Genomic DNA, 286,243 nt, shown 5'->3' with positions numbered 1-286,243 from the left:
TGTTGTGTTTCTGCATAGATTAATTACCATGATCTATTCCATAAAAAGATTTCCCAGGCAGAAACAGTATAAAAACAGACTTTTAAAAAAAAAAAAAAAAAAATGTATCCCTGGTATTATGGTTTTTGCACAATAAACTATTATTATTATTTATTTCTTAGCAGACACCCTTATCCAGGGCGATTTACAATTGTTACAAGATGTCACATTTTATATTATTTCACATTATACAGATTCACATTATTTTATATACATTATACAGATATCACATTATTTTACATACAATTACCCATTTATACAGCTGGGTTTTTACTGGAGCAATCTAGGTAAAGTACCTTGCTCAAGGGTACAACAGCAGTATCCCCCACTGGGGATTGAACCCACGACCCTCCGGTCAGGAGTCCAGAGCCCTAACCACTACTCCACACTGCTTTTGTAAGTGGCAAAAGACACATTTTCATAAAGTGTTATAATTACTGTCGTTTACTTACGCCTTTTTATTTTTTATCTACTCGCAAGTGAAAACTTAAATAAACTCTATAAAATGTTTTAGAAAAGGGGGCATTGTACCAAAAAAACACCTCACCGTTTTGGTTTTCGTTTATTAGTCTCATAACTGAAAATACTAGGATCACAACAAAAGAAAACGTTGATCACTGTACTTAACATGTGCCTTGCAAGTTGGGCCAGTGTTTGAAAAGCGTGAAGCACACCTCCATCTGTATCCCGATTCTGACTCGCTTACCAAATCTGAAGCAGCTCTTTATTGATCCTGTTTTTTTAACGTTAATCCCTACTGTCCCACACATCACTTACCATTATAGAAACTTTCATGCACATTCTGGCAATATGGTAAATCGGTGCAAGGCAAAACGCTTTATGATAATTATTTCTAATATTTATCAACTATGTAATTTATGGAGAACACTGATGTGGCTTTTTGCCTTCAAATTCATGTGCAGCAATGTTCATTTCAAATATTTCAGATAGTTTCTCTGCCACACTAAAGAAAATAATTAGTACTTAACAATAATCAAAATTACTCCATACCGCTGTTTTCACGTTGCTCTGCTAAGGTCTTTTCTTGTTGATCAGCGAATGAGCACTGACACGAAGTGAAATGGGCGGAGATTTGTGACTCATGCCACAATGAAATCTGATCAGAATGAAAGCTCGGCCAATCAACATGCAGTGATTATACTGATGTTAATGGTGGCCAATAGCAGTTAACATAAAGAAGCAGTATGAGGAATCAGAATGCAAGCAGCATGAACTGCACTGAATGAAAGCGCGTTTGAGAAATGCTGTGAGTGGATGGAATGCATCCACGTTGGATGAAAAGTAGATTAAATAAATCCCGGTATGGTGGGCCGGTGAGTACTGGCAGAATTTCACCTCTCCGGTCACAATGCAATACAGAGTGCAATGCTGCCTGAAGGCAAGTCATGTGGCTTGTTTTTAGACATACAAAATACTGTAGTGGGTAAAAAAAAAAAAAAAAAAACTTTCCTGTGACTTTTCTTTAGACAAACTTGTCTTACTACTTTATCTTGCTTGCCACTTTCCCAGCTTTGTTGTAGAAACACAACACGATTTTGGTTTCAGTTTTTAAAACTCTGACCATGTCAGTGCTCCCCAAGTTATGCTTGGTTGGTATATTGTACTAGCCCCAGTTTGACAGCAGTGACTCTAGAGAAGCCTGAAGATTTTCTATGGTGAAAATGAAAACAAACCGAATGATCGGTGTGGTGTGTAGTAATTTATACTCTGGAACTGTTGGAATGGAAAGGGGTCTGTGTTCAAAGTTGCTGGCATTGCAGTTCTGTGTTACCAGTGTTGAGGAGCAACACATTACTCTAACCTGATTACTTTTTTTAGTAACTTGTAACTACAATTGTTCAGTTTTCAGACAGCTAAATGTGGTAATGGGTTACATTTTATGTGAAAAAATTACTTTATTTCCTTAAAAAAAAGGACTGCGGCTAATGTATAACATGGAAATCAGAAAGTACATTACAAGCTTTTTACGTTATCTTGCTAGAAAATGCTGTCAAAGGAGGGAACAAGTGGGTTTGGTAGCTGGATTTTCAAAACATATGTCATGCTGCAGCCTGACAAAACCAAAAAAAAAAAGGTTAAACTAATATTACTGTAACTCGTTACAATTTGTAACTAACAGATTACTTTTTAAATGTAACTTACCCAACACTGTGTTACAGAGAGGTTTTAGACATTTTAAAAATATACTATGCCCTCTTGACCATAGGCAACTAATAGAAAGAGAAACATGCAGCAATTAGGACCTGAACAGATTCATGGGAATGTTTTAGAATTCCTGGAAAAAATAAAACACAACCAATTACATAATAAATGAACACACTTGACGAAGGTGTTTTGTTTTTTTGTTATCATTTTAAATAGCGGAATATTGATAGAAAACACGATAGCTTGCGAGATCAAAGGTGTAGGTACAATTCAATAATTGATAATTTAATGTTTATCTGGGTTGATTAGTTCTCTTATTAATAATATTTAATTGACGTGTTACCAAGATCGAGGATTTATTATGAACACACATACACACGCTAGACACAAGGAATGTTTAATCAATAGTAGTATTTTATTAAGAAATCAGAAAAGTCAGAAAGTAAATCTTAGTCTCTAAGCACAAACACAATTCAAAACTCTCACTGCACTCATGCTGGCTAGCAGGCAATTAAAATGTGACACCGCCTGTCTCCTCACACACAAGCAGCAGCTAGAGTAAGCTGTGACGTGGCTAGTAGCTTGCTCACACACACATGCCCACATACAAGCACAGCCTGAGACTGAAACGATGCAGACAATCTTATATCACATTAAACTTACCAATGGTATATAGATTAAGGATATGGCAAGTTTACTTTTAAATAAATTCTTCATACAACAATATGAGGTAGATTACTTACAGTTACTTCATCAAGTTTCACTAAAAGTTATTATTATAATAATACATTTTATTTGGCGGACGCCTTTCAGGACACTCAAGGACATCTTACATTAAAAGTAGACCTACATAAAATCAAGTGCAATACATAAAGTCATCAATCAACAGTGCAATTTAAAATCTAAAATCAAAGGACCAGACAAAACAGGACAGATAAAAAAAAAGGAAGGAGGGGTTGGGTAGAGGATACGAACCCGGTTTAGGGTAAGGTTTTAGGTTTAGGGGGGGTAGGGTTGGGAATAGGATACTGACCCGGTTTAGGGTAAAGGTTTGGGTTGGGACGGCACATAGGGATACATAGTAATAAAGGGAAGGCAAAGAAAGAGGGGTAGGACAGAGTCAAACATAGACCAGACTAAAGGTCATAGGCTTACTGGAAGAGGTGTGTTTTCAGGAGGTTTTTGAATGAGATGACTGTGCATGTTGTATGTGTGGGGGGAGTGCATTCCAGAGCCTGGGTGCCGAGCAGCTAAAGGCCCGGGCACCCATGGTGGAGAGGCGGAATGGAGGAGTGACAAGGAGACCAGCAGAGGAGGAGCAGAGGGAACGGGAGGGGGCATAGACTGGGAAATGGTGTGCAAACTAAATAATTAACAGTTCAATTCTATGTGAATGTGTTACAATTAATTAGTTTAGTTTCATGAAAGGAAAATGCAACTGGAATTCTACTCAATGGTTCCTTGAAGCTTAGACTTTTGGTCTGCTGGCTTGGAAACTCAATCTGTTGAAGTGTCCACTACAAAAAGCTCTCCTCTCAGCAACAAAGTCTTCAATCCTACATTGGATCAAACTCGGCAACAAAGCTTTCAATTCTCGATAGAATCAACAAACAGCTGCAACAAAGTCTTCAGTCCTCAGTATAGGATCCACAACAGTGCCTGTCTGCTCTTCTTCGCTGAATCTTTTAGCTGTGCAGGTAGCAGGTCACAGTTTCTTTTGGATACTGTGCTTTTAGGTGTACACAGACCCAGACTGGTTTGTCTGATAACAGTAGCTGTAAGTTTTACGGCACTCCTCCAGCCGGGCCTCAGTCTCATTGTTTGTGGTCGTTGACTCGCTTGCAGCTTGCTTCCTCTTCCCGTCTTAGGTCTGCTTTTAGGCAGAGTCCCGGAGTTGCAGCTTTGCTCAGCAGAGTGACAGCACCTTGTTTGGCATTCGATGTGGAACGTTTAGTTTTGCTTGGATATTTACAGTCTTTTTCACTCTGCTAAATAGCCACTTTCATGAGATCATTTGTGTATCTTGCTTTTTTAAACTCCCATTCCTTTGATGTTTTAATGTCCTTTTCCACTGGGACATCACTAGTTTGTCTTCCTTGCGTCAAAACGATTGTTGTTGCACATTATCTGTACATAATTCAACTGTCTGTTCAGCCTAATCCACTCCAGGCACCAGTCCTCTAATCAGTAGGTCACATAGTTCAGTATGTTTGCAAGCCAGTGGCCCCCTTCAAGACACAGCAGTTTGCCCTGTTTCTCAAGACGCAGTTTCATTCATGAATCCAGTTACATTTCTAATACACGTTCATGTATTATCATATTCAGGGAATATGTCCCACAAAGGTGAGAAGTGGAAACTGAGGTACTGTAAAGAAGGTTCCTCTTACAGGTCAGTTCAGCCTAAGAAATATATATATATATATATTACTGTGTATATAAGCCTATATTGAGCTCATGATGCAGATGTCATTAGTACACTGAAAAAAGTGAAGAAAAAGTCCTACTGATACCACACTGGAAATTAAGTTTTTCTTCTATTTGTCATTGACCTGTTTCATGGATCAAACAATGAACATGCTACTTGAATAAATCATTTTTACAAAATTTTGTACATGCTTTGCTGCCTTTTGACAGGCAAAAAATCCAAATTGTGCATGTTCTTAAAACTGTGATGTGAAATATTATTCTTATTTGTTTATTTAGCAGACACCTTTATCCAAGGCGACTTACAGAGACTAGGGTGTGTGAACTATGCATCAGCTGCAGAGTCACTTACAACTACGTCTCACCTGAAAGACGGAGCACAAGAAGGTTAAGTGACTTGCTCAGGGTTACACAATGAGTCAGTGGCTGAGATGGGATTTAAACCGGGGACCTCCTGGTTACAAGCCCTTTTCTTTAACCACTGGACCACACAGCCTCCTTTGTATTCTATTCTTCAATATTCTTCAAATATTGAAGAATAGAATACAAAGTAAACACATCCTGAGGCCATATCACAGTTATACTGTATCATACAGTAGTTCATCCAGACAGGTGGTAACAACTTGGAGCACCTTGAGCCACGCAAGGGGGATGTGATGTGGAGGTTGTGATTGCTTCAATCTAACAGCCAAATGAAGGCGATGCATCATCACTGCTGGAAACTATCTGAGAAACAGCAGCTGAGTTATCACACTGGAAAATGTGTAAAAACTGAGAGACTACCAGAACTTTATTGAAGTCTGTCTACTAAATCAAAACTATTTTCTGTGGAGGACAATGTAAAACGACGTTGCAGTGATGTTTAACAAAATGGGGTGAATGAATTCCATACGAAAATATACTGCACTTTAACTGGAATGTATTTAGAATGGAACAGGATCCCATCAAATACTCCCTGTAAATAAATATGCCAATGTTTTTAATAAAGCGCTTTTGAAATGAATCCAGTGCTGCCACCTGCTGATGCTAAAATAACAAATAAATGTACTAAGTGAAAAGGATCCAAATCCATGGGTCCTGAATCCATGTGAAGCATTGGCTGCAGAACCTCTTTAGTTGTTTCAAGTATGAAATGTTATCCATTACCAAATGGGGTATTTAGCTCCTATAGACCCTGAACCGGAATATTTTATACCAAAGCTGCTCTTGGTAGCCTCCGTGACGCAGCCACACTGGTCAAAATAAAATGCACAAGGGCCAAAACAAAAGGTTTGACAAAAACTCACCAAAATGTAAACAAAACAGACAGCACAGCACGGAACACAGAACACAGCCCTCCACCTCTATCACCAACATCAATCCTAATCCTTTCTTTTTTTTAAATTTAGTATTCACCAATTGTTTTTATCATTTTCTCCCCAATTTGGAATAGCCAATTATTTTTAGGCTCAGCTCACCGCTACCAGTCCTGTGCTGACTCTTGAGCAGCGAAGACGAACACACACTGTCCTCTGAAGCATGTGCTGTCAGCCTACACACTGCAGGCGCACCATGCAGGCACCTCAAAGCTACAGCGTCGGAGGACAACGCAGCACTGGGCAGCTTACAGGCAAGCCCGCAGGCGCCCGGCCAGACAACAGGGGTCGCTGGTGCGCGGTGAGCAGAGGACACCCTTGCACACAACACAGACGGCTCTGCGCAGGACCGAGGTACTCTGTGAAAACCACAGTATCGTGATGTCATTCTGCTATTTGTAGCTTCAACATTACAAAGGCTGTTAGTTCCCTCTAACAAACAGGCATCTCTCAGTCTCATGTGGGTACTGACTGAGTATGAACCGATTCCGATCGGGTTTCTGACCAGCTCAGTTGGTATATAGGCAGATTTGCATACGTGTTTACCCTAGCTGTTTTTTGCTTACCCCTTGCCCGGGTTTCACCCCTGTGAGCTATGCAAGACCAATCTGCCTGGAGGACAAGCATGACAGGTGCGCTCCCTGCCTGTATTCCAAGGAAGTACTGGCAGACTGCAGTTTCTGTGATTTGTGCTCCCCAAGTGCACGTTTGAGAAGTGGCTAGCTTGCCAGTCTAAGGACCATTACCCATCCCTTACTCCTGCTGCGTCCTCGCCCCATGGCTCTGTGCCAAGTGAGAGCAGCCCAGCAAGGAAACTGCCTTCACCGCGGTATCCTCATCCTCTTCAAACTCTGCCTCTCCTTCCCCCTCCTATGTGAAAGAGGAAGAAGACTCGCCATTCCAAGCAATCTGCAGACAAGGAGCAGCTACAAGACCAGATGGATAAAATCTGGTCAGCTGTGTCTAATCAGCAAGCTATACTTGCAGAGCTGCTGCAAGAACGGGGGTCCAGGGGGCTGCGAGCAGCCTGAATTGGCCACGAGTGGACGCCTTATCCATCGCTGCCTCCGAAGAGGTGGACGAGCAAGACCTGACGTTCCCATCTGAGGACGTGGAATCGGACAGCATGTCTCCAGCGGTAAAGAGCTCATGCCACTGATCAAGAGGGCCACTGCAGTCTTGCAAGTGCCCTGGCCTACCGAAAGTGAAGCAAGGCGCTCCATTTTCGATAAGGCTCCAGCTGCCTCTCAACAGCCCATAACTCCTCCAGTTCACCTAGATTTCTTATACGAGGTATAAGCCTCCTGGGCTCCTGCACGATGGATAACCTGTACAAGGTGTATGGCACAGAAAAGCTGTGCCTAGCCCTTTTTCCGCTGGCTGAGGCTTCAATTGCTGCCTCGGTCCAAACTCCTAATCTGGCCCTGCTGTTCAAGGATGTCTCCTGCCCTAACAGTGCCGGGTCACTGAGTTAATGCTCAATAAAGCCTGTGCAGCCAGGGCGTTCACCACATGGCTAGGAAACTATACCAGCCTCTTGATGGCTTACCAGCTGACCTTGCTTCAGTCCCTCTCCGCAGAGCACAGGCCCTCGCCACAACAGTTGGACGACTTGCGCCTAGTGACGAACACCCAGTATAATGGACGGGCTTTAGGGAATAACCTGGCAGCGCTAGTAGCTGCCCGCAGACAAAGCACTGCTGTTGGATGCCCCAGTCACTCCAGGGCATACGTTTGGCCCCACAGTAGATGAGATGCTACAACGCTGTCTCTGTGCGTGAGAATCCACCAAGGAGTTGGTCCGTCTTCTACCTAAGCGAGCACCTCACACACGCAAACCATCAGCACACTGGCACCCTAGGGCCCGCAGCCCCAGAGACCGGCACAGCTGGCTGTGTCTGTTGCAACAGTTGAAGCTCAAGACCGGCCCACAGCTGCTTACTGCGGAGGCCACTGTAGGTTCCGCCGCCCTGCACCCAAACAAATAGCGCAGGATAAACCGCAGGCAAAACAGCAACCCTTTCAGCCAGCAGTGGAAGCTGATGACGTGCCGCAACCTGCTCAGTCAGGCGTGGGGGACCCTGTGGCACCCTGACCCATCAAGCCTGCAGCTCTGGGTCTGGCCCCTGAGCAGCTGCATTTGAGCTGATTCGGTTTGTCTAATAGGGTTATTGACACCCTACCGAATGCCACAGCAGCGTCCACACATTCCCAATACGGGTCCAAGTGGGGCGTCTTCCAGACGTGGTGTCTGCCTCATGGGTTCAACCCCATGACTTGCTCCATGGCAGTTATACTGCAATTTTTACAAGACCTTTTCGATGAGGGGAAATCTCCCTCCACTTTAAAGGTCTATTTGGCAGCTATTTCATGCTTGTCACATCAAAATTGACTCAGTCTCCCCAGGAGCCCACTTCTTGGCGGGACAATTTTGTAAAAGGGCACGGCGGCTTCAGCCACCTGTAAAGGACATTGTTCCTCACTGTTGGTTGAACATGGTGCTTAATGCGCTATTGAAACCTCTATCTGAGCCCCTACATTTAGTTGAACTGAAATTTTGATAGTTAAAAGCGGCTTTCTTGCTTGCCATCACCTCTGCGAAGTGAGAGAGATGCAATAATTCTCTGTTGTGAAAGCCTGCTTATTTTTTGTAGAGGACAGGACCAAGGGCACACTTTGTACCAATCCTGCCTTCCTACCGAAAACCATTTTGGCCTTCCATGTCAACCAGTCAGTGGAACTGGAGGCATTCTATCCACCTCCCTTCCAGTATGCCCAGTCAGAGCATTAGCGTACTATTTTAACAGAATGAGGCAGTCCAAACTATTTTTTGTCCCATGGTCAAGTCCTGTCTAAACAGCGGCTGTCCAAATAGATCAAAGACACGGTTGACTGCCTATGAGCTGGCCAACTTGCCCCCTCCACCAGAGGCCTACAACCTCTTGGGCTCTATTCCAAGGTGCATCTGTCTCTGACACTCTGCAATGCGGCGGTATGGGCTACCCCCATACCTTCACGAGGTTCTATAGACAGTGTTGTAAACCCTCAAAACCCTGGTTTTGGGACCAGAGTGCTAAGGGCGGCTTCTCAGTCAACCCTTGCAGCACATACATGAAGGTGGGTTTCTCCCTCCAGTTTATTTCACCCTAGTTGCTTACTAACTTGGGTTCCTAATGGTAAGACACAGGGCAGTCTATCAGTCTAGCCCTTGTAGCTTTCCACCGGTACTGCAAGTCATGTACTTCTGACAGGTTGGGTATGTTATCCCCATTCAGTAATGGATAACATGTCGTACTTGAAAGGGAACGTTAGGTTATAATCATATATATATATATATATATATATATATATATATATATATATATATATATATATATATATATATATATATTTTTTTTAATTCTATTTCAGGGAACCAGGGTTTATTGCTTTATGACCAAATTTCTTTTTAGTACAGTAGACAAACCCCAGAGCTAAAGGTATGAGATAATCCCCCAATAAAAGTGCAATGTGCATCCATGAACCACCTCCTGTTTCATTCACCTAATCTGCCACTTCTGTGATATTATTATGCTTACAGCCATGTTAATAAGTAGTCCATGAAGTAAACGTTATTGTACTCTCGTTCACGTCATTGGTGGTGGATTGCTAAGCCCTTGGAGATTTGCATTACTTGACATATTGGACACCACTGGTCTAATGCAATGGGGACATGTCTGTTCCTTACCGAAGATTGTAAGCAGGCATAACATATGTTTTATTAATGACAATGAAAAATGTACCGTAAATTCTGTGCTCCCTTTGTGAGTCCATTCACAAAGCGCAATCAATTATAAGACATTATGGTCATGGCCTCCCGTTTGCCCCATAATGCCATTTCATTAGCACTTGCAGTCTCTTTATAAAGGGGAATACAAATAGCAAGGTCTCTTAGTAACGGCACTACACTACAGTCTTGCAAAGGGAGTGTCTGTGTATGTGTGTGTGTATATATATATATATATATATATATATACTGTATATATATATATATATATATATATATATATATATATATAAAATGCTACCTATATAAAAAATGTCATCTAGGTAGAGTTACCACTGTGTAATAATGTGTAATGTTTAAATATACAATGTTTAATGTGTAATGTTTAAATATACAAGAGAGAACTCTGACAATGGCGTTTTTAAACACAATTCCCCTATACAGGGTAGATCAGGAATTACTTACAGTATGTTCTAAAATGATAGAAATCAGTAAATAATGAATTGTACAAATAATTTGTTCTACTCAATTTCAATTGTTAAAATGAATTTGCTATAATGCAGTTTCTTTTCTTAACCGCTTTAATAAAATAAACTTAGATGGCAAATAGAAATGCAGCTTTACTGTTAATATCAATCCTCAACAGGCAGCTGACACACATTGAGTTTGCATGGTTTAAAAGGCATGACATTATTGGGCCTGCTTCCCCCTGGGGTTTAATGGATTCAGTTACTCAGAAGAAATCACCTCCCTGACCTTTCTAATCTTATTTTCCAAGGCTTTGAGAGAATGAGGTAGAGATTCAGGAGACACAGTATTTTTTATGGTTGGTTTACTGGGCTCAAAAACTGATCAACCTCTGCGATAAATCGTTTTATATATTTGATTGTATAAACAATAAACCCTTTTCTCGAGTTGGCATTGCAGCCATTGTATAACTGACATTATTGAGACAGAAGACCCTATTTTGAAGCCTGTGCAAAAGTTGCCCCCATCTTTTCTGAAAGGAATAAATAATTGCTGGTAAGAAGTTCAAATACTTGCTCTCGCCTACAACTGTTTTTTTTTTTGTTGCTTGTTTTAGTAGACTGCTTCTGCTCAGAGCTCCCAGCTTCAGAGTACAGTGTAGAGATTCCACAGCACTAGCTGAAAAACAGTTACAATAATAATGGTATTTGAAGCTATTTACTTTAAGTAACATAAACAACTCGTGTTTCTTTTTTGTTTGCTTGTTTTGTTTTTGAATACCAGCCATAAATCTGGAAACAATTTATAGTTGAAGAACGTGGTGTTTCCAGTTGTTGGCTGTATTGGGACGGATTTCAGTTTCAACATGACCACACACACACACACACACTCACAATTTGATCGAACTCAGTTCAACTGCTTAACAATGCTGTTTTCAATTACTCTGGCCACAGTGAATTTTCATTCTTATTATGTGACCAATGCACACAATGTGGTCACAGCAATATAATCAACATTCCGAAGCTCACAAACACACATTTCCTTTGCTTCATGTGAATTGGTTATGGAAGAAACCCATTTTCAATGGGGAAAAAGAAGAAAAATACTGCCTGTTAATTGTTTTATTTATTGAAATGAAATAAACTTAAAGAAATTAATAATTAATACCACCAGGTAACTAGGCACTGCCATTTTATATTTTAATTAATACAAAATAAATACAAATGTACATAAACACATGATTTTTTTTAATGTACTGAATGTCAGTCCAAGGATTATACAAAATAGGGGTAGAAAAGTGTCACACTTGGCAAACTTCACATTGTAATTGTTTTCTTATGGAAGCCATTGTGCTTCTGCATATATTATTGTGACTGAATTTTGATCTTTAGGTAGTATGTGGCTGTTTTACAGATTCAAAATGACGTGGCTATTTTACAGATTCAAAATGACGTCCCAAAAACCTTCCGTCCATGAATCTTGGTATATACTCTAGTAGTGGTGCGCAAAGTGGGGAGAGTCAGTAAGGGGGGCGCCACTATGACTAACGTGGCAGTTCTGTAAAACGTTTTTTTTTATTTGTTTTTAAAGGATAGAACATTTAAATACATACATAATTGACAGATAATTCGTCCAAGTTATTACCTTTCAAATGAGCCATTGACAATCACTCTAGGACTTGTAGAACCGGAGAGTAACCCGTGAGTAGCAGCTGCAGTCAACGGAGCTGAATTGGCGGTTTCCATGCATGGGGCGACTTAGTGTAAAAAAAAAAGCTGTTTTTTCCCGAATTTATTGTAAATCGCATATTTTTTCCTAGGATTTAACCAAAAAAATAGTCCAGATATAGCTAAAGACATTAGTGTTAGCAAACACATTCTTAAAAGACGGAGTGTAAGGGCAGCTCTGCAGCAATGCCAAATCAAACGCGTCAATGGGCGCAGGCTTGCATGTTAGCTTCAGATATACCGGTGTAGTGTTATATTCAGGTACAACGCGCATACCTAAACAATGCCTTAACAACTTCCACTAAGAAAACAGGAAAGCGTCCGGTCTTTTACATCTTTTTTTTTTTTTTATTTATCATATTTTTCAGTCTTTTACTTCTTGTTAAGGTAATTTATCATATTTTTCCACCATTAAGAAAATAGTACGCAAATATTTATCATATGCAGTTCATTGGGTGTTGTACAATTTTCTACTTCTGCAACTTTGCGGGGAATTTTGCCTTGTTCGTCATGGATTGTTTTTTTTTTCTTTTTAGAGAAATTCTGTTTCCAGTTTAAGTTTGCAAAAAATAATGTATAATTAATGGTAAATGTACCTCTGTTTGACAACAGGAAAACACCCATCAGATCGCAATTGATTGCCCCTCTACCAAAATCTGACCACGTACCACTTTCCATGCAACTTACCGCATTCTGACGTTACACGTATCAAGATTTATCTGTTAAGTAAATGTTGAATCACCAAGTTTAAAAAAAAACAAGTATTTTTTCATGGATTTATTTGTTAGAAATGTTAACTAAATGTTGACTGGCCAAGTTTAAAAATATATATTTAAATTCACTGATTTATTTATTAGAAATCCAGATTTAACATGTCAGCGACATGTTCATTCACTAAGTGTAAAAAAATAAATAAAAGATTTATAGACATTTTAAATGTTGAATTTGTGATATGCTTATGTATTTAGCTAAATCTGATGTTTTTGTGATTATATCTAGGAAAAAATATACGATTTACATTAAATCTGGAAAAAAAAAAACCTGTTAAAATACAAAGTTAAGTGCTAACATTTTAATATCTGTGTCATCGGGTGGGTGCAACAAAATGTATGCTAAGAAATGGGGGCGTCATATAAAAAGTGTGCGCACCACTGCTCTAGTGCACAAAGTCAATTTGAGAATGGCACAAAACCAATGAGTGAGGAACAGGGGATCTGAAAGCAGACCGCACACACTCAACAAGCACAGCGAGGCAGAGAAACGAAAAAAGCAGCTCAATAGAAGCATTGTATAAATCTGCCAAGTGCCCAACCACTTCGCTTTGCCACTCACGAAGGTGAAGGCCAAGGCTAACTCCGAAAATAAATCTGATTGATTTTTTATGTGGCATGAACAATTTCTCTGGTGAGAAAAAATTATACAGTATAATTTCCTTCTAAATGACCAAAAACAACATGCATGGTTACAATTACTGTACTTGTGAAGCAGAAAGATAATTGCCCTGTTCAATCACACGGTCAGGCTTTGGTGTGTTCTAAATGAATGGCTGCTTTTGTCCAGTCCAAAGGGATCCAAACTGTGTGAAAGATTACCAATAGCAACCAACTGGTTATTGATAAAAAGAGGCAAGCTCATCTTACTGGGCCAAAGGAAAGAGTTGCTGGCCGCCTGTGTGTGTATAGATTCTGTTACTCCTGCACACAGTCCAGGTTTGAGTATTTGATGATGCTAGTGTTATAGGCATTTTGTTAATGGTGGTGCTGTATTATTATTTATTTCTTAGCAGATGCCCTTATTCAGGGCAAGTTACAATTGTTACAAGATATCACATTATTTTTACATACAATTACTGGAGCAATTTAGGTAAAGTACCTTTCTCAAGGGTACAGCAGCAGTGTCCCCCACCTAGGATTGAACCCACGACCCTCCAATCAAGAGTCCAGAGCCCTAACCAATACTCCACAGTGCTTTGGCATCACAAACACATTAAATAGAATAAGTGAGTGCAGTTGCCATGGCCTCAAAAGCCTGTAAGTGCCTCCAATTTGTTTTCAAACATACTTTCTATTGACAAAGGTATGTTAAGCATACTGAAACGTTGGGAAGTTGGCTCGGGCAGAGGCCCTGCACATTAGAATATGTGTTTTTGTAGCTGATATATAAAAGATGGTGCTCAGCATTACCAACAATGGCAATTTATAAGTAACAAATTGTACAGTGCACATCTATCCAATGGCATTGCAATAGAATGTGAATATAAAAATGTTATCACTGTGGTACTGTACTACCAGTGGGTCATCATAACATGCCACCACTCAAGAATACAGAATTATCTGCAAAAAAAAAAAATGAAGGTTTCTCTTTCTCGGGGTGTACTCTCATCCAGTGAGCCTGCCTGGAGGAAACAGTTTTGTGAAGCTACCTGCTTTGATATTTTTATATCTGAGGTGCCAGGCAACTGGATGAAAACTCATCTATCTTTTTCAAGAGTTGGTTTAACTGGGCTGTGAAAATTTAGTGCAGGAAAAAAAAAAAAAACAAGCCTAAAATGGGTCATATTATTGCTGTGTATGTGATGCAAGTTATGTGTCTAAAGCAGCAAATGTGGGAAATAACATCAATCTGGCAGCCTTCCATTTTCGCCAATTAGATGAGTTGCCTGTGTGAAATGGTGACTGTGAAGGTAGCACTTTCATTAGACTGAGGCCTTTGCACTTAGCAACGCACTGTGAGTCTTATTAAGTTAGGTGAACATGTTGTTAAAAGCAGAGATACAGAACATGTTGCCAATTACACATAAGTCGCTGTCTGTGCCCTTCCTATTTAACTTGTTGACATTCAGCAGTTTACTTTTTTTGTTAGACCTTCAAGCAACCATCTGGTGTTTATGTTAAACTGTCAAGGACTATGATGGGACCTTGTGTTCTTCATATTTTCAAGGACAAGATCAAGGACAGACCCCAGAATAGTACTGCAAAAAGTCTGTTGGCTTAAATGGCAGAAGCACATTTTTCCCAGTTTACCCAGTTGAATGCATCATTACCTTTATACAACAGCTGGTCTATTAAACAAGAGACTGCAGTACACTTAGCAGAGTGAATGAAATGCTGAACCAGCAAATGACAGATCCTACATAACCTTGGAAACATGCTTGTTTCAATTGGATGCTTCAGTTGTTTGTACCTATTGAAACTGTGTAACATATTTGGAAAAACAATAGGGAGCAGTACAGGTGCGGGTAAAACAGTATGGGATTCCAGAGGATTCAATGAAAACAGCACAGACAATACTAAACTGTTTGTGATAGAAAACCACAGGATTGTGTTGTACACATAGCTGAAGAATACAATATGCATGTTTACTTAAACAGCTGTTTGTCCTTTTTATATGTGTGGCCAGGTTTACCCTGCCGGTACATTGCTACCCTTGTTAAACATCCGAGGCAGTGCTGACTTCTTGCTTTTCACAGCACTTACGTAAACATTTGACATTCTGTCAAATGTTTGTGACTTAAAATATATATTTATATTTTTTTTAAACACCCTGAGGGTTTCTTAGGTCAAAGACATTTGTCAGGGCTAACTTTTTTTTAGGGGAGTAGTGGTTAGGGCTCTGGACTCTTGACGGAGGGTTGTGGGTTCAATCCCAGGTGGGGGACACTGCTGCTGTACCCTTGGGCAAGGTACTTTAACTAGATTGCTCCAGTAAAAACTCAACTGTATAAATTGGTAATTGTATGTACAAATAATGTGTAAAAAATAATGTAATTGTATGTAAAAATAATGTGATATCTTAACAATTGTATGTCGCCCTGGATAAGGGCGCCTGCTAAGAAATAAATTATTTTATTTGGACTCAAACTGTAATAAGCAACCCTCAACTGTATCCTAGGATACAGCAGATGTTTAGACGTCAGAGGATCAAATAACAGCAAACATGGTTCTCTGCCACTTCGCAAACACATTATCACCTGATTATGTTGGTCAATCAAAGTCTGATTATTGTGGCAATTGCTGGGTGTAGTAACTACGAGCTTGATCAAAAACTAAATTGAAATACTTACATGAAAATATAATAATTTTAGTGGATGATGAATGGAGAGAAAACGCAAATCAGTTTATGAATATTCAAAAGAAAACAAATATTTCGAAGTATACAAAAAGCAAAAATAGCAGAAGTGGGTCAGATGAGGCAGAGGATGCATAGCACTGCAAATACTGCTGCATTGAGGTACATGTTTGCGCTGACAATAAAAGAACAAAGAAAAATATGCGACACATTAAACTAAAACAGTAAAGTGAACTGAGAGGCAAGCAATCCTGTGCTTTGCTGGACAGCCACTGTTTATTGCAGAGAGGTATGGTATTGATGACTTAGTGCGACAGTACTGTCTGTCCATCAGCTAAAACACTGCCTAACGCCGACAATCTTAATCGTAAATATTTGACAGAAAACGATGTCGCTTTAGTTGGAACGCATTGATGGAAATGTCCAGTGTGATTTTTGACGTGTCTCCCGATGACTTGCACCGCCCAGTTCTGTCAATTTTCTTCTTTGTATGATTTCAAGATGAATAAACCTGGCTTGTGTTGTGCTGATGTCATGTTCATATCGTCTGTAGCTATTTCCGTCAGCACAGCGATTGCCCAAACGTTCGCAAAGTACCAGCTGACTGGAAAATGTGGCCTCGAATTGCAGATTCTGCAACATCATACATACCAGGGACAATATTAATCTGAAACCAGAACTGCTACACATAATATTCCACATGTAAAGTGTATATATTGAGTCCTCCCCCCCGCCGATTTTTACCGATGTTTCAATTTAAAACTATATATATATATATATATATATATATATATATATATATATATTTCCAATTTCATCCCTATTTTAATATATGTAAAATAAACTCTGAAAAATCCGCGGATTTCTTTTTTTAAAGATAAAAACCGAAAACGCAGAACACTATAAGCCTTCAAGACACCACTGTTACTCATAGAACTTTGAGAACAATCAATAATGGTTGAAGTAAGACCAATAAGTTGCCTATAAAACCATAAAAGGGGTTCAATAAAAAGCTACTGTAAACGAGCCCTTGACAGGGGTTCTATAATTAATCCTTTAAAATGTTCTATATAAAATCTTTAGGGGTTCCAAATATGAAGCTCTCCAAAGAACTTAAAAGATTCTATACTCATTCCATTCATTGATGGGTTCTTAATTCAAGCTGCAAAATATATGATTTTAAGTTAACCAATGCAGTTTTCCTTTTCTTTTATTGATTTGAAATGTAATTTTAATCATTTAGGTCCGATTAATCATAGTCCAAAAGGAAGGGGGAAATAGTCTGGATAAGCATTCCAGTTGTTGCATCTTGGGACCTTGGTCACGGTTTAGTATAATGGTTACTTTTTGTTTATTAACTAGTTTACTAAAACATTACCCGATGTTGCGCATTTTGTGTTAATAGTTAATTAATACTGTATGGTGACCAATTTATAGACAACTAAATGTATAATAATAAAAAGCCTGGTTTAATTTGCCCCTTAAAATACATCATGCTCAGTTCAGTTAATTTTAACAATATTTTGGTAATTCAGCCTTCTGTGCACTCAACTCCTACTCTTGGCACACATATCAACTGTTTTCATACCGAATCTCCAGCTGGTATTAAAATTACACCAATTCATATCAATTAAACGAATGTATGGATGCCCACAACAACAACAACAGCTCTAAACTGGATAAACCTGCACTGGTCACGACTAGATGACCATTTGCTGACCAAATGCTTTCCTGTGTTCAGTTCATCCTTGTCTGCAGCTTTGACCCCCGCCCCCTCCCCCCGTTTCTCTTACCGTTGTTATTTCCTGTCAGGAAGTGTTATCAAAAAAAAATGTGATGCCAGCAATGCTTGTGTATCTCTTTTTTTTGGTGAAGAACGTTAATATAAGGCGATACAAAACAAACAAATAATTGCAGCAAACACGTTACTACTGAAGTGTATGTTGTATTAGACACTTTACAACAATACAGTAAATGATATTGTAATGACCCGTTCCCTGGAAGATGAAGCAGAAGATGGAGACGTTGCCGGGTACAATTTGTATACAGTTTAGTGGTAGAAAAGAACGCGGTCCCTGTTTGGGCCAAGACCACGCCACCAAAAAAAAACAAATAAATGATCTCTTTCTACCGCTACTCCACACGTTCCCTTTCTGCGTGTCTCTGTCTCTCACTCAGGATGCCGCTCTCAGCCACTCTCACAGGCCCGCTTTCTCTCTGTAATTAACCCAGCTCCAATCATTTAACCGATCACCATTCGAACCTGCGACTCGCTCCCTCACATTCCCGCGCAGGCCGTACTTATATACGCCTTCCACTGCTCCCGCCCACTCCACTCAGACTGACCAACCAGGTCCTGCTCCTTTACCCGTTCTATGTGGCGTGGTTGCACCCTTAATACATGTAACACGTACACAGGACAAGACAAACAAACGGGACCACATAAAAGTCCAGTAGACACACAATGGTGTCCGGGTCGCTACAATATGTTGGATTTATATTTAGGACACTTTACAACACTATTGCAGTATTCCACACATAATAACAAACTGAAATCTGCTCTCAGCAACATATTTTAAACCTAATACTCATGCACTTATCTTTAACATGTAAGATAAGCTTTGTACCTTGCATTTGGTCTTTTGTATTTTTCCACATTTGACCCTGCTATCTCTCCCCTCCATTAATATCAGAAAGGACTAACTGTTGTTTATAGCACACATTTTTATCTGGTACTGTTTTATTTATGTATTTATTTGCTAATCAAGAATAGAAAGCCGCGTTAGATCCACAATAAAGACTTACAGCAATTACAAATAACCATATCCTTTTGTTCAGTGGAGGTTATACGCTGCAACGACCTGCATTTTATTTTTTACTTGCACGGTGGTTCGTGGAGAAATTACGCTTGCAGTTTCTTTCCTTGGATTTATTTTTTTTTTCTTAGAGTACAGCTACCACCTGGTGACCACATGCTGTTATTGCAGTTCCTAATTTTTAAAAATGAAGTCAAATCTAACTAGTCTGATTTGAAATGAAAGTAGTAACAGACACACAGACTGAGAAGTTGTTGCGCAGTTGGGGTAACCTGATACAAAGCACAGTCTTTTTCAACGGTTAGGAACTGAATAGTACTGACAGATCAAGGCAGACCAATTTGATATTTAATTAATGAGATTCATAAGGGATTACGATCAACCTATACAAATGTTAATATACTTGGAATGAGAAAGATAGTTTTTTTTCTTCATTATGTGAGTTTATTACGTCGGCAGGTTTTTGTTGGTAGCAATTCAAGCGCGTGTCTTCATCGTGTGACAGCAGGCGGCGCGCGCGTGCCTATTAAAAAAAAAAAAACGAAGGAGGATTTACTGTCCATCAAGACAAATTGTAAACGACCGAAGTACTGGAAACAAGATGTAACGTGGATGTAAAGTAAGATAAGATTGGATACGTGGAATAGAACATACAGACACATAAATAAATAAAGGCATACATAAGAAACGGAGAGTGTTATGAATATCCTTGGACTGTAACGTCGTGCTACCGCCACGATTTATTTAACCAGGCTGGCTACACTACCTGTAGTTTCGGCCTTTCCCTTATTATTATTTGTTTATTTAGCAGACGTTATCCAAGGCGACTTACAGAGACTAGGGTGTGTGAACTATGCATCAGCTGCAGAGTCACTTACAACTACGTCTCACCCGAAAGCAGGAGCACAAGGAGGTTAAGTGACTTGCTGAGGGTCACACAATGAGTCAGTGGCTGAGGTGGGATTTGAACCGGGGACCTCCAGGTTACAAGCCCATTTCTTTAACCACTGGACCACACAGCCTCCTTATACAAATTTACAACTGTATTTTTGCAATGTAATTTTGCATTTTTTACCATGCTTTTCCAGTGGTTATACTATGCATTTACCACGGTTTGCCATGTTTTATAATATGCTTTACCCATACCACTTTGGCATTAACTATGCTTAACCATACCTTTTACTGCAGTGTATGCTTTATCACACTTTGTTATGCTTTTACAATGAGAAACATTTATAAGAGCTGAGTCAACAAAAATACTTTATCAGCTTTATTTACAGACAGCATTACAAAGCGTAGTTGAAGGCAAACAGTGAAAATACATTCAAAATGAAGAAGATGAAAGCAGTAAGCCTTGACAAACTTATTGAAGACTTCTCCTTGTTAGAGCAGGTAAGGTTAAGGAAAATAACCTAAGTTAAGTTTAAAGTTTAATTTTAAGCATATAAATTAATCAATAGATGTTTAATTTGCGAAAACCTAATTGCCCGACCTTGTTACATTCTACGACACATAGATTAGGTAATCCCAGTCACTTCAACCTTTCATTATTAAACTTTATTTGTTATGCAGAAAATAACAGAACTTCAAGGAAAGAACAATATATTGGATATAAAACTAGATGAAGCCAGCAGACTGCTGAAGTTGGGCCAAACTAAAGAGACTTGTATGAAGGAAGGTAGGTGACAAAATAGTAATCAACAACAGCAGGAAAAAAAACAACATATGACATTCTCTCTAGTAGCTAACTATATGCCCACGCTGAGAATTTCTATCTGTAAACAAACTTATATTAAAGTATAGATGCCTATTGTTTGAAGTAACACATGGAGACTGACTAGATCATATTTATGAGTGGTTTGTTCTTGTTGGGCTTGAATTCCTAATTGGGAACAAGGAGGCCTACACCAGTAAAGGATTGTTAAATTGCATGTTTATTATTATTATTTTTTTCTATACTAAAATAGTTGTCATTAACAACAATAAAAACACAATATACACGTAGTACCTGTAAGTAAGTACTGTCATTCAAAGTATCCTAAACATTCTCAAGTCTTAAAGACTGGAGAATACACTTTTAAAATATAGTCATTTTGTATTTATAGAATCTACCAAAGACCAGGCATACCAAACAAAAGCTCAGCCACTTACTAAGAGAATACTTTCTCTTGTAAAACAGTAATAAAATAAATCAAGACATAGGTTTGCTGTTTTCATTTCAGAATGTGCTACTCTTCAGGCAACAATAAAAGGACTTCAGGAAACAATACAAACCCAGTGTGACTTACGAGGTGAGGTTGGGAATATTACTTTTTTTTTTTCTTTTTCAAACATCTGAAATAAACTAGTTTATGTAGATAAAACATTTACATTGGTCATGTTTTTATGCAGTGTGACAACAGCCTCCCAGCGATTTTAGGCAATGTCTAATCTATCTGCACTTTGTCATGCATTGTAGCATGGAATGGCAGTAAAATCTATTAATTGTTCAGTAATTACTGGACCCCAGTTTTATCGTGCTGATAACGTTTTAGTAAAATTTCTAGTTCTTTTACATTTTTCATTTACTTTTTAATTCAGGATATGTAAATATTTAAAATACAAAGCAATAGACAAAGGGTATTATTCTGGTACCCCCTCTGTAGGTCACATTGCAGCCAGACCATTGGAGTGAGTTTGAACTACAACACTTGACCTGATGAGGTGCCAGGAAGCAGCAAGTCTTTGTCTTTAGTGTTGTCTTTGAGATAGCTGCACATTCCAAATTCAAATATAAAATACAAGCAAAGAACCAAAAGATATTCAACACAATTAGTGGGGGACATTGTTACTGCTAAATGTTAATACATGTTACAATCTATGTTGGCATTTAAAGTCCTTTTTTTTTGTAGATGAAAATGAAGAGTTAAAGAAGAACACTCGTACTTACGAAGAAAAAAATAAAATTAAGGAGCAGGTGCAGTTTTCTTTTTTATTTAAACTTCCATACATCGATCTATAAATATGTGGGTTTTTTAATTAGCTGTTCTATTGGAAATCATCAAACCCACTGTGGGGAAGAACTTACTGGTGCACACCCCTAGTGCACCCCTGGCATAGTGGTCACTTTTATACTGGCTGCATTACAGAAATTCACCTTGCCCAGGGTTAATCAGATACTGCTTCAAGGTTAACTATGTGGGTAACTTGTTAAACATGCAACACATTCATCAGCTCAGGAATATTAATTCATGATGATTAAGAATACATGTAATGTGATAATAAATACATTATAAATACATACTAATAAACATTATACAGATTCAGAGCATATAAAGTATTCCTTTAAAGTATGGTTACCATAAACAAATGTGTTTTTTATTTGAGTCTACAGCACTATCAGAAATACAAAAAGGTTTTATTGCTATTTTATCAGTTGTATGTTACATTTTTGTTCAGAATTCTTGTTTGTAGTGTTTTTGAAATCTAAAGGTCTAGACAGAAGCAATGCTTCTAAATGTGTACAGTTTGTGGTATTTGGATATTATCACACATTTATCTCTTTCAACTAAAATGTTCTCTAATTTAGTAGTACATTGGTTAGGTTTTTGTTAAAAGTTAAGTATACAGTGTCTATCAAATCATAAAGTGGATGTGCTTGGATCACATTGATGAATAATAATGGCAGCATGAAAAAAGGAGAACGCGTATTTTTGATATGATCTGCAAGTATAAAGATTAAAATGAAATATTAAAATGAAAATGTATTGAATTCTATGGAAATATATGGGTGAATACTGTAGAAAGAATATGTGAGAGATAAAGAATGAGTTAAATGATGTGTGAGGTGTACAGTGAGGGTGAGATTTCAGTACAGTTAGCTTGGAGGTGCCGTTATTTATACCAGGAAATTATGACCTGGACTTAAACCTTAAGAAATATTTTGCAAATGTTTTCAATACGCTGTTTGTGTATGCATATTTCTAATGATATAATAAACATCTGATAAAAACAATTCAATTTCAATGTATGGTCTGAACACAGGCGCATACAAGTCATGTTGAGAGAATAATGATGGAGATGAAGGCCATGCAGCAGGACCACAAAACTGAGCTTGCTGAGGTTCAATCTGACATGAGAAGAAAATGTAGGTTGGTTTCCTGAATGTTATTTAATATCAATAATTAGTAAAAGTACTTACCGATGGACACGTATGATGCTTGTAAAACATTAGCAGATGCTACAAGAGTTTACCTGTCGTTTTGGCATCTTAGACAACCAAAAGTTCCAAGTCTTATTCAGGGTCCTTTTGTTAGGTTGGATGTGTTTTACTATTTCACAATTAACAAGAAATACAGTATATATTCTGACAGAGGAAGCAAGACACATTGCAGTCCCAGCAAAATTGGTAAAGCTCTTCTGCACATCATTTTTTAACAGCTGAGATGAAAGAAACAGAGTTGAAAGATGCCATTGTGAGAAAAGAAGCTGAAATTCAGGCAATGAAAAAGCAGCTGAAGGATCAAGAAAGGGAGAAACAGAGTGAAATAATTAAACTGCAAATGGAGGTGAAATCAACTACACTACACATATTAGAAAATGCTATTTTTTATTTGATTCTATTTAACATAACTAATTGTGTCTGAGATGATAAGGACCCTCTGTATATGTGTGCTCTGTGCCACTGGTTCTGTATTGGTCAAACTTCTCTGTAGTACAAAACTAGTATGTGTTGCTAATTAGAGACCATTTTTTACACCTCTGTTTGCTTTAAAGTAATATTGAAATTGCTTTGTTAAATACTAATTAATACAGTTATTTCCTTTTACTTTGCTATTCAGTTTAATGCAAAGCTGGCAAGAATTCAGAGCACCTCAGTGAAAGCCCAGCATCAAGATCCCTCCATCCTAGCACAGAACATTTTCAAAAGGGTAAGTTTTAAATTTATTTATTTATTTTTTTGAACTTTCGAGGGTAAATTATTTTACCCCATTTCATTCCACAATTAAGAATGTGCAATTCTGTTCCTTCATCACAGCAACTCCCCACAGAAGCTCAGGAGCTCGACATCAGATGTGCAAGCTGTAGGTAATTGATGACATTTGAAAAGGCAGCAGTTACAGTTTCTTTTTTATTTTACAGAAACTGCAGTTTCTGCAAGAGGAGAAGAATAGAGAGACTGAAGCCTTGCGCAGAACGATCAAAGAGCTGGAGCAACAGCTCAACAGCCCTCATGATTCTCGCCTGAAACGCAGACGGTTTTAATCCAAGACATTTAGAAAACAAAATCGGCTAGAGACCATCCTCCACAACTTCCAAACCCCTTGCTTATATCTTTAAAGCATATAAACTATTACCTAGTAAAAAGTATTATAGAAAAATGACATAGACCACTTTCAATTAAAAAAAGATTTATTGAAACATTCAAAACAAGCTTTTTCAGCGACAGTCTACTGATACACTTTTCAACATTCTTGTTTGTTAGCATTAACTGTACAGATTATCAGATATTCTAGGAGTATTTGTTTGCCTAGAAACCTTCATTAAGTATGGAGAATGCATTCAAACAACACCTACACATTCTTTTCTTTAACTGTTGCTTCAGCTCAACATACATTTTTTACAATAATAAAACAGCAATATTAGATTTATTTGTCTTTCTTTTAACATATTGGGTCCTATACACAAAACTTAACTTGTGAGTTATTTAAAGAAGCTTTTTATATTCAATAAACTGTTTTAGGCTGTAAGTTAAATATAGTCGAAAACATTTATTAATGTATCAAAAACAGATTATTTAAAAAGGCATTCTGTAAACAGCTCATGAGTTAAACTATATGAATAGGTCCCATTGTTCCACAGACTTTTTGTAGCACAGGTGAGAAAGTTTAATACAGTTCATCACATTACTGGGCTGTATCTGTGCTTTAGTAACATTTTAGAATCAGAAATAAAACTATTTTTTTTCCTCCAGAATTTAGGATTTGAAGATGTAAAACAATAATAAAAACAATCTAAGCCTGTTCATTCACCATTCAAATGTTTGCACCTATATTTATACATATTGTGCCAATATATTGGCTGATTTTTGGGACTGTTCTCATACTCTTTCATGTTAAACTTAATTAGTATGTCTCTTGTATATTTCCCCCGCTCTCATTTGCCTGGCTTCAAACATGCGCTCCTAGTGCTTAGTTTATGCACATGTCATCATTTAAGAAAATAGAACATTTAGGGAGAAAAGTAACAAGATACATATTCTAACCAGATAGCCCATACTAGTTGGTAAGAAGTGAAAATAGGTCCTACCCCTAACAGTGACAAGAAGATTGGTGTTCTACAGGCACTGCTGCTCTATGGGATGGGATTCAATAGACAATGCAATACAAATTCTATGGAATTAAGTAGAACACCTGGACAAGGATGTTGTTTGTCTCAGGGCAATATCACATTGTTCCCTGTGTGGGAACATTTACTGCTCTTGGTTCTGTCACTGTCAGGTGTTTAACCCTTGTGGTCACTTTCAGGGGCTTTTGCTTTCTACTGGCTGCTCCTGCTGACCTGCTGCTGTTGACAGCTGTCAAGAGGAAGAGGGCAAGCGTCACTGTCAGGTTTCCCTGACCTGATACTCGCCCTGATACCCTTGTCACTGTCAGGAAGCCGGAAGCTTTTCCTTGCAGTGTCAGAGGTTTGCCTTTTCAGAGGCCTCGCTGTTGAACAGCTGACGTCAGTGTCAGCATCAGCTGAAAGAAGCAAGGTCAGATGCCCCTTGCTGCAACTCTCACTTGTACTGATTTTTTCATGTGACTAGCTCTTTCTTTCAAGGTCTCTGCAGAAAAAAAGGGATGTCCACAACCTGCTGCTGGGACAAGTCCCTATGATTCTGGGAGAATCTTTGTGTTTGGTGACTCTGCCCACGGCGGTGGCCATGCTGTCTGCCGTGGGAGTGATCGTGGCCATGCTGTCTGCCGTGGGAGTGATCGTGGCCATGCTGTCTGCCGTGGGAATGATCGTGGCCCCCATCTCTGCTGTGCTCGTGGTCATGGCTGTGGTGTCTGCCAAGATTTTCAGTGGCCTCTTCTGGCTTCTCTGTTGCCATCACAGTGTTGTTACACACTGGTATGTCATCAGGGCTCTATAAAGAAAAAAATGTTTATTATTTAGTTATTTATTTATTTTTAAGTGCTTTAAATAAAGTTTAGGAAAAATAACTAACAAATATAATGTTGATTGTGCATAAAAGTGAAACAAGCTATATGGAATAATTTATTTTGAAATAGCATTACATTTAAAAAAAGAAAGCTTGCAGCACTTAATCTGGTTAGTGCTGCTGTTTGGCTGACAGCAACAATGCATGTAACCAGGATGTGCAGGTTACTTTTTATGTTTACTAATGACTGATGAACAGGTAACTTTATGTTTACTACTGCCATTGATTGTAATGACATTTTTATTTCAGGGGAACATTTGTCATTTTTTGGAGGTTGTGGTTTTTACTAAAATGTTTTGCTTGAGAACTGGTCTATAGCGAGATAAAATCACCTCAAATGAACAGTTTCCACAGATGCTATTACAGTATGCTTGTATGATTGATTTCTCCACATGCGGAAAGGTAAGTATCGAATAAGGCAAACCAAGGTGGGAAGTCAGACGGCCACATCTGAAACAAAGTAACAAGAGATCAATTTAAAATGATTTACCTATAATTGATATTGACATCCTTCCCTACACTCCAGAATTGCTAACTGTGAGCCCAGGACAAATGAATGTAAAACCTTTGTGAATCCACCCAGACCATTTAGGTTTTCTATATCGCTTTACCTCCAACAACAACAAAATACTTTTTTTTCTCCAACAAAATAAGAGTTTCCAAGAATTTGCATCCAGATGACATAACGCATAATGCTGAAGAAGAAAAAGATGGAACATACAAACCTGTCATAGATGAGGAAGTCATCTTTATCACCAGACAGGAGTTTCCAGACGTCTTCCTGGAGGTTGTCATGATTATACACAGGGATATTCACAGAAACCTTATTCCTGAGAAGGGGATACATATGACGAGACTTGTGATCCTGGGAATTCACAATCATGTAGGATATGTTGTTCAGGCCCCGCTGCTCTAACTTCAGACGCAGGTCATCTATTCTGGGAAGCAAGAAGAGCAGAAAAAAAGATAAATCAGCACCAGTAAGGTATTGCCCCATTTCACTTTTTTTTTTTTTTTTTACATACAGGAATTTTTTTATATTTTGGTGTAACAACATGGTATATAAATCCCCTTTCTTCCTTTTCTTTTTAGCAGTTAACTAGAAGTTTTGGATATTTGCAAGGCTATATCGAAATAGTTTCTAAAAGTAGGTAGATGATATACAGAACTTTACAATCAAATCTTACCCACCCTCCCGAAAAAATGTTGAGCCCGACACCTTATTGCTTCCTTAGGTATACAAAGGAGGGAAAGCTGTTTATAAACTTAACCTTGAATACAAGCACTGGGAGGTGCTTATATTGGCTCTAGTCATAGCCCTGCAATTACTGGTCCATGGTCTGTATTTGGAATTTTAAACCCTAATGCCAAGCAGGTGTAGCAGAACCAAGGCTGTAGTTTATAAATCTCACTGAAGTTCAGCAAGTATGTAAATCCAGCAACACATATAGTTGTTTTAAAATTAGTTTTAGTTTTGTCTCACTCTTATGTACACATGTAAATAAAATGTATTGAGAAGACAAGCAAGTGCATGTCAGGAATCAAAGCCAGCAAGGTACCGGGGGAACGACAGTTCTTTCTCTTTCTCAAAGTGGCTTATTCCTGACAATGAGAGCATGGAGTGCAGCTTTATTATTATCTTTATTTTTTTGTTTTTGTTTCTCCCAGAATAAACCTTCAGTTCAAAAACTCCCATGTCTGTGCAGTGGCTGATTTCCTAAAACAAAAAATTACACGACGCAGAGCTTCAGTCAAGAAAAGTGCTACAGTAGACCAGAGTAGAGCTTGTGTAGTATGACCCGCTACACAGGCTAGTGACTTTTAGTTTTCTGGTGGGATATACATAATGTAGTTACCTGGATGCCTGCACCAAACAGAAAGGTCAGCTAGCCTGGAGGAGCGCCACCACTGTCACTTGTCCCAGTGACTGCAGCATAGGGCTCTCCTTTCTGATGGTCCAGTCTGGGGGCTTCTTACAGTGGCTGCCTTCGCCTTCACTCTCTGGCCTGCCGCTGGGCAGAAGGGAGAGGGCCAGGACCAGGCTCAGTCCTGTCCACATCGCTGCAATGGATTTCAGCTACAAACCACAGGACAGGTGAAGAGAGATCTTTTTAAAAGCTGATAGGAAATGTACCCTGCTAAGAGTTAATGGTCCATATTGCAAAAAGCATTTACTCAAGTCTTAAATTAACTACATTAAGTGAAAAAATGCATGTTAATATTACCAATTGAGAAACAAATAACATAATGGTGCTTGGGAGACCTTATATTACCTAGTTGTTTGGTTGTAGCTTTGTCATATTAACAGGTGTTTTTCTCCATCCAAAAAAAATAGGAGTTAATTAAAGCCTGGAGTAAATGCTTTGAAAATATAGACCAGTGTGCAGTGCAAGGTTGAACAGATTTTCATCACTTACACTGCATGATGAACCATGCAGGCTGATTCTTCATATGGATGAAACGAGGTACAAACTCTGCAATGTTTTGCAAACTAAAAAATGTATAAATTATTGTTTTGAACAATTAGTTCTCCATTTGTTGGCTACCTCATGAAACATAAATGCAGCTTTAAATTGATCATATAAAAGACAAAATAGCATTAGCTGACCTAAATACAAACCCAACCATTTCAACTAAATATGATTATGTAACATTTCTAACGTAACAGAATTTGTTATTAAACTACAACCCCCCCCCCCCCCCCCCCCCCCCCCTCACCAAAGATGAAAAAACATAAGTAGCAAAGCACCATAGCAGGAAGAGCTGGGGATACATACTCCTGGTAATTCAGGCTTATTATCAAAGAATTACTGGGAATGAAAACTTAAGACTTATTCAATACAAGATCACCAATAGAGTGTATTTTACAAGATCTAAGCTCTAAATTTGTTCCTGGTACAGGACCCAAAACGCCAGAAATGCAATATTCAAAATGTGACTCTCATACATGCTTTTTGAGCTTGTACAAAAATTATTTAAATATTAAATGATCTTCTGTTATTATAATCATAAATTATATTTTGGACACATTTATTAAAGTGATTAAAACAGAAACACACCCTTTGGAAACATGTTGTTTTTATAGGATTTACAAAGCTTGTACACATTTACTTCTTGATTAAGAAACTACATATATTACAATAACACTCAAACTAGAAAAGACACAACAAAAAACGGTTTAAAATATATGGCTTACATTCTCTGTAGTTCTTCAGTTCTTTGCCTCTGTCCTCAGTCCTCTTAATAAACACCCTCCTGCTGCTCTCTGCTATTTATACCCCAGTTGTTTTTCCAACTTGGATTTGGGGCAAAGTTCACTCAGTTTTATCTTCGTGTACTTTGGCAAGCTTACAAGAGTGCAAAACTTATTTTGTTTTTGGCAAAGAAACCGACCATCATAAAAAATAAAAGATACAAAAAAATAAATGTTTTTGTTTTTTAATAAAATATCAATTTTCACCCTCTTAACTTCAGAATGGTACATTCCAAGTAGGGACCAGCTGCAGAATCATGCTTTTTCATGATTTGTTTTTTGTCTATTTCTCTGGGGCGAAAAAGAGTTGGTAGTCATAATGAATTTGTTTTGGGAAAAAAAAAAGAAAAAAACAGTAGTGACCCTTTTAAAATGAGATTATTATAAAATCTATACAGTACCAAGCTAAAATAAAAAGGCTTTCTTGTTTTATAATATTATGGACCTAGTAGGTGTTTTGAATGGTAAAGAAATATGATCTGTATATCCTGTCAAAATCCCTTAAGAATTGAAGGAATTAAGATGTGTTGCCATAAGATGTGCCTCATGGAGATAACATTCCTTGACTAGATGAAAAAGCACTATTATATTAAATTTGCAGATGTTGTCAAGTTTTCTGGAAAGTAGAAATACTTTTTAGAGAGTGCACAGTCAGGATTAACGTGAGCTGTAGGAAATTCACCAGTTCATTCATTCAGAAAAGCAATCACAGTTCCCTGTTAAAAAATAAAGCCTGGAACAGAGTAGAATAGTTTCATGAACACCACACAGTGTGGCTCCTAGAAGATGGGTGCATTGATAACTTGTCAATCAGCTCTGTTAGCAATTACATACAATTCTTATCTCATGTGCAAAGTGTATGTCATGGTAGCACCACATTTTGACATACCATGCCAGAGTAATTCACAAAAAGTCTGAAAAACACACAAATGAACTGCAGTACATTTGATATTGACTGTAATGATTTTTAGACCCTACTGTTCATTTTGATGTTGTGCTTTTCATTTGTACTGTAACCGTCAAGTGTTTGTTTGTGCTGTTAAACTGGACCACCAATACTGGTATATACAAGCACTCACCTACACATTTCTGCCATATTACAAGAATAGTGTAAATATATGGAGCTGATCAAAGCAGCTGCTGAAGCTTTACTTTTCCTTCCATTACTTGTGTCCTTGTGGCAAACAACATGTACATGTCTTTCTTGACTGATTGACAGAGATGATGTAACAATGATGTTGGCAGGTAAAGCATGATTAGTCAGCCGATATGAAGAGTGTTCAATGTCGTTAGCCCTGGAGACTAAAATCCTTGTGTAACCCCAGTACGCAATGGTACAGAGCCAGCAAGCTGCCCCACAATGCCTTAAAATGTGTTTCAGCTTCCTTAGCTTTGTTTTATACAACAGTCTTATACAACAGTCTCCTATAAGTCCAGTCACTAGATAGAAATTACTTTTTAGGTTGAACTCAGCCGTTAGCTGGAAAGAAACCACAACCCACAGATTCAAGTCTGACTGTTGCATTGCCAATACAATTGGCTTGATTGTTTTGGCATACACTGCCAATTTCATTTAATAATATTTTGGAAAAGAAATAGATAAATACATTCATCTGTGTTATGGGATTTTCAAGTTTTGGAAGGAATATGTCAAATAAATTATTATGTCTTGATTATTGAGATTTTAAGAAACACTAATATTAAATAAGTGATAATATTGCTAATAAGCTGTAGCAGTATGATTTAGCATGGTTTAGTTGATCTTCTAGACTCTTAAAGCAAACACTGCATGAAATATTGCTATTTGTATATTTCTCTCTTGTGATAAATGTACAAGATTAATAATTAATTTGCATGGGTTAGTGTGTTTACAGAAACACTTGGCAGGATCACATGCTTTTATGTCAAACACATGAAGGTCATTCAGTTAATTTTCTATTGCTTTGGGAATATTTAACTTGGGAGGATAATTAACTTTATGAAACCTGCTTAATGTAACTATGTTACAAAATACTTCTTGTTTTTGTCTTGTCCTAATCTACAAATGGTATCCGTCTCACAAAAAAAAAATACTTGCTTCTATTGTCTGTTTTTTTAATGTGCTTATATTGTATAGAAGATAAGAGATATTTACATATCCTTAAGTTCAATCACTCACCCTTTGATGGCCTTGAAACATATTGTGTCTACTGATTTCTTCCAGTAAACTGTGGAATGTGCTGGCGCTGACTGCAGTTTAATGTTTATCTTTTCCCAAAGTAAATAATTTTTGTGTGCAGTTTTGGATACAGAAGCACAATTATTGGCCGTCTATCAAGGTCTGTGAGGTCTTGCTCATCATGACAAACTCAGCTGAAGATGGGAGATGCAGCATTTCTGTACTGTCAGCACCTGTTCATCCACCTCTCATAACTCAGTCTCTCCTTTAGCCGTCAGTTAGTACTGTAACACATTGATTTTAATATTAAGCACTACATATAACCGTCATAGTGAATGGCTAAACAAAAACATGCAGCAAACTTTCTTTGAAAGTCTGTGGGTGCAGCAGAAGTAGTAAACAAGCAGCACATAGTGCAGAACAGTTACAATATTCTTATTCCAGTACATTTTTTGAATAAACTTTTGCTGTTAGGCAAGTGTTAAATGTTTGCAATTTTAACATAATATTTAATATCTATAAGAAATATGCAGGGCAAATGTGGCTGTAAGCCAATGGAGTGAACATGCAGTAGTTATTTACAGTCATTTCTGTATACAATTTAAAGCTGTACACATATATACATGTTGTAGTGTTTTACAACATAGTTATGGTAGGCTTCTTATGATGTTTTTTCCCCTGATTTGATTGCAAACATTCCTAGTACGTTAATGTTTAAATGTTGAGGAAATTAAACAGAAACAACTACCTCTAATGCAATTCTAAAAAGCCTTCTATTTAGAGTAAATAGTGGGGTTCCAAAAAAATATAGAGTCCCCACATGTTGCTACAACTGTTTAAATAATGTACCTGTAATTTCTGTTTTCATTATTAACATCTTGACAACTTTACTCTTATGACTAATTCTGTTTCACTCCCCCCACCCCACATGTCTGGTCTAGTGCACTTTGAGATCTGTCCTCTAAGGCAGTGGTTGGTTCCCAACCCTGGTCCTGGGGACACCGTGTCTGCTGGTTTTCATTCCAACTGAACTTTCGGTTACTTAACTAAACCGTTAATTTAACTGATAATTTCCTTAATTAGACAATTACTTTTATTCATGTTCCAATTTTGGAATGTCCAATTATTATTCAACCTGGCTCACCGCTGCAACCCCCAAACTGACTCAGTAGAGACGAAGACGAGCACTTGCATCCTCCGAAATGAGTGCTGTGCAGTCATATCCAGAACTTACAGTGTCAGAGGACCACGCAGTTCTGACTTGCGTACAGGAATCGTTGGTGTGCCAAGGACTCCCCATTTGACCTAACCCTTACCCTGCCCCGGGCACCGCTTGGCCAGTCACGTACCGCCCCCTGGGAACTCCCATCCATGGTCCGCACTGGTATAGCTTGGATTCGAACCAGCAATCTCCAAGCTATAGGGCGCATCCTGCACTCTGGGAGGAGTGCCTTTACTAGATGTGCCATCGGAAGCCCCTAATTAGACCTTTTTAATTGTTTTCAGTTCTTAAACAGTTATAGAGTTTAAGTTACTTATAAAATGTTAGAGCCAACATAAACTCTGCAACTGTTAAGAGCTGAACACAATTAAAAAGGTCTAATTAAGCAAATCAGTTCAATTAAGGGTCTAGTGAAGTAAACGAGAGCTCAGTTGGAATGAAAATCAGTAGACACAGCGACTCCCCGAGACCAGGGTTTGGAATGACGGCTTTAAATCACTGCAGGATGTCCATATCACATTATGGATCGTTATTGCTGTGTTACCCGTTTGACAATGGGGGCAATAATCCTTACACTATCAGTGCACTACAGCAGACATTTTGAAAAAAGCTTTGAAACAGACTTTAGAAGTTATAAAAGTGTAAAAAGTTGTCAAGATGTTAAGGACAAGAAATTACAAGTACGCTATATATGTAAAATAGAATACCACTGTTTCCTGTTATAATTAAAAATAATAAAATACACCAGCACTTACTGAATGTGTTAATTTCATTTATCAGTATTATTACATCACAGAATCACAGCATTATTGTCAATGTAGCAGTTACTAGAGGGAGCATTGAGGGTACGAGAAGATAACAGCCTGCCAAATGGAGAAGGTGAGGCTGACAGTGGTTGCTGTTCACATGAGTCATCTGGCCTTGCTGCCATTCTTCAATTCTGGAGGACAACCTGCAGATAAAAAAAAAAAAAATTAGACTAATTTGTGATCTTTTTAAATTTTATTCAGCACTTAAATAAATTGATAGACTTGACTGCTTCATATAGAAGCAGGTAAGTCAGAGTTGAAAAGGTCAAACCAGCAAAGGTTAGCAACAATTCAGACACTGATTGAGCAAAATAGTAAAACTATACAAACCTCAAATGTTAAAACATCGGAAACACTCATTCATGAACAGGTTAGGGAGGATTTAAAAAAAAAAAAAAAAAAAACACACATGAAAATAACATTTTTAGAAACACTTCTGTCCTTAGGAAGGGATGCAGGTACAGCACATGAGGTAAAAGATGCTCCGAGAAGCTGCTTCTTGCATAACACAGTGAAGTTTACAAATAAGATTTCAGGAGGAGGGAAACCCTCAGCACACCTTCATTTCATTTCCTAATTGGCCAGCCTGATATAAAATGCCATGTTGCTTCATTCCTTGTTGCTTCCTATTACCACTTCCATTCTTGAGGGTTCTGATTACCTCGTACACATGGGAAGTGAAATTGTTCCTCAGGCTCTCAAAACAATGTCTGCAAAATTAACATATGCACAGATATTTACAATAAAACTTAATTGAATTAAGTTGTGGTGTGTTTTATTGATAACTTGTTTGACACTTTTTACTAGCAGGTGTAAAGGAGCAAAGTCTTGCCCTGTGAAAATGGTACACATTTAGCTCAATATCACTGTTATACTGAAGTTAGGCTAGCTAAACTGCAGTTTACTGACTTTGCATTCATAACAAACAAGCTGACAAAATGAATAAATGTATTTGGATAGTCTGTTCTGGTTTTCTGTTTTATCTCATACTGATTATTTTAATGCTGATGAAAATCACCTTACCCTACCACCTTTACGTACAACATCTTGGCCATGAAGCTCAAAGAAAATGTTCATGCTTAAAACATAATCTCCTATAGTGTGCCGTAAGAATTAACAGATGACAACCACCATGACCCAGATGAGATTGAAAATATCCAAGATTCTCAGTTTTTGTGTAACGCTATTAACTGGGTGTGATGCAGTGTGACCTATAGGGTTCGCACAATGTATGCTGACCACGCCACTCCCATATACGAGTATAAGTTCCCCACTTGGTTATTTAGGAAAGACAGGTCTGTGTCGTGTCTCTTTCCCCCCCCCCCCCACTTCTTGACAAAATATAGCACGAGCTCTTAAGAACATAAGAAAGTTTACAAACGAGAGGAGGCCATTCAGCCCATCTTGCTCGTTTGGTTGTTTGTAGCTTATTGATCCCAGAATCTCATCAAGCAGCTTCTTGAAGGATCCCAGGGTGTCAGCTTCAACAACATTACTGGGGAGTTGGTTCCAGACCCTCACAATTCTCTGTGTAAAAAAGTGCCTCCTATTTTCTGTTCTGAATGCCCCTTTATCTAATCTCCATTTATGACCCCTGGTCCTTTTTTCTTTTTTCAAGTCAAAGTAGTTCCCCGGGTTGACATTGTCTATACCTTTTAGGATTTTGAATGTTTGAATCAGATCGCCGCGTAGTCTTCTTTGTTCAAGACTGAATAGATTCAATTCTTTTAGCCTGTCTGCATACGACATGCCTTTTAAACCCGGGATAATTCTGGTCGCTCTTCTTTGCACTCTTTCTAGAGCAGCAATATCCTTTTTGTAACGAGGTGACCAGAACTGAACACAATATTCTAGATGAGGTCTTACTAATGCATTGTAGAGTTAACATTACTTCCCTTGATTTAAATTCAACACTTCTCACAATATATCCAAGCATCTTGTTGGCCTTTTTTATAGCTTCCCCACATTGTCTAGATGAAGACATATCTGAGTCAACATAAACTCCTAGGTCTTTTTCATAGTTCCCTTCTTCAATTTCACTGTCTCCCATATGATATTTATAATGCACATTTTTATTGCCCGCATGCAATACTTTACACTTTTCTCTATTAAATTGCATTTGCCATGTGTCTGCCCAATTTTGAATGCTGTCTAGATCATTTTGAATGACCTTTGCTGCTTCAACAGTGTCTGCCACTCCTCCTATTTTTGTGTCGTCTGCAAATTTAACGAGTTTGCTTACTATATCAGAGTCTAAATCATTAATGTAGATTAGGAATAGCAGAGGACCTAATACTGATCCCTGTGCTACACCACTGGTTACCTCACTCCATTTCGAGGTTTCTCCTCTAATCAGTACTTTCTGTTTTCTACCTGTTAACCACTCCCTAATCCATGTGCATGCACCTGTTAACCACTCCCTAATCCATGTGCATGCACTCTTCAGTATCTTGCTTCTCTCAGGAGTAGAAGGATTAAAGTAAGGGCATACAGGTGGTCTTATTCTTTTACCAAGATCCCACTAATCAAAAAGGACACATTAAAATGCCTATTGGCTCAAAATAGGTGCACCTACTTATTAAAAAAAAAAACTACAACAATTGCAACAGGCAGCAAGTTCATTTCTAACCGCAACCTAGAAGCAAGAGGATTTACAAAATACAAAAACAGACAGCACAAGGACCACCAGATCGCCACGGTAATTAAAATGCATATATACAGTGCCTATGTAACTAAGCCCAATGACAATTACGTAAAGGAGCAGGCACAAGGATTTTACAAATCAAAAACTATTCAAGAGCTTTACAAAACTCAAAGCTTCACGACTACAAAAACTCGCGCTCTACAGTTTTGAATATCTGTGATGCCGCCGCTTGCTGGAGTTCCCTGTGCTGCGAGATATTATTCATACATTGGCCTACATTAAAAGAAAAGCGCAAACATTTATTGCAGCAAAAATTGACCTTGAAGGCCATTAGCGAAATGAAGTTGCCACAAAGTCCATAAAGACTCTTACTAAACCCCCAGTTCAAACTCACAGGCCAACGATGTCCTGTAGACAAACAGAACTGTTCCAAGGTAGAAAACAAACAAAAGTCCTCTCCATTGAATCAAAATCATTATAATCCACACAGTTATCTTCACTCACTGAAACTTTCATGGAACAAGGAATGCTATTCTCAACCAGCAATTCCTTCACGCGGATAAATAATTCAGCCACTTTCATTTTGTTGCATTAAAAAGCAACCGTGCACCAAGGCATGTCTATCTTGTAAACTCCCCCTAATTGACCGTAAAAGGTTTAATTTATAGACACATGTTTGGTCATGTGACCTAGTGAGGGACACCTGGGTGAACAATCGGTTTGTGTGTGTGTGTGTGTGTGTGTGTGAGGAGCTCCACCCAGTGGCAACTGAGGAATTAATGTCCACCTTTATATGCCATTTTCTATCTCTGGACCACAATACTTTGTTATAAAGTTTTTTTTTGGGTTTTTTTAAAGCATTTACAATGATTTTAAAATTTTAAATGTATAAAACATATCTTCTTGGAAATGGGCAAAAACTACAACCAGCTATTCAGAAATGTTATTTGAAAACACCATTATTAACGCGAATGAAGTTCTTGTAACGACTCTCACGATACATTATAGAAATGCTGGATCGCTCTGATCCGCCAGAATGCATTGTGTGTGTGCGTGCGTGTGTGTGTGTGTTTCTTAAATAAAAGTGTTTGCTACATTCTACCCAAGTTTATGTGATCTACATTGTACTTATAAATCTTTACTAAAGAGACCTTGTTGACTGTTTAGTTTGTTTACACATACATTATGGATGAGAAACCGAGGTCGTGGTCGTGCTCTTTCTTTGTGGACAGTGAACAGCCCATTACAAAAGTGTCAGGGCATAAAGAGAAGGTAATCAGCACACCTGAGCTGTTCTAGTGATAGGACGCCGGTATTTAACCTGTTACTTCTGAGGAATTACTCTTTTCAATTATTTACATTTTCATTAAAGTCATATTTTAATAAGTAAACAATTGCAGTTTTGGAATTGAGGAACCTGGCGATTTGAAATATAACACTATTGATTTTCATAAATAAAAAAGAAATATTCAAAACAATTATTAAAATAATGACATATGTCTTTGGCATTGGCATGGGCAGTATGTTTCTCTCGTTTTGGGTTTGTGTAAACATGTTCTATAGATTTTCTTCCCTGGCTGGGAGGATGATGCTGATCAGTTTTGTACCCAATCCCAGTTAAAGAAAGTTCCGCGTTACGGTTGCCCAGCAACGTCGCCAATCAGCGCCCGCGCCCTCTCGTAGCGCGGGGTCTGCTGGGAATCCGAGGCCGATCGGCAGCGACCGCCCTTTTTCTCTTGATCGGGAGAGGATCGGCAGAGAGAGAGCTTGGAAAGTCACACCGCCGGCAGAAACTGCTACAAGCAGCGGAACCCAGCAAGAGGTGGGTTTGCCGATTGGTTAGCTAAAATAACCTAGACTCTACCGTTTTTATTTCAGATCTGCCTGTTAAAAAAGCGAATTTTAATGCGCGATTTGATGACGTAATGGCGGCGGTCAAACAACAAGCAGCGAGTAGCGGCGGCCTAAAATGATATTGTAGTTTTTTTACATTATGTATTTTGCTGAATAGATTTAAAGTAAAGAGTTGTCGTTAAATGTGCACCAGTGTTGTTAAAGAAAACGTGCACTGTCGGTATTTCTTATTTTGCTAAATAGTCACGTTTTTGAAGTTTACTTTTGAATAGGCCTTCCGTTCCGAGTACTTACTAGAGATGTGCCATTGAAGACCACCCACCTGCGCCCTGACTGGTCCATTTCTTCTGAGTGAAAGCTTTGTCTTCTTTATTATTGGCGAGTTGTCGTTCCCAGGCTCAGCCCCGCTGGTTGTTTTCATTGGCGTGGTTTCTCTTGATTGATGGTGGTTCTAGACATTCGCTTGCAACGATTGGATGAATGTGAAATAGTTAGGCATGCTATTCGTGTATTGGTTTCTTTAGAATTGGCATTTTAACAATTATAAGAAATATTCAGTAATTGGAGTCATCGATTCACAAATTTTTATTGAGCAATTTGCAATCGGTTTTAGAATAATTGACTTAATGTTCAAAGGCGATACAAACTGACAGTAATTGAAAATAACGTCAACATGTAGACATGTTATTGGTGGTAAATATTGCAAGACAATTTTAAATTGGAATATGTCGCGCATTAGTACTGTCTCACACGAACCGGACCACCTAGGGCAGCAGTGTGGAGTAGTGGTTAGGGCTCTGGCCTCTTGACCAGAAGGTTGTGGGTTCAATCCCCAGTGGGGGACACTGCTGTTGTACCCTTGAGCAAGGTACTTTACCTAGAGTGCTCCAGTAAAAACCCAACTGTATAAATGGGTAATTGTATGTAAAAATAATGTGATATCTGTATAATGTGAAATAATGTATAATGTGATAACTTGTAACAATTGTAAGTCGCCCTGGATAAGGGCGTCTGCTAAGAAATAAATAATAATAATAATAATAATACCGTCGTAAAATAATCAGTCATATTCAGGACGTTAATGAACCATTCCTTTCCTATCTGTATAATTTTTTTATTTATTTATTTATTTTTTTTATTTAGCAAACGCCTTTATCCAAGGCGACTTACAGAGACTAGGGTGTGTGAACTATGCATCAGCTGCAGAGTCACTTACAACTACGTCTCACCCGAAAGACGGACATAATGTACATACATTGACGCAATAACGTGACAATCGTTAAGCAAGCTGCCAGTTGCTTCTTCCTGCGAAACAAGTGAAGAATTCGATTCGAAATATTAAGATGAAAGTACTATAATACCTTCACTTTAAATTACACATTTTACAGAACCTAAACACTTAGGCCCTGCCAGGCTGTACCAGCGGCTTTTGTAGACTCTTTTATAGGACTGACAGTGCAGCAGTACATCGGATTCGATATTTGTACTGTTTACATGCAAAATACACTGACTAAGTAAGTTTGGACTTCATTTTTGACAAGACGATGAGCTTCCCATACATTGCCCTTTATGACTTAGGTCTTGTCTGCCCAGAGGAAACCACAGAGCTGAGGACGAGGGAGTAGATCAGAGTACATACCTATACCATATTGGCTTCTCTATCAACATTGTGTGATTTTTAATTATTTTTGTATAGTGTAGAGTACCAAACTCATTTTACTTAAATGTTGTTGTTTTTCTTTTTTGTTTTGCTCAGTCCCGCAGTAAAATGTTTAAGCAGCTGTATCACTTCTCCACTGTCACACACTGCATACAGTGTACAGTTTCTGTTTCCTCTGAACACCTCCCAATCACAGCAAAAGAGACAAGGTGGTTCTGTTTGAATTTACACATTTCTGTTTGAAACTATGCATCAGATTTTACAGTCCAGGGCATACCCTTGCTGCTTTTTAATTGTACGATAACAATAATATTTGATTATCTTTTTTCATTCAAGCTTGCTCAGATAAATGTGTTAAACTTAGAAACTAGTATTTATTGGGATTGGATTCAGTATGTGTCAGCCAAACTGTAATATTAACCAATCGATATTGGATCCAGAAGAGGAACTACGATGATCAGTGTAATCTTCGGCAAAAGACACCAGGCTGTGTCAGCATGATGGAGAGTGCTAAGTGGCTTAGTTCATCCCGATAATCGTGGTTACCAGATTTGAATGATTATTAAAGAATCAGGTATCGGTGTGTATTTGTGTTGCATGGCTCTGTATAACGTCAGAGATGATAGTGTATGTTTTTTTTTTTTTTCAGGAGTATCCAGTCATGTCTGCAGAAGTGATAGTGGGCTGTGGAAATGAGTTTCCAGCCCATTACAAGGTGATGCTGGACAGACTGAATGAACAGCGGCAACTGGATCAGTTCACAGACATCACACTGATTGTGGATGGTACGTAATCAAGATACATGGTAACAATATTATCTTCATTTCTCCATTCACTCTTTTGCAGCTCTCAAGATAAGGTTTTGGTCATTGAGCAATTTACTCTCCTATTTTGACACTACATGAGTAAAATGTAATTTGGGTGAGTAAAATGCAACATTACCTTGAAGTCATGAGTGCTTTTAATAAATACTGTACATGCAAACTCAAGCTGTGCAGCAAGCAACATTGCTATGCATATTCTTTATGCATTATATTTAAATGGCATGTGTAATTCCTGTGTGTTCATTGCGTAACACCCAGTACACAGTTTTATCTGGAGCGTTGCTCTTTTGTTTGTTTACCTTCAGGATATTGCATGCCTGTTAAAATTAAATATGTGTTGTACCACCTGTAGTCATTTATGCATTAACTTAATTATTATTATCATTATTTTCTTTAAGCGTTTAAAAAAAAAAAATATATATATATATATATATATACCATATATCCTTATTGATTCCAGGAGTCATATTTCATTATAAATGTTGGCAGATGGAGCAAATGCATTATACATGTTATTTGCAGTACCAAACAAATCTGACTAGATGTCACTCTTGCAAAAGCCATATTTAATTATTCATTCACAATTTCTATAAATATCTAATTATTTCTGCAAATTGGGGAGAAAATTAGTGGCAACATTTAAAAATATATATATTTCTATTTCAAGTTTGTATTTGTTTACTTGCAATGTACCTGTGATGCTGCATTTATACTGTTAAACCTTGTCTATGGTTAGATACTATGTGATGCTACATTCATCCCCCTATCGACGTTCCCATCAACAGGTCACCAATTCAGGGCTCATAAGGCGGTTCTTGCTGCTTGCAGTCAGTTTTTCTATAAATTCTTCCAGGATTTCAAATTAGAGCCTTTGGTGGAGATTGAAGGTAGGTGTTTATTAAAATGATGTGGTTTATGAGCCTGTTCACAAGATGACATTGTTAGTTACCATATTCTGAACAGAATTACCAGCCTCATCTTAAAATATTTCACACACTAAACGGTTAGATAGACAAGGATGATTGAATCAGGTACATTGTCATATTCAATATAATTCAGGAAAAGTCTTTTGCTTTTAGTTTTTGCTTGTTAGACTGGGACATAATGAAGGTGTCCATATGTATGTCACAAAGTTTGTTTCTCGCATTGTTTAGCATTCGTATATGATTCTGTGTGTGACAGGGTAGCGTCACAACCTAAGCTGTTATCGGCAGGAATTAGAGATTCGGAGACAGAATTGCAAAACACAGGAACAAACAAACTGGGACGAGGGCCAAAATAAAGATTCAAACAAAACAAGCAAACATAGGCCGGGCAATCACCTTCACTACCATTCATCAAAATGCACTTCACAACACAGGTCAAAACCACTCACCAAACTCCCTCCCCAAACAGAGTACTTCTGCTCCCCTTTATACAGATGGCCACGCCCCAATTAGCACTCAGTTACGGAATTGGGGAATGGCCACCCCTGTGATTGTTGGCATGGACAAAATTACCCCATCCCTGCCAACCTTACGTTTCCCCGACGCACTATTTACACGTGCAGGGCTTTTGCCCTGCCACACTGTGGATGTAAGCCATATAGCTGTAAGCTATATGTACGTCTGTCTGTACATATGTACGTACATATGTCACACACAGTCTCTTCTATGATTTGATCATTTCAGTATTTTAAAAAATATATATATTTTATATTTAAAAAAACAAACAGAAAAATCACTGCTTGTATTTTGGTGTACTCTTGCAGGGGTCAGTAATTTGGCCTTCCGTCATTTGATCGAATTCACCTATACAGCCAAGCTTGCAGTAAGTGGAAATGAAGAAGTCAGTGATGTGTGGAAAGCAGCAGAGTACTTACAGATGCAAGAGGCAATCAAAGCTCTCAACAGCAGGTACTGTTAACAGTGTGTAAAAAGTTAGGAATTCATAGAAATATTCTATCTCTATCTATACTGAGGATAGTAAAAACTTTTTTTTTAAATACAGGTATTGATTAGTACCTTTTTTTCCCCTCTTAAGGACCAAGAGCAGTTCACCTGAGGCCTCGAAGCAAAGTCCCACGGAGAAGAACAAAGCCAAAAAAAGGAAGATAGCGGAGACCTCGAACGTGATCACAGAGACGCTGCCCTCGGTGGAGACAGAGCCAGTGGAGATAGAGGTGGAGATTGCTGGTGGGACAATAGAGGTCGTGGAGGATGAGGGCATTGAGGTGGTAGAGGAGGTGGCAGTACAGCCAGACAAAGATGCCAGCTCCCAGGACACCTCGGACGATTCTGCCCTGGTTCTGCTGGCTGACATCACCAGCAAGTACCAGCAGGGGGAGTCAACCCTGCATGAGATGAAGAAGGACGGTGAAGCGAGCTGCACCACGGATCTGGAGGCGGCTGCCACTGCCAAAACTCTGGAGGGCATCGAGGTGGTGGAGGTCCAGATCTCCCACCTTAACAACCTGTTCCGATGCGAGAAGTGTGACCGCTCCTTCAAGCTCTTCTACCATTTCAAGCAGCACATGAAGGTGCACTCGGACAAGGCCTTTGTTTGCCCTAACTGCAACAAGACGTACACGCGGGAGAGTGCCTTGAAGCACCACTTGGCTTGCCACCACTTTGAGGTGGAGGAATCGCGCCGCCAGCGGCCTCAGAAGAAAGTGCACGTGTGCGGATACTGCGAGAAGCAGTTTGACCACTTTGGCCATTTCAAAGAACACCTCCGGAAGCACACAGGTGGGCACTTGAGGCTGTTTTGGAGGATGGCTTAACCCTCCAATGGCATCTTTATTTTTACATCAGTAAGGCTAATGCAGCCTCTTGGGTGACTGCCAAAGGTTAAATAGAAAAAAAGGAAAATGTTGCAGTGAATAGTTTTATTAAGTGAAACCAATACTAGGATACACTTACACTTAAAACATCAGCGTGTTCTCAGTGACCATTACTGTAAACCCTGATAAGTCAAGTTTACTCCAAAAAAATTGAGTGAACTCATTGCCTTAATATAATTAAGTTTAGCTACTCATTTCGTTTTTGTTACAACAACTTCCTCTGGGGCTGACTAAGCTCATAACATGTATATTCATGTAACTTAATCAATTTGAGTTAGATTTAACAGTCAAGTTAATATCAACATTTTTATTTTATTTAAACAATAAAACATTAGCTGAGGGAGACAGAGGGAGAAGGGAGGGAGGTCACATCTGCAGACTGACCACAGAATGGGGGTGGCCACACACAACACAAGGAGAACACATGTAAGATAACAGACGGGGGCACAAGAGACAAGCATACACAAAACAACAACACAATAAACAACAAACAATTCAAAAAATAAATTGTACAAGTCCCGCAAGGGCCTATGGGAATCTAGTCCCCGGATTCTACTTAAACCATTTAACAGCTTTCATTTCTAATTGAGCCTCAATGATGATATCAAGTGGATATCATCAACTGGATTTGCATGATCAACTACAGTGCAACTGTGGCTTAAACTGAAATAGTGACTTTTGACAGCCGAAAAATTAGGCCTCAGTTACATTCCAGCAGTTGCAGCCTAGAAAGCTCGTTCTAGTGATTTTTTAAAAAGGATTTCTAAGGAGTGTAGGTTCAGATTCCTTGCCGTTACACTGGCACCTACACCTGTTTGAGCCAGTGTGTAAGCTGTAAATAGCACTGCTTCATATAGGTGCAGTTGGTCTATGATCTGTATGTATCTTTGTGATGACTTGGTTATGTCCCATTGCTACTAATGAGTATTCCACTATTTATTTGTTTTATTTTTTTCTAGGTGAGAAGCCTTTTGAGTGTCCGGACTGCCATGAGCGCTTTGCAAGGAACAGCACTCTGAAATGCCACATTGCAGCTTGCCAAAATGGTGTTGGTGCGAAAAAGGGAAGAAAGAAGCTTTATGAATGCCAGGTATTTATTTAATAATGCAATATATATGTATGCATATACACACACATAGGCAGTCAAATTTATGGTGTCATTAGCCTTGAAACTGAATGATTTCCTCTTTTTTTATCCCACTCAGTCCCCTTACTTAATAAATATCTTGGTATCCATACATAGCTAATCACCTCCTATGTAAACATATGCAAAGGATTTTATATGATCAAACCATTTCACAAAACCAGTGGTACCCCAAAATGTTGTTTATTTTTTAGGAATGCAGAACGACTTTTATCGCCCAGTTTTTCCCCACTCCGGCCCCTCCCTCTCTAAATATTGCTGAATACATAGATCATCATCTTGTCTTCAAATATATGTTAAAGGGTTTATGAACAATCCATCCCAAATGTAGTGGTGCCACCAGTTGGGACACTTGTTCTTCATTTTACCTCAAAATATATGTTCCTCCAAAAAGGTGATACAATATTGAATTTTGTACCAGTCTTGCCAGTCATCATACTCATTAAAAACATGGACCCTTTTGCACTGACTTTGTCTGTCTGTCTCACTGAACACAATAGCTCCCTTGAATTTTCACAAATCTTCACCATGATGTGTTACTGCATTCTAACAGGTACTGTTATATAATCCGGCATACTGAGACCACAAAAACAAGCATCTGGCAAACGACTTATCCTGAGTGCCTGCAATTCCTCTTCCTCCATGACCTTTCTATAATTCCCTCCCGCTTTGCCTATTGCAGGTGTGCAGCATGGTGTTCAACAGCTGGGACCAGTTTAAGGACCATCTGGTGGTCCATACAGGAGATAAACCCAATCATTGCACTATATGTGACATTTGGTTCACCCAAGCTGGAGACATGCGTAAACATCTCCGGGAATTCCACGCCATTCATGAAAGAGTGGTGACTGAGGTGGTGGTCCCGGAGCAGGAAGATGTGGAGGATGTGCATGTGGAGCATGTGATGGTGGAGCAGGTGCAGATTGAATCACCGGAGGTGCTGGAGACCATCCAAGTGCAGGTAGAGTCAGTGGAAGGAGAGCAGGGAAAGGAGGAACATGTTCACATGGACCAAGTCCAGGTGGAGGAAGAGAAAACAGCTGAGATCCAGGTGCATCAGCCACAGGATGAGCAACAATCCTCCGAAACACTGATAAAAGAACACATAGAAATCCAGGTGGAGCACGTCCAAAGCAGTGCATTACAGCACTACCTGGAAACAACTGTACAGGATAGTGAGGTCCCAGTGGAACAGGTTGAAATCCAGGTGGAGGAAGCAGAGGTTGGCGAAGTGCAAGTAGAAGATGTGTAAACTGAGGACTTAAGAACTGCATAATTGCCTGACTATTTATCCTGTGTGGTGCTCGCCAGGCTTTGCTGGTCCAACCAATACAAACGGCCAACATTTGAACTCCACTGGCTTTCAATATAATAGTTTAAACAGGAAAACAAAAAACTTGAAAGAAATGCTGGTAAATGTACAGGAATTCTAGGATCAGTAATAAATCTGACACAACAGTGTTTACTTTTTACTTCATTTACGATGAATTTGTTGCTATCATATATATGACATTGGATGAAAAATAAGCTTTGAAGCATAGGTTTTTGTTTTTTAATTGCTTAACACTTACTTCCTTACATGGGGAAATTGAGTTTATTAAATGTATGTTTGTGGCTAAAATGCAGTGTACTGGTCGTGCTTGCCTGTTACAAGGTGGAAAGGGCATTTGCTACTTCATTACATGAACCCCACTATTTAGCAAGGATATAAATATAACTCTTCAATCTGTGCTTAAATATTCTTGGAACAGGGTGGTTAAAGTCACATGACCCATTCACAGGGTACTGTTGTTTTACTATATAAAACACATTCTTAAGTTTCCTCCTGGATTTTCATATGTCCCTTTTTAATATAAAAAATCTATTTATGTATGTTGTTGTGTTTTTTTTTTCCAGTGGATAGTACCACCAGGTTTTCAGTTTATTTGTCTTCTAATGTGTCATTGAAAAGCTTGGCCAGCAAATCCCCATTCAACAGTTTGTCAAAGGATTCCATTAAGCCCTGTAAAAGGAAAAGAGAAAAAATCAATACTATGGTGTGGATCAGATCTCTTACCTTATGCTTTCCTTTGGCTCAAAATACAGACTGGGCCTTTTGATTATGTCATTAGATGATGTTCCATATAAAGTGATAAGTTGAGCAGGATGTAAAAAATATTTTAAAGTATATAATTCAGTTTAGGGATGCCATCGTGGTATTTTTGCATACTGCAGTATAGTAGAACTATTTAAAACAAAACAAAAAAAATAAATAAAAAGTAGAAAATGTCATTATATTAAGAAAAAAAAAAGTTGTAAATGTGATATAGCTGTGAGGAGGGGGACATAATACTGGTATATACAATGTTATTAAAGGCATGAAACACAGGGTTTATACATTCTGCACACTTGTACATCAATTTGGAATACGGGATAGAACATTGCACATCCTCAGAATTGTCTGAGGGCTTTAGTTTGTTGAGATATTTCCTGTGGTAAGCCTCAGCTACCACAGGAAGCTCCAACCATGCCTTGCATACATCATGATCAGCGTCAACCACTAATCTACTGATCGTTTAAACAACTTTTAATTCCCAAACACAACACAAGTAGTATTATTCCTGACTTCTGAATAACATTGTATTACTATTAGACTGTTTCATATCTTCAGTTCTGTAATGACCCAACTGAATGCCCTGGCCCTGTATTGATACATTGTTGCAAAGATTTGTACCCCCAAGCTCTTTCTGTATTACCTGAAGTAACAATTTGAATGAATTTACCATGAGTACTTGTCAAAAAAGAAATAATAAGACACTGGTCAAAGATGGAACTCTTAAAGATTCGGTATGTATTTTGTCTGTGTGTAGCGACAACCGAATGGTAATTATTTATTCAAAATACTTACCAAAATGCAATGATCACTGTATCACTTAAATTACCAAAATTATGTTTCCCAGCGTTTGTGATATTATTAGGTAAGCAACTATGTACTATTTTTGGATTACTAGAATTCCTTTCCATTGTATCTTTTATGAAAAAGAAAAACCCAGGGCTGAACTTAAATTTGTGCATACAGATAATTCTTCATTCTGAGAAATACAAATTTGCCAAAAGCGGATGATAACCTCAGTGTCAACCTTTATCAGAGGTTAATAGCTGATGAGTCTGTACTACTTGGACTAAAACACACTGTGTGTGAAAATAACTATGCTAAAATATGCTTTCTGGTTTGTATTGAAAGAGCTCTTGCAACACAATTGAGCTTTAGGAGCTACAAAGCAGTGTTTCTGTTTTGTTAGAAACACGTTATTTACTGATACTGACTTCCACGGCTTAGTTTATTGTTTCATTTTATATTAAAAAATGTTGGTGGATATCTGTGTATTTGTTAATAACTAAATGCTTGTCTGTATGGGTAATGGCTTCAGGTATGCAACCTACCTTCATCATACAGACTTGTACATGTACTATCAAAAATGAATGTCTAGAAAATGTACCATACATTTCCAGTAAATCTATTGCAAATAAACAAGTACTGTACCTGTGCATGCCCACCAAACAAATGTTCAGTTCTGCAGTGACAGGAATTTATAAGTGGCTGTCAGCAATGAGTTTTCTTTATTATTCTTTAAAGTACATTGTTCTGTAATACAGCTCCTTTTCAACATTGGTAACATGTTATAATACATATATAACAGAAGTAGTGCTGAATCATGGGTGTACAGTTTGGTTTGTAAATATGTGAATCAATGTGTACATGAGAACTTTTACTAGTACATTAGTTTGCTTCCTGAATTCTGATTGTTTATTAAGTAATAAAGAGCAAAATGCATCACAAAATGGTCTTTTCCTTCACCTTGTTTACACTACATTACTACATTTTCTCAGATGTATGCAGAGAAAAGGACTGAATCATATGTAGGTAATCCAAAATCATTGCTAATCAGGGTCTAAAAAAGCAGCCCTTAATTTGAAAGGTGTTACCTTTTCAGACTGTTGAATGATTAATGACAGTGTATTATACACACTAGCTATCTACAATGTTTTCTTAGATCCTTCAGATCAGCTGGCTGGTGCTTTTTCATTAGGTCAGGTCAGACTCACTTGCCGATTTTAGTCATTAATTTGCCATAGGTACTTTGGAGCTATTGCTTTGACTGTTCTGGTCACACACAAATGACTTGTTCACAGTATACAAGAAAACATGTATGTCAAGCTTTTGCCTCAAGCTGCATTAAAATAGCAATGTAGCTTTTTTAACCATATTATTTCAAACCTAGTGGTGGGGAATATTTAAACTGTGATATGTTTAGTATAGCAAGCAGTATTACAGTGAATGTCCGGAGGTTGATAAGGACAAATGACTTGGCAACTACAGCCTGTAACTTATGCCAAGACAACACAGAACTGGGCTTGTTGTCGGTAATGTATTTCATTGTTGTAAAAATAATTATAAAAAATAGTAGTGTCATTAAAAGACTTTGCTGTGAAAGAAGTACGTTAAAACATTCTTAATGAAAGGAAACACCATGAACCGTATATATATATAATGTCTATAATGTGATATCTGTATAATGTGAAATAATGTATAATGTGATATCTTGTAACAATTGTAAGTCGCCCTGGATAAGGGCGTCTGCTAAGAAATAAATAATAATAATAACCGTGATGAAATGCTTTACAACAGTCACGTATGTTACCACAAACACCGCAATAGCATAAAAGGTTTGACGATCCCCGGCCTAGAATCTAGACAAAGAATGTTCCTGTATGAACAAACAGTAGTTTGTCCTGGAAAGAATATAATTGGATTACATTTGTCACATTTGCAGACTCCTTGTTTTGCTTGTTTCAACTGCGTATTCAGTTTTACAACACAAGACCAGGCTTGCACTTTGATTTGAAAGAATGAATTGGCCAATACCGATCCAATTTCAGAACAGCGATCCGATTTCAGAAAGGCATAACGTTATTAAACGTACGAAACTTGACACCCCTTTATAAAATCGTCACGCTTATTAAAAAAAAAAGACAAATAGTTGTCAAAAGTGTTATATTCGGCAAAAACAAAACATAATGTAATATCCAACATAGTGCAACATACAATCGACCTTTTTACATTATGACAGTGAGTGTTGCCAATGTTTAACGGTGTATTTAACGTGTATAAGCGCCGACAAATATGCCCTGTAGTCACTACTGTATGTGCGGTTTAAGTTAACTACAGTACCTTGGAAAGCTCCGACAACATCGCGGAGCACAGTAAGATCACACTCTGGTAATAAGGTCATTGTCTCGTAATGCTGCGTGCTAAGACCCGTTCAATTACATGCACAGCTAATATACTAATACTAATACTAGGCAAAAGAGCAAAAGTCATAATATTTATAAACAAAGAATATTATGTAGTATAATATTGATTTGTAGTTTCCTCCTTGTTATTATTTCTGATGCCCACCGTCGTGCAGGAAGCTCACCCACTTTTACTTAGGCTGCTATAGAAACCGTTTTTTTTTTTCTTTAATCTGTCTACATCCCAAACTGTCAGTCTAATTCTCCGATCTCGTTGGCTAAATGTAAGCAGAAGTCCTGCCCCGTTCACGGTGTGATTAGTCAGCTTCGTTGCCATTGACGAGCGAGGATGACAGCAGGTTTGGTTACGTTGAACAGCAGGAGAATTTGCTACAACTATGGATATGGGTACATGTAATCAAACGGACAAAGTGATGAAGCGGGGAAGGCAACCGAATGCGCCCTCGCGGAGAAGTGTTTGCTGGATTGAGTTTCTAGAGCAATTGATTTAAATCGACGTTACCAAGTTTAATTTCACATGCATTCAAATACAAAAAGGTAAGGGATGAGGTTTTGTTTTTTTTTTTAAATTTGTGTTTTAAACGTTAGTTCCTTACTTAAGGTTATTTGGATTTAAAAAAGGTAATCATATTGACAAAATATATTGACTTAGGGTTAAGTATGCTAGTAATATTCCCAAAATAGAGCTGTGTGCAAAAGTCTTAGACATGTTACATCTTTCTACACTGATGCATTGAGCAACAACAGTGTACTTAAAGCATCCACTAGTGTTTTCTACTATACAGCCTTAATTTGCATAAAAAAGGAAAAACATTGAGTGAAATAGCTCGCATCACTCGATTTTCAAGATGTGGTATCCGAAGCATAATCAACAAGTACAGAGAAACATCATCTGTAATTGACAAACCCAGGACTGGAAGATCCAAAAATCTGTTTAACAAGGATGAGCAATATTTGAAGATAATATCCTTAAGGAATAGAAAAAAGACAAGTGTTGAATTGACAACAGAACTGGCAGAAAGCACAGGTGTCGTCGTCCATCTATCAACAGTCCAAAGCACCTTTGACCGTTGTTCCATAGTCCCATTTCTGTGCTCTTGTGCATATTTTAGCCTTTTAGTCTTGTTCACCTTTCTTAAAAGAGGTATTCTTTCTGCAACACATCCTTTAAGTCCTGATTTCAAGAGTGACCATCGTACTGTTGATTTAATGGACAACGACACCTGCGCCTTCTGCCAGTTCTGTTGTCAATTCAATGCTTGTCTTTTTTCTATTCCTTAAGGATATTATCTTTTGAGTCAAAGCAGATTTAGGGCTGGCTTTTCGTATCACATAATCCCACACGCACGAAATGTAAATAGAAAACTGAATGTGTGACAGGCAAGACGGCAGTGGATCAGTATTGAATGGTAATTATTTCTACATCATACAACTTCAATTATAAAAATATTAAATTAAAAGAAAATCTAGCAGGTTAACGTTCAAGTTGTTTCTTTCACTTAAGCTGCAGTGCATTCATAATTATGCTTAATTTGTCACAATTACATTTTCTTACTGTTATTTAGTAATTAAGCGATAAATATAAAAACTGCAGGATTGTGGATCTCAATAATGATCAATAAAATGGTGCTGGAGACTTGGCATATTCATTTATTCGTTCATTTTGCACGCAATGATATACCTAGCTACAGAAGTGTGCGTCTTTACATTAAGATGCCAATCATTTATTTTAGCTGCTTGCTTTTACACACATAAATACTGTCTCATCCACAAATATTATATATCGTTGATGCACCATGTGAGGGTGAGACCCTCGCTAATATTTCAATGGCTGGTATTGTGATTATTATTGTTAATGTGTTATTATGTATTGTGCATGCTGTTGAGCAAAGTGTATTTGGTATGTGACGGTGTATTGCTGTATTTAGATTACAGTGCTTCCCTTAATGAAGTTGTCGTTTACATGTGGGACAAGGGTTTTGTTTTATAGCCATATGTACGGTAATCTTCCAAGAGAAGGGGTAATGCTAATGTTCAATCTTTACTGGTAATGGTCAGGGACTAGAGAATAATAATAACAATGATAATAATAACGAGTAAACGATAGAATAGTTTAACAGTCGTGTTTGTAAACAAAGCCGGTATTCATGCAGGTTAAACAAATGTATAAATGAGAAGAAACATGTGTAATGTATTTAACATTATTTAATACCATGTCTTTCCTTAGGAGGTAGCAGTAGTACTATTAGGTGGTCAGTCGTGAGTTTGTCTTGTGAATGTCAGTCATTGTGCACAACCTGATAGTAATTTGCAATCTGAGTGACGTATCCATTACGAAAATAAATATTTATACCTGTCAACACTAGCAGGTTGCTGTTTCCCGCGTTCTAAATACCTCCGTGTTCTTGAGAGAATAATGTGATTGTGGGTGGAGGTAAGCTCAGACCGTCACCCCGTTACACACCATAACAGTAACCCAAAATAGTCAATATGTTTTTTTTAATATATACCATAAAATTGCTACCGTGCTGCATTGAAAAAAAATATTAATAAGAAACACCTGCTGCAAAAGGATTGCTGTGTATCGTGGTAGCGCTTCCATTCTGAGTGCAGGCTATCGTTCCATAAAAAAAAAAAAAAAAAAAAAAAAAACTTGTTCGCCACATTTTAGGCCTGCTTTTCAGTCACATAGTGAATTCGCAAAGGCGCCTTAAAAACGCAATGAACGGGGTTGCAGACCTAAAAATGGGGCGGCCCTGGGCCAGCCCAGTAGTATGAACGGGTCATAGATACCACTGTTGTACCACTCCACCAAAGGCTTAGTTTTAGTTGCCCTTGTGCTGCCATTGCCCCTCAGAACAGAACTATTACATACCGCTATACTGTAGTTCTGCTGCAGTACCGTTGAAGATAATGGATACAAGGTTATGAGGTCATGAGCCTCTATTGACTGCATTGGAATTGGAGTGTTCTTGTCATCCTTCTGATTGGGTGCAGCTTGTGAGTACATCAGCTGTGTACAACCATAGTCAGGCCTCTCTCACAATACAGAATAGGAAACATTTCAATGTTGCACAGGCTTCAGCACACAATGATCTTCAGTGCACACACCAATAGGCTTCCCCACTTCACTTCCCCACAGTCAGCCTCGGAGTACTTAGTAAGCAACTAAGCAGTATAGAACACACATTAAAGGATATAAAACATGAAAGGAATTCAATATTAGGAACATGTAGATGATATAAAGTACCTTTAACAGATTGTCTCTGAATAGATCAGGTACAGATCAAACTTAAGAATCTGCAGCCAGCTGTGGTTGACAGATAGACCAGAGCCCACTAATGGGTTTTCATCCTGTATTCCATTGAGAATTTCTCCAATGATTTTGCAAGCTGCAAGATAATCTATATGCCTGCTTTTAAAAATCTGTCTAAACCGGCTGATTTGTGTGTCCCCATGAACTCCTTGTAACGTCTTTGTGCTTGACCTGTTGTCTGGCTCCTCGCTGCTGCGGTTATGTAATTAGTCGTTCCCTGACTAACATTAGATAGTGAGATGAGGATCCCTTTTCCTGGAAATCTGTGCTAAGATCACTTTCATGGTTGGAACAATCTATGGGTACTGTGCTGCTCACGTCATCAGTGAACTTGTATATTCCTAAAAATAGGTGAAACCGCTATCCTGTGTAATGCCGGGAGCTAGCTGTATGCATGTATGTATGTTTACGTGTAAGCATGCTAACCTATTTTGTATATGATTTAGAAGGTATTACAAGTGAAACATTTGCGCTTCTTAGCTTTTTAAAATTGTACAGTGTATTATAAACTTATTTTGGTCTTTTATACATGTGAACCTATTGATTTTTTTTTATTTGTTTGCATACGATTCCCGCTGGTATATGTTAAGCACAGTATAATCTTACAAGGAAACAAGTGTGCCGGTTGAAATGGAAGGCGTGGTGCGCTGGGGTGTCTGTTTCCAGGTCATTTAGACCTGGGAGAAATCCTAATGATTTATATCTTCTTATGGAGGATTAAAACGAAAGTGGCCTGACCTGCTGCATTAAACTGAGATTTTTCAGACTTTGTACGTTTAATAAATGAAGGTTGAAATATTTTAAGTAAATAATACTGTATGTATTTTCATTTTTTTTTAAGACTGTATGACTATGTAGTAGTTACAGTTTTTACTTTTTGTATTCATTTCAAATGCTACATCACTTTTGACATTCAGTATTAAAGTACAGTATTGTACAATATATCCAGACCATTATTGAAAAGTTTAAAACTCAAAGTGAGAGACCCTCAGAATTCATTTCCGGTTTAGGGTTTTGATAACAATTAAACCTTTACAGTTTGATTTCCATTGACTGTGTATACATTACTTTTGATGAAATAAACTGTGTTCGCTTCTGCTGTTTGATAAATGTGCACATTTGTCAAGAGCTATAATATGCACCCTAAATTCTCAACGCAAAACAATTGGCATTAACTACTGTTACTAAATTAATAAGCTGTCAACAAAGCCCATTCAGAAATAGTGAATCATGACTTTTTAACAGATCACAAATAAGAAAATGTTCCTGTCTATAAAATGTGAAAAATCTATGTTATAATTTAGTGCTCTTTCAGAATGGGACACACATTAAAAAAATGAAAATTGTATGCCTCTACATTGCTTTAAATATCTATACATGTTACGTGCTTCAGTTTAGTTTTCAATGTGTTTACTGTGTACATGTGTCTCTTAACATGTACATGCTGTGACACCTTAACATGCTAATGTAACATTAAACAGTACCAAGGCTTGGACAGACAAGGTTACAGACTCTGAATAAGCCTGTCAAATCATAACCCATTGTCCTCCATTGTCCTCATTTGAGTACAAGGCTACTTTGTAATTTTCTGCGGCATTTTTAACTGTTATTTTATTTAACTGTTAATTTTACCGCAAGCCAAAATTGTAGTACAGAATTTCAGGTTAGATTTCAAAATGTCAGATTTTTATTTTTATTTTTGTCAGTTTCTCATTAAGTATATGGAATACTACAAAGCAGTATGTTATTCAATATGATAACGTAAAATTATTCGGCAGGTTTAATTCGACTTTATGAAGCAAAATAAGTTAATTCTGTTGGGTGACATAGCTGTACGTTTCTAATGAAATCAGTTGCATGACTTTTGAATTCTCTGATATTATTTGTAAGAGGGACAATTAATGCAGTGAAATGATCAGGAACTTGTTTCCATCATTATTATTTTCCGCCCGAGAGATTTCAATGTGATGACGTGTGATATTAACAGGAGTTTATTTGTAAACAAAGAAAGAATTACAACTTTCCTGGGACTGTACTCTATAGGAAAGTCTGCTTACCAAGTAAAGTTAATAAGAGGTTCAGGTTAATGGAGACTCTTCCACTTCTGGGAACTTCAATTTGACAGTCTGCTTCTCATTGTGTTACCCTTCAAAAGCAGGTAATGCAGTAATTCTCCCCAGGAGAATGGGAGGCTCTGAAGTTCAGACTTCCCATCACTGACTGTTTTGTTGTAACCATGGGCACTTTGCCTCTATAAATCCCCAAGGGCCATAAAAGTTTATTGCACTATTTATTTGGGAATAGGGGTTGCACTCTAATGTCTGCTGTTGCTTGGCATCTGCGATGGTTTTGGTTGCTGGGGGAGATTTGGTGCCAGTTCTAAAACAATGACCTTCTTCAGAATTAAACGGTCAGTATCGGACTAAAAGAGAGCCTTTGTTTAGTGTCTCTGAAATATATCCTGTTTAATTAATGGATAAGTAAATTATGCTGAGAGACCCTTTTTTTTAGTGATTTACAAAAAACTGGTCACCATAGAATTTTGTGATAAATCACAGAAATCTCCTTTTTTCAATACTTTCTTATGCTTTGTTGTTGGGAAAATTAACAGTATTGAGTCTGGAGCTGTGGGCCAAATGTAGTAAAGTGTAGCTCTCTGGGCTTCTAGTGGCTTTGCATAAGCTTGTGAGGACAATTTGGCAAGTTTCCCTGATCTCTACAGTGCTAGATTTGGGGGATAGAGATGTGTTACTGTTGTGTGGTAATTTGACAATGCTACGATTTCCTGACAGAAAACATCACTTGGTCACATAGCAGGACTAATCGTATGTATATACACCATCGCCCCCTGCTGACACTAACTATATATTAAGTATATGTTTTGAAAAATGGTTTAGTGCAGCTTAACTTTATTGTTGTACATACTGTAACAAAGAAGGGTTTTCTTTGTCACTTGCAGGACCTTTTCACACTGTAGTGTAAAAGCCTTAGCCTTAACACAGACCAAGACCAAACATTTTGACCTGCTTTATATACTTGCCTGTCTAATTACCGACAGACATTTCTAATTAAATTAGAGCCAGGTATAATTCATCCTGGCTCACTCCCGTGGCTTTCTGGGGGATGTAGTCCTGAACTTCAAGGACTACACCTTTCCTCCCCCTTTCTCTGCCACAATACACAAAACGAAGGGGGCAAACTGGCCTGGGCACTCAATGACCTTTATGCCAGCTGTTTTAGCTCAAAATGTGATCACACTACGGTTCACTTTGACCCCTGGTAACAGGAGAATCGTAACTTGAGATATCTGAGTTCTTGCATGGCACGGGCATTGACAATAAAGTAGGCATTCATGTATGGAGCTCCCAAGCCCACAAAGATTCAAGGAATACAACAGCAACAAATTGTACAAATACAAAAACTGAGAATTTATGAATGATTTGCTATACCAGTACAGCTCAACGATCAGTGTGTTGTTATCAAGGTATTGCTATGATAATGAGAACAATAACTTATTTTATGATAGAATAATAGCAACTATCTCTCTGTCAGGGGAAGTTGGTACTGTTGCCCACAGTATAAATCCACACAACACAGAAAAAAGCCTGGTCATGCAAGAGTTTACTAGCAACAGGATTGAGACAACCGAAGAAAATAGGAGACGTCAAAAATACATTAATAAGGTTCTTTGATGTCTTTCAAAGCAGATGAATTTCTCTGAAGTGTCAAGAAACACGGTAGGCCTAATTAACTGAGGTTTGGATGGTTTTATCAGGTTGTGTAAAAAGCCATCGAGGTACTCGGATTGCATTGATATTCTTAGCTTAAAAGAAGATGAGTACCAATTATAAAAACTGCATGAGAGGAGAGCTCAAGGAGAATAGCATCATGCATCAGGCTGCTGTTTGTACACGATTCACGTCCGCTGGTGTGAAAGTGTTCTGCAAATGATTCACAACAGAATGTACAGTCTAGTCTGCTGTTACTGAACACTTCTATTACTCTTACTATTTGTTTATTCTCTTCATCTCTGAATTGTTCTCCACCAGTGTAGTTTATAGGGGAGGGTATAGAGGAGTGTCTGTCAGATCAGAGCTTTTAACCAGAAACCTGGTCTTGGTGAGTAGGCGGTTGCTGTTCGGAGACCCTCTGCATTGCTTTATTGGTAAGCAAAGCAACAACTGCAAAAACAAAACAGCCCTAACGCATTCAGTGCTTAGTAACCATACACTGACCTATAATGATTTTATTTTTTTTACATCTGGGCATACCTAAAACCAGTGTACTGGTCTTCCATGTTGAGTTCAGTTATCTTTCCTAGACTATAGTTGTGGTCTGCAGTTATTTTTTCTAAACCTGTGTGCATTTGTATTAACCCTTAAATGTACAAGGGACATATGTGTCTCACAAATAAAATGTTGCTAACTTTCTTATTTTTGCAACAAGCTGCATGAAACAGGGTTCAAAATGTTCTGACAGGTTGGATCTGGTCATCCAAATGGTTAGTTTCCTCGTAATACTGTACTTGAGTCACTCTGAAATGTATTTTAAGAAGAAACTGTTTGAACAACCGTTCAATTCCTTGTGTATCTTGAGGGGTTAAAAAAGTTTTGTAGACATTAGTCAGGAGAAGAACGAAAAATAAAAAAATGAACCAGCTGTTCATTCCCACGTGTTTGTATGTAGCTCTCAATTATTCTTCAGTGAGCTGCCTGCTTGTCTCTGAGTCACAGTCTCTGTTATGTTCCAATAGGAATCCTTTCTTTAATCCCAGTCTGTGTGGCTCAATTAGCCAGCACAGGGGAGCATTGTGCAGCGAAACTCTGGTGAGTCTGTGCAGGGAGAGGGTCCCAAGATAGCCTCAACCAAGCTGCTGGCACGCAGCTTCATTGCATATTCATTCTTGATGCAGCTCACGCCAAGCAACTGAAGAGTCTGATGCTGTCCCTAATTAAACCACCACACAAGTCTTTCCTTCTTTAATGAACGGTCTTCTTTGACAGATTCAGAGACGCCTTTCCTCCTTAGCTTTCTTGCTGCCCTGCTCTTTGAAAGACAAGGATTTCTGTGTGCTCTGTGAGAAACTGATATTTTCCTTTTGTTTTTAGAGCCATACGGGCAGCCTCCCAGAACAGACGGTAATCTAAACAGCATTTTAGCTGTTTCATGCCTTGGGGCCCCTGTGCAGCATGTGTAATTTGAGGTAAGTAATCTGGCTTCTTTCTTTTTTCTGTTTGTTTTTGTTCAACAGTGATTCACATTTACAGCATGTCCAGTTATAAATAAATTCATAATAGGTGCACGCTGTTGTAAACATATCTATGTAACAAATAATGATTCAAAACGAGAAATTAGCACTCTTACCACTCACCTTACTGTTTAATGTAGCTACTAAGAGATCAGTAATATATTATTTTGAGGTATTCCTTAATACTTTTATACTAAGCCTTTACCTTTTTCTGCATGTTCCGATGTACTATTTTTTTTTTCATTTGCAGGGAGAGAGGTGACATCAGGTAGTTTTATGTGAGTAAACTGTATTACCAAGCAACTGACTTGTAAATACAGGAAATATCGCTCAGTTGTGTAGATTACTGGAATCATCATTGACTTTTAAAGGGAGTTTGTAGCAAAGTTTGTTTACTGTAGTTAGCAGTTTCTTCTTTCCAAATGGTCTCTTACGTTGGTATTAACTGGTGACTCAATGCACAGGATTAAGATTAGCTTATTTTAATGAAAAAGCTAGTTTCATTGCCTGATCCACGATGGTTTTGTTTTCTATTAATCAAGAAAGTTTTTTTTACCACTAATATCAAATAAGATACATAGCTTTATACATAGCTTTATAAACATTTGTCAAAAAAAAAAAAAAAATCAAAACAGGGACTTTTTTGTATTACCTGTAAATATTTTCCAAAAAATATATTATGCACACATAGACTGTAACAAACAGGAAACTATATTCCCCTGCCTTATGAGATCATAACAAATGCAGACTAGTTAATCTTTAATGAGATGGGCTGAAACTGCAGAGGCTGCCTCCATTGAGATTTTATATCTCAGTTATTTAATTTTTAATGACAGGATCCTCCACCCCACCCCCCCCAAAAATGCAAATTATTTGTAGAATTTGAACATCAATAATAAAAAAAACCCAGCATAAATACACAGCACTTTTTGCATCTACAGTAGGAACCAGATCATGTATGAATGTTTCCTTAGTACAGGACTGCTCATGGAGTGCAGCTTAAGGAGTCAGTATAATGTCTATATAAATTATAACATTACCTGTTAGATGTATTGAACCTTGCTATGCTGTTTCTTATCTTCCTTCTAGTACTTTTTCAGAATTATGAACTGCTTTGGGCAACTCCGATCTGTCCCAAATCTGAGTTAGTGTCTTCATTCTGTCCCGGTGGCATTGATTATGTCCCGGAGTTAGTGTCTTCATTCTGTCCCGGTGGCATTGATTATGTCCCGGAGTTAGTGTCTTCATTCTGTCCCGGTGGCATTGATTATGTCCCGGAGTTAGTGTCTTCATTCTAGCTCGGTTGCATTGATTATGTCCCGGAGTTAGTGTCTTCATCCTATCCGGTCAGATAGCAGCACGGTGCACCCTGATAAAAGGCAGTGGACACACCTCTTCATTATTCTCACTCCAGAGTTCATCTGAGCTAACCTTTACAGATAGCAGCTTCTCAGGTTGCTAGGCTGCAGTCTGTGCTGGCTTAACATGTAGCAGTGTATGCTCTAGATGTGTTTCCTATTGACATCAATTGCAACACAAGCTCTTGCTGGCAATAGATATCGTTTGGGATGAACCTGCTGAATGAACTCAATGGCCTATCAGTTTTAAGACTGATTTTATGTGTTTTAAGATGCCATGAAAACATAATTTCAAAGTTTTCGTAAAATGCCAACTGCAAAGGTAATTTTCTAAATGATATACCATAACCACAGGTGCGTTGTTGAGACTGGTCTGGTTTTGAGCGGTGAAACTTTTTTAGGCAAGGTAAAATTGTTTGTAATTGAAAAAAAAAACTTCACATACAAACGTATGAGGGTTGAACTATGATATAGGGTCTTTAAGCTGGCTTTCTTTCATTGAAGGGGTTTTTGATAATTCAAGTATTCCATTAATCTTACCAGATGTGCGCTTCCATTCTCTGTGTAGATTTGTCACTGGCTGCTAATTTATTTGAAGCTGTTGGAAAAGAATATGCATCATATGCTCATTGCAGATATTTCAATGATGTACTTCCGTCACATGAAGGAGTTAAGTCTCCGTTGAAAACACTCCAGTCATAGGAAAAGCAATGATTAGTGTGGCTCAGCTGTGAGCCACACTTTGGTTTGTATGTACAAATGTACCTGTAGAAATAAATAAATACAAAGCGTGGGTCCCGAGAGGCTTACCTGGTAAAAGCACTGCCACGTGGTGTGCAGGGTGAGTCATACAGTCAGGGGAGCACAGAGTCGCTGGTCTTTGCTGGGGATTCTAGAGGGAGCATTGCTGGCTCTGACACTTCCAAAAGATAGGAAGACAACAGCAGCATGCTAGGTTTCTCCTCATTGCGCTACAGTGGACCCTACTGGCCAGGATGCTGGTGAGGTCATCAACATCTGCTTTCGAGTTCTTGAGCGTACAAAAAACAATTGGCTTGGCCGTGGGATCGGAGGGCACCCACTGACCTTCAGTTCTCCTCAGCTGTTGTGGGGAACTGCTGCGGTGAGTGTACGTAATTGGACATAAATTGTGGAGAAAATCAGGGATAAAATAATTGGGCAGTTGGGCAAAAAGAAATGAAATAAAATAAAATAAAAGCTTTATTTTCAGTGTTACTGTTTCTAAGTGTTGAAGAGATAAATGGACCATCTGTCGACGTGAAATCACTTGACAGAAAACGGTTCGTAGCAAGAACAATAAATAATAAGACGTGACCTAGCGTTTCAAATAAACATAGCAATCCATATTTACAAGTTGTTTTCCTTTTTGAAAGTATTTTAGTTATATGTGTTCATTTTAACATGTAATGTACATACTCACTACTGCACAGTGAAAGTAGGACACAGGTGTGCAGCCTAATTCTACAATTTGTTATATAACCTCCCAGAGGAGTTCTTCTTTGTAGTTACTGTAAGTGCAGCTGCCTGTTGTGCCTAATGGGATGCAGTGTCAGAGAGTCTAATATATATGTTGGAAGCATGCATGGATTACAAAGCTGCTGACCTTGTGATCTCAGTACCACTATTTTGTACAGTGCAGTACAATGTTGTATATAATGGACTGAATGTAATGAAACAGCATTTCACAGAGCAGCTAGGTTATCAGACAGGTGGATGATGGTGGGACGGGTTGTTTGTATATTAAGGGCTTCTGAGGGAAGGTTACCGAGGGAAAGGAAGAGATATTGTTGTAGATGATGCAAGAAGTGTTTCAGTCAATTCTCTTATGGCAGGTGTGTTTACTGATCCACACTGTTTAGATTCTGACATTGAGAATCAGGACCGATGCAAAGATGATTATTATTATTATTATTATTATTATTATTATTATTATTATTATTATTATTATTATGTATTAAAATAGATGCATAAAGCTCAAATACTTACAGCCCCACTTTTAACACCTCACATTTACAGACCAGACCAAATGACCAACAGTTTCAGGTATTGGTTTTACATTTTATTAAAATTGTGGGTACATTTGAACTCTCTTGTGGTCATGTTATTTCTGGATGGTAGACATTTTAAATAATACAAACCCATTTATAAGCTTTAATGATTAAAGTAAATGTGAGAATAACTGAATATTAACTAAGAATTATGTGTATTGGCACTGGGAGCTGTTTCTGTATTAAGGCAAGTAGCTGTTGGCTGTTACAAAACTGGAAAAGTGTTGGCCCATGTTTCAAAGGCGAGGGAGATCAATGGTAGATTATGCAGACTGAAAAAGAAATGCTGCTTCTATTCAGGTTTTTGTGATTGAGACTCTAATTAGGACATCCGCTTGTTTTGAAGATGTAAACTGTTCTGTTTTGAAAGTCATTCTTTCAGCTCAAAGATCAATAGAAACATGTGTGTTTGCAATAAGGCGGCGAGGATGTGCAATGCGTTGTTTGAAGAAGGTAAACAGGGTATTCATGAGTTCCTACCTTTGATTTCAACCAGACCGCCCTAGAAGATACACAGCCTGTCGGATGTGAGTGATCGGTTGGAAGAACTAAATATCAGTAGCACACTAATGGAAGGCTGCTTTGAAAGAAGCGAGGGTCCCTAAACACCTGCAAGAGCCAGTCTAGTGTCCAGTTCAACATTTACTTTTGTTTAAGTTCATCATAAAATAAAAAGAGCAAATGCAGAATGTATTAGTATTCAGTCAACAAATGTTGTTTCCTTGATGTTTTCATTCCTTGTGGTGATTTTGGATTTTAAGCGCCAATGTTAATAACTTGCAATTATCTCCCGCAGTGAAGGAAATCCCCATTCATGTGGATACAGTGCAAGCAATACATACATACCTCACATTTTACACTGTTCACTTTGCATTAAACTCTTCATAGCCACTTCTCACTCTATACTATTCTGTACATGCTCTTGATATAGGTCGTGGCATCAACTTTGTCGTCCTACTGATAGCTCTCATTTTGAATGTACAGTTGTGCCGGATGTATGTTACCTGTTTATCCAAAGAACATGTAGAAGTGCGTAATTTAGACAAGTGCAAGTGACGTCTGAATGAAGCAGTGCAGGGCTCCCTGCAGTCCTGCAGAAGGTCTTCTTTTCACTGCTTCGTGTCCCCTGCTGGGAGCTGCATTGCTGGCGCTGGCACTCAGATTACACGCAGCAGAATCAGTCCCTTGCTTACCGATGTTGCCAGTCAACCAACTGGCTAGAGGTGACTCTCTGTCCACCAAGGAGCTTCCTTAATCCTGTTGACATGAATTACATATCACTTGCCAGATTATTACTGCAAACTCCCCAAGATTCAGTTGCAGCTGTTGGCAGCCACGGCAGCGTTGTTGGTCCAAGAAAATGTTCTGTTATTTTGTCAAACAGTCATGTTTTGCCTTTTGTCTGTTAAGCTGCCAACTGCTTCTTTGGAAGGTGAATATTTGTTTCTGGCTATTGTTGACCGATAACATCTCTCTTAATCGCTGAATGCGGTTTTAATTTGGTTCAGAGCATTCTGCACTCATCAGTGTTTCTGCTTGTATTGTTTAGTACAAGTACCCTTCAGAAGGTGAGAATGATTCAGCGCTGTGCTACAGCTATCAAACAGCAACAAAAGGACATTGAAAGATTAAACAGATTGTTGATTGCTTAAATGGATTTGCAACTTGTGGTCAGTTAAATAAAAGTGTGACTCTCTGTTAGATGATTGCATCTGAGATCTATGTTTTCTGTGTTTGTGAATGTGTGGTTATTGGATTGGTATTTCAGATTTCTGAGAAAAAAAACAGCTGTTACTTACTGGGATGAAGAGGTGAATAATAACAGCTGTAACCTTTGTTCCAAACTACTCAAACATGAAGCCAATAGGGTTTTACATTCATGTTCTATACTTTTATAATTATTTTTTTTATTTTAGAGACATGTAACTCCTCAAGTTTTTGACAGTTGCCTGTCCCAAACATGCTGTATTAATTGTCCCAACACTGTTGTTCAAGGACCAATGTTGAAAAAAAGGTTGGTGTCTGTACAGTGGCCATAGATAACAACTATGTCCAGACTTCATTTTGTTTAGCATACTCTAAAGCCAGACACTTGGAGTCAGCCAAAGGGCTCTGAGAAATTAGAATGCAAGCTCTTATTATGTTACATCACCTGAGACCCTCCCCCCCCCCCCCCCCCCACATCCAGAAAGAACTGTACTGGAGTTCCGATAAAGATCAAGGAGCATGGGCCATAGCTTGCAACTGTGGGTTATAAATGAAATGTTCTGTGCTTGTCTTTACTTAAGTACTTAAGACTTTGTACCTGCCAATTCACGTGACACCAGGTCTGAATTTACAGGTTGTGTTTAAAAGTTAGATGCCACTCAGTTGACCTGTAAAACTGCAGATATGTACACCACAAGAACAAGAGCTGCTTCTGTAATGGAGATCACGTTGAGACTAGCTCTGATGCAAAGACAAGGATGTGGGGCGCAACTAGAGCTTCTGTAATGGAGATCACGTGGCGACTAAAGTGCCGATCTGTCTTCAGAAGCCTGTGAAAATCTGATTAAAACCCTTTACAGTTCTGTACTTCTGAGAACTCTCTTGTGCGTATGTAAATGCATGTTTAAAAGCCCTGCCAGCTGTTTTACATTTCTGTCTTAATTAGACAGTATCCTCTGTCAGCATGCGCCTTTCAGCAAATTAACTCCTTTCTTTGCTTTCTTACCATGCAGGATTTCATGTTCATGGGTTCACTGAATTTGTGGTTTATTCAGGGTCACTTAAAGAGAAGCTTTGCACTTTGAGATATTTATTTATTTATTTTTTAAATGTATTTATTTATTTATTTATTGATTGATTGATTGCCAAAAAACACAAGGAATTGAATGGACAGTTTGGATGACCAGATCCAACCCGTCAGTCAGTACATTTTAAACCCTGTTTCACGCACTTCATTGCAAGAATAAGAAAGTTAGCATCATTGTATCTGTGGGACACATATGTTCCTTGTACCTTAAAGAGTTAAGCAGCCTGCATGACATAAGCAAACCATTACCCTTCACCACTGGCCCAAACCATTGAGCAAATGGGTTTATTGAGCACAGCGGTTAAGTCAAAATCAGACAAAATAATACATAATAATGTTTTAAATCCATGTTACTACCCTTTACTTGCTTCAATGTCATTTTCAGTGCTTTTGAACTTTTAATATTTTTTTTTTAATGTTCTGCAATTGGAAAAGTCTGAAGCCCCTTCTTCCACGTTGTTCTGTCCCTATTGGACACCACTTTTTACTTTGGTGGAAAAAAGTGCCATTCCAGTTGACACATGAAACTGTTGCACAGGTGACCAGAGCTAAAGATTTTCTCTGAAAAGTACCAGCAGTGAGAGCAATGGTGCATTCTTAATACATACAAGTAGAGCAATACAGACTGAGAAACTTTATGGTGTTGCAGTTGGAGCATTATTTTTTAGTTAAGAAAGCTTAAGGAACTGAAGGCAATACATGGAAGGGAATGTTTTTCAAACCGAACCTTATTGTACAACAAGTGCTGAAAGATAGATTCAGCTTTAAGGTGCTCATGCAGAGTCTGGTTGTCCATATCATGTCAGAAGTTTGTGACGTACTCTGAGGCAAGGTCTTTTCCACATGGCATTCTGCAGTGTGCCTGCAAGCTTTCAGGACAGTAATATTTTTTGACAATCGCAGGTCATTACCGTTGCCATGGTAATGGTACTTACTGGAGTGGAAAGCTTCTGCTTTGCTATTGCAAAGCAACAGTTCTTGCATAGAGGCAAGCCCAGGCAGACGTTCATGCTGTCAGGAGGAAACATGTCAAGTAGCAGCAATTGGCCTCTTCACAATGGTGACACATTTATTTATTTAGCTTTCATCTTTCTGACATCATATTTCTGTATAATTACAGCTAATGTCTTTGAATATGTCCTTAGTCACATTATTCTGTACTCGTATTGTAATGGGGAGAATCAGAAGCAATCAGATGCAACATAATGCCAAAGTCCACCCACATACAAATGGAAATATATATGTTTTCTGTTCTAAAGCCATCTTTTGTCGATTCTCTCTTTCATTAGCAGATTTCAGTATTGTCATGCCAGACAAATCTAGACCTTGGCCATTGAATTGAAATGTTGATGCTGTTTATTTATTACAAACAATCCTGTTATAGCTATTAAGACCTCACAAGACCTTCCTCAGATGAAATTGAAAATTAAAATGAATAGATATTTTACAATACCTGTACAACACAGATCCAAAGAAAATCTTCCTAGTACTTTATTTTAGTAACTGAATGAATTACTGAGCTGTGACATATTAACAGTAGTGATGAATTAAAGTAAAGCTGTACTGTAAACAGCAAGACATTGATGACAGTAATACATGGATTACATGCTAATCTCTTCAGAAACAGATTAGACCTGGACCTGATCAGAATATCCTGATGTGAATATTAATACTGCACAGTGGAAATAAAAGATTAAGAACCACATGTAGATTTCCTGTTTTCATCAAAACTTCCCAGGAAACTTCAAGCCCTCCCATCCCCCAGAAGGAGTAATAATTTGAACACCTAATCTTGATAAAAACTGTAGTGAGTTTGGATAATGAACGAAAAGATGATTCAGACTTGGCTAAGGCAAGTGAAAGATGGCAATATTTTGTGCTGGAACATTAGATGTGTGCTAGTTTCAAGTTTCACTTGGACTGCAGAAAACAATACCTGTCCTGTGCTGCTTTGACTGATACGCATTTGGATCAATTGTGCAGACAGACTGCTGTTCAGGGTTGAAATACTGTCCCTTTCTTTAGTTCATCAACATTTAAAGGATTCATTTTGAATGTAAACCCGGGGATGTTTCCTATCTGAGTCTCAAGAACCTCTCAACGGGCACCTCATTGACTGTGCTGGTGAGTTGGTCTTACTGGTTTAGGAGCTTGTAATGCTGGTTTATGAAACTGTCAATGGAAACCTTCTAGGAGGATGCTTCCCATACAGACAAGGTCAACTACTAAGGTAATGTCCTCTAATCAGGTTTATTTTGTGATATGAAACAACTGGTAATCTGTGAGTTTATTGCTATATCAAACGTTGAAGTTTTGTAGTTACATATTGATTTAACTTTTCAATATTGTGTCTGTCTTCGGTTTCATTGTCACGTTCTATCTGAATATTTTGCGATATTGTACCATGTGGCAGTGCCCCCTGGTGGAGCTTCTTGATAAGTGGATGAAAGTGAAGTGGCTGTCACTGTAAGCGCGGGCTGTGATTTTAAATACAAGCTGTTGATCCAGTTAGAAACCAGCAAATTCCCAATGTCCCAACTCACCAGAGGTTGTTGGAATCGGCAGGGTAGCAAGCATGCATGCATCTACACATACAAGTTAGGGCAAGCATACATACAACAAACACAAATATATCCCAAAAATCATTAAAAGCTCTGCATTTTCCAGTGTCCAAAAAAAGTCATTAATCTTAGTGATTACTGGGCATGTTGCTAAATTATTCACTTAGATTGTTTCTTTGAAAGCAAAACTGCTCCTCTGCCGCTTCCTCCGAAATCAGCTTTGGCAGTTAACATGAGCTGCATCTCAGCAAAACAAAGGACTGAATATTCAGATTCCATTTCTACCAATCAGACAGTCTGGTCTAAAACAAGAGGTCTGACTGTAAGCTATATTGTGAAAATGATCCCATTCGGGATACTTTCTGCTGTATTGATGGTGAGCAACCTAACACAATGATTATTTTGTTTTGTCTTGCGTTAGGCTGAAGAGGAATCCCAGCCCCAGAAATTAGGACTAATTTAAAGACAGCTTAACGTGTATAAAGTTGCTGGCCCTTCTAATTCCCTTGAGTGTGACAGTAGGAGCCAAGGAGACTGCCGGCAGCACCCCCACTGCAATAACAATGACGCAGAGACTCGGGAGTTACCTGGTGACGGGTCGAAGAGGAACAGACAAAAAATGAAGAAAATGCCAAAGGCAAAGCAGTCTTCCTGTCTGGAAAGTGGGCCCACGCAGTGCTTGAGGACAGCTCACTCTGAGCCTTACCATTGCCTTGATCTGAACAGGAGATTACTTTTTTAATTTGATCAATAATAAAGTGAAGCATGTAAATCAGAATGCATTGACAATAAGAGTTACAGAAGATCTTGTCACTTGGGGTGTCAAATCAGAAAAAAAAAAAAAACCTTAAAACTTGTATCAAGTTGTCTACCGATACAGATATTAGAGGTCCTTGGAGATTTTCACAAGCAGGTTTTATCAGATTTTTATTATGTTTTATTTTTTATTTTTTTTACTGCTTGTGGTCAGGAAGCCCATTTACAAATGAAAAATATATGAAGCAAATGAATCTTTTAAAAGAGATTTGAAAAAGCTAACAGGACTTTTTGAGCATTATCTTTCTAAATGGAACAGGCATACAAAGGTAGGTAAAAAAATGAGGGTCTCATCTGCAGAACTGGACCTGTATATGTGTGTGTGTGTGTGTGTGTGTGTATGTGTGTGTGTGTGTGTATATATATACACATTGCTTTATGTTCCTGTAATGTCAGGCTTTGAGCGTTTAATAACTTGTTTGAGGAAGAAACTCATGGTACGTGTGCTCCAAATGACCCTTATTGTCTTTACCACTCCTTCCTACTGTTACGTGCAGTAGGACACCCACAATGAGCTGCCTTTCTTTTGCAGTAGACAGGGATCCTTAATAGGTTAATTCTGTGCCTTGTAAACTGTTACACTGTAAAGAACATGTGCATTTTTCAGTGCCTTTGTATTGAAAAGGTGATTGAAGCTGCTCTCTGCGTGAAGAGGAAATGCCTCTCATACCTCTGTCACCCCCATCCTCTCAGTCACCCACCTGTTACTTCAGTGTTTTAGTCTCCTCCAGCACTGCGATGTGCAAACAAGAAAGAAAATTTAATTTCACTTGTTCTCGTTCGACATTTTTGAAGCGCATACTAAAAAAGGTAACATGATCATTTGTACATGTGCAAGGAGGAGCTGAGCTAAGTGCTGGGTATCTAGGGCCCTATTTAGCAACGAGTGCAGCCGCAAAGGCAACATTTGTCAAATAAATAAAACCGTTTCAGTTGCAGCTAGGAACAGATACAGTGCCAGTTTTATGCTGTTAAAATGATCATATTCCTATCAGAAAATGTGCCTTGCCCTTGCACCTGTTGTTAAATAGAGATCACAGTGTCCCAGCATCACAACTGTTTTTCTAGAAAACTCTTTGAAATTCAAGTCACAGAAAAAATATTACAATGAAATAGGAGAGCAGTAGTGTACAATTAAACCTTTTACTCCATAAAACAAAGAGAATTGGGTGGGGATCTGTATAATGGCAGCTAAATGTTGCAAGTGAACCTTATTTTGATGGTTGGTTGGATTTTTGTGTTGTTGCAGGTATTCCGGCTCTTTCCGTGGGAGCAGCTATGCAGAGCTAAGTGAGTGTGGAGGATGACGGCGGTGTACATGAATGGGGGGACTCTGGGGAGTCAGCGTTACGCCCGGTGGAGCCGACAGGACAGTGCCGAGGACTACCCCTGCACCGAGCGCTACACTGAGGAGGAGGGCGGCAGGCTGCGGCGGCTGACTGCCTTCGAGAAGCTGACCCTGGACATGTCCCACGATGAGAAGGTGGTGAAAGAGCTCACCCTGGGCAAGAGAATCGGCTTCTACCGGGTCCGTGGAGAGATCGGGAGTGGAAACTTCTCCAACGTCAAGCTGGGCATCCACTCCCTCACTAAAGGTACGGGCTTAGAGACATGCTGGATTTTACTTGGCACTTTATTGGAACTGTTAGGAAATGAAGGAAAGGCACATCATTAGGGGATGAAGGCCAGTCTGGAGGCAAATAAGCTGAACCATGTCACATGCTCAACTATTCTGTAGAGCAGTGGTTTGTGGTGAAATGGAAATGGAAATAGGATGGAAATAAGTGCTTTACCATTCACAAAATACTTTGCAAGTGCACATGCACTGCTTGGCCACTTTATTAGGACCTGTACCTAACATTGTGTTGGGCCACAGCTGGCCCTGATCACAGCCTTGACACAATATGGCACAGACTCCCCACGGTGCTGGAAGGTGTCTTGAGGGATTGTGATGTCATGTCTCTGTCATGTTCCTCAATCCATTCCCACGCAATTGAAAGTAGCCACTAGGTAGCATTGCTGGGTGGACTTGATCCGCGGTGCCAAGTAAACTGTAGCATTCGTCCTGCATTCCTGAGTAATAAAGGGACCCGGGACATACCAGGAGAGCATTCCTCACATCAGGTGATGCCAGATCCAATCGGGTAGACCGGTCCTAATAGAGCTTCCAGGCAATGCACTGTGTGATCTCCAAATGTGCAATCTGTTTTTCTCAGAAACAGCTTGCTTGGTTGCAGGCTTTAAGTTTGCTTTAAACTCTGTGAATTATTATCAAGATCAGCAATATTGGTAGGAGGCTGCAGATTGTATTTCTATCAGGCAGCAAACAGAGCAACAAGGTTATTGTTACTGCTCTCCCTTTACAGTACCGCTAATCCCTGATGTTTTAGTGGTGCAGTCATAATACTACTGTACTTTATGTACAAAGCCCAGACTTAAAGAGATTAAAGGATTTGTTTAAATGTTAAGTACAAAAAATCTTTTAGGTAGCCTCATCATGCTTGCTTGTCTGTGTACAAGAAATGTTTGTGAAGTATTTGTCAGTAAATAAAAAAAAAACCTGTTACACATTCAATAAGTATACAGTAGTATACATTTTTTATTTGACAGATGCAAACTTCTTGAGATCACTCCATAAGAGCAATACGTTTTGATGTTCTCTGGCTATTCAGAAATAAGTTCCTAGTGACTTTGAATGAGTTATAGCATATGAATGTAGCTCACGACGACTCATGCATAATCCTGAGAGTCACTTTCCTGAATTTCATTCAACTTCGCGTGGACATTTTGTACCATTATGATGTCATTCCAAATCCAGTAAACGTAGCTTGTTGTTGCCTCCTTCATCGAAGTCCACGTTCCAGATTGAATGAATTTCTGCATGGATATTTGTCACAGGAGGTTTCAAATCTACTCTTTCTCTGTTACTGACATTTGCTTTGAGAGGTTTCATTCACAAGAGTGTTTGAACTAGAGTGTTCTAGTTCAAACACACTCCAGTTATCTTGCTCCAATCAAGTTGTATTTAAAATGTTTGCATGTCAAGGCAGGTTTTTACAGCACCATATCCCAATATTAATTAATATACAGTCAAACCCGCTTACTATCACTTCAGAGGGCATACATTGTGACGATAAGCAGAGTTCATCAGTAACCTAACAAACCAAACAACCACGTACACATTGAAACTTCATACTTTCCTGCGCGCATTCTTTTTGTAGTAGAAGCCACCAGGCACTCAAATGCTTTCCTGTTTTTAAGACTCTTTGAGATCGTTGACAGGTGCGAAGAAAATTTGTAAGCGACAGTTAGTTTGTTTTATTGTCTCTCCTTTCTTGGATAGAGCAATTATTTCAGCCTTCATGGCTGTGTTTAAATCTTTTAATTTCTGAGACTTTTTCATTTTAATATGCAATGGTTACTAAAACACTGAACACACACTTCTAATCTCCATGAGTCAAGTTGGGTGATCATGTGACACAAGGCTGTCCAGTACAGTGTATACAGAATGTGTCTACAGTACAGGACAGTACATGCAACATTTTGAAGTGATATTAAGTGGGGTGGAAATTAATTGCATGACTGTTACATTTCCTTGTTTTCACTGACTTCCCATTATACTGTTGTTGGGACATTTCGATTTGAAAACTAAAAAACAGAAGGGAAACCACATCAAAACAAGGGCAACAACTCAGGTAAGACAGCCATTAAAATGTATTTATCTAAGTCTCAGAAACAAAATGTTAGAACTTGAAGTTAGTGCACTAACAAGTAACTACAATGTGATAGGTGTTACAGAAACTTGGTTGTCGGAGAGTGATGGAGACGAATATAATATTAGTGGGTATACACTGTATAGGAAAGACAGGCAGGACAGAAGAGGCGGAGGGGTAGCGCTATACATAAGAAATAGTCTTGAAGCCCAGGTGTTAAATCTGGATGAAGAAAACAACGCTGAATCAATATGGGTCAGAATAATGGACAAAAATTCAAAGGGCATAATAATAGGAACATGCAATAGACTGCCAAACTCAGACGCCGAGCAAAATAATCTGTTATACAATGACATTAGAAATGTGTGTAGCAAAGGAGAAGCCATAGTAATGGGGGATTTCAACTTCCCCCATATAAAATGGGAAAACCCGGTGGGGAGCACGACGGACGAAATTGAAATGGTGGAAATGACAAATGACTGCTTCCTAATGCAATTTGTCAAGGCACCGACTAGAGGGGAGGCATGCCTTGATTTAGTCTTTTCAAATAACAAAGACAGAATAACTAAAACAGAGGTCAGAGAACCATTGGCAAACTCAGACCACAACATGGTCTCATTTGAAGTGCTTTTTAAAACCCAAAATGTAATGACTAAAGCTAAGGTTTACAATTTTAGAAAAGTAAACTATGAAGGTATGAAAAAAAGACTAACAGAAGCAGATTGGAGTAAAATAGAGAAAACAGCCACAGAAAAAGGATGGCTGTTTTTTTTTTAAATGTAGTACTAGAGGCGCAAAACAATTACACCCCAAAAGTAGACAAATGTAAATTTAAAACAAAATGGCCAAAATGGTTTAATAGATCAATTAAAAAGAATATTCAGCAAGAAAAGGCACTTTACAGAGCGTTTAAAAGGGACCAAAAACAAAGTACACAGAAAGAGTACTTGGAACTGTAAACGCAAGTCAAAAAGGAAGTTAGAAAGGCCAAGAGAGAGAGAGAGAGAATGAACATTGCTAAGGGGGCTAAAACCAATTTCAAAATGTTTTTCCAATATTATAACAGCAAGAGAACATTCAAAGAGGAGGTTAAATGTCTAAGAGATACAAATGGCAAAATCATAGATGAAGAAGAAAATATAATAGCAAATATATTAAATGATTACTTTTCACAAGTTTTTACAAAGGAGGACACAGACAACATACCCCACATGTCGACCTGTTCATATCCAGTTTTAAATAACTTTAGCATAACAGAGGCAGAAGTGTTAAAGGGACTAGGAGCTCTTAAAATAAACAAATCCCCTGGGCTGGATGAGATCCTCCCAATAGTACTCAAAGAAATTAAATAAGTTATTTACAAACCGCTAACCAAGATCATGCAACAGTCTTTTGACACAGGGGTTGTACCGACAGACTGTAGAACTGCAAACGTAATACCAATCCACAAAAAGAGAGACAAAACCGGACAAGGTAACTACAGACCAATAATCCTGACTTCTATTATATGTAAACTTATGGAAACTATAATAAGATCCAAAATGGAAAATTACCTATATGGTAACAGTATCCTGGGAGACAGTCAGTTTGGTTTTAGGAAAGGGAGATTGTGTCTAACTAACCTGCTTGATTTTTTTGAGGATGCAACATCAACAATGGATAATTGCAAAGTATGTGATATAGTTTATTTAGATTTCCAGAAAGCTTTTGACAAAGTCCTGCATAAAAGATTAATCCTCAAACTGAACGCAGTAGGGATTCAAGGAAATGCATGCACATGGATTAGGGAGTGGTTAACATGTAGAAAACATAAAGTACTGATTAGAGGAGTGTGGCAAAGTGCCCCGCCCCTGTGTGCATTTGTGTGTTCTGTGTATGTATGTATGCGTGCGTATGTTAATGTTGGTGTATAGATTGGTACACGGGATATAAACGGGTCTGTGTTTCACGTGTGTTTAAAGTGTATAATTATATTTAGGCACGAGGATGGCACATCACTTCACGTGCTGGTTAAATGTAATGTGTGGCACGGGGTTGCACAGAATTAATTCACGTGCTGGGATTCAAGTGAATAATTAATTAGTAATTGAATCCCAGCACAATAGTATATATAGACGCACATTTCATTCAGTCAGGGTTGGGTGTTCGAGAGTGGAGAACGGGTGAGAGAGAAGGAGAACGTAAAGTAGTAAAGTAAAAATAATATCTAGAAGTGTTTGTACTCACCGTGTTTGTTTGTCTCTCCGTGCACCGTTTGTTAAGTGTAGTACGTTTTGTTTGTCTCTTTATTTTGGCGTATAGTGCCGTGTCCTGTTTTGTGTACCGTTTAAAACCTTTTTATTTGTTAATAAACGCTGAGTGCAGCCATTGCACTCAGCTCATCATCACCACCGTCTCTGTCTGTGTATTCCTGTCTGGTCTGACGCCACCCACTCTGGCCGTCTTTGTGACAAGGAGAAACCTCAAAATGGAGCAAGGCAACCCGTGGAGTACCACAGGGATCAGTATTAGGTCCTCTGCTATTCCTAATCTACATTAATGATTTAGATTCTGGTATAGCAAGCAAACTAAATTTGCAGACGACACAAAAATAGGAGGAGTGGCAAACACTGTTGCAGCAGCAAAGGTCATTCAAAATAATCTAGACAGCATTCAGAATTGGGCAGACACATGGCAAATGACATTTAATAGAGAAAAGTGTAAGGTACTGCATGCAGGCAATAAAAATGTGCATTATAAATATCATATGGGAGATACTGAAATTGAAGAAGGGAACTATGAAAAAGACCTAGGAGTTTATGTTGACTCAGAAATGTCTTCATCTAGACAATGTGGGGAAGCTATAAAAAAAGGCCAACAAGATGCTTGGATATATTGTGAGAAGTGTTGAATTTAAATCAAGGGAAGTAATGTTAAAACTTTACAGTGCATTAGTAAGACCACATCTAGAATATTGTGTTCAGTTCTGGTCACCTTGTTACAAAACGGATATTGCTGCTCTAGAAAGAGTGCAAAGAAGAGCGACCAGGATTATCCTGGGTTTAAAAGGCATGTCATATGCAGACAGGCTAAAAGAATTGAATCTATTCAGTCTTGAACAAAGAAGACTACGCGGTGATCTGATTCAAGCATTCAAAATTCTAAAAGGTATTGACAATGTCGACCCAGGGGACTTTTTCAACCTGAAAAAAGAAACAAGGACCAGTGGTCACAAATGGAGATTAGATAAAGGGGTATTCAGAACAGAACATAGGAGGCACTTTTTTACACAGAGAATTGTGAGGGTCTGGAACCAACTCCCCAGTAATGTTGTTGAAGCTGACACCCTGGGATCCTTCAAGAAGCTGCTTGATGAGATTCTGGAATCAATAAGCTACTAACAACCAAACAAGCAAGATGGGCCGAATGGCCTCCTCTCGTTTGTAAACTTTCTTATGTTCTTAATAATAAGCACAGTGTGATATTAATCGGTGTGATATTAAGCAGGTGTGTTAATTATTGATGTTCACCGAACTAACTTATTGAAAATGTGTGTGTGTGTGTGTGTGTGTGTGTGTGTGTCTGAGTGAGTCTCCCCACAGTGTACAGTACTGTACCTTCAATCCAAACAACAATCCTGTTAAACTATCCACATACATGACAGTACAAATCCCATTATACCATGCAAAGTACAAGGCTTCCAGTCTCTTTTTAGCTTGGTTAGTTTGTGACTTTCTAGTACAGAGAACACTGAAAATGTTGGTATAAGAAGTATGAACAGGGACCAGAACACAGACGCAGCTTTTATATTCCATTCCAGTTGTTTTTAAAATGTTGTCAGCTTTTTGCCAGATCGATTTAAATCTGTTACCAGGATACATGATAGTAATGCTTTTGGTGTTAAACATTAAATGACATACAAATGGTGAAAAATGTACGGAATTTCTTGAATTAACGTTCCGTCCTGTGTTTGTCTCCCAGAAAAGGTAGCGATTAAAATCCTGGACAAGACGAAGCTGGACCAGAAGACGCAGCGTCTGCTGTCGAGAGAGATCTCCAGCATGGAGATGCTGCACCACCCCAATGTGATCCGGCTGTACGAGGTTGTGGAGACCCTGTCCAAGCTGCACCTTGTCATGGAGTACGCAGGAGGAGGGGAGCTCTTTACCAAGATCAGCACAGAGGGGAGGCTCTCTGACACAGACAGCAGAATCGTCTTCTCTCAAATCCTCTCTGCAGTCAAACACATGGTGTGTTTACAAAAGCTTTGTTGTTTTTTTTTAAAACCCTTTCATGTGTGGTGACCTCATATGGAGACAAACTCTCTCTAATCTTTATAGAGGGACATATGGAAGACACAAATGCATGACAGCAATTTGTTTCATTCGGAGACTGTGTCTGGATTTTCATCGTTGCCTGTGGCATTCCCCAAGGCTCTATACTGGGACCCATTCTTTTCTCTTTGTACTGCTGGGTGAGATAATCTGTAAACATGGTGTTAACTTTCACTGCTATGCTGATGACACACAGCTCTACATCTCTGTAAAACCTGATGACACCCTGGCTGTGTCAGCCTTAGCTGAGTGCTTTACTGATGTGAAGAGGTGGATGTTCCAACATGTTTTACAGTTAAACTTTGATAAGACAGAGGTTCTCAGCAGCAACTAAAAATCCACAAAATAGATCTGAACAATTTGACCGCAAACATAAAAACGGAAGTGAAAAATCTAGGGGTCTTATTTCACTGTGATTTATCTTTTGAGTCGCATATTTGCAATGTCACCAAAGTGTCCTTTTACCACTTGTGAAACATTGCTAAAATTAGGTCAATTCTCTGTTTGTCTGATGCTGAGAAACTAATTCATGCATTTGTCTCTTCCCGACTTGACTGTTGCAATGATCTATTCACTGGGCTTTCGGGTCACGCCATAAATCACTTGCAGGTTATACAGAATGCAGCTGCTAGACTTCACTGCAGCGTATACAGAATGCAGCTGCTAGACTTCACTGCAGCATATACAGAATGCAGCTGCTAGACTTCACTGCAGCGTATACAGAATGCAGCTGCTAGACTTCACTGCAGCGTATACAGAATGCAGCTGCTAGACTTCACTGCAGCGTATACAGAATGCAGCTGCTAGACTTCACTGCAGCGTATACAGAATGCAGCTGCTAGACTTCACTGCAGCGTATACAGAATGCAGCTGCTAGACTTCACTGCAGCTTATACAGAATGCATCTTACTTTTTCAGATTAGCTTAGTTAAACTGAATTTTAAACTGTGTTTCTCTTCTCTATGCAAATGTGATCTATTTAGATTTTCTTGTCTTTTATATTCGCTTTTTTAAACTGAATTCTATAATGTGTTGCATTTTGATTTTCTTCTGTTTTGTCCCGTATAGAGCTTTGATATACTTTTTGTATGAAAGGTGCTATGTAAATAAAGTATTGATTGGTTGATATTGAGTATTGATGATAGCCTCGTATGACGATGCCATTTTTCCCCCCATATATTCAAAAACTACTTTTTTTCAGCTATTTTAAAAAATACGCCATACATGGAAAGGTTAATAATAGAGATTGTCCTTCAACATTCTGTCTGCTGCTCATCTTTCTTCCACCAGGTGTTATCTGTTGGGGTTATGTCAACTATTTTAAGTATGACAGAACTTGTTTCTTTAAAAATAAATAAATGTTGTTTCATAGTTTTAATTTTAATGAAAAATGATTGCATGTTTATATGTTCCTGAAGAACAACCTGAACTTCTCACACAGAGACTGTACAGCGTATGGCCACAAGTTTTGCATCACCTAGAATTTTAGGATTGAGACATAATTAAAAATAAAATAAAACTATGAACATAATTTAAATATTTTATTTAACATAATGTAATCAAATAAACTACAAAATTATATTGCAAAGGTCAAGGCAGCCATAATAGTAGTACAGGATTTCAAAATGTCACATTTTTCAATTTTTGTCAGTTTTTCGTTAAGTATATGGAAAACTACAAAGCAGTATGTAATTCAATATGTTAGCGTAACATTATTCAGCAGGTTTCACTCTACTTTAGGAAGCAAAATGTGTTAATTCAGTAGGGTGATGCAAAACGTTTGGCCAAAGCTGTAGTTTACTGTTCCAAGCCCTGCATGCATGTAGAGCACTGAAGAATTAAAACACTCAACCCAACATTTTTTTTCCTATATTTTCAGCACGATAGAAGCATAATTCACAGAGACCTGAAAGCAGAAAATGTGTTTTATACCTGCAACACGTGCGTGAAGGTGGGAGACTTCGGCTTCAGTACCATCAGCAAGAAGGAAGAGACCCTCAACACGTTCTGTGGCTCCCCGCCTTACGCAGCCCCTGAACTGTTCAGAGACGAGAACTACGTGGGCGTCTTCGTGGACGTCTGGGCGCTGGGCATCCTGCTCTTCTTCATGGTGACTGGCACCATGCCTTTCAGAGCAGACACTGTAGCTAAGCTGAAGAAGTGCATTCTGGACGGCACTTATACCATCCCCCCTTATATCTTAGAGCCCTGCCAGAGACTGATTCGAGGCATCCTGCAGCCTGTGCCTGCCAACCGCTACACTATAGACCACATCATGACCAGCGAGTGGCTTCACTCGGTCCAGTTTCCCAAAGCTATGGAGCCTTTCAAACTGGACCCCATGTATCTGGCTGAACCCTGTGACCTGAAGGAAGAGGAGGTGGAAGTTAAAGTGGCTTTGGAGAATCTGGGCATCACAGAGGAGCACATTAGGAACAACCAGGGGAAGGACTCGCGCAGCTCCATCACTGGAGTTTACCGCATCATCCTGCACCGTGTGCAGAAGAGACTAGCAAGGGAGAGCGTGCCCATTATCACACAGCTGGAACTCAAAGACTCCAAGAAAGAGAGGCACAAGCCTTATCGTGAGATCAGGTACACATCCAAACTCTGTTCAATTTTATAAATTGAGAAGATGTCATTGTCTTTAATCATACAGATTTTGTACTGAAAATAGAATGTGTTTTTTTTTCACAATGTTTGTGTTACATTTTTGTAAGGTTAAATTAATAAATTGTGTCTCTTAATTCAACTACAAATCTGAAGTCTTGAATGGTCCAGTCATCACTTTTGAGATGGTGTCTTTATATACAAAAGCACCTAACCCAGCACCCACTACTGCTGTCTGTCAGGTCTGCTGTCTTACCATATACAGCACGTCATTACCACAAACCAGGAGCAATTGTTGACTCGGAGAAATCAGCAACGTGGTAGAGATGGACTTTTGTTACGACACACTCAGATCACGTGGCTCAGTCACTTCACATTGTAGTTCACATTTTTTATTTACCCACCCCTTTCTTTATAAAACCAGTTTTACATTTTCCCTTCATGCTGTGATAATATGCAAATGAGGAACAGTATTTGCATGAGTCTGTGTCATGAAAATACTCTGCTTCAAAGGCTGTATATGTGAATAGTTTAGACTTTATCAAGAGAATGAGCAAAAGAAACTCTAAGTTGTATCAATGGGGCAAAAACAAGTGAGAAATTACACATTAAAGCTAACTTTAATACCTGTAATCGCTGTTAACTAAAGAAAAGTTTGATGTGTTGCTTACCAGTTCTGCAAAAATATGTTTCTTTTACATTTATTTCAGCAAGCCAATTTTCCACCTTAGACATCCATCCTTTATTGTGTTAAGGAGGACAAGCACGCTATTTTATTATGTGTGAATACTTACCTACCCCTTCATAGCATGAATATATTTTATTATGACACATGCTTGCATGGAATGTTCACGACATTATTATGAGAACATCAATGTTACATTTCATGAGACTTAAAGGGTTAAGACCAGAAAAGAAAAAAAACACACAAAATCAATTTGAAATGTATGTAGCATTTTTATTCTGACAATGTATTCAAGTTCATATTTCAAGTTTCTCTAGTCAGCCTTATATACACTACATTCATATAATTATAATTCATTTTTCTGTATTAATTTATGCACTATTGACAAATTCAACAAAATAGTGATCAGACATTGATTCAATACACAATAATTAATCTGAAACATAAAACAAACTGTAAACATTAATCTTCCCCAGATAACTAGAAATTAGTTTCCAACTTTAAAAATAAAAAAAATACATTAATCTGTACATTATTAAGATTATTTTTGTTTACATTTCTTACATGCTTATAATAAGACCCATACCAAGACTTGAGCAAATTCTAATGCTGACAAAACATGCCTGTCTGTAAACCCTCATTAGAGTTACAGTGCATATAAAAATGTTCTTGCTTTAAAACCAGATTGGTATAAATGTCAATTTGCACCGATCAATAATTTGAAAAGAGACACAAACCCAAGGGAAAGCAAATAAACAGGATATTTAACTGTTTCATACACTGTTTTGAAATGTCACTACAAGCTTTGGAAATACAATACAGAGCTACAACACCATTTTGGTAAGGCAGGCCTTTGTAAAAGGTGTACATCACACTGTTTTGGTAAGAGTGAAATGGAAAAGCGTACTGATTCCTAAAGTATCCAATAATTGTTATATCACAGTTGCATAGCTGAATCAAGACCTTGTGTAGGTAGAATCGGAATCTGCCGAAACTGACAGAAGTCGTCAATACAGGGGAACAGAACATTGTTCTCACTACCTTATCGGATTAAATAGCCAGCCCAGCTAAATAACAAAAAGAAGCATGCGCTTGGAGGGACTAAAGTGGTCTACAGTTTGTACTTTCGAACACAGCCCAAAAAAGGCAGTGAACATTTTGAAATAAATGTAATAAATAGTTAATTACAAGAAAAACGCATTCATATTATAGTATGAGTTGCAATTTGCCTTTATTTCACAATTGTACATCAACCAACCCCTTTGTCCTCGGGCTGGAATTATGCCGAATGGAAAAAGGCCACTTTAGTTTTAGACCATACCTTTTGAGCAAACCACTGAAGAATGTTCATTACCACTTTATACAGCTGATTCTATCCATCAATAAATATCTTGGGGGTTACACATGACTTTTCAGATTAGACATTTGCAAATGTAATTCCAAACTACAGCTGATTCAGCCTAGAAGAATGAAAAAGTGGACTCCATGCAAACAGTATAAGAACAAAAAATTCAAACACAAGACCCTACAAAGCCCTCTGAGATGCTAGGTTATAAAATATGCACACACATTGCTGGTGCTTGTGGTGGTGGGAAAATCTACTATTTAGATTTGAACACCACTGGATATCACAAACAGATATGCATGTGTATTATAGCAGCATTGATAAAACTGTTATACAAGTTAACCTCACTTTCCTGTCTTTGAACACAGCCTGTACCTGTGAATATGAGTATATTTTTACATAGCGTAACATCAGTTGTCCCATACCTGATGGGCCCATATGTTAGTGTTGCAAAGTTTACAGCAAAATCCCAGCATGGACAAGGCAGCACAAGATAATTCCTGCATATGCTGATTAAATAATACATTGTTGTGCAGATGCTTAATTTAGCATAAGGGATTAAGGAAAGGGCTGTCTGTTTATTATTTCCCCCTTGTCTGTTTCCACTGGTGAGCCATCAGTTCTTCACCTCACAGAGGTACCTCAGTGCTCTCCATTGCTAATGACAACGGTTTCTGGCCCTTCAGCGATGGAAGGAATCCTTGGAACTTTCTTAGCAGGACTGGGTATGTGCTGGTAAAGAGGAAACAGAAAAAAATAACATACAAATAGATCATATAAAAAGGAAATACTGTTTTACAACATTTGATAAAACTTTGAGCACAGCAATATAAAGTAGTTTGGATAAAAGTAATGTTCTGTAATAGGACTGACTCTGAAGCACACTGGTACAGTCATTCATTGTACTCCTCTTTCATTAATATTTGCTATGCAATAAATGAAACGGTATATTGAGGTAACAGTTTAAGTTGCTTCAATGGTTTGTAATTACTCAAGATAACTGTGGTGGAACAGAAGTTTCAATGAAAACATGTTAAGTGGAGTCTGCTAGCCCTTGTGGATTTTACTTGAGCAACACTCATTATGGTTGAGAATGTATTATTCTACCCTGCAACTGAATAAATCTTTATACCTCTGTAGCAGTGGAATGAACCAGTCCAGCTTCCAGAGGTCCATTCTCATTCAGGGGCCGTCTCGCATATTCCCGCCGGTGCTTCTCATCCACTCGTGTTAGGAACCACGTTCCAGGGAACAAATCATCCACTGAGCCCTGAGGGATGTAGTTTGCTAATAAAGACAAAAAGGGCAACGCAATGAATGTAATTATATGGGAAACCCAATAAAAACATTACACAATATTTATTTCTGGTGCTGGTAGTATCCCATTATGGCTTATTCTCATATACTGGATATCCCATTATGGAGGCTATGGTTAGAATCAGGGGCAGTTATTTGGAAATAAGACTGAGGTCCCTCAATATGGTAATAAAGTGACCCCTAATTGAAAAGATCCTGTCTCTCACTTTGAATGTCAGAATCAATTTACCAGCTTAATGCAAGGAACAAAGTGCAGGCAGATGTGTAAAAATCTGAATTTAAACTATTACCAAGTTTACCTGAAAGGTTTTCCTAACGTGAAGAATGTTTTGTTAATCCTTTACATTTCAACTGCCTGATCTTTTAGACTATATTTATAATTAGAACCCATGCATGAAAGAGAACGATAAGGTAACTAAAAGCACACATTACATTTCTGATTCTTGAACTTTATTTGGAAGGTACAACATGTCCAGTCTATAAGCTCTAAGAGGAATCAAGAAACAGCCATACCTAGGTGGTGAGTCTCTTGTCTAAGCTTCATATTCTCAGCAAAGAGCTCCGGTGCTACTCTCCTCCTGGAGTCAAGACGGGACTTGAGGTCACACAGGCTGGCAGTAAGCTTATCCAACGAGGAGCCTGAATAAAAGATTTAAAAAATACTCTTTACTGATGTACTGGCCACACAAGGATAAAGAGTATGGATAACAGAAAATGTGTTTAAACAGGTACATTGCAGAATTTAAAAAGAATCTGAAAATGATGCAGTTTACAGGACAACAATCATGTGGGTGTTAGTGTGACAGCCCTGTCCTTTAGCACAAAGACCTATCGCACATTCTGTTCTGTTTCTCCTAAAATTATTAGACTGCAAACTTTTATATTCAATTTAATGGGTTTTACTCTGGGTTTTATTGTGGTTAATACCAAATTACTCCAAAGAAGAGGTCAACTGATTTTGTTTTGTTATGGTAAAAGTCACATGGATAAAAACACTTCAGTATTATGCCTTAGTTCTTTATCGGTAATGGAAAACTACAAAATATTCAGGTACATATACGTGATTTATGAGGGGGGCAAAGCCTGCCATTAACAAAAACACACAAACTTGCCAGGAGTAGCATCTTGTGTCACTCGGATAGAGTACAATGTAGCAGCAAAACCAGACCCATAAGAGAAAACTCCAATCCTCTCTCCTGCCAACTGCTGTGGACTGTTCCTGAAGAAAACAAATCATTTTAAAAATTACTGTTAAATTTGATTTTTTTTTTAAGCAAGCAATGTTTTTCAGAATTTATTTGGGATTTTCTGGGCATGTACTTACTGTGCAAGGACAGAGGCAAGGCAGCCATACACAGACGGTGTGTACATATTGCCATTCTGGTTTGAAACAAGCAGAGACGCCTTGGTTTTCTGGTTATACAGTTCCGCACTAGCCTTCATGAAGGCCTTTTCCACATCTCGATCGAAGTAAGTGTCTTCTAGTTTCACATCCCTTAAAAGATTTAGAAATTACTAATCATTCATTGGAATGGGGTACTGAAAACCAGAGTATGTTTTTTGGTTTGAGGGTTAGACATTAAGTACAAACAATAATACGTTTGTGTCTCCAACTTTTAGCAGACTACATGTGTACAACTCTTGTGGAAAATAATGATATATTTAAGCCTTTCAGTGTACCCATACTGTATATACGATTAAACTAAATGTTTAACACTTGGCTAGCTCTTAAACATTAAAACTCTAAATGATTTACACACCCAGTTGCTGTAATGATACACAATTAGTAATGCAGTAAAAAAAAAAAAAACAGATGGAGTTATTTTTTCTTGCACAAACTACAGTATTTCCTCAATATGGTCTCTATCGAAATAAGGGGCAAAAATAACTCATAGAAACTAGTGTGCTTGAAATTAACATTCTTCATGATTTAAACACTGTCCTGAAAGCTTCAATCATACTTTGCCTCACCTGAAGGCTTCCAGGCCGATGAAGATCCCGCTCTCTGTGTTGGGGTTGGGGTGGCTGAGGAAGTCGTTCAGCACTAGGCGGGCCAGTGATTTCTGCACCAACTTGCAATAGGGTGAGTGGAAGATCATGAAACCGAAATCCTCCAGGCTGAAGCGCTTGTTACTGCCCTCTGAAAACAACAACAACGCACAGAGAAAACTGAGTTCAACAATCACCTAGAGACGTGAAACTGAATTCAAATGCATTTAACAATGTCCCCCAGCTTTCTTGAAAAGATCTGCGTTTCCTTTGTTTTTCTTTTGTATTTTGTAGGCTCTCGTTAATATCCAACCTAGTAAATCAGTGTCCGTCAGTTCTGGCAGATTTTACTGTCATTGCTGAAGAGGTTTTCTCCCACCTAGCTAACAATGTAATCTTGAGGGCTACAGTGAAACATACTGTCTTTAAATAGGGACTTTAGTGAAAAGCGTGTGTGTACGTGGGTTCATTAATTATTGTTGGTAGTAATTCTACGTTCCCTTTAAGACTTTCATTTAGTTAGCCACTGTGGCTAAAGTAACTTAGCATTTTTTAGCCATAATGGAAAAACTTAAGCCACACCAAAGAATATTAAAGAAAACCATAAAACATATTGACTATAACTGTGTCCAACAGCCCTCTCCCCTAAACACAAATAATATACCGGTAGGTGAGCTTTTCAGCTTCCAATGCAAGCCTGAATGACATACAAACACCATACGGTCACTGGTAGAACTTTACAAGGCTAAAATAATACAATTTTACTACATGATTTTTGTTGATGTATGTTTATATAAATTTTAAGCATAAAATGGTTATGAACATACTGTGTCAGCAAGACAAAAAGTGTATTTTATTAAATGCCAGACCCTACCCTTTACTTACACATAAACAGTATATTTAAAAGTGCACTATAACTTTGATTCCCATTTAATCAATGCCAAACATAGCCCCATGTGAAAAAACATGCTTGCAGATTTCCTAAATTCTGAATTGGTTTGCAGGTATTATGTTGACGGTGTCGCTGTTTTCTTTCCACTGCAGAATGGTAAAGCGATACTGCCAGTAGACAGTGCTATAAGCGTATGTTAATATAAATGCCTACCTGACCAGCCGCAGCTCTAGTTACACAAGCCTGTAATATTAAGTAGGATTGTACAGCCACAACTGTGTTTAAAAAACAGTTCTGTGCTGTGTTTTTTTACCTGGGACTACTGCCAGTAATACTGCACCGATTCCGACATTAAAATTCAATAAATCATAGTGAGACTAATCCTTTTTAAAATAATAAATGTGTTTATTATTTTATTAATTGTTACTCTTCCGAATGTTCTTAGGACCATTATGTTACTATTTCCAAACTATATTTCATCATATTTTAAAGAGATAGCAAACAGCGACTGCAACTACACTGTGAGCCACACAGGAAAACATTTCGCTTGTGGCGACGTGAGGGGCTAGCGGTAACGTAGGTAATTCATGGTTATTTAAATCACTCACAGGCTGTAATCCCCAACTCCACAAACTAGCCAGTATTTTTGTAAATAGCAACACATGTAATGAACAACAAAATAAACATTTGGTTTGTGTCATCGGTGTCAATTTCAGGCGGAGCTTCGTGGTTGGCAAGGTGACACAGCTGAGAATTTTTCCTCATCATTCCGTCTGGTGCTGTCAATGTCAGTTTCTCAGCACACAGTACAGTTAGTCGCTCAGTAATGAGGTGCAAACAGGTGTTTGATCGATCTGTAGGAGCTTTTACTATGATGCCTTTGTTAAAAAAAAATTCTGCGATTACTTTTTTTTAGGAAGATACAGTAAGTCTAATATTTTTGGGACCCCAACTGTTGTGGTTGATTCATACTTAGGCACTTCACATAAGGACTAGTAAGTTTACATCAGGACTAGTAAGTTTCAAAAGGTACTAGTCCCACAATTTTCTTAATTTCTAACCCTGACTATGGCCTCAGGGAGCTAGTAAATGAGTTGGGAGCATAAGGCTGCTGTGAAGGTCCCATTTGAACCTCAAAAGGACAAAATCTATAATATAAGCAACACTGCTAGTATCCCAACAGATTTACATTGAACTACAATTATGTAGTGCACAAAAAAAACTGGAACATACCTTTCTGCCATTGTGCATGGATTTTGTTGCGAAACACAGTATAACACCGGTCTAATGCACCGAGGTAGCACTGAATCGACAATTTTCCATCAACAACTGGATATTCAGACACCATATCAGGCTTGTAGAAATCATAGGCATGCTGCATGTGGGTTCCGCGCAGACCTACAGAACAGAAACAGTACATATTCAATAAAATTGTATTTATATTTAAGCATCTGGATTTGCAATGTAACTTTATGGCTTTTATGTGTCACTATTCTAATGCATCCAGAATCATATTGGTAATGTAATAATCCTATTGTTTTTTATTAGTAAAATATTCTAAAAAAAATAAAACATGTATCTAAAACAATTACTTACCTCTGTCAAAAACTAAAGGAGCATTGGGGCCAACAAGCATGGCTACAGCTCCAGCGCCCCCCGTTGGCCTAGCACTTCCAGTAGCGTAGACAGCAATGTCTCCTGCAACAACTAGTGCATACCGGCCTAGATTAAATCAAAAACAAGCAAGAGATAACAATGTGATTGAGAAACTGATTGTAAACTCATGGCAAACAATAACACATTTCTAACACTTTTTCAAATCACATACTCAATAATTGACTTACAGCTTACTACTGGAGACACAAATGCAGAGAAATTGAATTATTTGCTAAATTAAGTGAGTTAGTGAACATATCAACCCCTCACAAGCTGTGAAGTCAATTTCTTACCATCCCAGGAGCTGGACTCTACCCAGTTGACTGCGTTGAAGAGAGCTGCTGTTCCCCCATAGCAGGCGTTGGTCGTGTCAATGCCTTCCACATCTGTGTTGCCTGACTCTTCAAACAGCTGCATGAGGACTGTCTTCACAGACTTGGACTTGTCAATGATGGTCTCAGTGCCCACCTCCAGCCTCCCTATGCTTTCATAGGACAGGCAGTTCCTCTCCATTAGCCTCTGGACTGCGGTCAGGCACAGTGAGTTGATGTCTTCACGGTCTGAGCAGAAGCCCATCTTGGCCTGGCCTAGGCCGATGGTGTATTTGCCTGCATCTACACCGTCGAATTGCTCCAGCTCTGCCTGGTCAACATACTGGGAGGGCAAGTATATCTCCATGGCTACGATGCCCACATCTTTGGGCCAGCTGGCTTCCCCGTTAGCTGGGACGGATCCAGGCATCTTGGCAGGGCTGTGGTGACGACATGGAATTTGCTTCAATCACTTTTTATTTAACTCAGTCTATTTTGTTTCCGTTTATTTTACTTGTATTTAATTTAAAACCGTGGTGCACTCATACAAACCCACACACTGAGAAATAAATATTTGGCGACCAATTCTAAAACTATATTTATTTATTTATTTTCTTATGGAAAAAAAGTCTTACACAAGTTTTTCTTTTTTTTTTTGCTTTGATGAAAGTAGGTTAAAGGTTGTTTACAAATGCAATCTGACTGCCAGTGGTTCAAAGTTTAAGGTTTGGACAGTTTTCTGAAAATGTTGCTATGTGGTAGAATATAAGAAATATACATGCGGTAACACTGAAAACGTTTGAACAGACTATTGACTTCTCTTGGGGTAAATCAATGGTAAGTGCGTTTCCATGGGGATTAGTAGTATTTAATGTTACACTAGTAAAATTTATTGTACAGCGAGTCATATAATCACACTGACCACCTCGTCCACGGCACTACCGTCTTTGAAATGAGAGCGTTTCATCACTGTAACCCCATGGTTCTTAATTCATTTAAAGTGAGCTTATCTACTAAACCCATCTCGTTGAACTATCCCCTTAAAAGATAACCAGCCAGAAACGTTCCTGTGTTGTATTTTTCCGAAATCCACCTCAAATTAGTCCAAAGTCGAAGTTCCACTTCAGCCATGAACTCAGTAGAGTATACCCTTTGCTTTTGAGTATTAAATTTGGACAGGTACACAAAAACAGAGCAACAACAAAACCAAAGTTCAACGTTTTGTTTCAAGCGCAAACAAACATCCTTACTGGTACTTATCTCACAACGTACAGATACAGACTTTACGCGTTACTATAATGACCTTTTACCTACATGTGGCAGACTGTAGTGAAAGACTTTGTTATGTTATTGTAAGCATGCATCTGAATTATTCACGCGTCTTCCAGTCAACGTCACATCATTTTATCAAGCAATAGTACAGTCTTGTCCCGTATTGGACGAAGATAAACACCAAGTAAACGAACAACACATTTTATTCTATTGAATGTATTTGTTGATTTTATAAATAAAACATTGCTATAGGTCCTATGCCGTTACTTCTTAAAATGTCAACAGACGAACTAGAGACAACCGTAACACAATGACCGTATTACGGACACAGTACATTTCTCCGACCTGCTCGCCAGGCACGATGAAGGTTACGGTACTGGATTTCATTCCTCTTTTTTTGTTCAAAATGGTCGATTGCATTAATTATTTTTAAAGTATAGTAAAAACCATGTCAATGATTTAATTACATTAAACGTTTTTTGTTGTTGTTAAATTTACCTGCCAACCATATACGTCGCTCCCGACTGTCCTTAGAAATTCAACACAAAACCAGAGTAAATTCCGGACTGTCAATGTCCGGGGGAAACATAATCAAGGACGGACCAACTTCCGTTCCGGTTCAGTCAAATGTTTACATTTACGTTATTTTTCTTTGCTATCTATATTAATTTGATAGGATATCCTGGCAATTAATGACTATAAACTGTTTAAATTGCATTTTAAGAATGACCAACAAACATATGTAATAATACATTACAACACAGATATCCGTGTGGCAGGGTATTATTATGTATCTCTCCTTATACTTATACGACTCAAAACCAGCTGTAGACTTCGGTATGCAGATGTGATTGAAACCTGAAGTTAGACCTATTCATTATTTAGTGTTTATTGTTTAACTGATTATTTGGGATAAGAGCGCTTTCTGAAGCAACATTATATATATATATATATATATATATATATATATATATATATATATATATATATAAAATACATAAATGATGTTGATATAGTTTTATTTTTTATTGTGTCTCAATCCTAAAATTCTAATGCAAAACTTTTGACCACAGCTGTATAGCTTTCCAATGTAAAAAAAATAAATAAATAAAAAAAAAAATCCAACAATGCATTTTTTGCAGCCTAATAATAAATAATATTATAGTCCAGGCAGTTACTACTATCGATGTAGTTAGCTGTGCATTCACGAAGCCGCACTAATATGAGGCTACTGTTTTTATAGTTATCTGTTTTTGTTTTTTTCATGGACTGTGTGAATGACTGAAGTTGTGAATTAAATTACTATGGTAAAACGTGCACTTAAAATGTCAGTTGCAAAGTTGTCTGTTTGAAAAAACTAACATTGTTTCCCCCATGTACTGATTTAATATTACAAAGACTGATGAAAATGCACATGTCTTTCTAGTCTAGAAATATACTGTATATTGTATCAATGCTTTTCTATTGTCAAAATAAATAAATTACCACATATATTGTGCTCTGAGTTTCAGATGTGGTTCCAAGTAAGTGTTATTTTAAAATGTATATCCATGTTGTACAATAATTAGATATCTACTGTAAAACACATTTTGAATAAAACCCTTTTTGGAATGTTGATAACATGGGATGTTGCGCAGTAAAAGAAGATTTTGGAGGCCTCTTCCCAGGGCAAGGGCAGTAAAAATCAATATTTTGTGTAGAGTGTGTACTTTCATGTGGCAGCAGTGGTTAAATGACACAGCAGCTCGTTTTGTCTAAGAAAGGAATTTGAATATCATTATTTTATGAAAAGAATGCCTTTTTAGTGAAGGGAGCAACAGCAATAAACGGGGGGGGGGGGGGGGGGGGGGGGTTGCTCTTTTGATTTATTACATCATATATACATGTTGCTTCAGAAAGCGCTCTTATCCCAAATAATCAGTTAAACAATAAACACTAAATAAAGAATAAGTATCTAACTTCAGCTGGGTCTCAAAATCTAGAATTATTCGACCTTGTTCTTAAAATGCAAAGAGGGGTGAACTTATTTGCATAATGTATGAGCCAGTTGTAGATCTTTCATTCTTTGCTGAAATGGGTTGCTTAAGATCCCAGACCAGTTCCCACACTTTACTTTCCTCTCCTGTGTGGACACAACCCTTAACTCCTTCAGCATAAACTAACACTTCAGAAAGATTACCCAAGGCTGACTGATTAAGTAGTGTAGGTGTCTTAAATAAAAACAGGAATATATTAGGTTACTGCCTGGTCTGCTGTTTGGGGTTGAGTTTTCTGTACTATAGAGCAGTCCACAGTTTCTCTCTCAGATAATAGGTGTCCAGTGTTGAACGAGTGGAAATGAGACCATGACCTCTCTACTGTTTACACTGACTAGATTAGAATAGGTAACACCCAATGGGAATGAAGCAGCATCAGCAGTATTAGAAAGAAGCACAAGGTGAATGGTATGGAAGTTTTATACATTTACTACATCACTCAGGGGTTAGCAAGTGCATCAAGTACATACTTTTAGTGCTGCATGTAAATACTGGGGTAAAATTACTTCAATACATCCGTGACTTCACTTCTGGTCCGACACTGTTTACAGAAACGTGACGTGGTTTAAAACTGCAGCAAACGACGTCTGGAATACAGTCCATCTGATACATTTTAAAAACCAGACAGCCGATAAAAGATGCCCTTCATCTGGAATATAGTCCATCTGATACACCTTAACCAGTTAGCCGGTAAAAGATGCCCTTAATCTAGACAGGTGCAAACAACGAACTAGCCCACCTTCTCTGTTACATGTCTCTGCATTGAACAGTTAATACGAACTAGCCCACATCGGTGTTACATATGGTCTGTGTTTATGAATATTGTACACACCTTAAATATCAGAAAGAAAACACGTGTGATATAAAACAAATCAAAATACTCTGTAGCGAGTAAATGAAAACTGTACTCACCGTGGTGATATTGGGTTTAACGGTATTTGAAATAAAAATGACAGCTCGCTCCACGGTTCGGTTTGATGACAGGCTTTCTTCCCAGCAGCTCATCGAGTATATCTCTGAGACACTGTATTTCAGGACAGCACCCTTTCCCGGTAATTTACAGCAAAACACCCAATCACGCTGACGGTTTTGCGCTCTGCAGGTTCATTTGACCCTACCCATTTGAAACTTCAACCAACCACAGTCCTGGGAGGCGTGCCTCTGTGTAGGAAAACTCTGACTGGCTGAATGGTGTGAGTAAGTGACGGTATATGGTGAGAGTAGTTAAGCCAATCAGAAAGGGCGTCCGATTCCTCGTGATGTAGTGAGAGCCTTTCTCGCTCGAATCCGTGAAGAAGCTGTAGACGGTTTCCGTGGCAACGAGAGGAAGGACGATGTAGTGCATCATATCAGAGCATCGTTTGATACACCTACGGCATTGTTGAACTACACGTCTACACCTGCAGTATATAGAACGGGGACAATTGTGTGGAGGGTTATCACATTACAATGTATGTTTACTGTTATTATTATTATTATTATTATTATTATTATTATTATTATTATTATTATTATTATTATTATTTATTTCTTAGCAGACGCCCTTATCCAGTGCGACTTACACTTGTTACAAGATATCACATTATTTTTACATACAATTATCCATTTATACAGTTGGGTTTTTTACTGGAGCAATCTAGGTAAAGTACTTTGTTCAAGGGTACAGCAGCAGTGTCCCCCTGAAGGGATTGAACCTACGACCCTCCGGTCAAGAGTCCATAGCCCCTAACCACTACTCCACACTGCTGCCCTATGTATACTATACATTATACAATTTATAAATATGTTAACAAGGGGTAGTCTATAAACCTATGGTGTTCTTTTTATTTGTGTCTTGAAAACTTAATTATTCTGCCCTGTTCATTTTGTTCCTAAAATGCCAAAAGGCACGTATTATTTGAATTATGTGGCAAAGAAAAAAAAAAACGTTAAAAGGTGAATTGGACGTAAATGTTTTACAAATAAATAATTTTCTACTGAAAGGTTTGGGTTTACCAAATAAATACGATAACTTTTCGACAGTCACACACTGTTTTTTCTCCAGTATTTCTCTCCAACAAGGCATACCACATTGTTTGATCGTATAGACCTAGAGCGTTAGGTACTTCTATTACTGTAACGCTTATTATGGAATTTCCAGGACTAGATTGGATTTTTTAACAAATTTGTATTTGATATCTTCCATAAGAAAGTAATTGATAATTAACAAAGTGCTTGAATAGTTTACAACTTAAATCCACTATGTCCGGTAAATTGACATAAATGAAAGAGCCAGCTGCCCAGCGTTTCGATATCTTTCTGATAACATAAAAAGCTACTTAAACATACTTTCAGACGCTGGTCTAGAGACTTCATTACAGAGTCTGTGACAGGACACCGCAATGAAGGCTCAATTCGCAGCTACTGGACAGCAGATCAACAGGAAAGACACGATTGGTCCACAATTCTGTCATCAGCTGGATCCAAACAACACCCTCCCTCAAAAACTGCAAACCCTGCTTCAGTTCTTTCGGCACCAGCCAATCCAGTCCCTGCCAGCCGGCTTGAATGACGTCCCGCCTCCAACAACAAGTTTCGTGTTCGACTCAACGCGGACTATTCAATAATTGTACATGTCCTGATAAATTATAATAAGAAAGAGTAAGACCCCAGTAAATAAATATGTTAACATAATAATAACAATTTTAATAATAATAATAACGTTTTCTCTACGGGTATGCCGTTGTTCTATTATAATTATGTTAGGGACTATTTTCCTCAGCGGAAGGTTACCCGGCGAAATAGCAGAAGATCAAGGTAAATAATATAGGTTTTAATTATTATTTTTTTTTTATATTTTTATTTTTTATGAGAAAATAACCAAATACATCGCTTTCTAATAGCGACAGAGCCCTCTCGGTGCGGGCTCTACCGTGTGGTGGATGACATTGACTTTCGTTATCGCCCTCGCCTATGGCTCGGGACGCATAACTCCAGTCACAGTCAGTACCACACGGTAGAGAGCTCTGTCGCTTAAGGGATCATGTGTTTGAATTAAAACATTTATAGGTTTCTGACGGTATGACAACTACTTGTTATTGTTTATATTCAAATCCATGATTTATTCTTACATGATGTAATGGCGTTCTATATATTGTGACATCATTTTTACTTCTATCTTTAAGTCTGTGTTAATTCTAATTAACATTATTATATATAAATTTATATTTATATTATCATGCAGTGCTGGCTCTGAGGATCAGCCTTGATTTGTCCTCCCAGCACATCAGCATGCACAACTTTTGAATGAATCTCATCAAGCAGCTTCTTGAAGGATCCCAGGGTGTCAGCTTCAACAACATTACTGGGGAGTTGGTTCCAGACCCTCATAATTCTCTGTGTCTCATCTACAAACTTAATGTAAAGGTTCTCTTTCCGATTCTCTGAGTAATTGTTCTTCCCTTTTCCCCATGTATGTACTGGCAAAATGCATTCCTAATTTAGATCCAATTGTTATATATATATATATATATATATATATATATATATATATATATATATATATATATATATTAGTGCCTATAGAAAGTCTACACCACCTTTAAAAATGTTCACCTTTTGTTGCCTTATAGCCTGGAATTAAAATGTATTAAATGTATTAAAATGTAATGAATTACATTTATTAAAATGTAATAAATTAATTAAAAATAACTGAAATAGCTTGGTTGGATAAGTGTCCACCCCCCTTGTAATAGCAATCCTAAATTAGCTCAGGTGTAACCTATGGCCTTCAAAATCACACACCAAGTTAAGTGGCTCCACCTGTGTTAAATTGTAGTGATTCACATGATTTCAGGATAAATTCAGCAGTTCCTGTAGGTTCCCTCTGTTGGGTAGTGCATTTCAGTGCAAAGACTCAACCATGAGCACGAAGGCACTTCAGAAGAACTCCGGGGTAAAGTTGTTGAAAGGCACAGGTCGGGATGGGTATAAAAAGAACATCAAAGGCCTTGAATATCCCTTGGAGCACGGTCAAGACGATTATTAAGAAGTGGAAGGTGTATGGCACAAAGACACTGCCTAGATCAAGCCGTCCCTCCAAACTGGATGACCGAGTAAGAAGACGACTGATCAGAGAGGCTACCAAGAGGCCAATGGCAACTTCGCAAGAACTACAGGCTTTTATAGCCAAGACTGGTCAAAGTGTGCATGTGACAACAATATCCCAAGCACTCCACAAATCTGGCCTGTATGGTAGGGTGGCAAGAAGGAAGCCATTACTCAAGAAAGCCCACCTTGAATCCCGTTTGAAGTATGCAAAAAACCACTCAGGAGATTCTGTAGTCATGTGGCAAAAAGTTTTGTGGTCTGACTAAACTAAAATGGAACTTTTTGACCTAAATGCAAAGTGTTATGTTTGGCACAAACCCAACACACCGCATCACCCAAAGAACACCATCCCTACTGTGAAGCATGGTGGTGGCAGCATCATGTTATGGGGATGTTTCTCATCGGCAGGGACTGGGGCACTTGTCAGGATAGAAGGGAAAATGAATGGAGCAAAGTACAGAGAAGTCCTTGAGGAAAACCTGCTGCCATCTGCAAGAAAGCTGAAACTGGGACGAAAGTTCACCTTTCAGCATGACAACCACCCAAAGCACACAGCCAAAGCTACACTGGAGTGGCTAAGAAACAAAAAGTTAAATGTCCTTGAGTGGCCCAGTCAGAGCCCCAACCTAAATCCAATCGAATATTTGTGGCATGACTTGAAGATTGCTGTCCATCAACGCTCCCCAAGGAACTTGACAGAGCTTGAACAGTTTTGTAAAGAAGAATGGTCAAATATTGCCAAATCTAGGTGTGCAAAGTTGGTAGTGACCTATCCCAACAGACTCACAGCTGTAATTGCTGCCAAAGGTGCTTCCACCAAGTATTAACTCAAGGGGGTGGAGACTTGTACAATTATGATCTTTCAGTTTTGTATTTTTAATATATATATTTTTTTCAATAAAAAAACTTTTTTCCCCTTAACAGTGTGGAGTATGGTGTGTAGATAAGTTGAAAAAAATCCTCATTTAAATGCATGAAACTCTGAGGCACTGACACAACAAAATGTGAAAAAAGTTCAAGGGGGTGTAGACTTTCTATAGACACTGTATAAAATGTATTTTTCTTCAAAGACAGTTTGTACAGGAAAAGAATTGGTACTAAAACATGTTGAAAATGATTCAGTACTGATATCCACGTAGGTATATGAATATGAGTAACGGGTACACCCCTTCTAGAAACGTTAATAACCTCCCATCATTCTTCACAGAATGCTTTGGGCACGTGCATTAGGCGGATATGGCACAAGGCGATGTTGTTATGCTTTTGGACTCCAAGGCTTAGGTAAGAATGTACATGAGTGCATGCACAGGTACAAAATATTCATATACAATTACAGGGGGAATTACCTCTATTATAAACGGTATCATTTTCAGTATGATATATAGTTTTTCAATTTTAAAAGGGATTCTAATTAGGGGAGCTCCTCCCTGGACTGAGTTTGTTATGTGTTATCATGCATTTGCATTTCCTGTAGACCCTGGGGCTCAAGGGTGTAAGAGGTATTTTTGTTTACAGAGTAGGTTATTTAGGCCTACAAGTTTCCCATTTTTGATTGCTTTCTCATATCTCCACCGAGACTAACTGTTTGCCGCCTTTAAAATGACAAACGTATACCATAGTAAACTGTTGTGACATTACCAATAAAAAGTATACAATATACAAACCCATGATAATTACAAAACTATTGCTTGGTATGATGAGTGGTTGGTTTGCATTGTTTTGTAAAAAAGAAAGTTGATACGTTTTTTACTTCCCTAACTGCTAGTTAACACTGCTCTCTAGTGGCGTACCTTGGTACTTTACATCTCATTTACCTTATTTCACTTGTATTCAATACATTTCAGACATATACAATAACATTTACTAACCCAAAGTGTGAATTTATATTAAAAAAAAATAACACATTCTTGTTTATTAGCAATTATATATTTCAGATATGTTTTAACAAAATAAAATATGAAATCACACACACACACACACATATATAGAGAGAGAGAGTTATTGTTGATATGTGTGAAGTCGGGACAGCTCACACACTCAGAAAACTCTTCTTTAAGACATTACTGATGTTGTGTAACAAAGTCTTACATTTTATTTGCTTAAAAACATTTAGATTCCAACAAAACAAAGAAAAAAACACAACTTCTCTCCATCAGGTGTAGCTATACATCAGTTGGAGAACAGCTGTATAGTATATATAATAGATAACAATTAATCCAACAGTTGAAAAATGTATTAGACAATTTACATAGAAACATCATTACACACAGTTACAGATCACAATATTCAACACCACACAACATAATGGAAAAATAAGGTGTGACTATACAACCATTGCTCTAATTAAAGAAAATAAAAAATAAACCTTTAGAATAGACTATTAGATAAAAAAAGTATACATTATTTAATTGTTCAATCATTATACTAAGTTATATAGATAGATAGATAGATAGATAGATAGATAGATAGATAGATAGATAGATATGCAACAAGAAATGAAGTCTCTACTGAAAAATAAAAGTTCAGAATTCTTTCAGCCAGACTACCAGTTTAAACGGCTTACCAAAAAGTTTTCGTAGAGACATTCATGGTCGCACTCTCGTCATTTTTCTTTACAAGGATTAATTATTAAACTCCTGCTCATTTATTTTCTTAATAAAATGTATCTTTATTAATGTAATGGACCTTGCTGATTGCCTATTACTACTATCACCGCACACCTGAGTTTTGTTAAGGTAAAGCAGTTGGTCGGCAGGTTCCGGTGATTACGATTTGATTGCCTGAACTTTGAAAAGGGGACTAGCGCGCAACACAGTGCGTCTGACCGGGATAGAGGGCATTGTGTGAGCATTGGGATGACGAGTCTGTAAGGGGACTGACTTTTAGGAGAAATCAGGGGTGTACTCTTTTAAATTGTTATTCTATTGCTGTATTTCTACTTTGTAAATCTTGGTGTTTTATTGATCTTAACCATATTTAAATTCCAAACTATTACACTGTTTAAACATTTAAACACTGCGTGGATCTGCAGGGGACAGACATGCTCACTCCAATCCTTGGTGGAGGTTTATTTTGTGTATTTGAGTTTGTTTGTGTTATGTGGTTATTGTCTATTTTGGGTTACTATTAATGATTTGATTTATCTGTTTATAGTTTTCTTTGAGCTTCCTTGTAGTTAATATATTGTATTTTATCACTATTTTTGATTGTAGTGTGATTTGTGTTGACTAATGAATTATTGTTTTTGAGTTATTTTCTTACTCCACGGGATTCGCAGTGGGTGTGTTTTGCCCCCTTGCGTTTCCTATTTCGCAGAGAATAATTAATCTAGCTCAATTGGTCTAATTTATTGGTAAGTTTAAGATGGCTAACTGCTCTGTTTTAATTAACTATATTAATAAATTGTTTGCTCCGAGGTGCCGTTCCTGGTGTCTTTGTGACGTGACTTCATACACTCTCCCTTATTCTATAAATATATCTAACTACCGGTTAAACAAAGGCGGTGGCAGCGGCACGCTATTGCATATTTAATCCAGTAGCCGTGAACGAGCAGGTTCATTACATTAATTTAAAACCACGATTGTAACAAACAGCGCGTCTCGACACCAGCGTGTCTTCATTAGGTTCACATTGTGCGTTGTTTGTTACAAACATGGTTTTAAATTAATAAAGATACATTTTATTAAGAAAATAAATGAGCAGGAGTTTAATAATTAATCCTTTTGAAGAAAAATGACAAGCATTGTAGTGCACACATGCCTTTTTTGCTATATTATTATTGAAAGCTATACAGTTTATAATAGTGTAACAGCACCAACTACCCATGCAGGTCATTAACTGTCAGTAAGGACCTCCACTTCGGTCACTCACACTAATCGTAAAGTATTGTACTGAATGTCTGGTAGCTGTCTAGTATAAAAACACGTTCAATGAATTTGGAAAGACTTGTAGTCAAAACGTTTCTTGTTGTATTTGAAACGTTTCTCTTCATTTTACTGCACAGTAGACAGTGCACTGGACCTACAGTGTCTTACAGGATCTGAAATGGAATCTAGATTTTCTTCATCTCTGGGGAAAAACAGGAACTGATTTCTAAGGGTTTTGTTCTAGTATGTGAAACGTTCCCTTTTTTTAATACTGCTAATATTTTTATAGAAATGTTTCCTCCTTTTTAAGTGTTAAAATATGTCAAAATGAGTAATGGGCTATTTAAGAACTGAAGAAGTGTGTTTCTGGCTGTGATTGTTCTGGTGTTTTTCATAGAACTGCTTCTTTACGCAATGCATACAGAATAAAAGAAATAGATGACAAGGTTAAAAACTTGGAGTAAACCCATCTCTGATATGTGTAGCCAGTTAGTTGGTTGAGGGGCTGCATAGTTTTTTAGTTCTGATGGATTGGTACTGTAGTGTCTTGATTAATTGCACTGGGAGGCAGGGTGTCAATGTATGGTGCAGGGGAAACTCTTTTAATGCTATTTTACACACTGTGCTGTTGGTTGGTGTCAGATTTACGGTGCTTAAAACTCCTGGCTTTCTTAAACCATTGATGTATAATAAAAAATAAACTGCTGGACATAATGGATCTAAGTTTTAAACTGTTCAAGCGCTTGGTTAATTTTAAAGTGTTATCTACAGTAGTCTTAAACTCATATTTTATGGAAGAGATCACATTTCAAAAATCCCAATCTAGTCAGGATAGACAAAGAGAAAGAAGTGATATCTTTTTATTGGACTAACTAAACAATAGTTAATTGTAAGCTTTCAAGACCTCGGATGTCTCTTCTCTTTAGGTGAAAGTAGAAGAGAGAGATTGGTGTTTACATTCAAAGGTGTCATTAGAGCTGACAAAGAACCCATTTGAATCACTACAATTCTAATAGTGTCTAGTCCTGGAAATTCCATAATAAGCTTTACAGTAATAGAAGTACATAACGCTATAGGTCTATACGATCAAACAATGTGGTATGCCAATAAAATAGTTACAAGAAGCTCAAACTACACATTTTTCAGTCAAAAATTCTTTATTTGTATAAAATTTACATACAATTTACCTTTTAACCTTTTAGAATTTTTAGATTTCACATGCATGATAATGTCAATAGGTGTCTTACATATATTAGATTGTACTTCATTTATATGTCCTTATGTCTGTCACAATATTTTGAATGAAGACGATAACTGCCTTGATTTTGCACCAATGTTCACAACTTTTTTTGTTACCATACACGCCTAGCATCGTATCTCATAAACGTTTGATTTTTTTATGAATATTTTTTTTTACCTGTGCATGAACTCGCTCACTTTCTTGCCTTAAGGAATAAGCATAACGTCACTTATGCACGTGCACAAAGCATTCTGTGAATGTTTTGGTACCAATTATTTTCCTGTGCAATCTTCCTTTTGAAGTACATTACAATGCATGTGTTTGTTGTGATATTTATTTATATGTGATTAAGTCACTTAGAGAAGTTTGCAAATCTAATTTTGTTTACTAGTTATTTGGAGGTTTAAGTTGTTTTATTGCGGTTCAATAGTTAGAGACTAGAAAAAGAATACACTTTGTTTTCAATTGCTGAAAAGGTTATACAATACAATGAATTTCCAAAAAAAAAGTGTGTGCAAAACAACACACACAAGATACTTGCTAACATAAGAATAAGAGATTTGTAATGAACCCTATTATATGTTGCTGTCACTGTTTAAGAATGACGTCTCTTTATGTCTATTGGATAGTACTGTTGCTCTGTTACGTGACCGGTGACCCCAAAGAGAGCTCCTTAGCTGGCACATAATGGGCATTTGTCTTGCAATTAAACTATTACATTCGAGAATGCACTAGATTTGTGATGTATTGTTTAGTTAGCTGGAAAAGTAAGGGTTTTACCTCAGAAAAACCCTACAACTGGTAAAGGATAAAGGCTACTGGTTTTCAACATAACAGCGTGTGTATGCACAACAAATTAAAAACACTCATGTGGCAGCTGAAATGGCATCATATTAAGGTACTACTAACAGTTCAGTTTATTTAGTTGTTTCACTAAATCCATGCAATGTTTTGTGTGTATCTTTCCCTAACTGAACGCAGAGTATTCTAGTTCCAGGCTTTCTGTACTACATTAATAGAATTTACTGGAAGTGGTTTGATGCTATGTATGCACTACTAGCAAAAGGATGTGGGATGTGATTTTGGAGGAAAATAAACTTAAACTTTTGTATATATATAACAGCAGCATATTAAGTGATCAGAACACGCAGAAAACTAAAAGTTACATGTTTATTTGTGAAGAAAAATGATATTGTAAATTTCACATCCAAACTTACTTGGAATGAACATGTGTTTATACACAATGTAAATACATTATTATTCCCAATGTTAACACACATTTAATTGCAGCGTGTTATGCCGCTACATAAAAGGATTCTAGAATTGTCCTTGTGACCATCGCTAAATAACATACAAAACACCATTTATATTAAAAAACAGAAGTATACATTGAATGCAAAATGAAATACCAAGCCTTATACAAAAACAAAAGAGATTTAATATTTAACAGACTTTTCTTCACACTTTTTCTGTTACTCAGCTGAATTCATGGCTAAGCAAATGGCTTTGAATTCTTCTGTCTTAAAGGAGTGCAAACCAGGATTTTGACATCATTTAAAAATCTTATTAAATGCCACTAGCAATATTATCACTGCCTCCCTTTGTATTTTATAATTCAATTAGGAATATGCAGATTATTATTTCAAAGATAGCACTGTATGAAATGTTGCTGCTACTTCCTGTATTTGTAGTTCAGACTCACTCTAAAGCTGCAGGATGCAGCAGTTTATTAATAGTGGTGAACTGGACATCTCTCCATATCCGTAATTAACTTTAAAAAAAAAAAAAAGAGGAACCAAAATAATCTAAGCACAATAAAGGTGGGCCAGTAATAATTGTAACACAACTGGTAACTGGATTTTAAAGCATTCGCTAGCACTAAGCAGATGTTTTCAGGTTTGTTACATTGCCATCTGTGACACATTCACATAGATCTGGTCTGCATCTGACCTGAAAGAAGAAAAGAAACAGACACAATCAAGAAATACAAAAACTCGTACTAACTGGCATATAGTAAACTTTTATTTCATTCTTAATTCTTAACTACACGCCTTGGTACCAGAAAGCAATAAGGGAATTGCTTTTTTGTAAATATTTTGGCCGGATTAACAGGTTATCATGTCATGTCTCAGTCGAGATATGCTACTTGGGTTTTATTACATGGGACCCTGCTATTTTCCTTACATTAGGCAGTTCACTATTTGTTTGTAATACTATCTTATCACAGTTCGTAGCGTAATAATATATATACAGGATAGGTATTTATGAAAAGCTTACTCTTCAAATTTGGACGCAGGTTTTGTCTTGGAAAAAATCAATCGTTCCGGATTAAGATTTTTTGCTGAAAAATAATATACAATATTAAAAGATAACCATGAGGAGACGAAAAATGTAATAATTAGATTTTCTGTAATGCATTGCGTTTCACTATTGCCGTGTCTCCATCTGCACCATGAAACCAACCTGTAAAATTACAAAACGACATTGACAGTTAGGGATTTTTACCTCAAATAATAATAATAATAGTGAAAAAAACGTTTTCTGTTTTGTGTTTTCCATTCTACAGCCATTACCCACAGACTCCTATGCTTTTGATTAGCCAGAAGTGCACCCTGTTATCATGCTATTAAAAACTGTAATTAGTTGATAGGTAAAGTAGAATTATCAATACAAATTGAAGCGGGAGTGGAAACTGTGATGTCGTCTGCCTTCCCCACAGAAGCGCAACTTCATTTATAGAAGTGGAAAATGGGGCTCTGTATCATTCATTTACAGTTCTCCATTCTGCCTACATGTCTTTTTCCTGCAGTCCAAGGTTTAACACCCTCCTTTTGAGTCCTTTGCATTGAATGCTCATTATGGAACTCCTTGGTCTAGTGGCAATGGAAATGAACAGGACTGATTTTTAATCACTTTCAGCTCATGACGATGCATGTTTATCTATCTATCTCTATCTATCTATCTATAGAGAGAGAGATTGCTTTTCGTTCTAGAATATTAGACTACACTGTATATAAAAAACATCTGCCGTGAATGTTTTGTTTGTTTAGAAAAGCATTCCCTAGAAAGCAAAATGCTCGATTGAAAATGAGGCCATATGAACTTCTGAGCAAACTATTGCTGTATTGTATTACTCAAATGGAAAGATATAGTATCTGCATTTTCTGTTTCCCTATTACATGATGTGTGTTTTATATAATTCACCTTTGCCGTTTCTGCCTGGATCTTTTAAACCAGGCTAACCAATGTTCCTTTTGAACCACGGATACCGCTTCTGAAAAGCTGAATTTCTGAACTGAGGTGGGTGTAGGCAGGGAGTCTGCAAATGTGCGAGTCATTTTAAAAGCAGCGATTGGCTAATGAGAAGGGAAGCCAAAGCGCTAGGCTTCTGGAAGTCTGAGTTCTTGTAAAACACAGAGAAGCAATGCTCCACACCTTCATCGCAGGGATGTAGCGGACATGCAGCATTTGAACATCTGGAAGCAGCAAATCAGTAAATAAATGTTATAGTAAAAACAAAATACCAATATAAAAGCAAGTACACGTCTAACATACTGAACAGTCTGTGCGCCTTTTATATAGCAAATAGTGACCTACAAAATTATACAGTGTTGTGGCAATTCAAATCAAATGTACTGGAATTCGTTAGCTTTATAAACTTTTAACATAGTTGTGTTGTTTTTATTTTATTGGTCATTCACGGGGCGTGAGCTGGGGTGAAGGAAAAGGCAGAAGCAGCAGAAGGAGCAGTTAGTAGGATAGAAAGATGGTCGCTGACTGAGGGCGGCGATGCCGACACATCTCAGGGGCTGAGGGCCCAGCATACTGGAGACAGGATAGAAAAGGATAGAAAATAACATAGACACAAGACCAGAAGGACAAACGAGACAAACAGAGGGAGGTTAGTGGATATATTAGTAGGATGTGATTATGTGTATACCTGCCGCTCAGTGGAGAGGAAAAAACCCCTTGAGGCCAATTAGGGGAAAACCTCTGGTGGCCCCGGCGGTCAGGTAGCCCCCACTCCGGACATACTAGTGATTTTAAAATGAGCTACAACTATATCGGAGGGAGATGAATGAACATAAGAATCCACTGCAGAAGAGGACCAGCGCCCCATGGTCTTGATCAGGCTGTGGTTGATGCTGGCCTTTGCGGCGGAAGTAGCTGCGCCTATACGAAGTGAGTGGGGAGTATAAAGCTGAGGAGGGAGGCCTGTTCTGGAGAGGAGGGTGGAGAGGCGGGCTGAGAACCAGTGATGAGTGATAATGGAGTGAGAAGAATCGATGAATAGAGGGTCCGGGGGGGGGGGGGGGGGGGGGGTTCCTGATGGAGAGATATCTTGACATTCATGAGAAAGGCAGATAGAAGATTCAATCCTTGAGAGCTGAATGAATTGACCGCGCCGGATTTGATCTGTCTTTGAGGTAAGCAGCCGGATTATGAAGTAGGAGTTGGAAATACAAGAGAGGTCACATAAACGAATACCCGCTGCAGGGAAACTAGAAGCTGAAGGAACTGTGAATTCTGAAACTCTGAGGAAACCGAAGGCGGCTGTTCGGCAGATGGTCTCCATGAGGAGATCTTCGTAGGGGGAGAAGCAACCTTTCCGAAGAGTAGAGATGAGTGAATGGAGAATGTCTGTTGATATGGGCAGGCAGGAAGGTGCAGCGGGGGTGGGGGGGGGACTTCTGAAGGTTCCACGGAGAGTCAGACGAACTACTGGTATGGAGAGAATGGTGGGAAGAGAGAAAATCCCTAGCGTGGATGATGAAAGCCATGATCTGGTTTGATTGAAGGAATAGGATGAATCAGATTCTGGCACAGAACGTTTAAAACACTGACCAAGCTGTAGAATATGAAGCTTTCGAAGGAGGGAGGGGGCTGCAGATATGAAATGCTGAGCAGATTGAAGGAGGTTACTGAGAGTAGGATTCAGTCAAATAGCAGCTAGTGAAGCTGGGGAGTCTGGGGGGGGCAGCAGACGGAACTTGGATACTAAAAGTAGAGGCAGAAGGGGAGCTGGAACTGACAGTTGAGGTAGCAGCTGGAACTGAACGAACATGTGTAAATAGACTGCTGGGGAAGCTCTGCACGGTTTGTGCTCCATTTTCTGGAAACGAGGGCAGAGATGAGATGTTGACCATCCTATGTGTCAGTTAATACAGGATCGATCAGCGGTTTGCTACTATCATTCTGCTTGAAATGGAGAAGGTGAAGTCACATTCAGAGACTGGGTTTCACAACTCCAAACACTCTCCTAATAGTGGAACTCCTTAACTCATAAACAAAACAGATTTCAAGTCTCATACCGCGTCCCTCACCATGTATTAATGCTGTAATATTTGAGAGGATGTGTGGACATATGAATAGATTGCTGAGAAAGTCAAGCACCTTGTATTTTGATTAGATGGGGATTAGCATTAGCCTTGATTGCAGAATGCTGCCACGATCTGCATATTGGAGGAAAGCGGGAGCGGTGGAAGCTCTGGAGAAGTGCAGGTACAGATTTAAACTGTAAACTAAAGCAATGTTTGCATGCTATAATAGTGAGTAGATCTGAAGAGGGAGCAGGGATCTGCTGAACAGAGATCTGAAGAAGTAACAATGAAGTGCTGTCAATAATGAGCAGTGGCCTGCTGTAGAGAGCAGAGATCTGCTGAAGCAGTGATCTGTAATAGTGAACGGTGGACAGCCATTGGTAGAGTGTGGTGGTCTGCTGTAGAGAGCAGAGATCTGCTGAATGTGGTGGATATTGGATTTTAGAGTATTAAGGTGATTGAGGTGAAGCCAGAGATGGGGCAGAGATGAAGAATGCATAGATCTGAGGCCGCTGTAGAACCTGAGAGGATGAAGAAGGCGTTGCACTGAGGCTGCTGCAAAACCTATTGACTTGGTCGGGAGCAGTATTGTCTATTGCAGGATAGGAGGGCACTTGACTGAAATGTTGATAGTTGTAGGACATGATTTCCGTATCTGACTAGCAGCTCACGTTGATGAAATTATAACTTTGAAGGTTGAATAAAGTGTCTTGGTTAAATTTGTCGGTTTGTAGGAGAGGAGCCAGATGAGGAAGCACGATTCCGGGAACAGGAAGAGGTCGCTGGAATGGATGCCTGATGCAGGGAAGCTGGAAGTTAATGTGACTGTAGATTCTGAGCATCTCAGAAAGCCGATAAGTACGTGGCTTCATGACCAGATCCTCAAAGGGGCAGGTAGAGTTGAAATTGAAGAATGTCATTTGACATGGGTAGACGAAAAGGTCGAGGCAGGAGGGGAACTCCCGAGAATCCATCAGAGTGAGAACAAGCTCTTCAGGAAGCACCTGTAGAACTCTTCTGTTTTTCCCCTGGGACACATATCACCCTTCCTTAAATGCGCTTTACTTGCTCTTATCTGCCCCCTATTTTACTGCATTTAATTCTGTACTTCAGAGTACTATAATCTGTCAAGTGTTTAATCTGTTGTATTTTGTATTTAATTATATCCTGATGTAACTATCACTGACACTGTTATCTGCTGTATTATTGAATTGTATTTTGTCACACTTGTACTTGCTTGAACCAAAGTCATTGTATTTATCTTGCTCTTGATTGTATTATTACTTGCACTGTGATTCTTGAAATGTATTTGTTTACGACTGTAAGTCGCCCTGGATAAGGGCGTCTGCCGAGAAACAAATAATAATAGGAAACCGGCTTAAAAAAAGAGACAGAACTTGTGGTATTATACTGCCATCCAGAGGTTAAGATTAACTCATTGACTTGAGTTAAGCAGGGTAGAATATATGAGGTTATTACGATTAAAAAACGTTGTCTATGTAGAACAACATTTGCTTATTCCCTTAGATTTGAATAATAAATATTCTAGACATGTTAGGACAGTTAGTCATGTATATAAATAAGTTAACGCGGTATTTAGATGTCATGATTCGGCGCGTTTAATTCGTCTCCACCAGTTGTCAAAGCGCAGCAACAGGAAGCCAGAAGACTGCAGTACTGAGGCACAGAGCACGCAGAGCCTGATGAAGCTACCTGATCACCATGACAACTTACCACTCCCCACAGTCAGTCAATGAGGGCGTTGCCGTGGTAACCATGGTCTGAAAGGCGCCAGTGGAAAGGTTGCAGTATGGCACTATCGTTGGAGCATGTTGTGACCAGTCAAACCACGAGCCGCCACTGGTTGAAACTTAGTTTGTAATGGGCAGGATACGTCTTTTAAAAGGTTGAACGTAGCTGATGGAGGTCCAGGGCAGGATCATCTGATGGAACGGTAACTGTGCTGGCTCTGTGGGAGTTGGGGGAGGGGCGTCTGATTGCAGACGAGGAGTAAATAGAGATTCCGCAGACAAAGCTTCGTGGTGGATTTAATAGAGCTAAAGTAAGGCAATTGCTGACAATGGGAATGTCGATGTCTTGTCGAAGGAGCTTGAAAGTTTAGCAGAGAACCAGTCTTTCTGATAAAGTTGCAGACAAGTTGAGTAATGAAGCTGCGCTTTGGACGGCGCTGTTGCTGAGGTGGAGACTGGATGGAACAGGAAAGACTAACGTTGGAGCTCCTGGAGCCGAAAAGAGAAGCTGACTGAAAAGAAGGATCACCTGAGCAGGTAGGAAAATGATTGATAATATCTTGGCAGCGCTGTGCAGAGAAATGACCTGCAGTGAGCGAGGCAATGAAGTTTAGATATTTAACGGTGGAGCACGAAACGACGGCGTCTGAGCGTTTGCTACGAAAACGAAACACTAGACAGAAAGGGTGCAGGTGAGCAGGGCTTAAATAGAAAATAGATACTAATTGACAGAGAATTAGAACATTAGAAGATTAGACACCTGCTCCACGCCCCCTGAACCACACAAGCTAACATTTAAAAGGTGGTTCTTTATCCAAATAGATATTTCAGCAAAAAAAAATAGGAAAATATAATACTATACCTATATTGGTGGAGAAATCACATCAGACTTATGGTTATAATAAAATATGGGGTCCATAATGTACAAATTCAGCACCTACCTTGATTTTTCTTAATGAGTAGAATGCCAAGTAAGATTATGATACCAAACAGCACTCCAGATATAACAATGCACACTATGGTGATTGTGTTTAAATTTCCTCGCTCAGCTGCACTGCTCTTTGACTCAGGTGCTGGTATACAAAACTGAATAGTGCGTTCTTCTTTTCCAATCTCATTCATTGTTACACAGGTGTAAGTTCCACTTCGCACTGCAGTTATCCTTGCTTCTCCCATCTTTATCGCGCTTTGGTTGTTTCTAGTCAGAGATGAATTCATGTTTCCATGTTCAACCAATGTGATATTTGGTAATGGGAGTCCTTCAGCTTTGCACACTACTGAATAAACACCAGACCTATCAACACTTGCAGAGAGATGATTTATAGAAGGTGGTCCTAAAAAAGTAAAAAATACATGATTTCTGAAGAAACAACAAACAAAAAAAATGGCAAAACAACACATGACTACAAGTAAGACCGTTAAATAAATAAATAAATAAATAAATAAATGACAAATAAATAAATAAATGGTTCCTTGCTTGCATGTACAATCTGGTTATGCTTTTAAGATTGGTACCACTTTATGTGTCCAAGATCACGGTTTTGCTTATGCTTGATCTTTAAAACACCCATTTAGAGTGTTCATATTATCAGAAATGCTACCTTTTAACCTTGGCATTGTAAATGTATAATAAACTGATTGACTTTGACTTTAATTATGAGGAAAGGAAGTATTAGAGCTACACCCACAGTTAGCCCTTTACCTCGACTGTCTTTTGCTTACTGTTCACGCTGCTGGTGGCCGAGTAATATTTTGGCCAATGTTTTGTTTGCTTGGTCTGGACCAGATATTCTTTTGAAGGCTAAAGACGATGTCCATGGATATCTGAGCCTCATAGTTAATCAGATACAATGCGTCGCTTTTACTCCTTTAGGACATATAGTATGATTACTTGACTTTCATACTTCATTATAATCAGTTACTTAACACTGTATTTGTGTTACCTTTAATCAGAAGCTCTGTGCCGGTTTTGCCTTCAAAGGCATCTTCTTTTCTTGTTAATTGAAAACGACAGAAATACTTGCTTCTGTCATTGTATGTCAGATTATTGATTAGCAAGGAGAGGTCATTTTGCCAGGGATTCCCGGCCAACATGTAGCGACCAATCTCCTGGGTGTCTCCAGCCTGGTTCACACAGTGGCTGCCATTTGTATCTGTAGAGTAAGTAGTTAAACACTGAAAAATGATCAGCCCTTCCATAAAAAGCTCTTTCTTCCAGATGACAGTAATGCTGTCCTTATAGTTGGATATTGGGTGTTTGATGGTACAGGGCAGAGTGACTTTTTTTCCAAGGTAGCCAAAGACATTTTCACTAGTTTCCACTGACCATCCATTGGCTTTGGCAGCTGTTAAATAAAAAAAAGTTGTTCATTACATTCTAGTATGAGAAATAATTGGTAGTCAAATGCATTAAACATGTAGAGGGCACAGTGCAGGATTATGACAGACTTTGAGGGCACCCAACCTCCAGAACTACCTGCAGACATTCAATAGCATGGTGGAATAGAGGCTTGGAGCATCTCAGAGGAATCCTTGCAGATTGTATTTACTAATGCAGCTTTAAAAACACTGTATACAGATGCCTAAAGCAGGGTTTACATTAATAACATTGCTGCTCTATCTTTCAGGAGCTGTTCTGAGTACGTTTCCAGGCACATCTAAAGGACTGATTGGAAAAGCTATAAATGGAAAAATGCATGAACTTTGTTATTATATATATATATATATATATATATATATATATATATATATATATATATATATATATATTAAGTTTATGAACTTGTACATGAGTTTGGATTTGTTACAGATAGTTAGGCGAGTCGAGTCTTTTGAGCAGAGACTTGAGTCGAATCTTTTCTTGCAGGGACTCGAGTCGAGACTTTTGAGCAGAGTCTCAAGTCGAGTTGAGTCTTTTTTCGCAGGGACTCGTCGAGTCTTTTGAGCAGAGACTCGAGTCAAGTCTTTTCTTGCAGGGACTCGAGTCGAGTCATTTCATGACAATGACTTGAGTTGAGTTGAGTCACCGAAAATTGCCTCGAGTCAAGTCACTGACTCGAGTCATTACAACTGTTATACAGTAGTTCAAAGTAACATTGCATTGCAGTTAAAATTGAAGGCTTTTTTTAATGCCTAACCCATTACCATTAAAGAATGTACAATATTTAATCGAGATTACTCACAACCTCGCAAGGTTCCTTAGTTTTTCTTTTGCAAGTAAGACATTTTTTATCATTTTTTGATGTTGATTGTGCCTATTCCCAAATTCATGCTGCTGTGGTCTGGTCTGCCCATTTTTTGATCTGGATGTACTATATTAAACACTGAAAACAAATTCAACCAGTCGCTATTACTGTCACTAATGCAGCCACGCCAAATATCAGAGTGGAAATCCTTGTAATCGAAATCACGCATGTGTACAGGTGGATGATAATACTGACACTATAATCAGGTTGTATCTCTACACATTGGTTTAGGAGATAATATATAATACTGCGAAGAAATCAATTCAAGATTACATTTTATTTTACTTTCAATTTTATTTTTGCATTTCTGAGTCATTCTGGCACCTATGACCCTTAGAAATCCCCCCAGGCATATGCGTACTCCCAGTTGAAAAACCCTGATTTAAGGTAAGGAGACAGAGCTACTCTATAGTAATATGCCTAACTATTTGTAACACAAGAAAAAGTCTACCTTAAGTTTACAAATTAACTCTGGTAACAGCTAAGTCATTCCTGGAAATGAAAGCGTTTCTAGTATGTGTGCATGCAGTGGCCCATTTTATTGCGAGCCCATTATAAACAAACACTATGGGTTACAGTTAGGCTAAGCATGTTTGAACCACTTTGTTCTCTAACACATTTGCATATACAGGTACTTTATAGAAGTAAAAAGCAAAGTGCAATAAAGCATTCTAAAAAACACGTTAAACCATGGGAAATGCATTATCATTTATTTATTTCTTAGCAGACGCCCTTATCCAGGACGACTTACATTTGTTACAAAATATCACATTATTTTTTACACATTATTTTTTCATACAATTACCCATTTATACAGTTGGGTTTTTAGTGGAACAATCTAGGTAAAGTACCTTACAACAGCAGTGTCCCCCACCTGGGATTGAACCCACGACCCTCCGGTCAAGAAGAGTCCAGAGCCCTATCCACTACTCCACACTGCTGCCCTGTATAACCATGGGAAAACTGCAAGAATACTAAAGGTACTGTGGCTTTAGACAAAATGAGTATACAAATTGAAATAATGTTTTGATAAAGACTGTTTTGCTTAATTAAATCAAGTTATCAGTTCATGAAACATTTTAACAAATATTAGAAGTTTATTCTAAGAAATTAGACTGCAAATGAAAAAGAACCCAGCAGCAGGAAACCCATTGAAATTTCCACTTGTAGAGTCATAAGCTCCGCAAAGACTGAGGATTCAGGTGAGAGAGTTTTCAACACAAAAAAAACCCATAGAAAACAATTGTTCTGACATGTTAATGACAGCGTCTTAATAATCGTTTCTCTCTTTGTGCTTGCTTCTAAATAGGGTCCATTGAGTTAGAGGGCAATGTTTGCCCATAATAAAATAACTTTACTTAAAACACAATGGAACTACTGCTACTGCAACCAAGTCATTTCTTTGCTAGCTTTAAAATATTCATATTTTTTACTTTAAATACTGGGGCAAGTTTAGTATTTTTAGCCTGTCCAACATCTATTTATCAAAGTGTTGTATCTTGTGCAGATACATCCTGTGTTGGCAAGTTTTCAGATTCGGCGCGCATGGTTCTGTGCTGTCAGAGTCGGATGTGGTATCGTGGTGTTTTTAATTCAGCACTCCGCAGTACTATATTTGTGAGAAATGTGTCAATCATAGAAATGAATATAGTACACTGCTGGTAAAAAGCCAGGAAGAAAACCCAAAGTTGAGAAATAAAACAATTCCGATAATAAATGTATTCGTTAAAATGGCTTGTTTCAAGCCATTCTGAAGAAAATAGACTCACGTGATTCTTAACAAAGAGCTAAGATGCACAACCTGACCATATAGAGACAAAGGAAACAAGCCTGAAAACGTTAGGTTACTTATCCTAACCATGGTTCCCTGAAAGAGAAGGCGACCACCAACCAATACTTTTGGGATATGCCTGCCTTAGGTAGGTATTCGCTGAGCATTTTATGTCAGAGCTGCCGATGGGCCCCTCTGGGGAGTGACGTCATCGGGCACGCCTGCCGAGGGAATAAGCAGTCTTTTTTGTATCTCTTTTCTTCTACTCATAAAAAGAAAATGCTATTAAATACAGTTTTTGTTAAGTGCGATTAGCAGGTTGTCAACGTTTTGATTTGGTCCCAACCTAAGAGCTGTCAAAGCTGAAAAAGAATGCTGTCTTTCACCAACATTCCACACAGTTTAGTAAGTGCTTTGATATATCCCTGAATATCTAAAAAACTATAAATGACACAACAAAAGTACAAAGGGAAATACGTTCCTTTTTTGCAAGCGATGAAATGGTTAGCTGTAAACAGACGTGTTTTATTATCCAATTTATAAAAAATGGGTAAACAATCGGACAATATAGGTAAACGTGAAATAAAATCAATAAGAAACAATTTCCTAATGACTAAATACTATCAATACATGTTTATGTTTGAAACAATCTCAAAAACAAAAATCTTTACCGAGTATTCAACCCTACAATCCGATACAAATACATTTTCAAGGGATGGGGTAAAAGCCGGAACGGTACTTTAATGAATTCAATTGCTTTAAAAAACAGCATAGAAAGTTGCACACACGTGAGGAGAATATTTTAACAATCAGAACCGATTAATAACGCGCTGTCATTAACCCGTTCCGGGCCAGAACCTTCTTTTTATCACCAAAAAGCTCCCGGAACACTGGGTTCCGAAGGTGCAAAGACGACGAAAATTATACACACAATACAACTAAGTGAGGACATCATAACACTATTGAGAAAACCCACTGAACCGACCTTTAACTGCCCGTTCATTGCAATAAACAGCTATATAGACCGCCCGGAACACGAGGTTCCGAAGCTGCAGAGTATGAAAATGATACAAACAATACAACTAAGTGAGGACATCATAACACTATTGAAAATACCCACCGAAATGAGTACAGAGTTCTCAGCTTACTGCATGGACTATTAAAATGATTATTATAAAGTACAAATACAGAATCTTACACGTGGTTTCAAACAGCACCAGATAAACGGTTCCACATCTAAGACACAGAACCGTTTTTGCTTAATTTTGTTTTCCTGAAAGTATAACACAGCTGAAATTTGATTCTAGTGCTTAATTACTAAAAACAAGATCTGGTCAATAACATGATATTCTCTGTCGTCACTGAATTTGTAGGCAAATGTAGTGTTCCGACCCAGTACAGTATTAAGGTACTAATCAGTGGCCCTTTGCAGGTGTTGACTGAAATGTGTAGTTTGTATAGACAGTAAAAATCAACGAACACCCCCTAGGCTGAATACCCATTCTTGAATTTGCAGTAGATCAATTCATATTAACCCATTTCATGCAGGGAATGAGCAATTAAAGGTCGGTTAACACTTCGGACAGTTTTTGTAAGTATGTTCTCACTGTATTATGTGTATCTTTTTTTCGTCTCCTGTGCAGCTTCTGGGCAGCTTTATTAATCAAGCTGTTTGTTGCACACAATGGGAAATAAAAGATGGGTTCGGTGGGTATTTTCAATAGTGTTATGATGTCCTCACTTAGTTGTATTGTGTGTATCATTTTCATATTCTGTGCAGCTTCGGAACCCCGTGTTCCGGGCGGTTTTGTCTATACAGCTGTTTATTGCACAGAACGGGCAGTTAAAGGTCGGTTGGGTGGGTTTTCTCAATAGTGTTATGATGTCCTCACTTAGTTGTATTGTGTGTATAATTTTCGTCGTCTTTGCACCTTCGGAACCCAGTGTTCCGGGAGCTTTTTGGTGATAAAAAGAGGGTTCTGGCCCGGAACGGGTTAATGACAGCGCGTTATTAATCGGTTCTGATTGTTAAAATATTCTCCTCACGTGTGTGTAACTTTCTATGCTGTTTTTAAAGCAATTGAATTCATTAAAGTACCGTTCCGTCTCGTTCTGGCTTTTACCCCATCCCAATTTTGAACGATGGGAAGACGTAATTTAGTGACATTGTGTGAGAAATAAATATACGGCGAAAATTATAAATGATGCACAGTTATGGCGATCTTATTTTCCTAAACGAAAACAATTTTCAGCACATTCACCTAACATTTTCTTAACTGTTTTGTTGTTCTATCGCAATTATAAAAAGTGATCACAGAAAAAGGCAGTACAGTCCATCTCCGAGTCTGAGGAGGGAGTTTGTTTCGTACCTGTAATTTAGTTTCCCGAGGCACTTTTCTGACAAGCTGCTTGTTTCACACACAGTCATTGAAAACTTACTACGTTATTTTCTTGATTGGTTATCCTGCAATACTATCTTATTGACAGTTGTTTAAAAAAATCATTTTATATTTAATTAAATATTAGAAACTAACCTCAATTCTTAACGAGAGATACTAACAAACTGCACCGATCACTTCACAGCGCAAGCATCGCTTCCTTCTCGGTTTTGTTTGGCTGTTAGCAACTTCATTTTTTAAATGTGATTTGCTTAAAAAAAAAACAACAAAAAAAACAACTTAAATGACAGTATATACTTAATAGACCAATCGAAAGCAGCAGTTGTGCTACTTATTGTGGTGAAATTTGTTCAAGTTTCTTGTTGTTTTAGTCAACAAGGTACAGCTGCATGTCGCCTATTCGGTACAGATCCGCTGGGCGCCGAACTGTGACGTTGGCATCCAAAGTGTTAAACAGAAAAAAAATAATTGAAGACCTTTTTAAGACCTTCAGCTGCAAACCTGTCATATTTAAGACCTTTCAAGGCCTTTAAAATGGAAAAACAAATATAAGGCTTCTTAAGGCTGCGCGGGAACCCTGAAAGATAACACTTTGTGTCTCTAGTCTACACACGCTGACACTGCTGTGGGGAGGGGCATTTCTTTCATACAGGAGAGTTTTGAAATGCACGTTTTTCTAAAAGACTGTAAACAGCATACAAAAGGGTGCAATTGAAAAAAAAAGTCAAAATATTTAGTCGGGCTAATACGCCTATGGTGTGATTTCATCTTGAAATCATAAAAAGAAAAGAAAATTGACAGAACTGGGTGGTGCAAACCATCTCACTGGACACTTCCATCAATGCGTTCCTTAAGTTTACCAAATAAAGCATCGCCATTTTCTGTCAAATATTTACGATTAGGATTGTCGGCGTTAGGCAGTGTTTAGCTGATGGACAGACAGTACTGTCGCACAAAGTCATCAATACCATACTTCTCTGCAATAAACAGTGGCTGTCCAGCAAAGCACAAGATTGCTTGCCTCTCAGTTCACTTTATTGTTTTAGTTTAATGTGTCGCATATTTTTCTTTGGTCTTTTATTGTCAGCGCAAACATGTACCTCAATGAAGCAGTATTTGCAGCGCTATGAATCCTCTGCCTCATCTGACCCACTTCTGCTGTTTTTGCTTTTTGTATACTTCGAAACATTCGTTTTCTTTTGAATATTCATAAACTGATTTACGTTTTCTCCCCATTCCTCATGTGTTTGTGAAGTGACAGAGAACCATGTTTGAAAGTTATTTGATCCTCTGACGTCTAAACATCTGCTGTATTCTAGTAGGGCTGCTTATTACAATGTAGGAGTCAAAATAAAACAGCATTTTAATTAAAACATTGTGTATTTCCTAGAAAATATTGACTAATATACAAAAATGCGGTATAAATCAGTAAAAACCGACGTCCAGTTAAAGAAAAATCCTGTAATTTTTCAGTAAAATTCGGAATAAACAGGAAACCCAGAACACCAAGTATATATACACCCTGCCGTGCATTATTGCTTACATATACAAATAGAAATACTGTAGGTTAAAGGTATCCAAACTCATGGTACCATTAATCAATGTCTTACTATTGTAACTACCCGTGTCCTACCATTGCTTTTTAATCCAGATCCAGTGCATTTCACTTAGAAGACGAGAGAGTTTTCAACATAATTGTTTTTTTATAAACAATGTTAAACAGCGTCAAATAAATTAAAGAGTTCTTAAAGGCTTAATTAGATTCAACAAGTAAATTAAAAATTCTGAACAGATGATCCATATTCTGAAACTTTATTATTATTATTATTATTATTATTATTATTATTATTATTATTATTATTATTATTATTATTATTAATAATAATAATAATAATAATAATAATAATAATAATAATAATAATAATAAATTAATTTAAAGTCATGTACTTACCCTGTAAAAAGACAAAACACCAAAGAAGGAAGAGAAACCGTTTCATTCTTCACCTGAGATTTTCACTTCTTTTTGATAACATTACATTAGAAGCGTACAATGTGTTAACCTAACCACTTTTATTTAATGCACATGCACAGAGCCACTCTACTCGTGTGTGATATTCAGTAAGTCGTGTATGTTCAGTAACTTCTCTTACAAACGACAGATGATGGCTGAGGAAACTGAAACACCCAAGAGAACATGACAATAGCTAGCTAACATCCTAAGAAAGAGGTGTAACCACAGAATGTTGTTCCTGTACTATTGGTTAAGTGCCAGGAACAGGGGAGTGGAAACGCTCTGTACAACAGGGTATTTAATGTCCTCTAAACTGTAAACATTTTGAATTAGCTTGTTCTGTTATGAAAACTTGATCCCCTGCATATAAAATGAATCTAACATTTATTGAAGAATCTGAGTCTGTGCATTTTCTTAAATGTACTTACTCACTTTTTTATTAAATTACATCAACATAATTTGGAGTAAAATTTAAATTTTACTTGGGTTAAATAAGGCCATCCCTGGAGGCAGCTCTGGATAGCCTCAGACTATCAGAGATGGCAGAGTTTACCAGGAATTCAATAAACAAGAAGATGTAGTCCACCCAAAATTTCCATTACATGAGAGTAGGTATTAAAACTCATGCTGAAATTGGACCCAGCTCTCACCAAGATAAGCACCAACTAAGACATAGCTTATTTTACTGTAAACTAATGTGATCCATCTGCGTTTCCTTCCATCTGATGATGTAGATATCTTTCTGCCTGGTGTTGATGGCTGAAGTGTAATGCTGGCTCCAGGGATCAGCCTGTTTTGCCTCCCTGGTGCATCAGCACACACAACGGCTGCGATGCTGGCTCCAGGGATCAACCACAGTGCGGCCTCCCTAGCACATCAGCATGAAACCGTCTGGACTGAGCTGAGTAGGTGTAAACAGGCTGGCTATGGTGGTGACATCAGACCAGGAAGGAACACACAGACAGGCAGTACTGGCGGGTGAAACTGATGCACAATGGAGCTCAGTGCTTTATTCAAAACAAATAAAAGATTTAAACAAAATAACGTTACACAAACCACAAAAGAAAAAGGCACATTGCCAAAACAAACAAACAGACGGAACAATCAAGTAAGTATGGTGCTGGTGTAGACCCAGCACGTTTTAGCAATTGTTTTCCTATTCTCTTTAAAGTTTTACTTTCCTCCCGAGTCGTTCTGCCTCTCGAACACACTCAATGACATGCAGCAAAACCGTAGGTCTTTAATAATCTAGCCGAGGGGTTAACTAGCTAGTAATTGTCTTATTACCCCTCGGCCATAGTCTGCACGAGTTTAATAATTTGCGTCACTGCCAGCCAGTTAAGCAATCAGTAGCTGACAGTCACGCATTCTCATGTATTTAAACCAATCAATAATAAAACAATAACCAATGTGGTGGTGGGTTTTTCATCTGCACTGCAAACAATAATAATTCAATAAATCATAATATAGAAAGGGGCCTGACACTCAGTAGAATACTTCTCTGGGGTCTTCAAGTGGGCATCCTTCCGTCCTTGGTGTTTCGTCGACTAGCCCACGACACCTTAAGAGGGCTCGACAGTGATTCTGGCGTCCCAGCATCACCCCCCTCTGTCCCCCACTCAGCTAACCCCAGCTTACTTACCTACTGTGCTTGAGGTCCCCAAGCAGAATCTTTTGATCTCAACCAGAGAGAGTTGCTGCTCCTCTCTTCTGTTTCAGATAAGTTTGCAACTCTTGACCACTGAATCCGATGTCTCTGAGAAACCGGATTGTGGAGTGTGCCACAAGTCCTCGACAACCCACCTCCACTGGGTAAACCTGGACTCTCCATCTTCTCTGTGCCACTTCAGCAGCTAGTTGAGCAAACCAAAGTTTCTTCCTTTTGTATGTCTCATCCACAGCTTCCTCCCATGGTACTGTGAACTCTCCCATAACGTAAGCATTTTTTTTTTGATAAATTAACTGTAGACAGACTTTTAAAAGATAAAGCAAAACGTTTTATTTGGTGTACATATATTTTAACAGTTTTTAACAAAATTAATACAAAAGGAGGGGGGGTGATTGTGGTGGTGTGGGGGTTACAATTAGGTTTTATAAAAAAATATTTATAATGTTTCGCTCCTCAGTTTTGTCTTTTGTCAGTGTCTTCACTGAGTTTTATTTTCCCGCTGGCATTTACTGTTTGTTGCTCGGTAACCAAAAGCCACTGTACCTGCAGCTGTGATGTAACAACGGACCGCCCACTGACTTTACCCTGCAGCGTGGGGCGCAAGAAGGCGGCATGCGCGCCGCGTCCGGTGTGAACGCCCCCTTCAGACTGCACTGCACTGTTACTCACTGTTCACAGTTCAAAACAACACTTGCACCCCAGCACTCGCTGTTGGACTGGTGATTGTGCAGGTGTTTTAAAGTGTGTGTTATTGTATTATTATTTTGTGACTGAACCCCATGGTTTTGACTGGCTGTACACATTGTTGTGTATAGTCAGTCGTATTATTTAAAAGCAATAATAAAGCTTTGTTTTGACCATTGAACTGTTGTTGGACTGTTGTTTATAATCACTGCCTCACCTCTACACCTGTGCACTACCACCCACAGGTTCACAGTCATATATTGCTGGCATTGGTGGTAACATGTTGGTCATGCTGCGCTTGTCTTCCAATGCTAAGGCCAAACATCGCAGCACCTGATCAAGACACCAAGTAAACCATCCTTGGCTATGACCCACCTTACATCCTGTCAAAATGTGTCTTGATGTAGCTGTGATGAACACAAAGGACACCAGAAATTTCAGAAAACACCTGCTGGACACGGGCACTGTGTCCTGAAGAAAGGCTCCTGGCCATATCAATCTCCCATTAACTTTATTTTTGTTTGTTTATTTTATTAAATTAAACCTTTATTATCTGACTGTCTGGATATACAAATACAATATGTAAAAAACAGAGAAAGAAAGATGATCAAATGCCATCTTTATGATGGTGTGGAAGGGTGGTGGGCAATTCACTGACACACACGGGAGATAGAAGTTTTATTTGAAAACACCGCACTGGTGCCCAGTTTTATTACTTTTGAAGTTTTCTTTTAGCCCGCAGAGGGTGCTGTTGTCCGTGGCCTGAGTACCGGCAACGGGTACACAGGACCACAGGAATACCAATACTGGTAAACAGTAAAACAAACTGGCGCCCTCACAGGTGCTCAAAATAATAAGGGAAAATAAAACACAGTACTAAAACTACAAAATAAAGGTGCTGCTTACGCAGTGCCCCCACTGCCGCTAAGCCGGTCAGCTCGGGTCTCCGTCCTACGCTGATATGCACTATACACTGGGGTGGCCAAGGTTCCCCTTCTATTCATACACGTTCCCTCGGATACGTAACAATAGATTTTAATGAAATTATTTATTTATTGCTGGCTGTTTTCCTCAGCCGTGCTTGCCTGTTTTGGTCACTTGCTCCAACCACTGGCCTTCTCAGCCAGCGTCTGTGTTTCTTCCAAATTACGGCCACCCGAAGGCACAACCTAGCGCAGTTCTTATGGGCCGAGCAATCTCCCAAGGCCCGCCTCTCAGCCACTCAGAGAGAGGGAAAGCCAACACACCCTCTTCCCCACCTCTCTGTGTCACTGCCATGACTGACGGGCGGATCCTACGAGACTGCTGCCCTCTTCCTGCAGTACCATGCATGTGCCAGATAGTCAGCACAGATCTCCCCCCATTACAGATGGAAACATAGTTGATATGCAAAAGATAATTCTCCCACACGTTTGAACCCTTGGAACAGCCAAATTAACAGAATTCTAAGGGCGTAAACTATAGCCAATACTAGTCCTTTCTACCAGAGCACTCAAATAAGGAGGTACCAAGCCTTTATAAACCTCGCAAAACAATACCAATGAAAACGCCTCCGGTTCATAAGCGAGAGTCAGCCTGGTTTTATGTACACGTGACAATGATGTGTCAAAGGGGAACTCTCTATTACAAATCAGCAACATGAATTATACACTACATCTCATTTATGTAGAGACTGCTTACAAGCAAACTGGTAAATATAATCACAATAATCTAAAACAGGGAAACAGTCGCAGTCACTAACTTTAACTTGCTAGATAGGGAAAAAGCCTAATTTAGGTCATAACTGTAAAACCAATTTATCAATATGGTAACTAAAAGTAAGATGCCAATCAATCCATATCAAACTAAAAGGAATTCTGTAACAAACAGCAGAGAACTTTAGAACTCTGGCAGGAAAAAAATGATCACCAGAGAATATAAAAAATACTGCATGGGGTAGTGTGTCATAAGAACATAAGAACATAAGAAAGTTTACAAACAAGAGGAGGCCATTCAGCCCATCTTGCTCGTTTGGTTGTTAGTAGCTTATTGATCCCAGAATGTCATCAAGCAGTTTCTTGAAGGATCCCAGGGTGTCAGCTTCAACAACATTACTGGGGAGTTGGTTCCAGACCCTCACAATTCTCTGTGTAAAAAAGTGCCTCCTATTTTCTGTTCTGAATGCCCTTTTATCTAATCTCCATTTGTCCTTGTTTCTTTTTTCAGGTAAAAAAAAGTCCCCTGGGTCAACATTGTCTATACCTTTTAGGATTTGGAATGTTTGAATCAGATCGCCGCATAGTCTTCTTTGTTCAAGACTGAATAGATTCAATTATTTTAGCCTGTCTGCATACGACATGTCTTTTAAACCCGGGATAATTCTGGTTGGTCTTCTTTGCACTCTTTCTAGAACAGCAATATCCTTTTTGCAACGAGGTGACCAGAACTGAACACAATATTCTAGGTGAGGTCTTACTAATGCATTCTAAAGTTTTAACATTACTTCCCTTGATTTAAATTCGACACTTCTCACAATATATCCAAGCATCTTGTTGGCCTTTTTTTATAGCTTCCCCACATTGTCTAGATGAAGACATTTCTGAGTCAACATAAACTCCTAGTTCCCTTCTTCAATTTCAGTATCTCCCTGTGGCAAAGTGCCCCCCCCCCCGTGTATGTTATATGTTACGTGTTGTGTGTAAATGTTGGTGTATAGGCATTGGTACACAGGATATAAGCGGGTCTGTGTTTCACGTGTGTGTAAATTGTGTATTTGTATTTAGGCACGGGGATGGCACATCACATCACGTGCAAGTAAAAAGTAATAATATGTGAGCACGGGGAATTGCACTTTAATTAATTCACGTGCAGTTGTACCGAGATTCCAATTGCATGATTAACTAGCAATCGAGTCTTGGTACAACTGCATAAAAGCTGCATGTTTTCCACTCACTGGGGGTTGGGTGTTCGGTGAGTGGAGAACGAGTGTGGAGAAGGAGATAAAAAGAATAATAATAATAAGAAGAATAAGAAGTGTCTCACTCACCGTGTTTCGTTTGTCTGATCGTCTGTTTACTGTTTAGTACGTTTTGTTTGTCTATTTTATTTTGGCGTAGAGTGCCGTGTCCTGTTTTTGTGTTTTTGTTACAACCGTTTATTTTCTGTCTGTTTATTCATTAAATGCTGAGCGAAAGCATTCGCTCAGCTCCACCAAACTCCACCTCTCTCTGTCGTTTGTGTTCCTGTTTCTGCCCTGACGTCAGACCACTCGTCATCGCTGTCACACTCCCATATGATATTTATAATGCACATTTTTATTGCCTGCATGCAAAATCATAAATGAGTAGAGGTGGTAGCTAAGGTAACATACAGTGCCTTGCGAAAGTATTCGGCCCCCTTGAACTTTGCAACCTTTTGCCACATTTCAGGCTTCAAACATAAAGATATGAAACTGTAATTTTTTGTGAAGAATCAACAACAAGTGGGACACAATCATGAAGTGGAACGAAATTTATTGGATATTTCAAACTTTTTTAACAAATAAAAAACTGAAAAATTGGGCGTGCAAAATTATTCAGCCCCCTTAAGTTAATACTTTGTAGCGCCACCTTTTGCTGCGATTACAGCTGTAAGTCGCTTGGGGTATGTCTCTATCAGTTTTGCACATCGAGAGACTGAAATTTTTGTCCATTCCTCCTTGCAAAACAGCTCGAGCTCAGTGAGGTTGGATGGAGAGCATTTGTGAACAGCAGTTTTCAGTTCTTTCCACAGATTCTTGATTGGATTCAGGTCTGGACTTTGACTTGGCCATTCTAACACCTGGATATGTTTATTTGTGAACCATTCCATTGTAGATTTTGCTTTATGTTTTGGATCATTGTCTTGTTGGAAGACAAATCTCCGTCCCAGTCTCAGGTCTTTTGCAGACTCCATCAGGTTTTCTTCCAGAATGGTCCTGTATTTGGCTCCATCCATCTTCCCATCAATTTTAACCATCTTCCCTGTCCCTGCTGAAGAAAAGCAGGCCCAAACCATGATGCTGCCACCACCATGTTTGACAGTGGGGATGGTGTGTTCAGGGTGATGAGCTGTGTTGCTTTTACGCCAAACATAACGTTTTGCATTGTTGCCAAAAAGTTCGATTTTGGTTTCATCTGACCAGAGCACCTTCTTCCACATGTTTGGTGTGTCTCCCAGGTGGCTTGTGGCAAACTGTAAACGACACTTTTTATGGATATCTTTAAGAAATGGCTTTCTTCTTGCCACTCTTCCATAAAGGCCAGATTTGTGCAGTATACGACTGATTGTTGTCCTATGGACAGAGTCTCCCACCTCAGCTGTAGATCTCTGCAGTTCATCCAGAGTGATCATGGGCCTCTTGGCTGCATCTCTGATCAGTCTTCTCCTTGTATGAGGTGAAAGTTTAGAGGGACGGCCAGGTCTTGGTAGATTTGCAGTGGTCTGATACTCCTTCCATTTCAATATTATCGCTTGCACAGTGCTCCTTGGGATGTTTAAAGCTTGGGAAATCTTTTTGTATCCAAATCCGGCTTTAAACTTCTCCACAACAGTATCTTGGACCTGCCTGGTGTGTTCCTTGTTCTTCATGATGCTCTCTGCGCTTTAAACGGACCTCTGAGACTATCACAGTGCAGGTGCATTTATACGGAGACTTGATTACACACAGGTGGATTCTATTTATCATCATTAGTCATTTAGGTCAACATTGGATCATTCAGAGATCCTCACTGAACTTCTGGAGAGAGTTTGCTGCACTGAAAGTAAAGGGGCTGAATAATTTTGCACGCCCAATTTTTCAGTTTTTTATTTGTTAAAAAAGTTTGAAATATCCAATAAATTTCGTTCCACTTCATGATTGTGTCCCACTTGTTGTTGATTCTTCACAAAAAATTACAGTTTCATATCTTTATGTTTGAAGCCTGAAATGTGGCAAAAGGTTGCAAAGTTCAAGGGGGCCGAATACTTTCGCAAGGCACTGTAATTCAAGAATTCAAAAATGCAGTCCAGTAGGCCTCTTACTATTTTAAGCTTTATTAATAATGCAACCAAGTTCCAGTCAACTCAGGATGTAGCTGTGTATGTTGGTGATTGTGGTTGAATTTTAGTGTGTGAGTAAGTGTATGTTTTGCAGACTAGCTGTTGATTGAAAATAACACCCACAAAATGAAACCTTGTGTACTAATTTCTATGAACATTATTTAGAATCTTTTGGAAGGGTTGTAGATCGCTGTTGCTGTGTTCACTGATGTGGTTGCATTCCACCACACAGTCACCTCTATTGGATTAGGATCTGATAATTTGCCAGTGTGTCAGCTGTACCTAAATATTATGGCAGTTGCAGTTGTGGCTGCATTGTGTCACTCATTCTCTGATGGGGCAAGGTTACCACAAGATGACAATGTTCCTACCCATCCATCCAGAGGTGTTAAGGCATGGTTCAAAGAGCTCAGCAGGGAGTTCCCCACTGACCTTCCCAGTCTCAGCATCTATATACAATTAACCCCTTAATGAGAGCAACATCTACAGGACACTAATGCACCTGAAATCTCTAAAGGTGGTATGTATTGGTTACTGGAATGTTTCTATAAGTGTGTTGTTAGTAGCGGTGGTGGTGGCTGGGATGGGGAGGATTTGTTTTTGCAGCCTAGCCTGAAGGATGTAGCTGCAATGTGTGTTGTAATATTTGCCACACTGAAATGCTGAAGCAATAAAAAATAGTCACATTTTTTCACAAGAGGGCGCTCTTTCCCTGTTCAATGTCATTACCGTGCTGTAATACTGTGGAAGAAACAACTTGTAAGAAAACTATGTTATTCAAATACCCTATTCAAATATGTTTAAGGTTGATTTAATTATATTATTAAAGGTCCCTTTAAAAGGGGTGATCATATACCTCATTCTACACATTATGTCACCAAGTACTCACTCTCCTGGTGAGCAGTGAAGTCACACAAAAGCTGCTGACTGTATTGAAATATTGGTCAGCCCAATTATCATAACGGTTATGGTTCAATTCCCTTGACGACAGCTAACATCTCAGAGCAAAAGCAAAATGCGCACCTTCAGTACTGGTTTCTGTAATTAACCCTGTTATTTTAGTGCTGTTTTTACCACATTAAATGGGCAATCTACTTATTAATCTTCATATTACGAATAAAATAAATAGATTAAAAAAAAGGAAATTACAGCAGTAACCATCATTGGTGTATGCTGGTCGGTGATTGTGGCTTGCTGGTTCAGCTGGTCGTGCTGGTTAAACTGGTCCAAGAGAAATAAAAATAGGTCAATTGAAATGTCTTTAATAAAGTCAACTGTGTGGTCTATTCTCCCATATGAAACCTGGTCTGGGACTTGATATACCTGGTGGTGGCCAGCACATACAGTTCCCAGCAGGTCACCAGCAGCTGCTGGAATTTTCAACTGGGCAAAGCAAACAAAGGAACAGCTACATGTTTCGTGTAAAATTACAAGACTTCTTAACATAGGTAGTAAAACAGAACTTTGTTGTTGTTATAGAGTTGCTGCTGTACAATGCTGTACTTATTTTATTATGAGTCATGCAGACTTTTACAGTAAAGAAAACCTGTCTTTCACACCGCCAGTTTGTCTCCAGTAACATTAGGAATCTGTATTAGGAATCTGTATTAGGAATATATATATATATATATATATATATATATATATATATATATATATATATATATATATATATATATATATATATTCCTAATACAGATTCCTAAGTGAATTGAAAGTGATGGTCTCGAGGAGTTGAATGGGTCAAAGTTCAAGTACATTTTCCTCTAGAGGAATTATCACTTTTTGACGTCACTACTGTGGTATTGTCACTTTTTTTTAGAGTGGCCTATACCAAACCGATAATTACACGTGAAAAGTTGACCACGTTGTATCTAACTTGGTTTGAATATGTATACACGCTTTGTGTAGGTTAGTAGGAACTACTTACCGATTACCGATTATTTTATACAGATACTATAGCACTCCCGCTTTTTAATAGCAATACAAAATATATTCTTTCAATCTTATAATAATTAACATTTTACTTTGCACTCAACAGCAGCATCCCCTGCTACAACAATGACTGACACCACCACTTGCCAATAACCTCGGCGTCAATTATGTCAGCTATCCAATCCCAGCCATGTTGGGAGGAGCATTCTCGGAATCGCTATCTAAATGACGTCATTCATGAAACAGCTGGTCTGTTGCAATAACTGAAAATGGGGAAAACCTTAGTGATATAAAAATCATCTCCGTGCTTTTTGGAGGTATCGATTTAGTTTACCAAGATGTGGCGGCTGGGAGGTCTTGGGCGGGATGTGGGCTGCGCACAGATCCTGTTGCTCGTTTGCCCCTTTCTCTGCTCTCTCGGAGGTGAGTCTTATAAACTGGGGTTAGAAAGAGATCTGTATGTGGTGCTGAGGCAGTGGAGCTGTCCTTTGTGGCGGTACTGAAATAAGAGAATAGCAGTGGAACTAGGCATAGTCTCATCTGTAAACAAAGTCATTTGATATATCATACAGCAGTTTCAGGATCGGGCGATTTTTCTTAATGTCTGTATGTTATACTGAATTACATTGATTTATTTCTCTTAAAAAAATACTGGACATTAAGAACTGTAAATGATTAATTAATTACTTTGCATTGTTTATTTGCCCATTTCTGGATGTCATTTATAAATAAAATGAAGAAAAAAAAGATTTACCTTACCTGCAATACTTCTGTAACGCATCTTTGGAACGTTTTCTTCTTTGCGGTGGTAATATTTCTGTGACTGATCTTGTAAGTCAATGTATAATTGTTCAGTAACAAGGTGGTGGTTTTCTATATTTTAAACATGTAGTACATTTTTTTTCAAGATAATTCCATCATCCTGATTGCACTTGTATTGTTAATCATTTTAATCACGTCTGCCATTGTACGCTATCTGTTGTTTCTCTTCATATTGTTCATAGCTCGGTCTTTTGCACAAAACGTTACAACTTTCTCTTCTTGGCTAGTGGGGTTTTGTCATTAAGTATTTCTGAAATAACTCGTGGGGAATGTGAAACACAGTACCACCACAGTACCATCTGTTTAAACTTAGCTAATTATGTTGCTCGCCTGTCTCCAGTAATCTTTGCTATGGTTCTGCCACGTTATTCTTTCACTACTATAGGTGTTCAACAAACCTGGATGAAATTTTACTGAATTATGTGAGCAAAAACGCAGAATCAGGGCGAGGAAACATGCGATTTAGTTTTTCTCTGGCTTGACACTTTTTATCTCAGTGTGTGTCGTTATTAACCAGACGTTCGTCTATTGATCATTATTAAAGATGCAATCTGGTATTGGCCCGTTTTTCTGTGTGTTGTAAAGCTGTAGATCTGTGATCAAGTTAAAAACAAGTTCACTGGTGTAGCGATTTCGTTGGCAGCACATTGAGGGGAAGTTGATGGATAGCTTGTGGAGCATGCTTTAGATCATAGGTGGCAGGAAGACTTGTGAACTGTGGGGAAATTTATGGAAAGGCTATTTCTGTCTGCTTGAAACAAAGGCGGCAGGCAAAGCTGTCTGTTTTATTGTTTCTGTAAGAAACACTTGACATCCAAGGTAACAAATGACATGTTGTCTAATTTAGATGAAAAGGCTGCTTGTGAAATCTATGAGTATATCTATAAGTATTTTTTTTCTAAACACTTTCCCTATAGATTTCTTTCCCCGTAATCCCCATTAATTCAGTGGATTGATTTTGATACTTTTTGTTTCCTTAAGCGTAAAAAGGCAAAAATAAATACCATTATTTTGTTTGTGATGATTACCATATATGAATAGATGGGTTTAGAATAGATGGACATGTGCATTTCAGTTTCAGTTTAATTTAAATGTTATGCGTGGAATACTGTATTTTATAAATATATGTATAGGCTGTACATTACTTAATGCATGTATCTTTTTATAACACAATAAACAAATAGGCCTAAATAAATAAATTAATAAACAAATATATTTTTAAAAAAAGCATTGTTCTGGATTGTTACTATGATTCTGCAGTCATTTCTCATCAAGTATTGCATGATAAAGAAATAGCCTGATTGGCTGTCTGATTTCATGTGGTTATTATATGGGTATTTATTATGTCTAAATATATATTGAATAAATACTATATGGATATGGCAAATCTGACCCTCCATTACAGTCAAACCCGTTATATATTGCTTTTTTTTGCCATAATTTGACATAAGGACCTCTATAGTATTGATTACAGCAGTTTTCATTCATAAACACCATTTTAATCTGTGCTGTACTATGCTATATTGTACATGTACAATACAATGTAATAACTAAAACCATAAGCAATCTGAAATTAAGTTAGGTGGAAATCAGACTGATCCATCTGATTAGTATTACCCATAATGTGATAATAATCAAAGTGATATTATCAGGAACTTGAATCGATTGTCTCCCGATGGTGGGGTGCCCTGCCACTGTGTGTATTTTTTGTGTTTTATGTTTTATGTGGTGTATTATTGTTGGTGTGTATTTATTGGTGCACGGGGTATAATGTGGGCTATGTAGCATGAGTGATTTAAAATGTATACTTGTATTTAGGCACAGGGATTGCACAATCACTTCATGTCCAGACAAAATGTGTATTAGTATGTGGGCACGGGAAGTGCACAAAGTAGTTCACGTGTAGACTGTGCTGAGATTTAATTGAATGATTGATTAGCAATCAAGTCTCTGTACAGCTGCATAAAAGAGTCAGTGTTTCACGCACACAGGTTGGGTGTTTGCAATGGAGAACGGGAGAGAGAGATAAATAATTAAAAGCCAAAGGAATAACAATTGCTACTCGCGCGGGTCCCACACGACACTTGTTTGGGTCGTCCACTGTTTGTTTGTCTGTTTGTTTTGGCCAACGTGCCTTTTGTTTTGTTCAGTGTTTTGTGTTTTATTAAATCTTTTTATTTATTATGAAATCAGTGCATTTCATATCCCAGCACTATTGTCTGCATCCGGGCCTGACGTCACCACAACACCATGTGGTCAAGCTCCCATAAGATTGTGGCCAAGCCATTGATAACAGGTGGAGGGTGACATTAACAGGAGTGATATTAAGCAGGGTTTACTGTAATAGGAAATGTAGGCGGAGTTCTACATATTGTATTGTTGCAAAGATGAGGATCCAAATCTTGCATGATAAGTATTTACAATGGAGTGACTTGCTTGGGCTCATCACTGGTGAAGAATCATATGCTTGCAAAAGAACATCTTTGTAGCAAAAAATGAGATTCAGGTTTCTGAGCAAAACTGAAGTCATTGTCCAAGATTTCTCCAAATCCTCTTTCAACAAAGAGGCCATTGTTCAGAGTGGATCTTTAGGTTTACAACAGATGACACATGGGCAGTGAAAAGAGCAATGTAAGTACCATGCAATCTTTAGAAGGAGAGGAGTTAAAAAAAATACTGAGAAGCAGATCCATATTAGGCATGGCGTTTCCCATAAAAATAAATAGATGACCTCTCGGAATGCAAAGAACAATAGACAGCAGGGGATCGAGCCAGCCACCCACACCAAGTAGGAGCACACCGCGAGCACTGCTGCCATTGATTCTCTATTGACTGAAGCAGCAGGCATGTCCACATTTCCTAATAAGGTACATTGCCAAGTACAGCACTGTTTTGTTTGTTGCACAGTGATGTTTAATATAGTTAATATTGCTATTCAGTGCTTTTATGTATCTTCATAAAGATCTGATAAACATCACTGAAGAACTGTCTGGTCTTTCTGACAGCAGGAATATCTGATGATCATACAAATCATAAGGTATTTATTACTTATTTTATAATATTATGGTTGTAGTCCCTTTTATAACAAAAAAAAAACCAACAATAATTTTGCTCTATAACGTTTAACATGAATACCTTGATAAACCTGTCACACTGTGTCTGTGCTGGAGTAATTAGTATGTGTTATCATTGCAGTGTTGATAATATTTAACAGTATGTATATTCATTTTAACAATTATGGGTCAGCTAAAGGGCCACTCAGAAGGACCTTGGTGGCTAAATGCCATGGGCCGTCAATTGAGTACCAGGAAGTATAAATGGTGACAGATACTGATGAAAGCAGAATGTTCCTTATAATAGAAGGCTTTGAACAGGTTTGAGTCTTTTTCAAACAAATGTTTATGTAATTCAAACAAATGTATATATAATTAAGAAACACCTGTAAGACAACCTGATGAGGTTTCTCACTCAACGTTAACAATGAGTTATTTTTGCAAGCTTGATGTTTATGACTTTTATTTAAATTGATTTGTCCGGTTTTTTAGGTTTGGTTTGAGTTGGTGTTGAGCTGGGTTGACTGGGAACCCCTAAAAGGTATTCCAATAAAGATTTTAGGAATGTATCCAATGAACACTCTGACATAGTCACAATTCTATTAAGTCCAAACTTGCTTCCAGAGGGTCTAAATGGAAGAGTCGTTGCTGAAGTCATATCAGCCCTGAAGAAATCATCTGAAGACAATGACATGGTCTGCAGGACTAAATACATTGGCCAGTGCTAACTAGATCATGGAGCAATCCACAGAACATACATCATCTGACTTCTTGACACGAGTAATGGCAGGTCATTTCAAGGACAGTAGAGCTGTATGACAAACAAGTGTTTAAGTTGTTCTGGGGAAACATGACAATTCTTCAATGATTTCCAACTCAAATACCTGAAGTCTATTCAACATCTGTTCACCAGAATGACCCATACTGTAAATAAATCACCTTTAAGGCTGTTCCTTTTGAAACACCAGTAATATGTGTAGTCTTCAATATGGAAACACTGTCAACTGCTTTCTTATGCAAACTGTCTTTCAACACAGAGACCCTGTACAGTTTGTATGTATTATAGAATACATATCTGAGAATACACTTGAAAAGCAAACAATTCAGTCGTCTGAGGTACAGCCCAGTTGCAGAAAAGCGTGTGCTATAGTGCCAGACATTTTAAAAACATGTGCTATAGTGTCAGGCATTTTAAAAACATGTGCTATAGTGTTATGTATTTTAAGTACTATATTTGTCAAACTGCTTTATGTTTTCTTTTGTAGTTGTTGAGTAATATGTTAAATTAAAACAGGCCATTTCAAGTATTCTGGGGGTATTTTTTTCTTAAATTTAAAAATAATTTGGGAGCTGAATTTTTCCAATTTCATCAATACTGAGGTAATATGTTATATCGAGAACATTTTCAAAACACAGCGTTTTTTTCTGACCCCCTTCTTTGTGGAAGATGAAGTGCCTTGTAATATTATTTGTTCGGATGTGTTTTTATATGTCTTGCTCATTAAGTTTAAAAATGGCATTGTGGGTAAATAAGGATGGGAACTTCTGCCCAACCAGTTCATCAAAACCCAAGTCTCATTAGATCATTGTCACAACCCACCCCCCTGTCTTGTCCTTTTGTCTTGAAGCTTCTGCACAATTGTGAAGGAAGTGAATGCCAGATTCTGTTCAATTAGTCATTTCACACATAAGCATTTGTTGAAAACATCCTTTCAGCCTCTATAGCCAAGGAGGGACTGAAACCCAGTTTCCCAAGATGCAAATATGTGTGCCGTTTATACAGGGAATTTTGTCTGCCAAATTCCTCCAATTAATGATATGTTTCTGAGGATGTGCAATATGGTTTATGCAGATGAGGTGATGCGATTGACCTTGTGTACTCTTGTACACTGTTGAGATTTCCATCAAGTAGTCTAATGCACCAAGATGCTCTCTCAGCACACACTGTACCATGTGTAATTATTTTTGTTAGCCTGTTAAGAGTTTTATGAGATTGCATAAAACCTGATAAAACCTATTTATCACATCCTTCAGGGTACAGACAATGTGAAGACAAGGTTGGACTGCTGTGTTTTAATATAGTCACCCTGAAGACAAAATATCAGGAGAGATTTACAAATACAGAGAATTGTCATTAAAACGAACTCGGATTACACACATTTCCTGATACTATGACTTTTCTACACAGTCCTTACCAAATTTAGCAGTCGCTTATTGTAAATTACTTCTTATAATATGAATTTACATAACACACATTTCCTGTTAGTGCAAATTATTTTGGAGCCCTCCCAGAGAAGAAATAATTTGAATAAAACGAATTGCTCTAGTCCGAACAGCTGAGTGTAAAAGATATTGGGAAATGCATTAACTTTCATCCAGATTTGGGACTACAGATCCTGATGCACTTTGAGTTGTTTATAAAAGTGGAGGTGTTGAAAGCGGTGGATAATGCCCCACCATACCGAAAAAGAAAGATGTTGCTGCAGATTTCAACATTACCTTGAACACTTTCTCAACCATTGTGAAAAAACGGGATACAATAATACAGGCCTCTGAAGAGCAAACTGTGGATACAAGTCATCAGCGTTTCCGATTTGCTCAGTACCCTGATGTTGCCTTGCTTTTAGTGTTTTGAAAATGCCCTTGATCGGAATGGGACAAGCGGATTGCAAGTGCAGTTCATTTGCAGTGTATACTTTTTCAAAGTTCACTTCCAAATGTATTTTCAATAACATACACAATGCTTTTAAATGTACGTTACTTTTCATTGTTGTGTAATTGAATTTGATTTCAGTGTTGCTGTAACTTCAATAAAAACAGTCAGTATGCATTTGGCTTAGCCACGTTTTTGCTGGTCCCTTGAAATTCGTATTAACGAGAATGAACTGTGTTTCTTATTTTTTTCTGAAGAGCTGGACGTTTTTAGTTCAGTTTAGACTGACACTACATATCAAAATAGAGTTTCCTTGGTATCAGTAGCAAGACACTACACGACATGCAGCTTTACAGTGATGTATGTAGGCCTATCACTGTACTGTGAAAGTGTTGCTTAAAGAAATAAAAGAATCAGCCTGTACTTGTAAATCACCATGAATGCTAAGGTGCTACCTAACCCTAACCCTAACCCTAACCCTAACCCTAACTCTAAAAGTGGATGAGAAAAAAAAATGACAAAAGACAAGAAATGTAGTAACCTCTGTTTTTATTCATTTTCTTCTATGGGAAATTCAATGAAATGGAAAGTTGATTGGCGATTGCCAACAGCTATGGCTTTAATAAATCACAGCATACCTACACTGTACTATTCCACAGAGACAGAAAGGGCAATTATTTGCATTCATGCTATTAACCTTTCTGCTTCAACAGCACCTTTTCCTTTTGCCTGGGGACACATTTATGCACTCTACATGATTGGAGTCAGAGCTGGTATGATAAATACAAAGGCATTCAGGTGTATTTTCTTAAATTAAAATGATATATACTGTAATGTTGCATATAAGTATTGACATTCTCTGTTAATTTCAGGATGATTCCCCTGAGTACTATGCATTAAATGTTGATTATGATAAAATATTTTAACACTGGGATGGAAACATCAATGTTCTTATTCCATATTACATGACCCATTGTTGGATTAAGTTGCAGAAGATATTGAAAATATGTACTTTTCTACTTACAATGTTCTGAATGCATGCCAGTACTTATAAAAAAGTCTTAATTATTTTGTACTTATGTGTGTGTGTGTGTGTGTGTGTATGTATATATATATATATATATATATATATATATATATATATAGTGTAACACAGCAGGGAGGGAGTTAATATCCTCCTTGCCAAAAACATAATTGTTTAATTGTTTTATTAATTAATTATCAACTGCACCTGGCTTTTATTGTAAATTAGAGCCAGGTGCAGAGTATTTAAAGATAGCAGCCAGTCCTTTCAGGGCTGCTGTGTGAAGGAGCCTGATTGAAGAGGTACTCAATCGTATTAAAAAAAGGTAACTGTGTGTTCCTTTTCTGTTGTAAAACTGTGTGTTTTCCAGCCAGCAAACATCTTAGCTGTCCAGCTTTCTAGAATTAGGTTCCTGTTGTATGTAGTTAGGTTTTTGGTTTGTTTTTGATTTATTTTGTAAAAATTAAAGTGCGCTGAAGTGCTTTTTCTTTCAATTCCTGTGTGTTGGGTCGTGTTTTGTGTTTTGAAGGGAAAAGAGCCAGAGAGAGCCTGTGTGGCGAGCGTCTCCTTTACAATATATATATATATATATATATATGGTCTGCACTCACATATCCAACCCTATAAAATGTTGACTTCAGTGATGGTTAAACATGTGTGACGCATATCTGATTATTTCATTTGGGACCATTCCAACCCTTGTATCATTTTTGTGTTCCATGTAAAATGGACAATGTGTTTTAAAATAAGGCTTCCATTTAGATGTACTGCATTGGTTTTGTTGGTACAGTACTATATTTTTTAACAGTAGTAGTATTTTAATTCAGAACGATATGATAACGAAAATATCACTTGCCAAAACTAAAGAGATGGCACGTTAACTGTCATACAGTACATACTTTTAAATCCGGTACGTATTGTAGCGGTATGTAACATTTTCCATTAACGACCTAACAGCAAAATTAAATCTAAATGTTATCCATGCACAGAACTGTGTAAAACGTAAAAGGCAATGCAATTTAACAAAACCAACAGAGTAAAAAAACTAAACAACAACAGCAACGCAGTTTCCGGAATTGCAGAATATAGTGCTCGATAAGGTCACAGTTCACTTGCAAATGAAAATGCACAAAAGCAACAAAAGATCATAGATAAAAAAAAAAAAAAACATATCACAGTATCTAAAACTGTTTAATGATTAACTCTTATATTACCCTAGCTTGTTCCGTTTGTTTTGTTTTGGCTGAATTTTTGTCAGGTGATTGCGTGTGATGGGCAAATGCATTCATTTTTTACATATCTATAATGGGGATTGATTTTATTCTTAATACAAGGGCAGTAAAACATGACTGACGTGTGTATATATGTATATAAAATCCAGGTCTGGCAATGGAACATGAAGCAAGCAATGTGATTGGTCGAGCAAGGTTCCAGCTGTCCGTATATTGGATGGATAAGGACAGTTGGAGCCTTGTCACATATTAAATATCACTGCGCTGCCTCACAGAATTGGACGGCAGCCATCTTGTTTACAGTTACAGATGTACAGTAACTATAAAACTGAGTTACCAATTACCAGCAAAAAAATCCCAAAAGTAGTAAGAAGACATATCAGTTTGGATGAGGAACAATTAGCTTAAGAACATCTTTATAAAATACTCAGGGATCTCTGTGGAAATGTGAGAAATGCCCATGGAGAAGAATATAACATGTCAAGCTACATTCGTCTCCGAGCTGGAATAAACTGCTGTCTAAATGAAAACAAAACTGGGGAATCTGTCAATGCACACTCACCCCAACTTTGTCACTTCAAATAATGTCTTTTTAGTGGTTTGTAAACACTGCAGAAAACCACAAAATGACACGTCTGTACATTATCCACCCCTCTCCGAAAAACTATTGAAATCCAAGACGGCGTTGAATATATTTGTATTCCTTCCGTCTGTTCTGCTCAAACAGTGTCTTGCACATAAAAAAAAAAATAACTCAGTGCCGTCTCAACTCCGCACCCTGGTGTATCTTTTCTATGGTAATGTACACAATATCAAAAATAAATAAAATTACTCAGCTTAACTTAATGTGTATTTCAAAATTCTAAGTTGGAATACATTATTGATGTAAAGATATTTAACCTTATTTTATGTATATATATATATATATATATATATGTGTGTGTGTGTGTGCACGATCAGTTAGTTACAGCCTCGTAATCTATAGTATAAGATTGTGATGCTGGACATGTATGTGTATCTCCAAGTCCAAAATGGGTTCATATTTTATTGAAAAGTTATGATGTGCTTATTCCAACTAAGGTATTAGTATGACATGAAATGGAATTTTATCAATTCTACTACATGTAGATTTTATAGTCAGAATGGTAAAAATAATAAGCTCCAAATGACTTGGAATAGAAAATCAACTGTTTACACCTGTTTTAATTCTGCGATCATAGATGTAGGGATGTGAAAAATGTTATGATTTATTTTCTCCATTCAGATTCAAATGACTTTTAGGATGCCTGGAATTCTGAATTAAAATGTGTGGAAATCTATTATTTGCACAACAGGATTAGCTTCCTTCTTGACATAATTTCTCAAAGCAATTTACTCCAAATCGTCATTAGGGAAGTTTTTTTTTTCTCTTCAAGACAAAAACATAATTTGCATTTCTTAGACTAATCACAAGCCGCTAAATTAAATGTTTGAGGTGTTGATTTCTGGATTGGTAACTATTAAAAAAAAAAAAAAAACATGCTAATGACAATTTGGAGAACATTTCTTTGTGATTCTAACCCAATGTGATTAATTGCAATCGACCAATTGGTACTTATTGTAAACTATACTGTATTTAAATATTAATCTTGCACTGTAACCCTGTACTGCCCTGTAGCACCTGTAAGTCACCTTTAATAATAATAATAACAATAATAATAATAATATGAAAAGTGTTGTCTGTCCGAATACAATAATAAGATTCTACTGCTGCTGGGGTTTTAAGGGGACCTCAAGCCCTCTTACTTTTTTCTGCCTCCTCATTTTTTGGGGCTACCAGCGCCACTGGTGTAATAACTTCTTGTGTTCTAAAGATGTGTGTAAAATGTAGGCGTGACATACAGATGGACGAATGTACAGACAGAGAGCCACGTCTCACAATCTGATACTGCCATTAGAAAGTCTGATCCTTCCAGTAAAGTGTTACATACAGTTGGTACGTACAACTGCCTCACTTATAACCCTGTCGCCTATGGTCTATCATATTTAAAACACTAATATGTATATGATTATTGAAATTATTGTTACATTTTTTCTGAATCTTAAACTTAAGCTTAATGGTTTTTTTTATTCACATGTTAAAACAGCATTAACATAAATACGTTTCAGCCATTATTTTAAAATATTACCGAACCAGCTATTATTATTATTATTATTATTATTATTTATTTCTTAGCAGACGCCCTTATCCAGGGCGACTTACAATTGTTACAAGATATCACATTATACATTATTTCACATTATACAGATATCACATTATTTTTACATACAATTACCCATTTATACAGTTGGGTTTTTACTGGAGCAATCTAGGTGAAGTACCTTGCTCAAGGGTACAACAGCAGTGTCCCCCACTGGGGATTGAACCCACGACCCTCCGGTCAAGAGTCCAGAGCCCTAATCACTACTCCACACTGCTGCCCCCCATGATTCTAGAGGCATACTGCAGATATACATTGAAAAAAGGGACCTTGAAGCTTTCTGTACAAAATCCTTGGTTTACTGGTCAGCTCTCCTTTCTGTTTTCTTTCCTTTTTGTCTTAAAGCAAACACACAGTTAACTAGTCTTTGTGATCAGACTGTAAGAGTGTGTCTGACGATGCAGACTGCATACTCAATGCTTTTATCTCCATAAGGAGAGGCACCCTGGTACACATTAAAATGCTACAGCGTTTTGAATGATATTTAATTTGATACTTAACTGCTTGATCCCTATGGACATGCTGAAATGAAATGGAGAGATTGGTAATACACACAAAGGGAGTTCGAAAGACGAGAAAATTCAATAGCCATCTGGTAGCAGCATTTTAAAACTCAACCTGGCCTTCCAGAGATGCTTCAATAACACAGTTAAAAGCCTTCTATTGTGTTTTTTTTATTGTGTAATGTTCGGGTATTTGTTTATCATTTGGCAGCAGTGGCTGGGTTAAATAGGATGATTTCCGTGACACGAGAGTAGATGTTAAAACTTCATGCTGATTTGAACTCGGCTCTCGCCAAGATAAGCACCAACTAAGATGTAGCTTTACAGTAAACTAATGTGATCCATATGTGTCTCCATCCATTTACGTTTCCTTCCATATGATGATGTAGATATCCTTCTGTCTGGTGTTAATGGCTGAAGTGTAATGCTGGCTCCAGGGATCAGCTTATTTTGCCTCCCTGGCGCATCAGCACCCACAACGGCTTGTTAGAGGAAGCTGTTGGACTGTTTTCAGATTTTTATAGTTTTAGAGTTTTATATTCTCTTGATGGGTATGAAAAGCTGTTATGTATGAGAGGGCACTTGAGACAAACATCAAAGTTGGTGTTTGGGCTCCCGCTTAATTGTGTTATTTTCACTTTTTAATTGACAGCACAGCTACTGTAAGCATTGCTAATTTTACACAGTTATGGTGTATTAGAGCATATTAAATTATACAAATGTAAACTATATACTTTGATATAAATAATAATACTGTACCATTGATATTTAAATGAAATAATATTGACTAAATATCTGAACAGAACATTCTCAAAGTTTCTTATGCTTTTAAAAAATGTTAAGTTATCCTCTGATACACAAAAAATGACAATGAAATAATGTCTCTATTTGCAGGAAAAGGAAAACAAGGCTACAGTTTTTTTGAGTGCCCTTTCATTGCTGCAGCATTGTGATCATTATGACCAATGTATTCAATGTGAGAATGTGACAAGCAAGATGTATGGAATTATTTGAGCAATAACCTCTTTAAATAATGTGTAGCGCTTATTTATTGCCAAGTTTCTTTTGTGACACTGAAGTAAATGAGATGGTTGTGCTATATCATTTCAAATAGGTGACGCTGTGATATGCGTTGTTTTTATACAGCAGATTATACCCTGGATTAAAAGGAAACATTTCCATTAATGTGCAACGAAGATGATTTTCAGTTACAGAAAATTAAAATCATAGAAACTGGCATTCAACGTTATATACACGCTTATAATGATCAGCTTGTTTTATCAGCTGATGTGTGTTGTGCTTCTGCTTCTATAATTAGCACAGTGTGTCAGCTGTGTAAGGGGTTTAACATTTCATCTCCTCTGTCTTGCTTGATTATACCATCAGTACCCAACACCTCTCTCCATCGCTTGTTTCTCACTCTCTGCAGCTCCTGCAATGCATGCTTGCTAACATTTTGAAAATAAAGTGCGAGGCAGCTACTCAAAGCACTCTGTCTGTGAGAAGAAGGATGGGGGGGGATTATGCCAATTGAAATATTATAGAGATTTGTTCAGAAAATAATTACTGAGAATACAATAAAATTAGTTATCATAATTACAAAATAATGTATAGCGAAGCGGTACCTATTAGTTGTACTAAACCGATCTAATTCCTCATTTTAAGCACCCGTCTCACTGCTGCTTTGGGAGAATGTGCTTCCTGGGTACAACTCTGTCTAGTGTCGGGGGGAGGGGGAGGGGTTTACATGATCATTTTATTCCCCTGAGTCCCTTTGTCTTGGAAGTACGTGTGAACCAAATATAGAGATTTACTATGGGATTCAGAGTGGAAGAAATATGAAATAATGTATCTCACAGTGTCTTTTAATCCCACTCTATTCCCAGAGGGGGGAGTTATACTTTAGTTGTCCTTTTATTTGGTGTGATTTTATGCTAAAATAACACACCATGGATACTGGTTACCAATTTTGTACTGTAGCTGGTTTGGGGTGTATTAACCAATACAGCTGAGGTGTTTCATGCATAGCCTGTGGTATTAATGCTCAAAAAGGTTTAAGATGACCAGAAATTGTGTAAGCAGCTTTTTAATACATTTTCAGCAAAAATGCACACCCCAGTTTCTTTTTCCAACACTTAATTTACTCTTAATAGTAGGTTCCTTACTGCTATTTTATATTTCTACTGAGTATTGTTTTTGCTTGACACATCACTAGTTATATCTTCTTCTTCTCCTTCTTTACAGTTAATATGAATTCCCCTTTAAGCTGCATATTGTATCAGTATAATTTCCACTAATATTGAAACAGGCTTTTCTTTTTAACAAGGCGTGTTTGCACATTGTCATCTGTTATTTACACCAGATGATGCTGTAAATGATTAATTTACCCTTTCCTGCCTCAGGGACTGTAGCAACTTAAAATAGGCTCCCTGAGGAGGAAACCCCTGGGGTGCCGTTCAGCTGCAGAGAGCAGAGAGGAATCAGGAGCTGTCTTTGTAGAGCAGCCAGCATTTCTAATTACAGCTGCACCAGATAGTTTTCATACAATACACTTCAGGCTTTCCAGTATTAACTGTGTTTGATGCAGCCTGTGCTATAAAAGAGCAACCCAAAATAATCCCCCCCGCAGCAAAAATAAATAAATAGATAGAATGGTTTTATGTACTTGTAAATGCAATTCAACTTATGACATCGTTTTTGTCCATAAATTCAAAAATCAATAGTTGTATGGGTTACTCCATATGAGCATGGACCCCTCATTTTCTTTAAAATTTGTACCAGTGTGTTATTCGTTTTGTTGCTGTGTATGTTTTCCATAACAATGAACAGAACATGCCAGTACTGCCTCAACCCAGGTACTGAAGAACACTTTAAATGTGTTGGAACTCTTCCAAAGAATTTGCACTACAGCACAGTGTTGTTATGTTATCTAAAAGGTAGCAATGTAAACTGTAACCCTGTTACATTATTTATAGTTTGTCCTACCTGCTATCTACATCCACATTTAAATCATTATTTCTATTACTTGACCCAGCAATAGCAGACGTTTTTTAGTGTCACGGTTAATACCCTCCCCCCCCACACACCGATGAAAGTAAACATGTTTCCACATGCATATCATATATTTGTATTCAGAAGTAAAAGTAAAATTGGTATAAAAAATCATTTTCTATTTTTTAAAAACAAAATTGTTTTTTTAAAACAATTTTCCTTTCCCAAAAGTATTTGAAATAGAAATAATCTCTGAAAATGTAATGTAAAATATAAATAGAAAACGCTATTTCATTCACGTTTTATTATATAGTGACAGACTTGGCCATTAATTCACAATGTATTTCCACACTGACTGTTTTGTCACTTGGTACAGTAATTCAGTTCCACTGGTGAGCACCAGGCCTGTCAGAAGTCTTATTAGACACCCATGCCTCACACATTAAAATGTATGACAGGTGAAACACTCCCTAATGTTCTCTTTAAATAAGGCTGTTCTAGCATAACTACCAACAAATATAAAAATAGCCTCTTTGTACAGCATTTATCATTTTTATTTTACACTTATAAACATTCATCTTACAGTACAATGTCCATCTCCCTTATAAGAACTTTCACTGGAATCTGGCACTATACCACCATAGCAGTGGTAAACCTGTAATTGGATAAGATTCCTTCCTCTCTATCAAGTATATTACATTAACATGGCAACAGGCCCATCTATTAGCTGATAACTCTCCAAGTGCCCAGTTTTCAATTACAGAATGATGTGACTCTACCACATTCAGACATTTTAGATCCCTGACTGCTTTAGATGAGGGAGAAGTGTGACTGATTTATTTTTCTTGGTGGATTTAGCATGATCCAAACCCCAAGCCTCCTCTATTGCCCAATCTGAACCTTTTATTAATTCGTTGACATTCATTTTCACTTCAGATGGAAGAGGGTTGGGGTGCCAGTTAAGCTAACCCTCTATGGTACACACCATAAAAAATACAACAGAACATTATTTACAACATTAATGTTTATTGATTTAGGTCTCATAAACATGAATCTGGACACATATTTTGTATGTTTTTTTTTATTATTATTAAAATATGAACATGTATTTTTAAACCTACATTGTACGTTTACAACATGCGTTTCTGGATGTGCTCAGCAAGTGCACAGACCTGTTAACTTGCCATTTCACACGTTTCAAATCAACATCATCTACAGCTGATTTTTTAGTCTTGCCGTAAGACCTGTGGATGTCAAAGGTTGTTCATTGTCATTTCGAGGAGACCCGAGTACATGCTGTGTCTGCTGGGTCATGTGCCTGTGAGGAAGGGCTGATGTCATCATTCTCACTGCCATCACATATATAATGAATCTGTAATTAAATAAATCAACTGGACGTTAAGGCTGGACAAAATACACATATAATAATAAGTACTACTACCACATTATTATTATTATTATTATTATTATTATTATTATTATTATAAATAATAAAAAATAATTGGCAACGACTAAATTAAAAAAAACAACAACAAAAAAACCAATAGTTTTTAATGTGTATGTTTAAACCATACCATAGAGGGCTAAATTATGTTATGGAAGATCAGTCTAGTCTATTCTTGGGGGTTCTATTATGACTAAGCTATAACATTGCATCACTGCTTCTTAAATATACTGTAAGTACATAAGTGCATTTACAGGTAAAACACAGCTCCTTTGGATGTGAAAGATAAGGGGGTATATTTTAATGAACCTTGGAGGGTCTAAACACCTCTTTTAGAAAGCTCTCTTTTTGAAAACCAGTAATCAGTTCTTTGTTTTATAAAAGTTTACCAGGGTATCTCGGTATGGTAATTGTGCAGTTTCTGCATGCTTTCCCCACGGTTATAGTACGCATTTACCTCAGTTTAACATGGTTTGCCGTGTTTATCATTTGCTTTACCATACCTCTCTAGGCTTTATAATGCTTACCTGTGCTTTACCATGTTTTCAGTTTGTTTTATTATATTTTGCTATTCTTTTACAGTGGAGATCTTTCAAAAGGGTTAGGCCAGCAGATAAACTGAACAAAATTACAGGGCTGACAAATGAATTTCTTGAAAACAGAGAGCTTGGCATTGACATCATAATTGGCCAGACATCTGCCTCCAAATGGTTCTGCTTTTTCAACAGTAACTATTTTGTAAGTGAATTATTCATGTTAGAATGAATTAAGCTTCAAATACTAAAACTAACATTATAGTCCTTTTGTAGGATAACAACTCTGTGTGCAGTAATACTAGAGATGGTGGTCTTGGGAGGAGATGTCAAAGACAGATGACATCCCCTTGCTTTCTGAATGAAGGACTGCGTTCATCTGGCACTTGTTGAGGAGCAGCAGAGTTATTGATCCTGGCTCTATCCAAAAAACTCAATAAGCTTTTATTTCTCTGGGGAACCTCTGAAGAAATAAATGTTAATGTACAGAAGGACACGCTGCATAATTATTATCCAAACAAACAAATGACAGTAATTAATTCCTCTTACATATGAAAGTCTACTTAGCATTATGAAAGTAGCCAGGTAGAAATCCATAACAACCACAGCTGACCGCAGGTAGAAATCCATAGCAACCACAGCTGACCGCAGGTAGAAATCCATAGCAACCTCTCAGGAAAGCAAGGTATAGGTGGGTGTAAGGGAAAGAGTTCAATGGAAGCCTTGGTACTGATCTGTCCACAACAGCGTTGGCGATTAGCAATCCAAACATGGAGGCATCCAGCTTGACATTTATTTTTATGAAAAGAAATATACTGGAGTTGTATTTGATTATATGTCAGAGGTTATTATTTATTTGGCTCTTGTTCATAGTAACCAGTTAAGAGATCCAGGAATATATTATTGCAATATAAAGGGGTATAGACCTGTGACCTTGTGACCTATGTAGCCAACACAGAGAGCCTAATTTTGGTACTGGGGAAAGCACAATGACATGCCCTGGATGCACTGTTGAAACCCATGTCACATGGCTTATAGTTAATTAACCATGTGATGTGCACATATAGGTGTCAACAGCACCTCCTATTGGCATTTTATGCATTACTTTGTTCCCCTAGGCTTGTTCTGTAACAGTACAGTACCAAAAGGTATTGCTAAATCGTACCTAGTGTCTAACTGTGATATCAGACAATATCTGATTTAGTAAGTGACTGGTACATGATTCTTTTCTTCTCCACACTTGTGACTTTACCAGGCTTTTGCTTGCTTGTTCATAGCATGTTTCTTTCTTGTTTTCTGATGTTTTTTAATTAAATACGGCAACATTGCATTTACTCTGAAATCATGTTACTGCTTATCGTGAAGCTTTAGCTGAAATGTAATTGAGAAAGACAAAAGGGTTTTAATTTTTTGCAGTCATGGACTGAACTGGGCTGTCTTAAAGGAGGTCTAGTCCCCAGATGTCTTTATGTTCGACAGTGGTAAATGTCTGGGGGGGCTGCAGACAAGCTTTGATTTGCATACATTTCCAAGCCCACAGAGGAGGGGAACCTTCTCCTGCTAGGGAGCCTTGAGACATTGCATGGCTGGGCTAATTCAAAATTGTTTTGAATCTAGCTCCCAACTTAGACAGTATCCCCAGTGGTATTCTAATTATGTCTATAAAAAGTGATGAATGCTTAATATCTTGATGCTCTGCCTAATATAATTATCATGTGTTCCAAGCACTCATATTTTTAATTAGAATTTTTTTTCAATTCCTTTTTGTTTGGCCTTGATTACCCTCCATTTATTATGTGCCTTTGCACAGAGTTCCTAATCATGGAAGTAAGCTTCAGAAAATCCAATCAGTTCTCTTTGAACTAGTGCTGGGACAAATATCCGAATATTCAAACCAATATTTTTTGACATGTATTCGGAGACAAAAATCAGATGTTTGTATTCGCTACAAATTACAAAAATAGAATAAAATAAAAATTTCAAAGAGAACTGATTGGATTTTCTGAAGCTTACTTCCATGATTAGGAACTCTGTGCAAAGGCACGTAATAAATGGAGGGTAATCAAGGCCAAACAAAAAGGAATTGAAAAAAAATTCCAATTAAAGATATGAGTGCTTGGAACACATGATAATTATATTAGGCAGAGCATCAAGATATTAAGCATTTAACAAGATATCTATCTTCTCTTCACCAAGAACTACAGAATAAAAATATTTAAAAAATAATAATAAAATAGTAATAAAAAAAACATATGGATGTTTATCATAATGTGTGTTTTTCATATACAGTAAGACCATATGAGCATATGGGCAGCAGTGTGGAGTAGTGGTTAGGGCTCTGGACTCTTGACCGGAGGGTTGTGGGTTCAATCCCCAGTGGGAGACGCTGCTGTTGTACTCTTGAGCAAGGTACTTTACCTAGATTGCTCCAGTAAAAAACCCAACTGTATAAATGGGTAATTGTATGTAAAATAATGTATAATGTGATATCTTGTAACAATTGTAAGTCGCCCTGGATAAGGGCGTCTGCTAAGAAATAAATAAATAATAATAATAATAATATGAGACCTATAAAGTAATTGTAATACATATAAGGTAAGATTTACTAGAATAATTGTGTTAGCCCAATGAACTTTAAATACAGAAGACCACATGGAACAGCCTGACTGTTGACCATGGAACAGCACCACACTTCTGCAAATGAGATCAGTATTGGATTTGTACCACTTTGGAGGAATTTCATAGAATAATTTCCCCCACTACTGCTTCGCTGCAGTATTGGTAGATCATACTATCATGACATGTCTTGCTCAAATTTAAACCAATTTGCTAGACCATTTGCAAAAGTGCTGGTCTACAAAGCCAGTAACTCCCAGTACAGCAGCTTCATTGTATAAAATGGCTTGCATTTCTGGAGCTTGGTGTCTCTTGCTTCATGATTAATGGCCATTGGTTTAAATAGGTCTGTAAAAGCTTTATACATACAGTCATGTACAGCAAACACTGAAATTGTACAATTGATATTTCCTGAAATCAGATGGCTTTTTATCAGATTAACAGTGTAATTACATTAAGGACAGTTTCTGGGAACAAAGACAGCAACACAATTCATAATAATAATAATAATAATAATAATAATAATAATAATAATAATAATAATGAAAATGACTTCTTTCTTTTATCATTAACCACATTATGGATGTGCTAATTAAAACAATTTAAAATGTCTAAGTGGACAGGATCAAACTTTTGCGCATTTGTTGATTCAATTCAATGTTGGACTATATTCCAAACAATTCCTGCCTGCAGTTATATGTTCGAATAAAAATAAAACTACTGTACATTAAAAATGAATTATGTGCAGTCCCATGAATTATGTGCAATGTAATACATAACTGTAAACATATGCCTTGAGCTTTATCCCTGATACACAGGTAGCTAATGCTCAAATCAGTCAGCAGCATTTGCAGTTTATGCAAAAACTGAAGAGGGGTTTTCAAAAGTAAATGGGTTTTACATACTGCACTGTGTATTGATTTTCTCATATCTGTTGAAAGTCAATGCTTATTAACCAGCCTCTAACACAGACAGCCTTGATCTTCGTCTAAGACAGGAGTTATTAAGCAGGATTTATTGAATCATACTTTTATTGAATCTGCCTTTTTACATTTTTTATATTTTACTTTGAGTGGTCAGGAATTTAATTTTGTGCATTTTCACCTTCGTGGTTATAAAATACCTCATTGTGAAAGGTTTTTAGAATCCACTAAGTAGACTCTGTTCTGTGTAATAGATTGCACCACAAGCTGCTGAATTAAATAGAGAAGCAGTGGCTGGATGCTAGCTATGAACCACCTCCTTCAGTACTAGTTAAAGGTCTGACCCTGGGCTGGTCAGGGCATTCCTTAGTCCATTTCTTTGTTTCAATCATGTTCTAAGATGTTTAATTGAACTGATTAATTATTTCATTATATTGCTGTTTTCACATTAAACTAATAAAATAACAAAACCTCTAACAACTGCTAATTTTACATACTTTTAATTTAGTATAGTAACCTATTTTTATTATTATTATTATTTATTTCTTAGCAGACGCCCTTATCCAGGGCGACTTAGTCGTAAACAACCTATGTGAAACATATTATTCTGGAGTCATATTTGTTATATGATTGGCAATTGTTTATATACTTAACGTAAGGAATGCTGTCTGCTACCTCTGTAAACCGGGACTGGGATTTTTTTTAAGGTTTGGGGAAAAATGTTGAGCAGTTGATGGGAAAGGGGGAGGGGTATGTCTGGTCACCCTACACTGACTTGCATCTAGTGTCTAGACCTGCTAGAGCTGGAAGCTGATTGGCTGATGGTACAGAATAATGTGTAACAACAAACCCAGTTCATCTAGTAAATGATTAAGTGATTTATACAGCAGTGCAACCTCTTTCACCCACGTCAGTCACATTTTATATTACCTGGGTAATGATTAACAGAAAATAAAGAGCAATTAATGCATGTAATTTTCTCTCGTTCCAAGTAACAGCTGGTATTCAGTAAGTTGTGGGTTTAAGGGACTGTTTTACCAAGCGTGTTTGTTTGGAATATTTTTTTGGAGTGTTTTCACTGCTGATTACTTTAGTGCACTTCCCTTTGAATAAGATAAATAAATGAATCAGGTGGCAGTTCAGTCTGGCTACGATTCATTTTCGTACTTGAATCAAAGTCTTACCATAAAATAAACCTTGAATGCTGTACCCATTCAGGCATTGAAGCCACATCGATCACAATGACATAACCTTCAAGATGAGATCGCGCCCAAATGAAATGGTCCAGTCTGATGACAAGGGAACCTTTTCTTTGAGCTTCACTATCTGCCTGAACGGCTTTACTGAGCCTTATTGTTACTATGACCCAAGGTGTTTACTGGAGTGTATAAAAACTCCTCCTGGAGGACCCTGTTCTGACACGATTTTCTGTTTCTCTAAGCACTTGCCATGTGCATCAGCCCATGATATTTCTTAATGTGGTTTTGCTGTCAGAAAGGTGCATTGTGGTACTGTGTAGCCCAGAAAGACTCCCAACTGCTCTCATCTTGACACAGTCAATTGCTCCTCTAGTCTCTGTTCAAAGTTAACCCTTTGCATTCTATTTAAAAAAAAAATAAACAACTACTGCAGCAAAAAAAGAGCCCCCCTGATAGAAATGGGTTTTGATCAATTAGGTTTTAGGAGCGTCTAAAGGTCTCACCATATCTGAGAAGACTTATGGTAAAACATGTGTTGATTTTCAGCTGATGGAATATGGATATATTTTTCCCTGAAACGTTCACATTGTTAATTTCTGTATCGCCATCTGCTGCATGTAATGCGTCACAACAATCACGCTACCCTTTTCTGAAATGAAATCCATCACTCTTACAAAATCTCAGCAACTTTCTGCACACACGTATGCAGCAACAATGTAGAGCTACTGTTTAAGATATTATTGCACTTAATCAACCACCTTACCAGGCGATCCTAACTTCAGCCATGTTGCATTCATAATGATTCACCCAACACAACCCCAATGAGAAACCAGAACGAAAGGGTTACCATTTAATATGGGTCCCTCCAACGCTGGACTAATTAACCTGATTAATTTACCTGCTCACCCTGCAGAGGGCGTACATCCTGGCTCAGACTATTGTTAAAATACATGGTTACTGGAGCAGTAGACTGAAACGTTTTGGAGCACATTTAACAATCCTCTCAAATTGCACTTCTGCTGGTACAGGACTGCGAAGACTTTCAAAAACAGTGGAGGCAGTGTGCAAGATTCACATGATTGCCAGCCTTGAGCTCAATAGCTTGGGTAAACTTGCTGGGAAGGTCCCCAGAGACCCATGCTGCTGTAGTTCTTAGATTCCTGTCTCGCTTATCTGAATTCTGCTTTGAAAAGTCACTGTCTTCATTCTTTCTATATAAAAAATGTGACTAATAAACAATTGGCTTCCAATATGAAAATATGTCATATAACATTTTGGCAATATAACATTAACCGTTAAATAGTTTTACAGCAAGGTTTTATAGCCCTGTTTTATAGCTTATAAAAAATGATAACATGGCAAAAATTGTCATCCTATTCATTTCAGTGGCCAGTGCCACATCGCAGGGTGTGCTTTGCCTTATAAAAGTGAGCCACAGTAAATCTGCCTGTAATTTTGCAGTTTTCCCATGCTTTCCCCATGGCTATACTATCGCCTGCTGTATTTATTTAAGAGACTCTCTGGGGTTTACCATGGTTTCACTATGCTTTATCACCCATTGCTATGCTTTTACTATGTTAAACTTTTACAAGGGTTAATTCACACCAAATGCACTGCTAAGGATCAGGAAGATGCTTTATATCTAATCAGTATATAATTGCAGGTAGTCAATTAAATTCTGTTGCTTCTAAGGCAATGCAGACCTGCATACATAACATGCCATGAATTTTGATCAAAGAGATTATCCTATGCTTCAGTGATTACCTCCTGATTCAGTTGTGAAAGGGTATTCTGATTAAATGCACCAAACAGGCAGATTTAATATAAAGTACTATGTTAGCTTCACCTCAGAGGATGCAAATGTATATACAGTATATATCGGATTATTGGCCCTATCTCTGTATGGCAGCTGTTCCCAGCAGCTTAGTAAAGATTGTCAGTTTCACTCCCAATTAGAAAAGAATTACATTTTTCATCACTTTGGATATTTCAAGTGTTCTATATTAATGGGTTGGTTAAATGTCAAGGAATTCCAAAAATAAATACTGTTGAACAGTTTGTGAAATGCTTTATGTACGCAACAAGGACATTTCATTAAAAATCAGGATTCTAGAAAGCAGCAGAACCAGGGTTATGGTAAGTAACCAAACGTTCCCTTTCAATTCGAAGACGACCACCAACAACATTAGGTATGGGATAATGTATACCAGAGCCGTCGTGAGGGAGAAGGAACGGCAGCATACGAGGGACGCATCAGAACCATATAACCAAAGGTTAGTGGTGCAAGCATGCAACCTCAAGGACCCTCGTGCCTATTGAAGGCAAGGAAGGATCTACCACATTCAAGCAGTAGAACCAGGAGAATGTATGCTGCGTAGCCCAGCTAGCCGGCATACAGATATCGGACAGTGAGGCCCCAAGATGTAGTACTCTCCCAGGTGGGGGTAAGCCAGCACTGTCATACGCCGCAGAGACTGTGTCCGCAATGCGACAGTCACTGCCTCGAGAGGGGCTGTCCTAGGGTCTGTATACCGTGACAGACAAAGAGCTGGTCAGTATGACGCAGAGCTCTTGTCCTATCCACGTAACACCTCAATGCCTGCACCAAAGCAAACGGAGGTGGATGGAAAGACTCAAATTCCACAGATTGATTCATGTGGAAGGCTGTGATCAGGGAGGAAAGCAGGGTTTGTACACAGTGACACCCTGCTGCCATCGTCCCAAATACACATACAGGAGCTGTGTACCGACAGCGCCTGCAACTCACTGCAGGTTGCTGAGGAAGAAAGAAAGAAAAAGGCTAAATCAGGAGTCACTGATTCCATGAAAGCGGCAAGCCAACTTTCAGCCTGAAAGGCAAGGGAACTGCAGTAGACTCGAAGCTCTTTTTTCACAATACGCTCAGATACCAAACACAGAGGGTCTTACCGTCTTGAGAGGCAAAAAAGAGAAATGGCTTCCTTAGTATGACGGTTTTAAGCGCTCAGTAGGCGGGACCGGGGGCGTCATCCCAGGAAGGGGCCTATCGGCAGCTCTAGTATAGAGAGCTCAGAAAATACCTACCAATAGGCAGGCATATCCCACACCTAATGTTGTTGGTGGTCATCTTCGAATTGAAAGGGAACTAGCTTCTGTATAAAACTGACAACGGGTGCATTTCCCTTATATATATTTGCCAGCTTGAAATTGTAACTCCCTTGCTAGAAGAAGGTCATGATGTGTTTTGTACTGTGGAGTCCTTTTTCTTAATATAAATGATAATTGTTTTTCAAGAGTGCTGTCGAAAGCATTTCTTTGAGGCACTGTGCTGTGTTTAAAAGAAGAATTGGCTATGTGTTTGTGTTTGCCTCCTACAGTCAAGCCCACTCAGGGGTGGCCAATAACATTGTTAAATGTATAAATCATGGGGTCCAGTTCTCGAAAATATTAAATAATTGCATGTATCCATTTTCTCTGAGGACCAGTCTGATGATGGCATTGACAGACTAACAGGATTTAATAGGTATCTGTGGCTACTGAGCTGTCCATGCATTGCCAACCCCTTTACTGAGGCTTGTTGTGACTTTTTTGATGGATGACATCACATTCCATTCTGGCTGCTCTGGTACAAGCATGCACTTCACTTCTGATTTATATGATGGTATTGCTTACTTGGTAGAATATCTCTGTGAGGCTGGATATGATTCACAGTACCCGCAAACTGCTTCCTCCCATCACCCACGTAACTGTAGTAGTCTGCAGTTCGAACAATACATTTTATACAACTAGGTTATTCAGGGGAGGGGGTTTGTGTGTTTTTAGTCACATGGACTGATTGTGTTTTGTGAACTAATTGGCCACAATTAATGAGGACCAGAGTTTGGTATTTAGGTTGTGGTGATCCAGCGTGTGCAATCATAAATCAACAACTAACTGGAGTCACATCTACATGATGATAGGAATATGTTTGTATATGTTGTGATTGTTCACGTAAAAGAATAGTCTGCATTAAATACAGTCGGAAAACATCTCTGTATATGCTGTGTTTGTTTCCTTAAAAAGGTGCATCAATGCAAGTAAAACAAGGCCAGTTATTTTATGTATTTCCAGTTCATACGCCTCTGTACAATTGTCATTATAACAATGCTCTTTTATATTACATATTGCTGGAGAGTAGCGTGCAATGAATAGCCAGTAAAGGCAATATTTCTCAACATGAAGTGTATTGTGCGTTTTTACTCTTTAAGATAGATAGCATGTTGTTGTTTCTCTGGGGTGCTTACAGCAGATTGCTTTTAAAACCATTCTATCATGTTACATCACAGCACAGCTACATTTGTTATTTTTATGCTTTAAATCTGGTAATAGAAATTAAAATTATTACTTTTTTCTTTATAGACTGAGTTGACGCTGCTCTAGAAACTTCATTTTCCATGTGTATTAAAAAAAGAAAAATCCATGTACTTTTTTTAAAGCAATTTACTTCACTGTTTTCAGCCATTATGTGATAAAAAGCTGCATATTTCAGTTTATTTAGTTGAAATCCATTTAGGGTGCTGTCTAAACATTTCTCTCCAAGATAAACGGCAGCCCTGGTTGGTATATACAAATCAATGGAAGGGTAAATATATTATATGAGTCAATAGCAGGAAATTAAAAGGGGCCTAGTGGACACAACAAACAAGAGTAGTCAATATAAGAGCCACACTCATAAGACTGTGAAAAACAAATACACCATCATAACACATTTATTATTGTAAATAGAAGGTCTCCTTGTTTATCCATGGGTCTCACGATGATAAAGATCCCTGCAATGCACTACATTGGGGTGTGCCTATAAACAGTGTGCTTAATGGTGTTGTGTTTATGTAGGCAATTGTAAAGCACCATTACACTGGTACTGTATAGAACAATATCAGCATATTGGATTTGTGCATCTCTTTGCATAGCACTAGACCAAGCACAATTCCACCGTAGGGGCAACCGGACTGCCGTGAGATTTAATGTGTTTGTTACGTGCGCGCAAAACGCTGAGTGGTGCAAATCTGGGGTACGTCATATAGTGCCACCTACATTAAATTCTGGCGCCAGTAGACATGTTTACATTTTTTGTTGTTGTTGTTTTAATTACTCCTTAGCAACCATAGATGATGATGGTAGTTTCTCATTGGATTTGGACTAGTCACACGACCCACCCACACTCATCCACATACGCAGGAGAGAAGGTTCGCGTCTTGTGGGAAAGTGGTAGCAAGCATGTCGCAGCATACTTTTACACTGTTAACAATTAGTTATTTGTTTAGCAAGTCAAAGTCAAGGTACGTGGGCAATAGTAGACTTAACAGGTAACAATATTTTGCTTTGTTTTCGCAAGCCTCTTCATTACCACGAAAGTTAAGCTTTGCTAGTTTCTAAACACATTTTGTTGATTTAAAAATGCGAACGCTTTGGTTAGATGCATATAATCCCGGATTTATGTTAAAACCAAATCAGTTGTTGCAGCTAATGTAAATCGAATCCATTAATACAATTCATTGCAGCTGAATTCACGAGCTTTTTTTCGGTAATGTGTCAAACGTTTGGGCTACTCAGATCTGCAGTCTTAGGTTTCTTAATATAGCAATTTTGGTGTTAAGAGACAGTGTATATAGATATACAGTACGATTGTTTGTTTTTGTTTTTACCCAGTAAAATACTCTTATTTCTGAATGGAATAATATTAAATAATAATAATAATAATAATAATAATAATAATAATAATAATAATAATAATAATAATAATAATGACAATTAAACTACATCTACCCACATCTAAAATGATTTCTTGTAAGAAAAATAAATAAATAAAAATCACAGGCTGCTATATGAGTCTTGTCGTGGATGAGAGAGATGTGGCAGAATTTCCTTTTTACAAAATATTACAAATATGGGTGTGATTAGATATGGGGGTACATTTTGTGAAAAATATTTACTGTAGCAGCAAACACTGAAAACTCTAGCAGCAAACACTGAAAAGCTCTCTGGTGCTAAACTTTTAAAACAGTTTAACACCAATTCTCTGAATGATTTGCACCCCTGACGCTGTAGCAGCAAGTCATCATGTTGGCACCTCGCAAATATGAGTCCTATGAAAATGCTGCAGTACATGCATGGAAACAAATGAGCCGACAGATCATTACAGTGACGGCTGCTTCTGGCGAGCACAGCTTTAACACACTGAAATTGATCAAGACATATTTGCGCGCGCAAAGATTGTCAAATTTGGCCATGCTGTCAGATGAGAGTGAAGTTGACAAGAATTTAGAATACTCAGATTTGATAAAGGACGTTGCTGCTGCTAAAGCTAGAAAAATGACTTTGTAATTTATGTTCTTAGTAATTTAGTCATGTGTCAAAGAGGGATTTTTTGTTCTTGTTGTTGTTATTATTATTATTATTATTTATTTATTTCTGCCTGGTTATTCTCCCCTCCAATCTGTCAGAACCCACTTACAGTTGGGCATTACAGTATTTTTCAGTAGGCCTATTGGGGCAGTGTCCTTTTAGAAAAAAAAATATGTGATATATTTGAAGTAGACTGGAATTCTGAGTGCTTTGAAGTTGTGAATTATATGAAATGATAATGTCTAAAATGAACTGAAACAAGTATTCAGTAACAATTTCATATCATGAATATATCTTAACGTTAGTATATTCTACACAGCCCTGATTCTACACAGAAACGTGTCATAGACACCCCTATCTATTACTGATGACAAGTGTCTTTGTATAAATTAGGGATTACCTTACAAGGGGAGGTCATGGGAAAACCAATTAACTATTGTATTTCTACATATCCTCACTCAAGTCAATGGTACTATTTATCCTGTAGAGAATCCTGTAGAGTTGAAGGCTTGCATATTTAAACTTGAGAGGCTGAACAAAGTAGTGCTGGCATCCGGCTGGACTTTTAAACGTAACCAGTAAGGAACAGTTGCTAAAACAGTTGTTAGGAGACTGCTGAAGCCATATCCTCATTGAGTATTCAAATCACGGGCGAAACTCAAAGGGGAAAAAGCCTTACGATACTGTAAGACAATTAACTACAGAGTACAGAGTGTTTGACGGCTGTAAGAGGAAATCCTCTTTCCAGCCAAGCAAGTCATTTAGACAGGCACATTTGTGTTGAACATTTAAAAATAGGTCCAAATAAACACTCAAACCGCAAGGATTTGTTTAAATCAACAATTGGAATCTCCCCAAAAATTGTTATGACTGGTTCCCAAATTGCCGTGCATTTAGTTGGACCAAGATTGTTGTCTTTTTGCATAGTCTTTCCATTGATTTACAGGCAGCAGTGTGGAGTAGTGGTTAGGGCTCTGGACCCTTGACCGGAGGGTCGTGGGTTCAATCCCCGGTGGAGGACACTGCTGTTGTATCCTTGAGCAAGGTACTTTACCTAGATTGCTCTAGTAAAAACTCAACTGTATAATGGGTAATTGTATGTAAAAATAATTTGATATCTTGTAACAATTGTAAGTCACCCTGGATAAGGGCGTCTGCTAAGAAATAAATAATTGAAAAATAATTGAACACAGTGGCTGCATAAAACACGCTGGCTGGAGAAACGATTGTCACATGAAATAAGAATTAATAGCAATTGTAATGCTTTCAACCAAAGCAAAGACTGTCATTTGCTGGCACCCTCTCTAAAACTTAAACACATGGTTATCAAAGCAAATAAGAACAGAAGCAACAGAAAACACTATGCAAATAATATAGGGTCTAACATATCTGACAGATAATAATGTTTCATGGATTTGTAAAGAGCCAAATGTGTCGGACACATCCCCATTGGTATCCACTGTAAAGCTTCCACCCCACAGGTTATTACCAGTCTTGGTTGCCCAGTTATTGTGAGGTGGTTTGAGATATTGCTCTTTGTAAACCATGTAATTCTGTTACTTTTACTAATAGTCCTGGCAATTCTACATTAGGGATACAACTCAGATTCTGCAGAGCTGTTAACATGTGTCCATCTTGTTTAAATAATACATGCAGCCCCCTACTCCATTATGTAAACCACCAAAAAAGGCATGTCAGTTGAAAAGTCCCAGGTGTACAGTAAGAATGGGCATGGTGAGACCACAGTGTCTGCCAGCAATCACGTGAACACCCAGTTAAACTAGCCACAGTCTGTAGGAAGGACATGTCAAGAGCTGTCTGTCAGCAGTTTACGGATACAGCTCAATTTAGAGGCCAGTGGTGTATTGAACTGTATTTAATGCAAACTGTGCGGTTACTGTATTTTGATTTAACTTTCACTGTCAAGGCAAACCGTGTATCAATAACCAATAGGTAATTAATTCAATTGATTATTTTTTTCTAATTGATTTTCTAATTGGATGCTGAAAGTTACTGTATTTTTATATATCTCTCTTACGGCTTTTATAGGTGTGAAGGTCATTCATACTGTACTAAGATATGGATAACTGTTAAAACCTTCATATGTTAGCTGTTGTATATTGATACACACTACTCTGCACACAAATGAATATAGATGATTGTGCTGTAGAATATTCAAGCACATTCAAACTCATTGAAATGGGAATCATTGTGGTTGGCTACTGTTATTGGTTCAAGGAAATGTTACTATCCATACCTGTTACTATACATGCATCCCTGCAGATAACTGCTTTAAACATCCCAGCATGCTTTGTGCAATCTAGTATGACTTTCAGAAGCAAAAACAATTAACAAAAAAAACACTCCTTTATACAGTATTCATTTTCCATAAGTGGAACTGCAACTAACACAGAACAGAATAATAACCATAGATAATTAAACTGCAGTCTAAAATAAACCTGCTTGTTAATTTGACCATACAAGTCATATATTATATTTTGTAAAGCCCCTGATACAGTGATGAAGTTACAGAGTATTGAATAAGTGTAGAAAAAATGAATTCCTTTCTAACTTGGTGGTTGAAGAGCTGGTTTAAAGAAACATCAGTTTTAAAGCCCCTTTGCTGTTGTCTATACTCTTACATTATTCGAATTGCTGTAAATCTGTGCTAGGGTTTTATATACCAACTGGGTTTCTATTAAGAGACCACTGAATGTGTGTTCCAATTCCAGCAGTTCCTGGAATTAAGAAGGGGCAATTAGCACACAAAAAATAAGATAATTCTAATTCATTCTTTGTTAAATTCGTACAAAGAATGACAAAATGTATAATATGATGCAAGTGTGTTTAAAGCCTTACAGGGGTATTTGCATGAAAATTAATCTCTCTAAAAATGATAGAGCACACTACAGTCCCCGAGTCCCTTTAGACCGTCCCACTTCACTATGTAGATTAGGTTCCCACAAGCAAAGTACAGTATGCATTTGCATACAAGAGACAGTTACCACCTGTCCTGGTTAAGAATAGAGAAGTAACTCCTTTGGCAATCCTATGATTACAGTGCTGAAGTGTAATATATGAAATCACTGCAGCAGCCCCCTTATTAGCATTTGGGGAAATCAATACCAGTTTTGATTTTTTTTTTTTTTTAGATCTTTGCAGCAGTTCTTTAGCATAGGTAGAGAAGCCACCAGCGTTAAGGTTTCTTCTCTTAATTTGGGTTGCCACTACTGTACATGAGCCCCTTAATGACAACTGCGACTTCCATTACTTGTTGCAACATGTTGCTGCTCAAATACAGATTGTGGTTTATATTTACATGCAGCAGCTAATGTTTGTATTCCATGCTGAATGTGATCAGATTCAATTCCCAAGGGCCCACCTCCATTTGGTTTATCTTCCCGTCCTATAATACAGCATGCCTGGTTTGCCTTATTTAGCACCACATCATTAGCCAGTACTCTGCCTTCTTAATGATTGCATCTTGGACAGTAATATTGATGTTTTGCATCTAGCTCTTCAGCCTGAATGAGAACCCCCCCTCACTCTGCTTTCCTTCAGAAGCCCAGCTTCATACTAAAATTATACTCCTTTTTATAAACTCATTTTTAATGTTTTCTTTCAAAGTCTGGACTGTTTTTTATAATGTATTGTTACCCTCAACATATTTACTTGTCTTCACTGTTTTTCTTACCCTTGTCACGTGTCCACGGCATGTACTGATTCAGTCGTTTGGTGTCAACACCAGATCACGCCTGGAGGCCTTCAGATACTGGTCTGCTTGCTATCCCTAAAATAGCACTTGGTTCACAAGGTGTATTAAGGACCCTTCTTTCCTTCTTTCAAGACGCATATTGGAAAGGACTCTGAATAATGTAATCTAGCATGTTCGTACTGTCCAGTCTAAAACATGTGCAATGCTTTTGCATGCTCTTGCATGAAAATTCAAATTGAAATATCAAAAATATAGTGTACTTCTTTTTAACATAAATATATATATTTCAGTCCCAAGGAGGACATTTGAAATGCTTTTGAAAGCAGTTCTTGCATCCAACACGCATGTAGTCATATCACCTTTCCTTTAGTCAAGTGATCCAGCAATAATTCCACAATGCTTGTCACAATAGCTCCTTTCAAATTAGCCTACGTTTATTCAGTAAGACAACGAATATATAACATAAACTAACTTGCTTCTAGTTTCATTTCTTTCCGTTTTCTTGCTATGTTTACGATAGCAAATGCTGTAGCCTCTGTCGTTTTAGTTCACAGTAATAAATTGGTTGAACATTTCTCTAGAAAAAGTGTTTAAAAGATGTAATGTTTTAAATAATAATAACACACATGCTGTAGATAAGAAAAAGGTTGTGTATGCCTTTGCTATCGAGCCTGCAAATAAATGACACAGTGTAACTAGTTCGATAAGACAGGGCATTAATTATTGACCCAGAAAAGATGCAGGAGATTGAAAAATGTGACCTTGAAACAAAAATGTTATTCATTTTAATGTGTAGACTTGACTTTGAGGTGGTACCGCTATCTCAAGCCTTCCATTAAACTATTTAAAGTTTGCTTTTTGAAAACCTGTGACAGGATGATTAATGGTAATAATAAAAAATAAATGTTGAGGGAATTCATAGCCTGGATCCTTGCAAACTAGTTTGCATGCAATACACACTACCTACGACAATACAGTAGTATACTACCAAGCTGTATTGCAGTGCATATTATATTTGTGTTGTTTATATACAGCTGGTGTAAGCCATTCAGGCCCATTTTCAAAAATGTACATTGCAGCAAATGTAGTACAATATTTAGATTTTTTTTTTCTTTGATCAACCCTCAGATATACAGTAAAAAAGCTTATGTTTCTAAATTGCTTCACAGTAATCAATATAAGTTGTAAGCATACTTTAACCAAAACGAATACTGTACAATAGAAGAAGTATTTGTTGTCTGTAGAAAAGTATGCCTATTCTCTATTTGTGATAAGATTAACAAATGCATTTGACTTTGAATGACAGAGAACACAGCAGATGCATTCCTACTGTGCTGTGCCTTTGCCATTGGTGTCACTTATAGATCATATATTGCTCTGTCATTCTCAATATAACAATGATAATACAAATGAAAATAATAATCATACATAGATATATAAATATACACAAGGGGTGGGCACCCCGTCACAGGGTGTTAACAATGAAAAGAAAAATTACAGGTAAGTTATTTAAACAGTTGTAGCAACACCTGGGGACGTGTAATGCTATATTTTCGGAACCCCGCTAATTACTCTTTAGAGTAATAATTTAGTTTGATGGAAATATCCCGTTAGTTCTTTTAGGATGATGGTAACAAGTACAGTACACACTGCCTTGAGGTTCTTCCACTTAGTTACCAACTGTTGTGTTTCCATAAACATAACATGCCACTCTGTAAGTCATTCAGATAATACAGCAGCACAGCACAGTACACTGCCTATTTTGTGCACTGACAGAAAATATGCGGATGTCAAGTACAAAGAACTGACAGTGCAATGGCAAATGAAAGCAAGTACTGTAAGTTTGAACAGAACATTATTATTATGTTATTGAATGCACACTTAATTCATATTTTATATAAAATGCAGTTTCGGTTCATTTCATAAAAAAACAGTTTTTAAAAATCCTGCAGTCAGGAAAAAAAAAAACAGCCTCACAGACTTGCCTTTAACCAAACAATGATGACATTATTCTTCTGAGTACAGGCCCTCCAAACGCTTTTGATTTGAATATTAACATCCTGCCCACCATGCCTGTTATTACTGGGGATATCACCATAAGAGTGCTCATACATATTTGCATACTGATGTACAGAATACAACCAGATATCTTTACAAATGTGTTTATAGTAAAATGCATTAAATGCAGAGGGACGATAAAACAGAAAAACATGCAGTAACCCTGTCAGTATTGTGAGGGACAGTGCGGGCTGTAGGACAGCATGGATGCAATGAGATGCAAGACTGCAAGTTTCCTTTTTTCAGCAGCAGTACATGACCATTTCTAAAGGGAAGCTGGGAATAGAAATATGCATACGGTGAAGTATTTTATCCAGAATGGTCACTGAGTCATCACTTTTGAGATTTTAAAGGGAAGTTTTCATGGTTCCTTCTTTGAAGTAGGCAATGGCTGACAGTTGCCAGTGCTGCTGCTTTTTCATCTTTTAAGTATAAGAACTAAATTTGCCAATGCCAAATAAGGAAATAAAGACATACTGGCTTCCATTGTCTGTAGTGTTAATATCCGAAGTCTACTGACTCCTGAGAGTAACTTTAAGAAAACGTCAGCACACTAAAACACTCCTTTTATCTGCCAGTAAATAATTATAGACAGCTGAAACAGCACAATATAAATGGCCTTGGGTGAAAGCTAAATCTGCTTTTGCTGCGTCATTCTTTAAACTACCTGCCACAAATAGTTAGGGGCAATTGGGACAACTATCAGGCACGGCTAGCTTTGAAATACCGAACCTGGTCTGGATGAGAAATGAGTTGGCAGTACCTGTCATACACATGGAGACTGCAATGCAATCATCATTTGAAATAAAATAGTGATAGCATATTATTCTGTACAGCGTAAATCCATATTTCTATTATTTGCCATTATGTTTGGCATGTATTGGACTCTAGGGAGTGGGGGCCAGCAATAAGAAATGGTTAATTCAGCAATTACATTATATACATTTAGCTAATAGAATATGAAATCGTTTTTAAGTAATGTGTGCTGTTTTAGGGTATATTGCATCATATCTTAGCAAACATGATATTGTTGGCAGTTTTATTAACAAGGATTAAGTCCTGTGAAAAAGCATTTGAACGTTTATGTAGATTTCCCACAAAAGGTAGAATCATTCCTAAAACATTTTGGTAGCATCTTTTGATTTTGTAGTTCATTGTAGTAGATTGGAAATGTCAGTTTGTGTGTCCTACAGTACCTACACTTGTACTGAAGAATAAAAGAACATTAATTCCAGGAAGGTATTTGAATCAATGCCAAGGAGGGCTGACCTAGATCAACTGTGATTAAATCAGGGGTAGCAAGGTTCTGGGAGGAAAGTCACTGAAATAGCATTAGAACTAATTCCCCCATCCCCTGCACAAAAGGAATAAAAGTCATCTTTCATCTAACTAATTTTCTCCTTGTTCCATTCCCTAGATTGTCTTTTCGTGACTGATTATTTTACCCGGACGCCTCGAAAACTGAATGCATTCCGGTCATTTGCCAGTGTGGAGCTGTTCCATTTTAATATGCCTGATGACACCGTGGTTGCTGTCTGGAACCTGATCACGTTTAAGGAACAAGGCGGCACGTTCGGAGACAGCTGCCCTGACCGTAACGTCACTGTGTGAGTATGACCTTTCTAATGTGCTACGAATGTCTAGAGGGAGAAAACAGCTGAAAAATAAAATGAGCGACTGAACCTTGAAAAAATGTGGAATTGTTTTGTACTTAAAGTAGGAATTCTAAAGTCCTCTATGCTAAAGTCTCACTCTGAAAGTTGAGCAAAAGTCTTGAAATAATATGCTAAAATGTGTGATGACATTTCAATGCCATATCTCTTTCTGGGCTGTAACAATTTGTATAATTTACACAGACAAAATGGAATCTGGTCAAAACAGGTCTAAATCCTATTGCAAAGTGACACTGACATGAATCTAAACAGACACGGATCATTAAAGTCAAGTGATAATCAACATCATTCTTCAGGACATTCTTGCATACCATAAGCAATGTGCAGATGTGGCAGATGCAGCAGTACTTCTGAATGTTGCTATCCGGTAATTCAGATATTCTTCATTCTTCACACCATTACTACACTCAACGCTCCAGATAAGCTGCGTACTGGGTGTTTTACGCATTGAAAAAAATATGAATTGCTAATGATGTTCAAATCGAATGCATACGAAATATGCATAGCAATTTTGCGGCATAGCTTGAGTTTGCATGTTATCAACTTTTGTCGGGGGGGGGGGGGGGGGGGGCATATGCCCCCTCACTTTTTGACAAAAGAAACACACCCAGCAGAAAAAAAGGCTTGTATAGCACACAATGTTTAGTTGTGGTTATGCTGTGCATCCTACATAAAAACGAGGCCCTGATTATATCATATAAGAATCTACCTCACTGTGTATCTAATGCTACTGCTGAGCACAGCTATTCTTCCCTCGACAACAGAAAATATACCTCCGTTAAACTGAACCTATTGCCGTGTAGTTCATGTTTCTTTGTTTCACTGTTGGTCAGGTTTGCAAAGCAACATGTAATGTTCTCTAATAACACTACAGTTTTGGGTGCTCTTCTGCTATAGCAAGAAAATACTGGGTAAAATGTTTTGCCGCATGACATAATACAACAATAAGTATCACCTTATAAATACTAGAATTGATTAAAAAAGCTAAATAAGTATTTTCTCTAGATTAAACATACTGTATATGTATTCCTAATGTTGGCAACCTTGGACATTCTATAATGTGTTCATGCAGCACCAATTTTCACTCCATCCTTTTATAATCTGCATATCCCTTTGTTGCAGAGGAATTAGTGAGATATAATCGAAGTTGTTTTAATGGTCGGGAACAGGTTTTAAGCATCCCTGGATAATCTTAACAGCATTCGGAACCTTGCTTCAATAATGGCACTTATTTTTTTTTTAAGTGCATGTTGGAAGAAAACTGTCATAGGAAAAATATGTGTTTCTTTTTCATGACTATTTTGACAAGCGCTTGATCATTTATAATAAATATTACCTGCCGCAAATATTATTGGTGCAGACAGACACGCTCTTTATTTCCGTCTCAGTAGTGATATTCACAGTTATATAAATTTAATTTTATATAACAAGCCTAGCCTAAGGCTGAGACGAGAGAGTGATTGCTGCTCGTTTTCTACATTTTATTGTTTTAACTTTGTTTTTGTTTAGTTGAGTTTGTGTTAGTTTTAATAGTTATAGTTACAGTTTCATTTGATATTTTATTGTTTTATTTTTCATTTATCACTTCTGGGTAATTCTGTGGCGATTGCTACTTTTCTCAGATCTGGGGCTCCTGCTTGTTGCTGGGGTCTGTGTTGTGCCCTGCTTGCCTGTCGGTTTGCTGTTCCTTCGGTTGTATCCTGTGCTGCCTGCCGCCGCGCGTTGCTGCTGTGGTTTGTCTCCTGCCTGCTGTCGGGTCTTGCTGCTCCTGTGGTCTGTGTCCTGCCCTGCCTGCCTGCTGCCTTGCCTGCCTGACTGCTGTCAGGGCTTGCTGCCGCGGCCTGCTGCTGTGCGTGTTGTTTTGCCTCGCTCTCTCGCTGCTTTCTGTTGCTGTGGCCGTCATTGGCTGTGTTGGTGGTCCGTGCTGTTGGATCGGGGTTGCTTGCTGCTGCGGCTGGCTGGTGCAGACGGTGCGTGTGCTGTGGGGTGGCTGTGCTGCTTTAGATTACCAGTGGGATTTTCATTAACTGAACTTTAATTGGTCCTGACTATTGATCATGATTTCTTACTCTGTGTCAAGGTTATTGAGTCTACGACCCCTCACTTCTTTTGTTTCTAAAAGTAAGTTACATGATATCTGTCGTAGCTTGGGAATTTGGCACAGACGCCCCTATCAGCACAGAGGATCTGGTCGTAGGCTGGTTTACGGTAATAATTATATCTGCAATATCAGTATTATTTGGTCACTTTGTCGTCAGTGCTTACCTCTGGGTCGTGGTATTGATCTTGGCTGTCTGCGCTATCTTCCTAAAACTCTGTGCGCTGTCTCAAAACCCAAGCATTTTCTGACAAGAAATTCTACTAGGTTTGTTCTTTTTAATACTCGTTCTTTAAATAATAAGGCTTTGATTCTTAATGAGTTTATTACTGACCCGAAAGTGGATTTTTTATGTTTAACTGAAACTTGGCATCTGCCGAATGACTTTCTGCTGTTGAATCAAGTTATACCCCCCTGGATATGGTTATACTGAAAAATCTCGTACTTCTGGTCAGGGTGCTGGCTTAGCAGTTAGACATTGGTCTAAACATGGTTCCTGTACAGAATGTTACATCTTTTGAGTGTATAGTTTTTAATATAAAAGGATCTCAGCCTTTGCTTGTATTTGTCTAAACCACATACTGTGTTTATATCTGAGTTCTCAGAGCTGTTAACGCTGCTCTGTCCAGCCTCTGGTATTCTTTTACTTGGTGATTTTAATATACATGTGGATTCCCCTGATTGTACTGCTGCTGATGACTTCTTAGATACCTTGGATTGCTTTGGTCTTACTCAGCATGTTAATTTTCCAACACATAATCGTGGCCACACATTAGAATTGGTTAATTCTTATGGCTTGGGAATTTCCAATTTACAAGCAATTGAACTGGGTATCTCTGACCGTAAGGCTGTTTTATTGGACGTGGTAGTACCTCCACCTAATAAAATAGCAAACGGATTATGACTTTTCGTAGACTGAATTTGGTGAACCCAGCTAGGATATCGGAGGAAATTACAAAAGCTTTACTCAATGTAGCTCAGTCAGTTTCGCTAGAGGACTCTGCTGCTCTTTACAATGTTATTGAGTGTTTAGCTCCTATTAAAACACGTTTCATTTCCTTTGCTCATTCTTCTCCCTGGTACACTAGTGAGCTGTGTACCATGAAGGCAGCAGCACGGCGTCTCGAGCGTCTGTGGAGGAAGATGTGGCTCATTGTTCATTTACAGGCTTGTGAACCACATCAGCTGGCCTATAGGGATGCGCTTAAGGCTGTCTGAGCCTTTTTTTATTCCAGCCTTATTGAGAGTGGCCGCAGCAATCCCAGAGTCCTTTTTTCCACTACTAATAAAATGCTTGAGCCAGTTAAGTCTGTTCTTCCTCCCTCTATTGATCAGTGCAATATATTCATGCAGTTCTTTAAAAATAAAATAGATAATATTAATATTCAGTTGTTGACTTCACTTCCTGCAGTCGTCCCAGTTATGCCCTTTTCAGCCTCCACGGGGCAGAGTTTCTCTTATTTTATTGATGTGGACTCTGCTTATGTGGCTGAGTTGGTTGCCAAATTGACACCTACTACCTGTGCCTTGGATCCTATTCCTACGTCCTTAATCAAATCCAGTTTCTCTGCTCTTAGTCCATTTGTTACTATCTTCATTAATGAGTCTTTGAAATCACGTGTTTTTGAAATAAGAGCTTATAACTAAATAAACTTTAAGGTTTGTTTGCTGCAGTTAGGAAAGCAACTTGCAGGCTTTTGTCACAGACAGTGCAGATAATTGTAATGACTGCAGTGGTTGTTCTGATGGCTTGTGTAGTATCCAACTAAAGGAGGAAATCCTGCTCAGCAAAATGGGAAGAATCCATCTTCATGTTACAAATCAGGAAACACACCATTGTGAGGGCTTAGGTGGTTGTTTGGTTCTTGTTTTGTAAAATGAACAGGTGTTTTCAGGTTGAGAATAGGGCCTTTAGTTTCAAAGGAAAATATTGAACATTTTCTCTGTAGAAAGCATTTTACTGAAACAAAAAATCAAATGCTCCCCATAATTAGAGCTCTCAACCTAATTTATATTCCTATAAGTAATGGTTGTAGCTGGGGTGTGCCGAATCTGAATTAGCACTCAGTATTTGGCATGAATTTGGGCATGAATTACAAAGTCCCTTTGCAAATTCTGTATCTGAACAAAATCCAAATGTACAGGTTCCAAAAACATAGACATGATGAAGGATGGGTCCTTGGCACACCCTTAGTTGTAACAGTGTCTAAACTGAGAAAGTTCTGGTGCACATTACAAAAACGCTGGCTTTCTCTGGTCACGTGGCATCTCATTTTAATCTTGCTGAATACATTTTATAATATGAAATGTTGAAGATAACCAGATTAAAATGGATATGTGATTGATTACAGTGATGGATATTAGGGGAATAATAATAAGAATAATAATTTGAATAACTAAAACTATTTAAAGTATATCAAACACATTTTGCAAATCATGTTTATTACAGAATAGTGTGTTATGTGATTATTGTAATGATCAATAAACAGTGCACTCACATTCTAAGAAATATTTACAATCACGTTATTTTTAGGGCAAGAAACCGAATTTGTAGACCAGAGCACAGAAAAATACCATTCGGTATACTGAGAGTTTATAATTAATCCAGCATTTGTTCAGCGATTGGGTCGGATTAAAAACAAAACGAAGCAGCAGGATAGTTGAGTCGATGGATAAAGACTGTGGTCGATTGCTCTGAGGTCGATAGGTCAGGTTTTGATTCAAGATGACTGCACCCATTACACACAACAGAACTGCAGCCTTTTTAAAGTAGTCTAATCAGTTCCGACTGGGATGCAAAGGCAGCTTCTACTCTGGACCCTGGGTTTTTCAATCAGCAGCAGAGAAATGAATCTGAAGCATCAGAGATTGCCCTTGAGCTACTCGATGTAGTTGGAAGTTATGCAGGTTGGATGTAGATGCAGCAGTGAATAATTTACAAAGGCAGAAGGGTTATCGAGCAATTTAAAGCACTGATATTCCTTCTCCATAACACTGTCCAGCTAGAACAGATGGAGCTGATCAAGCTTTGCAAAGTGAAAGACGAAGCACAGGGTATTAACAGCGCCTGAAGCATGGGCTATTCATTAAAACAGTTGATGGACAGTTTTCATGCACTTGTGTATTTAGGCTAAGCTTCACAGCGCTTACACTGAAATTCACAGTCTTGTCAGTTTTGTTGTCGTTCCTTGTTTCCTCATTGACACCCTCAGTGGTCCTGCCTTTTTTGTTGACAGTCATGGCCTTTTGCTGAAGGCCTGTTAGGATTTTACTAGGTGCCGGTGTCCTGCCATATTTTTCACCCTACTGAATTTTGCATTGCTTTGAGATATGAGAATGCGTCAGTGTTTCGTTGAATTTTGTCCATGTGATTACTTATGCTATTAATGCATAACGCATTAATGTTTAACTGTGAACTTTCGGTATTACAAATAAAATGTACATTTTAGACATCAAAACACAAAATAGCTTGTGAATGGTAATTTACTCCCATCACGTTTCTTTAAAACTGACCATATTAAATTGTTATTTTAAGATTTTACTCCAAATCGTGTAATACCAATACGTTAGTAATAAGTCATAGTTAAGTAATCATCTGTTTAATCTATATAGTTACATAAACTATTGTTACTGACAAGGGTCTATAATGCCCGAAGCCGCAGGCACCCTGGAAGTAACAATAGTCTTCCCGAGGGGCATTTAATTTTCTACTTTGGCTGAGTCTGGAGTACATATTTAATATTGGAATCGGTCAAGAAAATAAGTGAAGCAAGGTTGAATAGTAAAGACAACTTTATATATTTTGTTTAAATATAGCTGATACAGCATAAGTAAATCAATAAATAACATGAATAAATAACAGAGAATGTTTTTGAAGTTCATACCGCAGGTTTTCAAAGTCTTTCTCCGTCTCAGTCTCGTTTGTTCACTGCTGCTTAATCCAGTGTATATGCTGCCCGTCATATTTGTTTTCGTTGAGCTGAATTTGTTTGAATTTCAGAAAGTCAGAAAACAGTGACAGTGGCGTTTTAATCACCGTGTTTTGTAATTAATTTTCTGTTAAGTCACAGAATCGGTGTTCAGCCATTTTACTTTGTTGTGAGGAGTGGAGATGAAAGATGGTCCTTTGAAAAGGGACGGGACTGACAGTGATGTGAACCAGTCACATGACAGATGGAGACTATTGGAGGCCGGTGGTGTAAGGATGTCAGGGGGCAGTAGTTCAAGCTATTTTTGCTCCTATGATGAGGCTTTAACCAATCCAGGCCAGAATTTCCAACCACTCGCTGCTTGGATAAAGGCGTCTGCCAAATAAATAAATAAATAAATAAGTAAGTAATCTGTACAGTATCTCACAGATTCTTAGATATATTACCAGATTCTGCTGAGTCACCGCCCAGGGGGCGTAAAGTTGACATTAAGGCAAAAGTGTGTGGGGGCGTGGACTCAGGCAGGTGTGAAGTTACAGGCATTATTACAGAGGGAGTATTTTTAACATTGGGTAGGCAGATTACATTTACAATTAGGCCTGCTTAAAATTCAAAAGGTAGAGCACAGCCCACAGTCGCGCTAAAGAATCAACAAGTGCAGTTAACATATTTATTGACTGGTGAAATACAGTTCAACATTGCTGCAGTTTGTCCACTGTTTTGTCATTTCAAATATTTTCACAAAATAAACATTAAACTTTAAAACTACAGTGTGCATGAAAAACCACATCATAGGAGGCTGTGTGGTCCTGTGGTTAAAGAAAAGGGCTTGTAACCAGGAGGTCCCCAGTTCAAATCCCAGCTCACTCATTGACTCACTGTGTGACCCTGAGCAAGTCACTTAACCTCCTTGTGCTCCGTCTTTCGGGTGAGACGTTGTTGTAAGTGACTCTGCAGCTGATGCAATATTATTTGAAATAATTGTGCATGTATTTGCATGTAAGTGGTACATTTGCCATTCACTTTATTGCTTGTGATATACAGTATTGTGTTAAAATACCCACTGCTTGTTTACTTCCCCATGCACTGTGTGAATGAAACACGTGCGAACAGGATCCCTTTTCTCAACCAAAGAAAAATATCATAAACTCCGACAAAAGTGAGATCTCTGGTGGCTGTAGTACTGTGTTTCAGGGTGGAATCTAAATATTTAAATCTATTAAAATGTATTTTTTTAATAAAAATAAGTGTACACTGACCATGACTCGCTCCTTTCTGGGCACTCTTTGTACGTGTGGTAGGATAGCATCACAGCCCACGCTGTTACTGTCAGGAATGAGAGACTCTGTTTAAGCTGCAGTTTAAGCTCTGTTGCGCATGTAAATAGAACAAAGACAAACAAAGAAACAGGGCATGAGGGCCAAAACCAAAGGTTTACACAAAATACAAACCAATACAGGCTGTAGGCTGGGCAGCCGTCTTCACTACACATCACCAAAAACACAGTCCATACACTCACCTAAACTCCTTGCACCAAACAGCCGCTTTCTCCCTTTTTTATACATGTGGCCATTCCCCAATTCACACTCAATTACCTAATTGAGGAATGGCCACACCTGTGATTGTTGGCAGGGATGGATTTAACCCCATCCCTGCCAACCTTACATTCCCCCACACACTATTTACATCTGCTGGACTTTCACCCTGCCACAGTACGCTTTCAGAAAATGTTGATCATTTTGGACAGCCCCTTACAAGAAGCATTTTAACGTGTGTTTCCTAACCTTACCTTGTTATCTGCAGATAGCATGAAAATATATATTTTTTATCCTTTCACGGACTCATTTATTACTTCTAGCAATAATGGCAGATATAAATACAGCTGTTGTATGAAAACCAACATATTTAGCAGTTTCTATGATTTGATTATAATTAAATACTCTATTATTATACTGAGATATAGACTTTAGGGGCTTCATCTTGTACCACTTAACACAACACAGGTCATCATTAGGCAATCAATGTGTTTTTCACACATGTGAAGATGCTTGGGCACTTTATAATGACACTGTAAGAACACAGGTCCTCTGCTTTTAGAGTACTGAGTTTATACTCAATAGCCCAAACCAGCATTAACATAACACCTGCAGATTAAGCTATAGGTATATCAACATTGATTTTTTCCAGAACAATAAATATACCAGTATATTTATACATCCCTGTTAAGAACTCCATCTTCCACAATGCGCCAAACCCCAGCCACTTCCTGCAAAATGAATCCTCAGTGTCTCACGTGTGGAATGTACGTATGGAGATTGTCTTGCTTGTTTTTCATGATGTAGCCGTCAGCATTTTAAAGGAATGTTTCCTCTCAACAGGAACACAGGGAGCTACAGTAAAAAAAGCAAGCAAGGTGTAATTAAGTTGTGTTTAAAATGATGATATATACCCTGTCTCCATGATAGGATTGTATAATGCTATAAAAAAATAAATTCTCTAAATCTAAAGCTTGTAAAGCTCTATGCTGGTGAATGTATTTAATGCCATTAAGCCTCACTTGTCTAACTGTTTAAGGTTTAATTATAGAATTGTGTGTCACAGTGAAATACTGGTGCTCTACACATTTTTTAGACATTTATCATGGTCTTTATATTAATGTATAATTTACACTACTTTTACTGAAAGGGAAATCAAACTGTTAATGTTACAAAACTAGCACCCAACCACTTCTGAGTGGTTTGTAACAAGTGTGGTTGTGACAGTATTGTATTTCCCTAGGGGTGATGAACTTTGAGTTGATATACCTTGTAACCCAGGTAACTGTTACTCCGGTAAAGGGAGTCCTCCTACAATTAGGGAATGTGTATGTTATCCAGGTAAAGGGAAAATGCGGGTTATGCAAAATTCTTGGAACACACTTTTTCTAATAGCATACAAGTCTGTCCATCTCAACTAATGACACTGTGTGGTATGTCCTTGTTTCAGCAATTCCAATGCTGGTATTCCATATTTCACAGTCTTATTTTCTCTGTTTTTGTCTCAGTTAAAACATGAACAAAAACTGAGATTAAACCAAATGAGAAACAAAACGGGCTGATGTAAAATGTAACTAAATTAATTAATTTTAAAAAAATGTACATAATAAGTTGTTGAAAATACCTCGTTATTTTATGATTTAAATAAGAGCATGTCATCTTGGCCCATTAGTGTAATTAGGTTTAACCATGAATTTCAGTTAATCAGAATCTAATTTAGGTTTTGAGCAGTAACAGAAGAACACAAATAAGTAAACGCAAAAGTAAATGGCAAACCTCATATTAGGCCAAAAGTCTTGCCTAGAAAGGAATGAAGATACAACTAAATTTCAGGTAATGAAGTCTTGTAGGTGAGTTAAGATGTTAATTTGCATTTCTAAAAAGCTATTAGCAATTCCTGAGCAGGAAGCATGGGTTGTGGAAATGATTGGGAAAGCTGTGTAAATTGGCCCCTAATTTGTGTGTTCTATTTATACCACACACAGCTCTGTTTATATGGTCTTTTTAATAAAATGGTAGGCTTTAATAATATATGACCTTTTAAGAGTAAATTAAAAAGCTGACATGCCACTCAAATGTGTTTGGATTAATTACTGTATTAGGTGCTCATGCATGGCTTGTTATACACAGAGAGATTGACAGCATACAAAGTGTGGGTATTATACTGTAGGTCAAAAAGAATATACTAATGATGAAGGTTACACATTAACAATATCATTACAGTAAATTATTATATTGGTATTATGAACAGGGCGTCCTTAAATACATGCAGTATTGGAGATTACATGGACAAGCCAGTTGTAAAGGGACTGCTTGCGATATAACGGGCAGTGGATGTGCATCCTGGTTCCAATCTGGCAGCTTCTGTGCATTAGCTCTGGTTGGTCAAAGAACCCCTGAAATGTTAGAGACTTTGGGTTGAACAGAGCTGTGAGCTTGATTGATTGATTGTGAACTGGCAAATCAGGTCTGGCTGGGGCACCATAATATCTGATATACCTCAAAAAGCCTCCTATTGTGACATCTTGCTTACAACTGCTTGAAGTATCTGAAGAATACAAATATGAACATGCAAACTGGGTTTGTCTACCCCCTACACATGTTCCCTCTATTTGATGAATCTCAATCTTATGACCCAGCCAGCTTGGCTTCATTCATGCCAACATTAGCCTCTTCGATCTCAACGTTGCCTTGCATTACTATAGCAACTGTATAACAAATGTATCACAACATCCAATAGAGTTCAACTTTGAAAATGTCTACACATGTTTATTTAGTTCTGTTTTTTTGCCCCCCCCCCCCCCCCAATGTTTGTGGTCTTTTTTATGTACTATAAGGACTGTGCTTTTTCTGCGTTTACAGGTATTTCAGATCTGGAGCACCACCTGTTATCGACCCTTTTCACACTAGTTTTCCGAAGGACACCATTGTCCCAGGATCATTTGCAGTGACCCTGACTTGGACACTGCCCAACAGAACCACAGGGGTGTTCAATATTACCAGCCCCCTGCCTGGAGACTGGTTCCTTGCTGCACATTTACCGAAGGATGAAGGAAAGATTTCTGTCAAGGTAAATCTCATCTAAACGTTATATAATGACTTATGGGAATATAGAAAGTGACAACTGTTTTTGAACCAGACAGATTTATTATATCTGGACAATTTTTTTACATAAACATTCAACAGAAATTAACTTCAATTTCTCATATGGCAGATACTGTTTATTTGATTACTTATATTGAATTGAAGTAATAAAATTCTGACATATAGTATTTGGTCAGTTGTTTAGTGTCATACAGTATATACATATAAGAATACATATGTTTCCTTTAATTATTTGATGCTAAAAATGATAGTATCTTACAAAAGAATGTGATACATCTTACCTGCTGTGCACTTACATTCGCTACTTAGGTCTCAAATGCTCAGTTTTGAAAGAAACACATATAGTAAATATTTCACCTGGAGAGTGAACTTTTCCCCACCCCTTCAACGCCTTCTTTCCTGCCATTAACCAACCAGCTGCTTCCCCTATTGACTGACAGTGACTGTCAGTCAGTAGCATAGCCCTAAGATGGTGCCAAGTGTAATATCAGATATTATGTTTTAAAATGGACTGTTTCCATACAGAAGTAAAACTAAAGTTCAGTTCATGATATGCTGCAGTTGAACCTTCAAATAGCTATTTTCTCACCAGAGCTGAAAAAGGTTGAATTATTTCCAGTTGCGCTTATATTTATATTTAATCCTAGGGCAGCAGAGTAGAGTAGTGGTTAGGGGCTCTGGACTCTTGACCAGAGGGTCGTGGGTTCAATCCCAGGTGGGGGACACTGCTGCTGTACCCTTGAGCAAGGTACTTTACCTAGATTGCTCCAGTAAAAACCCAACTGTATAAATGGGTAGTTGTATGTAAAGATAATGTGATATCTTGTAACAATTGTAAATTGCACTGGATAAGGGTTTCTGCTAAGAAATAAATAATAATAATAATAATAATAATAATAATAATAATAATAATAATAATAATAATAATAATAATAATAATATTATTATTATGGAATTATGTATATTTATGTGCACAAAGGAAACTTACTGTAGCACAGATTGAGCAAGAATTGATTCAGTAATTTGGTTGTTTCTTTGAACAATTTCTAAGCTTCAACCTCAAACATGTGTGAAGCATTATCTATGTCATCAAAATTACCAGCTAAAAACATCAAAAATGATTCAGAGCTGCCATTCTCACATATGTGTTTAACAAAGACACACAGGTGTATTACTCCATCATAACAGTACCTAGAACTATACTGTTCATTTATATATGATCAGACTTTTTCTTTTTTTTTTAACTTTTTAAATAAGCATATTCCCCGATGATTCTGGTCCTCTCTTTCCTAGTTTCTAAATGTTGTGGCAGCATACAGTACATGAGCTTGTTATGTATTAGAACAATGTTGATCTAATTGCATATTAATGACTTTGTGAATTAGCGCTCATTGCAGAATTTTCCAATACTAGTCCATTCAAGAGAGATCCCTTAGAGATTAAATCATTAAATTTTAAAGCTTAATATCAGAAATTAGCTTTTCAAAACTCATCCAACTCAAGTGAAAAGTAAACTACATCTTAATTTATAATTCTGTTTTCTGTGCCAACATATAATGTTGATGCAGTATAATTATTTCTTCCAAAAGATGCATTTATTGGAAAACACAAATGTATTCCTTTTGATAAATAAGTGTAAGAATGGTGTGGTGTTATCAAAGGCAAGACTACTAGAATGTACATCATTGTAGATAGCATTGATTAACAAAAGCCCATGCACATTGCTCTAATGTTCCATGTCAACAGTAATACAAACGAGCGCTTTGAAAAGTAAGTCAAGATTATACTGAGAAGGGAATGATTTATTCTTATATCTGCTCTGAAGGGCTCTATGGTATAATGATTTTTATGTTCCAAACAGATTTGTATTTTGTTCCTAAAACATATGTGAGACCAAATCAACTCTTTTCATCTAATTTAGTTCCCTTCTCATGGATTTATTCGGTGTAACGGCCAGAATCTGATCTTTTAAATGTTTTCACTACAGTATGTTGGGACCCAGTGCTTTTCATTGGGCCATTTTACCCAATGTGGCTCTGAAACTGAGGTCAAACAGACTTGTTTCATCTAGTTTTATTATAGACTGCTAAGGATCTTTCTGCCAATCACAGAACAAGTTTCACCTGCTGTATTTTAGTGTAGTCGGTCCCGGTTTGGGATTCAGATTGCATTCTGCACACATTGTGAGGTGAACTATTTTCCAGTAGGATTCTGGGAAGGAGAAGCGTCCCTGAGGTTTTTCAATGTATATTAATTCACACACCCCTTTCCCACTAGAGTGCATCTAAATGATCTGGGGTTGGGTCCCTTTGGAAACCGATCCCAGTTCTTCAGACTGTACAACCTGCTCAGTGAACCAAGATCGCTTCTTGTCATGTTTTCTTTAGCATCCCTGTGGCAGGGCAGAAACCCTGCATGTAAACAGAGGGCAGGGAAAAGCCCTGCTGATTTAAATGTGTTGTAAATATTGTACTGTGGATTGATACGTATTATGTATTTAAAATAATGGTTTGTGGGCCTATTTAAAAGAGAAATGTATTGTTTATGTTTATTTAAACGGGTGATATTAGTGTGTTATGATTTAAATGTATTTTGTGTTTTGTGTGGTCTGGCAGGGGCGATTGTTAGCAGTTTGTCTGTGCCGGACATCTTGTGAAAATGTGTGGTCGGCAGTGGATTAATTGTAGACAGAGTTGCTGTCGATCACGCAAATATTAAAAACTCCATACAGAAGGTGACCACCTCCAGATTAATTTATTGCTAGTCTGGAGATGGTCACCGGTATAAAAACCGGCAGCTTTTATTGTTCAGGGTGGGTGTATAGGGAGGAGGTATGTGAAAGCGGGAGAAACAAAAGTAAAAACGAAACTGAAAGAACGCAATTGCTGCACGAGCGTCCAGCACCCAGCAGTGGGGAGCCCGAGCATCCAGCGCCCAGCAGTGGGGAACCCGGGCATCCAGCACCCAGCAGTGGGGAGCCCACCTTTCCAGCGCCCAAAAGGGGAGAGGCCGAGCATCCACAGCCCAAGAGGGGGGAGCCCATGTGCCCAGAGCCCAAGAAGGGGGAGCCCAAGTCTCCAGTGATAGAGGGAAATGCTGCTCCCGCCCCCACCACAAGAGGGAGACTAGCTGCTGCTCCCGCCCCCACCACAAGCGGAAGACCACCTGCTGCTCCCGCCTCACCACAAGAGGAAGATTGCCTGCTGCTTCCGCCTCCACCACCAGAGGAGCTGGAGCTACCTCCCGAGGGTCCACACCTGCTGTCACCTCCCGAGGGTCCACACCTGCTGTCACCTCCCGAGGGTCCACACCTGCCGTCTCCTCCCGAGGGTCCGCACCTGCCGTCTCCTCCCGAGGGTCCGCACCTGCCGTCGCTGCCCATGGGTCTGCACCTGCCGTCGTCTCCCGAGTGTCCACACCTGCCATCGCTGCCCAAGGGTCTGTTTGGTATTTGTTGGTGTTAGTTTGTGTTCATGATTTGTTGATTTGGCTACCTGTCACAATGAATACATGTTTAGTTGGTAAGGGAAATTATAATCCTGCACTGTTACTCAGCAACAGGCATTGAGAATTCCTACCTCCCACGCCTCCTCTTGGACTAAGTGTGATGTCCAGCTGTCAGGGGGAGGGACAACTAGAAGAAAAGAAAGTAATTTTTTTTCTTTCTTTTTGGAAAAATGTGATGCTGATTTTGACATTGATATGGACACGGAACACAAATAGTAACAAGTAGTATGCTGGTTGCAAAACCAACATATGCAGCAATTGTTATATCCTGTAGAAATAGTTTTCACAGCTCACGTTTCATTCTGCCTGTGCACACTCCCCGTGCAGCCAAAGCTGCAGGTCTTTTATATTATAACCGAGGGATTAATTAGCTATTAATTATCTTGTTAACCCCTCGGCCATAGTTTGCACGAGTTTAAGAAATCTGCGTGACTGTCAGCTAATTAAATAATTACTAGCCGACAGTCACGCAGTCTCACGAGTAAAATACAAATAATAACAGTAATAGCGGACAGCTTTTCGTCCGCCCTGAATTTTAAATAATAATAATGCAAAATAATACAAAACATGCACAGGGGCAGGCAGTACCCCGTCACAAGGCTATACAAAAAAAAAAAATACTGTATTGTAATATGCGTCAAAATGTCGCATCTGGCGGTTCTAGGTAGAAATCTGCTGCTCAAACGCCGTCAGGATATCTAATACATATATTTAGGAAAAAAATATACCCAAATCTCGCCCGCACAATGGAGGGGGTCGACTTTTACACGAGGTCGACTTTTACTAAAGCAAATACGGTAAAAAATGTCACACTCACTAACATAATTGTTATTGTGCAGGTTCTGCATTAAAACCCAGTTGCATTTTAAACGCCATCTGCTCTGCCTTATAGTTTATGCATGCATCTCTTGGCAAGGAGCAGATGGGTGTTTTTTTTATTTTCCGCAGAATGGGATTAAATATAAATGCCATTTTAGCTTCCTTAATGCAATTATCTAAAGTTGCTTAGGTAGACAAAGTTATTATGTCAAAGCGATAACACCTTATTTTAATGTTCCAGGACAAATAGTAAATTAATGATGACTTATAAAGCAATTCAATGACCTAATAGGGTTGACTAAATGTGAGACACAAAGGATGGCTACGGATACCTAGCCATTTATTGAAGGTTACAAAGATGAAGACTATAAATCTATTTTATTGCTCTTCTAAACAATGATAAATCTTAATTCTGATTTCTCCATGCGGTACAATCAGTGTTATACAAGCTAACGGATACCGAAACATTGTTATGGTTCTACAAGTTGATATCTGTTACCGCATAATAACATTGCACATGTCTTAACAGCATAAGAAACGTACTTAACTGCTTGACTAGCTCATTCAATGCGCTGAGATGCCAATGTATTACAGCATGCAAACCACACTAACAGCCTGGGTGAAACAGCCTGGGTAAAAACATTTGATGTCTTATTTTTTCTACACAAAATAAGAAATACAGCATGTTGTATATTTCTATTTATTGTCAAAAGTATCTCACTATACTATCCAATTTTTAGAGATCACAGTTGACATTACAGGCAAGATTTTCAAAAGTTTGTAAATCAAGAAATCGGCATGTAGCATTGATTTGGACATGTTCAAGAGGTCGTTGTGCCTATTTCATTATTAAATAATCATCCTAATGTGATTTCCGATATTATGTTGATTTCCGAAATAATGTTACTATCTTAACGAGCAGTGCTTCTTGCGACTATTTCTTTTGTTTGCGTGGGAATTTAAAAGATAATCTGTGTTAATTGTCATAATTTATCAGGAGTTAATTTGCACTTGGAAAAATAGGGTTTTAATTAACAAAAGAGTATGTAACGCACCTTGAAACAGACATTTAACAGACCACGTCTGTGACAGGACCAGGGTTAATTTCTTACAGACGACCTCGATAATTCAACATTTGTAGTTCTGAAAATATTTTAGCCTTTGCTATACTTGTGGTTATGAATTAGATTTATTCACTTGTTTTAACCACTTGTAACCCTACGGAATGTTTGTTGTATTGCTAAAATGATATACCGCTATTTGCACCCAGTGACTACCAAGGAATTATCAATGCAACTGTAGCCTATTTGAATTCTGCATATGTAGATTATATGACAGATGACATCTGCTGTAGATTTTATTTGAATTATACCACTAAAATCTTGGTATAGAAAACAACATATTAGATATTACAAGACAGTTTCCTTAGGTGATTGCAGATTTGATTTTAACACGTGTCTTAGCCACACAAGAACAAAGAACAGGCATTAAGGACTGTCACAAAGACGGCCGGAGTGGGTGGTGTCAGACCAGAGCCAGGAAATAAATAAACAGAGAGATGGGGTTTTGGTGAGGCTGAACGCGTGATCGCGCTCAGCATTTAATAAACAGAACAGAAAATAAAAGGTTGGAACAGACAAAAACACTGGACACGGCACTATATGCCAAAATAAAAGGACAAACAAAACGAGCTAAACAGTGCACAGACAGACAAACACGGTGAGTGAAAACACTATTTACTTTATATTTACGTTCTTCCGTTCTTATTATTTAGTTTCTCCTTCTCCACACTCGTTCTCCACTCACCGAACACCTAACCCCAGTGACAGAAACGTGCATCTATATATACTGTTGTGCTGGGATTCAATTACTAATTAATTACTCACTTGAATCCCAGCACGTGAATTCATTACGTGAAACCCCGTGTTCACATATTATATTTTAAATGCACGTGCGTGATGTGCAATCCCGTGCCTAAATACAAATATACACTTTTTAAATACACGTGAAACACAGACCCGTTTATATCCCGTGTACCAATCTATACACCAACATTAACATACGCACGCATACATACAACATAGAACACACAAATGCACACAGGGGCGGGGCACTTTGCCACAGGACACACAGCGATGCACTAGGAATGTGATCGAGATCATTGACAAGGATTTTGCCTAAACATATTTGTAATACAGTCAGACTCCCCCCACACTTTATGTACAATGTACACTTTCATCTAAACATGTTGCATGCTTATAAAATGTTCTTATAATACTGTAGGTGTTCGGTGGCAAATCATGTTGAGTTTAATTATCGCAGAGGCCAAAGAGTACCAGAGAAAATGCATGATTAGAGGAATTAATTGATCAATTAATTATAAACAAATTGTGAACTGCGTTAGGGAGTTACATCGTAGCTTTAAAAAGCTTAATAAATATATAATGAAGTGTTACATACATGGTATACATGTATAATAACTAACAACTACAAAACACCAATGGCACTTGAAACATATGTATTTATATATAGCCTACATTTTTCTTTTCTTTTTAACCAAAAAAAAAATGCAAAATGCACATTAACCCTTTAAGGACCGCGATCGTGTAAACACGATAAAAAAAAAACACTTCATTTTGATGACTTACAGGGCCACAATACTTTGCAGTACATGCTTGAAACACAGATCAATGGATAGGGGAGGGACTGACGCTCACGTCCTGCTACTGTAATAAATAGATTTTTAGTGAACTTTTATTGGAAGAGAGTCAACAACAGCCAAAGAACGGCTGGTCCAGGGGGAGCATCTCACTGTAAAATGCTTGGTCCTGAAAGGGTTAAAGGAGTTGTATATAGTAAGCTGTGGCAAAATATTCCCCCGAATGAAGGTAAATGACTAATGGGGGTTTATTTATTTATTTATTTTTAATCCGTGCCGTCCGATTTTTACCCATCAGCATTTTATATGTGATGTTCTAAATAAATGTACATTCTTCATGACAAAATTCACAATTTTATATGAAGTTTAGAAATTATACACAAGATAGATATTCCCATTATTTTTAATTTCCATTTGGTTGCTGCTCGCAGGTGGGAGAGCTCTCCCGCTAGTAGTTTCCATAACAGCGAATTGTGCTTCCATTCATTTTTCTTGATCTCGTTAACATGCATTTTGATTAACGAGTTCCCCTTATCAAGTCGTTGAGGCAGGTAGTGATGTACGTGACCTGCGACAATGAAGATTTTTAACGAGAAATGCGTTCATTAATGACCTCATCGACTCAATTTCAAAGCATTAAAGGATTGCTTTAATTAACACATTTTGTTTGCTACTAAAGCTCTCGTTACTATACCACGAGTTCGATAGAGTAACACTGTTTTTTGAAAATACTGCCCTACTTGTTATAATAATCTGATAAAGATCATATAAGATGGTAACCATAGATCCAGGTACAGTATAACAAAAGCTAGTACTGCTTGACTGTAATGGAAAAATTCTTACATTCAAGCTTCATACACTATATTTGACAATCAATCTAACCCATTCAATGTGTCAATGCAGATTTACTGAAGGAAGCCATTGGAACATTGCTCTTGAGTTGCCAGCAGCATAATTAAGGCCACTTGAGATTCAGTTTAGATGACAGTGGTGTTCTGCATTGTGGTGTTTTAAAAGTTTATAATATACATGTATTGCATTTTGGAATATAGCTAACCAAATGAACTAAGGGGCAATGTATCCTACAATGCAGGTAGTTTCTCCTAACATTTACAAATACAGAGCTATAGCTGCAATGTATTTTGGGTATGTTGGGTGTAAATGTTAGTTCACAATATGAAGAGGGTTTGAATTAACAGAATTGTCTTGACCCACTTTTATGCCACAGGAACAATTCAGCAGGGAAGAAAAAAAAAATCTTGGATGTTTTTTATAGTTTTTTTTCTCTCTGTGTAGGGGCTGTATGAAGAATGCCAATACCTCTTTCAACCCCAATTAATTGTGCAGAGATTGATTGGTATTCCTGTCCTTTATCCTGGATACTTGATAGATCAGATGATCCCAGTTCACAACAAATCCGCACTCTATAAGTAAGTGGTACTGCTTTATCTCTGTTACTAATGTTACAGATGTAGTGTGTCATTGTTATGTTTATGTTTTATCACGAGAAATGACTTGTGGGAAAGGGAGATGGCACAACTGTTACTTAAAGATAAATTACTCTAGCGATGTGTTTCCTACCATACAGGAAACATAAATTGAATCATAAGTGAAGCTATTAAGGACATTATCTCTTTTGGTACTGATGCAAAGAAAAACAGTATGGATAGGCTGAATCCCAATGGAAAGCCCTTAAGCAAAAGTGCTAACCTCCAGTACTTGTTTAAAGCACATTCTGCATGCACTACACTCACACTGACTTCTACAGCACCTTGTTGATTATGTTTTTAATTTATAAAACAGTCAAGTGTATTTTTACAAGATCTGTGCCCCAAATTGCAGTATTAAGTACATTAAGAACTCCATATAAGCAAATAAATATAGGAAAGTTGCTGCTGTAGACATTTATTTGTGTAGTGCTGAATTGCTATAGTGTGGACTGGTGTGTTGATCAAAGCATCCTAAAGTACATACAGTAGGATTTTAGAAGTTTCACATTTGGTACAGAAATACTGCTTGTTTTTTTAAGTAAGGAGTGTGTTTGTATGTGCATTACTCAAAGGGGGTGGAACTTTGGAATGTAGCAGGATAGCTCTTATCGATTTAAGATGAAAGATTGTTTCAGAACCTTAAACATCATTTAATTACAAACTTTTTTTCTTTCTTCTAGAGTGTATATTCCCAATTACAGCTCCAGAGTCAAGGTGCAGCTTAAGGACTGCAGAATTAGTAACAGAACTATGGAGAGCTGCCCTGTCTTTCTGAAAATAAGAGCGAAGGCACCCCCTCTGCATAACTCAACATACATTGACTGCAAAGATCGCATGAGCTGTGAGCTGGAGACTAAGCTTCCCTTTTGGGAACAGTGGTACTATATTCTGGTTGACAGATACATTGGGAATGTCAACTTTTATTTCCGGATTCAAGTTCAAGTGAAAGGTAAGTGCAGTTATCCATCTGGATACAATCACATTATTATAATTAGTTGTGCATATTTACATCTGCATCCACTACTGGAATTTACAGCCATAATATTATCAGTTGTCTGTTTTTTTTATATAAGTTTAGAGTGACAAATTATTATTTTTATTTATTTTCCCCCAATTTGGAATGTCCAATTATGTTTCACCGCAGCGAGTCCCCACACAGCACAAATGTTCTGAGGGCATGTGAGCATCCTCTGATCGCACAAGCCTAAAGCCAGAATCACTTTTAAACCAAGCAATCCAGAGCAGAGGTGGGCGGGCTCAGAGAACAGAGATCAGCCCTGCTCTTTATCCACTCTGAATGTGCTTGGTGTCTGACTTCGGAGTCAAAGTTCAGTCTCTTTGCACAGCCCGCAGTTGTCTGTTTAAAAATATAAGACTGTACATGCAGCCTGTGGTTAATAGTTAATATAATAGGTATAAACCAGTGTATTTTTGTTTATAATGACATACATCTTAAAAAATGGCATTTAACACTAGACCAAGGCGATCATTTTGACCGTTTTTGGAATTTAAGTTGAAATTGCTGTGCGTGTGTTTAAGATAAGGAGCTGTGCTTTCCTGACTGTTCCTAAATATATGTACTAATGACAAAGAAAGAATCACATAGCTGCAAAAATTAGCGAGATAAAATACTTATCATACCTATTCCGACCAGGTGCGGTCAAATTGACCGATACATATAAAACATTATAACAGTTAAATGTTGCGGTATTATTTGTGTTTATCAGCCTGGAATTGAAGCTGTATTGAAATTTGATTATATTAGTGTGCATTCCTCAAGTGAGCTGTCTGTTGACATTGCTATTGTTTCAATGAGCCTCTGATAGCCCGTCGATCAGCCTTGACAGCTCACAGCGCCAGGCTGTCTGTCTGCACTGGTACTTTTCTAAGAAATTCATTGCTACCCCAATACACATTGCAAATGGATCGCTGGACAGTAAAGCAGTGTTTGGAATTACTGCAAATTTTACCAAACAAGATTCTGATGCAGCAAAGATGGACCATATGATAACTGCATTGCATATTTTGACAAGCACAGTATGTACATGATATAAATGTATATACACAGATTTGACTGGAGCCCATTCTGTTCAAATGTTTATTTATTCATGTCATTTTGATTATAGTACGGCTGTATATAAACGCATAGCTTCGGTTGCGTATATGCATGTTATGTAGGCAATATAAACTCATTTATTTTAAAACATTTTGATACGTCATTTCAGTTGTACAGTTTTCTAGTATATGATATACCTGTATATAGACACATTTATTTTCAAATATTTGTTTATTTAATTTTTTACAGTTTTTTGAGGATGCGCTTTATGTAATATGTCTGTATAAAACACATTTCTGTTCAAATGTCCGTTTATTTACAATGTTTCGGTTGTGTAGATGCTTTATATGACGTTCCTGAATAAAACTTATATTCTTAAGTTTTATGACTTAAGTTTTTTCACTTATATGACTTCTATTCAGTTGTTTGTCCTTTCATTATAATATTTATGTTGTTTTTAATACACTGGTCAAATTGACCGGTCATGGTGGTTCCAGGTATGCCTATAAACACGGTCGTTCTAGTGTTAAAAACTCTTGCCCTGGTGGTATTGCTTCTTTGGGCCACATTTAAACCATAGAATGCAGGGAGCCTAAAGCTGAGGCAGACTGGCAAAGCTGTGAGGTGGAAGGTGTGGGAAAACGACAATGAAACAACAAAAGGGAATGATTACATGCTGTAAAGCTGACATAAATATCTATTGTATTTTTTTTAATAGCTTGACAAAATGAGCTGCTGCTATTTCTGAAGAAAAAAAAAAACTCTGCCATGAAAATAATCTACCACACAATATTGCTGCTGATTAGTTGTGTGGAGAAAGGTTTTTAGCATGTAATGCAGCCTGCCAGAAAACCCTCTTTGTGGTTCAGTGCTTTCTATCTCCTCCTTCTTCTCACTGACCTCCTTGCAGGATATCTCTCTGACGGGATTAGGTACACGGCCCTGAAATGCTTTTTTTCTTCTTCTAGCAGCTTAGCTGCACAGCCGAAGGTTTATTTTTCCTCACTCGAGGTACAAGGCTTGTGGTGAAAGAATTTGTGTCATGATTTAATCCATTTACATATTTTGCACATACAAAATCTGATTTGTAACAAATAAATATGTCTGTACGAAATATAACACATTCTCCTATTTTCTGAGTCATTGTCAAATCTACGTATTGCTGTGTGGTCCAGTAGTTAAAGAAAAGGGCTTGTAACCAGGAGGTCCCCGGTTCAAATCCTGACTGACTCACTGTGTGACCATGAGCAAGTCACTTAACCTCCTTGTGCTCCGTCTTTCAGGTGAGATGTTGTTGTAAGTGACTCTGCAGCTGATGCATAGTTCACACATCCTTGTCTCTGTAAGTTGCCTTGGATAAAGGCATCTGCCAAATAATAATAATGTATATTTTTTCTAAATGAAACTGTTTTGGATTAATCAATATTTAATATCCACATCATCATGTGTGTTTTTTTTTTAAATAGCTACTACTACTCTATAAGTAAACCACTTCGATATATTTTTAGATTTAGTTTGTGAATTGCCACTTGTAAGTTGATATCTCAATTGTCTAATACACTTGAGGTTTCACCTAACATGTGTGTAAATATGTATGCATTGTGATGAATATGTTCCTTGACTAGCAGAAAGGGCATTCATAAATGGTGTGTCTGCTTTAAGAAAGATTGATATATGTATTAAGCTAAAACCACTCTTGGTCTCAGGGGGCGTTTTATATGTTTAAAAATTAATTCATTCGCAATGAGGGTTTATAATACAATGACAGGAGGGTTATAATGCAATGACAGGAGGGTTTATAATGCAATGACAGGAGGGTTTATAATGCAGTGACAGGAGGGTTTATAATGCAATGACAGGAGGGTTTATAATGCAATGACAGGAGGGTTTATAATGCAGTGACAGGAGGGTTTATAATGCAATGACAGGAGGGTTTATAATACAATGACAGCTGGCTTTTAAATTATATATTTGTTACTACTAGCATATAGGTAACACATGCAACAGGTGTTGCTGCTCCATTAATTTATGTAACGCTTTGGATGTGAAACCTTTTGAAACATCCGAAATTAGAAATGAAAGTTAATAGAAAATGATGCATATTTATATTAATTGCTTACAGTAGTCCAGCACAGTTTCTAGCTCTTTATTACTTGAAGAGCATTGAAGCTCAGGCAGGTATGGTGCAATGTAATAGGAGTGGATTAGTGTCAAGATGCTGCTGCTGTGTTTAAGGAATGCAGTATGTGAGACCAGTTAAGTGCCTGAGGGCAAGCTCTTACAAAACGTGTTGGCAAACTTAATTTCTACCTGTTAATGTTGAGGCTTGTACTGAGGTTCATATTGTTGTAACAATAACTGAAGCCAACTCTGAGTGGTCAGTGCTACTAGCAGCAGAAAGCTCTTATAGGTTGAAGTTATATTATTCATAAAGCATCTGCACCATGTTTTACAATGGTACAGAACTACCAGTAACACATACTGTATGGATGGTACATGTAGGAGTCATGTATTGGAAACGTATCACCTTTAAAAATGTACACGTAGTTTAGTTTACCACTAATAAACATTTATAACATGTATAAACTATGAACTATGAGCAGCTGACAAGTCTGTATCATTGATACCCGATAAATTATACAGATTGTGTAGGATCTTTTAGCCAATTAGAGCGCACGTTTTGCCTTCTGTATTGCACGGCACATCACAGAGAAACCCTATTCATGACATGAAACAGCAGTGGGCCTATTCAGTTGAGCTCATTAAATTAGGACCCTTCCTAGTGTTTACATATTTTTACAGAGACTCAAATGCTCTGTTTATGCTTCATTTGCACAACCCCAGTGCATAAAGATTGTACACTGTTTATATCAATTGTGTGATCTGTCTTTTACCAGTATTGTAGATCATGAATTGAAATACTGTACAGATCAAATTGCTGATATTTTGTTGCATGCTGTGTTTCAGAAATGTCAATGACAAACCCTAGTTCCTTCCAGCTCTTGGCACAAACAAACCCGAATCCCTTTGAGGTGATGTCACCTTGTTTGCAAAGCAGCAGTTCAATGTCACACTTACATCTTCCCTTCATACAAGCACACGATTACAAACAGTTCAACCAGTACAAGACCAACTAAAATGCTCTTTTCATTGTTTTTTTTTTTTAATTAGTAATGAATGATGATCTAAGTTCAATAGATTATTGCTGTCAGTGAATATTAATTCAGTTGCTCTAACCTGTCTGTAAACTAAAAGATCTGGATTTGCCCCACCTCATATCTCCTTACAACAACTGCAGCAATAGTTTCAGTTTTGTTTTGTTGTTCTATAACAAGTATTGGGACACCATGATGTGTGTGCACAGTACCGTTCCATGGGGGAAGAGTAGTGTTTATGTACACATCATAAATACATCAATGTACAGAAGGTTGAATTGATGGCACCACACAAAAAAAAAAGTCCTTGTAATTCTACAACCCTAAAAATTACTTCCAAATAAAAATTATAATCCATCAATTCTGAAGAAAATTGTATTTTGGGATCTAAAAGTAAGCTTGATTAGCCAATTATCATTGCAATCTGTCTATAAAATGCACTGTTTGTAGCCTGAAATTAAAGCATTGGTGTGTGTAACAAGTGTTCATTACATTCAATATTGCAGTGGCTGTTCAGACTCATAAAGGCAGTAATGATATCAATGTTAATGACCTTGATTAGGCACTGAGCCATTTGCAGAGGATATAAAACCATTCAAAACTGTGTGCATTTAAAAAAGTTAGTATTCTAAGGGAAGTGTTTTTAATTTACTTAAATGGTCTCAGATATAAAACAAGAGCAGGTTCTCTGCCTTGAAAAAGCCTAATGGTTTAATTCCGCTCAATATATTTAATGCTGTGATCCAACAAAATGCATTAAAAAGCTAAGGATGTATAAATTAGAGGCTACCGACATATTGAAGAAATACCCAAGAGGTGAAATCAGTAGGTTGGGAAATTGCTAAGAACTTTTATCGTTTTATTTTTCAAGAGTAAATTATTATTTCTTGCCATAATCCCTTCTTTCCCCGGTTTGAAGCAGTGCAAATGTGTTTTTCTTTTTTATATCAGTTTTTTTCTCCATTATCTTGGTTTTTCTGAAATGTCTTTCACAGTATGTGATTCTCTGGTCTTTGTGGCGTTTCCACGGTTACTCCTTTTTCAGGAGCGTAAGTAGTTCTTGCTTCAGAATAGATAAAGGTTATTTTTTAGACATGAATTTTTTTTCGGTAAACCTTCTAAGCTGGCAGTAAAACATGTAGTGTTTCCTGCCTTCCACTGTGTCAGTAGATTCTTGCTGCTGACCTTCACAATTTAGTCAAAAAGACAGTATGTTCTCATGAAGCAGATTCTGTTTGGGGCTTAGCGAATGCTGTTGCTGTTTTTTTTATCTCCATCACAATTCACATGTGAACTTCAAAACTTCTGGTCAACATGTATATCTAATTTTAGTATTACAGTATTTAGCCTACTTAGTACTGTTGTGCTGTATATTATAATGACAGCTAGAATAGTAAGGGTCAGTAGTCTAGATCTTTAGTAGTACTGTACTCAGAAGACGAATGTTTCAAGCAAGGAATGGTATTCAATTCTTTTACATATTTTTACAGTTGTAACCACACAAAAGAGACCCATATGCTCTGTTTATGTTTGATTTTCAGAAGCTCAAAAAGGTTCTGAAAATCAACTGTTTAGGTCAATTGAACAGACCCCTATATGTTAAAAAGTGGTGTTTAGGGGGATACTTATAGCATAACAATAAATAGTTCTTTAAAAAAGAAACTGGTCTACATTTATGAATATGTTTATTTTTATTACTATTATCTTATGATTCTGGCTGGATTCATACATGTAATATTCACTGGAGATGAGTGAAAGTATTAAACTGGAATTCCGTGGCATCTAAAGAAGAGTCTTCTGCATTTTTGTTCATTCAAATGAGCAATTCAGAGCTCCCCTGGGCCAGGCACCACATGATTTCCACGTCTTGTCTTCCAGCTCACTGAAAACGTGTGGTCAGCAATTACTCCAAAAACAAAAACACACCAGGGAGTTCATTGTTAAAGAAATTGGATTACTGGTGCTGGGCTGTGTTAAACATAAGAAGGACAAGAACTGGATCTCATTGAATTATTAGCTTGCTATGACAACAGTCACACCAAGCAGATTTGGTACAGAAGCAAGTCATATGAACCACAGGAGAGGTTTGTAGAAAACACGTGAATAACATGCAGCAGGATAAATCTTACAAAGAGAAGGCGTCAGAATCTAGAATCACGTTAGAGCCTGAAACAATGTCTGACATTGTCTGTGTTTTTATAGTTTCATGACAAAGTTCAGGAAGTTGTTCTATACATGCAAAGTTCCTCAGTACAGTGAAATCTACCTTCAGAGAAGTAAAGTTAAATTAAAGGGAGAAAAAAATTGAATTGGGAATAAAACTAGCAAGAAACTGCTCGGAACAATCATGTACCTGCTCCTGCAACAGATGCTATGTTCCATTTGCTACTGGTAACAAGCACTTTGAAAGCACTCCCATTCGTTTCCTTCAGCAGCAATCTCAGATCGAACTGTTATGCATTGGCAGAAATTAATCTGTCGAGGACTGATGAAGGCAGATGAACTTGTGAGGGGAAAAAAAATCTGTTGGCAAAAGGGAGGGCTGAGAATACAATTAGGGAAAATTTGATATTTTGTAGATGCATGGTCCAAGGCCAATGGAGTTTGAATTGCTGTTCCTTTCCATGGTAGTGTTTAGGTTCCTGCCTCAAATGCCAGGGATTTGGGAGTTAGTTTTGACTTTTGATGACTACTTGCGTTCAGTCACTAAGATTTATTTTTGGCACCTGAGGAATATTGCTAGGTTGAAGCCCATGCTGACCCTGATTCACGCTTCTATAACCTCAACAGCTGATTATTGTAATTCCTTGTTTGCCAGCCTCCCAATGCCTTACTGAATAGGTTGCAGCTAGTTCAAAATGCTGCAGTCAGAATACTTACGCATACCAGGTCTACTTGTCGCATTTCCCGTTTTAAGATCACTACATTTGCTGCCAGTGAAGCATCGAATTGGTTCTTAAATGTTGCTCTTCTCTTCTGGGAATCCATGGTTTTGGTCCTTCCCATATACGTGTCTTACTTATTCACGTACTTTGAGATACAGTACACCAATAATGGTCTCCTGGTAATTCCAAGAACTCGATTGAAAACGTGTAGTACATTTTATTCTAGAAATATATATTCTATGTTGCAGAAGATCAATACCTGTTTTGTGAAACTTAAATGGTACTTCCATGCTTTAATGGAAGTAATGAAACGGTGCATTTCTGTTCAAATAAAACGCTTTATAGTATATTTTTACTTTTTACTGCATTCAATGCAGCAGGTCCAGATAATGTATCTGCCTATATAATAGGGGGTTGTCCCGGATAATGTATCTGCCTATATAATAGGGGGTTGTCCTGGATAATGTATCTGCCTATATAATAGGGGGTTGTCCTGGATAATGTATCTGCCTATATAATAGGGGGTTGTCCCGGATAATGTATCTGCCTATATAATAGGGGGTTGTCCTGGATAATGTATCTGCTTATATAATAAAGTTAGCCATTTTTTATAGCCAAATTTAAAACAGAATGTGATAAGTTCTATGACCAGAGCAGTGTTTCATCTCCAGCAGCTTAAGAGCCAGAGAAAATTGATGTTTACTTTTGCGAACTGGTAGCCAAATAATGGGCACCAAAATATAATTTACACCATTTTTAGTGAAGTGATAATAAAACTGTTAATTGTAAAATTGCATAAATATAATATATTTGACTCCTTAAATGCACCTTCTAAGTAGTTTTTTAGTTCTTTTTTTTTTAAACCAGCAGTGTGGAAAGTTCCATTTTGGTGTAAAGACCTTGATAAATGTGGTCCCCTTACATTAGGTTTGGGTGTAAGTTCAGCATGTTCAGTGATCACAGCTTAAAGCACAGATAAGTAATAATGCTCGCCTCAAGCCTTATACTGTTCAGAGGTGAACATTTATTGCACCAATAAAGTCGCATCATATTGCTCATGGTTTATCATTGCTAATATAATGCTGTGCCTTTAGACCTTAGACAAGTTTTCCTGGTGCTGAGGTAGCTCTTTCATGCTCTTGATGTTTCTCATCCTGCACCCTGCAGAGAAAGAGAGCAGGCTGACACCCAGACTGCAAGCAGAAAATGTGATAATTCACTGTTTACGGAGCATCTGGGTTCAGGTTTCTGATAAGACCTTTCATGTGACCTCAGAATTTTAACGTTGAAGTAAAAAAGTGCAGGAAGTGGAACAAATGAAAAGGGTTTTTTTTTTTTTCTGTATCCCTCTGGAATCACTTCAGTTGTATATAGATTCAACAATCATGTTCTAGTGTTGGGATAATATGTCCCAATATTCCATGGAGGGGAAGCTCAAGGTTGCCTTCTGCAACGTATATCACCTGATCGCCAGACGAGTCACAGCCCCTTGGGAAGATCGCCATATTCAAATTGAGTCTCACAAACACTATCCAACTGAGAAATGACCTTCAAATTCTACACAAACGGCTTCATGAGGCTGGTATTAGGTAATCCACTCTGACATCCAGGAATGTTTGAGATGGGCTAGGTCTGGGTCATTGATTGCTTCAATAGCACAGCTTGTGTGGCTGTATCTTTAACCTGGTTAACAGTACAGCCCTTCCCTGACCTTTTCCCTGTCAGTCACCTTCAGAATCAATCACAAAGAGCACAGATTCCAGTATATATTGCATCCATGAGTATATGAATGTAAAACCCAATAATTAAAGAATGGAAACTTCAAACAGCTAATTATAATACAAAATGCCTGCAGTACACACTGATAATTTATGGCGTACTAAAAAATAAATGCCAACAGTTAAATACTTTCAAGAAAACAGATCTTAAGTTTTCAATTTATGGAGTGCTGCTGTGTCTTTATTTAGCATGTGGAGTCTTTTCAGCTTAGCATTTTTACTGCCGGTATTCTTGTTAATAGAACATAGAAGAAGCATAGTAATTCATTAAAGTGATGTTCATGGTAGACTCAGTAAATCACTTTGAACTGTGAGTCTGCTTGTTCCTTTATTAAATATTCATTGCTTTAGAAACAAAAAGCTTTTTAAAGTATACATAAACAGTAAGCACTTTCATTTCTGTACAACGGTAGGGCTCCAGACTGTGACTAAAATGGTTGCAAATGCGACAAAAACATTTTGTTGGCACCTGTCTTTTTGGGGTTTGCCACCATTGGCGCCTGTAACCCCAAAAGGCTACCTCTCCCTTTAAAGATGCGTGTCAGTATTTATGAATGCTCTATGACATCGGTCTGTAAGTTAAATAAAAAAATTAAGAATTGAATTTTGTAATTTGGAAGTGTACTCCTTCCCTGGTAGCCACGGCAATGTGCTGCTGAAGTAACTGCTGAGAAAAAGGCCTGAAGGTATTAGTACTCGCCAATCCAAACCCATTGAGACCAGACAGTGCTCACATTTGCTGATTGCAATCTGTCCCATACTAAACACAGCTTGTCTATAACAGTGTCTGAAAAAAGTACAGAGGCAGTTGTGTACTTTTACACGCCTTTTCTTGGTTTTGACGGCTGCTAGCAGCATGCATTTCAGTATGATAACATGGTTCAGATTATAGGTCGGTTCGAACTACCAGGGTTCTAGGTGAGAGTCTAGTCTGTTAGAAAATCTGAAATTTAAAACAAAAAAAACAAACACTAAAATCACCCTGGTGCAGTCTTTCTATTCTTAGAATTAGACCTGTTATCTAACACTGGGTAGAAAATGGCTCCTACGGATACAGTAATTGTGCAAAAAACAACATTGTCCTTAATAAAACTGAAGAGATTCCTGGTTGCTCAAAGAAACAGGAATATCGCAACAGCTATCTGCAATACTGTACCCCTTGTTTTGATACTGTTACGCTTCTGAATTTTTATTTGTTATAGATAAATGGTAATGAGCTTTTGTTCCTTATACAAGTAACATAAAGAAAGAAGATAAATGCAAACACATGTATTGCAAAATACTGCAGAATTACTAAGTCCAACAGTTAGAATGGGGGAGTGTCAGTACCATCATCATTGTACTGTGATACAACCGTGACCTAATCAAATCAAGAATAAGTGTGATTATCTCATTAATAAAGAGATGCAGGTAGTTAGACTTTAGAGTAATGGTGAACACATCTCTCACACTTTTCCAACAATGTGGAATGGCAATAGAAAAAAGGTTTACAGAAAGATATATGTGTACCAAAGTGAGATACAACAGTAACTATGCTGAATTTATACAACACGGTATCCCAATTTATTTAGCAGATGTTGTCCCAGTTAAGTTAAAGGTCATACATAGAAAACACAAACTCAGAACATACTGTATGTAGAAAGCCCCCTTTCTCTCAGAATAATGTATGTGAAGATTGCAGTCTATTGGAAATGTATAAAAATAAACAAAGCACTGGGGTATATATATATATATATATATATATATATATATATATATATATATATATATATATATATATATATATACACACACTTGTGTGGCAAAGTGGTTTGCAGTTGTAGAGTGGGTCATAATATCATTCTGTGTATGAAATTAACAGAATTGAAATATACAAAGGGTGGGTCTTAAGCCATTCTCTGTGTCTACGCAGTTTCTGCTCACAAACTCCCCCACTGACAAAGAATGCTTTTAGAAAGAGTTGTGAACTAACTGCTGGACAAGTGTTACCTTTTCCTCTCATTGAATGAATCATTTAGGTCCGGCAGTATCTTGCAGAAGGCAAGCCAGACAGTTTTGAGTGTGCTTTGACACCTCGGACAGAGAACAGTACCCCTCATAAATACAGCCAACATGGGGCGAAGCCACGGACCAATTGAGAACAATGGGCTGTCTCTGAACGAGAACAACCAATGAGAAACACCCCACGTGGACTTGGGCACAGCCCAAAATAACCAAACTAACCAATCACAGGGTGGAAGTCAGGACAACAAAACCAGCCGACTTTCAGAAAAGCTGGAGTTTGCCCATGAGAGAGCTTCCCATACGAGCATTCCATGCTTGCTTTCCTATACGAGCTTCCCATGAGCTCCCCACACTAGAAGTGTGCCCCACAGAAGGAACAGTGCTCCAGGCAAGAGAAAGAAGCGAGCTCCACTCACAAGGGGAAGTGGCTTGGAGTTTGGAGAAACGAAATGGAAGCTCTGAAGAAAGTTCTTGAAGTCAAGGGAGCATAAGTGCTCGAATTCACGGAAGACAAGGAAGAACCAATGTTCTGAAGAATGGCTAAAATCATCTTCTGAGGAAGGGCCCTGCTGTCCGTCCTACGAGAGACTGAACCAGATAACAGGATACTGCATTAATCGGAAAGCGGGTCTTTGTTTTTACGTCGCTAAACGAAACGAACTGAAGCAAAGCCAGCAGTTATGTTTTGGAAGATCCCAAGATAATTGCAACAAGAACACTTCTACGAACTACATAACTTTTCAATTGCAACGCATTATCTGAACTGAGTTACGTCTGATCAACTGAACTATTTCCAGTTGGAAAACTGCCAACAACAACTATAATGCTGCAAGACTTGGAGATCAACAATCTCCATTTGAAAAGAACTAGTTGTTTATTGCAAGCATACGCAATACAATGCATACAGCAAAGAACCATCTTCATTGGAAGATCCAGAGAGCTGCAGTATTCATCGACACAGATTGACTTCTTTATATGGAAATCGATAAGTGTTCAACATATCTAATATTAAATACTTTATGACTCGAGAAAGTAACTGTAGTAAATGCTGTCAAGTTAGTAGATAAACCGTTCTAGGAATAGAAGATTACTTCCTGTTTTAGAGTGTGTAAGAAATGTATTTTGTTTGTTGAAATGTGCAACTCAAAGGAGTTGCCTCGTAAATGCAGAGAATGCAGAGTGATGTCCTGAAAACCCTGATCACCCACAATTTCAAATTCACCTCATTTTGCTTCATATTACCATCAAAAACTATTTGCTACAAAATAAAAAAAATAAAAAAAAGATATGGTGACACTCCTCAAATGCATACACTGTGATAAATATTGTTTGACAAACTGCATAAACAGTATTTCAGTCCATTTACCATTTTTAAGCAAACATGGTAACAGAAAATAGAACAATGTAGGTCCCCCTATAAATGTACTAAGAGTGATTGTTATACTGTCCACATTTCAAATCAATACTATACAACAAATGACCCCTGAGATACAGTGACGATCACTGCATCATATCAGTAAGAACACACTGCTTTTAGGACTGTTTCCCTGGCAACCTTTTATACTGCAAAACTGGATTGCATTGGCTGTTATTGTTAGTAATGATTTTCATCTTTCTGCCAGGTGACCATCTTTGTCTTTTTTTTTTTTTTTTTCATTTTTCACCTAAGAGCTCACAAAATAATTTTTCATCCAGACGTGGCAGGCAGAAGCCAAAGATGAATAAAGTACAAATCAATATGTACAAAATATGTTACAAGCTGCTTAAATGAGAATTATTATTATTATTATTATTATTTATTTCTTAGCAGACGCCCTTATCCAGGGCGACTTACAATCGTAAGCAAATACATTTCAAGTATCACAGTACAAGTAATAATATAATTAAGAGCAAGATAAATACAATGACTTTGAATTAAGTCATTGAGGTTGTCATTTAGTACTTTTGATGGACTTATCCTCAATGACTCCTCTTAACACCAGTGAATTGTCAAAAACATGTAAAACCATCTCTGATGCATCCTTTATTACCATCTCAAAGAAGCTGAAAAAGTAAGATTCTAATTTGAAATCTCCCAAATAGCATTTGTTAGTGTCTAATAGGGTAAGGGACCTGTTTGTGTGTTATGCAAATAATAACAAAGTAATTGGAAGGCTTGGAACTGATATCTCCTGCTGCTAATTATGTTTTGATTCCAAGCCAATCCCACATAATAACCGAGGGTATTCACTGCTTGCTGAATCTCTGCAGAAGACAAGCAGCACACTGTGTGGATCATCTTTTTTAAACAGTATACAAGCCCCAGCTCTCCTTTTATGGCACCCTTCTTAATAAGAAGGGATATGGCGCACAACAGCACACTGTCAGTGTCATTTCACTGGTAATAAGAAAGAAAGACAACCCCAGGGTCCAAAGCTCCATCTTCATTTGTAAGCTGTCTTGATTTTGTTGCCAAATGTGTATGAAAAAGCAAGGTACACAATAAAGCCAGTTTAAGTGAGCAGTCACAATGTGGGGTATTAGACACCTGATAATTCTACAGCTGCAGAATGGGTATTGCTAATTGGTTTTCTTCCATTGAGGCTTTATGTGGAAGGTAACAAACATTCTACTTCAAGCACACAAACAATGTACTTGCTGTATAAGGATTCTGCTCTGGAAAGAAAAAAAAAACATGCAAAGAGTCCTTAACAAGTTAATTTCACGTCTAGTTTTAAAACGTTAACCATTTTTCCAGGGCTAACCGGTTTGCATGCATGTATTTGTATTGCTTTTTTATTGTCTCTGTGAGTAATTCTTGAGTGGATTCGTTTTCAAGAGGTGCGCGACAAGGGCCAGTCCAAGTGCCTGTACATTGTAAATTGTAAATGATTGTTTTACATTGTACCATTCTTTAGAATCATGTTTATGTGTACAAATAAATCTAATATTGAAAGTATGCTTCCATCAAGGACCCCCAGCTAAATGTCTAATCATTCTCATTGAGTAATTTGCTTTTTTAATACACAGCCTGATGCTATTTATTTGATACGACTAAAGCGATTGTACATGAATTATCAAACTACAGAGGCCTAAGCAGATGAGTATGGAATATGTTTGTATTGGTTCTATATAGAAGACCTACTGTATCTAGAAGTCTTATCATCGTTTTATATGTATACACATTATTGTGCTACCTTAGTGACAGAATAACCAAATAACCAAACCAATACACTTATTATATATAATCATCAACACAGACAATGTTGCTTTAAATTTACGTAAATATACTTTAAACTGCTTCTGGTGTACAGAGGTCAAGGTTGAACGAGGCGTCACATTCATGCTGGAACCTAGCTGCAATTTACTTCAGTATCCAGTGTGTTGTTACCACTGAACAAGCTTTTTAAAGGTGCTGAAAACTATTAGATTATATTAAATGATGATATTATATTATAACACATTTATTTTCGAAAAAAAACCAAGGTATATAAATGATGGACATTGATGAAATGTTTTTAATCACTTGATCATTCATCCTTGGCCATGACACGCTTGAGTGACTATGACTGAAGCATATGCACTTAATCACCTAATTAGTGAGACAGTTGATTGGACACTGGATATGGAGTGATTTCAGCTGTTGAATTGCAAGCTTGAATAAAAGCAATAAAGAAAATTACAGAAAAAAACAATATGCTACATCTGTCAAGAGAGCAGCGCCTTCGTGCAATCGGCATGTTGGAGGCTGGACTAGGACAGCGTACTGTGGCTCACCGTCTTGGATGCTCACAGCCAGAAATTTCAAACCTGGCGAGACGGTATAACCAGACACACTTTGTCAATGACAGGCGACAAACTAGGAGACCAAGAGTCACAACACCTGCCCAAGATCGACAGATCATTTTGCAGCATCTTCGTGATGTCAGTTGTTAATCAGCACAATAAAAAGTCACTACACCTGCTGTAAAACAAAGTTTGTTATTTTTTTCGATCACATCTAGTGAATTTTATACAAATATAAGTGATAAGTTTCTTTTGTTGCTCAAATATAAGTAATACATGTCTTTTGATGCTCAGTATATATGAAATGGTACACTTTGGTATTCCTGGGCAGTATCATGGTAAGTATCAGTGTCCTTCAGTATGCACAAAACTGGAAAATGTTATCACAGATGCCAAGAAAACATTTAGATAGCATTGCAATGTCATCTTAATGCACATTTATTTTTAAAACAAATGAAGTAAACCTGCTGTAGACTGTCTGACACCTGACAAATGACCAGTGACTAAGACAGCATTCTGTACTGAAATGTCACCCAAGGGGAAAAGAGAGAAAAGTATTTGACATTGTGTAGTCTTTTGAAAATATGATTGTTTTGAAACTATGAATTAAATACATGTCATTTCCAGTTATTCTTCAGTACCAGATCAATAGCTGAATATCACAATGCATACGTGAGCCCTCGCTAAACATGTAACAAACGGGATATAAAAGGAGGCTGTTACACTTTTTATGATATATTTGACCGCTTACCACATAATATCCCCTTCGGACAAGTTGTTGAATTCTCAATTACATTATCTTGCTTTTTTTTTTACTTTCTGCCTTTTAATCAATATTATACACACTGCCTTTCCTTAGGCAGATACAGTAATGTTGATTGTATTGCTTTCTTGTGTGTAGGTGTGAATAAAATAATAGTTTGCCTTTCACATATAAAGGCTTGGGTTTGACCAATTAAAAGGAAATTAGTTTAATTCTTTGAAATACACTATGTGATGTAAATGCATGGTTTCATTGATTTATAAAAATAATTCAGACAAAAGGTACATTAAGAGATCTAATGTAACTACAAATGTAGCAATTTCACTTGAAAACAAGTCTGGCAGTAACCGTGAACCTAAATCTAGCATTACCGATCACATGCCACACAATTTTGTTACCCACCGTCAGAAATATTGTGAAATACATTTCACATCAAATCTAGAATTATATAGGTGCTGAGCTTGCTTCATAAAATTGAAGTAGGGACCTAGGGACCAATGTTTTAATCCATGATAAGGCAATTCAATGTAACATAAGAGGCATCTTTACATAAATCTATATCCTAAGATTACAGATATCACTTGCAAGTTATTAAAACCCTACACCAAGACTTTTTATACATTGAATGCACTGTGTATGAATTAACTGCAAGACCTTGTGATTGCTAGGCAGAGCACAAGAAAGTATGCTATACTGTACATCAGTTTTAGCTGATGGTGCTTTTTAGGAGAATGCCTTTGTCACATTTTAGCATGTACTATCAGGTAGACATAACCTTTGCACAGCAAAAAACGTAGTCAGCAACTGAAATGCAAATAAAAACCAAGCATAAACAATCAGCACTTCATTTTAGGGATATATTTGGAAGGCAAGTATGTAGTGTTAAGAGTGCAATTGTGCTTCAGTGCCAACAAAATCCAGACATTTTATTAGTAACATGACTGGCAACAGGGTGTCCAGATACCTCAAGTAACATGCTATATATAGTAGTTCAAATAGATTTTACTTTCAGTACTGTATAAAGGGTACAGCAATCTATGGGCTATATCCTAATCTCAAAAACAAATGACAGATTTAAACTCACATCCTTCTCCAAAGCGAAAATACTGCTGCATGAACAATGGAAGCTCATTACTATGATAGCATAATTTCAAGAGTAAAATTCAAATAGAGCCTATACAATAATTTCCAACCCTTATTCGGCTCAAATTTTTTACACAATGGCCTACCTACATTTGAAATTATACAGAGGTGATTAATATGCACTGTGCATGTTTGAGATAACCATATAATAGATCCAGTTTATTGAAGTAGCAAGCATGCCCATTGTTCAGGATGTTTAATTGTGCAGACCTGTACATGCCACTATAAACCATTGCCAACTTTGCATTCTGGATATGTGTTATTACTAATGTTTCCATCAAATATATAGTTGAAGCCACTCAAGTTTATGAGCTAGTAAATTAGGACAAACCTTGATGCTTAATATCTCCCAGGTTGCAGATCAGCGCTAGAACTCATAATACCAAGGTAAAGCCAAGGAGTTCAATTTAGAATCAAAGCATTGAAGTCGTGTATATATATATATACGTATATATATATATATATATATATATATATATATATATATATATATATATATATATATATATATATAATGTTTTTTTTATTTTATTTTTCTGCCAGGGTGGTTAGAGGTCTTCCTCAAAATGGTGTTCATTAACCCCTTCACACTTAAGTTGTACAAACAAACAGCAACCAAAAATAGTGCATTGATGTGTGTGTGCTTTTAATTATTTTTACCATTTCTCTCCCCACCTTCTCTAATACAGAGGATATTTTCATTTCAGTGTTTTTTTTTTTTGTATTCCCTTCAGATTGTTCCAAGCCCAGTATTGCAAGAAGCAGCTCCCCAAACTCAGCCCTCAACATGCCCCAGTCATTTGGCTCTCCAATGGGCTTGTCCCTCACAGATTCCCTCCCCGCTGCTGGTTTACCTCCAATGATGCAGAACACCTCAGAGAGAAGTACCCCCTTTGTAAATGAAGAGACTGGTGCTCATCTGCCGTCCAGTTCTGACGTGGATACATGTTGGCCAATAAGGCCAACTCTTCGGAATGAGCTGGACACTTTCTCTGTTCACTTTTATATATTTTTTGGACCAAATATCTCCATCCCCCCAAACAGAGCAGCAGTGTTTGCAATTAACCTGATGCCTGTTCTAGACAGTGGTGGGGTTTTAAACCTGGAGCTTAAATTAAATGTGGTAAGTACAAAACATTGTTAATGCGTATTCAGATACTGTGCATGTAATAAACAGACCACAAACATGAATAGCAGTCAGAGAGTAAAGGAATCAGTTGTTTCAATACTACTGATTATCAGAATCATGAAAAAGTGAAAGAACGTTTGAAATGTACAGTACCAATGGATCTAAACTGGACTGATTTTAGCACCCCCATATGCAAACTACATACTTGTCATAAGTAAATAGGCATCCGATCTTAATCTATGTATGTTCTTCTAATCGGTATAGTTGTTTTACAACTGTCATGCTGACAGGATTGATTTATTTCAAAATTAAAAAGCTGGTCTGACTGAGCCCTTTCTCCTTGCTGGGAGACTGGGAGCACCGAAGACAGGAAACAGCAATGAACTATCTGACAAGTAGTGTGACAGTGTATTATTGTGTGTGTGTAACCAGTGTACAACCATGCGACCAGATGTTCAAGAACAACAAACATAAAGGTGAGCTTTTTTATGTAACAATTAAAAAGTAGGCCAATTACAACCATAGTGCGCTAAGGGTGTTAAAACACACACACGCACCCACACAAACGCACACACACACACACACACACACACACAGACCCACACAAACACACGCACACCCACACACAGACCCACACAAATGTACCCACGCACACACACACGCACACACACACACACACCCTGTTACCACTAAAACAATTAGACATTAAAAATAATAATTACGAAAAATGTATATAGCAGCTGATAAAGTTTGGTCTTGGTTATCTTAAAGCTAAATAAGCAAGTGCCAATGGAGAACAGAAAACAAACACAAAAAAAACAAGTTTGGTTATGCTCTATAGGTACAGCATAGGAGGCTGTGTGGTCCAGTGGTTAAAGGAAAGGGCTTGTAACCAGTAGGTCCCTGGTTCAAATCCCACCTCAGCCACTGACTCATCGTGTGACCCTGAGCAAGTCACTTAACCTCCTTGTGCTCCGTCTTTCGGGTGAGATGTAGTTGTAAGTGACTCTGCAGCTGATGCATAGTTCACACACCCTAGTCTCTATATATATATATATGTGTGTGAGTGTGTGTGTGTGTGTGCTGTGTTAGTGGTTTAGAAGTATAAACCCACTGATTGATTAAAAGCAATGTAAAAATGTATTAATATACCATGGCTATGTCTCTGGACAATCCCTGCCGTGTTATTAATTAAAAAAAGGTTTGTGGCAGAAAATGACAGCATGAAAAATGAAAAGATTCATTGCGGAAGCACTGTTTCTCTCCTGGGAAGTCTAGAAATACTTCTGAAAGTATTAAGCAACCATTCATCAAATGTTCATACGGTGAGTTTGGTCTTTAGATTTTTTTTTTATAGTAGATTAAATAGCTAAGCAAATAGTTTAGGTTTATGAGAAATGTGTTCAAATGGCCAAGTTGTCATTGATTAGCCACCCACTAGGGGGCCTTGATTTGAAGAGAGTGGCATCTGGTCCACCTCTCCTGCTTCCTGTCTATAAGCATAAACCATTTTTTTACGAACATTTTTTCTTTCCTTTTATAAACTATAATTATTTTTTATCATTTACCCTTGTTTTCTTCTACTCATTTGAAATGACCAATTAAATGTCGCCTTACCACTGCAACCAACTTACGACCAGGAGAACTGAAGATCAGTTGTCAATCTCCACTCCCTCTATCAAGCCAATCCCCTGTTTTCTTGGATATTACTAAGTTCCTGAACCCTAAACGCTATGGGCCTCTCAGGCAAACCTCCCCAACCTATTTTGCTCCCTAACCCCACCGGAGTACAAAGACCAAGGCAGTGCTCCATGTAGATCCCCAGCCCCAGCAGGAATTGAGCCTCACTCGCTAAGGACCCCTTACTCCAAGTGTTTTTACTTGGGGAGCCATATTCATGGTCCCACGTTCAAAGATCACATGGTGGTATGTTCTGTTGCAGTGATGATGCTGTTGAGAAATTTCTCCTTGAACAATGAATATTCAGACAGTGATCTGCATTCCTCTTCAACAATGGCATCAAACCCTGACTTTGATCTTCAAGAAAAAGAAGACATTTAAGTGTATTAGTAAACTGACATGATTAATCTCAACCCTAGGGATAATGTATGATTTATACATATCTACACACTTAGAGAAAAAGATCTTAGTCTTTGGCCTGCATACAATTCACTGATTTCTGTTTTCTTATCCTTCGGGTGGTGGTTGAAGGGGGAGCAATCTGGCTGTGTTGGATGTCAGCCAAAGCGAGACTCCAGAGCATTTCTCCCTGGATAGGCTCCGTAAGACAGTAATTAATGGAAACTGACAGCCAAAAGAAGCCAACCTGCTATAGCCTGAAAAGGCAATTACCTGACACTAATGAGCCGATATGAGCAAGTGCAAATGAAAAAAAGAGTTACGCTCAGGAACAAAGTCACATAAAATTGCATCTACAAATAGGTTACAAAGATGTCTTTACAGTTATTTCTTTATTTTTACTGAGGAGCGATCTATGCCACATGAAGCGGAATGTGTTGGTTATATTACCCAGAATTTGTACTGTCAAATAAAAAACAAGCCATGGCAGGTAAACTTGAATACAGTGTTCTGTTAGACTCACTGTAGATTATATACTGCGGAGTGGCAGGCCAATAAGCAAGGTTATTAGTGGATTTACTAAACTTCAGATTTAATTTTGTGCTTTTGTAATTGGTTTGCTGGTAGCAGTACATCTGGAAGACATATCCCAGCCGTTACCTGGCAGTCACTTTAACCAAGCTACAAACTTTAGTGGACAGTTTTAGCTTGTCATTGACTCAGTTGCCACAGACTAAATTGGCAGATAGTCCAGTGCTTCAGAAAGCTGTTAAATCCTTTAGTTAGAATTAGTAAAAGGCTGATTATTTGACCGTACAAAAACCTCTTCATTACCAACTTGACATGAGTGCCAATTCTGGGTGCTGAACTATGTGATTTTATACTTTTTTTTATTGTGACCAAAAAGTCAATACAATGCTGACATTTTACTTCAGTATAAAATATGCGGTCACAAGATCTCAAAAATCAATAAACTAAATGGTATTGAAAATGGAATTCAGTGTTGCTGAATGGAAGTCACCGGCATTCTCATTAGTAGTACTTGGTTATAATACACATTGCTCTCCATGCATGACATTTCTCATGATGGCTGAACACAGATAACAGTAAAATGAATACATTCATTTAAACCTATATTTTCTAGGCAGTGTTTCATTCATGTTACTGGTTTGCAAATACCAAACATGCCTTGAACAATCAAATTATTCGTAACGTCATTTCATTAGGATTGCTGTATAAAAGGAACATATTCCGTATAGTGGATCCTTGGGATAAAGCAGCAGCATGTGATCTTTTAAACTGCTTATCATTTTATTCTGTCTTTGGATAGCTGACCATTGCAACTTTTACCTAAGAAACGGTTGTTTGCTTAAATGTGATAATGCTATTTTAATCTGTTTACTATTGACTGATACCATAATCCTTTTTTAGATTATGGTGGCTGTCTTATTTACATTAACTAGTACTGTATAATTATGATTTAATTTGTGTGCCATATTAGTTTCGGTGTTTTCATCTTTGACACATCATTGTGTTTAAAGTACTTAAGCTCGTTGCACCATCGTAACTGAAAACTGTGGTAGAACATTGGCTGTAGTTTACGTTCTCTGAATTCAAGAATTTAAACACATATTAAAGAATAATAATTTGCATATCTTTTTAAAAACTGCTAACATAAAATAAAACTACAAAAAATACACACTGTATTATTATTATTTTTTTAATGTTAAAACAACCAGAATGAAACTTTGGTCAAGCTCACTAAAGAGAGAATAAGTGTTATTCTTAATACAAATATCAGTTTTAATGGCTTTACTTACACCCTTGTTATCCATTCCTTGAAGCAAGTGCCTTTCATCACAACAAGACACTAGCTTTTTATACTTATTGATGGGTTTTACCTTTCATCTTCCAGCAGCACTGCTATGGCCAATCTAGCTCAAAGATGCTGCTGTTTTAAAGGACATGACATTCTCACTAGCAATCATCCTTTTATTCACTATGTCTTAATACATTTAATTTGCCATATGTCATGAGAATGGAGCTCTGTGGCAGTCCTTAAATTATGCATTTGATCTGGGAATCGCTAGACAAATGTCTTTATCTTTTGATTTTTAAGGAAAGGATGTAGCTGCCGTGCTGTAGTTCATTTCAAGAAACATATTGAGTTTTTACATTTGTAAGTGAAAAGTGTGTTTGAATTTGTATTTGTGACCATCAGCTAGGGGTACTATGGAAATATGAGTTAAGGGAAGCAGCTTTACTCAAATTATAACAAAAAATAAAACAAAAAACAACTAAATGTGTAACTTCACTGATGAATGTTGTCTAACCTAAACAGTAATGGACAGTGACTCATAAAGAACAAGATAGAGTGTAGGAAGATGTTGACATTGAAACCATTATGTCAGGGTCAAAAGATAATGTATTTATTTATATACTTTTATTTTTTTTCCCATGTCCTCAATGGGCTGCCGTACAGACATCTTATCTTGTGATTTCCACACAATGAGCCCCCATCCAAATGACCTCCATTCCCTTCCAGATAACATGTGTGTTTTAAGTGTTTACTGAAGTATGTTTATTCAGAAACAAAATATTGGTGGCATTGGCAGAGATCCAAAGGAGTAATACATAGAAAGTATTTAAAATGGTTTCTTCCTTGAACCTTAGGCAATAGGACTGCCTTAGATGCTTCCTGAGCTATCCAAGGGATGGGGATCTAGTAATTGCCTTTATACTTGACTACAACTGAGATGTTTTTGTTTTCACACAGTCCTCAGTGATGGGAGAAAATGTGACAGTGTTTGGCTGTTTGACGCACGGGACGCCCCTAACATTAGCTGACAATTCCACTGTGAGCTGCGAATCAGGTGAGAAGTGTGAACCTACTGAAAAAACAAGGAAAGCAGCCATACATTTAGAAGAGCTATGTGTCCCTGGGGAAAACACCATGTTCTGACAATTTTAATCTTATCCTAATGATAAAAACTAAATAACACTTTTGACTACAGCGAACATTAAGTGATGACGTAGTTATATTACATGGTTTGCTTTTCTTGTTTGAAATGCCCTTAATTTGGGTCCCCGTGACTATTTCATCAAAGGCAATACTGCATTTAGTGTAGGTTGAGTCAAGTGATCATGGGCTAGCTGGTTCGAATCCTGGTCCTGCCAAGTTCTCGCTCTAGGCTGAGGTCCATAAAGAGCGTTACTTTGGCCTTTGGGCACCTGTGGGTTAGGGAGGGAAATCGACCAGGTACCCGATGAGGCCAGGCACAGACTAGTGGTTCACAATTATAATCAGGCATTTCAAATTGGGTAGACAATTTTATTTTAAAAAAGGATTTAAAAATGCCTTTGATTTCCCGTTTCCCTTCCATACCCAGAGTTCTCTGCAGGATTTGTGATGTCTGTCAATACCACCTCGAACATCACCAGGCTAAGGATTCCATACCCCCAGACTGGCACCTGGTACCTGAGTTTGCACTCCCTCTGTACAACAGACCATGGGTAAGATTTGTTGGCACTGTTTCCTGCGACTCCTTTTGAGGAATCTTGAGTACATTCTGAGTTTTCCAGCATAGTGAATATAAATACTGTGTTACAAATTAGACCAAATTTGCTTGCTTTATTTATGTTTAAGTAAAACTTGCAGTATTAGTAGGATTGTTGGGGAGCGTACTTGAGATCAGTATTAGATCCACACTGTTCACTGACAGCCCTATTTGAAGGTTCAAGGACGTCATAAGCATAATAACAAAATCCCATCTGTCATTGTCAGTGTGACAGAATCATTAAGTTGACTGCAAAGATGCATTTAGGATATGGAGCTATTCGACTGTGTGTTCTTACTCAGCCTTAAGATGGGGGAAGGCTGAAGCACTTCAGACAGCCAGTGTGGGTAAGCTTGCATTGCAAATATCTCTTCAGCATAAATTCTGTAGGTAATAGGAAACAAAAGTCTCTAGTGTGGTTACTTTTGACAGTAACTGAAGCTTATCTCTGAGTTCAGCACAAAAAAAATATAATTACTCATTTAGCATCCCTCTTAAGAGAGCGTATGTTTGTTTGTAAACCCACTGCTTCTGGCTCCACCACTTTTGCTATTAATGTCTGGTGTATTAAAGAAGCTCCTTGAGAAAAAAAAAAAAACTACCAGTACCCTTCACTTTGTACTGAGACCCAAGATCGCTACCATAAACTACCAGTACCCTTCACTTTGTACCTAGACCCAAGATCACTACCATAAACTAATAGTACCCTTCACTTTGTACCTAGACCCAAGATCGCTACCATAAACTACCAGTACCCTTCACTTTGTACCTAGACCCAAGATTGCTACCATAAACTAACAGTACCCTTCACTTTGTACCTAGACCCAAGATCGCTACCATAAACTACCAGTACCCTTCACTTTGTACCTAGACCCAAGATCGCTACCATAAACTAACAGTACCCTTCACTTTGTACCTAGACCCAAGATCGCTACCATAAACTACCAGTACCCTTCACTTTGTACCTAGACTCAAGATCGCTACCATATTGGGCTCGTGTAACTTTTTCTATGATTCTTTCAGTCATGTTCCACAGCCATTGTTGTCCATTGAAAATTAACCATTGTACTGTTGTGTTGTTTTATTTTAATCTTTTTCACATAGTCATTTTACTTCATGTTTACAAACTATTCAATCAAACAAACCATTCATTGTTCATTTTGCCCCTGGGAAGATACATTGTTTTTGTTCAATTTTCTAGTTTACAGTGTTTCCTACATCCCAGAATCAGGGCCTTTACAAAATATATTTTAAAAGTCTTCAACTATTCTTGGGTTTTTATTACAGCTTCGTGCATAAAACATAATTTAATCTTCGTGCAGGACAAATATATGTACATCGTGGGAGAGAGACTGCTTGTCTTCAGATGAATTACAGAAGGTCTAGAAGACATTATTTGTCAATTACTTCAATGGACTTTTTAAAAGTGGTCTTTGGACATATAGGGAAAATAACTGCAGGACTATAATACAGGGAGTGAGTTTTTACAGGAAGTCTTTAATACAGGTTAGACTTTTTTATTTCTCTTTTTTTCTTCAAAGGTTTGATGTATGCAGTAATGTGACAGCTGAAGTGTATTTGAGGTCTTATCTCACACCTTGTATCAATGACTGCGGGACATACGGACAGTGTAAACTCCTTCGGACAAATAATTACCTGTATGCCGCCTGTGAGTGCAAAGCAGGTAAGCCGTTAATTTACTATACTGTGGTAGTTCATATGAGGAGACTGGGATCAGCAGTGAAAACCAACGTGCGTGGCAAAGGAATTATCAATTGTTGTTAGTTTTGAGGTATTGCAATACCCTTTCAAGTAGGCCTTTATTATGCATTCATTAAGCAAACCAGGCAATTCTGAAGTGCGATGTGTTTTTTTCTGGAATTTGAAATACAGCAAAAGTGTTGTAAACAGTTGTTTTTCTTCATTTGTTAGTAGATCTGCAATTGATTTTGTACATCATAAAGATTTATGTATTCCTCTCTGCAGAGAGCCCCTTACCGGAGGAGAGCTTATCCGATTCTTGTAGAATTATGCAATGCCTAGGCATAGCAGATAAATAAGTGGTTAGTTTAAAACATGCTATTATTCCTCTTCTACAACAAGTACTATAATGTATTGGAGAAACTCAAATGATGAGTCATTTTGGAGCAATCAATATCAAGTGTGAGACACAGTTTAATTAAGTGTATGTTGAAATTGTTAGAACTGTCTGCAAAAAAAAGACCAATAGTGAATGTTTTTGATAGGTAATCTCCTGACTGGAGTCATCTGACTGGAGTCACTTGTCTCTCAGTGTGCACCAGTGAACAGTAGTCCCTATAAAGCTACACAATAAAATAGACTTTGACGGACAATAGTAAGTGATTTTTATTCAGAAAATACTGTATATGTAACTTTACAGATTGTAGTACCTCAAAGCCATTATCTTTTTAAATATTGTGATAATTGTGTGTGGTATACCTTGTGGAGTTTGTTTGTAAGGAAGCCTTCAGTGGTAATTAATAACGGTTATGGGAAACAATTTAATTTGATCTGCCATGGTCTGCTCATGGAAATGAAATCATCATAAAACTGCTTAAATGGAGAAATTGTTGAAATAATGTCATCAAATATGCAAAAGACTGTTTCACAATTGTATTCCAATGATATGGTATGTTTTGTTTATTTTAGCTAGACCAGTGTATTCCCTTTGAATACACATTTTAATATCACAGATGCAACTCGCTGTGACTGATTAATATTCTGTTTCAGTCAACATCTGCTCACAATGTAACAAACATCTTCTTTTGTGTCTGACATATTCAATATAGCTTTATAGGGTTCAGAAATAGCAATTTGGATGCAGAAAGATAGTGCTTAAAATGAGCGTGTTTGCTAATGTATAATTCAAACTCGTCTTGATTTCACATTATTGCCTCAAAACTTGTTTTCTTTCATGATGAAAGCTTGTATTAACTGTAATGCCCAATTGTTTCTTTTAAATCCCAGGCAGTGGGCAGTAGTGCACTGTGTGCAATGAGAGGGCCAACAGGAAGTTTAAAATGGTTCCAAATCTATTAAACCACAAATTCAATATAGAGAGGGGCATACAGACATAAAACACAGGTTGCACTATTAGTGTCTGGTGCAATCATACTAAAAGATTGGCAGAAAAAAAAAAATCACACAAGTTAACCTGATCCCATGTTAGACTAGAATTCTTGAATATTGTACACAGTAACAACTGGTTGGCAATGTATACTGGTTTAGCCAGTGTGCAAGCAATATAAAATAAATAAATAAATAAATAAATAAAATGTGGCCAAATTCAAACAGTGCAAAACACAAAACTGTACATCTCAATAACTCAAGACAAATAAGAAATCAAATAAATTCAAAGTGAACACAAATAACACAGTGAAATAAATAAGTAAAATAATATAACTGGCCTAAACAGAGATGCAGCCAACCTTACTCCCTTACTCTAGTGTGAAACTCAACGCTACCTCTTTGAAGTCCGTCAGGCTTTCTTTTAAAATGCAACATTCATTGTCCACAGCCGGTGGCAATTAGTTTCAGGTGAGTAAGGGACCGTGAACATTAACCACTGTTCAAGCAGGTAACTTTGACCACAGGTTTCAGTATAGGCCCCCCGTGACTGTATTCCATGTACGGCAATCAGCAGACTCTAGTAACAATTCCTTATCATGCCAATTTCTCTGTGAAGTAAATGATATCAAGACAGAGCTGAGCTTTGAAAAGTTATTTTAAAAAAATCAAACCTGAGTCCAATGGATATGTGTTCATAGTTATGTAACTGCAATATTACAATATTTTCTAATTAAAAGTGTTTTTGAGGTTATTTGTTTAGCACATCATCAAATCTCAGCTCAACAGTATGCTTTTTCCCATAGAACCAGTGTTAAAGTCATGTAGAATAACAAAGTGTTGAGCCCACAATTGGAGACAAGAGCTGTGGATAAATACCCTCTGTTTTCTCTGATTGTTGACATGCTCGGTCATCTCTTCAATTAAACGTTATGTTTTTGGCATTGCTTTTCCAAACAGCTCAGTGTACACGTTATGTAGAGCTCATGTTCACAGCTCACAGTTAATTCTGTCAGTCGCCATCGGGGATGCCTAATGGACAGTGTCAGTAACACAATGCTCTTCTTTATCATAACTCCAGACTCCTTTTGTGTTCTAGGGTGGGATGGCTGGGGCTGCACAGATAACTCGGTGGCGTACACCTATGGATTTCAGCTTCTGTCCACTCTGCTGCTCTGTCTTAGTAACCTGATGTTTGTCCCTCCTGTTGCTATAGCCATTCGGAGTCACTGCTTACTTGAGGCTTCTGTCTACATTTTCACCATGTTCTTTTCTACTGTGAGTATTCCAAAGAAATGTGATATGAGTAAATAAATGTCAGCTTATTTTCAGATTTACACATTTATGAAGGTACATTTAGTAATCATAAAATCTTAATAATAAGAAAAAACTGAATGCATAGATTGTTACACAATCAAGAGGTCTGTAAATGGAGGAAGCACAGCAATCTATTCCATGCTCCCTCTGTTTTAAAAGAGGCTTGGCTTGAGTCTTTTTTAAAATTCAAATAAGATGGCACCAATTGTTACAGTGCATTGCACAATTAGCAATTTAATGTACAGAGTCAAATAATTGACACCCAGTTACAAACACACAAAACAAACACCTAACTACCTGATTGAGCTCTGCAGTACATAAGAACATCAGAACATAAGAAATTCAAGAGCGAGAAAAGGCCGGTCGGCCCACCTATGCTCGCCCACTTTGTTCCATTAGAGGAAAAACAGTTAGTAGGGAAATGAAACCTCTGGCAATCCGTGGCTAGTAGTATGGTGAGGGGATTTTGATTGCATAGTAAAGTGAGTGTAATCCTGATGATATTGGCTTAATATGTACAGTATAAAAGAGATATCTGTGGATATTGCAATATACTGCCCTTCAAATGCATGCACGGTTGTATCTGTATAGCTTTGCTCTCAAACTAGTGGCAGACAAAGCACTTCAAGTAAAACAACACAAGGTTAGACACAAAGTGGAGATTTCTGTTACAAATAAAACTGAAAATTCAGTTAAACCAAAACAGATGACAACTGGTAAAAAAATTAAATAAAAACAAACATATCAACATACTGTAAAAACCTTTGTATGAGTCTATTTTCTAGGTATTTTTTAGGGGGTCCTAAAAAGGGGGTAACGACTTATACACTGGTGTGACCTATAGGCTTTTTCCTGAAATTGTTGCATCAAAAAGGGATGGGGGGTGGCACTGATATACAGTTTTATTTACGGTACATACTTCACCATTGCTGTAAAAATGTGAAATATTGCAATCTACCCCTGCTAATTTCCTTTCGTTTGTTTATTAAACAACAACAACATGTTTAAAAACAGTTCTGTCTTGGACACATTTTAATGTCCAATATGGTGCCCAAAAAGTGTTTCACCCGCTGCTGTGGTTCTTATCTTGTTGAGTGGTGTTTTAAATGTGTTTTCATCTATGCAGTTTGGGTGAGTAATTAAGGTACACAGGCAGTCAGAGCTAAGTAGTTAGAACCAATAAGAAACACTGAATTTGACCAAGGACTTATAAATCTGATTGTAAAGTGACACAGATGGTTAATCATGCAGAGAGCCGCGAGCACTATGGCAGATCCTTATATATCGAGAGAGTAAAGAGGAACAGGAGATTAAAAAAGCAAAAAGCTAAGACAGATCATTTGGCTGATGCCAGGAAAACAACAAGAACCTGATACTTTCAATATATTGTGCTAAAGAATGCCCTGAAAAGTTTTGTCACCATTGGCTATATGGTTATCTAGATATTTGTAAAATTGTAAAGTTTGTATGTACTGGTAACTCACTGTATGTATCCCAGCCGGGCATAATAAGTAAACACAATACCAAGTACAACTTTTAAAAACAGTTTATGTATTTTAGAAGTAACAGGGTATTGAGGTTTGTTTAAGCTGAAAATTGTTCTAAACATCACTGCGCTTCGTCCTTATAAAATGTATACTCTTCCTTGTATTCATGTATCTGCCCACATCAAAGCCAAAAGTAGAATACTCTGCTTGCTTTAGGACCACCCCCTCGCAGGACCACCCCCTCCCACATAATAATGTTGGTTTTATCTGCTGCCTTTTATCCCTGATCATCTGAAGAGAGAAATAACATAAAAACACTCATCTGTAAGTAGCCTTGAGATTAAAACACAACATAGCTGTCAGTGCCAATTGTTTACAGTAGCTTAAAAATCAATGTGGTGTGAACTTTGTAATTGTTTTCAGCTTTTAAACAGTTGGAGATTTCAAGTTAACTATACACTTTTATAAGTAACTTGAAATCGTCAACTTTTTAGGAGCTGAGAAAAATTAAAAAGGTCTAATTAAGCATATTATTAGTTCAATTAAAGGTTCAATTAAGTAGAATTAAAGACACAGTGGGTCCCCAGGACCAGGGTTGGGAAACCCTGATGTAGTCTATACACTGTGGAAGCATAGCTCACTGGGGCTCTTTACTCAAGTCTGTCATTTCATCTCATTTTATAAAGGGAAGATTCATGTTAATTACATAAAACAAAGAAGACAAATATTGCTTAAGATTACCGTCAGGTCTACTGAACACGTGCAGTGTTTAAAACGGGTGTCAAACTCCAGCCCTCGAGGGCCGCAGGGTCTTCTGGTTTCCATTCCAACTTAAGCTCTCAATTAACATAATTGATCTAATTATTTGTTGAATTTGACATATTTCATATTTTTCAAGGTCTTTTACAGTTCATGGTTTTAGAAATGCACTTGATTCAAGGTACATTACCTATGAAACATTTTGAGGCCTGAAGAGAAGTGTTAAATGTGTCCAATTAATCAAATTATTAGACCAATTAAGTAATTGAGAGCTCGGGTGGAACGAAAGCCAGAAGACACTGCGGCCCTCCAGGAACTGAGTTTGACACCCCTGGTTTAAAACAAACCTATTGCCTTGGCTTTGCTGTACCCTGTGTTGCAGGAACTATTTTTCAATATTATCTTGATTGATATTTTAATGAGGAATAGAAAGGAACACATCTGAGAAGTTATTCTTGGCAGTGCATAGAACAGATGCTTTATCTTGTGACAATATATATTATATATATATTTCTCTACAGCAAGCTGGGTTATTGTATTTGGAATATTATTGAGGTCTAATAATTGTACTTTCTCTTTCAATTTCTTTGTGTTCAGTTTTACCATGCCTGTGACCAGCCAGGGGTGGTGGTTTTCTGCATAATGGAATACGACGTTCTGCAGTTCTGTGATTTCCTGGGCTCACTCATGTCTGTCTGGGTCACGGTTATATCTATGGCAAGGCTGCAATCCATCATCAAGCAGGTGTGCTTTTGTAACTACAGTTGCTATTAACCCTTTGATTTCTAAATGTGTGTGTCAGGAAAGTGTGGAATTTAGACATTTGAGGGCACTTGAACTGCTTTTTGAATGGCAGCTATGATGTTCAGTCAGGTTGGCCCAGGTAAACAGACCCCATATTGAACTTCTCCTGCCTCACATCTGAAATGTGAGGTGGTTATGGGTCTGTTGCTTTCCAAAATGGACATCATTATTCCCCTTTCTAGTTGACTGGAAGCAACATTGATGGATTACAGGCAATAATTATTTTATAAGATTTGGATAAGAGTACTGTAACGATGGCGTAAAAGGATGAATATCTTGTGCCTGATTTCTGTATCAAATGATATGATATATGCATGCAGACCAGTCATATATAATATACAGCTCCCTGTCAACCAATAGTATTTTGCCAAGTCCTATTCTTTTAAACTCTTATACTTCCATGTGTATTTATTCTAACTACAGATATTTATTCCTGAACTAATCTGAATGGTGGCCAGTGTGTTTGTGCCGTTGCTGTGCAGCATTGGATCTCTGTAATGAAACAGCATGCCAGGTTTTCTATTGTATAATGTTCCTAGTTGTGACTAATCAGTGGACTGAAAAAAGTCAATTTCTGCTTTCTTTAAAGTGAAAAGTCTTATTAAAACACTTTGAATTTTTTTTGTTTGTTTTCTAAATCCTATATAGACTTATACAGATCCAATCAGCCACTCAGTTACACCATGAACCAGCATGAATAGCATCTGCCAAAGCCTACTGGCAGTAGTGCTTTCGAGGGAGGCATTGTGTTGTGAACTACAGTGGCAGATCAAAAGCCTTTGCCTCTCTCTTTAGGGTTAGCATTTTCTTCAGTCACCTGCTGGTACATAGCGATACTTCCTGCTGGCACACACTGATTGACAGCTGTCCAGCAATTTAAAACTCATTGGATCAGACGACAGACCTCAAGTCTTTGCCACTGCAGCAGCTGTGTTTCCAGTCTGTCTCCATTGTATCACCTCTGTAATTCTGCTCTTGATTTTTCCTTTTAAGGTGCTGTACTTACTGGGCGCTATGGTGCTTTCTATGGCACTGCAGCTTGACAGACATGGACTATGGAATCTCCTTGGACCTAGCATTTTTGCCTTAGGGATAATGGCTATTGCTTGGGTAAGGGCAAAACCTGTGTGATTTTTTTGTGTCATTTTTTAGCAATAGACGACTATGAACTATTAACATGGTCAACCCTGATTCGGCCCTTGTATTGCAAACCGCTGCCAGGCCATGCTTGGTATATGGCACTGCATCCCAATGATGTTCAGCTCATAGAAATTGACATTATCAGAGAGCAGCGTTCCAGAACATGGTCGTACACCATGAGTACCAATGAAACACGTCAGCAGTGCTACTGTGCTTACCAGCTGTCACGGACGGATACGTTTAAGTGAAATGGGTATACAAAGTGAATTTATGTGTGCTTTAATAATTCACCAGGTATTAATCATTAAATGAATGCTCCCTCAAGCTTCTAAATACAGTTTAATAAATGCCCATGGTGACAGTAAACCAGATGTCAAAAAACTATAGGAAAACAGTATAATATTGCTACTTGTAGAATTAGTTTGAACCATTTACCGAAAATCCTATTTGAATGTAACAATTGTGAAAATACACAGTATGAGTAAAGTTATTGTACCAAAATAGCAGTGTTCTTTTTCCAATCAGGTCCTAAATTAGTTAATTGACTCTTAGCACTTTAGGACCTGCTTGGAATAAAGATCTGGACTGGAATAGGTCTTGATGTTTGGAGTTGTGCACCACTGAGATAGAGGCTCCCTTACAAAACAATTAGCACAATAGTACAGAGCAGCAAAAAGCAATGTGCCTGGTCTGTTTCTGATAAATCTGTCAGGCATTGTACATGTGGATTGCTTCTAAGGCCAATACACAGTTTTTACATTGGAATCTTAACTGAGCGTTACAAAAATCAAAGATAAGAGGAAAACCTGTTCAGGCTCAACTATTCATCAATCAGGGACTGGTATGAAAATAAGATTCTCACGAGAACCCAAGAGGGCGGCAATTTGTCCCTCCTGTTACTTGTAGCTTTGCATAGTTAGTCAATTAGATAATTGCTATGCAAGTAGAAGCACCTGCTTTGACAGGAACAGAATGGATTGTTTGGAGACAGACAGAAAGGATGTAATTGTGTGCTTCATTTTGTTTTGTACTTTCTTTTTTTAATGTAACATTAATTATTATCTGCAGAAGAATATGTCAGCTTCTCATTAACTAAACCACAGAGGAGAACATGGCAAACGGATGATCATCTTAGTGTGTTGCTCCATGTACAACTGTGGCCAAAAAAGGTGTAGTGTTTACAGTTTTCCAAAATGTGTGTTAGGAAGTGCTAGATTTAAAAGCAGAGATTTAAACGTGAGATCATTTTAAATGAATGGCAGCCGAGGTATCCCAGGTAGGTTGCACCATGTGAATGTTAATTACAGACCCTGGCCCATATTGAACCCCTCCAACCTGTCACATATCATTGCTTATTGGCCTGTTGCTTTTTAAAAGGAACATTATTATGTACCTTTCTAGTTGCCTAGAAACAACATTGATGGATTACAGGCAAGGGCAAAGTGAGAAGTATTTTTTTATTGTTCTTGGGCAATATTTTTTTTTCTACTGCTAAAACTGCAATGAATCAAGGTTGTGTTTATGAATCAATGCTACTCAATTATGGTTACAGTTCCTTTCTATCAACTTGTCTGTTTTATTGTCAAGACCTTGCATCTTCAATGTTTGCTGAGATTCACAAATTAGATCACTCAGCTAGAAAGTAACAATCTGTTGGTTTTTTTTTTTCTGAAATACTGCAATTCAACAGTAAATCTGTTCACCTGCCACTGTAAAGCATTCAGCTGTTTTTAAGGTAAAACGAAACTAAAATACATATTATTTATTGATAAATATTCTGGAAATATCTTATGTTACATTAGGTAAAATACATGTGTATATCAATATCTATATTTATATCAATGTTGTATTGTCGAGCTGTAATACCTTAAAAGAGGCTATATCTTTATACATAGTATTGTATACAATGTTTTTATATAGTGCTACAGACACAAGCCCCCATCCCCCATAATGAGTTTTATTAACATTAAATAAAGGGAAGTCACTGTTTAGAGTGATTGAGTAGCTTTGTAATGTATTTATGGTACACTACTGAACAGTACTACCCATTGCAAATAGTCTTAATTAGGGCTCTCGCCTTCAGTTGCTAACTTATGGAAATTCAGTTCTGTATAGTCGAGCTGTGCAGCAATAGCTGCTTTTCCTAAAAACTAGAATTTACGTTCTTTCAAACAAAAACAATATGGGAATCCTGAGCATAAAACAAAAGCAGAAGGAAGGTGTCAGAAGTTGGGGTTATTTATCTGTTTTTCATTTCAAGCCAATTAAATCATTGTTCAAAAGAGCCAACTTCCCAAAGTTTTGGTATGTTTAACAAACCTGTTGTCAAGGGGAAATGTATTTGAAACAAACAGTACAGATACTTATAGGCTTTTGATGCCATGGTGACTACACTGCACTCACTTATTTCTATTCAAATCCACCAATGTTTGTGATGTCATTTACTACATAGTTAATGATATCACAATCTACTATTCCTTTCTATTTAAACCATCAGGAATCATGATATTGAGCTTATTTATCTTTAGCTTTATTCTTCTGTATTGTACATTATCTAATCTTATTCCTTCTAAAACTAAAAATGTTAGGTCATTCATGATTTTCTGGAAAGTGTTGAACTATTGGTTCATTTGCTTTTTTATTTCTTATGTTTGATAGGTGATTCTGAATTCTTTTATAGAACGTTGTACCAGTCTCTCCTACATATTTTATTTTGTTACAATTTTGGCAAAATATACCATAAACAAGGCTGCTATTTTTGCAAGACGAGTTTCTTATGACTGAATATCTATTTTCTCTATTTGTCATTTCATTTTTATCTTTACAACTGTATTTGCATACTATAAATGTGCTCTAACAGGTTTTAATGTCTGTTGATTTTGCTTCCCATCTAAAAGCTGCTACCGGTCCTTTTGGAAATATGTTTTCATTTGTTCTGAATTATTTTTGAAATGCTGTGTAATAATTTAGAATATGTCATTATTATATGTCGATGTATATATAAAGCTCTTGCTAAGCAGCCAAACAACAAAGCAACAGCATTCATTAAAGGGCGGGTCGCTGCTTCTTGGATAACAAGGCCTCTGGAGCATCATAGGGAAGTAAATGGGGATTTGAAAAAGCAAAATGAAAATGAAAACAGTGTTAACTAATTACCTCCACATATTATATAATCAAAGGATTATGATAATTATATAAACCGTGAATAATGGCCATCAGATGCTTAGTGCCGTATGCTGCATTATTTTACTTTCATCTAGGACAAAATACATAAGGTAGAACAACCTCTGGGGGAATGTAAACCAACTGGACTGTCAACAATATGAGTGCTCTGGTGGCAAATCCATGGAATAGGGATGTAAATGGACGATGAACATAATGAATGATACTAATACTAAAAAATGTAATACAATGAAAAACGTTTTCCCAATTATTGTAATGATATGAGGTGCGTTTAGTGTAACTGCATTTACTGCACCACCAGTGAGTGTTTTACAGTCCTGGGTGAATGGTACCAACACTGAGCAGTGCAGCACAGGTCATCAGATGGTCACTCAGGCAGCATTTGCAATAAATATCAGTGCTGCACAAGTTCATTCTTTTCTTTTCATTTGTACAGACTGTACGGACCATTAGAAGACGCCGCTGCTACCCACCCACCTGGAAGCGTTGGGTTTTCTACCTCTTCCCTGGTACTATGATCGCCACTTCAGCGGTGGCACTGTATGCCTTTGTGGAGACCGAGGAGAACTACTTCTACATCCACAGCATCTGGCACATGCTGATTGCTGGTAGTGTTGGCTTCCTGCTTCCTCCACGTGCCAAACATGATAACACGGTCCCACCTTTTCAAAGGAGGAGAGGCTGTGGCTACCAGCTGTGTGTCAACGAGCATGAAGAAATGGGCCTGGTTGATCCAGCCATTGTGTCCATTAACAGTATCTGTGCAAGTTGATAGCCGGCTTTAGAGACTCATATTGCCTTCTATTATGAAAACAGGAAACAGCCAGACAACTGAAGAACATTGTAAATATATCTTATAAGGATTTGTTTTTTAATATTAGTTATTAATATGATTTATTTTATTTTTTTTTGGCCTAAAGTATAACAGTGTTTATACAGTGTTATTTTTTAATTTAAGCTAACCACTGCTGCTATTTCACGGTGACTGTAAAATGGTACTTTATTATTATTATTGTTAATGTGTATTACTACTAGGTTAAAAATATGCAGACCGAATGTTTGACTCTTATTTGGAAACAAGGGCACGGCTTTCCTTTTGGATATATTTTTTGCACTGAGACTCAACAGCGTGATACTGTACTTCTTTTCAATGCACCAGCCGTCACAATGTTTTAAAGTAAAGTTTTGTTCTGTATTACGTTTGATAGTCTGTGGGATTGCAGTTTATTGCTTCTGCGGGTGTTGCTGTACTTGTGTTGTTGTGTTGGATATGGGAAGGCAGCTGCCTCCACACAGAAATATTGCGGCTTTGTTTCAGAATGCCCAGAAAGGGTTTATGTGGTGTGCTGATGCTGACTGGATCTCCCCTGCGTTATAATGGTAGCAGTGGCCAGAAAAATGAATAAATATTTTACAGTTTTTTTTATGGTCTTTTTTCATTGTTCTTTCAATGTAATATCATGCATTACATAATTACTGTAATTACAAATGCAGTTGTTATTTACAATGTAGTTACAATGTCATTCCACTGGGAAATATAACATGACTGTTTTGTTATAAAAAAAAAACTAAAAAAAAACAGTGACACCATTTTATTATACACAAAAAACAACAGTATAATAGCTCAAATGTATTCTTAAAAAAAAAAAAAAAACATCAAAATAACTGCAAATCTAGTACTTGGGAGGCTTAGTTTTACATTTCAAAGAATCAAATTAAGACCACAGATACATTTTAGGTTATTTATTTATTATATACCATAAAATTTATAAGGGGTTATTTTGGTTCTATTTAATTTAGTTTGCTTAATTGACCAAACACATAGAGACACCTTTATACCTTTCAGGGAGGGGAGTATTTATTTTCATTGACGACCCCTCCCTACCACATTAGCATTCTTCAGTAGGCAGGTGGGAACAGCCCTAACTTCCCCAACACTTTTCTCAGGGGTAGTGCAGTTCTCAGTCCATTTTCGGTTTCAGCTGGGAGAACTCTGTAACGCTGGCCCTACCCAATATTTGTAATACACCGTCTACACTCCAAACCCACGTTCTCAGCAAACCAACCCAGTAACAGCACATAAAAACAGTGACTCATTTATCACTTAAACACAATTGTTAATCAGGTGCCAGTGTGCTTTCACGCTGGCTGGAATATTCCTACACCAACCAGGCCTGGAAACGTAGCCCCCTTTGATGCTGTTCATACATATAACTGTAGCCGCTTTAGGAGTTTAGAAGGTAATGCTCTACACTACTGTTTTCCCCTGAACGAAAGACATCAACTCAAGGATGAAGCGGTTTTGAACACCTTAGGCAGATGATTGTCATGGATCAGCTTTAGACTTCAAGTTAAGCAGATTTTCAGAAACTGTATACAATATATCAGGGGTGTACATTTCCAGCCCCTAAGGTAAGGAGCCCTCCAGGGTGCTCCACCTGTACCCTGAATTAAGTAATTGAACCTTCTTCCGTGTAGATAGAGTCTTTCTCTGTTTCACTGAATAAAACTGTTTATTTAACCCTTTTTAAGAAGTAAGTAGGTATTACCTGATAATCATGTGTGAAAAAACAAACAACGCAGTTTTGAGACAGTCATCCTTGATACCTTGATTCATTCTGTTTTGAATAGTTTAAGGGACATAAGCGATTACAGGATGACAGATTCAATGAATTTGGTACACAAGTAAAAGGCGAATACTTGAGTGTTACAGAAACTATCAAAAATACAGTACAGAATACCAACCAGGGTATTTTTTTTTTTTTTGCACATTGCATTCATTATAAGCCTGTCTGAGATTCAGGGGAGAGATCATGGCTCTTATCGATTCCTCCTCCCTTATTATTATAGTTTAATTTTAAAGAACTCACCTAGTTGTGGCTGACACAATCCTTCTGGCACCAAAATATCCTTGGATGGGGAGCAGTCCATGGCTACCTTCTTCACAGTCAACCCTGCTGACCTGGCCTCATCAAATCAATTTCTCTTTCAGAAGGACGCAGTTTCCTTCTGCTCTCAAGATGCTGGACCAGCAGCCAAATCTAATAAGCACTCCTATTACCCAAACCCCAAAGCAGTAACCACAATCAAAACACTGCATACTCTTTCAGTTGTAAGTTATTGATTAAATCATGATAGTTTATCCAGATAATGAGATTAAACTCAGACCAATTATAGTTCTTAATACTTGCACTGAGGAAAATAATACTTCATAGTACAGTATATACGTTGACTATAAGAACGTTTTTCAATCGGAAACACTTCTGTCTCATTTAACAGTATCATTTCAAAACGATGAGATGACAGCTGAAATGTTTTGTAGGTTCTTTCTTTTATATACTTTTGCATTGCTCATGTTTGATTTTTCAATCCGTTTTTTTTTTCTTTCCACTGAAGTTGGAAAACTAAAAAATGCTAACTGACTGGGATATTTGTTCCAGATGGAATTCTGCTATGATACCAGCCTGATGCGTTGCCATTTTGGTCAAGTGTCCTTTTAACATAGGCCTTCCCACTGAAAATGTAATAACAGGAGTTGAACAGGTTTGACATTAAAAGTGACATTTTAAGATATGTTGCTTAATCAAAACATAATAATAAAAACCAAGGAATGATCTTTGCTTTTGGCCATTTCAATGCAGGCGACACCCATTAATAACATCTAGCACTCAGCAGGGAAAGCAGCTGACAAGGTTAAAGATTTCATTTCAGAGGGTGCAGAGGAGGAGAAACTGTTCATTAAAAACTAGTAATATTTGGCAGTCTCCACAAACTGAATATTTAACAATGACAGCCTGCATGTGTATGCATGGTTTACTAATAAAACATGTCTATTAGAGCTAGCTTTTTAAATAGTTTCCTTAATTCGCTGAGAGTTGCAATTGCAAAGCAGCAACCACTAGATTTAAAAGACAACGTTATCTCTATGTACTCACTGTATCAATCACTGAACGGAAGGCATAATGTTAAGAGCAGAAGACTCCTTTGTGACTTCTATAGCATATTTAAATAAGAAAGAAGAATGACTGCACATCAAGAGCAGGTAGTGGGACGGCTCCATGCTTTTAAGAACCAGACTACAATACAAATTAAAAAAAGAACTGGTTTATATAAATATCTGAATTGTTGGGAGTACTTGAGGGCCAGGGTTGAGACTCTCTACCAGGTTATGCCATATGTAGCACTGTTGTAGTTACCTTTGTGACTAGAACATTATTTGTCATAATTCAAACTGAGTTGGTTACAACTATGTTTTGTTTCTTCACTCAAGTAAAGAAGAAAAAGGGAAATGTTCAAACTTTTAGGCTAACTATTTCTGTATTAGATATAAAATATACTGTTTTGCATTTGGTGTTAGATTGTCCAGATCTGTCCAGAAATATGTTAACATGATTCTAACAAACTTCCAGTTAAGTTCAGTCATGCAGAGTCACAGCAGTTTCCCCACTACTGAACTGTTGAAACTTGTTTGTGAAGGAAGCTGAGAATAAATGTATTTATTTTAAAGAAATTCAGGAGATGAAACACTCATTGGCGTTACGAGGATAACAGGCTGGGTAGTCAAACTTGTAACTCATTTTTATAGGAGATAAATCTAAGACATCCTGCAGTTAAACCTCAGTGCAATGCGTTCTGATTAGATTAATCCTGAGCTTGTCTGTGACTGGTGGAGGAAACAAGCTCTGAAAGAATAAACAGATGTAGGAACGATGCTAAGAAATGGAAGGATATTTTTCAAATATCCTTAGGGCAAAGCGCTTCCAATTCAAAAGTTTAACTACCTATTTATTTTTTAACTGAACAAAAAAAAAACTGCTAGTAGGACAGAAAAGTCTCTTCTTCTTCAATCTCTTGTAAATGAAGCTATGCTCCATAAAATCCTTCAACCACTTCAGTAGATAGCACGAATAATAATAATGAAGAAAAAAACCTCTGCTTCCTGAAACACTGAATCTATGTGCTGTAATTAAAACTGATGAGTGGTAACAAAATGGCTATTAGACCTCCAGGGAGTTATTTATTTTAAACTAGTTGTAGTGCTTGAAACATATTACATATTCAAAATCATGGGAAGCCTTTTGGCAAATGCGTTAAATAACCCATTCCAGGCCAATATCATAAAATGTGTTTTTTTTTATTAATGTACTATAATTTGATGCCAAGCAGATGCCCAAAATGAAATATGCCATCAAGGGAATGCACTCTTCACAGACAGCACGTACAGACTTACTCAGGATCAGATACAGTAAATGCAGGACAAACAAGGATTGCACAAATAAGAATGGTAATGGAATCAGGGAGAGTCATGCCTGTTTTCACAGGCCTTATCAATAATGAGAGTACATATGGACAAGACATTTAACACGGAAATGATGCTTTAAGTCTAGAAGAACAACACTGATGTCAAGAATGCAGTTCATCCGATTGTTTCTTCTAACTTGTATCAAAAACACAAGCTAAGTTAGAAGAAACAACTGGCACAACCTTGGCTAGCACCGAGCAAACAGGCACAACTGTCAAAGTGGTGGGGGCCAAGGTTGCCCCAATTGTTTCTACTAACGTGGCACAATAAAAGCAGATCAAACGCATGGAAAACATGTTAAGGTTATGTGTGCAAAAGTATGTATGTTCAATGAAAGTGTCATTCATATCAACTACATTTTTCTTAACATTAAAAATGTGTTTGTTACAAAATACAGCACTAATATGAATTATATACAGTATTTCTGTTGTTTGTATATAAACGTTTAACATCGTTAATTAAAACAATGTATATTATGACATATTTGGTATAAGAGTATCATAACTTTGTGCGGGTATTAAAAAAATTAAAAAAAATTAAAAGTTCTACGAAGCGTCAGTAACTAGAATCTGTATATTTCCTGGAGTAGTGGTTAGGGCTCTGGACTCTTGACCAGAGGGTCGTGGGTTCAATCCCACATAGGGGACACTGCTGCTGTACCCTTGAGCAAGGTACTTTACCTAGATTGCTCCAGTAAAAACCCAACTGTATAAATGGGTAATTGTATGTAAAAATAATGTGATATCTTGTAATAATTGTAAGTCGCCATGGATAAGGGCGTCTGCTAAGAAATAAATAATAATAATAGCTTGCAGCTTTCTGAGGGGGTACTGAATTGGTTAAAACGCTGGCAGTGTCACAGACACCTGAAGCGTATTTTAAGACTGATAAACAGAGCCATTAATCAGCTTTGGGAGGCTGATCTGGGATTTACGACTGCGCTGACCACTTCAGCAGAGAAAAACCGGTATGTACCGCTGATGTTGAAATACAATCCTTTTCTTGACTCGCCAACAATGGCGGTACGGTACGTATTGCGGTACAGGGATGAACCGGATATCGGACCGGTTTTTGCGGTTCAATATGCATCCCTACCAGATATATAGGCTATCCTTCAGCACAGCTAATTTTCTGAAATTATTTTCCTTTTTGTCCAGCGGGGACCACAAGTAGCATTACTCTCATTGACCAGTATAGAGAGAGGAAACCATACTTCCTTGTGCCAATACTAAGGACCACAATGAGCGTTACACTCACGGGAAAAAAATTTCAGGATGATGATGATGAGTGATGGCTCGAAAAATCTCAAATATATGTCCGGAGAATTCTCAGCTGGCTGACTTCATCTTTCAAAATACTGCTTATTTCAACTAATCGTGTAGCACACTAACAATTAACACAACAGTTCTAAACTGAAGGTTGTAGGTTCAAATCCCACGTATACCAGAACCTTTATATATATATATATATATATATATATATATATATATATATAGACACATTTTTTTTGAAGGCAAATGTTCCATTTTAAAACAGAAATAAATCATTTAATATAAATGATATAGACGTCACAATAAGTGTGTTCCCTAGTATATTTCCATGTTGACATAACAAGTTAATTGTCATTAAACTCAGATGTCCTGTAATATACATATGCGTGGATAAAAGTGCATGGGGTCTGCAAAAATATACGTTTGGAGAAAGAGGAGGAGGAGGAGATGGACATTTTTATCTTCCTTTGGCGACTTATTTTTCTTACTGTATGACAGGTATTTACTTTTTTCTACATTTCACATAAGATTGTTGGGAACTATACAAATGAAATGTGGAATGGTGCTTTTGGCTGATTTACTTTTGCTGCGCCAGTACCCTGAAAACACATAAACTATCCGTGTTGTTGGCAGTTCTCGCGCTTCCCTGTAACTTGGCGCGTGGAACTACCGTTCCTCTGGATAACCTAATGAAAATAAATCAAAATAAAGAAATAACCTAATGAAAATAAATAAATAACAATTAGATAATATAATGGTTCGATTAACTGGTAACTGTCCTTTATCTGACATTATCCAGTCTTAGCTATATGTTATTTAAGAACAGTCAGTGTGGTGTTGAAGAACAGCATTTTACCCTTAAACTGGAACTTTAAAAAGCTGCAAACAACTTGCTTTCTAAATCAAATCATTCATCTTTATTAAAAAAAAAAAATACAAACGTGCTTTACAAAATTATCAAAACATCTTTATCTTGCAATATTGATAAGTTGCAATGTGTGTAAAAAAAATATTGAATTTGAACACCATAACCAAAATGTGTTATTTTATAAAGAAAATGTATAGTCACAAGGTCTTGATGAGAAGTTATAGTATAACACAGAAATGTATTTAAATGCTTGAAGTCTATATATCTGGTTAACCTTCAAACGGTTACAGTGTAAACATAACTTTGTAAAATATATTACAGTCATGGATGAATTTTCAGGTCATGTACTGAATGCAGTGTAATTTATATTAGTAACCATCAGTGTGAGGATTTGCAGGAGGACTTCCAAAAGCACTCACATGGACAGCATGTGAGTCCTGTGGAAAAACTAGGGAGTCTGTCATTCCCAGCTCTTAGCTCTGGCACACTCTCCAAGAGTAATTTAAAAACATCTGAACTGTTTGACATTCCAGAAATGCATGTTGAGAAACTTCTGGCATTTTCCATTTTCAGGTGGTCTCTTTTGAAGACTTTTCAAAATGTACTTTGTTAATAATGCTTTGTGCCACAAGAAATGGTACAGAAGTCTTGCCCATAGCTCCAATGCCCATAATCTCATCTTCATTCTTGAGAGTTAGAACCGAAGGGCATGCCCAGAAGGATGTCTGAGTCAAAACCCATTGTGAAATCATTTAGAACAACCCCAGTTGAAGGTGACAAGAACTTACATCCAAATGAATTGTTGAGTCAGGCAGCAACTATGAAAACATTACCATCCCATCAAAACACCAATACGATTCCCAAGTGCAGTTAGTGCAAATGGATCTCTGATGTTTTTGTATTCAGTTGCCAAATGATCACCCACAGGTCTAGGGAGTGCTGTATAAATCTGTTGAGCTGAATTTCAGATGCTGATGTATGGAGATACTGTGCTGTTAAGATCTGCAAGGCTCCAAAGGGAAAGGTTCTGCTCACTGAATTGCTTTAATATTTCTGATTTTATCCTTCCAGGAGCGGGTGATCTGGCTGAGTAAAGAGTATATTTATCATTTTTGACAAAATATTTACTCACTGGATGGGGAAGATGTTCAGAAAATGTCACGTCTAGAGTTTTTGGAAAGTGTGTGTTATTAACCATTAACAGACTGACATTTTCTAGAAACTCAGACGTTTGGTGGTGACATTAGTTCCTTCACCTTTCACACCATTGTTTAGGTCACAATAAAGGTCACATCATTTAGATTGTTTTATTTGTGCTTTGTCGTCTTTTATGCAAGACGGCCATCTGTTGTTGTAGTAGTTTCAGCCCCTGCAGTCACTGGAATGCCATAACTGGAAATTGACTCAGTGGGAACTGCATGTATTGCCTTGGCATTTCCCAACATCCTGTTATAAAACACTGGTGAAAATACCCCACCTTGAAGAGAAAAAAAGGCAAATTGTCACCGCACAGGCTAAACATGGATCTCAAACCAAATCAGGTCTTGAAATACACATTGGGCCCCGAACGTATTTCAAATATACAGTTTATTATTTCATTTATGAATTGTTTTCATTGCTCCACTAAAATGGGAATTCTATAATGCAAAAATACTTCAAATTATTTAGGAAAACACGAATTCTTGGTGCTTTACAGGATGCATTTCATTTCAGTAATGCCTAAGCCATTATTTTTTTTATAAAGGGCGTGTTCAGCCATTATTTAGATTAAAAAGGAGCCCTGAGTTTAATTATAAAGGTGTGTGCAAATGTTATATATAAACCTCTCATATCGTTTCTCTACTTAAGTGATGGAAGTGTTACTAATGGCACTAATAGCATTCTCCTGGGAGTAGTTTAGCAGATGTGTGCCTTTTATGTACATTAAATCCTGCATGAAGCATGTGGCTGAAAACACCTTGCTGTCAAAAAATAAGACGTGATGGTAGTAGATCAAAATAACAGATGAACTACAGTCAAACCTGATTTTCTAAACTAATGCGGGTATACTAATGATGAGTAACAATGGACAAATTCAACCGAGGAAGATCTGTAATCTTTTTAGAGCATCCTGGTTAATTTGCATGTATATTTAATTGGATTAACCACTGAACTGGAGAGTTCACAATGACCTAGATTGCCGTTTACGTTTTTGATTACTTTATATATATATATATATATATATATATATATATATATATATATATATATATATATATATATATATAATCTTTTACTATTTTTTTTTTTTGTAAGTACTGGTAAACACATTTAACAATTAAAGGGTCAAAATAATCAAAGGGGAGAAAACACAGGCCATTACTGCTCAGGATAATGAAATGTTGTATCAGCAGATTCAGCAATCTCATGAAAGTAATTGGATAGTAATGTCTGCCAGTTCATTTCTACTGGTGTGCAGCACAACGATTGCCTCAACAACCCTGGAACATCAGCTACACAGCAACTGTCTTGTGTGGATGCAGTGTGGCTTAATAAAACAACAGAATCACCAGAAAAAAATCTGATGTTGCATAATCAGCAATTAATGACACAATTAAAAAAAAAAAAAAAAAGTTTGGAAATTGTTTTAGTGTGTATTCAAACAGTACAGTAGCTAGTATTGCAGATTACTTGTACCCTCCCTCCAGTCCCCCTCTCCACCCTTGCCCCTCAGTGGTGGAACGATCTACCCACGGATATCAGGTGCTCAGTCCCTGACCACCTTCCACCGCCTCCTCAAGACACACCTGTTCAGACAGCATCTGTAAACCTCACAGCTCTCGACTAATGGTACCCAATTGTATCAGTACTTGCATCATCTTGTACTTGCACTTAACTGCTCCACACTTTGCGGTATTCTACTACTGCTCTTAATTATATATATTTCCTGTATCTGGTACTTGATTTTACTCTTAAAGGTGACCGTATTCACATTTTTGTAATTGCTTATTTGAAATCTTTCTTATCCATTTATTGTACTTAATATTTGCTCTTAATGGATTTTACTCTTATAAGCAAATATTTTTACTATAAGTTTAACTGCTGTTAGTCGAAATCATCTGTCTCAAACGTAAGTATTTACTGTATTCTTTTTTATTTTCTCGTTTGAATTTGCTCTTTACTACTGACTTATTGTATTTTATAACTGCTCATATCTGTTATATTTTGTAATGCTAATAAATAGATAAATAATATTTCAATAGTTCAATTCAATTTTTAAATATTTGTATTTAAACATGTTCCAAAAAACTAAAATAATAATAATAATAATAATAATAATAATAATAATAATAATCTTAGGAGAATGTGTAGATAACCCTTTAAGGTCTGAGCTATTTTTGCCTGTTTTGTACTATTGTTAGATTTCTGGCTATAACTAATTATAAAGGTTACAGGTACATGTCATACATGAAATTAATGTGCACACACTAGGCTTTCATTAAAAAAGTGAAATAGTCTGAAACTCACCCTATTCAATACAAATAACAGAAAAAGGGATGCTTTTTAGAAGAAAAAAAAAACATTTATTGTTTGTAAAAAAAATATTTTAGCCAGCTCAACTCTGACAGTGCACACTTCAACATGTAGGGAATATGGACTTTTTTTTTTTTTACCAAATTGGATAATAAATAAAGGACTTATGGCCAAAAGGGACCAAAAGCAACCCCCAAAAAATTATTAATTGAAGAAGAAATCAAATAGAAAAAAAGACAAAAGTTATTCATCCCAGGAACCCTGATCACATGGCACAAGACGGGGGCTGTTCACTGTGGCTTGAATGGCCAGCAAGGTGGCAACCAGGGCAACATAGCCCTAAACAGCTCTGCTCTCGTGCACAAACATGAAAAATATATATATACCGGTATACTTATTGGAAAATATGTCCTTGGGTCTTTGATGTCGCCATTTCTCTTATTTTGTAAAGATTTTCTCTGAAAATGTTTGTTTACTGCACCAAAGTATGTCTGTCTTCAGTGCAGCAGCAACATTCCAAAACACTCACATTCAAGGCTATCTCCTAATATGGTTATCTACCAGAAATACACAAGTAGGACCTTGTTTTAAAAGGTCTGAATCTCCTCTTTCCAATGACACATGCAGGGTTGTCCCTCACATTGCCCGAGAAAATAGAGTTAAAGGGCCAGGTTGCCAGTGGGGTATTTAACATTGAACATTATCAGAAATAAGCATGATGTCCTTAGTGTTTATTCAGCAGTAATTGTACAGTGTCAGGTCATGTGTTTCATTTTCAGAGTTTATTCCTAGTCTATTCCATATGTGCACGTTTTAATTGAGTGCTTATAGGTATGGATGTTATACAATAACACCGACCGGAATCTGTAATTAGAACACCATGATGCTATAAGCCCTGATCAGAATGGTGTTCATGACCATCTTCATCATGGTAATAATCTTCATTATCTCCATGGTTATGGTGATGACCTCCTTCGTTCTTTTGGTGGCAAATGTCCTTCAGCAATGCTTTCAGAAGGGTCTATGTGCTCCGGTTCCTCAAATACATCCTTCAGTGTACTGTTCCAAGAGTCATCCCCTATATTAAGATGGTGGTGGTCATCATCATCGTCATCATCAGGCTGAAAAGTGCCATAATTTAATTTATAAAATACGAAGCACAAGGTAAGAGTCAGAAAAACTATTGCCACCAAAATATGGACCCAAGTCTCGTTCTCCTTTTGATTAATTCGACGGCGAACCGAGGGCCTGCAAAAGTAAAGAAATAAATACAGTAATAAGAATAATTAAAAATGGGAGTTTGTGAACAAAAGCAAAACATCCCAGTAGTGTAAGCAGTAAGTCATACCAGATCTAAAGGTCTGTAAGCATCAACTAAAAAGATAAAATGTAAAAAAGATCTGTATCATTGATATGTTTGTAGGTTAAAACAACTGGAACGGTTAATGCTCACTGGACATCATGTATTATGAAACTTTATGGAGAGAATCATAGAATACAATTGTGTACCAACTATAAACACCCTATGTACTGTAAAATAATATAGTCTGGCAATTGGTATAGGGTTAAAACAATGTGGCAGTGATGGAACTAAGAAAAGCAAAGAACACAGATGTCTACCAAACATGAACTGCTAGTTTCACAGACCTTGATTAGCCCTAATCTTGGATTACTTTACCTAAATTAATATTGAGTAGTCCAAGCTTAGTGCTAATCGGGGTCTGTGAAACTAGCTGTAAGTGTATTGTCTATACAGAATAAACTTAAAAGTCTTAAAATGGCCTAACTAAGGCAGACATATTAGGTTAGAGGTCAATGTCATAGTAACCAACCCATTGAATATGCCGAGTTTGTATAATCCTGCAAAAATGGAGTCACAACCTAAAATGGTTTCTGAGATACGAGGCTTGTTCTTGTACGACATCCATGATCGAACTTCATCAAATTTTATTTATAAACCGTCATTCACACCAAAGGCATCTCAAGGCGCTGTACACAACAATTCATAATCAAATACAATCCAAAAAACACAAACAATATACAGGAAAACAATATTTAAAAAGACAGTAAAGGCACACTATGATATAAAGGCCAATGTATAGAAGTAAGACTTGACCAAGAAAATCATAGAATACATACAGGAGTACCAAGTATGTACCAAGCAAATATCTCAAAAGGTTGAAGGAATTTAATCTATTTAGGCTAGAAGAATTAGGGGGGAACTTAAGTCTTTAAAATCTTAAAAGGAGTTGACAACATTAACCCTAACCAATACTTTAAGCATAGCACAGAAACCAGCACCAGAGGACACCGTTGAGAAATTAAGTGGAGCTAGACTTACAGCAGAACAGAGGAAAGGAGACACTTCTTTACAAAGAGAATGGTGAGGCTGTGGAATGGGGTACTTAGTCATGTTGTTGAGGCTCAATCATTGGGTTCCTCAATGTTGTGTGATCAGTCAGCTACTAGGACCTGGACGAGCACAGATGGGCCGAATGGCCTCCCCTTGTTTATATTTTCTCATGTTAGGTCTTTATCATATGGAAAGAAAAAAAAAGTCACATATGGCAGACATCTTAGGTACTGCTCAATGTGAAAAGTGGTGTTCGATTTGCCAGAGGAGTTACCATAACACTGAAAATTTAAAATTTGCCAGCTAAAATGCTTCCTGGGATATTAGCAGTAGTGAGTGAGGCAGTAAACCCTTTACAGGGACGTGTAAAGAGTAAGTAGAGAGGTTCCAAAAAATACAGAGTTATACGTCCCCACGTGTTGCTACAAGTGTTTAAATAACGTGCCTGTATTTTTTCTTCTCATTGTTAACATCCTGACAATTTTTTACACTTTAAAGACTGTTTCAAAGCACTTTTCAAAATGTCCGCTCTAGTGCACTGGGGTTTGAGATCTGTCCTCTAAATCACTGCAGGAAGAGCGATTCTTCTGGGTATGACAGGTTGGCAAAGGGTTATAGAGACTCAGAGACAGTAACTGCGGTTTTAAGCACTGGGGCGCACACATTTATTAAACAAAAATAAATAAAAAAGACAGACAAAACACAGCTCACAGAGCCAAAATAAAAAGGTTCAACAAAACAAGTCACAAACACAAAACCAAAAGAAAATCCTCACCCAAGTAAACTATAGCGGTGAGCTGGAGACCTATACAAAAGCCCTTAATGGGGCTTTTAGCTCTTTCTTATATCATGTGTCTGTTCCTAGTCAGCACCAATTATCTAATTTGGGAACAACCACACATTCTCACATGTATATGGCAAGGATAGGAATTAACCCCATCCCTGCCAACCACCACCACCACCCACAAACAAACCACTATTTAAAATCAGGGCTCTACTCTGCCACACTGAGCAATAATCCTTACACTATCAGTGCACTAGAGTGGACATTTTGAAAAAAGCTTTAAAGCAGACTAAAATTATAAGTATAAAAAGGGGTCAGGATGTTAATAATGAAAACAAAAACTACAGGTACGTTATTTAAACACCAGGGGATGTGTAGGCTAACGCTATATTTTTCGTAACCCCGCTACTTACTAATAATAATAAACAACAACAATAATAATAATGGTTCAGGGATATGAGTTTTTTTGGATTAAGTCAGTAAAATTGTACGAAGCTGTTGGTATCATTTATTGCTACTGCTACTGTTTAGGTCATTAATAAACTGTCCTGGTGTCATTTAGAGTTCTATATATTTCTAGTCAAACCCATGTCAGAAAATAAATCAATGAAGTCACATGGTGTGGGATGAACTGCTCAGACAGACCTCTTAACCTATTTTTAAACTTGGTGAAAGTGTCACAAAGTATTATATAGCAATTGTACAGGCTTACCTGACATCAAATTAAATCTCGCACTGTTCTGATGAAACTTTAAGAGCTTATGTACAATACATGGGGTACATCTTTCAGTGTTTGGAGACGAAAAGCATTAGAAGATCAGAGTATTGTTAAATCACTATTTCTGGTACGAGTATATTTACCAGATACTGCATTTTTATAGATCATAAACTAACAGATCTTTCCTACTGAAACAACCTGTACCTTCAATACAGTTTCATCAAACTTTGCTGATCATTTTTTGATGTAACCTAATGCTGACAGTTCTATTACATTTATGGGGTTTATGTAAAAGTACCTTGGTAATATCATGTTGTAACAGGACGAGGTGCTCTGTACATTGTTTTGTTTATATATTTTTAGAACGGGGTCCCCCTCCGCCCGTGTTATTTTGTATTTGATTATTATGATTTATTTATTGTAATTTGAGATGGTGTACCGCCATGTTATTGTTTTGTTTATTTTTAAAACATGTTCTGGCAGAGGCGAGATTGGTGCTCGTCCTCTGCCAGGAAAAATAAATAAACAAAACAATGTACAAGGCACCTCGCCCTGTTACACATGTATTAAAATAAAAAAAGTAGTTATTGAAATGCAGAATAAATGTGTGTTACATGTATTTTTTAAAACGGTCTATACAGCAATTACATTATAATAATTCCAGTTGCATAGCTGTTTTTCCACATTTTTGCTGCTTTTTATTTGAACTAGTTTTCATTTTTACAGTACCTTCTTTCAAACGTTTCTGAAAGTACAGCAGTATACAGGTAGTTCAGTTTCCCATATATTCTTTGCTGGACAAATCTGTTAATTATATACACACTACTGTTTACAAAACCTGCAAGGGTTGAGAGTACAAGGTCGCTAGAACATTACAACTGACTTTAAATAAATGTTAGGCTATATATCTTGGGACAATTTTCTTTGCTGTTACAATTGTTCTGGCAGATGTGTAGCTGGCAGATGTGTATTTAAAAAGTAACCAACAACAGAAGCATGAACTATGCCACACAAAACTATACTGCAGAGGTCAAATACACAAGGACAAACATACATTTCGCAGTGGAACCAGGCAGCTTTTGTTGCATTATGTTCTAGTTTCTTGCAAAAGTGTAGTATTGTGTTCCTGGACCAGTTTAACACGTTTTAGAGACTCAAACAATATAAGTATACTTAAAACAGACCACAATTTGCTTTTCACACTTACAGCGGCACAGTAGTATGAAATGATAACACAGCACTGTGAATAGTATTAACAGATACAATGTCGATTATTAATAGGTTGCAGGTAACAACCTTTTATTTCATTACAGTATTTTCAGTGCAGATGGATTTTATGATTGAGCATCGTGAATTCACACGTGAAGTTACTTACACTGATTATAAAAGCGACTTGTGTCACTGCTGTTTACATTAAAGCACTTACTCCCGTTTTACACAATTTTACTCTTCTCCATATCCAAGTACTAACACTTAAATTGTGTTTTTGTGGCGTAACATAGCAGTCAGAACGGTAGGCACAATACCAAAAAAACAACAAAAAAAAACAACAACATAGCAATGTAATGGTATGGCAGGGGTTTCGGTTTCCCAGTAGGGCTAAATGTTCACGATTATTTTGGTTAAGCCACGGTTAGGGCTTGGGTTCGGGTAAGGTAATGAGATTTAATATGAATTGTTACTTACGAGTACAGACAGACTATAACTTCATCCTCTTCTTTTTCTTCGGCCCCACCCCCGTCATCCTCACTAGTAATATTATCATCACAGACAGACTTCAGCTTTTCATAACGAACTGAACTTTCCATTCGTGGTGTGAAAACTTTTTTATGCCACCCGTGTCTTTATAACAACTCTCGATTTGTCCGGAGTTTCTCGACGACTGAAGCTTGTAATACAATATAACCACTAACTGACAACGCCCATTTTCCTGTTTCTAACCTGACAGTGGTTTCCATAGCAACCTGTAACAGGTTTAAAAGTAGAACACCTGAGGCTGCACTGCCCCTAAATCTGAATGAAACAGCATCTAGACTGTGAAGAGTGATGATACCATGGCAATGTGTATACAATACCTAGTATTTACAGACCGTACAGGATTGCTTAAGTGTCATTTTGTGGAACAGAACAGACCGGATTGACACGCAACCTGACCTTCCTTCCCTACCTTGTTTTGCCGTATGAACAAAAACCAGTATTCTTCTTACGAATTACAACTCTGCTTACCCAGGGCAATGACTACTTTTTCGGATGGGATTCGGGAGGAGGATTCAAGACAGAGGGGGTCTGTTGAATTGAATAAACCTTAATTTAAAAATGATCCATATCATTCGTGGCATAAAACCTAGAACACACGGTTCCAGGCAGTAATCGACTTTAATTATAAAACTGATTGACAGAATGGTGCATGCTGATTGGTCCATCGGAACTACTTAGGAACAAAGGCAAATCACTGCGCCACCAAAATCAAAGCAAACACCTTTCAAAATTCCTGCTGTCATGGAAGATACTGAAGACATCAAGGTGTCTTGTCATATTTTCCATTTTATATTAATTTGCACTATGAACCAGTTTGCTATTTTAAACAAGACGCTGTTTTGGTATTTTATTTGTAGTATGTACCAGTCATTTTCTGTAACCGGTCGGATCAAGTTACCAGATACTCAGTTTTATTTTCCTCTTTTTAGTAGGCATCAGCAGTCATTTTGTTAAACTGACTCTTCATTAATTTTTAACTCTGGATATTTTTATATTTTTCGACTGTATTTACATTATTACACGCGATGTCCTAACCATCCGACTCGCCTTTCTTTCTTCACTGTCTCTCTTCTTTCTACAGCGCACTCACTCTTGGTACAAAAATCTAACATTGACGTTATATGGAGGAAAAAAAAAGAAAAAAGAAATTAAATTAATACCACCAAACAAACACATTAGGCTGTTAATGTTTAAATGTCTTTCTGAAAAAAAAAAATCTGACTTTAAATGAATTACTTAATAATTAATAATCTTCATCCAACAAAGCGTCTTAAACTCTTGTACTGTTTGATACACGCTTTTTTATTCCAACTGAGCTCTCAATTACTTAACGAGACCCTTAATTGAATTGACAGTTTGCTGAATTAAACCTTTTTAATCGTTTTCAGCTGTTAACTGTTTCATATTTCAATTGGCTATACCATTTTATAAGTAACTTGAACTCTGCAACTGTTTAAGAGCTGAAAACAATTTAAAAAGGTCTAATTAAGCTGATGTTAAGTTCAAGTAAAGGTCTAGTTAAGTAATTGAGAGCTCAGTTGGAATGAAAACCAGCAGACACAGGGGTTCCCCAGGATCAGGATTGGAAACCACTGACCTAGAATATGCAGGAAGGCAGGCACCTCATATATATATATATATATATATTCATACGAATTATTTTCTGTTGTGGAAGGTTATACCTGAAAATGTTAATAAATCTTTAGAAACTAAGAAATTAATAAATACATAATATATAGATTTCTCCTTTCGTTTTTATTAAACGTTCATAAATCCGTTTTATAAATGCAATAAGGCACTTGAGAGCATGGGTTATGCTGGATATTGTCACTTCTTGGTTGGTAACAGCACTTGACTGAGTCTAGTCACACCAAGAAGTGACAATATCCAGCACAACCCATGCCCTCTCCTGCCTTATTGCTTAATTATATAACTAGACAGGTGGAATGTTGTTCTGGCAGTTAGCTGTGTCAGGTGTGTCGAGTTGTACATGCGACTTACAGTCTGCCTTCATTCTATGTGCTTTACTTTGGATTCTGTATTAAACTCTGGTAATTCATTGCAGAATAAAAAACAGTAACAGCCAGTGAATTTAATTGTCTCTCAATTGAGTTACATCAGCAATTCATTTTTCCACTTAATCATGAAGTGGGAAACTGTCCAAGTGCATCAGTCAAAAGTGGCTGCCTTATTGTAGACACTATTGGAAATAAAAACAATAAAAATATTACCTGCAATGAAAATTAAATGTGAACATCACCACAATTAAAAGGTAAGTAGGACACATGTATTCATTGAATAGCATTGAAATGCCAGCACCAAAAAAAAAAAAAATACAAAATAAAAATTGTATAAAAAGTTGTCAAAGTTGATAGCTAGAAGTATTTGACTTTACTCTCTATAATGAGAAGCATTTTAATTAGTAAAGCTTACATGAGGGCTCCTACCAGATGGGAACTATTAATAATGTTATTTCGATTGAAATGGCTTCCATGTACAGGGACAGTTTGAAAATGTATGTGTGAACTAATTAAAATATTAAAATGATAGGCATGTAACTTCACTGCTGTTTCAGAATCTACTCAGCATTTGAGCTGACAAAAATTATCATTTCATACACAGTGTTTGCATATCAGAGCCCTTAGCAACATCACACATTCTTACGGGAAAAGTCTGCTGCAGAGGTAAACAATGTGTTTAACTTGATGGATACAATGTACAGAATACTTTTCTTTTTTTAAGAATGTGAAATTTGACATTAAAAACAATAGGAGGTTAAACAAAATAAGACTGGAGTAAACACTTCAAAAAATGTGCCAGTGTCTACTAATGCATTTATATTTAGTTAATTTGCAAACATCTGTTCAAGACTCATGCATGCTTATTTATCAAAATTGCCTCAAGCATAAAGTAATTTTTTTTTTGTTGTATATCCATAATTTTAATTTATTGCTACATATCAAATAAAATACATTAAGTTGACAGTGAGTGTAGGTTTAATTTGTCATACTGTCCACAGTCCACAATCCTGAACTGGATGACATGTATAGGCAATGTGGTTCCAGTTTAGCATTGAGTATCCCAGGAAACATCCGATAAAGGTCAGGCTGTCAAGTTCAACCACGTGTCACTACAATTACTAACAAACCCGAGATCACTTTTCTTTGACAAAAAACCACGATGAGTGAGAGACAGGGTCTTTTGAACAGCTTGCTGTTATTCAGCTAATTGGTGAAAATAAGCTTGCCAGCCCAGTGGACTCCTTTCGCATTGAAGTTGGTCTCACAAGAGACCATACAGCCTCCAAAACCAAAAAGCTGATTAGGTTAGTTACCATGAGGCCAAGCTATTTTACTGATGTCAACCCCACTTTAACCACATTCAGCTATGTTAGGAGAGCTCCAGGGAGTCTCCTGTATGGTTTACTGGACATATATTCCCCCCTTATTTTTCACATACTCTGAACATTGAAGGAAATAATGAAATACTGCATATGCCAGTTTCTTTCCAAGACACAGCTTTAGGCTCCTCAGGGTCCAATTTTGCACACACTGTAGAATAGGGGCATGTGGCCTACAACAGTATCTCTTAAGTTTTCATTTGATTGATAGATAGATAGATAGATAGATAGATAGATAGATAGATAGATAGATAGATAGATAGATATTTTAAACGTTTCAGTAAACACAGGCTGCATGGCAAACACATTCAACTTCTCTTGGCTGATAAAAGGAGACTGTTCCATTAAAAAAACAAAAATACAGATCAAGACATGTTTGCATGAAGGCAATGTGAGTATGAGTTTTCTCTGTGCATTAACATATTGGTATTAGCTTGAGAAAAAGCGATGCAGATTTTAAAAGCCCTTTGGGATTAGGTCTCTTTTTTTGTTTCGCATTTTTTTCAATTCAACACAGCTGAAACAATCTAATTCTGTTGGTATAATCAATTAATGGGGATATTGTAGTAGAAAAAATAATCATAAAATAAAAACAGCCCAAGGCATACAAAAATATGCTGTTAATATATGTTTTTTTCAAAGACTTTCTAGGATTCTTGCATTAATGCAGGGAACCACAGAGGAGTATTATTTCTGAATTTATAAAAATACAGAGATTTACAGGCTAGGATCAAATAAAGCTAAAACAAAACAAACAAAACACTTTAAGACACTGATATCTATCCTGAAGGTCAAAACAACAGCTGATCTAAAAATAAAAAAAAAACCCAAAACCTTACCCTTTATATTAATTCCACTGGTGTCGCCCCCCCCCCCCCCCCCCCCCCCCCAAGGGTGATTTATTAACCCTTTTTATATCACTGTAAATGCTATAATAAAAAGTAATAAAGCAAGTTAATTAATTTTAGGCCAGCTTCAATGGAAACACCATCCAAATGATTGCTTACTACTATCAACCATCAAATCAATACATTGGCTTATTGAAGATGTAAAAAATATAAAATCCTGAGATCATTTTCTTGTGATCTCAATATAACAGCTTGGAATGCCGAGTTCCTGAGATCATTTATCTTGCAATCTCGATATAACGCATTTCTATTTTTTTTCCCACTGTCCTTGATGAGCCACCATAAATCAAAGCCTGTCACGTCACGACAGAAACTGACTTGCAATAGAGCATTTTTACAGAAGATATTCCAATTATCCCATTTGGAGAACAAATGAAAAATATGTTAACCAATCCACATTTTGCATCTTAGCATGAACACACTGTATAAATGACTCAACGTGATTCGTTTGTTCTGGTTCTTTGCCTCTTTTTCAGGGTCCTCATTTAAAATGTGAACCGTGGTGAATTGATCGTGTGCATCTGTTTGTCACACTCTACTTAAGACAATTACCCTGAATTCTCACTCTTCACAAAACCTCTATCTTATACTTCTAACCTCCTGCAGATCTTTCAGATTGCTTTTGGGAAATAGAACACCGGACATCTGTTTTCATTTGTGTGTAAGGGATATGAAGTGAAAACGGAATTGTGCAGCATCATCAATTATTTATGTACATGCTTAAGTACATTCCATGACGTTAGTGAAATTATTATTACTATTATTTGTTTATTTAGCAGACACCTTTATCCAAGGCGACTTACAGAGATTAGGGTGTGTGAACTATGCATCAGATGCAGAGTCACTTACAATTACGTCTCACCCGAAAGATGGAGCACAAGGAGGCTAAGTGACTTGCTCAGGGTCACAAAATGAGTCAGTGGCTGAGGTGGGATTTGAACCAGGGACCTCCTGGTTACAAGCCCTTTTCTTTAAACGCTGGACCACACAGCCTCCTATCAAATATTCATAATAATACAGTTCTGAAATACACAGCCGCTGTCTGCCAGCTCTTAAATGGGCCTTGGCCCTGTGGCGTCAATCATTTATTGGATGCAGTATTTATTATTTAATTTGACACATCACCTGATTTATTGAAGCAGAAGTGAAAGGTTACTAGGATGAAAAATCATATCTAAAGCAGCATAGCCTAGTGTTTCAGTATTTTTAAATACGAAACTGATGTAATATCTAGTTAAAAGTGGACCTTTGTATGCTTGCGTAAAACTTAAAAAAATTCAGGAACTGTTTGACTAGCACCCCTTAATCAAACTTTGCATGAAAAATAATATTCACATACACAGTATATCTTGTATTAGCAAGGCTCAAGAGACTAATTGGTCATCCCATCTATATACTAAAAAGACTACATGACTTCCAAAGTGATTCTGGGAGTTGTAGTCTTTCTATCTTTAGTTTTCAGGAAACAGTTGGCTGTGAGAGGAAGGTTTGTAAACCAGCAATAGCAAACCAGAGGCGGAGGTAATGCAAGCCGTAAATGTAACAAATTATGAAAGTATAGTGAGGAAGATGTATTTGGACAAATGTTAGTAGCATAGTTTGAAGATGCTATTATAGCATATGTTGGGGACTGTCAGAGGGCTTTTATTTATTTATTTATTTATTTGTTTATTTATTTATGTTTTACCAGCAGCAGCAGACCAGGTATCTGATTTAGAAATCAGTGTTATATAAACTGCATTTTAAAATGCTGGTTTTTGTTTATTTCAGATTGGTTGAGTAAACCACGAAAGCTGTTTCTCTCTGTGTGTATGAGGACATTCTCTCGTGTGTCCTGGGGTTAGTGTGGTCACCTGTGATATGCTTTACACTGACTGTGTAATATAAGTCCACATTGACAATGTAGTACTGGGTAAATGCCAAATTACAAATACTGTAATTATTACCAATGTTGAACTGCAAGTAACCATTTAGAGCAGTGTTCTCAACACTAGGTCCTAGGGACCCACTATGTGTGCTGGTTTTAATTCCAACTGAGCTCTCAATTACTTAACTAGACCCTTATAAAATGTTATAGCTAACATGAAATCTGAAACTGTTTAAGAGTTTAAAACAATTACAAAGGTCTAATTAAGCAATTCAGTTAAGCAGTTCAATTAAGGGTCTAGTTAAGTAATTGAGAGCTCAGTTGGAATAATTACTTGAAAACCAGCAGACACGGGGGGTCCCCAGGGTTCAGAGAACCCTGGGGTCCCTCAGGGTTCAGAGAACCACTGATTTAGAGGACTTTCTAAAATTGTTTTGTATTTCATTTTATTTTTGATTTTATTTTCTATATAGTTTTAGCACCACTATATTTTTAGATGACTTTGGAAGGGTCTGTATAAGTATTATTGGGCTTGGAAAAGCACACTTTTGCATGTTTACATGTTTTCAACACTGGCAGTTGAAAGTGTTTACAGTTTATCCACGGAAAGGATACAGGTTAATGTTTCCCTAAGTGAAAAAGCTTTCAAAGGTAATGGCTGGTACATGGTGGGTGTATGTGATAAGAAAACCGAACTTTCATCTCTGGAGCAAAAGTGAGATCTGGCTCAGATAAGAGAGGCTAGTGAATTATGACAATATTTTCCCTCCCTCCCTGTACTGTGATTCTTGAAATGTATTTTTGTTTACGACTGTAAGTCGCCCTGGATAAGGGCGTCTGCTAAGAAATAAATAATAATAAATAATTTTATTTATTTACAGACACCCTTATCCAGGGCAACTTACAATTGTTACAAGATATCACATTATTTTTTACATACAATTATATTATTTCTTACACATAATTATCCATTTTTACTGGAACAATCTAGGTAAAGTACCTTGCTCAAGGGTACAGCAGCAGCGTCCCCCACCTGGGTTGAACCCACAACCCTCCAGTCAAGAGTCCAGAACCCCTAACCACTACTCCACACTGCTGCCCATTTTATAAGCCCAGTGGATAAAGATTAAATATACAAACAAGCAAACCTAAACAGAATGCAACTTTCATGGGTAATCTCATGGTACCAATGCCCAAGCACTGCTGGTATGGTGTCTGCACAGGCTGGAACACGTGTTAACTTATGAGATTGCTATTGTTGCCATTTTGTGATAATAATATCCCTATCACTGGAGCCATGCATATACACGATCTGTCTTTTTCTTGTATGAATTTAGCATAGGCCTACTTAGATGTAACTGACAAGCGCCTAAAATAGATCTGGCATTCACGTCATGTTTTTTTTTTCAGTTCAGTGAAACATCACTCAGGGAACTGGGTGAAAAACAAACCCGACTGAAATTATTCACCACTTATGACAGTCCACTGTTATTAACTCTGCTGGAATGTGTGCTGGCTTAGTGAAATGCCACCTCGCCCCCCTCCACAAATAAATTAGTTTGAAATCTGATACTTTACACAGATGCCTTGTCCTTTACGTCTTATTCTATTTCTTAAATAATGTTACTTTGCATTGGCCCGATGTACACATGTTATGTCTCCTAAACCAATTACTGAGCAATTTCATCTATAGTCACTTTTTATTGGTCAGAATGTTTCGTGTTCTTGGGCTGTGATCGGAATTGGTACTTCTGATTGGTCAAGCTTTGTGTCAAGTATGCTGCAGGCGTGGACTGCACGTTGAATAAGGTCGCTGGAGCAATTACAAATTGTTATTGTAACATTTCGCTGGAGGGAGGATCTTTGAAGAAAGACTTGAAACTTTCAGGGTGGTTTCATGCGTGGTGTGTTTTATGGGAGTTAGACTGTTGTTGTAATGGTAAGTATTCATTCTAATGCTTTCAAATTGTATTTGCAACAGAATAAGACTGTTATGATAATTGATAAGTTGATAAGTACACTTTTCGTGACGTTTTTTCCACCAAAGATAGAAAATAAAATATATGAATACACGGTTTAACAAAAGTGCAAAATTGGTCAAGTCACGCGCTTGCTTTATAGTACAGATATGAAAAAATAAAGTAGCTTGACGTTTTATAAGAGTAATCATTACTGCATTTTTCTAATTATTATTAGTCTCATTATATTGTAACGTTTTCAAAAACAAAAGAGCAACAGGAACCCTACGTTTCACTTTTTAACCAGTTTATCAAGTTTCATAGTACACTATACCAGTGGTGTGAGTTGGACACACACACACACACACACACACACACAAAATTGCCCTTATAAAAAACCGTTTCCAAAATGTCCCGTCTTGCTTTCTATCATATGAGTTACACAAACAAATATAAGTGAAAAGTAAAAACAAAAAATAAGTCAAACTGCTACGTTTGATACATATCACGAAAAACAAATGATTATTGGATTAATTGAACATTCATGATGCAGGCTGGATTATCAGAAAAAAAATGGAATAACATTCCTATCAGCGGATCTGAATGCATGTCTCTACTTGAAAGTGATGGTCGTTTGGAATATTTGTGCTGATGATAACTCCAACACTCCACACCATTTCAGTTAAATAAAATCGGAATAGAATTTAGAACACCAGTTTCTTTTGATGCTCAAATATAAGTGGTAAATTTCTTTTGATGCTCATATAATTAGCTAAATCTGGAGTTTTTGTGGTTAAATCTAGGGAAAAATACGCAATTTATATGAAATCTGGGGGAAAAAACCACCTGTTAAAATATAAAGTTATGTGATAACGTTTGAATATGGGGGGGGGGGGGGGGGGGGGGGGGCATTTATATTAGTCATTGCCAGTGCCATCTAGTGCACAGCAGTTTATTGCCAGTAAAACTAAACAAAACGTAATCCAAAGTGTCAGACGGCTTTGACGACAGCTTGAATTAAAGATCAATGCCAATCTGTTCTAAGTAATCGATTAATATGCTTCTGATTCTTTGTGTCAAGTTCATTCCTTATGTTTTCGGAAATTAACATTCTTATCACCTTATGTATGCCTCATTATTTATTTATATATATATATATTTATTTATTTATTTATTTATTAGAATATGACACACGTGATTGTTTTGAACAGCATTGATAGATTGGGGTCATTGCATCCGAACCTGTGAAACATGAATAATGTCAAGCACATAATGATTCTATAATCTGGCCTTATTTTAAAATTGTAAGAGGCATCATCTGACTGATTTAATTAAATTTAGGACATTATTGTTTAATAGAGTAAATTCCTCTAGGGCTTCCTATAACAAATCCTTTTACTCCTAATTTAAAACCAGAGCAAAACTGTTTGTAATTATTAACATGTGCCCTTGACATACATAAAGCTATTAAAATTTGCAAATATTTTAAATTTCCAACTAAAGTAATTGAGGCAATTACTGTTGGTTTGTATCCCATTCATCAGCTAGTACAGGTCTGTACATTGAAATCAATTACCTGAGTATAGGTTAGAAACCTGATGTGCTGTACTGTGTTTTTTACAGATGTAAACAGTACTTAAAATGCTAGGTGAAGATTAGTACCATTAATCAGTTCAGTGAGCCTTACTGAACTGTTTGTTCTTAAGACTTCAGCTTCATTCCCCTTCCTGTAGTCAAGTGGACTGTATATGAGTTGGTTTTATGGGAAGCACCTAAGTTTCGCTCTTGAGCATTGACCTGAACAGCATTTGGAGGAGCCAGGATGCATGCTGTGAACATGCAGCCCAGAACTGAGGTGGATGGGAAATGTACCGGCTATGGGAATTCAGAGTGGTTTAAGTGAATCAAATGGTAAATTATGTAGGCTGTTGTGGGTTGTGAATAGGCATCTGTGCTTAACACATTAGAGCAAACAGTTCTGGGTCATTTGTTTGTGCTAGTAAATGCCAAAGTTAGACATCCTTCCCAAGCAGACTTCTAGGGTGAATACAGAGGTGCTGTAAAGCACAACACCTTCCTTACTACAGCCTTTACAGTAGCTCGAACCACTGAGCTCCTTTGGCCACTGTAGAAATGTACAGCATATTGTATGCAGGGGTTGAAAACTGACAGCAATGCTGTGTAAAGGATTTGTTCAAAATCATTGAAAGTAATTATTGTAGTTCACTGTTCCTACAGTTTGTTATTGTTTTATTGTGTATTTATCATACACTTTGGATATCTCAGGGTTGCTTGTGTAAAGGCCATATCCAGGCTTTTTTTTCAATGAATAATTGGTCAACAATCATGGCAGACCAAACAAAATGACCATTGTGTTCTGAGTAAAAAGTCAGGTATTTTGCAGCTCAAAGCCCTAACATTTCAGTTTCTCCTCCCCTTATAAAATAATAATGACTACAAACCTCCAGACAGAACAGGATAACATGATTTATAACAAGTACAGCATGAGATATTGGCTTAACCTTTGATGTCAGACGAAAAGGCACTGCATGCTTCGTGCCCCGTTTCTATGCATTTAAAACAGGTTAAATACACTTCACCCATCTGTCTTTTAATCTTTTGCAAAAGATGATTAAAAGGAAGTGCCTGATCTAAGAAAAAGCATTACAATTTCAAGAGTAAAACACTCTTTATTAATGACCGTTCTGTTTAACTAAGGTCCGTGTACATTCCGGCCAATCGTTTTTGCATTCTAAATCAGAAATCTGAAAACCAGAAAACGACTTGTTTTTCTATTTCGGTTTTTCATATAAACAAAAATCTAACCCTTTTTCATTTTCCAATTTCTGAGTTTAAAATACAAGAACTGATTCAGGCTTGTTTTCCCATTTTTCATATTGCTTTTTGTAACGAAGTATTCGAAATGGAATAATCTGTAATACAAAAATAAATAATAGACCATTTAAATAATAAATAAAAGTACTGAGGCGTGCTCTACTCGTATCGAATGTGTCTCGGTGTTATGACGTTTTCTGCATCAATACATTGATATCTATATCTATGAAAGCACCCCCCAAGTGAAACAAATTGGGTACCCATGAAAGGGGAGCTCTAAACAAACGTGAGCATCCTGGACAAATGTGCTATGATAATATAATCCAGTTAAGTTTATAATGTTAATTTATAAAGCCGGATATAAGTATTAAGAAATATGTGAAGGCTTATTATTTTTAGTATTATAATGCACTGTACCTGAGTGATACAAGGATGATTATTATATTAACTTAACGTAGACCTACGGCTGTATTGTAATACAGTACTTTGTAACAACTGCTAAATTAATTAATAAATAAATAATGTTGGTAAACAGACACTTCCACGACAATAAGCACAGGCGCGAAATTATTGCATCGTCATATCAGTGGGACACAGAGAGCTGGCCGTGTCTGACCTTTTTTTTTAAATGTCTTGAAGGAGCTAAATAATTTAAGATATTAAATGTTGTGGAGTGTTTTCATGCTGCAGTGGGCGGATTCTTTTGTAACAGAATATGGAGAAGGGTGGGGGTGAATTCTGTTTACAGTTTCGCACTGTATCACAGTTCCTTCTTTTCTAAGAGCTGCAAACCACAGGGAGAGAGGAAATGTTAGCATCTTACAGAGCTTGCCATAGGATCACTAAAGGGGGCTGGCATGCTTGGTTGAATAGGTCTATCCCTCTTCCGATATGTTATCATTGTTTAAGTGTGTACCTGTTAGAGAAGCATTAACAGATTGCCTGTGAAGTGCTGTCTCTCCAGATATCTGCTTGTATAAAGCAGATATCTTTATCACTGACTCTTGGAGATTGATTTCATTTTCTGCTTTGCTTTTTTTTTTTTTTTTTTTTTACCTACTTGTAGAACAGTATAATTTCTAAATCACTGATAACTAAACACATGCTTACAATGTCTGTGTCCTAGTGATATTTGTAAGACCTATTACTAAATTATTATATTTTATATATTACAGAAACCATTTCAGCACTTGATACGGTATGATTAAGCAGGGAACCAGACAACCCCACCAGACTCCTTTCCTCCAGCACTCAACATAACTGTGTTCCAGGATGGCACGGAGAAATGTTGCTACTGCAGACTTTGCAACTTTTAAAGAAAAACAGCATAACAAAATTTTACATTTTCATTTGAAGATAAGCATATACTGTACCATTGATTATATAAAAAATGTTGGATGTGACACATTCCTGAAGTTTGACGAGAGTTAAAATGCTTTTGCCTGCTTCTTGGAATGAAACCAATGGTTTCGTCTCGCTGTATAACTGGACTTGTGTATGCCAGCGCCTTGACTTTCTTGCTGTTCATTTTAAAACTGTTTGCTTCTGTAAACTACATCGATGAGTACAATGAGGACCACTGGAACCACAGAAGCAGCCTCTTTCCAGAGCATTCAAAGCACAGGGCAGCCAAGCGTAGAACTGGAGTGGATTTTAAGTCCTTGCTTAAGACTAACCACGAGCCTCCATTTTGTCAGAAGGGACTGATTTTGCTAATACTTGTAACATCTGCTCCGTGGCATATAGAGCAAAGGAACGCAATACGAAACACATGGGCGAAAAAGCTAGGCGAGGAGACATCCTCTTGGCAGGCTTTATTCCTCATTGGCCAGCCATCGGAGATGGGCATTTCTTCAGACATCTTGCAAGAGCACAGAATATTTGGCGATATTCTAGTTGGGAATTACGCAGACTCCTACAGAAATTTAACCCTTAAAGTCATGCATGGATTGAGATGGTCTGTGGAGCACTGTGAGCCCCAGTACATTTTAAAAACAGACGATGATTGTTTTGTAAACACTGACAGGTTGGCTCGTTTCTTGGCAGATTACAATGTGGTTAAAACTGGGCTCTATGTGGGGTCTTTGTTTGCTGAAGGCAAAAGGCATGTTATCAGGGACCCTCTGAGTAAATGGTATGTATCCAGGGAGGACTACTGGGAGGATGAGTATCCCCCTTACGCCAGTGGGATTGGTTATGTACTCTCTTTAGACGCCGCCACTAGAATAATGAAAGCTGCTGAACATGTTCCTCCTGTGCCAATGGAAGATGCCTACGTGGGAATATTAGCAAAAGAGGCTGAGATCACTGTGAGATCCAGTGCACGTTTCACAAAGCACAATGTTAACTGGAGAGTGTGTAACTACAGGTACCTCATGGTGATTCACAACTTGGATATTGGAGCGCTTAAAAGTGCACAACAAAATATGATTAAAGCCAGAACTGCCTGTTCCGAAACCTCAGAGATCACCAGATGGAAATGAGACATGGCACCCTCCCACTGTAGTTAGTTTAGAAGACATTTTGCAATATTAACCCATAATCTAACAAGTGTTGTGTAACATGTTTGGGAATGGTGATGTTTACATAGCAAATTATTATTCATGTCACCCACACATGAAATGACTCACATGACAGACCACAATCCACAGGTTTTGCTGTGGATATACCAGTCACATATAATTACTGAATCAATTAATCTCTTTTTTGCTTTTATTATCATGAATTGTTATAATTTTCTCATTATTGAATTTGGGTACTGACAATTACTTTTGTGTATGTTAATATGTATGGTTTTTAAAAAGGAGGATCTAATTGATTAACGAGAGTTAGCAATTTCCTTTTACCTGATATGGTATAAATATCCCATTAATAAATGTGAAATATCATGTAATGGTTTTATTAGGTAGACAGGAGAACGTATGCTTAATATAGCACTGAAAGGTACAAATAGACTGTGATCATTGTTTTTCCAGACAAAAATGTAGTGTGTTTCCTTAAACTTGAATATCTTGCATGATAATTAGTAGATCAGACTGTAAGGTTCCTTGAATGTCCTTGTTAATGTCCATCCTATTTAACAGAGCACTTAATTACATTCCATTTTCAAAGTAACTGTCTTAAATGATTAAAACAGCCGTGTTTTTTATGAAGCTAATTATTGTTTCTATTTTGCCCAGCAGGGAAATTTGAGATGATTAGAATAAAAAAAGTGTAATACTGTAGTAGAGGACCTACATTAACTAAAAGGAAACGGGTGGATTTCATTATACATTTTGCACTTCAATATCCCCTTTATTAATATATCTGCATTGATAAAATAATCCAGTTAATAGCATGTCGAAGGTCCTTCCCTTCAATCAGTCAAGAACTTCCCTTCAATCAGTCAAGAAAAGCTGAGTCAATCAGTGCTCAGCTTTTCTTCTGGCACCATTGATCAAGGTACAAGGTCAAGAACGCTTTACTGTTGTAATTTTGTAGGATTTTTTTTTTATATCAGAAACTTCCCTTATCTACTACTGTACAAACATATAATAATTAGGTTATTATATACTAGATACTACTGTACAATTTATATATATATATATATATATATATATATATATATATATATATATATATATATGTTATTTGTTGAAAAATGTCCTTTTAAGAGATAATGGTTTTGTAATATTTCAATAGGTTTGCAACCATTTTGAATGCTCTTTGAGAATGAATATGCTTACTTACGTTTAAAGGAATCACCTTTCATGGACTCGGATACGCTCCAGATGGCTTATCGTTGCGAGTTGACAGTATGCCTATGCTGCATTGAAACTAGCTGAAATGAAGCTTGAGCACTAATTTCATGCTGCAGAAAGTGATAAATCGCCTATTACTCTTGTCTGTAGTTATGGATAGGATATTTTGGATTTATTCATTTACTGTGCCAGGTCATGGAAAACAGAATGTGGTTGTGTAAGGAAATACATGACAAAATCTAACGTCTGTGTGTGTGTGTGTGTGTCAAAATCAAATGGCATTATTCATCAAAACGTTGGTCTTAACGTCTAGGTAATTTGTTTAATGATGAATGCGATTTAAAGGCATTTAGTTACATGACATTTGCTGCCTTCTGCCTATGACATATTATATACACAGAAGCAGTCCATTTTCAACAGTATGATAATTATCAATCAGTTCAAGATAACAACCCGAAGCCTTTTAGGCATGTCATAAAATATCCTCTTTAAACCCAATGACAGTACAGTATACACAACACTAAGCACCTAAGGCTTGTAATTTGTAGCGTTTTTTGTCCTGTTGCCTAAACATGGTAATGGCAGCTTGTCCTCTGTCTGGTATGAATAGAACTTCCACTGTTTATCCCCCTGCAGCTGGATACAATTTAAAAAGGCTCTTTATTTTCCTCAAGCCACAGTAAGAGTTTACATAAATAGATTTTCACCCAACAGCTAAGCAGTGCACGGGTGCATTTTTTAAAATTTGTTTTATATTTATATAGCAGCTGAAGTTTATGTACTGCAAGGGTACAAAAATAAAATAAATGACCATTAATTAACCATGAGCAGTTGCCGTGAAATTGAAATCGTTTTTTTTTTTTTTTGTTTAGTTTTTTTTTTTAACTAAAGCTAAAATGAAGATTTAATTTTATTTCCTCGGTATAGCAGAACTACTTACACTGAACGCAGAAAAAGAGCTCTGATAAAAGTTTGGTGGGCATGTGGTTTACAATTAATCTAAAATACACGCAAAGGGGTTTTGACAATAATTTAGTCACAGCTTCATACATTCATTCAAGCCTCCCGACCACAACCTATTCGCAATTAAAGAGCTTTGCTGCTGGCATGACAACAGTTTTTGGGAGCACTTACTATTAGTGAAAGGTTGCCGACCACTGGCTTAGATCATTACTGTATTTACCAGACTTACTGATTAATCTCTGACTTCTGAACTGCTCTTTGAAACTGGTAATTGTGAGTTAGTAAATGTAACATCTCTAGAAAATCACAGAAGTTACACATGTACAACCTTAGTGTTCATTTTTTCAAACCACCAGACTCAGAAATTTTGCTTTTTTTTAGTGGCTGAAAGAAGATATTAATCCTTAAGAAATGGAGATAGTATAAAGTATCACTTTGATGATCTACTTCATACAGTAATAAAAAAAAAGTTATTATTATATCCTTGTGAGTTTCGATTTTAAATTAAATTTTACTATATCGCAATCAAAAAAAAAATTGAAACCGCTTCCTAATATAGTTCAATTAATCCACGGTCAAATGTACCTTCTACTTAAAAATAAAATGAATTAAGCACATTTGGGGATCAATTCCTTTAAGTAATGGCAGTACATAAAATCACTTAACACCGCAAGGAAAGAGTGGCCACACCATCCATCGTGCTGCAACACTGAGCATTTCCAATCATAGAGACATTACACTGAGCTGCAATAATGCACACTGCATTACAACCTATCAAGGTAACTATTTATTCTCTATTAAACCTTTAACAATGCTTCAAAAAGGCGATTTACAGTTATGTCAGCCGATAATGGTATTTCTCTGCCTCAATGCTTATTATACTCACAACATATAGGACTGTCTGAGTGATTTATGGACCACCTTACAGCAAGGTATAATACTCAAGGTTATTATGACCAGGGATGACTGAACCACAAGATAAGATCCAATATATTGCTGGTTTCAGCACAAGGAAGACATCCTGCATATCTATCTCATCTCGAGATCTGTTAATAATATCCAAGATTCTTCTGCTCTTAAAAGGAGGCCATTACATTCATTTTGCATGAATGAAACATTAATTTGGGCAATGAAACAAACAGGACTGTCAGAAGTACTAAAAGAAACTTAATATAGTCACCTCCAATAAAGATGAGCAAAAAAGACTGTATAAAATAAATAATACCAGTACTGAGCTATATTGTAATTTTCCAACATGTGGAATATATTTGACTTTATTAATGATTCAATGGAATCAACCAAAATTACACATTTCTCAAATTATAAATTTATTTCCAAAATAAATGTAGTGTCACAATTATTGGCACCCTTGTTTTCAGTACTTTGTGCACCCTCCCCTTGCAAGGATAACGGCACTGAGTCTTTTTCTATAATGTTTAATGAGATTGGAGAACACATTGGGAGGGATCTTAGACCATTCCTCCATACAGAATCTTTCCAGATCCTTGATATCCTTCGGTCTGCGCTTATGGACTGCCCTCTTCAATTGAAACCACAGGTTTTCAATGGGGTTCAAGTCCGGAGACTGAGATGGCCATTGCAAAATGTTGATTTTGTGGTCAATTAACCATTTCTTTGTGGATTTTGATGTGTGCTTGGGGTCATTGTCTTGCTGGAAGATCCACTTGCGGCCAAGTTTCAGCCTCCTGGCAGAGGCAACCAGGTTTTTGGCTAAAATGTCCTGGTACTGGGTAGAGTTCATGATGCCGTTGACCTTAACAAGCGCCCCAGGACCAGTGGAAGCAAAACAGCCCCATAACATCAAAGATCCACCACCATATTTTACAGTAGGTATGAGGTTCTTTTCTGCACAATCATCCTTCTTTCGAAACCAAACCTACCGCTGGTATGCGTGGCCAAAGAGCTCTATTTTCGTCTCATCTGACCACAACACCCGGTTTCAATCAAAGTGCCAATGCTGTTTAGCAAACTCCAGGCACTTACGTTTGTTGGTTGCTCTCAATAAAAGCTTTTTTCTGGCCACCCTTCCAAATAGCCTACTGGCATGGAGGTAGCGTCTAATTGTAGATTTGGAGACTTGGTGACCCCAAGATGCAAACAAGTTCTGTAATTCTCCAACTGTGGCCCTTGGATTTTCCTTTGCCTCCCGAACCATCTGCCTCACTGTGCGTGGGGGCAAGATATACTTGCGTCCTCTACCAGGCAAGTTTACCACTGTTCCAGTGGTTTTGAACTTCTTAATTATTGCCCTAATAGTGGGAAGTGGTATATTTAGTTTTTTAGCTATTGTTTTGTACCCATTGCCTGATTTATGAAGGTCAACAACCATTTGTCTCTTTTCATTTGTGAGTTCTTTGCCTTTTGCCATGGTGATGGATGACAAATGGATTTCATATGTGTGTTACCTCATTTTTATACCCCAGTGAAACAGGAAGCCATGGAAGGCCACAATACTTTCCTTCAGACTGAGATGAACTTAAAGAAGTAGAATGTCAATGCAGATTTAATTTTGTTTGATTTTATTTATAAGAATCTTGAGGGGTGCCAATACAAATTTTATTACTTGTTAATAAAAAAAAAACTTTTTTCTCTGAGCAATTGTATTAGAATAAAAGAATATGGTTTTCCCATATATTTGAGCATATAATATAGCTCAATACCTGCGTTGTTTATTTCATACAGCTTTTTTTTGCTCATCTTTATCAAGGGTGCCAATAATTTTGGAGGTGACTGTACATTTAATGACAAACGTTTCAACTCTTAAGACATCGAAAAAGACTTCACAGTACATTTATGGATGGGAATGAAGGCTAAACTAAGGAAGAATGCAATAAACACCAAGGAATTACACTAAGATACAGTAGTAAAAACAATATATTGTAAATATGGACTGGAGAGGCGGGCTATAGTAGAACATTATTGACCCGAGTGAAGACTATTGTTACTGGAGGTATGGAATTTCTTTACCAAAGCAGGAGAAAACGAAATTTACAAACTCTGGCAAGAAAATATTTAATTCAAAGGAAGCACTAGCAGACTTACTTAATGTGCTCCACATTTTTTTTTTTTTAATTTAATTCCAAAACAAAATAGGTAACAGTTTCGTAAGTAAGTAGTACTGTTTTTCTCATATTGATGTCATTTTGTACTTTGCACCTTACACATTTTGCAGTGTGTATGCTTTTTCTTAGTTATACTTCATTAAAATAAAAATAAGTCTGTTTTCTGGGGTACACTGCTCACAATACTGCATATTTGATCTTTTTGGTAAGAATTTATATCTGCGCAATAATTGCTGCCATTGGTGGTAGTATAGCATGAGCTGTTCAGTGTGTTGCTATGTAAATAAATCCTGTTCGCCTGCGGGGGGGCATATCAACTTCAACATCCGTCTCATTCTCCTGCCTGTCACTCAGCAGCGAATGCACGCACCCACACGGCAGACGGCTACTCTGTCACAAGCATTAATACCCTGTATCTTTCTAAACAAGGGATTTAGGGGAGCTCCCTAATAAAAGCTGAATCTCAAAACAATAAGTGTGTTGATGTAGTAATTGTTACAGCTGTGTATAATGGTATTTAAAACAGGATTCATTTATTTGCCTTTTTACATATCCGCCCTTACTCTGGTCCCACTGCAGTCAGATACACGACGGATTGCTGTATTATTTATTTCTTAGCAGATGCCCTTATTCAGGGCAACTTACAATTGTTACAAGGGTTTTTACTGGAGCAATCTAGGTAAATATATATATATATATATATATATATATATATATATATATATATATATATATATATATATATATATATATATGTAAACAGTATATGTGTGTCTCTCTCTCTCTCTCTCTCTCTCTCTCTCTCTCTCTCTCTATATATATATATATATATATATATATATATATACACACACTTGACAAATTATGATGTATTGTTTTTATTAGGTTTTCTTTAATGCAGGATTGGGATTAATCAGTATCTGGATGTATCTGGTCCACTTACACAGAGCTTTTCTGAATGGCCAGATTGAAATGGGAACGAACAATTTGTTATCTGTAGGAAAATGATAACGAAAGTTAAAGGGTTACATTTTCCTCCTCATACTCCAACAATCATAATTACAGACTAAATTACATTAGACTGCATAGTTTCAATTAATCACAATTTTCCTTTTTTTAATGCATACTATATTTCCCCAGATGGATGTGAGGAACCAAAGGGGCTGCTAGTGAACCAATGCAAAGTTCTGATTTACAGCCAGTATACGGTTACCAGAACAAATGTTATTAACAAATAGGTAAAAAAGCCTACTGCTATTGTTATGTAATTTATTCTAATACTCTACTCTTTCTTTGCCTAACGTCTTCGTGTCTTAGTTACATACTAAGCCGTAAGAGTTTGGAAAATGTAGTACAAGGTTTTGATGTATTTTTCTCAGTCCCTGCCAAAATAAAATCCATCTCTGTCTGAAACAGGCAACAAAGCCAACAATCTGCTGGTTACCATGGAAATAGAGACACCTGGTCCAGACTATGATGCTCAGCATTACAGTAGTCTCTTGACACTTTTTGTTGTAGTAGTATTATTCTCCAGGGCCGGATTAACCTATATGTAAATTAAGCTGCAGCGTAGGGCCCCCAAGCAGAACTGGGGCCCATGCAAGGACGCCGTTTGTTTGGGGCATTTTACAAAAACTGCCTGTGGGCGGGCACAGGTCACACAGGAAGAGAGGCGCACAGAATCTTGCTTTTCGGTTCATTTTTTTTATTTTATGATGTCTAGGCATTTCCTTCTTGATTACAGCATACCAGGTCTCTGAGTCTCTCATGCAAGCAGCTTCCTGCTAATGTACAATACCAAATGCCCCACGCCCTCTACCTCTTTGGAGAGATCCGTCCCTAGTCCTACATCAGGCATCAGTCTGCAGGAAAAAATGTATTAATCATGCTCAATTTACATATTAATTCATTTCAGTTTTAGGGCCAATTTAAAAACCTGTCCTGTCTCAGATGTGTACAGTATGGCTCTTTACATTTTACAAACTTTCCTTTTTAATTAGGGGGTTGGAATTTTAGAAGAAGAGGCAGGTAAAGGTAAGCGTGTACAATGCGGGAGGCTGAAGGGAATTGAAAAGTGGATGTCTGCAGCCAGCAAGAAGGGTTTAAGTCTATGGTGTTTGTTTCTCCCCCTATTATAGCTACAAAAAAAGAAGTAAAGGACAGAAAAGATATTAAATGCAATGCTACTACTGGTCCGTAGAAGGAATCTACAAACAGGTTTTGGAAAAAAAAAGCATTGTTTTTGTTTTGCTATATATATATATATAATTCTGCTGCTATTGTATATATAATAGCTGCTGGACTTTCTGGTTAACTAACAAAACCACTGACCCTGTGGATGTTATATTATGCACTTGCTAATGCTTTTGTACTTTACTGCCTGGGACCAAAGCTTTTTTTTTTTTTTTTTTTTTAAATGTTTGTGATCCACATTGCATCGTTTTTTGTTCTATGTTCTCACAGATGTTTGAATGTAAATTAAAATTATCATTAACAACAGTGAGATTTAATTATTATCACGCGCATGTGATAACCAATAACACCATTCGCCATAATATGCATAGGGCCACCAAAATATGGGCTAGCGAATGGCCCCCACGTCCTTTAATCCGACCCTGTCATTCTCCATGTGGATATGGTATGTGTAATATTTGCAGTGTCCAGTGTTCTGTGATATAGATTGTTATTTACATGTTGCCACCCTAAACAATTAATAAAAACACCCTTTCACATTTGTGTTCCAGGAATATTTCTGGTGGTTAAAAAAAAAAAGGTATTACACAGTAAAATCTATTTACTGTACAGAAGTATTTGACCTAAATTGTATCTTTTATATACTATAATATTAGGCACCCACATGTTGTGCAGTCTGCCTTGCACCCTTTTCTAAGGTTGTGATTTAAAAGAGTGTTAATTAGCACTTGAAAAATCACTGCCCCTACTATGGCTACCTAATCTTTTCATGTTTAGTCGTTCAACTCCAGTAGTCTAGTTTTGATCAGACAATGTGACCAACAGCAAAAGTACCAGTCGGAATGTGATTAATGTAACAATTAGTAAAGCATTGGTTAGCACTCCCTTAAAGACCACAGAATGTTAATATAAACTAAATTATTTTAAGACAATATATAAAAACAAGTAGAAACCTTAGAATTTATAAAATTATTTACAAAAACAAAATCTAAACTTAAAAAAATAAAAAATGGTAGTTGTTTTGAGTTTTAAAATGTTGTCAGTCTAGTCAACACGTATAATACAACAAGCCTTTCCAAATTCCAAACAACAATGCCTACCTATAAACCACAGCAATACAAGTTTTAAAAAGATGTCTACAGGTCTATTTTTCTCTGGTTGCCATCTTGTTTGCAGGCCTGTGTGATTTTGTCACATGACCTTCCAACCCTGGTGACCACGTGGATCCATGAGAAACCATACAGGATGACTGCTATAAAATCATGAAAAGGTAAGGGAGGGTTTAAAACACTGCCATGTCTAATGGCATTAGTAGCTATGTGTACTTTAAGGGAAATAAATGATATGCCAGATTGTCACTCAAGGGTTCCTGAATGCTCATCATTCATATCATCCCAAGCAACAGCAATAATGGAAAATATTCCAGAGAAACTATTAAGTCTCATGAGCCATAAGACAAGGCGTTGAACTACTGCATGGTGCTTGAAACTAAACATCTACCACAGCCGTCATCTACCACTGAGAAAATTAGTGCTCTACCGGAGTTCTGATTGGCTGAGACAATAGATTTATGCTAAAATAGGTCCCATGAGAAAGATGTGTACAAATTGCAATTCACACCATTTTCGGAGTCTAGTAAAGTTACCACATGTATTCTGCTTCTACAAAGAAAGAGCGCAAATTGAGCTTTGAAATGATTAATCTGGCCCCTTATCTCTCTCAGTCCAGCTTCTTTACCTTCAAGAGCTTTCTATGATGTGTCTTATTTTAGACTGCAAGTTAATACCATCAGTGCAGCTGTATAGTGTCTGTGAAAAATGTTCCAAATAAAGTCTGTGTGTGACGAGGACTGGCTGACCTTGAAAAACTGTCGTCTCTGCACCTTGTTTCTGTATAAATAGAAACGACCAACAGCTGAACTTCATTTAAAACAAGTGAGCAAATATCCCCTGGTAACTCAGCACTTGAAGAGCAGCTTGGTAAGGATAGCAGTTATGTTACCTGATGTGTTCTTGTTGTTTAGATTCATTTTCAATATCACTTTCTGTTTCAGTCGTGACATTCTGGGGACATTTTAAAACTTTAAAGCACCCCCATGGCCTCAATTCAGATCTTAAACATTCTCTCCAAGAACAGCAGATACACCAGAGTAATAAACATCACATACATTTCTATATCCACTGGGATATTGAGTTACTTTGAGTTGTTAATACATTTATATACACATTCCTTCAACGTGCATGTACAAATAGAAAGCTAGACAAACCTGTTTTTATATTGCTTTATTTGCACATAAAACCCTATGACAAAATATAGAAGCAAAGCCTAAAAGACAAATACATCAAATGTATACAATATATACATGGATTGCCTCGCCCTGTATGATTATTATTATTATTTATTTCTTAGCAGACGCCCTTATCCAGGGCGACTTACAATTGTCACAAGATATCACATTATTTTTACATACGATTACCCATTTATACAGTTGGGTGTTTACTGGAGCAATCTAGGTAAAGTACCTTGCTCAAGGGTACAGCAGCAGTGTACCCCCTGGGATTGAACCCACGACCCTCCGGTCAAGAGTACAGAGCCCTAACCACTACTCCATACTGCTGCCCATGATGTGCCTGTCTGTGTTAACCAAGATTGCCTTGGTTTGGAACTCTTGGTTTTCTTTTAAGCAGACTCTTCCTTTCCCTTGAACAGTTTATCTGGAGTTGAAGCCCACAGCGCTGTAGTTTTTTAAAACACGGCCCTTTGGGTTTGTATCGAGTAGGCTACTGTTATGTTGGGTTTGTACACAGTACTGTTATGTTGGGTTTGTACACAGTACTGTTATGTTGGGTTTGTACGGACTGCTATTTTTGATACCTATCATTTATCTCTTTTATTTAGATTTTTATTTCCTTACTGGATCTGCTTTGTCTCGTATGCAGAACCCAAATCTGTAACTTTGTACGATCTGGACTTATTTTCTTTTTTCTTTCAATTGCCTGGTCTGTTGGTCCACGATGGAACAAGCTGATTTTATTGATTTTTTTTGTTGTTCTCCTCCCCTATGTACAATATTTAATTCCTTCCAATACGCAGAGCGTGTAGGTATTTTTATTCAATTTTATTATCACGAAAGTGTTAATAAAGGGGAGGGGTGGAAGAATTATTAGACATTTTTTTTCTCTCGTTTGCTATTGCTGTGTGTTATAATCTACTGATATCATTGCTACAGTTTATTTGATTGCAGTGACTTCTGGGTTAAGCTTTACAATCTCCCTTGTATAATGTATTTATTGATTTATCTTTTTACGTTTGACAGCAGTGTTCATTTGTAGGGCTATAGTCCTGCTTTGTTATAAATAGTGATTATGCAGGAGCAGGGGTGCTATAGCGTAGTCTACACCTTTGTTCCCCCATATGCTTACTAAGTGGTTGTTCTTTCTATGGGTATGCTTTCACCTCATTTGGGGAGATGACTTTCTTTCACATCTTTCTCTCTTTCACTTTTTTCTTGAGTCTTGGATTCCAGTATGTGGTCTGGATTGGGTATTGTATCTCTGTTTCTCCTCTCATAATATTTTTATTGGCCTTAATCTTTCTTAAGCTCTTTTTTATTATGATGTCCACTAACAAAAATAACCATATTGCACGCTTCCCAGTGAACTTTATAAGCTGGAATTTTAAAGGGCTTAATCATCCCAGTAAGTGCAATAGGTTGTTATCACATCTCCAGAAACTTAAAGTGGGAATAGCATACCTTCAAGAGTCACATCTACGCACCTCGGACCACCTTCTAATGCATAAGGGGTGGGTGGGGCAGCTTTTTCACTCCTAATTTCATGGGTAGGCCAGAGGTGCAGCAATTTTAGTGCATACAAGTATTCCTTTTAACTCCTCACAAGTAATATCAGACCCAAATGGCTGGTACATGATAGTCACAGGCAAACTTTTTAAAACACCACACATATTGGCCAATGTTTATGCCCCAAACTTTGATGATAGCAACTTTATGACTAACCTTTTTTTCCTTGTTGCCTGATTTACACTTGCATCATTTGGTTTTTGGAGGCGACTTCAGTTGTGCACTAAATCTTATCTGTATCTCTCTTCCCCAAATTCTGACCGGCCTTCAAAATCCGCCTTAGCAGTTAGCTCCTTTTTACGTACATATAAAGTGTGTGACCCTTGGCGTTTCTTATTTCCCTCAACCAGGTAGTACTCTTTTTTCTCTCCTGTGCATCACATGTATGCTCAAATTGATTACTTTTTTTATAGATAAGAAGTTACTCCCTTCTGTTAACTCTTGCACTTATGACAGCATAGTAATATCAGACCACGTTGTATTGACGCTTAACTTTTATAATCGATCTCCATCTCATGGTTCTTGCCGCTTTAACCCCCTCCTATTGTCTGACAATAATTTTGTTCAGTTTATTATTTCGCAGATAGGTCTGTTTCTGGATAGAACACTACTCCAGGCATCTCCAATTCCACACTATGGGAAAACCTGAAAGCTTACCTAATATATAATATATTAATATATAATAATAAAATACATTAGAAAAAGGGCCATGGGAAATTAAAATGACAAACCACTACCTGCCAAAGATAACTTGGAATCAAATGTTACTATTGTTAATGCATTGTGATTAAAATATGAAATATATTAACACATTTAAAAAGGCATTTTTGCTTTTGAAAAAATGATAACTGGTCTAAAATAACAGATATTAAGAATTACTGCAACCAATAAAAACATACTGTGGTTTAATGCATGATGTGTAAGCCACGCTTCTGGTCCTGCCGAAACACATAAAGGGTTTCCTTCAGTTGGCTGGTTATGAAGCATACAGAAATACAGAAATCACACTTGTACAGTCATGCGTAGGGCTGGGAGACTTGAAAAAGTAGGATTGAGAGCAAAAGGTTAATGAGATTCACAAGACTAGGTTTGCACTGGGCATTGTAACTTTAATAGACATATCTCATCCTCTGAAATTTAACATATTTGTTTCTGAATTAATTTCTGAGTCCCCAGATCAAACTAAATAACTTAATTGTAATTGCTTCCCTGCAAATAAAGATTGGAATTCCGAAACACCTCACCTGAAGAATATTAAAGACGTCTATCAAAATTCAAACTGGAAAAAAAAGTCTGATTAATCATCACAGTACTGTACTGCAGCTATAGTTCGTTTTATTTAAAGTGCACAGAGCTAACAAAGTAATTCCAGTAAATATTACCAAATATGTATTACTGTGTCGATCTGACGTTTTCCTGAAAAGTATGGCACACATATTTGTTCAGTTTTCAATGCTGTGCTTTATCATGGAATCTGTTACTCTTCTTGAGCATTATCTATCTATCTATCTATCTATCTATCTATCTATCTATCTATCTATCTATCTATCTATCTATCTATCTATCTATCTATCTATCTATCAGAAAAATGTGAAACCCCCCTGAACATTCTAAATGTGTTCCATTTATTCCCTTTATAAGAGCTCTTAACTCCCAGAAGGGTCACACATGGGCTTGCCTTACCATTACCCAGCTTCTTTCCATTAGCTGCTGTGTTTTCATACCTGACTTTGTTTTTAAAGCAACATCTTGAAGTTGTAGCATTAAAGTATCGACCAGGAGCAAGGATTACATTTTTTTTTTTCCAAATCGTAAAAAAAAAAAAAAAAAAAATCCTATAAAAATAATCAAATTCAACTTTACTGTAATGTGTGCATTCTTCATATAGGAAAGCGTGAGACCTACGAAATGATGGCAATGCATACAGCTCTATTAATTGAATAAAACACATGGAGTGTTTTATTCAATTAATAGCAACAGGCTTTATAAAACAATATTTAAATACATTGTCCTACAGGGCTGTACTCACAAAGCATTATCAGATTAAGCAGTCTGTTCTTATCATTTGTTTTTTTTCTAGAATCTTAAGAAACAGTCACGAAAATAAAATAATAAAAAATCAGTTTATTCAATTAATTTAAGTATCTCATGAGTTTCCAAAAGGTAGTTTACTTTGTTTAATACTATTATTAATTAGTCATTTAACAAATGCTTTTATCCAGTGTGACTCACAGAGACTAGGGGGTGAACTATGCATCAATAATTGCTGCAGAGTCACTTGCAATACGACCTCGGTTTTACGTCTCATCCGAAGGACGGAGCGCAAAGATGTTATGTGACTTGTTCAGGGTCACACACAGCGAGTCAGTATCAAGCCCGTTTCTTTAACCACTGGACCACCAAGCCAATTATTACAACCAAAAAACACAAGTTCACTATAAATGAATGTTGAAGATGTCAATTGCATGAACATGTTTTTTTTTTTTTTTTTTTTAAATGTGGTTTTCTACTACACTACACCATTTAAAAATGTATCAGACTAGTTTCCTGAAGTTTATCAAACACCTTCATCCTGTAATGACGATGGGCTCTTGCTGTTGCTTAATAATGAGCAGCTTAATAGCTCTGTTTAAAAGGTGTTTTAAAACATTGCTGTGAGGAAGTCAGGAGTCCAGTTTTGTCTTTTTTTTAATCTTGGCTCTGATTGTAGATCGTCATCTTTAACAGATGTTTAATCAATATATCTGGTCTGATATTCTTTATCCATCATGCTAGAGATTTAGTTTACTTATCTAATGTTTTTTTTCTTTTTTAGTCTTTTGAAATGATCATTACCATGGCCTTTTAAATTAAACACCGTTTTTCATAATCTCTTTGTTATACATGTGCATCTTAGAGATGCTCTAAAAGCCCATTCAAAGGACTAATGAGAAGCTAGTGACAGCTTCATTTCTTACCTATAGATTGTATCCAATAAGTCAGCTCTGTTAGCCAACCCGAGCATGAGAACTTGCCATCTGTCATTAGTTTATGGCTTACATGTTTGATGTATGGGATAGAGCAGCCCCCCTGTTCTGTAATTCAGCATTAAAGGGCTCCTGATATGCAGCTTTTTGGTTGAATCCAGCCCATTTTCTCTTTGGAACTAAAGACAACCAATAAAACCCACCATGCTCTGTAACTCAAGAACCAGAATGTGCCCAGCCAGGATACGTAAAAAACAAAATGTTGTTGTTTTTTTGAGAAAATTGCCAAAAATTATATATCTAATATAATTTGCTACATGTAATGGAGGAACTGACAGTTAGAAAAATGTTGCATACATTTCAAAATACAGGTACAATAACCAACCTGCACTTATACCTTTTTAACCTTTTATTTCATGTAGTAAATATGAATCAATGGGAACTACAGTGTAACTACTCGAAGTTAATGCACAGGAATAGATTGGTATGTAACATTTCCTTGCTCAAGGACAGGCAGCAATGTTTTGAGTAATCTGGGAAAAAAAAGAAACAGAAATCGTTATTGCACCATGTTTTACAATTTCATATAAATTCAGAATATGGTGTTTCATATATACTGCTTCATTATTTGTATGTGTTTACTGGGAATACTCATAAGACCAAGCTAATGTCTTGCATATGGACATGGGGATTCAGCATTAGGCTTAAAGTGAACAACAAGTATTGAATTATTATAGCATAAATTACACAAATGAGATGCTAAATCTAGAAACCAATTTAATAAAACAACCCTTTCTCCTTAACCATAAAAGAAAGGGCGAAGGAAGTCGAAGGATTAAAACCATTTAAACTGATACTTCACAATCTCTCCACAGGATAAAGGGACAGTTTCTGCAGAAAAACTGCACCCTGGTGTGTTTTTAATTTGCTTCTTCCTTAGCAAAAGACAGAATGTTTTGTTTTTTTACTTATATAACAGTATTCGTGTTCTTGGCACACATACTGTATAGTAAAGCCTTTGTTTGCTGCAGGAAAAAAAAAAGATATACCAAAAGAATCATAAAAACATTAGGACTGATAATGTTCTGACAATGACAAGCCAGCAGGAATAAATCCCTTTATTGAGAGCTTAGGAAATGATCAAACTAATTCTCTTCAGCCAGACACTTTAGGATCATTCTAGTTGCGTTTATATTCTCCTGGAGCACTTTGTGGGCTTTAACAGAGCAATTGGAACATCAGTGGGATTAATTCTGTTGTATTTTCTCAGGCCATTGTTTGTCTGCTTACTTGTTCTTTTAGTTATTCATTTCAGTCATTACATCGAATCAGATTATGTTTGTCAAAAGCCAGTGCAGCCAACTGTTAGAAAATGAAAGCTTACTGCTTAGTCGTTTCTGTGCCAGAAAAGTTATTCAGATGTTATATTGCACATCTTCATTAATGTACTGCGAATGTAAGTGAATGTACAGTACATATATTAAAGGGTGTTTGTGTGCATGACTGTAGGTCTATGAGTGGAAGGATTAAAGCAGAAGAATACCTACTAGGGAAAAATACTGTAATACAACAGTGTACATTGTATATATATTTACACATTTATAGTACTGTCAATATTGTAATGCAACTAGGAGTACCCACTGTATTTTTCCTTCTTACCAGTATATAAGTGAGTTGCACAGTGCTTTGCTCCAAATTCCTACTGCATAAATTCTGCAAATTTCTTAAATGGATGCTACTGTAATCATAGTGTTGTGCCAGAATACATGGGATTCACCTGTGAAAGTGAAAATACAAAACTGGTTTATTAAACACTGTACAGGAACACTGAAAAGGAGCAGTACTTTGTGCTGATAAGGTAAGGAAACGCCAACACAACAGTTTCACAATTGCAATACTCTGCTGTAATCGAAAGAAAGCATTTCAAATCTTGGGATACTGTCTTTGGCACCCATACAGTATACTTTAGTGACACCTGGTGTCTAAGATGAAAAAAAATAAAAAAATAAGTATGAACCCAGATAAATGAAGTGCAGCATTGTATGCATGTGTGTAGGAGTGTGTATGTCTCCGTCTATCCCCATGAAGAAAAACCACATCAGCAAAACAGAATTTCATTTTTTGTTCTCAATATCCTGGACTAAATTCCAGTGCTGATCAAATGTAATAGTTTGTATCAGTTCATGTTATCACAACATGATTTCTCAGGGCCTGCCAGGTGTCCAGGTCTTCTTTTTAATCAGGTGCCAGATAAGCAGCTGTTAGTCTGTATTCATTAATCTTCCAAGTGACAGGAGGAATGTGCGGATTCAGAATACATCAGCTTGAAACAATGTCAGATTTAGCATTGTTAGCATGAATATAATGCAGGGAATGCTTAATTTAATTGAGTTAAGGTCCCAGACCTCTGGGATTATATGTATATAGTATAAAAACAAATCACTGTATAGACAAATAATATTACCCATAGGGATGTTTCTGTATGCTGTTAAGAATATTGAGAAATACATTTGAGTTCAAATAGTAGAGAACATTACATGTCTTCACAATGCTATTCATATTTGCAGTTAAAACTGGACCAGTTTGTAACTGGTAGTAGTAACTCAATTCATATTAAGTATCCATCGGGGGTCACTTGCTTATAATTTAATTATCTATGTGGAGAAGATAGAGATCAAACAAGCAATCCTGCAGTCCAGAGGCAAACAATGTTCTCATGAGATTGCATGCTGCTTACCAGGCAGACGTTACACTAACAATAAGAAGACATTGATAAAGCAGTGTTTCTTTTAATATATATATATATATATATATATATATATATACACACACACACACACACACAGTTGGCCCACTAGCCCTTTAAGAACACAAACAAAACCCTAACTAGTTTTGGAGTATTAGCTAAACTTTTAAATAAATCCTAAACTATAAGCTGTTTACCAGTTCTACAAAACACAATACCAGTAACAAAAACCTTTCTTTTAAGTCCTGTCACACAGGTTGCACACAATCCTTTAACCTTCACACAGACCTGTTCCACTCCTTCTGAACACCCAACCCCCCAGAGCAGGTGAACAGAGTTTATATACCTGTTATTAACCAGGCAACCATTTGGCACCTGTTCCAATAAATACCTGGGTAATTACCAATTTCCATAATCGCGTACCGATACCCTAGCCAAACCCATACCCTAACACCCTCTAGTGATTAGTCACTGGTACTGCAGCAGGGCCACTATATACAGCAGGGGTGCACAATTCCGGTCCTGGAGGGCCGGTGTCCCTCCTGGCTTTTGTTCCAACCTTGCCCTAAATTACTTAATTGGACCAATTATTACCAATTATTGGTCTAATTAAGTAATTTAGAACACAGTTGGAACAAAAGCCAGGAGGGATCCGGCCCTCCAGGACCGGAATTGTGCACCCCTGATATACAGTATATATATAAACGAGCGGCACTCACTCGGGTTCGTTGCCCCTTTAAGAATACGACCCAGCACACAGAAATGGCGTTTTCAAGCGCTGACGCGCTATATTTTAATAAAACACAAAAATCAAACAAATACAAAAATCAAAATAAACACCTAACTCCTCTTGGAGCACTAACTCAACTTTCAGGAACACACTGCCTAACACGGGACAGCTAAGCTGTTTTCCCGTCCTTACAAAAACACAGGTTTGACACCGCACTTACTTTTTTAACTCTGGCTACTCGGAGACAGAGCACCTCTTCTGCCTCCTTCTACTCAGCAGCCTCGAGCAGACTGCCTGCTCTCCTTTTAAACCCTGCACCTGGATCTAATTCCCCAATAACGCCCAGGTGCGGATGATAATTAATAATAAAACAATTAAACAATTAAACTAAACAATACAATTAAACAAATCAATTAGCAAATTAAATGAAACAATAAAGCAATACAAATCAAACAAAAAGGTGCATTCCACACAGGTTTCTCTCGCAGGGAGGTTTTAACCCCCTCCCTGCTGTCTCTCACTACCCGCTATCTCACAATATATATATATATATATATATATATATATATATATATATATATATATATATGTGTGTGTGTGTGTGTGTGTTTACAGCATCCTTTATAACATATTTATAGATGTATTATTGATTGTTTTACAACAGATGTCCTGGATGTTGTTAACCAATAATCAGCTCTATCTGAAGTAGCTGGTGATTGGTAGGGTAAGAAGCTGACTGCAGTGGTTTGTGACGCCTGTGCAATCAGTGATCATTCCTTTGTGTACGTGCAGCTGCTTCCAATCTGTGTTTTCCAAACGGGGGTCTTCTGGGATGTCTAATGGGTTAAAGTTTCTCTAATGTTAAATTGCGGCGTTGCTAAATACTAAAATAGATATTTTTTGAAAAGCTTCCATTGCCGATGTTGCAGTGAATTATAAACCTCCACTAGCATAGACAACCCCAAACTGCTTGTGAACTCAGGTAGAGGTTTGGAGATGGGTAGAAGACATTGAGAAAGACTTTTTGTCAATATGTTTGTCATTGAATTTATTACTTTTTTTTTTAGTACAGTAGAACCTCAGCGTTACGAACCCCTTGAGAATGGAGATTGTTTGTAAGTCTGAAATGTCTGTAACTCTGGATAGGGCCTTTCAATGGTTTTAATACGCGTGCACACCTGCTATCTATAGTGTTAATCTAAAGAATAACACAAGGATACAGCACAGTAATGCAACACTCATATGGTTCCAAAGTCTTTAAAACAGTACTATACATGGAAAAAGGCTAAATTGAAGTTACCATTGAAATCCTAACTAGCAAAAACACAGATTTAAACACCCAGGAAAACAAGGGTTAACGTAGAGCTTGTTTTTATTTTATTTTAAACAAAATGCATTCATGCAGCTTGCTCAGTCATTCAGCCTCCTTCGGCTTGTAAAGAAATAGCTGTGTAAAATTGCCCATACTTGCTTTGAAATCTGCCTCAGCTTTGTCTGGATACATTTGTTGGTACAATTTTGCCTTCTTCATGACCAGCACACCACTTACAGGAGTGATCTGATTCCACTGCACGCTTCATTGAATGATTGCATACTTCTGGATGAAGGTCAGGTGTTCGGTTGACCGATCAGTTATTTTTAAATACAAGTTTTATAAAAACTGCAGTTTGCAAAAGTTATTCTTACAGTACTTTCAGTATTGGTTTGGTTAGAGTAGTTTTTGGGAAATGCCCTCCAGAAAATGCAGAGGATAGATGTTTACTCCATTCCTGGTAATGTGGCCACACAGCACAGTTCGTATCGCTGCAGGGATTTAAAGCAAAACTTTCCACACCACAAGAAAGGACACACTCTACTGACCGTTTTATTAGGTTTCTGTCATTTTGATGGAATACTGCTAATAAAAAAAAAACACACACACACACACAGATCACAGCAAAGAGAAACAGGAGACAATATTGTACTGGCAGTGGTTCATCAGTGCATAGACTGTGACAGTACAAAGGATGCATGAAACACTAAGGCTGTAAGCTGAGCAGTCCTTTCATTACTGTTACATGCATTTCTTGTTAACTTTGTAAAACCGGATGGCCACAAATGCTGGGGGCAAGCCATTGAATCCTATAGACATATAGTACAGACACTACTTTATTGGGCCAATGGACCAATTTCAACAGTCATTGCCCTCTGATAATCTTGCACTCAGTTTTCTTAATGCACTCACTGCAGAAGTAGTGAAACCAAAACAATTTAAGTAGGCTGATATTTCTTTCAATTTGTCTTGTAACTTTTTTCCTCATCCACAAAAGCAAAACTTTTTTTGGTACAAAAGATTTTTACTAAAATTCTTTGTTTTCGAGAAATTTCTAGAGGATACGAAGGATGAGCCTGTGCTCCAACTATCTTTCTTCAACCATTGTTTGGGTTCAATGTTTTGGAAATCTACAACATTCTGTATTATAATAAGGGTGGTTATTTAATGCTAAATTGTCCTAACTGAATGTATGGTTCTCAATCGGTACAACAAAATATTGTAGAAAAGTCTCACTGATAGGTAAAGATCCCAGGCTTACTCATTATTTGATCTGTGAAACTTGTCCATTCATTGACAGATGGACGATGAACAGTATAAAGGACTCCTAAGGGAACAAGCCAAGTACTGGTATGTAAAATCTTTTTTTTTTTTTTGAAGAGACACTGCCTTTAAATACCTACTTCATGAAGTCTATTTGCTTTTTTGTTCTCTATCTTTTTGACAGGGTTGGTTGTAAACGAGATCAGCCTTGAATGTAGGTCATTGGTAGCAGTATGGTGAACATTCAAGCTCCCATTAGAAAAACAAGCAGAGACACCATACCTCCATGCTGAACACGATTCCTGATACCAGTGCATGAAGTTCAATAAAATCTTCAAAATGAGAAATTTAGACTGGACGGCATACAGTCTTTCTTTTCTGTAATCCGTGTCACAGCTCTAGTCTTCCCTAGGGTGAAGCAGATTGTAACAATGCCATCATCCTTCAGTGGTGTTTTATTGATCTTCTGCTGAAACACTGGATTGCTTCTATTCTTTTAGCCAACGAGTATCATTTGTCTATTTGCAGGTTCATTGGTCTTCATGTCATGGCTTTTGTGTCACAATAAGATTACAACGTAGATAAATTTCAGCTCTCAATTGAATAATTCAATTTTTGTTTTGTTTTGTTTTAATTTGATACTAATTTATAAATAAAAAACATGCAATCCACATAAGTATAGTAATGTATGTGGTAGTCGAAATATTGCTTCCAAAAGAGAATTTGGTCAAACTTTAAAATAATTCCCACAAATTCATGTGAATTTAAATAACATTTCATAGAATTTTATAATGGATTTTCTAGGTTTGAAGATAACAATAAAAAATGCTCACGGATTCATAATGAATTCAAATGGAACATCACAGAAATAACAGCTAATATACACTGAGTGTACAAAACATTAGGAACACCTGCTCTTTCCATGAAATAGACTGACGAGGTGAATCCAGGTGAAAGCTATGATCCCTTATTGATATAACCTGTTAAATCCACTTCAGTGTAGATGAAGGGGAGACAGGTTAAAGAAGGATTTTTAAGCCTTGACACAATTGAAACATGGATTGTGTATGTGTGCCATTCAGAGGGTAAATGGGCAAGACAAAAGATTTAAGTGCCTTTGAACGGGGTATGGTAGTAGGTGCCAGGCGCTCCGGTTTGAGTGTGTCAAGAACTGCAACGCTGCTGAGTTTTTCACGCTCAACAGTTTCCCGTGTATCAAGGATGGTCCACCACCCAAAGGACATCCAGCCAACGGCAGGCCAGTGGTCGAAAACGGCTCATTGATGAAAGAGGCCAAAGGAGGCTGACACGAATTGTGCAGAGCAACAGACGGGTTACAGTTAGTCAACTGACAGTCCAGTACAACATTGGTGCTGAAAGGCAGCCAACGACCTAACAGAGTTCCACTTCTTTCAGCAAAACACAAGAAACTGCAGTTGCAGTGGGCTAGAAAGAAAACATTGGACACTGAAGGATTGGAAAAACATTGCCTGGTCTGATGAATTCCGGTTCCTGCTGTTTCATGCTAGGGAGGACTAGGGTATGGAGAAAACCACATGAGTACATGCATCCATCATGCCGCGTGTCAACACTGCAGGCTGGTGGTGGTCGTGTGATGGTGTGGGGTGTGTTTTCATGGCACACATTGGGCCCCTTGATAAAAGTGGAGCAACGTTTGAATGCCACAGAATATCTGAACATCATTGCCAATCAGGTGCATCCCTTCATGGCAGCAGTGTATCCATCTGCTAATGGATTTTTTAGCAGGATAATGCCCCATGCCACAAGGCTAGGATTGTCCAGGAATGGTTCCACGAACATGACAGTGAATTCAGCTTACTGCAGTGGCCTGCCCAGTCACCAGATCTCAATCCAATTGAGCATCTGTGGGATGAGATGGAACGAGCTATTCGGAGTAGAGATCCACTACCAGCCAACTTGACACAACTGTGGGAAGCATTGGAGTCAACATGGGCCAGCATCCCTGTGGAATGCTTTCGACACCTTGTAGAGTCCATGACCCGACGAATTGAGGCTGTTTTGAGGGCAAAAGGGGGTACAACTCAATATTAGGAAGGTGTCCCTAATGTTTTGTACACTCAGTGTATTGGATTTCGTATGAAAATGTACCATTTTAAATTATTTTACATTATTTTGCCATAAATTTATGACATTTTACACAACCAAACACTGCTCTCTCTAATTGTATTCTATGACGGTCTCAACTGATCAATAATGGAATGGCAAATAAAGCATGACACAGATGATACTAATTAATGTTCTAAAACCAGGCACGGTGGCGTAGTGGTTAGTGCTACTGCCTCACAGCGCCAGGGTCCTAGGTTCGAATCCGGCCTAGGGTACTGTCTGGGCGGAGTTTGCATGTTCTCCCCGTGTTCGTGTTGGTTTTCTCCGGGTACTCCGGTTTCCCACAGTCCAAAGACATACTGTCCAGGTTGATTGGTTACTCTAAATTGTCCTGTGTGTGAGTGAGTGTGTGTGTGGTACCCTGTGATGGACTGGCGTCCCTGTAAAGGAGTAAGCGGTTAATGATAACTGATGGATGGATGTTCTAAAACTACTGCTTTCTAATGAAAGCTTCACATGAACGGTAGAGCCCAGCTCTGTGTAATACCAATGAAAATAAATATAAAACAAGTTGTAGTATAATAATGATAATGGCATTGCTGTGGCACGTTCCTCTGTAATAAAGGAACTCTCTTGATCAAATAAAGCCCTTCAACTCTGTTCTCAGGCTTGATTTACTCAAAAGTGTTCTTATTACCAAGGAACAGCCACAGCAATGTCATTATCCCAGAGATTTCCAAGTGTGACATTATGCATACAAGTTCAGTTTATCAAGGACCTGCTAGCATTGTTTGTTAAGATTGAATTCTGATGGCATGAGATTAAATTAGGGTACCTGTACTGTGACCAAAAACAAAACAAATAAAAATAAAACACGTAGATTCATGGAACTAATTTAAATGGCCTCAGTCTGGCAACTGAGAACAACCTTAATCTCTGCCATTTTGAGTTGTTTTAGTTTAGATATGCATTACATAGGCATCCTCAGTTGCATTCCTGTATTGTAAGACGAAGATGAATCGAAATACATTTTGCTGTAGGCATTGCTCTTCTTGGTGTTCTTAATTCAGGGAAGGTTATTGCCCAAAGGAATGATCCTGGCACTTTTGGATGATACACACGCATTTGATAGAAAACACAATTTGCTTGTTCTGCTCAGGCTGTTACTTGCCTTTGGAATTACTTTTCTGACATATTTCAACAACTACGCCTGAATGAAATCTTTTCATCCGTATTGCTACTTTCTTTCCGGGTGACTCAAGCCACTAGTCTTGGCCTTTAAAAAAAAAAAAAAAAAAAAGTTTATTAATGATTGTAGCTTTGCCTGGGAACAGTGACAGGCAAACTGCTTTGATGTGCACAGTAAGATCAGCATTCTAAATTTTAACAAACTCCTGATAGCTAAATCAGAATTACAGACCAACATGAGCTCAGCTTCTGTTGTTTTGTGCATGTGTTCTACTCCTCATGTGTTCTACTGCTCATGTGTTCTACTCCTCATGTGTTCTACTGCTCAATGTCACTCTCAAAAGCATGCTGTGCAGTCTCCTGTAGGTTCTACAAACTAACTTCTGGTTGATCCTAATGTAACACGTTGCTTGGTATTAGAGGGACCAAATGATATCCAATGGCAATGCAATGGAAGTCCAGGCAGAATAGTACAACAGTGTTTCATACAATATTTTATTGTCATAAATAATATACAGTGACAAAATGTTAACTGCCTTATAATAATGTTTCCGCCCTGCACACCATGCAGCTGCCCTCAGAGAGGTATATGTTTAATGTAGAAAACAAACTCAAACTGCTCCACATGGAAAAGAGAGAAATGAGTATACCGTGTAAATTTGACAGCTACTCACACCAGCTGCTTCCTTGGCACAAACACAAAAATAAATAACAACTGCTTTACATTCGGGCTTTTGCGCAAAGGAAATTGAGGGGTGTGATAATTTAAAGGCCACCTGAAGCACTTTAATTCTCTTATATTTAGGTTTAAGTTTTCCACTTTTTAAATTGCTGGAATAGCATAACCATTTCTTACTTAAACCTCTGGACCTACATGATCCAGTGAAAGTGACAAGCCAAGTTATGTAATTAGCATAAGTACATCACTGGCAAATTAATCTCCCAAAACATAATTTGCTTTTCTAAGGGTAGTGCTTCATCTTCCTGCTGGCCCCAGTGGGTCTGAATCCTGTGACAAGTTCTCAGAATAAATTCAAGACATACAAGCACAGATTTCCATATGTTATCAGCTTTTTTGTTTGTTGAGTCTATTTTTAAATCAATGCTTCTACATACTTTGATCCAGTCCTTTTTTTCGGTTACCTGTCACTGGTAATCTTCAGTAGAATTAAATAAACGAAAAGCATTCAAATTAGTGCCTTTCATGTTATGTAAAAACAAATGTTTAAAGTAAAATGAGTTGCTAAGGAAAGTCCTGAATGGTCTCTTGAAATACTGTCAAATCCCATTCATTAGCATTAAAAGGAAGAAGACTATAGCCTAATCTAATAGTGTTTAGGGTGATTTATTACATTGGTCAGTTGATCATTTCAAATAATACCCCTGTAACAGGGTGATGTTACCTACGTGGGTCATCACTGATAATAATAAGGCAGACACAGAGCATTGGTTGACACGCCGCACAGACACGCAGATTTTATAACAACACAGGTGCAGCCACTAGGGTACCAGTAACTCTCCCTTATTTGCCGGGACTCTCCCGTTTTTTTTTTGGCACATCTCTCGCACAACTCTAGGGACAGATTTTCTCCTGTATTTTGCTCAAAACTGTACTGTTAAACCCCATTTATGTCAGCAAACCTTTAATTTCTGCAAAAGTCATGGATGGTGTGTGGTTACTGCAATCCCTGTCTGTACCTAGCAGGGTTTAGGACCCAGGGGAGCCCTGTGGCAGGCATGCATTCAGTAGTTGACCATCTCAGGTGGCTGTGCGTGCGATGAGCCCTGCTGGGCCGGTAAAACTTTAAACAAATACGGATCCAAATTTAAAGCTTCTTGGACCACAACATATTCACACATCATCCTAAGCAACATTGCAAAAAGACATACTTTCTGTAAACTATGCAGGACTGATTTTAACAGTGGGATGTGGGAGCAAGAATGATGATGTGTGTGGTAAGCACGAGAGATCACAAAAACACCAAAAAACCAGCGACACTCAGAAAACCAAAGGAAAAATTGAGATCAACAAACTTATACAGAGACCTTAGCATGTTGTGACTAGTTCAGCATATCTTTAGTAGACATGTTCCCAGACTCACACATTGCAAAGTATTCTGCAGGAAAGTCACACAACTAGTGAAAGACTATTAAAATTTCAGCATCAACATTGCTTTAGAAATGCAGATTGATTGATTTGATATGTGTTTATATACAGCAGTGTTCATTTAAAACAGAAGATAGTGACAGTGGTATTATTGATCCACCACATATGTGCTGTTGTGTATTTTGGCTTTTTAAATGTTTTTTTTTTTTTTTTATTTAATTCAGTTTTTTTTTTTCTTGTTATAAAGTGCCATAGCTTGTCCTTTGATGACAAGGTCAATGTGAAGTACCAAACTCAGCCTCTAGGTGTGCTGTGTGATGAAAGTAACAATGCCAACTGGACCTGTTAACTGTATAGGCTGCTGCCAGATCAGCCCCCTACAACTACAGCACAATAAGAACCACAGGGGCCAAGACAGCATTGGATTGTGAAGCATGGCACGGTTGTGTTTCTGTTTGATATTTTTCCTTTTTAAAAGCAATTTGAAGGAAGTAATAAAGTGGAATAGTTGTACGCATTTGTGTTATGTAGGTATTCACTCCAATTTAGACCACTAAGATTTCAGTTTACAAAAGCTCCCTTATTTTGAAAACTCAGTGTTGACAGGAATGAGTAGACCTAGTGTCAGATTTGAAAAAGAAAAGGAAACAAAACAAAAACTAAAAGTGCGCCACACACAGCGAGCGCTAGCCTCACTAAAGAGATGTCCTGCTCCTGGAACCTACCCTACGAAACGCTCGCTATACTGTTGCCAAGTCCCGGCGTCCTCCCGGCGACTCCAGCCTCTTCATGACGGACTTGGCTGGATAATGCCTTCACAAGCACCTTCTTGGAGTGGAAGGGTTTCGTGCAGTAGTTCTCTCCTCGAACATAGAAGCTTTCTCTCAGCGCCCATCTGTGTAGCCATGGCGTTGCCGTAGCCTCAAACACTGGCACTGATACGGTTTTAAACAGGCGTAGCCTCCCTGGGCACGCTCCCCCAGCCAATCAGGACCTCCTGATCAGGTCAGCACCAGACAAGCCTTCCTGTTTACTAAGCAGCAGTGCAGCTGAACCAGCGATAGGGTCCTCCCTGCCACAACTCCACTTCTATGGATCACAGCCTAAGGTTTCTGTTATGAGTGGGCTTTATTTTAATGGACAATAAAGAGTAGCTACAATATCTGCTCAATAAACGGCTATTTAGTTGGGGTGTGGGGTTTGTGTGGTATAAGTCCATTAGCAGCTACCCTCATTTTCTTGACATAACGTACTGCACAAGACTGGAAATTACAAGCATGTCACTGACAGTTATTCCCTGCCAGGTCTGTAAATACAGAACCAGAGGTATCAGTAACATGAACAAGTACCAATGTAATAAAGCACAGTGAAAGAAGGGTAAAGCATAGGTAAGCATTGCAAAGCCCACAGAGGTATGGTAAAGCATATTAAAATAGTACCATGGTAAACTTTGGTAAATGCAAAAGTATAACCATGGGAAAAGCATGAGAAAACTACAAAATGACCATTTCTTTTTTTAAGGGATGCACCAGAATGTAATTTGACGTAAAGACAGATGGAAAGTGGTAAGTGTAATACTACCTACTAACAGACCCGACTGTGAATCTTCATATACCTCCAGACTCCGATACCCCCCACTTCCCTGGAGAATTTAGATAATCTTTGAGGAATGGCCATGTATCTTCTCAGAACAACGTAACCACTTGCACAGATTAGGATCCTTGCTGCTCATGATGGCAGCTTTCCTAACACCTATGCATGGGTAAATGCCTACTGCCAGGGGTTGATGTATTTGATGCTGTGATCAAAAAGCAAAATCTCCTACTCCAGGAGATGCTATTCTGAAACCCTCAGTGCTGCTGTGTGAGGAGAGAGATCTAACTGCTGAGGGGCATGACATAATAATCAAGCAGTAGTAATGCATGATTATAATACTGGAAGCCGATCAAAGACCTGTGTCCCATAGCTTTATCCCTGTGGCTATTACAGCAAGATAAGGCCCTGCCAAATGGTGGTTATAAATCTCAATTCTGGCACAAGGCCGTCTATTCATCAGTGGCTTTCTAAAAGTCCAGAACCCTTTGATATGACCTATGGGATTGTTATCCAGACAGGCCCAGCACATTCTCTTTTTATTCATTAAAAAACCTGAGTGGAGAGCCAGTTGTAGTTGGAAGGATTTTCAGACATTTGTAAAACAAATTCCAGATTCTTTGTTCTCAATCCTTTAATCACCAAACAATGAAATATTCAATCCCCAACACCTCCTATCAGGCTTCCATTACTTAGAGAGTAACTTAGAATCTGCATACAATACTGTATCATAATTATCTTATCTAATGCATTACTCATGTTTTAGATTGATAGTATCTTTCTCTGTAAATCTTGGTGACTTTTAAGCACCCCTGTGGCCTTAATAGAGCACACAGGTATAATCACAAACCTGTCCCCCTGCAACATTATGCCCCTAGTGGATGTAAGAAATAACACAATTGTTCTTAGTTTTTCTCACTAGCGGTAGAGTTTTGCAGGGGGGGGGGGGGGATAGGCTAATGATTACACACTGGTGTACCAGATGCACTTAACCTAAGACAACAGGGGTGCTTCTAAAAAAGTCACCAGAATGGGCTAGTGTAACCGAAGTGGAAAATGAATTTAAAAAAAGACTAGAAGATATTTCATACCCATACTAAATTGATCTTCAATGGACTGGTGTACCGGTATATATGGCAACTAGAGCTTAGCTACTAAATGAAACCCCTGAACTCCATGCATAAATGAAAGGGCATAATGCCTTTGTGTAGCAAGAAACAACATTTATACCATCCATGCATTAGCTGATCTCTCAACCTTTCTTTAATATTCATATGCAGTAAACAAACTTTTTTTTTTTTTTTTTAGCGACTAATGGTTTAAACATATAGCGGCTTTTCAGAAAACTTCAACTCAGCGGCTTATTATAAATTGTGTACAGCACAGGGTGACAAGTCACTTTGAAAAAAAAAAAAAAAAAAAAAGAGTTGAAAGTCAGGGCAACTTGACATGCCAGCATTCAATTGCAGACCCGCTCAGCAGTGTCACTTCCCACTGTGCTCATTTACAGAACAGGAGGAGCCGTAAGTCATTTAAAAATGAAGCGTGTAATTATAATGTGTCTGTGCTGCTGTTATCACGAGTGGGAGGTGTATCTGTATTGATGAGCTTATAATTCAGCAGTAAATTAGAAATCAATGATTGATTGCCTAAAAGGATAAAGGCACTTGGGGAGAGGCTTGTCCTTATGTTGCAGCTGTGCCAGATGTGTTTCAAATAGCATGCATGTATTTATATATTCATTAAAAACATTCATTCTTCTTTTGGTTTGAATATTAATAAAGCTTTAACAGCTGGAATGAAAACTGAAAAAACCCCAGTCAATAACAGTTTCATGACTGAATTCAGCTACTGTGCATCTGTTCAAGTGGCATAATACTGGGTGCCTGTGCAACTGACTCATCCCTCAACGCATAGACTGCATTGACCAGTGTGCCCGTCAAGACAGTGGCCTGGGTGTTTGCAGAAAGCCACCTTCTGAAAGCACAATTCTGGTTGCAGGCTGGTCCTAATGGATCAAGCCTGCAGTTGTGTGGAATGTGTTCTGTCAAGCAACAGACGTCACCCTCATTTTCAACAGAGGACCAGACACCCGTTTCTACTGAAACAATATGCCGGGAGAATCACATTGAGGATTATGATGGCCATTTTCCTCGCTGTACTTTTACATCAATCTCCCCCCCCCGCTATTCCCCACAATTAGTTTAACGCGCTACTGTCTGTGTAAAAAGTATTAATCTATTTTCACCTGGTTTACTCATTTCTAATTAACGGAGTACAAACAACAGAAAAACAAGAAAACAAATGTTACACTTATGCTAACTTTGATAGACATAGCTTCCAGAATCATGTAACATATACGGTATGGTTGGAAAGGAACCCATGGAGCATGACTGATTAGAAAATAAATCAAAGAGTTTTTTTTTTTTAATTAACATTCACAGAAGTCTGTTTCAGGTAACTGATGTAGTCTGTATCCAACCCTATGACATTGTAGCGGATTACGACGGTGGAGGAAAGAACGACGAGTCAGCATGTAAAATGAACAGGAACTTTTATTCACAATACACACAGGTCAGGAGCCGAGGACACACTACAACCCCAACCAGGCCACCACTCTGCTAATATACAGATCAGGCCTGGGGGCAACCAGACATGAAATTTTAAACAAAGGAATGCATTTATGTAAATTAAGCACAGAAAACACACCGATAAAGATACAGACATAACATAACCAGTGTACAGTTCAGGGGCCACGCCCCCCTGCTGCAGCTGCTGTCTCTGACTGCGCTGCACTGAACGGTACTGCTGCCACTCCATTACAATATGTTACTGTTAACCCTTTAATAGTTCATTAACTGTATGCACCCCAATTTACAAACTGGCCCTGGAGCAGCCAGCCAGCAGTCTCTGAATTCCTTTTTTGGCAATAGTGGGGTGCACTGCATTGCCACACAACACACCACACCCCTGATCATCACAATACTGTTGACCTACAATCTCATAGGTCCTGCAAACAAAATTACCAAGATCCACATGGAGCAACAAACCTAACACAATTACCGACATTCTCAAGTTACAAGGTGCAAAACAAGAAACCACATTTAGTGAATTATTTATTTTAAATGCTCCCTCTCCAGGATGTAACCATTTAGAAGCACCATGTTGTTCACAACAGGGTCCTTGGGGACGAAATCACAAATAATATAAACTGTAACTAAAAAAATAAATAAAAGCTATTTGATAATACTCGACTACCAGAATGTATGATTTGTAATGGTGAGGTTTTGAGAAGATCCAAACTGAATTATCACAGGTGCAGCAATCCCCTCATCTCTCAAGGACAACTGAACATTCTACTGCTGTTTGTTTTAAATATGGACGAATGAAAAATGTATGTTTCTTCCTGCTGTGTTCTTTTGAGCCTAAAAGCTAATTTGCAGTACGGTCTTGTGGAAATTTATAACAAAAGTCACAGTGAAATGAAGGCAGCAAATAAAACTAACCGACAGGTTTAAATGCTTATAAAACATGCAATGCCCTTAATGTAAACTTGTATATCTCTTTACCAGGAACCCAGTTGAACCTCTGTTATAAAGATGTGTGCACCACATGCAGTAAACAAGGTCAGAAATGTGTGTTTTGTGAACAAAAATAAAGCATCCCCAGGGGTCTAATCTGGACTTGTGAAAAGGATCTGTATCATTGCTATGTAAAACCATATGGCAGTTAAAAGTTTAATGTCTATATATTCTTTTGAGAGATAGAGAATCATAGAATACAGCTATGTACATGCATAACCTCAAAAATCTTAGGAGAAACCAAGTAAGTAGACATATGTTTCGGATCAATCCATCCTGAGTATTTAATTGTTTTTTTATAGTACAATATCAGGTCCAAACTGGTATTTCACTGACCTGAAACTGAAGATCTTGACCTGTTTTGTAATCCATGATGACTATTTTGCACACTGGGTCAAGCCACACATTATTAGCAGATGGCAAAACGTCTTTGCTACCAACACAATAAGGATTTGTAGTGTTGTTATTTTATAGTCAGTGTCTATTCCATTATACACAATACAATAACAGTTTACACTGTCCTTCAACAAGTAGGTCAAAATGAATAACAAAAAATCCCCCCACCTAAAAAAAAAGAAGTATTGAGAGACAGGGTGTAAGTTTGTGTGCCTGCATGAGAGTCTTTGCTTTTATTTTTCTTCATATAAATGTGGCTGTAAGGTATGTCTGTTAGTGTGTGAGCACCTGCGTAACCATTCTTAGTTAGTGAAAGTAATTATTCATGTAATGTATTCAATTACTTAGGTACAGATAGTCATTTCTGGAATTTTATGAAAATAAATCTGTATCTGTTTTAGGAACTGAACTTTAATAAAAGGAACATTCACTTTTGTCAGTGCTGTAAATTATGCATACCCTGTAGAGGTTGCACTACATTGATATATAGCTGTGGTGAACATTTATGTTAACAATTAAATATTAAAAAGCACAGGCCCTGTTTATAAATAAACCAGCCATCTCATAAAATAACCATTTCTGCAAAAGGTTAATGGATAGGACCCTACTTATTTTTACAAACCTGATTAGCACAAACCCATCAGAGCTATCAGAAATGTTTAACTGTACACTGTCAGTTTCAGTTTTAATTACGATGATGTGAGGGTGGGAGCAGGATGTTGCACCGTGAAGCACCAGTAGTTCATCTTGTCTAGAATTTTTACTGATTTTGGTTCACCATCATTAAACATAATGGAGGCCTGCTGGGACTCACTAACAAACTAATCATGATTTTGACACGGTTAGGAAACTCTAATAAGCTTACTCTTAGCTGCATTTCAATCTCAGCTTCCCTGTCCCCAATATACCGCAGTGAAAGGGAATCTTTCATGAGTCCACTTACTGATAGGCCTCTATTAAAATCTCTTTGTGCAACGTTCAACACAAGGGGCCCATTCAGAAAGCATTCGCATTTTGATAAGTATGTATAAAGCACAGGGGTAAAGAATGCTACCCTCTATTGCAGAAGGCGATAGCAGGATGGCTCCTGAAAGACACAGTTCTCTGGAAGCTAACACAGATCCTTTGTGTTATATAAATTCAAGAAGAATGCACATGATAACTAAAATCACTAAACATTAAGTTCTGTGGAATTCAGGCCAAGTGAGTCTTGGGTGAGAAACAGCTAACAGTATGCATACACTATACAATACAACAGTGCTTGCATTAATAGTTTACAGATTGTGACTCCAGAATCAAGTTTAAAACAATGTCTGATTATGTAACAATTTTGACATCCCAACCTTCACTTGTCTAAAAAGTGTTTTTGCTTATATACAGCCTCCTGATTGGAAACATGTGATGGACCGGGTAAATGTATCTAAAATAATGTGTCTCAGAATGTTTTCTGAGACTGCTAAATTACTGCTTACTGCAACTCAAAGACACAGGCAAAGATAACCAACTTGTCCTGTATGTGTACTCAATGTATTTATTAGTAGTCCATGGCCAGATGAAAAATAGGTCTTTGTTTTTGAGATTGTGGCGCCCCCTATCTAACAAAGGTTTGTTGATTTAAATTAGCTGAATTAGATTTTGCAAACAATTACACAGGCCACATTTAAATTAACAAAAATATATATATATATTTTTGGGTGACAGAATTAAGATCTGCCGCTGTTTAAAATTATTAAACTAGACTCAGTTCGTTTATTTAAGTGCATTCAATAATTAATAATTCAATGATTATTATTATAATTATTTAAAGTATTATGGATTTTGGTGTTACTGCATCTTGTAAAGCGATTTGATGGTGGTCCACTATGAAAGGCGCTATATAAAATAAAGACTGATTGATAATAATAATAATTAGTCATTTAGCAGACGCTTTTGTCGAAATCGAGAAGATTACGGGGTGAACTATTGCTGCAGAGTCACTAGGACCTCGGTTTACGTCTTATCCGAAGGATAAATTAATAATACAAATATCTAAACGCTAGGTATTGTCCCACTGAAGCCGTTGTAGACTGATCGATTTGTAGTACTGTACTAGTTTTGCAAAGCTGTTCCGTCTGTTATAATTGATGAGGGCCTGACCATTTGAACAAGTCCCATTCTCTTTCAAGTACGGTATATAAATGGTACTCTGACTCACCTTCAGGTCACAGCTGACAGACACTCCTGTCTGTCAATTTCCCCAGCGTCGAAAGGGGTATAGCTATAGCCTCGCAGCAAGACGTTTCAGCGCTGCCATGTTTAAACCGACCTGACTGACGTTAATGTTAACTTAAATATTATTGTATTTGTACATTTTCTGATTACCAGGAAACGATGGTATGCAACGTCGAAATCTAAAACATACAAATTGCCTAGGACATCAGTAGAGGTGCAGTAGAAGCATCGTTTTACATGGAGTTTAATTTGAACAGTTCATAGTACGGATCAATGTTATAATAATGCATGTGTCTGAGGAGGCGGGAGCCTGTGGTACCCCAGAGATAAACCTACCCCTTCTGAAATGTCGGTAGCCAGTGAGTGCTCCCTCAAACATCACATTTAAATCTTCAGTCAGTGGGATGCAATTTTACAGAGCACATGGCTATCGAGTTAATATTAATGCAACGGTGCTGCTTCTTCTCTCTAGTATCTAATTGGCTGATAATAAACGACCCACCGCCTTGCATAAATAGTGACTTCTGATAGACCTATCCAACCGCCCATCATAAGCTATCTCCATGGATACTAGAAAGGGCTGTGCTTCAGCCTGAGTGTTACTGAGTTGTTGCATCAGCCTTCGGTACGAAACGGATCCGGAAGTAGAACAAACACCGGCGAGGTGGTTAGGGCTACACACATCCCGTACAACGTGGAACAGTGAAGTTAAAATTGACAAAAATAACATGGAGTCAGATAAAATAACAGAGCAGCTGGAAAAAATGAAAGTAGAAGCAGAGAAAAAGGTAATAAACAATATTCATCGATATTGCCAAGCCCTGAAATGCGTGGTTGTCATTTACAATACTACTAGTAAAGTAAGGTTACTATATATATATATATATAGTAACTTTGCAAATGTTTAAAATGTGATTTTCTATATCAAATTGCATTAATTGATCAAATATCCATACATTACATACAGTACTCCTAATTAATACTGGGTTAAACTCAGTGATTTAGGTCTACTGAAGTGAATGGAACTGAGGTTATTAGTATTTTTTTTTTAATTATTGGGGGAACTTTCAGCTAGTATTAAATATCTGTATTTTCAAGTTGTGTTTTTCTGGCTCCTCATCGCTATACAACAGTGTGCGAAAAAAAAAAAATCTAAATGTGATTGAGCCTCGAATAGAAACCAGCCACCGAACACTTAAACGTACAATACAGGTGAACTTAACGTTAAGTGCTCGGTTCCACTGACAACCTATTGTTTACATTTACAGCCATTTGTTTTGTGTAAATACATTACTGTTAACTCCTCCACTTCACTCCTCCAGCACCTGAGGCAGATATCGAGACTATCTGATGCAATGACAATACATACTGAAGGAGATCATGCGATGTCAGTATTACTCGTTGTTTTGCAAGCAGATGCATATACATTGTATTTGTTTTAGCTTCTGGTATTAATGTATATAGTTAATGAGTTATAGCACACAACGAGGTAAGAAACCCCAATTTCGCTCTTTTTTTTCTAAATGATTAGAGGTCCTGGATGTTTACTGTACTTTGTTGATGGTTTTAATCCTCTTTCTGATATTCAACCCCAGAGACACTATATTTAACTATAATGCTAGTATGACTTGCTTGATCGTTTTACTATTATTACACATTCAAATGTGAACATTGTGAGGATCTGGAGCTAACTCCCCAGTAATGTTGTTGAAGCTGACACCCTGGGGCCCTTCAAGAAGCTGCTTGATCAGATTCTGGGATCAATAAGCTACTAACAACCAAATGAGCAATATGATCCGAATGGCCTCTCCTCGTTTTGTAAACTTTATGTTCTTATGTAAATAGTAATGAACACAATTCAGCCTGAATCCACAGAAAATCAACAGAAGCTTACTTACACACTCAACTTTTTAAATGTTATCACAGGGCTGTGCTGGAGGAGAGAAGTGTAAAGATGGAGGTAAGAAGAAAACAAAGGCAGGGGGAGATGGGACAAGTCGTACTGAGGTAAGGTGATCTTCGTATCTTTATAGTGTTAGCTCCCATCGTATGCTATGTATAAAATTAGTGGTTCTGATAATCCTTAAGAATACATATGCCCTCAAACTTTAATGATGTAATGACCTTCTCTATATGTTGACCTTCTCTATTTTGTATATATGCAGTATACTTAAGTTCTGAAGATGCTGACACGGAGGCTAATGAACCTGGAACTTTTTCCCACAGAATTGAAAGATAGAAATATAAGTAACACAAGACTGTAGCTGTTCAAGGTGTGGATTTTAAAAAGAGCTCTAATCTTTCTCTTCTCAGTTAAGCCCATGGCCTCAGTACATTAGTGAGCGATTGGAGCTCTACAATAAACTGAAACAAGAACATGATACCCTGATGGGTGAGAGAGCAGAAAAAGAGAGCAAACCTATCCTAGTTACCTTGCCCGATGGGAAGCAGATTGATGCAGAATCCTGGAAAACCACACCTTACACGCTTGCATGTGGAATCAGGTGAGAAGTATGGATGTGGTGGCAGGGGGGAGTCTCTTTCCTTATCTGTACCAAATGGGGTTGCTTGCTGTCTGCAAGGACACCCATTGGACAGGCTGTACTTGCATTCATGTTTTATTATTATTATTATTATTATTATTATTATTATTATTATTATTATTAAAAACTGAACCCTCACAACTCGGTGTAGTTATGGAGAAATATATATTTGTTAATATATAAATAGAACCAAATTATAATTCTAAATACAAGTATTAACAGATGTTGCCTGTTGTAGTGAGAGACTGTCATCAGCTACTGTACTTGAGTTATTTGTGCTTGGAGTCGTATCTTGCTACTGCTGCCAAGATGCCAGTTAGATTGTGACTGGAGCAACTCAAGACTGGACTCGGGGCACATAGCAGTCCTCACAGTTTTACAGAGGCAGGCATGGCATGTTTATTTTTTTTATATGAAAAATTATAAGTCATGTTCCCATTAGAACCTATTGGCTTTACTTATACTTCTCAAAAAACGGACAAATTGAAGAATGTGACATTTCGAAATCTAACATGAAATGCTGTACTGCTATGATGTCTCAATCCTAAAATTCTAGGTGATTCATAATTTGGCAAATGTTGTTTTGGCAAAACCTGTAAGCAAGTTGAGTGCACTTTCTCTTGAACTCTTTGTAGGACAGACCCGGCTTTGCTTGCGGACCAGACAGAGCAAAGGGTGCGTGAGAAATACACTCTCAGCTTGATTAGAGGTAGCCACCGAACACTTATAAACATACAAAATACATCTTTTATAAGCCGAAAGAGGCCGGCACAATGAACACTGATGCATTTTAAATTAATAAAATATACACCGTTCTAAAAAACCAGCAATATAGATCTTGATGCAATGATGCTTCTGCTTTAGTTCATGCCCCTTTCGGTACGAACTGTAGCATGATATTTAGGAAGTGTTGGACACAGATTACTGGTAGGTACAGTAATGCTTAGTCATCACGTCACCGAACACTGCGCACAGTACAAGATGCAATGCTTGTTTGTTTTTTGCCACATTCTGTATTTTCTTCCAAAGTAGCAGATGGGTGCTTGCATTTGAGATGATTGAGCATTTAACTCGTTGGTTTACAAAACGAAATACTTGTGCTGCAAAGATTAAATTGCATGACTGTCTCGTTTAATTTCTCAAAATACTCCTCAAAAGGTGTTTTTTTTTTTTTTTTAAGATGCCATTTTCATTGCTCATGTACTCCATTAGCCAATAGCAGAGCTAGGTAATGAAGGGTGCCTGCCTCCCTGTCAATTATCAGTCAGGTGACCATTGTAGTGGCTGATCACTTTTAACTTCCTCTTCTCTCAGAAATACTGTGTCAAGTTTGCACATTTTTACATTAGAAATGAACGAGTATTTGAGTAGTAATTAAATTTTCTTCTTTTCTAAATCAATTCTAAAAAGTAATACAGCAGTGTAAGTGTATTTTGACATAATATACATACAGGTACTTGGACATAACAATGCTTTTAGTAACTCACTGCTTAAAGTAAATTATTAAAAACCAAGTAAAAAAGCTACAATTCAGATAAGGTAATGTCTTTGTTTTGTTTAACCAGCCAGGGCTTGGCTGATAACACAGTCATTTCAAAAGTGAACAACATATTATGGGACCTTGACCGCCCGCTGGAAGAAAGCTGTACCCTACAGCTGCTCAAGTTTGATGATGAAGAGGCTCAAGCTGTAAGTATTGCTGATTCTTGTTAGATTCTGGTATAGTAAGCAAATTTGTTAAATTTGCAGACGACACAAAAATAGGAGGAGTGGCAAACACTGTTGCAGCAGTAAAGATCATTCAAAATTATCTAGACAGCATTCAGAACGTGGCAGACACATGGCAAATTACCTTTAATAGAGAAAAGTGTAAGGTACTGCACGCAGGCAATACAAATGTGCATTATAAATACCATATGGGAGATACTGAAATTGAAGAAGGAACCTATGAAAAAGATCTAGGGGTTTATGTTGACACAAAAATGTCTTAATCTAGACAATGTGGGGAAGCTATAAAAAAGGCCAACAAAATGCTCAGATATATAGTGAAAAGTGCTGAATTTAAATCAAGGGAAGTAATGTTAAAACTGTACAATGCATTAGTAAGACCTCATCTAGAATGTTGGGATCCTTCAAGAAGCTGCTTGTTGAGGTTCTGGGATCAGTAAGCTACTAATGACCAAATGAGCAAGATGGGCCGAATGGCCTCCTCTCGTTTGAAAACTTTCTTATGTTCTTAACTAAAGTGTAAAAAAAAAAAAAAAAAAAAAAAAGTACATTAGTAAAGACAATTGCAATATCTATGCGCTTCTTTAATATTTGTTGTTTCTAAAACAGTACAATTCTGTATTTTGTCCCAGGTTTACTGGCATTCAAGTGCCCACATCATGGGAGAAGCAATGGAGAGGGTTTATGGCGGCTGTCTATGCTATGGCCCACCCATCGAAAATGGCTTTTACTATGACATGTTCCTTGACAACGAGTAAGTTTAAATGGTTCTGTGTGTTGTTTACCCCAGCGATGGGGAGATAGTGGACGCGGTGTGTTGTTTACCCCAGCGATGGGGAGATAGTGGACGCGGTGTGTCGTTTACCACAGCGATGGGGAGATAGTGGACGCGGTGTGTCGTTTACCACAGCGATGGGGAGATAGTGGACGCGGTGTGTCGTTTACCACAGCGATGGGGAGATAGTGGACGCGGTGTGTTGTTTACCCCAGCGATGGGGAGATAGTGGACGCGGTGTGTCGTTTACCACAGCGATGGGGAGATAGTGGACGCGGTGTGTTGTTTACCCCAGCGATGGGGAGATAGTGGACGCGGTGTGTCGTTTACCACAGCGATAGGGAGATAGTGGACGCGGTGTGTCGTTTACTAGATAAAAAGCAGAACTACGTAAGGCAGTGAGAATGTATTACACAAAAAAACAGAAATCGATGCACTTCTGAAGATTGTTTTTTCGTTCACTGTTATGTTATCTTTCCTACTCGCTTCATAACACAGGGAGCTGCTACTTGGAACATGTCATAGCTTCTTACTCAGCGTTTTTTGTTTTTGTTTTTGTTTTTTTTTTTGGTGTAAGAATTTCAGCAGGACTAATAATTATCTACCTGTTGTGTGTTCATGTTTAGCGCTGGTGTTTTTTGGGGGGGTTGGGGGGATAGAATAACACCGAATTACAAAACCGCAACAGTCATTGAAATGTCTATATAAATGAGCAATTTGTCCAATCCTTGTCCTGGAGGGCCGGTGCCCCTCCTAGTTTTTGTTCCAACTGTACCCTAAATTACTTAATTGGAACAATAATTGGTCCAATGAAGTAATTTAGGACACAGTTGGAACAAAATCCAAAAGGGAAACCGGCCCTCCAGGACCAGGATTGGACACCCCTGCACTACAGCACCATGTTGTGTGGTGTGTGTTTTTATTGTAGCGGGACTGTTCAATTTCAAAACTCTACATTTTTTTTATTTGCACATTGGCTGGCGGCATGCAACACTTTTACATGTGTTATACCCCCAAGCTTTGTGTCTTCTGGGTTAATTTGAGAACTGAAGTAATTGAACTGAATTTTGGAGTAAGAATTATTGTATGTGCTTCGGTCCCCTTGAAACAATCTTGTGTGCCCCCCCCCCCCCTGTTTGGGAACTCCTGGTCTAGGTAATTGTGTGGGCCCAACTTGTCACTCCCCACTCAAGTATTCTGCTTTCTGTGTTTATGTATCTACCTGAGATTCCCACTGTCAAAGGCCACAGCAGCTGTGCTAAACGATAGCTCAGTTGGCTTATCCAATGCTTCCCACAGCAATAGAATTCGGTTGATTGGTAGGTCATAGAAAACAGGTCCCAGTTAAGGTGACAAAGGCCTTCAAGGCTTGTTGCTCTGCAGCCCAGGCTGGTGGTTCAGAAACATGCATGTAGACATTCAGATATACATAAAAGCAGATATTTTACAAATACCTGTGCACAACTTATCAGTGATGTAACTTGATAAGAGTATCCTTTCGCATGGATACTGCTGACTCTTGGTGTTTGTTAAAATGATCGGTACCTATGTGCTGTATTTGTAAGGCCTTGTGTGCATTCCATAACTTCAAACACTACACCATAACAATACCAAGCAATACTTTGTGTTCACAGAGGTGTGTCTAGTAATGATTTCCCAGCCCTTGAGAACCTGTGTAAGAAGATCATGAAAGAGAAGCAGCCATTTGAGAGACTTGAGATCAAGAAGGAGACCCTGCTTGAGATGTTCAAGGTATGCTGGCTTTTAAAAGGGTACATCACACAGGAGCTCTGTTTGCAAGCACTGATCACGGAAATGTTTTTTTGTTTTGTTTTGCAGTATAACCAATTTAAGTGCAGGATTTTGAATGAGAAGGTGGACACCCCAACCACTACTGTATACAGGTAACACAGACTAGACCCTCATGTTTTTTTGCATGGTACTGTGCTACATCCAGAGTTGGGTTAAAGTGCATTTAAATGCAAAGACCTGTAAATCTTACAAATGCCACTCAGACTTCGCAAATGCATTTGATAGGTTGTTCAAATGCATTTGTCAAAACATATACTGAAACTCCTCAACAGTAATTGCAAACAAGGAAGCGTTGCTCTATCAATTCAAACTACTCCCTGTTCTAACAAACTCCTTTTAGTCATGTTCCTCGTGTAATTAGTTGTTCTGAAATGACTTCAGTTGTCAATTAACCCTGCGATTACTTTAAAAATGCATCACTAATGGCTGTACCATTAATTGCACTTGGAGTTGGTTAAATAGTAGCACTTGAGAAATGTATTGGATAGATTATTCTGATGCATTTGAAATCAATCAAATACATTCTGCATGTGTA

At 37.6% G+C, this 286,243-nt stretch overlaps 9 protein-coding genes and 2 long non-coding RNA genes across 19 annotated transcripts in view; 7 read left to right on the top strand and 4 right to left on the bottom strand.

Moving 5' to 3' along the window:
- The first annotated feature begins 20,103 nt into the window (after positions 1-20,103).
- Positions 20,104-24,455, top strand: LOC117404123 (coiled-coil domain-containing protein 152-like). The gene is made up of 8 exons (XM_034006870.3): positions 20,104-20,221; positions 20,402-20,507; positions 21,052-21,120; positions 21,721-21,785; positions 22,853-22,955; positions 23,249-23,376; positions 23,650-23,739; positions 23,951-24,455. Exons 1-8 carry the CDS (start codon positions 20,159-20,161, stop codon positions 24,071-24,073), a joined length of 747 nt encoding a protein of 248 aa, XP_033862761.3. The 5' UTR covers positions 20,104-20,158; the 3' UTR covers positions 24,074-24,455.
- On the bottom strand, positions 24,203-29,355 carry LOC117404122 (selenoprotein P-like). The gene is made up of 5 exons (XM_034006868.3): positions 29,215-29,355; positions 27,875-28,095; positions 26,744-26,956; positions 26,351-26,468; positions 24,203-25,943 (listed from the first exon to the last, which is right to left on the bottom strand). Exons 2-5 carry the CDS (start codon positions 28,075-28,077, stop codon positions 25,629-25,631), a joined length of 849 nt encoding a protein of 282 aa, XP_033862759.3. The 5' UTR covers positions 28,078-28,095; positions 29,215-29,355; the 3' UTR covers positions 24,203-25,628.
- A 4,051-nt stretch (positions 29,356-33,406) lies between these two features.
- Positions 33,407-37,097, bottom strand: LOC131697957 (uncharacterized). The gene is made up of 2 exons (XR_009307576.1): positions 36,499-37,097; positions 33,407-33,603 (listed from the first exon to the last, which is right to left on the bottom strand). It is a non-coding gene; the product is annotated as an uncharacterized LOC131697957 (long non-coding RNA).
- Positions 37,098-37,736: 639 nt separating this feature from the next.
- Positions 37,737-48,229, top strand: LOC131697956 (zinc finger protein 131-like). The gene is made up of 7 exons (XM_058990067.1): positions 37,737-37,926; positions 40,268-40,403; positions 41,228-41,329; positions 42,193-42,337; positions 42,465-43,168; positions 44,223-44,353; positions 45,090-48,229. The coding sequence occupies exons 2-7, from the start codon at positions 40,280-40,282 to the stop codon at positions 45,657-45,659; spliced, it is 1,776 nt and encodes a 591-aa protein (XP_058846050.1). The 5' UTR covers positions 37,737-37,926; positions 40,268-40,279; the 3' UTR covers positions 45,660-48,229.
- A 1,783-nt stretch (positions 48,230-50,012) lies between these two features.
- LOC117403812 (serine/threonine-protein kinase NIM1) lies at positions 50,013-78,642 on the top strand. 4 transcript variants are annotated; one of them, XM_058990056.1, is made up of 8 exons: positions 50,013-50,239; positions 58,127-58,221; positions 58,517-58,544; positions 67,470-68,133; positions 69,114-69,459; positions 71,524-71,559; positions 75,538-75,806; positions 77,770-78,642. In XM_058990056.1, the coding sequence occupies exons 5-8, from the start codon at positions 69,168-69,170 to the stop codon at positions 78,514-78,516; spliced, it is 1,344 nt and encodes a 447-aa protein (XP_058846039.1). In that variant the 5' UTR covers positions 50,013-50,239; positions 58,127-58,221; positions 58,517-58,544; positions 67,470-68,133; positions 69,114-69,167; the 3' UTR covers positions 78,517-78,642. The 4 variants fall into 4 exon arrangements, with proteins under 4 accessions (XP_058846039.1, XP_058846034.1, XP_058846044.1 ...); XM_058990051.1 differs by lacking the exon at positions 58,517-58,544; XM_058990061.1 differs by lacking the exons at positions 58,517-58,544; positions 71,524-71,559 and having other exon boundaries at positions 50,014-50,239.
- A 795-nt stretch (positions 78,643-79,437) lies between these two features.
- Positions 79,438-91,081, bottom strand: LOC117404083 (hydroxymethylglutaryl-CoA synthase, cytoplasmic-like). 2 transcript variants are annotated; one of them, XM_034006770.3, is made up of 10 exons: positions 90,916-91,081; positions 86,678-87,135; positions 86,325-86,450; positions 85,962-86,126; positions 83,819-83,987; positions 83,172-83,342; positions 82,960-83,066; positions 82,361-82,486; positions 81,663-81,817; positions 79,438-81,262 (listed from the first exon to the last, which is right to left on the bottom strand). In XM_034006770.3, the coding sequence occupies exons 2-10, from the start codon at positions 87,123-87,125 to the stop codon at positions 81,173-81,175; spliced, it is 1,557 nt and encodes a 518-aa protein (XP_033862661.3). In that variant the 5' UTR covers positions 87,126-87,135; positions 90,916-91,081; the 3' UTR covers positions 79,438-81,172. The 2 variants fall into 2 exon arrangements, with proteins under 2 accessions (XP_033862661.3, XP_033862660.3); XM_034006769.3 differs by lacking the exon at positions 90,916-91,081 and adding an exon at positions 88,466-88,563.
- Positions 91,082-92,544: 1,463 nt separating this feature from the next.
- On the top strand, positions 92,545-107,218 carry LOC131697954 (uncharacterized). Its single transcript, XR_009307575.1, has 3 exons — positions 92,545-92,799; positions 95,300-95,373; positions 105,254-107,218. It is a non-coding gene; the product is annotated as an uncharacterized LOC131697954 (long non-coding RNA).
- LOC131697953 (sialic acid-binding Ig-like lectin 15) lies at positions 100,355-115,872 on the bottom strand. Its single transcript, XM_058990037.1, has 5 exons — positions 115,637-115,872; positions 108,214-108,615; positions 107,212-107,604; positions 101,476-101,539; positions 100,355-101,148 (listed from the first exon to the last, which is right to left on the bottom strand). Exons 1-5 carry the CDS (start codon positions 115,680-115,682, stop codon positions 101,100-101,102), a joined length of 954 nt encoding a protein of 317 aa, XP_058846020.1. The 5' UTR covers positions 115,683-115,872; the 3' UTR covers positions 100,355-101,099.
- A 9,382-nt stretch (positions 115,873-125,254) lies between these two features.
- On the top strand, positions 125,255-216,711 carry LOC117403884 (transmembrane protein 8B-like). 3 transcript variants are annotated; one of them, XM_058990027.1, is made up of 13 exons: positions 125,255-125,444; positions 159,808-159,997; positions 170,488-170,695; positions 179,012-179,145; positions 179,886-180,154; positions 197,489-197,877; positions 202,739-202,835; positions 203,352-203,475; positions 205,061-205,203; positions 207,706-207,884; positions 210,767-210,913; positions 211,967-212,083; positions 215,733-216,711. In XM_058990027.1, exons 1-13 carry the CDS (start codon positions 125,360-125,362, stop codon positions 216,066-216,068), a joined length of 2,418 nt encoding a protein of 805 aa, XP_058846010.1. In that variant the 5' UTR covers positions 125,255-125,359; the 3' UTR covers positions 216,069-216,711. The 3 variants fall into 3 exon arrangements, with proteins under 3 accessions (XP_058846010.1, XP_058846012.1, XP_058846016.1); XM_058990029.1 differs by lacking the exon at positions 125,255-125,444 and adding an exon at positions 151,435-151,551; XM_058990033.1 differs by lacking the exon at positions 125,255-125,444 and adding an exon at positions 151,435-151,578.
- A 15,549-nt stretch (positions 216,712-232,260) lies between these two features.
- Positions 232,261-245,983, top strand: LOC131697948 (beta-1,3-galactosyltransferase 5-like). 3 transcript variants are annotated; one of them, XM_058990012.1, is made up of 2 exons: positions 232,261-232,389; positions 244,007-245,983. In XM_058990012.1, exon 2 carries the CDS (start codon positions 244,286-244,288, stop codon positions 245,312-245,314), a length of 1,029 nt encoding a protein of 342 aa, XP_058845995.1. In that variant the 5' UTR covers positions 232,261-232,389; positions 244,007-244,285; the 3' UTR covers positions 245,315-245,983. The 3 variants fall into 3 exon arrangements, with proteins under 3 accessions (XP_058845995.1, XP_058845988.1, XP_058845984.1); XM_058990005.1 differs by lacking the exon at positions 232,261-232,389 and adding an exon at positions 232,610-232,628; XM_058990001.1 differs by lacking the exon at positions 232,261-232,389 and adding an exon at positions 239,829-239,977.
- A 33,449-nt stretch (positions 245,984-279,432) lies between these two features.
- LOC131697947 (threonine--tRNA ligase 1, cytoplasmic-like) overlaps positions 279,433-286,243 on the top strand; it is a 17,961-nt gene continuing 11,150 nt past the window's right edge. Inside the window, exons 1-7 of the mRNA XM_058989997.1 lie at positions 279,433-279,638; positions 280,777-280,857; positions 281,164-281,354; positions 282,959-283,082; positions 283,754-283,875; positions 285,531-285,648; positions 285,736-285,800. Coding sequence (XP_058845980.1) covers positions 279,579-279,638; positions 280,777-280,857; positions 281,164-281,354; positions 282,959-283,082; positions 283,754-283,875; positions 285,531-285,648; positions 285,736-285,800 — 761 coding nt within the window. The 5' untranslated portion in view covers positions 279,433-279,578. The remainder of the gene's footprint in view (positions 279,639-280,776; positions 280,858-281,163; positions 281,355-282,958; positions 283,083-283,753; positions 283,876-285,530; positions 285,649-285,735; positions 285,801-286,243) is intronic.

This window comes from Acipenser ruthenus, chromosome 2 (assembly GCF_902713425.1).
Source record: "Acipenser ruthenus chromosome 2, fAciRut3.2 maternal haplotype, whole genome shotgun sequence".
In the NCBI taxonomy this organism is placed as follows: Eukaryota; Metazoa; Chordata; class Actinopteri; order Acipenseriformes; family Acipenseridae; genus Acipenser; species Acipenser ruthenus.
This window is presented reverse-complemented; position numbering and strand designations above follow the sequence as displayed.

Bases quoted from the DNA above. Each gene is read 5' to 3' on its own strand.
- LOC117404123 (XM_034006870.3), top strand. From the start codon at position 20,159: ATGAAGAAGATGAAAGCAGTAAGCCTTGACAAACTTATTGAAGACTTC. The intron at 22,956-23,248 runs GTAGGTTGGTTT...ATTTTTTAACAG, and splicing joins ATCTGACATGAGAAGAAAAT to CTGAGATGAAAGAAACAGAG. The intron at 23,740-23,950 runs GTAAGTTTTAAA...TTTATTTTACAG, and splicing joins CACAGAACATTTTCAAAAGG to AAACTGCAGTTTCTGCAAGA.
- LOC131697956 (XM_058990067.1), top strand. From the start codon at position 40,280: ATGTCTGCAGAAGTGATAGTGGGCTGTGGAAATGAGTTTCCAGCCCAT. The intron at 40,404-41,227 runs GTACGTAATCAA...TCCCATCAACAG, and splicing joins CATCACACTGATTGTGGATG to GTCACCAATTCAGGGCTCAT. The intron at 43,169-44,222 runs GTGGGCACTTGA...ATTTTTTTCTAG, and splicing joins ACACCTCCGGAAGCACACAG to GTGAGAAGCCTTTTGAGTGT.
- LOC117403812 (XM_058990051.1), top strand. From the start codon at position 69,168: ATGACGGCGGTGTACATGAATGGGGGGACTCTGGGGAGTCAGCGTTAC. The intron at 71,560-75,537 runs GTAAGACAGCCA...TTTGTCTCCCAG, and splicing joins AAACAAGGGCAACAACTCAG to AAAAGGTAGCGATTAAAATC. The intron at 75,807-77,769 runs GTGTGTTTACAA...CTATATTTTCAG, and splicing joins TCTCTGCAGTCAAACACATG to CACGATAGAAGCATAATTCA.
- LOC117404083 (XM_034006769.3), bottom strand. The intron at 82,487-82,959 runs GCAAGTTTGTGT...TCTTTTATTCAG, and splicing joins GACACAAGATGCTACTCCTG to GCTCCTCGTTGGATAAGCTT. The intron at 81,263-81,662 runs GTATAAAGATTT...CCTCTTTACCAG, and splicing joins TTCATTCCACTGCTACAGAG to CACATACCCAGTCCTGCTAA.
- LOC131697953 (XM_058990037.1), bottom strand. From the start codon at position 115,682: ATGAAACGGTTTCTCTTCCTTCTTTGGTGTTTTGTCTTTTTACAGG. The intron at 108,616-115,636 runs GTAAGTACATGA...TTTATTTAACAG, and splicing joins GTGTTTTGTCTTTTTACAGG to CTGCCAAAGCCAATGGATGG. The intron at 101,540-107,211 runs GTAGGTGCTGAA...ATTATTTTTCAG, and splicing joins ACTCATTAAGAAAAATCAAG to CAAAAAATCTTAATCCGGAA.
- LOC117403884 (XM_058990027.1), top strand. From the start codon at position 125,360: ATGTGGCGGCTGGGAGGTCTTGGGCGGGATGTGGGCTGCGCACAGATC. The intron at 207,885-210,766 runs GTGAGTATTCCA...CTTTGTGTTCAG, and splicing joins TCACCATGTTCTTTTCTACT to TTTTACCATGCCTGTGACCA. The intron at 210,914-211,966 runs GTGTGCTTTTGT...TTTCCTTTTAAG, and splicing joins TGCAATCCATCATCAAGCAG to GTGCTGTACTTACTGGGCGC.
- LOC131697948 (XM_058990012.1), top strand. From the start codon at position 244,286: ATGAAACCAATGGTTTCGTCTCGCTGTATAACTGGACTTGTGTATGCC.